Below are 273,121 nucleotides of genomic sequence, written 5' to 3' on the forward strand. Positions count from 1 at the left end.
TCCTCAATAATCAATTTCCCTTTTTATCTTGAATATTGTGGTTAGTATTGCAAATGTTGAATTATTTTCATACATTGTACACGCTATGGTGCTTTTTGTTGTTAGCGCCTCTAAATATCCATTATTATTATTATTATGATAGACTTTATAGATAAAATTCAACAGATTTTGAGAAAACTTGGCGGCAAAAATTGGAGCTAAAAATAGATAATAAAGAAAAATCTGACGAAATTAAGAGGTGATCTGTCAAAGACAGACCACCTAATAAAAAATTAGAATTCAAATTTTCAAAATGAATGGCTGATCAGGATCAGGCTACAATTTAGAATAATTCAATGAGTAGATATTAGTTCTTTTCACATTGACCTTAAGAATTAGATCAGTTTTGCTGTGCATTTGTTGACAAATTGTATTCATTCGTCTAAAGTTGGACAAATAATCAACACTTTTAGAGATAAAATTTCTTTTATTCATGAGGATCATTGTTTTTTACAATTCCTGTTCACTGACCAGCACATCTACTGCGTAAACTGTATAAGGGTAATGCATCTGAGAAACATTTGACAAAAGGAGCACCTTTGTCTGTAAATACGAAATTGAGACTTGAAAGTGAATCATTCATTTTTTTGATTTTCTAACAAAAATTAATATGATATTTTTGTTTAAATTCAAAAGAGCAAGTGTACTGAAAAATTCATCAATACTATGTAGGCCTACAACAAAATGTTTGAAATTTTTACCAAAAAAAAAACAGCTCGGCCATGCCATTGAGGTTTAAAATGTAAAAAATGGTGCCCATACAACTTGGGTAGGAATAAACTTAGGAAATATTTATGACCATACCCTAAATGGGAGCTTGGTCTGATAGATTATTTCCCAAATGTGTGGTCACTTATTTTATTTTACCTTCACTCCAGGGGGTTTGATGAGGATGATTTATGTTGACCACTGTTGTTTAAAAATGTCTCAAAGGTCAATTTTTTCTACTACTTTGACTCAAACATTTTAAATGAATGTGAGCATTTTGTGGTGATTGAACATTTTCTTTGATAATTAACAATTCTGCAGAAAATTGGCACTGCATCTGTAGCCTTGAGGAAATTCCCATACAAATTACGGTCAGAGTAAGTTACTTGAATAGAAAATGATATATAATCCTATTGTTATCGTATTGGTTTTGTGACACTCAAAATTAGAAGCCAGGAATCATACTTGAAGATTATATTTCCATTTTGTTATCTCTTTGGATTATTCTAAATATGCAGGTGCTTTATGCATAAGAAGTTATAATTTGTGCAGAAGAGGACACTCCAAATTGCCTCAACGACCATTTTCCAGGATTGTACCCTTTGGGTCAGAACAAAGTACCATTATGCAAAGGAACAGCGATATCAATACCAACCAAGCACCTCGGGCCACCAAACCCAAGTCCTCCCATCTTGTCAACGGTGCTAACGGGGGCACGATAAGGGGGTGCAATGACGCCAACCAGCTAACCGGTGCTCATGGGTGGAAGGACACCGTTGGAATGAGAGAAGGGGAGGAAACATTCTTGAGGAATTTCTTTGAGTTAGTTTTAGCAGAGGGCATCTCAAAGCCTCTCAGTGCAGAATGCAAAGGTGAGAGTATAATTTTTTATAATGAATTAAAAAGCTTCCTAGCTTAGCTTTGTTTTGGATTTATCATCAATTATCATTTATGCCTCTGCCTATCAAGTTGGTTGTCTCAGACACTATACCGGTAGTTCTTTTGTTATCATGTTTGTCCATATGTACCTTGAGTACAATTTCATTCTTTTGATAATGCACTAATCATAGCAAATTTTACTTAAATAAAATTAATTCTGTTTGGGGTCATAAGGTCAAATGTGAATGAAGTCTTTGTCTAAAGATATTGTTATTGACAGTCATGGTATAAATGCTGGACTACCATTGCAGACTTGCGGTTGACAAAATGAAATCTACACACAGTGTTTTGATTCATATTTCGACTCATATGGGCAATGGTCAGTCACTGTACATGTAGGTATTAAATTTTACGTACATTTGAAAAGATTCATTCTCATGGCAACTGCTGGATGTAAAACTCCAAACATTGAGACTTACTAGATTTTGTCAATTTTTTTATTGAAAGTCTATTACAATGTATATTTGAACACAACTTCATGAATAAAAAGATACATTAGTTGATATTAAAAGGTTAGTTTAGATAGTAAATAAAATTCATATTTAAAAAAAAATCTGTCCACAGTAATTGATTTCCAGCATCCTCATGAACTGAAGAATCAGATGGATTTAACTATCAAGGATGAACCTGTCTCTCATGATAGACTCCTTCAACTCTGTAAACAGACGTATGATCACAGCGTCAAAGTCAGTGAGTTTAATACAATTCTAATTCTGTTTCAATTTTATGGAGAAAATTCAAAGACTACCTTCTAATTTGCAATATTTTGTGATTAAATAAACAAAATGACATAAAGATAAGAAAGATAATAAACAAGTGAAAATTCCTCTTTAAAATGATTTAAAATCTCTATATATGATAATTTTTTGCTCTGGGGTTGCGGGTAGGGTTAGGGAAACAGTGATAGATATGTATTGATTACAGTTTAGGGTTTTAGTGATTACATTATCTTTACTTATTCAAGTTTTCTTTGTGCAAGATTACTGATTTATGAAACCGATAATTTAATTGTGTGAATGAGAATCATCTAAATTGTACCCATATTAAGATGAATCAGTTTATTGTAACTAAACCCCTCAAAAAAGTTTGGAAATCTGAGTTTGGCCATTAATTTCTCCCAACTCCCAATATTACACAATGCATATTTGACATCATTCAAAAGATCATTTAATTCTCTTTAAAATGATACCATGCTTGTTATGATCATGCCATCATGAAAAGAGCAGGATTCAAAAGTGTTGGATGAGGTCTGAATTGAAAAGCTGCAAAACAAGCAACAAAAAAAGTTTGGAAATCTGAGTTTGGCCATTAATTTCTCCCAACTCCCAATTTTACACAATGCATATTTGATATCATTCAAAAGATCATTTAATTTTCTTTAATATGATACCATGTTTGTTATGATCATGCCATCACGAAAAGAGCAGGATTAAAAAGTGTTGGATGAGGTCTGAATTGAAAAGCTGCAAAACAAGCAGAAATAGTCATGAAGGGTCAATAGAGAACATGATTCTTTTGTCTGTCAATAGAGATGAAAATCCATTCAAATCAAGCCCCTGCTTCTTCATTTTTTATGTTTTGTTGTGGTTTATATAGTGATGGTTCTGTGTGATAACATGGTTTGAGTTGTGGTTTGAAATACCCATGCATGTTTGTTAGTTTCTTACATGTACCGGTATGTGTTGGCTTGTGCAGAGGTGTGTTTGGTTGCACATTAATGTTGATGTTAAGGTGCATGAAAACAATTAAAAAACCGCTGAGAAACTCAACCACAGAAAAAAGAACAGTGACCTTCAATATTGTGTCATTTTGCAATTTTTGAGTTTTGACCTTGCATTTCAAGGCACTGCCCCTCCATGTGAACCATAATCATATCATGTAGGGTATTATTTTAAAGAAAATTAAATGATCTATTCATTGATATTAATTACACATTGATGTTTACTAAAACCAAGGAGGGATTATTGATCAAATTCAGATTTCCAAACTTTTTTTGAGGAGTTTATGTTGTGTCTGCTGGTAGCTGGAATTGTTTGTACAGACCGATGATTTGTCTATGGGCAAGCTATGTTAGTCAATACCGGTACACAATAGATTGACCGGCATCAATCCTCCAATACACTGCTTGCTCAAACACTGAATGTTGTGTGGTCATTATTTGTATATTTATCTTTGTGTCTGAAATGTAGGTCATCCTCAGTTTTATAATCAGCTGTTTGCTGGGCAGGATACGTATGGTCTTGCTGGTGCGTGGATGACTGAGAGCCTTAATGAAAGCCAGTAAGTCCCTTCAGACACACTCAGGGGCTGTATTCTGAAGTCCTGTTTAATTAAGACCATGGTCCAACTCCAACTCTTAAATTGTAGGAAGCCAAATTTGTCAAGAGTTTTGTTCACATTGTATATTTCTATGAATATTTTACTATGACCTTGACCCAAGTTTAAGGGTTTAGTTTAGTTATTATTCTCAGATGATTATGAATTTTTTTAGTGTCGGTATGAGCTGATAAATTACTATTAGAGATTTGTGTCACAATTGGCCATCCATAGTTCTAAGACCTCCACTTAGGACCAAATTCTAAATTAAACCAGAGTTCGGTATACGGGCAAGGGTGTCTAACGCAATTACCATGTTACATGTACACGTACGTAATTTGTGTGTTTCATATCACATGCACCCTAATTGTGACTACATCAATTCTGATAGACTGGTCAACAATAGTGTACTCGATACTTTAATCAGTATATTTCTCTTATAAGTGCATGATTACAAACCTGATATGATTTACTGGGGATCTCTCTCTTTTAGGTCTGACACATACTGAATAATAGTTTAGGATTCTTCATGATGTTGTGGAAGCGCTGTGGTGTAGTGGTTTGCACTCTCGCCTTGAAATCAGAGGGTGGTGTGTTCGAGTCCCACCACGGCCTCACGTCCATTGTCAAGGCATCAATTCAAATTCTGCCACTTCTCCACCCAGCGGGTGTTTATAAATGGGTACCCGGTAGGATGTGAAAGCCTTTTAGTATGCCTCGCAATTGAGCCTTGGAGCTCTTGTTGGAATGCTCCCCAGGGAGTGGAGAAGGTTCATACATTGTGTGTGGCATGCCAGGGCTCGATGACCGGGGTAATAATGATAATGATTGCAATTTAAAATGCTGAGAAACAGATTGTAATAAGCACTATATAAATGTAACTATTATTATTATCATTATTATTTAATGTTTTCTTTATTTTTATCCAATTCTCACTCACTGTGCATGCAGTCTAAGAAAGAGTTGTAAACCCATACATGGTAATGAATGGTGATTGCACATGTATCGTGAACTACCTCTTCAAAGAAATTTATAATATCGTGTGGCGCATGTAAAATTATGACTTCTATGTCAAAATTATGACTTTTGAGCTTCTGGATTACTACTTTTTACTTTGAAAGGTTGGCAGCTCTGACAATAACAAGAACAAATATGTAATAGATATATTTGGATCAATAGGCAATAGGCATTCAAAATGGAAATAACAAGATTTGTCAGAAAGAAGTGCAATAGTCTGTTATTACATTGATTGATTTGAATTTTTAATGTAAAAAAGCATACAAGAACATTGGGTTTATCTGATGAAGAAATAGCATAACATAATAATAAAAAAAAGAAATAGCATGTTTGTGATTAAAACTTGAGGTATAAAACAGACTAACGGTATGTCTTTTTAATGCTATTTCTTTGTCTAGACACACTAATGAATTTGCGGTCTAACCTCTATTAGAGTTGTAGACCCATACATGGTAATGAATTATGATAACACATGTATTGTGAAACATAAGAATTGCCGTATGGATTTGCCAACTAAATGCATTTCATGTTTTAGGCTTAGGTTAGTAATGACTATCCTTGCATTAAAAGCAAGTGCTTCAAACAACCACATTTACCTCTGATATTATATTATATTACATACTGCATTGACAGTAAAGTGTATGTTTTAACAAATCATGTTAGAATGGATTGACGGACGGTCTATTAGTATAGAGCAATTATTATTACAGGGTTCCTAGCCCACAAGGGAAATGTGGGAAATCATTAAAAATGATTTTCCTTCTTTGAACTTGAGGAAAAGTCAGTAAATTTGATAAAAATGCCTCAAATCAGGGAAAAATCAAGGAACTTTGTATGGCCCCAAAATTACAGTACACTACAAATGGTTCACTGCAACAACAGAGAAAAAAGGGGAAATGTGAAATTATTATCATGGACATTTGAGACTTTATCAGAGAAAAATCAGGAAATGTTCTTATCTTGAAATGCTGGGAACACATTATTGTTATTATTATTGTTCTTATTATTATTGTTCTTATTTTTGTTGTTGTTTTTGTTATTAGTATTGTAATTATCACTATTATTATTATGTGGGGGTGTCATGGTCTAGTGGTTACGACTCTAGTCTTTCAATCAGAGGGACGTGGGTTCGACTTCCAGCCATGGCATGTTTTCCTTCAGCAAGAAATTTACCCACATTGTGCTGCACTCGACCCAGGTGAGGTGAATGGATACCCAGTAGGATTTATTCCTTGAATGCTTTAGCGCCTATACGGCGGCTCAGTTACAGCCGGGGTAATAATATGATACCAAGTATCAAGCGCAGTAGAGTATATATGCAATTATAGTATCTGCGCTAAACAAATGGAACATATTGTTATTATTATTATTGTTGTTGTTGTTGTTGTTGATATGTTATTATTTTATAACATGTTGCCTACTGGATTGGGTCGCCTCTGTGCAAAGTCTATGTATGGACAATTTTACAGATTTGGTTGTTAATATATATGGGTTAATATGCCAATTGTTTTATCATACCATCCGATTCCAAAGTCTACATAGAATCCAGTTCATACTATCAAGTTCAGCCTGTCTTGGTTTCATATTATGTATGCATCAAACAGTACTAAGTGTTTAAGTTAATAAATGTGGGACTTGTTCCTCAAGAATATGAGGGAAATGATTTACAAACAAATGGAAAATTATTCACTATGAAGTCTTCGATCATAAAATCTTATGTAAAAGTATACATGATCATTTCATTTAACATGGAACATAATGATGATTATACAATGATCCTCATAATTCGTTATTTTCTGCGTATGTACACATACTGTGTGTAACGTGGAGAAGGTTTACAGTTCACCCTGTGTAATATGAAGAAGGGAAAGGAAATACAGGCAGAAAATTGAAATGGAAAGACGAGAAAGGATGAAAAGAGGAAATTAGGGGTATTCTTTTCTTGAATGTGAGTGAAGTCCTGAAAAGGACTGTAAACCAGATGAGATGAGCTGAATATGGCTTGAGTAGCGATGGTTTGAGTAGTAACAGGTTGAAGTGGAGAAAGGTTTATTGACGTTTCGGGCAGGTTGACTGTCCATCTTCAGGAGTTTTCTGCCTGTTTTTCCTTTCCCTTCTTCATATCACACATGGTGAACCGTAAACCTTCTCCACGTTATAAACTCCACCATGCAAACCTACAAAGATCATACTGTGTGTACGGGTAGTTTTTAAGTTTGATTCAATTCAATTCAAAATGGTTTATTAGAAGTACAGTGTTCTTATACTTGCTGTGCAGCAAAAGCTTAATTGCAAAATTTTCAAGTAATAAATCACTGACAATAACAATAGCAAATATGTAATAGATATATTTTGATCTATAGACATTAAAATGGAAATTAGGTCACCTAAATTTTTTTGTGGGATTTGTCAGAAAGAAGTGCAATAATCTGTTATTACATTGATTGATTTTAATTATTGATATAAAAAAGCATACAAGAACATTGGGTTTTATGTGATGAAGAAAAATTGTGTTTGTGTTTAAACTTGAGGTATAAAACAGACTGTGTATTTTTAATGCACTATTTCTTTGTCTAGATACACTTATGAAGTTGCACCGGTGTTTACCCTGATAGAGCAAGAGGTTCTTTCAAAGCTGAGGGACCTGTGTGGATATAAGTCAGGAGATGGTATATTCTGTCCTGGTAAGATATTTCTCTCTGCCCTAACAAGGGGAATAAGAGTTTGATTTTTTTAATGGCTTCTTGATCCCCCTGTACTGATTGCTGCCCCAGAAGGCTTTTCCTTGTGAAGCATTTCATGAAACAAAAAGTAAGGGATTTTCAACAACTATTGTTAAAAGCTACTGAAAAATCCTTGCATCTGATTGGCTGAGAGCAAATTAGTTAATGAAAGTCACCATCAAAACATTTCATGATTGAAATGCCCCCCCCCCCCTGTAATAAAAAATAAAGTCATCAACAAAATGTCGAAGATGTAGATTCTTTTAGATCACAGACTTTTTGTATTATTAATTCAAATGGATATAAAAGAAAAATGAATAAACCAAATTTCATTGTAATAATTGAAATTCCCCCTTACTGTTGATTTACTTTTGTGTACCTTTGAGTAAATGCTTTCTTGGTCAATAATTGCTTTTTACATTTTGATGTTCTGCAGGTATGAATTATTTGCATTGTCCTTGTGGTCTGAAAAATTAATTTTGTTTGTGGTTTATGTCTCAATATTTCTGATTGAGGGGCTTGATAGGAAAGGATGCACTATAAGTAGCAATAAGTAAATGAATAAATAGAAATATCAGAAGCTGTGGAAAGAAAGGAAAAAGAAAGAATCAATTACTGAATTAAAAAATATGTGAAAAGAAAACAAAAAGAAAGATGGAAAGAAGGAAAAAAAAGAGGACGAAAGAAGGGGGTAAGGGAGAGGGGAGAAAAAAGAAATAGCAAACTTTAAATGAAAGGAAAGAAGGAAGGAAGAAAAAGAAAAGAAATATTTGTAAAGATAACTTGATTTAATTTCATAATTAAACAAACACAAAATGACAAAGTAAAATATGTTTGAAAGGTTGAATTGATATATGTGCTATACAAGAAATCAATATGGTTATTATGTGCAATACTTTTTTCACGTAATTTCAAGTAATTTAACAAAGTAAAAGCATAGACTTGGGAAAATAGAGGATGAAAGAAGGGGGGCAAGAGAGAGGGGAGAAAAAAGAAATAGCAAACTTTAAATGAAAGGAAAGAAGGAAGGAAGAAAAAGAAAAAATAATGAAAGAAAGATAGAAAGAAAAAAAAGGAAGGAAGGAAGAAAGAAAGAAAGAAATATTTGTAAAGATTGTAAAGATAACTTGATTCATTTCACAATTAACAAATATAATGAAACAAACACAAAATGACAAAGTAAAATATGTTTGAAAGGTTGAATTGATATATGTGCTATACAAGAAATTAATATGGTTATTGTGTGCAATACTTTTTGATGCTGAAGTAATTTAACAAAGTAAAAGCATGCACTTGCGTCAATGAATATATGTTTGTTGCATCGTTGAAATGGCCTACAGACTAATCATTATAATTTAATTTCATTGTACAATTCTGATGAACAATAGCAAGCATTAAGCTTAATTTAATTGATAATGTGGTCTTTTCTTTGGATAGAAGCTTCCACTCCCCATGTTTGAAGGCTTTTGTATAGACTTATAGTATCAAGTGTAAACAGATCCAATCTAATAAGTGTATGAAAATCGAATTTCAGTATACATGCTTAAAGCTTCTAGTTCTTGCACTACTGAGGTGCACTTATCCATGATGAAATAATTCAATTTGAATTATTTAATGAATTGGAAGTAGTTTCCTGTCTAATTGAGTACATGTCTCACAGAGTAAGTATTAGAAAATGATATCAATCAGAAGTTTGGTCTTTAAAATGGAAGCCAGAGGAGGATTCATATTTAGGTCATTTTGGCTCCCTCCATCACTCTGAAAGTACCCGAGAATGTCATTGTGTTAATGTCTTTTTGATGTTGTTGCGTTATTGAATAGGCCTATCCTCGTCATTTATCCATTCTAGAAATGAATATACGTAAAGTGCATTCGGCTAGAATCCATTTACATACAACTCCCAAATTAACGATGATGGAATTTGTATTGAGTAGAAGTATGAAGGCCCCTTGAGGGTGAAACAGATTAATTCATATTATATTTATATAATATTGACTGGCTTTTAGGGGAACATCAAATATGTTGCCCTCAACAGTCTCATATTGGCCCGATTCTTTAGACGAGGGCAATATGATTTTTCCCGAAAGAACAGCCAGTCAATATTATTATTATCTACAGCTGTACAGTGTGTGTAAAAAAAACACGGGACAGTTTTGAAAAGGCTATCAAAATTTTGTTTCAATTCATAATATCTATATTTTCTTGTTAATAGATGATCTGAAGTCATATCTTACAATTGCCATTAAAAAAGAGAAGTTTCGTTCATACATTTTTGTCAGGGGTTTAGAAAAAGGTTTGTGCCAAAAGGCAGAAAATGAGAAAATATTAATCATCAGAATTCTTGCTAATCAGCAAACTTTCTTTTAATCTTTTCATTATCTTTGCCATAATTTTCTAATTATGCTGTCCAAATCCATTTACAATTCTATTCATTTACTTGATTTTTTTTTTAATTATGGTATCTTTTAGCATTGAATGTTTTTCATAAAACTACAAAATTGTCAACCCAAGTATTGCAATTCAAATTAATGGGAGAGCTTGTAATTTAATCAAAGCCTTTGAAAGACATGAATGATCTAGGGACAGTGATTATGCATTACATCATTAACTTTTAATCATCGCCATGCAAGAGACGGTTATGGAAAATTAAAATAACACCTACTTCAAAGTTTGAATTCAAATTACGAGATTAAATGAAAGACAAAATCATTCAACACATGATAATAAAGTGGCATGTGTCATACATGAATGTGTCTTTTGAAATGTCTTGACTAGAAAAAAATATTGCTTATTGTTGTATCACATGCATAGCAGAGCGAGACTAGGCGCAGCTTTTCCGATGGCGGCATCATCAACATTGAACTCTTAACCTAAGGTTATGTTTATGAAATGTCATCCTAATAAACCTACTTCATGAAATTTAGACATAAGGGTAATCAAGTATTACTGAACATCCTATTTTAGTGTAATATGGAAATACTCTAGGCCTACTTGTTATTTCTATGATTTGAGATTTTACTGTGGGTATAGCCTTGACCTGTGGTTTGTTTGCTCTGATTTTATGTCCCTATATAAATAACCTTTACTCTGAGTAGAAAGCAGTAGCATGCATGTGAATATGAATCAATATAGATTGAAACACATTAATTTCATGCAGCATTGAAACTCATATACATACAGATTATATAACTGTTGATATATTCTGCCTTTGAGTGTTCTACCCCCCCCCCCCCAACCAAAAAAGGGTCAATTTCAAAAGGAGAGAGAATAATTGCAGATGCTGATAGGTGAAAGTATGAATAAAATTTGACAAATAATTGAAAACTAGTAATGAATTTTGAAAGTTGTGAACAATTTAAATCTGCTCCAATAATTTATTTGAATATTCATGTTAAAAAATGCATCAAGAAATATATATGTGTGGTTACATGTACATGGCATGAACAAAAAAATCAAGAAAGTTACAAAATGCAATAAATGAAATCACAAATAGTGAATTTATATAAAAAATAAGTAAAAGTGTAACACTGGATGTCCTGGGGGATGTTTCATAAAGGTGTTCGTTTTAAAGATAAGAGCGACTTTAAGAATGACTGGTGAACCTTTCTTTTGGTAAATGGTATACACCATTGGCGATGGTTTAGCACGTAAGAAAGGTTCACCAGTCGTTCATAAAGTCGCTCTTAACTTACGAACAGCTTTATGAAACGGCCCCCAGGATTAGGAGTAGACCTATGCTATTGGTCTTTCCAAGGCCAATCCCTTATCTTCTGTATATTACAAGTAAAAATTTTGAGTTGAACAATCTGCGAAAAGCAAAAAGCATGATCAAGAATAGCAACTTGAAGTGTGATAGTGTTTCAATATTTATCAGTATTATCCAATATTATTTTTGCATCTCGTAATGATTTCAACATACCCATATGATTCCTCTTAACTTGAAGTGTGATTGTTTTTGGCATACTGTATGATCCAAAATTATTTGACTCAAAGTTATAGTGATTTTTAGAAATATGCAGATAATTTGTTATACTAGTAGCTTGAAGTAAAGTTTGTTTTTGAATCACTCATGATCCAATGTTAATGATACATCTCCTGATAATTAATACTTTAACCATGGTTTTTGTCTCACCTGCATAGCAGAGTGAGACTATAGGCGCCGCTTTTCCAACGGCGACGGCGGCGGCGACGGCGGCGGCGGCGTCAACACCAAATCTTAACCTGAGGTTAAGTTTTTGAAATGACAGCATAACTTAGAAAGTATATGGACCTAGTTCATGAAACTTGGCCATAAGGTTAATCAAGTATTACTGAACATCCTGCCTGAGTTTCATGTCACATGACCAAGGTCAAAGGTCATTTAGGGTCAATGAACTTAGACCATGTTGGGGGAATCAACATCAAAATCTTAACCTAAGGTTAAGTTTTTGAAATGACAGCATAACTTAGAAAATATATGGACCTAGTTCATGAAACTTATACATAAGGTTAATCAAGTATCACTGAACATCCTGCATGAGTTTCACGTCACATGACCAAGGTCAAAGGTCATTTAGGGTCAATGAACTTTGGCCGAATTGGGGGTATCTGCTGAATTACCATCATAACTTTGAAAGTTTATGGATCTGATTCATGAAACTTGAACATAATAGTAATCAAGTATTACTGAACATCCTGTGCAAGTTTCAGGTCACATGATCAAGGTCAAAGGTCATTTAGGGTCAATGAACTTTGGCCAAATTGGGGTATTTGTTGAATTACAGCCATAAATTTGAAAGTGTGTTGGTCTAGTTCATAAAACTTGGACATAATAGTAATCAAGTATCACTGAACATCCTGTGCGAGTTTCAGGTCACATGATCAAGGTCAAAGGTCATGTAAGGTCAAAGAACTTTGGCCACGTTGGGGGTATTTGTTGAATTGCCATCATATCTCTATAAGTGTATTGGTCTAGTTCATAAAACGTGGAAATAAGAGTAACCAAGTATCACTGAACATCTTGTGCGAGTTATAGTAGTTTTCAAAATCAGCACTGCTGCTATATTGAATCGCGTGATGCAGGTGAGACGGCCAGAGGCATTCCACTTGTTTTTTTTTTTGCCATTATAGGTGGATCACTTGCCAACATGTATGCAATCAACCATGCCAGATATGTGTTGAATGAAGATTATAAAGAAAATGGGAACTTCAGTTCCAAACCTCTGCAAATATTCGCTTCTGATCAGGTTAGTAGTCGGGGCAATGAGAAAATAATGAATGGAAAAGCTGCACACTGAAATGATAATTGCGGTTTGACTGCAAATACCAAATAAGTGCCAAATAAATCATTCATGATTATAGGAGCCGTAGGAGGAATGGATCATTTGCAAACTTTGAAATTTACTCACAAAATTCTTGATTAATAGTAGAATGTCCTGTAAACTTGAAATATTATCTCTTTCACGTTTCATTAGCACTTAAGAATTAAAGTTCATGGATAAATCAGTGCCATAAGAGAGTCAGATCACATGTTTTGCACATGTGGATCAAGGATGATTAATTTTTGTTTGTTTGTTCATTGGTATGCATCATTGATCAACATATCTAAATGTGGAAGAATTATGTCTGTGCATGCGATGCATAATTAATCTATTGAAAGTACATGTTCCAGAAACTGTTTGTTTGTTGTTTTTATTTGCCCCATTTATAAGTAGGTGACATTTATTGCACTTTCTATTGAAAATGATTGCCCTTTGTTTGTGCCAATTTTGTCAAATTCTTTTGAATGTTCACTTCTTTTGTTCATATTTGACTTGTGTATTAAATTTGATATTGAATTGGTTTGTCTGTGCCTGTTTTGTGCAATCTGTTGAAGGCAAAATCAACCTGTAAGCATAATCTTTTATTACTTACTTTGTTAGATTTTTGGTGGAAAGGAGAAGAAAGAATAGTTTTGTCTACTTTTTCCCTCAAACAGAGCCATTATTCACTCCTAAAAGGGGCAGCATTCTTGGGAATAGGAACAAACAATGTCATCAAAGTAGAAACAGATAAAAGGTAAGTGGTGAAATGATTATTTAAGTAGGAAGTGTGTTGTTGGTTTCACAAAGCATGTTAACTCTTTGCCCGCCACGGACAAAATCACTCCTGCTCACATTAATTTCAAGGTGCAGCTTTAAGACTGGCTTTGCATTTACATGTATGCTTATTCAGCACAACATAGCTTTTGATTGATTTATTGTAAAGAAAAGCTTTGTGTATAGACAGTTCAATGCGATGCACATATCACTATTGTGTGATTTAAAGAAACAGTTGTTATCTACTATAATTTATGGATAAGTTCTTTTCAACAACAATTTAATCTGAATGAAAATTGGACATTATGATAAGAAAGTTCTGGCACTTGAAGATTTGCCAAATTTCACAAATATTTATCACACACCAGGGACAGATCCAGGATTTTCCCAAAAGAGGGGGGGGGGGGCACATTTTCCCGAGGAAAACATGACAAGTAAAAAAAACGGTAATCACTTTCAATCACTATTTCTTTTCATATTTTGTGATATGAAATACCAGATTTGTCAATTTTTGTAAATTTGTTGATAAACAAGCTCTTGGTTAAATCATCAATGATTACAGCATTGGTGATCACACATGTTCATAGAACAGTCAAACCAGGTTTTACATTATATTTGGAAAAATTATTCACCCCGCCCCCCTTCATATTAATGAAAAATTGGGAAACATACACATCACAAAGTCAGGGAAAATGCTTTTTGATAATACCATGTGACTTTCATACCACTTTATTTCCCTATAAAATCCTTTTGCTGGTATATCACTCGGTTCATAGCTCTGCTCCACAGTACAACACTGCTCTCATCAGAGCGTTATTGGCTCAGTCGGTAACGCGTCTGCCTGTCGAACCAAAGATCGTGGGTTCGAGTTCACCCCGGGCGGATGACTGAAGCCAGTGTGTTGTGTGTAAACGTCTCTCCCATGTTTCATAGATGCAGGCTATTTTACAATAGAAAATGCTCCTTCCCTCGGATAGGACATTAAATGGAGGCCCCGTGTCAAGGAGAGTCACACCTTTGCACGTTAAGAACCCACTGCACTATTCGTATAAGAGTAGGGGGGAAACCCCGGTGTAGTGGTCCACCTGCACTCCCCCCAATCAGTTATATCGGGAGGAGAGACCTGCGGGTCATAGTGATTCAGTTTGCTTTTCGCCTCCCAGGCACAGGTGATGCCAAACAAATAATAATAATAATCAACACAATACACACCATCTAGGCTTCTACAACCCAGTGACTCTGGTCTTTTGTCGGTTCCAAAATGTAAAAACAAAGTGGGGGAAAGGACATTAATCTATGCGGGGCCCTCGCCATAGAATTCCCTCCCACGAGAGATTCAGGAGAGCAAATGTGTCAAAACATTTCAAATTAAACTATAAAAAAATAACATCTACATGTATAACTCATTTTGTCAATCAGTTGTCTGTTTTTTGTTATTTTGTTTTCTCCTTCCCCCTTTCATTTGTATGCCTTGTGCATCTCTAATAAGTATGATATGGTGCCTAATAAAATTGAATTTATTATTATTATCATTATTATTATTATTATTAGAACTATTTATAACTATACTTAAAGTAGACTAACTTATTCTTTTTATCATTAATATCATTATGATAATATGATCAAAATTTGGTTGGGTGGAAGATTGATGTTACACCATATGCAGTAGTGTGTTCTATGTAGAGACATCATTGTTTCAATGCATCATGGGTAATTATGGGCAAAACACATATCGATTCTGATACGACTGTCAATTGCCAGGAACTGATAAAGGCAGTTTTTGTCTCACCTGCATAGCAGAGTGAGACTATAGGTGCCGCTTTTCCGACGGCGGCGGCATTAACACCAAATCTTAACCGAAGGTTAAGTTTTTGAAATGACAACATAACTTACAAAGTATATGGACCTAGTTCATGAAACTTGGACATAAGGTTAATCAAGTATCACTGAACATCCTGCCTGAGTTTCACATCACATGACCAAGGTCAAAGGTCATTTAGGGTCAATGAACTTTGGCCGAATTGGGGGTATCTGTTGAATTACCATCATAACTTTGAAAGTTTATGGATCTGATTCATGAAACTTGGACATAATAGTAATCAAGTATTACTGAACATCCTGTGCAAGTTTCAGGTCACATGATCAAGGTCAAAGGTCATCTAGGGTCAATGAACTTTGGCCAAATTGGGGGCATTTGTTGAATTACCATCATATCTCTGTAAGTGTATTGGTCTAGTTCATAAAACGTGTACATAAGAGTAACCAAGTATCACTGAACATCTTGTGCAAGTTATAGTAGTTTTCAAAGTCAGCACTGCTGCTATATTGAATCGCGTGATGCAGGTGAATCCGCCAGAGGCATTCCACTTGTTTAAGATTTAGGGCAAAACTCGACAAAAGAAATATTAATTTCACTGCTAATAGGGGTACATATGTGCTTTTATCTCTCAGAGTTCATTGGCCGATTTAAATTGAATAATAAAATAAACTTGTCAATGTCTCTATTTTTATGTCACGTTAATCCTATTACCCATGTTTTCTTGTTCTAGTGGTAGAATGATACCGGAGTCATTAGACAGAGCAATCGCCAATGCAAAGTCAAGTGTGAGTATTGTTGTACTTAGGGCAAGACTATGAACATGGTAACATGGTAACATGAAAATATGGGGAGTCAACATTTCTGACAATATGTATTCTTTAGACATTATCATTGTACTCAATTTATTAGTCATTCACTTCCAATAAAACATACAAATATCATACAATTGTGTCAGCTGATCATGTTAAAAACATTGAGCAATTTAATGACATTAAATATAAATGATATAAATATTATAGATTATAAATTATTTTAGTCCTGTAGAGAAATGTGATGATAAGATTCATTTTGCAGTTATTTCAAATGAAAAATAATGAATTCGAAAAGTAAATATTTGTAAATTATATTAAGGCCTGGTCCCACTGGCCGACAGACACAGAACTTATTCATAATGGATACAGCGGACAAGCAAAATTTTGGGGGTGGCTGCATCCATTTTCATCTGCTCCAGACAATAACAAAATGGGCGAACAATGAAATCACAGTGGACGGATGCTCGTTGGATATAGAGCGTCTGAAACACGTATGCAAAGAGTTCACAACAGAAACATAACGTTTTCCAATGGATGGCAAGATTCTTTTCCGTTTTACATCCTCTCTGCATCTGTAAGTGCAGTGGGACCAAGCCTTTAGTCATAAATATCAAGTAAGTGAGTAAGATGAAGCCAGCATTCCAATAAGTGTGGTCTAAATCGCTTCTTGGCTGGCAAAAGAATGTGACTAGATGTTTTGCATATGATGTCATTCAGCCTAAGAGACCATAGCACGCCCTCACTCAGAGGACAAGCTAGGTTGCTAGAGGATTTTCATTCACAAGATCATGTGTAATTCCGATCCAGTTCAGACTTGAGTGATCACAGGTAGAGGATGCGTTGGAAAGGTCATTGTTTGTCCTCTAACATGGCGTTATAGTTTGTTGTCAAGCTGCTGATGACATAAACTCATAAGCCGTATTCTGCAGTCAGGTTTAATTTAAACTCTGGTCTAACATTGTGGTTTAAATATGGAAAGCCAATTGCGAGTGAAATCTCTAAAAGTAGAGGTTCAATGTATCAGTCAATCTGACCCTCAAATTGTTCTTAACTCTCTGAGAAGGATAAATAAGATAGTTGTCTTCACCAATAAAGAATAAGGAAAAAGTGTGGTAACCATAAGTATGTTTTTTTTTTTGGCTTTCCATAATTTTTAGTTCAGAGTTAGACCATGGTCTATTAGTTAAACCTGACTTCAGATTGCGGGCCATAAAGGTCTGTTACTATTCCTGCTGGTCTGGCAGAAGGGCGGAATTCTCCTGTGCACTGTACATTTTGCATACTAGTAGTTTGCGCTGAGCTACAATCGATGTGCTTACGCTTCCTACCACCGCTCTACTAGCCAGGCGATGCGATACTTTGTTGGTCTTGTCTCAACAGGGTGCCATACCTCTGATGGCGGTCGCTACAGGTGGGACTACAGTGTATGGAGCCTATGACCCCTTACAGGACATTGCAGATATATGTGTGAAATATGGCATCTGGTTTCATGTAGATGTGAGTATCCTTCAATATCACCATACATTCCAGTACCAATGGACCCATGAATTAGTCAGATCACCATGAATTAATAAGTCCTTTTTGGGAAGCACCAGAAGCATCCTTGAATGGTATGTGTGCTCTTTGGCCCTCATTCTGAAGTCCACTTAAACTCTAAAAGGCCAAATATTGTTTGCATTGTATTTTTCTTATTTTATGCTGTGTTCATTTCTCATGCTTCAATGGTGAAGAAACTATTTCAGTAATCGTTGACGGACAGTTATAAATGATTTTGAGTGTCAAATGAGCTGATAAATTGAACCTGTTCCATTTATAGATTTTTTTTGTGTCACAGTTGGCTTTAAATCATGGGCAAGAAGTCTAGTAATTTGCAGGTTTCATTTGAAAAGAGATAAAACTTTTTTTAAGGGAGGATGTTATGAATGGCACGAATTGAATTGATGTATGAAAAGTGAAGGATAAGAAAGTGGGAAAAAATCAATTTGTGTATTGTGAAACATCTATGGCAATTTGTTCTCCCACCATGGACTACTTCTGATCTTGCTGGAAAAAAAAATATTTGTTTCTAGAAGTATAATTCTGTTACACAATAAAATAGTTGTATAGGTACATACATGTGTATTTTTTTTCTCCTTCAATAGAACATGTTTTTATTGAATGTTGTTATTTGTATATACATGTATTTGAGTAGTTTTCAATGAATTGAACATGTCATTTATGTCCTTCTTGCAGGCTGCATGGGGTGGTGGCGCCCTTCTGTCATCAACGCATCGACATTACCTTGATGGTATCAATAGATCGAACTCAGTCACATGGTGTCAACATAAGATGATGGGGGTTCCCCTACAGTGCTCTGCCTTCCTATTGAATGGCAATGTAAGTAGCACACTGGTAGATTTCTGTTGTTAAATCAAATCTATTCAAATATGATTTTGATCTTCTTGGATAGTGACGATGCTTTTTTTCCCTACTTCTTGTCTTTTTCCATTTACTATTTCTCTTCCTCTCCCTTGTCCTCTTCTGCTTCTGCTGCTTCTTCATCTTTGTTTTGCACGTTCTCCGCTTCCTCTTCCCTACCATTTCCATTCTATCTTCTGTGTGAGCTCCTTCACTTTCTCTTCTGCTTTTTCTTATTCCTCTTCCTCTGCCTCTCTCCCCTTCTCCTTCCTCATTTTTCATTCATCTTATGAATTTCATTCTTTTATATTTTTAATATAAAAATCTGTTCTTTAAAAGATAATGGAAAATTTTTATTTTGTGAACTGTGTGCACAATGATACTTTGCCATTGTGGTGTGGTTTAGAAATAACCGACTTGGCTGCCCCTCGTGATTTTAAACCATGTCAAAATTATTGTGTGCACACTGCTCCTACCCACCCACTCAAGCCTGCACATCATATGTTAAAAAAACACTGTCATCATGGGCCTCTCTTCATTCATAAATCTGATTGTGAATAAACCCAACATGTAGAGTGTATTCATTAGTGCAAACCTTAGCATGGATTCCATTTAAATATTCTTTTTGAAATCTTGTGGGTCTTTTCAAGAAGCCTGTCACTCAGCGTTAGTGAATTGTATGTCTTCACTGACATCAGGTTTCCCTGTTCTTTCCATCTCATTGTAAATTTCAATCTTATTCTTTGAATTAAAGGATTCTCAAAGCCTTTTGTAATTCTTTTAATGACTATATGAAAGTTAGGGCCTTTTCACACATGAATCTTGAATCAGCATTGTAATGATGATTGCAATTTGTCTTTAGAATCGTCGGACCTTTCACACGGAAAATTCGTACCGTAATTTGAGTGAAACTTAACCGGAATTCACCTCGGGAGAAGAATTTGAAATCGTGATTGTGATTAGCGTTCGTGATTCTGGTTGGTTTCACGCGTGCTAAAAATTTGTCATTAGCCTTTTTTGTCACTAGAATCATTCAATTACAATTTTTTTTTTACTGTTTGAAAGGGTGGTAAGTTGTGTCTCCTTCTGAACTGTAATTAGGATGCATTCATTTTTTTTTTTAATGGATCCAATGAATTTTAGATATTCAGCACTGTGCCTACCCTGGTATTACTTAAAAAGGGATAGTTCATTCATGATGAAGTTGGTTTTAATAAAAAGCCGAAAAAAATAGCGAAAAATATTGGTGAAGATTTTATGAAATATGACATCAAACCATTGCTCATATATTTTCTCTAATTTTTCTGCTTTTATTGAAACCAAGTTATCGTCAGGGTGAATAGATTGCAGGCATCATGCTTGAACTTGTCTATTATTCTTCACCCAACACGGGGCCAGTACACAAAGCTTAGCCATTAATCTTACTGTTGATTTATACCATGGATAGTACACAAAAATCAATGTAATCATTAATTAAATTCAGTCCTAGTATCGATCACGAAGCTTTGTGTAATGTGGTTTTCACTGACAGGAAACTCTGATGAACAGATGCATGAGTGCCAAGGCCAGGTATCTCTTCCAACAGGATAAGTTCTATGACATTAGTTACGACACGGGGGATAAGTCCCTACAGTGCGGCAGAAAGGTAGATGCCTTCCGTCTCTGGCTCATGTGGAAGGCCAAAGGCAATAAGGGCTTTGAGGCGGAGATTGACCACAAGTTTGCCATTTCTAGGTAATTCGGTTTCTCCCACAGGTGACTCTGCCCTAGTCAAATATCTTGGGATTACGGAAATCTGGGGCCCGTTTCATGAAACTTGTTATAATAACACATTTGCAATGAAAATTAAAGAAGCATAACACTGAAAATTTCATCAAAATCGGATGTAAAACAGGAAAGTTATGACATTTTAAAGTTTTGCTAAATTTCACAAAACAGTTATATGCACATCCTGGTCGGTATGCAAATGAGGGGACTGATGACGACACTCACTATTTCTTTTCTATTCTATTATATGAAATATCTTAATTTTCTCTTCATTGGAAGGTGAAATAAGTTTTCTTCCTCCATGAACATGGAGAATTACAATTGTTCTAACATTTTATGGTTCAGTAAAACTGGTCCTTATTGTCAAATCTGTAAAAATGGAAATATTGTATAATTCAAACAATAAAAAACAAAAGAAATAGTGAGTGGAGGGCATCACCGACTCTCTCATTTGCGTGTTGCCGAGTTGTGCATATAACTGTTTTGTGAAAAATAAGCGTAACTTTAATATGTCATTAATTTCTTATTTTACATCCGATTTTGATGAAATTTTCAACGTTATTCTTGTTTAATTTTTCTCTATTGATTCAAATCAACATTTTCTGGGGTGGACTTGACCTTTAAAAGCTACTGAAATCCTACAATCTGATTGGGTGATAGTGAATTTGTAATAGAAATTTTGCATTTGTTATAATAATAAGTCTTTATGAAACAGGACCTTGTTCTACTTGGCCGAAATTCGACGTAGGAGATGTTATTAGCACTTGTTGTGAATATTCTGGTCTGAAATAGTGTTAGAGTTGGGTGATTATTCGACTTATGGAAGGACGACTTATGTTGAGTATTCAGGGGTGTGAGTGGTCACAAATAAAAAGATCTGAAAAAAAGCTGAAGAGTGTTGAAAAAGTCTGAAATAGAAAGAGCTCCCATACTTTATGTACAGAGGAAGCGAAAAATAAGCTGAAATTCAAAACAAAATAATCTGAAATCAGCTAAATATTTTAACACTCACACCCCCGAGTCTACTGGATTTTCTTCCAGTTGTTTATGCTGGGAGAGATTTTGTTTCCTTTTCAATATCTTTCGAAAAGGTTCCAGCTTATAAAGTGAGTTTACATGTACATTCAAGACAAAGAGTTGAAATTGGATCACTCTTTCAATATAGAAATGATGGTCATGTTGTACATGAATATATAAACTTGAGATCAAGAGGATGATAATCATAATTGAAATAAAAGGAGGATGAAGATCATAAATCAATTTTTGCCTATTAGGTTAAAAAGAAAACTATTTGGGATCAAAAGAAGCAGTTCCCTTTAGTTTATATCAATGGCTACCATGATAGTAAAAGAGAAATATGATGATCAGGATTTAAAATGGAAGCTCTATGAAATGTTTTCATCATCATATTATTATTATCACCACCACCATCATCACTATTTTCTTAATAATAATAATAATAATAATAATGGATATTTAGAGGCGCTAAAAACAAAAAGTACCATAGCGCGTACAATGTATGAATAATAATTTAACAACTACAATATTCAAGATAAAAAGGGAAATTAATCATTGAGGAAAAAGGTATGTCGTAAGGGAAGATTTGAAGCCAAGAACACTGGAAGCATTTCTTATTGAAAGAGGGATAGCATTCCAAGTCTTGGCAGCTGCTACAGCAAAACGTTTTTCATCATTATCATCCTGATAATCATCAACATCACCATCATCATCAATATCATCTTCACCATCGTAATTATCTTTATCATTATCATCATCATCCATCGTCATCTTCACTATCATCAGTGTATTCATCATCATCATCATCACCATTATTACATTCATCATCATCATCACCTTCATTACCATCAATATAATTGTCATAAAGATTCCAACAGGCCTCGTTTGATTGTTTTATATAGGTATTTCACTCAGCTTCTTCATGAACGTGAAGGATTTGAAGTCTTGATGGAGGTAAGCAACCTGTCACTTTAATTTTCTAAATAACATGATAATGATATTCCACTTTTATATAATGCTTAGAGGCAAAAGGATGTACTTGCAGCAAACAATTATTTTGTGAGAAAGTCTTTGAAATCAAGGTTAATTTTCACCATATTATCATAAATCAAGATCTAGTACATTATGAATTTAATTTTGAGAAATCATTGAAATCTAAGCTGAAATATCAAATTGATGATTAGTAATGATTAGTGACAGCAATTATATTGAATGATGATTATAATAATGATAATAATAAGAATAATTCTGAAATTTATAAGGCTCTTAATACTGGTGTTTATATGCGCTCAGTTTCTGACTATTGAATATAGATTACCAATAAAAATGTAATCTTAAATGAAAAAAAAGGGACCAAAACCCAAATTAAAAAGAAAGAAACAAATGAAACGAAACTAAGATGTGCACCTCCATATAGACCAACCCACAACTGATAGACAGAGTGTGAACATCTAGACATTAAAAAGTTGGGTCTTTAGCAATGTCTTGAATTGATCGAGAGAGTTTGCATTATGGATATATGATGGTATTTATTCCACTGGATTGGAGAAAAAACAGAATGCTCGATCACTATAACTGGTATTGGTTTGTAGTCCTAACTATTTTTCTTCTTTCATGGTTTATTTTTCATTTATCATATAGCTGATTAAATCAAGGCAAGCTTATCCCTTTTCACTTTCTCATTCTCTCCATAGCCTCAATGCACTAATGTTTGTTTCTGGTATATCCCAGAATGCCTCAGAAACGAGGAAAGGACTCCTGAGTTCTGGCAGAGACTGAGTAAGGTGAGAACAAAGATAAGGCTAGATCCGATGTGTATAGTACAGTATTCTAGAGACAAGTGCTGCTATCAGGGTATTGCATACTTGCAAAATGTCCCTATTTAATAGGGACAGTCCCTATTTTTGGGAAAGAAAACAACAATTTTCACCCATAGTGACCCCGTATCTCTATTCTACACCTATAAGGTATTCCATAGGGTCGTGTAGAAAAGTTAGCATTGTCGCTATTTTTCTTTTTTAAATCCTTTTTTTGTTTGTGGATTTGCAGTGTCGGAAATATGCTATTGGATATTTACATACAGTGAGGTAGCAAGTTGGAGAAAAACCAGCAGAGGAGAAATAACAGAGCAATAAAGATGTTCCACAGTCAAAATGAAATGTTATCACCTCATAATATATTTGGATTGTGAATCTCTCATTACTTCACTTAAACTTTTTTTTTTCACTTTAGACCTTAATTGAATATAGACCTTGGCAGTATTTCATGAAAGTTGACATTTTCTTATTGTTACTATGGAAATTGCTTCCCAGCCAATCAATATCAAGAATTTCACTGAAATGTCAGGGCTGACAATTTTGTTGGTGCTGACCTTTTCCTTTAATGAAACAGGCCTTATAACATTATATCAAATGAACCTTTGACCCCTCAGGTTGCACCTGCTATCAAGGAAGGTATGGTATTAGAAGGATCTATGCTGATTGGATATCAACCAAACAGTGATCAAATTAATTTCTTCAGGATTATATTCTCTAATGCAAGGGCTACAAAGGAGAGTGTTGCATTTGTTATCGACGAAATCGATCGATTGGGACAAGCTATTCAGGTTTAAATCTCTCCAGCCTCCATCCACTCTGTCTTTTTCATTCTCCCTCTCTCCCGCTCTATATATTTTTCCTTTCAATCTTTATTAAACTGATGCCTACTTGGTTGTCAAGGTTTTCTCTTTCTTTTTGTTCTTCAATGATGCCATAAAATTATTTGTATGTATTAAACATTGATATTGATAGTTTCTCTGTGTGATACAGAATGCTTACCCTTTAAAAGAATTTAATAGAATAATTGCCAAATCTCAGTAAGATCTCCTGTTTTCATCATCTCACATTTGCCATTCATCTCAATGGAGTGTCATATTGTTATGTAAGTACTACATAGGATGCTAACATTCTGAAATATATTTTATACCCCTACCCTACCCAATGTGGTAGCCAGATGAATCATATAGTAATGGACTTCATGGATTATAATATATATCTCAGTTTTAAAGGAATTTATTAACTTAGTTGAAAGTAGCACCTGACAACGTTAGACCCTTATACTTCAGTCACATTTGCTCTACGGCGGCCGTACGCCAAGTAAAAAAACGGTCGTTTTAACATTTTTTGTAATAGGTGGTTTGAATAAAAATGAATAAAACTGCTGTTTTCGACTAGCCGTCTTACAAAGAGTTGCGATTGATCCGATCAATCGCAAATATGGAAAGCCAGCACAGTCAACATATAAAATGCATGTTTGTTCAGACAATTTTCTAGATATAAATGCATATCCATAAATGAATTGATTTCTTGACACTTTGGTGTGTTCTCCTTTGTATACAAAGGACATTTTGCAAATTTCCTGTAGAAAAAAATTATGACACTAATGGATTACCATAGTTACGATGAATTGGATCAATCGTAACTTTATGTAAGAAGGGGAGATCACATTGATGGTCTAGCACAGCAGCATGCAACACACAGAGACCAGATAGGTGTTTACTTTCATGTAGTCAGATGTTCGTAAGTTAGGAGCAACTTTATGAACGACTGGTGATCCTCTCTCGAGGTAGATAAATATGCTTGCCAAATTTCCTTGGTGTGGATTTAGCGCCTAAGAAGAGGTCACCAGTCGATCGTGAAATCGCTTGTAAGTCACAAACAGCTTCATGAAACACGGCCTGCCCGAATAATTCTTAAAGGGAAATTTAGAGGTATCCTAATCATGGAATTGTAGAAATCTAGATTAATAACTTGTATCTTGTAAAAGATTATAATTATGATTGAATTAGCAGCTGAATTTAGTGATTTCTACCAGATACAACTTATTCTTAGTATGTATGATAATTTCAATTACCAGCCTACTTAATTATACTTTGCTTGAAAAATTTCATTACTTATTGGGTAAATTTCTCCTTTATTCTATCTTTTCTTTGTATATACGTAATTATATATCTGAATTGTGTGTTATTCTATCATTCCTGTCCTCCTAATTGTATTATGGGCAAAATTACCAAACAATATCTGGGCCCCATTGCATTAAAGTTACAATTTGGTAAGTTGCATGGAATCCTTGATTTTGATTGGCTGTTGATCAGCGTTACCACGATAGTTACCATTGGATGGCAAATTTACCATAATTGTAACTTTTATGCAACTGGGCCCTGTTGACATGAGGTGATGACTATATGACCAAACGGATATTGGGTATTATCATAACTGCTTGCCATGAATATAAATTAGTACTAAGCAATTGAAAATAGAATTCTCATTTGTCAAATAATTCTTATATACTTGCGTGTAAATTTCACAATTAAAAATGGGGACTCTTAAGGACGTTCCACAGTTATGTTTGTGCGCATTATGATCTGCGCATATTTAACACTCTGCGCGCTGATGTCACAATGGATGAACAGGTGATTAATTAGCTGTGGATATGAGCTGATTTTTCTCATCATCTGCACCCTAACTGCAGATTCGATGCATTATTTTATGAAGCTAAAAAACTGGAATTATTCCATGGATCATTTAAAAAATATCTCTACAATTTCAAAATACTTTACTCTGCAGTACTGCCAAGAATCACGAATATGACCCCAAGTTTGAATAAATGGTAGAGTGGTTTTGATTTTTCTTCACAAAGCATTTGGCGCATTTTTTGTGTTTTAAAAAGCACATTTGCTCTAATAAAAATGCTGATAGTTTGAAAACAAGCACATGAACCCTATTTTTTAATGTTTGTACCTCTTAGGTATAGCTTCCTCTACAACCTTGCAAATTTTGGTGAAAATGACATGGATTTTGAATAAAGTGCAGCATTTATTTTACTTTTGTAGTCTGTTATTGAAATTTCACATTTTTGAGATTGGGTTTTTGTTATCTTTTACGCCATTTTTAAGAACTGACTGTGCTGTTAGACTTAAAGTTGCAAACAAATAGCACTATAAATAGATTCTCCATTCTAACGATACAATTATTAACTCTCTTGCGAAATTTGATGACTTTTTCATCTATTTTGACTGAGTAATAGAGGTTTAAACTCATTGTAGTATTCTTGCGAGGTCTAAGAATGCCAAATTCTTTTGAATGCGCAATTCTTAAGAACATCAATTTGATTGAACTTTGAAGCTCTACAGCAAAAATTCAAGCACATGGACCTATGTTAATTTTTGCATATTTCGATATTAAGGTTCTAAAGTATCTATGTGCAAAGTTTGGTAAAAATGACATGGATTTCACTTTAACTGTGGAACGTCCTTAAGGTGTGTAAGGGGAAAAAGTAAATGTGTAAATTATTATTTCTAAATTAGGTGCCAACACTTATATTTATTTCTTTTACTTTAGATTTGGGGTTATTTATAAGCTTAGTTAAGAAGTAGATGTATGCAAGATTAAAAATACAGACTACTTCTGCGGTTCTGCATGATTATCTTCACATATACTGTGAATCCAGTAAAAATGTTTTTGTTCATTGGTTGGATGCATGCTGTGATTATTCTTTTCTGGCTTCTTTTATTTTCATTCATCTTCATTTTATTTCATGTCTATTAAAAAATAAATAGTACACATAATGAGAATGATCTCTGCATTTTCAGGAAACATCTCTTTGAAAACCTGTAAATGTTTTTAAAAGTCGTGTAATATGCAGTAAAGAATAATATATTGTACTAGAAAAAATTTCATTGGATGATTGTTGTAGTGAATGCCTCTTTAGCATTTGTATTTATGGATTGAAAATTATGTTGTTTGATTAGCAATAGCTGAATGGCTACATATGATTGTGTTTCTGTTAGTGAGAATCGAAAATGTGCAATGATTATTTTAAGTCCTTTATTTTGTGTTTTGTTGAAGCTACTCTACTTCATTGTGGGACCTATAACAATTTTGCTGCAAATATTGGTGCATTGGTTTTAAATTGAATTTGGGCTTAAGACTATATACACACTCTTTCATAATCTTTATTAAAATTACAGGGGGAATACACCGGCATTGATTTGATAAATATGCAGAAAAAAGTGAGGATGTCTATAGTGTTTGAAAATTACAACTGAAATCCACATCCTGTAAATTTCAGTTTATCCATTATGGCAACATTTTTTTTTTTTTTTTTACTAATCTTGTGAAATTCACCACTATCTGCAATGTAAATGAAATTACAAAAAAAAATCCACAAAAGAATGATTTTCCACAAAAGAAATGATATGAAATTAGTATCTGGGGGTCAGAATTGCACATCCCTCTCTTTTCTTGTTTTTTTGAAGTGGTGATCTTGGAGGATAGCTTGCTACTGGGCATTTCAGATTTTGTTGTGTGTTTTTATTGACCACAGCTCTGACAATTGATGACTTCCTCCTTTTATTGAAAAAAATCTGAAAATGCAGAAAACCCTTTCTCTGGGTTTTTTGTATTAGTACATTGTATTGCATGACTTGATCTCGGGATTGACTTTCCCTTAAATATAAAACTACCTCTGTAACAATCTCAAACCCCAAATCTCTGTATTTTACACAAATATGAAGAAATTATATATATGCTATCTCCTTATTTTACACAAATATTAAGAAAAATTCTATATGCTGTCTCCTTATTTTACACAAATATTAAGAAAAATTCTATATGCTATCTCCTTATTTTTACATGAATTAGAGGGAAACCAAGAATTGACTAGAAATGGTGTATTTGTTTTGTATTTTTCAAATTAATCTGCTTGATACTCCAGTTGGAATAAATAATTGAAAAAACAATCAGAAACATTAGAGTCATGAAGGGACATCTTAGGTTACTATTTTGATGTAAAAAAGTAAATTTATTTGGCACTTTGTTCATATATCTTTCTTTTCAAGATGAAGCCATCTCTTGATGGTATATTGTGTAATGCACAATCACATAAATTTCATCTCAAAATAGCATATTTTGCTCTCCTGTAATATGATGGTAATGGTATATTTGCTCACACGATGCTATGTTGACCAATTATTGTACAGGATCGAATAAACAAAATATAATCATGCAAAATTACTTACCGAGTCAGTGACTCGATATACATGTGTGGCTTATGTAAAATATAAGAAATCTGTATAAATTTGTGACTGCCATTTTGTCTTTGTTTATGAATATAGCAAATTGATTTCTATTGTATAAAATGTTGGGATGCAGAATCATCCTCAGCAATGAGAGTTGTTTCTAATGATACATAGATATAAGATAGTGAATTAACTGTTTGTATAAACAACTTGCATTAGTCACCAGAAGTATTGTAGCTAATGGCAATGCACACTAGTTATTGTGTACCTACAATGTAATTCTTATTATATTACATCTAGATAGATCCTTGTCATTCGATTGGTTGTTTGATGTCGATCATTCAGCCCATTTTTATAATGACGTCATCCGTGCAATTTTGGATCAATTTAATCGTGCCATTTTAGATCCATACGATTTTGTCCATTGCACACTCGCCAAGACCACAGGCACTACGCGTAAACACTTGTGTTTGCAGTGCGCGGATGTATGTGTTCGACAATCAACAGACTGCGCTCTTTCCATACACATTTATAAATGTTAAATGACCGGGATCTATTTTTAGGTGACATATAAAACAAATAATGAATGTTCTTTTCATTCGTGCAATGGACAGAATACTTCATCCGTTGAAAGATGACATGAATGATCCATATGCCTCGTTAAATGAATCACTTCATCTTTCACCTCATGAAGTATTCATTGCACTCATGAAAATTCATTTTTTGTATATTGTACCATGCACACTGTCACTCATAGTTTTAATTATTTAAATGATCAAAAAATAATGTGACAAAATTGTTCTTTTTTCACCAAAAATGAATTATGCACTTATGAACAAAATAATTTTATTCTATTTTCTGGAAGAATTTATTGAGGGGCTGTATTATTTTCAATGAAATAGAAATTTGCATGGGTATTCCTGTAGGAAAGGGGGTAGAGGCACTATTGTGTTAACATACAGTTGTGGGGTGGGGTTTAATGAAAATGTGTATGCCACCTCCTCAATCGCTCATCAATTTTAGTTCATCAATTCTTGAGTGGTACAGTCTTATGACCACAAGGTTTTAATTCATAACCATCTCGGTACATTAATGGGCACTCCCTTTTTCTTCCGCAGGGCAAAGTGAGTTGATGAAGTGTTATTACATTTAATTAAGATATTATTACATATCCAAATTCAGGTACAGATCACTGGAAAAATCATGACTTCTGTTCAATGTAATTTTGTTGATTTTTTTTTTTTTGGGGGGGGGGGCAGAAGGACATTGATATTACATTGCTTCATACATTGTAGCTTGTAATAGCCCAATTTTATCTCATATAACATGATATCTCATGCCACACAATTCATCTCATTAACATTATGTGTAATAACAGTTTTTTTACTTGAATGTTCATGTATTGGGCCTTGAAGAATCTTCAATTGTACTCAAAATGATATGTACTTGGCACTTGTGAACATTTTAGAGTATGTGTGAAATTAATATATATATATATATATATACAGTATATATGTGTGTGGTTTTTAATATGCATAAGAATCCTGCCTTTGGAAATATTTAGAGGTATATATTTTTACAAGTGTTCTTTCAAGCAAAAGATATCATCTTTTATCAGTTATTTTTCTGTTTAGAAAAATCTAACCCTCTATTCTAGTATCTGATGTTTAACATAACCTAAAATCAATCAAATTGTGGATTTCATTGAAAAAAAAATATATTGGTTGGATTCTGTATGTACACTGTTTTGATTAATGTCGCAAGTTCTGGGCCCCGTAACACAAAGGTTAGCGATTCATTGTACGCTTGATCGAAATTTAGCGATTAATCGCTAACCTCTCTTTGTGTTATGGGGCCCTGATGCTATTAATGTTGATAGTAAGTTTGGCCCCTTTTCAGTGTCGTATTTAGCCCGGCTAGATCCAGCACTGGGCAAAGCTTTGCCCACCCATGAATAATGTCCTGTAAGAACTGTTTTTATATCTACTGTCTTAGTTCATTCAGTACGATTGCTCCCTCTAGAAAACGCTCATGAAAATTTGACTAAGCACATTTTAAGAATACGTAATATCTCTTATATTTTTTAAGTGTTTACTTCTGCTGATAAAAAATTTATTTTAGGAAATTATTTGTTAATCTCATTGCAGATATTATATTCTTCAATCCCAAAGTTATTGTTATGAATACAAAGGATAATTTCATCCGTCTTTTCCTGTTTCCTCTACTACCTCCCCCCCCCCCCCCCCCCCGAAAAAAAGATATACTGGGTATTGGTTAACATTCAAAGTTGACACTCATCATACCCAGTTCAATTTCTTGATAATGTCTCCAGTGGTAAAATCCGGTTGCATTTTTTACTGACAAAAGAGGTGCTCGGGTGGATATTACAGAGCTGCCAACTATTAGGAAAAAGTCATAATTATCAGGATTTTCATGTCAAATTATGCCATTATGCATTTGACCTTGATTATTACACTTTTCAGGGCAAATAAGTATGTTAACATTTAATATTATCATTACATTTGGCAGTGGTGGACTCATCTGAAGGTGGCCAACGATGGTCATTTTTATTCGCATGGTCGTGTATCTTTGTTTACATCGCTTTGAATGTTATCATCACATGTGTTTTAATTACTGACTCGATCTTGTGTTTTTTTCTTCATGGATTTATGCAAAAGAGAGAGTAGTCGACCAGAGATGATTCTGAATCTCAGCCGCAGAGGATTCATTTCTTTTTAAGATTCTGTTCTTCATATTACCTCTTCAAAGAAATTTATAATATCGCATTGCGCTTATGAAATTATGATTTTCATGTCAAAATTATAACTTTTGAGCTTCAGGATTACTACTCTTTACTTTTTAAGGTTGGCAGCTCTCGAGTCATGCATTTCCAATTCTTTATGCTGGTGCATGCAGAATGTATTTAACACTAATTTGATATGCTAGACCAATCATTCATAAGGAAAGGTTCATGTTACCCTGTACATCTATTGGGGAAGAAATGTTTATTTTTTACCATAAAAAATGTCCTATCATGTTCCATGTTTTACTAAAACAAAATTCTTCACTTCTGAAAGGTCTTTTCAATACAAGTGCTATTGTACTACCCTTACATTGGTTGAAATATTACTTTTGTTTTAATAAAGTATACAGTGATTAGACTCCGAGTGTGCATTGTTATTCATTCCTCTCAATAGAACAGTTTGTGGTTACTTCATGGACAATTTTGGTCACATGACCTTTCATTTCTATCATTTTATGATAGGCAGATTTCAAAGCAAGATATTATGTAAGCATGCCTTACATAGCAGGATGAAGAAATTGAATGGACCAGGGCTCGCCTTACAAAGAGTTTCTCCTGCCTGAAGTTGATGAGTGAATGTGTCATCTATGGAAATCCATCAATGTAATAATTTATTTTGCAGGAAATTTACTCAATGTCTTTGTAAGCAAAGAAAAGCACACTGAACTTGCAAGAAAAGGATGAGTGCATGAATATACAGCATATCTAGAAAATATTTTGAACCAACATGCATTTAGATGTTGATGGCTTTCCATAGTTGCGATTGATTGGATCGATCGCAACTCTTTGTAAGATGGGGCCCTGGTGACTAGAATAACACACCAATGAACACTCTATGAAGGTATTTGTTGCATTTCTACTTTGAATGCATATTATAGCACGCTATACAATGTACTTGGCAAACTGTGAAATGCTAGTCGTACGTAGACGCATTGTTGTTTTTTGTGGATGTAAATGAAAAACAATTCAAAAGAATATAATGAATAATCAAGACATCAAAGTTGGTGCTTATCCCATTTAATTTTAAACCACCATGTCACTTTAGCACCAATGACCTTCCTCTGATCATGCGCAGAATCTTCTGATCATGAGTGGAACTATGAACTGACTTATTAACTGTAGGCACCCAGGGGCTCTTTCACAAAACAGAATCAAGCTTGAATTCCCACTTGTGCATGGTATGTAATGCATCACTGCATAGTTTAGATCACGCTCATGAGACACTCTACGGACTACCATGTACTGATCAATGAGACTGTATTAACTATCATGTACATTGTCACTAAAGCATGACTTTTGGTCATACTTATCTTTGTGAAACACCCCCCCCCCCCCCCCAGACCTCAATTCTCTTTCCTCAATGTCCTTGTGTGAAAATGTGTGAATATATTTACTCTGTGAAAAAGACAAACTTCATTTCCAATATTGCATATAGACAATTTTAATACAAAGACACTTTAAGATACATCCCATTTGTTAAATCATATAAAACTATATTCATATCTATATAATACACTGTATTATCGCATTGGCATATGAATTGTTTGATATTGAAATACCCCCACTGTGCCGCCATAACAAGATGGGTTTAAGTGAGAATGAGGGAGGGAGGGAGGGGGTTGCTCAGATAGTTCAGCTGGCCATGCAAGCCAAGTTCCGGGATTCAAATCTGGTTGGGTCAGACAGGGTAGGGTGGGGTGGGATGAGGGGGGGGGGGTAATTTTTCTCATTCTTCTTTAATCATAATTTATACAGAAATTTTCAGTAATGTCAACTGCAATCCATCGATAAGTATCAGTGTTTTGCATGTCATCTTAATAATGGCATTATTGAATATAAACCATTTCAACCACATTTCAAGAAGTAAATTTCAACACTTTCAGAAAATTACTTCACAAAGCAAAGTAATTACTGAGATTGCATCATGAACTGAATATGATAACTGATAACACATTCATTATTAATCATTCTCATTCATTCTTTTACTTGATCATTTTAACATTGAAAATGTTCCATTTTCAAATCCCGAAGGAATGATATTTTCCTTATATGTACTATGAAAAATACGACATATTTTGAAATCCAGCATTAGAAATAGGATCATCTATAGCACAAAAATAATCATGATTTTATATGAATTCTGGAAAAGATTCTAATCTGGGAATATGAATTCATGATGTAAAATCCTTCCATTTTATTATATTCTGTTTTTTTACAGCAAAAGCATTCCCTCCCCACCCTAATATCTGGCAATGATGTTGACTACCATGGTGGATTATTACATATCGCCAAGTGTTATCTACAGAAAAAATACATGAATTTTTAAGTCTCAAAAATATAAACCTTTTTCAAAATTTTTTAAACTTCCTTGAAACTTACAAAAGTAATCCAGAAGTATTCTATACTGACTATGTAAATAGAACATTCATTCTGAACATTCTAGTAAGGACAGTAAACTGACCCAATGCCTGTCAACAGTGAGAACAATTACATTTCAAGCTCCATCTTGAGTAGTGCCCGCACCATAATTACCGTGTTTACATGTGATCGGCTTTTGGTTCAGAACCGCGGGCTGATGCAGAGTCGGCTTTTGGGTCTATTTTGCACCGCGTTTACACGCTGCACAGACCTCGCGGTTCAGAATCGGCTTTTGGGGCAAAAACCTGAAATGATCCGCGCACCAACAATATACGTCATAATAAAGACAACGCTGGATCCTTGCGCTAACAAGTACGTCATAATGGTTAAGTAAATGAAATACGCACCAATTGCCGATGCAGAATCGGCTTTCTGTTTACACGTAGTAAAATAGCCGATTCTGCATCGGCTCGCGGTTCTGAACCTACTACTTTGGTGGTGCAAAATTGCAGATTCTGAACCTAGAGCCGATGCAAGTTAATCGCATTTACACGCTATGAAAAAGCCGATCACATGTAAACACGGTATATGTGTCTCTACCCATATGCGCGTGTTTGTGTGTGTTTATTTACACAAACACAGACATCACACTCAAATGTACCGGAAAGTTCTCTCCTGACTTTATTGCTAGCTCAAAGCAACCAAACTCAACTTTAGAAGAAAAAAAAGTTCCCCCGAATCTTCCAGCTTTATCATTTGGTGGGGAGTTATCTCTGAAACCCTAATAGAACCCTAATGGAATGTAAGGTTTCAAGTAGGCAAAACGTTTTAGAATGTCTTTAAAGATATGACACAGGAGAAGACCCAGTTTACAGCCCCTATTAAATCCCTTAGACTTACTGAACAGCCACCAAGATAAATAAAGTAAATAATTATATATTAATTCAAATTTACATTCAACAAATCATAAATGAGATATTAATATCCTAATAAAGGAAAGTAACAATTTAAATTGCATGTATGATAAACATTTTACTGACATATGTACATTTAATTTTATGTATACAGGCCTATGTATTTTACCTGTATGGTAAAAACATCCTTAATTTTCTCAAGCTTACGTTTCCTGAAATAATTGATGGGATGTGGTGCACTATTCAATTGCTGACATCACAGATCATGTAATCTCTCGGACATGCAGTACAGCCAGGTCTTTGTATCGGGTAACCGTTGTGATGTGACTGTGCGTTCACCAATTAAGTTCTGTCAACCATTGTGAATGAATTTTTGTCCAGAGTGGGGAAGCGGAACAGTGAAGACCTGATTACCATATTTATCATCAAATTTCAATAACATATATATATATATATATATATATATATACAAAAATAAATCCAACTTTTGTTCCTTTTTAAATATTAGTGAAAAATCATTCATTCATCCACCATTAGAGTGGTACATTTGTTCCCTTGGAATAGTAATTGTCTGATCTCATATAATAAAATTCTCCACTATAAAACTCTTTCATTGCCTGGCATATTTGCAGTATATCATTGACCCGGTGGGTATTTCATAAAGCTGTTTGCAACTTACAAATGACTTTACGCACGACTGGTGACCCTCTCACGATCAATTCCTACCATGCCAACATAACTGACTTAGCACCTGAGAACATGTTCCAGTCGTGGGTAAAGTTGTGCATGACTTTACAAACGGCTTTATGAAACGCCCAAGATGATTGAGAGCACTCCAGCGACAATTACTCTGGATAAATGTTGAACTTGAGAAAGCTTTCAAAATGTTACTTTGACTTTGAAGAAGGCAGTATGTTCATCATCTTTGATATGATGGTCAGCATCACTTCATCAGCTCCGCCTCCAATTGATCCAAGTCTGTGGAAAAACAAAGTCAGATATATATATCATCATTTATAAATGCAAATTTTCACTGAATAAAATGTATATCTATATATCTCACACATAAAGATTATATGACTTCAGAAGCATTCATAGTGAATTGCACAATGTTCATATAACTATTCACAACAGATATACAAATTTCATTGAAATTATATCTCACAAATCTGTACAGATTATACGGACTTCTGAAGCAATCATAGTCAGTCGCACAATTTTAACACAACTACTGACAATAAATATACAAATTTCATTGAACATAATTCATATCATTATCTCTCACACATAACATACAGAGTATGTTATTTCCGAGGCATTTATTGTGAATTGCATAATTTTCCCCTTTCATTACACTGTCATTTGCAAAGTATAAAAATACTAGGTAAGTTGGTTGTTTTAATAGGAAACGGTGGAGACAGCATCATATTTCAAAAACTTAACCTTGGTTAAGATTTTGTTTTGATTCCTCAAAAATAATCTAAGTTCATTGATCCTAAATGACCTTGGTAATGTGAACTGAAACTCACAAAGGATAGTCAGTGATACTTGATTACTCTTATGTCCAAGTTTCATGAACCAGATCCATGAACTTTCACCCCCAACATGGCCAAAGCTCATTGTGTGACCTCACACTCTTGCAAAATGTTCAGTAATACTTGATAACCATTGTGTCCAAGTTTAATGAACTAGGCCCATACACTTTCCAAGTTATGATGAAATTTCAAAAACTTAACCTTTGGTTAAGATTTGATGTTGACAGCGCCGCCAACGGAAAAGCGGCGCCTTTTGTCTCGCTCTGCAACGCAAGCGAGACAAAAACCAGCCTTTGATCAATTGCTTAACTCTGTGTTACTAGGCCTATACAATTTTGAAGAAATAAAAAGATCAATGTGTAGATATACAACACAGTGAATTACAATAACTTTCAATGTGTCATAACTGCATTCAGAGTCTGTATACACTATAAGAAATCTGTCTAGAAGAAAAACCAGTTGAGAGTCAGAACATATTCGTGATAAAACAAAGAAACATGAATTTTATTTAGATTTTTATTCTTTGCAATGAAATTACCTTAGATTCATTTGGGTAGAGATCCCATGTATTTGCAGATGATACCAAGCATGACTTCATCGGCGCCGCCACCGATAGAAAGTAACCTTCAAATGTATGAAATGATGATACATAAATAGCAAGCATGACTTTATCGGTACCACCTACAATAGTTACCTTCAATAATATGAAATTAAATGAGTCAACACATACAACAGTCGAGATGGGCTCGTTTTAGTGATTTACAGCAAAAGTTGATTTCTTGCTTCAATTTGAAGTGAATTGCTTTCCAAACAAATTAACTACAGTCTTGAAGCTTATGTCAAGGGCAACATTAATACTGAGTTGAAGCATGATCACATAGTAAATTCAATAATGCATAATATTTTGGCCCTTATTTTTCAGCCTGATGATGATATAGAACATGAGAAGCTAAAATCAAGGGCCAGATTGCACAAATGATTGTGATTAAATATATTTTTTTTTAAATTCAAAAGAATTTGCATTCAATATTTTGAGGTGTTTTTAATATCAACTCTTTACATAAGCTTGCATAATGATAGCATTTCATTTTTGTGTTTCTTAAAATAGCTGTTAAAAATTTAAACTTTAAGATTGACAATAACTTCTATCACGTAAGTTCAATATCAAACTTCGATCATTTTTTAATCCTAAATCAACACTATTCACTACAATGAAATCTTTGCGGCCCATTATTCTCCAAAGAGGTTTCAATAGGTCTATGGTACACAAACATGTGGAGCGTTGTGGCCCAGTAGATTAGTCTTCTGACTTTGAAACAGAGGGTCGTGGGTTCGAATCCCAGCCATGGCGCAATTTCCTTCAGCAAGGAATTCATCCACATTGTGCTGCACTCGACCCAGGTGAGGTAAATGGGTACCTGACAGGAATTTATTCCTTGAAATGCCACCGTGCTGTAAAAAGCTACGAGGCTAAGGCCAGGGTAATAATATCCAAGTCCTTTGGAAGCGCATAGGGACGTTATGACATAATGTGATATGCGCTATACAGGAACTGAGTTATTATTATTATTATAACCATGGACCATGCAAATTTTGGGGGGATGATTACGCTTATTTCATCACATGCAATAAGAAAAGTCCAATTATAAATGCATGCTTCTGGTAATAATAATAATAATGGTATATTAACCCAGGGTAGCCAGTAGCCACTTCAGTTCCGAAAACTGTTCTCCCAGCGGGCCCTGCAATCATTATTACCCCGGCTAAGCTAGACTACCTGTTCAGGTGCACACAGCTTTTTGAGGAATTACTTTCTGCCGGTACCCATTTACCTCACCTGGGTCAAGTGCAGCACACTGTGGATGAATTACCCAATCGCTGGGATTTGAACCCACGACCCTCTGTTTCAAAGTCCGGAGACTAATCCACTGGGCCACAACGCTCCACAGGTAAAGGATGCCTAATTGAAGCACAATCATACAAGAAATCTGCATAGTCCGTGGTTTACCATGGTGCAAGAGAAACCTCTTTCGAGAATATTGGACTTTTAGATTTTCAGCGATGGAACTGATGTTTTTTGGTGGCTTGTACAAAACAAAGAACAATGAAAGCAAATGGAATGTGCAGATGGATAGCTCCGAAAAAAATGTCATTTATTGAGCACTGGGAAATGTGTTCAAAATAACAGGTATTTCAGCCTATCAAACTGATATACGACTGCATGTAGTTCTAACAATATCGATAGAATCCTCTATTCACTTCATTTCTCATAATTGACTTTACCTTGTGTCTCTGTAGTATCTTGAAATAGGCATGTCTGATGTGAAGCCCATTCCACCATAGTATTGCAGGCAAGCATCGCTGACCTCACGAACTAGACGTCCAGCTTTGAGCTTGACCATTGATGCAAGTCTGGTCACATCCTGTCCCTGGACATAAAGAGCTAATAGACAATTTTTTATAAAAAGACAAATACTATTTATCTATTCTATTGATGTCACATTGTGATTTCATATCACTAGTATACATATTCTAGTAATTATTATTATTTATATGTTTGTCATTTTGCCTCCGACGAAGATTCTGCTAGGATCGAAAGCTTAGGCCCCTTTTTGACTTTCTAATTATTAAAGCAATCAGTTTCTCCAAACAATAATTTCATGCCTTAAGCCTTTAAACAAGATGACCAATAAACTTTGAACCTTTGAATATGGCTTTCAGTTCAATAAATATTATTTACGTATGCACATGGAGTAAATACTAAGCTAAATTATTTCAAATGCCGTCATATTACTGATGGGTCATGAACTGTGTCTATCAAATTAACTTATAAATCATTGGTATAAAGTTGCCGTGAGAGCATATACTTATTACCAGTGGCGGACCGTGACCCGGAGGAGACAATGATTACAGGGGCACTGTATTGTTTGTGAACAATGCTGTGCCCCTCCAATGCTTTGTCTCCTCCGGGTCTCGGTCTGCCACTGCTTATTACAAATCATGAGATTCATATTTTAACCTCATGTACACAAAAATATTCAAGTAATGCATATTTGCATCAATCATACCAGTTTTTTACAAAGTCCAATACCCTGTTCTATAATTCTTTATGAAAAATCTAATCCTCCAACAGACACTTCATAGTAAGTGCAAAATAGCTTGTAGAAATAAGTGTTCATTAGACTATTAAATGACAATGATACTACTAGGGTATTCAAGTAAGACAAAACAGCAATAAGACCATATTGATAATGGACCAAATGGATGTAGCCTGTATATTGATGTGTTGTTAGACTACATGAGAAGAACAAATGTTTCTAGACCAAGTGCACATAAGCTATTTGTATCTAATGCAAGTTTAATACTTAAAGGAGAATGAAACCTTGGGAACAAGATAGCTTGTGTGAAAACAGAAAAATCAAAGAAACAGATCAACATAAATTTGAGAAAAATCGGACAAATAATGAGAAAGTTATGAGCATTTGAATATTGCGATCACTAATGCTATGGAGATCCTAATATTGGCAATGCGACAAAGATGTGTGATGTCACTTGAGAACAACTCCTCCCATTACTTTAGTATATATTTCACTTAAACTGCCTCTTTTATCACATCTATCAGTAGATCATGTGTTCTTTCTATATACATTGTAGGAGGGCATGTAATACAGATTTTTAAAGAATACATCATGGATAAGGAGTTAATACCATAAGAAAAAGCAAAAAGAGACATTTTGGGGGTATTTTATAGTCCATCAAAGGGAAAGTTGTTCACATGTGACATCACACATCCTTGTCGCATTGCCAATGGGAGGATCTCCATGGCATTAGTGATTGCAATATTCAAATGCTTATAACTTTTTCATTATTTGTCCAATTTTTCTCAAACTTTCTTTGTCCTTATTCTTTGATTTTTCTGTTTTGACACAAGCCTACTTGTTCCAAAGGTTTCATTCCCCTTTAATTATAATGGGTAAACTTCATTTCAACCTCTATGCTATTGATTCACAATCGGTCCATTTGTTTTTTTCTAAAATCTTTCCAACGTTTTGTCTTACCCGTTGCTCTGTAGAGGAGTGATCTGAGAAGCTCGACCTCCGTCTGTAGCTCGGCCAATCTGAAGTGAACCACTTGATTGTCAAGTACTGACTTGCCGAACACCTTCCTATTCTTGGTGTATTCAATGGTATCAGCTATCATCATATCCAATGGTAGGAGGACTATTCATGTGTGAAGGGAATACAAACAATCCAATATCAATAAAGGGGAATCAAACCTTGGTCATAAAATGTGGTGAGAGGAGAAAAATAAGTTTAAAAGAATAGTGAAAGTTTGAAAGAATTCAGACAAGCAATAGGAAAGTTAGGGTTTTTCTAAAATTGAGATCCCTATTAAAGACTGTAAATTTCAAATTGGCAACTGGCTAAGTATATTATTACAAGCGGTAGGGACAACTTTCCCATAGGCCAAGCACTTAATCATCAAGACTGAACTATGATAATGATTATGATGATTGTGATTATGAATATGATTATGACTCACTTTCTAATTTTCAATAAGTCCTTATATACATTTGCATTTGTTTTGATACAAGGTCTGCTGAGGCAGTGATTGTTGAGGCCGCATGCCTCAGTGCTATGAAGGACAGCACCATGCATGACGTTGGCTTGCCCCTATCGGGTGTTATATTAGCACTGCATGGTGTTGAAGTAACACTGACATTTGTTTTTATGGGCATCAGTGGCTCTTCTTGGGCTGGCGTTGGTCTGATTTCAGCTTGCGCCGTACCTGTTGCGGTCCCTCAAAGGCAGGTGCTGGTGTTTTTAGACAATAACACCACGGTTTCCCATTTTTCTCTGTCTCTCTTAATCATTATTATGTGAAATTTTGATTAGTGTATTATATTTTAAGATTTGTCCTTTTTTTTCTTCTGTATTGAATTTTATTGCGCTGCATTTTCTTGTTTAAGGGAAGTGTCCTGGGCGTATTGTATTTTGTTAATGTGCAGATTTGAAAATAAAAAAGAGATAAATTTTCCTTCTTACCGCCGGCTCCCGCAAACAACCTCTCTTCCTGGAATTGCAACATCTGATAAATAAAGCCTGCCCCCTCTTGACCAATCAGATTACTCTGGGGGACACGCACATCTTCAAAGAAAAGTTCCGCCGTGTCGGAAGAATGCATGCCCAACTTGTCAATTCTTCTTCCCCTGGTAACACCTACATCATGAAATAAAACAATATTCAGTTATCTCAACATTAATGAAAATAACATGTTCTTAAACATACTGCAAAAATATCTCAACATACCATGCATTTTCCTAGCAACAAGGGTGTATGAAGAGTGCATTGGATTATGTATGTAGTCCATTCATTAGAAATTGAAATGACTTCTTGAACTTTAATATTAAAACTTTTATTTGGATGGGTTGGTTGGGGGGTAAATCTCAGGATTACTGATTTAAAACAAAAATTGAATTCATCTTCTAAATTTGAATAAATTGTAAAAAAAACACCAAAGTGTATCACAAAACACATATCGTGTGAAAGATGTAATCTAAAATCAGACTTTCATAAAGTGTACAAAACACAAACATGAAGATCTATTTGAAGAAATGGCCTATGATACAAAATACTATTGCCTAATACTAATTTCCATGTTCCTTACCTTCAGAATCTAGAGGTACACAGATGAGTGATTTATTCTTGTGTGACGGTCCATCTCCAGTATTGACCAGAAGACATGTCCAATCTGCTTGATGACCGTTGGTTATCCAGGTCTTGCTACCGTTGATTACATAATCATCTCCCTTCTTCTCAGCTCTGGTCTGAATATCTATGGTGAAGTCAAAAGAAATTTCAAGGACAAAAAGTTGGTGATATTATCCTCTCTACTTTTTTGCCCATCCAATTTTATTAATATTTCTGATAATTTTGGATGTCCATATTGCATACTTACTTCATTTTATAGATGTTTATATCATGTTATTTGAGCCATTTTTTCTTAAAACGTACTGAGAGATTGATTTATATTGAAATTAGTACCTAAGCTTAACATATATCATTATCAAGTAAATGTATCTGATCACTCAATCTTATCGTGGATGTCCTTCAAAGTAACAAATCAAAAGGGGAGGGGCCGAGAACATATCAAGTCAAGTAAAGAAAAGTGAAACTTATTTTAGGTGTGAAAGTACCAATGTGCGTACGAAGTGAATTCATAAGGCATGTTGACAGAGTTTAAGTGCTATGTGTGAAAGGAGATGTAGAGATAAATAGAGATATTTTAAGCATAGAGATTTGAAAAAAATACATGGTGAAACGAAGTGAATGGTGAAAGTACCAGTTGATAAGGTACTTTCATAGCATTTAAGTGGTGAGTGTGAAAGGGGATTTGTCTACATTGTGTCAGTTTATCAATTAAATGCATTCTTTACTCCAAGGTCTAGAGTAGTTGCTATGTATCCAGAAATGTTCAGGTGAAGCTATGCAAATTAGTTAACAATGCTCCTGTTCATGCCTGTACTGTAAAAGGCATGTGGCAGATAGGATTAGGGAGAGACACACACACACAGCCTGTGAAGGATGTAGGACTTGCCTAGAGCTGACATAATTTCTGTTAATAGCTTTGAGTATTATTTTTGTCTTCAACTTTCAACAACTACATCATATCATTGGAATCCCATATCATTTTTAGCCATGTCTTTTCATCATTTATATCAGCCTTGGCTTAACAGTTACAACAGTATATTTGGATCACCGCCGGTGAGTTGACTTGAAATTTTCAAAGCTTTTATGGTTAGAAAACATATGAGAACTCGGGAAGTGAATACATCTTCCACCATATTATTTAAATGAATGGGAGATGTTTCATGAACAAAGCCTGAAAATGTTTGTTAAAACATTAAATTGCAATGAAGGCTGAAGCTCTTTGTATTTTAACAAATTCAGCTTTCCATAGTTAATAAAGACATATAGGCCTGTATTCTGAACTTGGATATAATTTACACTCTCATTTAAACTGTGACACAGGTCTCTCAAGCCTTACAGTGAAAATCCAAATTACTGGCTCAATTCTCACTTGAATAATTCATTATTGTCTTTGAATATCAACCAAAATAGGGCCTTATCATGAAATAAGACACCTCTCTTCTCGTGTGTGTTTACTCGTTGTGTACAATGTTAATGGGAGAGGAAAGAAGTCACCACTGCTGACGAAATAAATGGCAGTGAATGGACAAGGATAATGCCCAAAATAGTTGTATTCAACATTGAAGCATCAGTAATGTAAGCAAAATTTCAATTTTCACATGTATAAGTCATTATTGTCTTACAATGATAACTTCATTGTAAAATGATTGTAATCACCATTAAAGCAATGGGAAATAGCACAATAAATATATGAAATATACGATGTTAGCAAAATTTTGACATTTCTGGCTTCCCACAATTTTATAGTACTGAGTTAGACAAGGACTAGGTTAAGCTGTAGGCTACCTCAGAATACAGACCATAGGATTTAAAACCTAGAGTGATAGGTGGATAAGAAGATGGAATGTGATTGAATACTCACTCGCTACATCTGATCCTGCCACTGGTTCACTCACTCCAAGACATACTACCATATCACCGGCAATGGTAGGAGCTAAAAACTTCCTCTTCAACTCATCCGATCCAAACCTTGAATAATTCAACAAAGAGATTTGGATTTCAACATGCCGTACAAGTGTATGCTTTAAACTGAAGATAATTACTATACTTTTCGTCTCTTTAGCAAAATATAGAAATGACAATCATTCGATGATGATGATTGATGATGATGATGTTGATGATGATGAAGATGATGATGATGATGATAATGAATTGGTTTTCTCTGCCATTTTAGCATGATAAAAGAGCAGCACAGTGAGCATATAAGAAATATTCTATATTAACCCCCCCAAAAAAAAAAAAATCAATTTTGGCTTTCCATAATTCAAGCACAGACTTGGACCTTGGTCTATTGAAAGATAAACCAGACTTCAGATTACCAGTTTGCTCTTGTGTTTCAATGATACAAATTCTATAGATTTTCAATTCGCTCTAGTTTGAGTTTTTTAAAACCCCTTTCCCAAAAGGAAGAGTATCACAATAAACAAACAATCAGAAGTGCATTATTGCATGATTTCACTATAAATAGCTTTTCTGGCCTCAGAGTACTATACTTTGCTATACTTTGATTTTTAAATGTTTGATTTTTCTCTTTCAATTCAAATCAAATTTATATTGGTTGCTTTCAGCTCTTCACTCTACATGTATGTTCATGTACCACCACCCCCTCTCCTCTCCTTCCCCCCCCCAAAAAAAAAAAAAAAAAAGACAGACCTTGATTTAAAACATGTAATAAAATGAATAAAATCAAATTACATAAAAATATGTAAACAAACTTTCAAGTTTTTCTGTCTACCTTAGGTAGCTCTTTTCTCTTTCACATGGAAGACAAATTACAGCTGCATATATTGTAACTCCACAACAAAATTTTGGCATTGACAGCATTTGAAGAGTTATCAAAAGAAACTGCAGCATCACACATACACAGTCCCAACTGATTTGTTTATTTTATATAAGCTGCAGCAGATATGAACCCGTTTTTAAAATTTATGTTCAATATTAATTACGCACACTTGCAGAGCCATAGGCCCTTATTCTGAAGTCGGGTTTAATTTAAACTCTGGTTTAAAGTTGTGGTTTAAGTATGGAGAGCCAATTGGGGCACAAATCCTTAATAGTAGATATATGCTTTAAGCTGATATATTGACTGTTTCTCGAATAAAATCTATTTGGATTTTACAGCCATTTTTGTCAAAAATGTTCCAAATAACCCCGATTTCCCCTACACATCCAATTTATTAACTCATATGACACGCAAATTATTCATTATTGTCTGGGAATGATAAATGAAGTATTTTGAAGTGTTTTTCTTCATTATGAAAGCAAAATAGTGAACATAAGAAATATACAATAGAAACATAATTTTTGGCTCCCCATAATTTTAGCACAGACTTAGACTGTGGACTACCAAAGTGTACATGTACATGTCTTCATTGCACTCTGACCATGCACTAGTAATAATTATGATAATGAAAACAGAAAGATAAGTAATATAACCTTTGATTCATGTACACATGTACATATGCATAGTAGTGTATTATCATTTGGCTTGGAATAAACACCTCTAGTTATGTTGTAAAGGCTGGTATAATGATAAACTCATGGGATATGATTTGCTGGTATAGTCCACACCTCAACATACACCAACTTTTTTCTCAAAAGCTTCACCTTTGTTATTGTACCATCAATATTTCTACTGTCAATCAGGAGAAATATTACACGGTGGCTCGATCTCGCCCCCCGATTTGCACAAAGAGACCTTGAAAATTTAAAAAAGAGCCTTGAAAAATTCCCATTCACTGAAAAGTTACACCTTCTCCAATGCTGTACATTCGGCCAGTGGGTCGGGGAAAATAGCCCCTGCAAAAATTAATTGAGGCCTATATTTTTGTCTGCATACAATGCTGCTTCCTTTTATCTCTACATACATAGACTGAAACATTTACATCACAAACGACTTAATCAACAAATTACAGTACATTGTTAACACATTCTTGAAATGCATCTCCAATCAATAGCAAATTCATGCATTAGAATTCAAATGTACTTTAAATACATGTATTTTACTAAGCTCCAGAACTTGTAATATTTGGGGAGACACTGTATTGTCACTCTTATTAGGATTCTTATCAATTACGATGTACGAATCTTCATATTAAGTTTAGTGAAAGGGTATTTTGAAACAAATTTCCTGTAGTCTAGATAACGGTTTCATGGACACTGGATGAGTTAATTACAATTATACCTTACATCTGAGCAAAGAATACCTCCTGATTATCCAATATAAAATATGCCACACGATAAAGGTATCAACTGCTTTGGGAAAAAAATTCTTGCAGTGACTGGCCCCCATTCCACAGAACGGAGACCATTGAAAGACTTAAAAATTTGTGAGGTCTTACAGTGGTCTTCAAGATCACTGAAATTTGTCATCTCTTTGGAAAGACTGATGGATATATCTTGTCTTACTGGTCTTAGACAAGTCCTATAGACATCTTTCAATGGTCTTTCAGCGATCTTTTATGCAACAAGTGAAACCCCCATTCCACAGAGAACAAGACCGCTGAAAGACCATGAATTTTGATTGATCTTTCAGAGGTCTCTCAATGAACCTACAATGGTCTTTGAGGTCTTACACGAGTCCTGACCAATCTTTCAGTGATCTTCATGGGCTCCAAAACTTTTTGAAACGGTTCAAAACAGTCTTACAACAGTCTTACAGGAAAATTGTCTTTCAGCGGTCTTTTGATGAACTAAAGGTCTTAATAGTCTTTCAATGATCTTTCGGCAGTCTCTCAAGATTTTTGCGGAGATCACTGTAAGACTCATGAGAGATCATTGAAAGATCATTGAAAGACCATTGAAAGACCAGGCAAATACCATGGAAAGAATTCTGAAAGATCACTTGTTGCATAAAAGATATCTGAAAGACCATTGAAAGATCTCTATAGGACTAGTCTAAGACCAGAAAGACAAAAAATATCCATCAGTCTTTCAGAGTTCTTTGAGGGGTCTTTCTGAGCCATACCACAGAGATGACAAATTTCAGTGATCTTGAAGACCACTGAAAGACTTACCAATTTTGAAGTCTTTCAGTGGTCTTTCAATGGTCTCCATTCTGTGGAATGGGGGCCTGGTCGTTCAGAATTCTTTCCATGGACTTTGCCTGGTCTTTCAATGATCTTTGAATGATCTCTCATGGGTCTAACAGTGATCTCCGCAAAAATCTTGAGAGACTGCCGAAAGTTCATTGAAAGACTATTAAGACCTTTGAAATTTCATCGAAAGACTGCTGAAAGACCACTGAAAGACCATTTTCCTGTAAGACTGTTTTGAACCGTTTCAAAAAGTTTTGGAGCCCATGAAGACCACGAAGACCACTGAAAGATTGGTCAGGACTCATGTAAGACCTCAAAGACCATTGTAGGTTCATTGAGAGACCTCTGAAAGATCAACCAAAATATATGGTCTTTCAACTTAGGTCTTTCAGCGGTCTTGTTTTCTGTGGAATGGGGGTTTTATAGGTAGTAGTTACATGTTCATAAATACTTTCATCAAATTAGTAGTTTTGATGTGTAAGGGTTTTCCCCTCTCACCCAATATTGAATTAAAATATCAATCTTTAATAGCAATTACATTACATGTATATTCACCTGGAAAGAGCTGGAGTGGCCATATCAGTTTGAACCCCGATGGCCATAGGGACACCTCCACAGGTTATACCACCAAGCTCCTCAGCAAACGCTACACAGTACGTATAATCCAAACCAAGGCCACCATACTCTAGTACAAAAAAACATGTCCTGTTTCATAACAAATAACAATTGCACAATTTCTATAACAAGTTTACCACCAGCCAATCAAATCAAATGATTTCAGTAGTCTTAAATGCAAATTGAAATTTTTTTATTACAAGAAGTTTTACAAAACGGGCCCCAGAGGATTTTATTTTTATCTACCTTAAAAGTTTACAGGAAATTGAAATGCAGTTTTAATCATGAACGCGACATTGTGACGTGAAAAGGAAACAAAAGTGAAATACAATCTTCTAAAATCTTATCAAAGAGAGCATACATGTATATAACTTACTGTATTGCTGTGATGATGACCACACTATGTATGTGACCCATGTGCTCTAACCGACTGAGCTACGCTGCCTCCAATCTGTTGCATTCTTACAACAAAAATTCACTGGCATACATATGGGGGGGGGGCTTTGGGGGGCCTTGCTTCCCCCCCCCCCCCGCCAATTTTTCACAACAACAAAAAAGAGAAAAGGACAGAAGAGGAAAGACAGGAGGGTGGAATATGATATTATTTTCTGAATATTATGTCAAAATCTATCTCAAATTTGGATATTTGTAATGAAATAGTTGAAATTTTTGCTTGCTCGCGACATTTTATTAATTTTACACAATACGCCATATCTAGCCCTCATAAAATTGTTTGGCTCATTCTGCCACTGAATAAAACTTATTACAGTGATATGGGACCCCTTTTTTTATCACAAAAAAAACTGACAATGACATCCTCGATGAGATGACAAAGACAGTGTACCAAAGTCTTGATTTATATATTATTAAAGAAGTGCAAACACTTGAAAAACAAACAATTGCCAAAAATTATCTTACTGGTATGGGTATCTACATTTATTTTTCTTTCTTTTAAATAGAATGATATTTAGCGACATTATGGCTATACAATCGAAATCAAGATTTTCAACCCTCTTTGGGGGAGGGGGATTCACATATGAGAAGTGTAGACATACCTGTTGGTCTGCTAATGCCCAAGAAACCGGCTTCTCCAAGTTTCTTCATTACCTCATGAGCAGGAAATTTTTTCTCTGCCTCCCATTGGTCAACATATGGGTTGATCTCCTTGTCAATCAGCTGTATTGTAAAATGGTATGAAATATTATTTATTCTATGTTCTTTAAAAGCTAAATTTAGATTCAAAGATTGAATGAATAGTCAGACGAGATTCTGAAAATTACATGGCCATAAGTTTATAGTTTTATTTCACCTATACTTGTGCAAAATCATCCGAATAAAAATCTGTTCTCCTCTCTGATTTAAAGCGTTAATAATTTTCAAAATATATCCAAAAAAAATCAAAAAGAACTTCCAATTTCTAACTTTTCGTCATCAATAGGGTGAGATATTTACAATATTGAAGTTTTTTAGTTTTACGAGGCTGAAAATACTTCAATACGTAAATCTTTCTTTTGCTCATGCTTTAACGTTAGATGTATGAATCACAAACACACCAGGGCTCCACACTAACCCTTTTTTTCTACTGGTCCAACCTGTTCCAAGTCGAACCAGTAGATACCCAGTTTTTCTATTTTTTACTGGTCCGAACCTAAAATTTACTGGTCCCCAAAAATAAAACAAAACCTGAAAAAGACTTGTTTATTTTGCTGTCTTTTATTGTTTTTATTGCCCCCCCCCCCAAAAAAAAAAGGAATTAAACAGTACACACAACACAATTAATGAGAACCATTTCTCAATTTTGGAAAGCCATTTTTTAACATACTAAAGAGGAGAAAATATAATTTACATTAGTTTGAAATGTTTTTTACTGGTCATGTCAGACCAGTAAATCTGGCTATTTCTGAGAAGTTAATGGCCCGACTGCAATTTTTACTGGTCTGGGACTGTCGGACCAGTGCCATTGTCATGCGCTGAATACACCTTAATTTGTTGTAAATTTAGCAACAACAAAAATAGTGATAAATATTATCAAAGTTTTTGATTTGTGACGTCATATATGAGCAGCTGCCCCACATGTTATAGGTAAAATGCAAAAATTTCCAAAATATTATGGTTCGTGATGATGGCTCATTTTATTTCTTTCAAGAACAGGTGTGAAATAATTTGTCTATATCTGATAGTACTGAAGGTATATAAGACAATGATATTTTATTGTTTTTACCATGTGAAAAGTTGCTAGTATATGACGTCAAAAATCAAAAAAGTAAAATTCTAGTATATTTTTTTTTATTCACGGTTTCACCAATATTTTTCATAATTTTTTATGCTATTTTTTACAATATCTCTCCTTACGATTAACTTTTTGTCAGCTCAGCCTAGGGTACAGTTATCATAACTGATTAATTAATGAACATGATTTATGATTATATCGTCTAGAATCATCCTCATGAATGAATAATAAATAAGCCGCATTGGCCTTAGCGTTGCTGTTGCTGTCTTTGCCTTGGCCTAGCCTGCCCAGCGCCCACTTCATCAGACATAATGATACACTCCAGGCCCACAAAATATACGGTCGGTAACTTTATTAGAGCTGGGGCGGTATTCTGAGGTCATTTGATCTTTAAAATATTTTATCTCTTAAAATGAAATTGGTATTCTGAGATGACATTTTATCTCCGAGATAATATTTGAAATATCATCTGCGCTAAATTTTATCTAGCGTATCTAAAGATGGTACGCGACAGAGTAGTGCCTGCGTAGACATATCCATTGCGTATCTACCATTATTGCGCTCATGTTACTATGAAAAAAAATGAAAATAAACTTAAAATAGGGTGGGGGTTATTTTATCTCTGGGACGTTCATTTCAGCAATATTGCTAGATGAATGACCTCCAAATGTTGAAATGAAAATGAAGAAAAATTTATTGTTAGTTATTCAAAGTAACACCTTAACATTATTCCTGTAGAATTAGGAATTATTTCATGAGCTTTTTCTTGACTAATATTGTCTTTGAAATGATGCTTGTAATGATGCGATATTGATATCGAAAGAAAGATGGGAGTATTGTCATTTGTTTTAAAAAAGAAATCTATGTAGCATGTAAAGACGCTCTAGCGTGTATAGTGCAAGCGCATTTGAATTCAATAAATTAACGCAATCTTGCTCCTTTGCCACACCTCCTGGCGAAATGGATTTTCATTGGTTGAACGAGATGAGAGAGCTATAAAACAGCGTTTCTAGAATAATTGGATAATGCTTCAAAACTAGGTGTGCCTTTGCCTTATCATAACCAATTCGAGACTTTACAGGTATTTTATCTCACTGATTTTAAAATGGATCTCAGAATACCGACCCTGAACATAGACCAAAAGCTTTAGTCTCTGTTATGTTGGTTGTTCCGCTGAACTCTGTTGGCTCTTCTTCAACCTACACTGACTGCCTCCTTCAATCCTGAAGATTCTTGCAGTATTGTAGTACCGGGGGCCGGCAGGTGCAATACACCGGGTGAACACCCTACTCTTTGACGAATAGTGTATTGGTTTTAACGTGCATAGGTTGTGACTCTCCTATACACGGGACCAACATTTGCGTCCTTTCCGATGGACGGAGTGTTTTCCTACAGCATACACACCTGTACTGAATACCGTGGTGAGGCACGCTAACACACAACGCTATAGGCTTTTTATAGCATCAGGTTTTTTGTCAGACGCGTTTCGGCATGAGCGGGACTCGAACCCCTCACGTTGAGATCTACGATCTTATCCGAAAACATGCGCTCTAACCGACTGAGCTACGCTGCCTCCCTAAGCTCCACTCACCAAATACAGAGACAGAGACCGAAGTTCTAGCGCAATCTGTACAGGGGACTCAATGGCCATATGTTTATGTATTAAGTTCAGATAAAACAGGGAAGTGAAGTTGCGCGACAGCCGAAGTAAGTCACTGTTTTTTCCCCTTTTAAGTTTATTTTTCCCCGTTTTGGTGCATTTCAGCCTTTCAGGCCAAAACGGAATAAAAATCTTTATTTTGGTAGGCCTAGTTCTGTTTATATATTTTTATGAAATAAAGACAAAAATCGATGAGCCCCGACGGGGCTAAGTCCCCTATTGGTGGCTGCACGATAGAGTGCCGTCTGTGTACGACTACGAGGAGAAATAAAAAAAATTAAAAAATGTTTAAAAACTCCTCAAAACAGACGTCTGCCAGCTGTCTACCCTGAACATTACTACCCGTCCTTAGTACCTTTTTAAGGGCTCTCCTCATTTCCATATGTTCTTCTGTATAAATTATATCCACACTTCCGATTGCACCCGCCGCAGACGATTCAGAAGGATTTGGTTCAGAACCCAAACCGCGTCGACTGGGCCAGAGCCTCGGGGCCGCCGGGGGAACTCCCCTGTCTGATCTTCTTCCGACTCTCGCTGACAACGCAGCTGCAGGTAGTCGCGAAACTGATCGAAACATTTTCTTGAAATTAGAGTGACTAGGGTCGGTGAAAAAGCGATAGACTTGTAACGCACCGGTACCAAGGTTCACAAGGCGATTTTGGTTTAATAAATAGTCCTTGACCTTGGTGAAACAGAAGAAGAATGTTCAAAATAATTTTAGGGCCGATAGCTGTACGTTAGCTGACTTGTTAGGGGCCGATCAAATTCGTGAAGATTGTTGTTTACGTAACAGCTTAGCCGAAGAGGGCGACAAAAGGAATTGAAGAAAGCAAAAAAGAAACTTAGCTTCCAAACATACAATGAATATTTTTGTGAGTAGATGAATCTCTTATAAAAAAAAACTAACCAAAAACAATTTGTTTTTCTAGTTTTCTCTCTTAAACTGTTAAAGGTCAAGTCCACCTCAGAAAAATTTTGATTTAATCAATAGAGAAAAATCAGACAAGCATAATTAATTAATGATAAAAATTTCATCAAAATCGGATGTAAAATAAGAAAAGTTGTTGACATCTTAAAGTTTGGCTTATTTTTCAAAGAATAGATTTAGGGATATATGCACCAATTTAGTCGCATGCAAATGAAAGAATCGATGATGTCCCTCACTCACTAATTCTTTTGTTTTTTAATGTTTGAATTGTACAATATTTCAATTTCTACAGATTCGGACAGTAAGGACCAACTTGACTGAACCATAAAATGTTAATTGTAATCCACATGTTCAGGGAGAAATAAAAATTTCTTTCATAGGACAATTAATGAGGATAAAATTAGAATATTTCATATAATAAAATACAAATAGTAAGTGGGTGATGTCATCAGTTTCCTCATTTGAATACTGACCCGGATGTGCATATAACTATTTGTGAAATTAAGCAAAACTTTGAAATGTCATAACTTTTTTTAAATTACATCCGATTTTTATAAAATTTTCAGTGTTAGGCTTGGATTCTTTTCTTTTTATTCAAATCAACTTTTTGTTGGGATGAACTTAGACAATAACAGGGGGAAACTAGTCTTGTTTTCTTCAAAAAAACAGTGAGCGTCTACGGAATTTTGTTGGTCTTTATTGTTCTTGAATATTTTTGTTCTCGATTAAAAAAAAATAAAAAAAGGTGTAATGATATGATATCATGTTAGATTGTCCCGTAGTTTCTATCTTTTTACCTTATCCAGGGGCCGCGGAACGGTTTTCAAAGTGGGGGCCGGGGGCTGACCATGCAAAAAATCACAATCATATGGTCATTTTTTACGTTTTGTTCACGGATTTGGAAAAAAACTGGGGGGCTGAAGTCTCCAGCCCCCCCCTGCTTCCAAGGCCCCTGTTATCTTCTTTTCTCCTCTAGCAAGTTTTAACCTACTCATCTTCTGCCCCGCCCGCCCCGGTGTGTGACTGATCGATTGATTGAATGATTCATTTATTTGCCAATGACGAGAATTATAATGATATAAGGTAAAATCTTAATATATATATATATATTTTGCATATAGCCAAAAGTACTGAAAATATTTTAGAAGTAATTATTCATTTAAGATAATGTTCAACACTGTTTGAAATCTATGTAAAACGTACTCGAAATTGTTTCCAATTACTTTCTTGGAAACTATAATACTTGTTCAAAAACATTAAAAAGGATTCTTAATTATTATTGCAAAGATAAGAGACCATATATTATTTTGAACCAACATTGTAAGACATTTATATGAGGAAAACATAATTGGGAAAAGGCATTTCTGTTTGGACTCGATTCAAATCAAGTTGAATCCAAGTCAAGGAAGTTAGAACAGATCAGGGGCTGTGGAATCAAGGGGGGGGGGGTGGGTTAAGCCCCCACTTTTTCTCATAACCATGTAAAATGACCATCTAATTGTGATTTTTTACATGGTCAGTCAGCCCCCATCCCCACTTTCAAAACTGTTCTGTGTATATAGTCCAACACAGCACTTCATAACTGCCATTCCTTTCCCCAACTTCCATTATATCTCATTCCAACCTAAACTGTTATCTTCCCACTTCATTTCCTCCCCCACCCCAACCTTCATCCTGATCTCTCTCTTTCACACCCCATTTCCTCCAACACTTCCACCCTTGCTACCTCACCTCTCCACTGTCTCTCTCACACATCCCTCAACCCCTCCCACACTATCATCCCCCCTCTCTCTCACTTCCCCTTACTCTCCCACCCCCTCTCTCCCAGTCTCTCACCCTATCTCCCTCTATCCATTTTCTCTCTTACACCTGCTGTGTCCCTCCCTTCCCCTCTCTCTCATACCTCAATCCCTCTCTCACTCTCCCTCTCCCTCCCAAAAATCATCTTTTTATCTCCCTTGCAATTTGATAACTAATCAATCAAAGAAATGCTGAAAGTAATGACGATAGTGACCAGATATTTTTATTACAAAAGTTTACTTGCAAAAAATGCACAGTATAAAAAAAAAAGATTTCAGGCAGTTCAAAAGGGCCTATTACAGGCATTTCAATTACTGTACACATCTGGTTTAAAATAGAGCACATTCTGAAGGAAAAAAAAACACTTCAAGTTTAAAACAAGAATCATATCTTTTGAAGGTGACACACATTATGTCCCTGCAACATTTGCTCCTGTCTTAATTATATCTCAGAGGGAAGAGGGTAAGAGTTTTTGGTTCAGAATAGTGTAAATATAAGGATTAGGGAACTTCTGAAGGTTTCCATGGTGAAGAATGGTGTATAGTAGGTTTCATGGAACGCCATGTATCTTCCTTGGGCAAATTAATGAGTTTGGGTGGTTCTTTTCAGGACCATCATTTGCCCAAGAAAGATACATGGTATTCCATGGAACCTACTGCACTAAGGATTAGGGTTTATTCACTGTTGGATGTTAGGTTTTATGTTTGGCTTAACGTGCAGATTTTCCATCAGAGCAATTGTCGCAGAAGCAAATGTCATGTAACCCTCTTGAAAGTGTTGTTTCAGTCAAAATCATCCATGTTTTTTTAAACCCCATTTAGTCCCCGACAAAGGGAGTGGCCCGATTCAACTTGGACTCGCACATATATATTTTTTTAAAGATATTTTTAATATTTTGTTAATAATACCCTAAAAATATAACACCCCTGTCACTTCCACTATAAAAGGATAAGTTATTGTATTCAATAATCATAAATCTCTCAATGAAAGACATTAAATTTCACATATAAATCAATATATGCAACTGCTGTAGTCATATACTATACATGTATCAATATAATCATATTAAAATCTCAAGTACCCGTAAGCATTTGTAAAGAAAACAAAGTTGCAATTCTTTATATTTAAACAATTAGCATAACTCCTTATAGTGCTTAAAAATTGATGTGAAGAAAAGCTTACATAATGAACAAAATATTTGGCAAATAAAACAATGACACATCATGCAGTATACAAATAAAGTCTATAGAAGAATAAGAAGATACAAATTTTACAATTATGTTTTTACACTTGGTGAATATAAATAAACATTAGGATATGAAGTTGATTTGAACCCCAAAAAAGAGTACTGCACATGAAAGCAAGATTGTAAATATATTCCATTCTTATTGCAATAAAAATAACAAATAACCACAACATTACTTTATTAAATTGTTAAATAGTTTAAAAAATACACAAGCATGACACACACAAAAATCATCAAAATCTGATTAAAAAAAAGTTTTAGGTTTTTATATATTTTCACATAACAGTTATATGCACCATACAGGTGATAAGCAAATTGTAAAACCAATTATGTCACACATTCACTATTTCTTTGGTATTTTATTTCATTCAATTTGTGCAAATTTGGCAATGACAAGGCTCTTGATTGGTTGATGACAGCCTACAACAAGGCAAGTTTACATGTTCACACAGAAATCATACAATGTGACTTCATGGCGGAAATGCTAAAATATTTCATTAAATACAAAAGAATGTGGCATCATCAGTTCCCTCATATGCATGCCATATAAAGTGCATATTGTTGTATAAAATTAAACAATACAAAGAATGTCATAATATCTGGTAACACTTTAGTCTAGATCCAGACGTTAGTAGTTATTTGTTTGGAAAACCCTACATTCGCTCATTGCATATGGCATACACACTATTTACCATAAGTGTAGGGCTTTCCAAACAAACAACTACTATAAAGGTCCAGATTTAGACTAGTAACACTTCCACTCACTACCCCTGATAACTGGATTCTGGCTTGGACACATGTTTACAGTTTTACACTACAGGCAAAAATAAATAATTAATTTTTAATTTCCGGGGCAACTTTTCGCATCTGGCTGCCTAGATCTGCAAATTTGAATGAGCTACAACATTGCAGTGAACAGTGGTTTTCCAGGGCCTCTTTGAGCATTTGGAGGCAAATCGACCCAAGCCCCCCCCCCCCCCCCCCCTTGTAATTTTTTTACCTGTTAGACATCTCCACTCCATATAGAGCCATCTTATCATTTTTCATTGTTCATATTGCTTTTGTAGAGCAAATAATGGCATAACTGTATTCAAATTAATGTTTGGTAACTCTCACAGGGACCCATCTACTCCTGGGTGAAGGATGGGAAATGGCGATTTACGTCTTGCCAATGATGCTGGTGCTTTGGTGGAATTTGGATCACACGATTTAGTGATGTAACAATTTCACAATACAATAAAAATATCACTAAATGCAGCATATGTCCTCATGACAGGAGATATCAATTGGGGAAAAAAGAATGTATACAACTACATTTACAAACTTCTTCTTGGAAGAGATCATTCAATGAATTGAAAAAGGAAATTAGATGTATACAAAAGACATGATCAAGGACTGAGGTCACTAAGGGTCAATTAATTTTGACCATGCTGTGCTGTTATTAATATTAATAATATTAAGAACTTAACAAAAGCTAAGATTTGAGTTTTCAAGATCATTTTTAAAGTACACGTCCCTTCTCCATGAAACTTTCAAATAATGGTTATCAAATATCAGCAAAGGGATGATTGTAATTTCATTTCACGAGGCAAATGTTTTTCATCTGATCTGAATTCTATGACATGTTTGGGTGAGAAATGGTCACTTTTGTTATAAAAGGTACAGAGATATACTGTGAAGGACTGACCATCCTACTGCGAGCACATGAACACAAACAATAATATAAATGATCAAAATAGGAACTACTTCTACTGTCTAAGACATCGGCGGGCTGTAGCATTATGAAAGCTTTCACAATCCTATTGTCCTAAGAAAAAACTAATCATGATTTATAACTAAATCAGACCAATACTTTTTAAAATCATCATGTGTTTAAGCTCTCGACACCCCTCAATCAGAATACCAAATTCTGAATGATTAGATGCCAGCAGAACACAGGGTTTTTTGTTGTCAAAATGAATCCATGCTTATTTCAAACAAGTGGAGCGCCTCTGGCAGTCTCACCTGCATTACGCGATTCAGTATAGCAGCAGTGCTGACTTTGAAAACTACTATGAAATAATTATTCACAAAATAAACCATTCATATAATGATACAATACTACATTCATTGACAATAAATGACATTTGACCTTGATCATGCGACCTAAGACTTGTCAGTGATACTTGATTACCCCCATATCCACATTTTATAAACGATATCTATGAACTTTGAAAATTATGACAGCAATCTAATAATTACCTCCAAAATGGCCAAAGTTCAATGACCTTAAATGACCTATGACTTTGGTCATGTGACCTGAAACTCGCATGAGATGTTCAGCGATACTTGATTACTCTTATGTCCAAGTTTTATGAACTAGAACAATACACTTTCAGAGGTATGATGGTAATTCAACAAATACCCCCAACATGGCCAAAGTTCATCGACCTTAAATGACATTTGACCTTCGTCATGTGACCTAAAACTCGCACAGGATGTTCAGTGATACTTGATTACTCTTATATCCAAGTTATATGAATCAGATCCATAAACTTTCAAAGTTATGATGGTAATTCAACAAATACCCCCAACTTGGCCAAAGTTCATTGACATTAAATGACCTTTGACCTTGTTCATGTGACCTGAAACTCGCACAGGATGTTCAGTGATACTCGATTACTCCTATGCCCAAGTTATGATCCATAAATTTCGAAGTTATGCTGTCATTTCAAAACCTTAACCTTTGGTTAAGATTTGATGTTGATGCCGCCGTCGCCGCCACCATCGTCGGAAAAGCGGCGCCTAAGTCTCACTCTGCTACGCAGAAGAGACAAAAATGCTGAAAATACATAACATTTTGCATGATTAATCCCAACACTGGCCTCATTTTCACATCACCAGATTCCATACGCTATACTTGAAATCACCCATTGATGCTCTGGTATTGAAACCTCCAAACTTTTTTTTCTCATTTGCTGAAAAGCAAATTGCATTTTACTTCTGTGTGTGTGTGTTTGTTTGCATTTGATTGACATGATACCTGCAACAGGTCCATGAAAATGTCCCTTTCTTTGTGATACTGTGTTTTGCTCCAGCAGTGACATGTAATGTTTAGTATGGCCACCTAGACAAAACTTTGCGATTGATATTACAGTTGATTTGTACGATTGATTGCATGCAATGATCAATGTAATCGATTATAAAATCCAGCCTATGATCAATTGATAAACTCTGTGTTACCAGGCCTATACAATTTTCAAGAAATAACATGATCAATGTGTAGATATACAACAGAGTGAATTACAATAACTTTCAATGTGTCATAACAGCATTCAGAGTTTGGATACACCGTAAGAAATCCGTCTAGAGGAAAAAAAACAAGTTGAGAGTCAGAACATATTCGTGATGATAATAATAATAATTAGACTCATATCGCGCCAAATCCACTCTGTAGAGTGCTCAAGGCGCTTTTTAGGAAATTATATAAAGGAAATTAAGAAGAATTGAACAGAAATGTTTTAAGGTATTATTTGAAAGTTTCAGAGGTCAAGCACTGTTAAATGTTTTCAGGGAGGCTATTCCATAACTTGGAGGATGAGTGAACAAATGATCTTTCCCCCCAGGTTTTGGAATCTTTGGGGTTAACGAGAGACCAGGAAGAGGAGGAACGTAAGGATCTTGAAGGGGTATAACTTTTGATCAGTGAAATGAGGTACTGGGGAGAAGAGCCATGGACACGGTGGAAAGTTAACAACGAAATCTTGAACATAATACGTTGTTTGATACAACAAAGAAACATGAATTTTACTTAGATTTGTATTTTTTGCAATGAAATTACCTTAGATTCATTTGGGTAGAGATCCCATGCATTTGGAGATGATACCAAGCATGACTTCATCGGCACCGCCAGCGATAGAAAGTACCCTTCAAATGTAAGAAATGATACAAAAATAGCAAACATAACTTTATCGGTACCACCTACTCTAGGTATTTACCTTCAATAATATGAAATGAAGTGAGTCGACACATACAACAGTCGAGATGGGCTCATTTTAGTGGTTTACAGCAAAAGTTGATTTCTTGCTTCATTTTGAAGTGAATTGCTTTCCAAACTAATTAACTACAGTCTAACAATGTCGATAGAATCCTCTATTCATTTCATTTCTCATAATTGACTTTACCTTGTGTCTCTGTAGTATCTTGAAATAGGCATGTCTGATGTGAAGCCCATTCCACCATAGTATTGCAGGCAAGCATCGCTGACCTCACGAACTAGACGTCCAGCTTTGAGCTTGACCATTGATGCAAGTCTGGTCACATCCTGTCCCTGGACATAAAGAGCTAACAGACAATTTTTTATAAAAAGACAAATACTATTTATCTATTCTATTGATGTTACATCGTGATTTCATATCGCTAAACATATTCTAGTAAATATTAAAGCAATCAGTTTCTCCAAACAATAATTTCATGCCTTAAGCCTTTAGACAAGATGACCAATAAACTTTGACCCTTTAAATATGGCATTCAGTTCAATAAATATTATTTACGTATGCACATGGAGTAAAAACTAGGCCATTACTAGGTACATTATTTTAATCACTGGCATATTACTGATGGGTCATGAACTGTGTCTATCGAATTGAATTATTAAGTCACTGGTTTTAAGTTGCCATAAGAGCATGTACTTTTTACAAATCACGAGATTCATATTTTAACCTCGTGTACACAAAAATATTCAAGTATTGCATATTTGCATCAATCATACCAGTTTTTTACAGTCCAATACCCTGTTCTATAATTCTTTATGAAAAATCTAATCCTACAACAGACACTTCATAGTAAGTGCAAAATAGCTTGTAGAAATAAGAGTTCATTAGACTAAATGACAATGATACTACTAGGGAATTAGACCAAGTGTAATCAAGTAAGACAAAACAGCAATAAGACCATATTGATAATAGACCAAATGGATGTAGCCTGTATATTGATGTGTTGTTAGACTACATGAGAAGAACAAATGTTTCTAGACCAAGTGCATAAACTATTTGTAATCAATGCAAGTTTAATACTTAATTACAATGGGTATACTTAATTTCAACCTCTATGGTAATGATTCAGAAATCAGCCAATTTGTTTTTTTTTCTAAAATCTTTCCAACGTTTTGTCTTACCCGTTGCTCTGTAGAGGAGTGATCTAAGAAGCTCGACCTCCGTCTGTAGCTCGGCCAATCTGAAGTGAACCACTTGATTGTCAAGTACTGACTTGCCGAACACCTTCCTATTCTTGGTGTATTCAATGGTATCAGCAATCATCATATCCAATGGTAGGAGGACTATTCATGTGTGAAGGGAATACAGACAATCCAATATCACTAAAGGGGAATCAAACCTTGGTCATATTAAAATGTTCTGAGAGAAGAAAAATAAGTTAAGTAAAAGTTTGAAAGAATTCAGACAAGCAATAAGAAAATTATGGTGGTTCTTGAATTGAGATCCCTATTAAAGACTATGTAAATTTCAAATTGGCAACTGGCTAAGTATATTATGACAAGTGGTAGGGACAACTTTCCCATAGGCCAATTAATTAATCATCAAGACTGAATTAAGACTGTGATTATGATTGTGATTATAATTACAATAATTGTGATTATGATTATGACTATGATTAGGATAAGGATTATGACTCACTTTCTAATTTTCAATAAGTCCATATTTACATTTGTTTTGATACAAGGTCTGCTGAGGCAGTGATTGTCGAGGCTACATGCCTCAGTGCTGTGAGGGACAGAACCATGCATGACAGTATGCCTGACGTTGGCTTGTCCCTATCGGGTGTTATTTTAGCACTGCATGATGTTGAAGTAACACTGAGATTTGTTTTTAAAAGCATCAGCGGCTCTTGGGCTGGCGTTTGACCGGTTTCAGCTTGCGCCATGCCTGTTGCGTCCTTCACAGGCACCTGCTGGTGTTTATAGATATTAACACCGCGGTTTTCCATTTTTCTCTCTTAATCATTATTATGTGATATTTTCATTATTGTATTATATTCTAAGATTTGTCCTTTTTCTTCTTCTGTATTGAATTTTATTGCCCTGCATTTTCTTGTTTAAGGGAAGTGTCCTGGGAGTATATTGTATTTCTTTAATGTGCAGATTTGAAAATAAATTGATATATAAAAAGATCAATTTTCCTTCTTACCGCCGGCTCCTACAAACAACCTCTCTTCCTGGAATTGTAACATCTGATAAAAAAAGCCTGCCCCCTCTTGACCAATCAGATTACTCTGGGGGACACGCACATCTTCAAAGAAAAGTTCCGCCGTGTCGGAACAATACATGCCCAACTTGTCAATTCTTCTTCCCCTGGTAACACCTACATAATGAAATAAAACAATATTCAGTTATCTCAACATTAATGAAAGTAACAAGTTCTTAAACATACTACAAAAATACAACAAAGCATGCATTTCCAAGCAACTAGGGTGTATGGAAAGTGCATTGTATTATGTAGTCCATTCATTAGAAACTGAAATGACTTCTTCATTACAAACTTGAATATTAAAACCTGTTGGGATGGGAGGGGGGGGGCTAAATCCCAAGTTAAACAAGTGGATCACCTCTGGCAGTCTCGCCTGCATTACACAATTCAATATAGCAGCAGTGATGACTTTGAAATCAACTACAGAATAATTATTCACAAAAAACACCATTCATATAATAAAATACTATGTTAATTTACCCTAAATGACATTGACAAATCACGCCCAACCTTGGTCGTGTGACCTGAAACTCATGCAGAATGTTCACTGATGCTTGATTACTCTTATGTATAAGTTTCATTTACTAGAGCCATATATACTTTCAAAGTTATGACACTTTAAAAACTTAACCTTGGTTAAGAATTTGTTTTGAATCTTCCAACATAATCTTAGTTTATAGACCCTAAATGGCCTTTGACCTTGGTCATGTGACCTGAAACTCACAAAATATGTTCTGAGATACTTGATTACTTGTATGTCTAAGTTTTAAGAACCAGATCCATAAACATTCAAATATATGATGGAAATCAACAAATGCCCCCAACATGGCCAAAGTTCATTGACCCTAAATGACCTTTGACCTTGGTCATGTGACCTGAAACTCAGGCAGAGTGTTCAGTAATACTTGATTACCCTTATATCCAAGTTTAATGAACTAGGTCCATATCCTTTCTAAGTTATGATGACATTTCAAAAACTTAACCTTCGGTTAAGATTTTGATGTTGATTCCCCCAACATGGTCTAATTCATTGACCCTAACTGACCTTTGACCTTGGTCATGTGAGTTCAAACTCAGGCAGGATGTTCACTAATAACTGATCACCCTTATGTTCAAGTTTCATGAACTAGTAGTAGGTCCATATACTTTCTAATTTATGATGACATACTTAACCTTAGGTTAAGATTTGATGTTGACCCCGCCGCTGTCGGAAAAGCGGCGCCTATAGTCTTGCTCTGCCATGCACACATGTTATGTGGAAGATGTCATCTAAGATAAGGCTTTAATAGTTCTACAATACACAAAAATAAAGCTCCATTTGAAGGCTGGTCTATGATCACTCATTAAATGCCGTCACGCACAGAAAAATCAAGCCATAGAAGTCGTGTGTTGTGGACACCAGAAGTGGGATCGCAGCACGCGCGACCCACTAGTTAGAAATCCACTGCCAAACGCGGTTCATGGTGCGAGGTTAGTATACTAATACTAACCTCGCAATACGTGTGAGTGGTCTATGATACAAAATAATATTGGCTTATACTAATTACCAAGTTCCTTACCTTCAGAATCTAGAGGTACACAGATGAGTGATTTATTCTTGTGTGCCGGTCCATCTCCAGTATTGACCAGAAGACATGTCCAATCTGCTTGATGACCGTTGGTTATCCAGGTCTTGCTACCGTTGATTACATAATCATCTCCCTTCTTTTTAGCTCTGGTCTTAATATCTATGGTGAAGTCAAAAGAAATTTCAAGGAAAAAAAGTTGGTGATATTATCCCCTCTACTTTTTTGCCCATTCAATTTCATTGATGTTTCTGATAAGTTTGGATGTCCATACTGTGTACTTACTTCATTTTATATGTTTATATCATGTTTTTGAGCCATTTTTTCTTTAAAAGTGCTGAGAGCTTGATTTATATCAAATCATCAAGGAAATGTATCTGATCACTCAATCTTACAGTGGATGTCCTTTAAAAAAAAAAAATCAAAAGAGGAAGGGCCAAGAACATATAAAGTTAAGTCAAGAATAGTGAAACTTATTTTAGGTGTGAAAGTACCAATGTGCGTAAAAGGTGTATTGATAAGGCATGTTGACAGAGTTTAAGTGCTATGTGTGAAGGGAGATGTAGAGATGAATAGAGATTAATAGAGATATTTTAAGCATGGAGATTTGAGAAAAAAAAAACATGGTAAAAGGAAGTGAATGGTGAAAGTACCAGTTGATAAGGTACTTTCATAGCGTTTAAGTGGTGAGTATGAAAGGGGATTTGTCTACATTGAGTAAGTTTATCAATTAAATGCATTCTTTACTCCAAGGTCCAGCGTAGTTGCTACATGTACCCAGAAATTTTCAGGTGAAGCTTTGCAAATTAGTTAACAATGCTCCTGTTCATGCCTGTAATAGGCATGTGGCAGATAGGATTTGGGATAGACACACACAGCCTGTGAAGGATGTAGGACTTGCCTAGAGCTGACATAATTTCTGTTAATATAGCTTTGAGTATTATTTTGTCTTCAGTTTTCAACAACTGCATCATATCATTGGAATCCCATATCATTTTTAGCCATGACATTTCATCATTTACATCAGCCTTGGCTCAACAGTTACAACAGTATATTCGGATCACCGCCGTTGAGTTGACTTGAAATTTTCAAAGCTTTTAAGGTTAGAAAACATATGAGAACTCGGGGAAGTGAATAGATCTTCATTAAATTGCAATGAAGGCTGAAGCCCTTTGTGTTTTAATAAATTCAGCTTTCCATATTTAATAAAGACATGTAGGCCTGTATTCTGAACTCTCATCAAAATTGTGACACAGATCCCCAAAAAATAACCAAAATAATTGTATTCAACATTGAAGCATGGGGAAATAGAACAGTAAACATAGGAAATATATACGGAGTAATGTAAGCAAAATTTTAATTTTCACTTGAATAATTCATCAGTGTCTTAGAATTATAACTATATTGTAAAATAATTGTAATCACCATTAAAGCATTGGGAAATAGCACAATAATTCTAGGAAATATAGGATGTTAGCAAAATTTTGATATTTCAGACTTCCCACAATTTTATAACGCCGAGTTAGACATGAACTATTAACTTAAACTGTACCTCAGAATACAGACCATAGGATTTAAAACCTAGAATGAAAGTTGGATAAGATGGAAAGTGATTGAATACTCACTCGCTACATCTGATCCTGCCACTGGTTCGCTCACTCCAAGACATGCTACCATATCACCGGCAATGGTAGGAGCTAAAAACGTCCTCTTCAACTCATCCGATCCAAACCTTGAATAATTCAACAAAGAGATTGGGATTTCAAACTACAGTATGCTTACTGAAGATAATTAGGTGATCTGTCTGTTGACAGATCACCTCTTGTGTTTCTACGAATTTTCTTTTTTATTTATTTATTCTTTTTATTTATTTTTCTTTTTCCACCCTTTTCTTGTTCCACCAAAATCAGAAAAACTGTTCTATCAATTTTCATCAAATTATTATCAATTATGCACAGTTATAATGCGATGTGTACGAAACAAGTTCAACGTCAAATGGTCATCGTGACGTCATCTACGCGCCATTTTGTAAAATCACATTATCAACAATATCTTCATCATCAATCATAAAAAATGAACAATATTAACATGAAATTAACTTCAGATCATGGGTCAACTGTCCATGTGATCAAACGTCATTAACACGTCACGACGCGCATGTACGCGCGCGTCAAAATTTTAAAATGCTCAAAATCACTTTTTGATCAAAGTAGAGTACGAATCAGGTCATTTGAAGCATTTCAAGAATTTGCGCGCTCACGCGTTTTAGCGCGCGTTCACGCGCGTAACGTCGTTACGCAATGTAAAATCGCCGTTTCTTTTACATCAATGCATTTATTATTAAATTCTGATTAATGTGATACCTTGATCAACCTTCTACGACTAGTAGTAAAGGAATAAGCTTCTATCAAATTTTTAATAACGCGCGCACGCGCGCGTTCACAATAGGCCAAATATGTGGAAAAACATGCCTTTACAAAATTTAATATAACTCTTCGGATAGTCCGTTGACCCTCAAATATTCTTTTATATTCCGATAGAGTATGAATTGTAGATGTGATTTCATGTCACATTTGACCCTAAATTTTATCATGACGTCATCAAAATGGCGTCGGAACTAAAATTTTCCATTTTTGTTTTATGACGTTTTAATAATTTTGCAAATATGACTATAACTCCGTAAATATTGGTCAATTTTCGCCCAGTTTTTTAATATGTTGTAGCTGAATACATACTCTTTCTAACTTAATGGCTATATTAACATTTAAAGGAACGGATCATCCTGAAAAATGGCAAGTTATAGAGGCATGTCATTTTCGCTCATTTTGTGTGCAATCTCTATGGGAAATGGATTTTTCTCAAAACTGGATTTTACATTCCTCTATTTCGCGAGCCATATCTCCATTTCTAATCGTCGGTTTTCTCTTAGCTTGGAGTATAATGTAGCTGAGATTGTAAGCTATCGCAATCTGGTCTTATTTTTCTGATAAAAAGCCGGGATCATGCCCGTATTTTTCTTGAAAAATTGGATTTGAGATCCCCTCAATTTGCTTATGTGTAAAGTCGATGGGAAATAGTGCTTATGTGTATTAGTCTATGGGAAATAGTGTAGCTCAGTTGATAAGGCACCAGACTTGCGTCCTTAGGGTCGAGGGTTCGAGCCCAGGGGTGAATATGAGAAATTTTTTTTCTTTTTTGTTTATTTTCAACATTTCACAAATGGTCCTTTATGACCATTACAAGGTATATATTGCACAATAAAATAGTTTTAAAACCCTTTTATTATAACTTGTACATATACCATGTGTAACACTTATTTCACAAAACTTTTCATTTCCCTCTTTTCAAGGGTATTCAACATGTTCTCTTCGTAATAAAAGTTCAGTTTTCAATATGATCATCGTATTGATCTCAATAAACATGGTGATTGTATTCGTGATCATGAAAATCAGAGACAGATCACCTAATTCGTCCTCATGACGAATTAAAGTTCTAGTTATTATACTTTTTGTCTCTTTAGCAAAATATAGAAATGACAATCATTCAATGATCATGATCATGATGATGATGATGATGAATTGGTTTTCTCTGCCATTTTAGGATGATAAAAGAGCACAGTGAGCATAAGAAATATACAATATTAACCCCCCCCCCCCAAAAAAAAAAAATCACTTTTGGCTTTCCATAATTTAAGCACAGAGTTGGACCTTGGCCTATTGAAAGATACACTGGACTTCAGCATATATATGGACCATAGTTTTGCTCTTTCTTTCAATGATAAAAATTATATAAATTTTCAACTAGCTCTAGTTTGAGCTTTTAAAGGAACGGATCATCCTGAAAAATGGCAAGTTATAGAGGCATGTCATTTTCGCTCATTTTGTGTGCAATCTCTATGGGAAATGGATTTTTCTCAAAACTGGATTTTACATTCCTCTATTTCGCGAGCCATATCTCCATTTCTAATCGTCGGTTTTCTCTTAGCTTGGAGTATAATGTAGCTGAGATTGTAAGCTATCGCAATCTGGTCTTATTTTTCTGATAAAAAGCCGGGATCATGCCCGTATTTTTCTTGAAAAATTGGATTTGAGATCCCCTCAATTTGCTTATGTGTAAAGTCGATGGGAAATAGTGCTTATGTGTATTAGTCTATGGGAAATAGTGTAGCTCAGTTGATAAGGCACCAGACTTGCGTCCTTAGGGTCGAGGGTTCGAGCCCAGGGGTGAATATGAGAATTTTTTTTTCTTTTTTGTTTATTTTCAACATTTCACAAATGGTCCTTTATGACCATTACAAGGTATATATTGCACAATAAAATAGTTTTAAAACCCTTTTATTATAACTTGTACATATACCATGTGTAACACTTATTTCACAAAACTTTTCATTTCCCTCTTTTCAAGGGTATTCAACATGTTCTCTTCGTAATAAAAGTTCAGTTTTCAATATGATCATCGTATTGATCTCAATAAACATGGTGATTGTATTCGTGATCATGAAAATCAGAGACAGATCACCTAATTCGTCCTCATGACGAATTAAAGTTCTAGTTATTATACTTTTTGTCTCTTTAGCAAAATATAGAAATGACAATCATTCAATGATCATGATCATGATGATGATGATGATGAATTGGTTTTCTCTGCCATTTTAGGATGATAAAAGAGCACAGTGAGCATAAGAAATATACAATATTAACCCCCCCCCCCAAAAAAAAAAAATCACTTTTGGCTTTCCATAATTTAAGCACAGAGTTGGACCTTGGCCTATTGAAAGATACACTGGACTTCAGCATATATATGGACCATAGTTTTGCTCTTTCTTTCAATGATAAAAATTATATAAATTTTCAACTAGCTCTAGTTTGAGCTTTTAAAGGAACGGATCATCCTGAAAAATGGCAAGTTATAGAGGCATGTCATTTTCGCTCATTTTGTGTGCAATCTCTATGGGAAATGGATTTTTCTCAAAACTGGATTTTACATTCCTCTATTTCGCGAGCCATATCTCCATTTCTAATCGTCGGTTTTCTCTTAGCTTGGAGTATAATGTAGCTGAGATTGTAAGCTATCGCAATCTGGTCTTATTTTTCTGATAAAAAGCCGGGATCATGCCCGTATTTTTCTTGAAAAATTGGATTTGAGATCCCCTCAATTTGCTTATGTGTAAAGTCGATGGGAAATAGTGCTTATGTGTATTAGTCTATGGGAAATAGTGTAGCTCAGTTGATCAGGCACCAGACTTGCGTCCTTAGGGTCGAGGGTTCGAGCCCAGGGGTGAATATGAGAATTTTTTTTTCTTTTTTGTTTATTTTCAACATTTCACAAATGGTCCTTTATGACCATTACAAGGTATATATTGCACAATAAAATAGTTTTAAAACCCTTTTATTATAACTTGTACATATACCATGTGTAACACTTATTTCACAAAACTTTTCATTTCCCTCTTTTCAAGGGTATTCAACATGTTCTCTTCGTGATAAAAGTTCAGTTTTCAATATGATCATCGTATTGATCTCAATAAACATGGTGATTGTATTCGTGATCATGAAAATCAGAGACAGATCACCTAATTCGTCCTCATGACGAATTAAAGTTCTAGTTATTATACTTTTTGTCTCTTTAGCAAAATATAGAAATGACAATCATTCAATGATCATGATGATGATGATGATGATGATGAATTGGTTTTCTCTGCCATTTTAGGATGATAAAAGAGCACAGTGAGCATAAGAAATATACAATATTAACCCCCCCCCAAAAAAAAAAAATCACTTTTGGCTTTCCATAATTTAAGCACAGAGTTGGACCTTGGCCTATTGAAAGATACACTGGACTTCAGCATATATATGGACCATAGTTTTGCTCTTTCTTTCAATGATAAAAATTCTATAAATTTTCAACTAGCTCTAGTTTGAGCTTTTAAAGGAACGGATCATCCTGAAAAATGGCAAGTTATAGAGGCATGTCATTTTCGCTCATTTTGTGTGCAATCTCTATGGGAAATGGATTTTTCTCAAAACTGGATTTTACATTCCTCTATTTCGCGAGCCATATCTCCATTTCTAATCGTCGGTTTTCTCTTAGCTTGGAGTATAATGTAGCTGAGATTGTAAGCTATCGCAATCTGGTCTTATTTTTCTGATAAAAAGCCGGGATCATGCCCGTATTTTTCTTGAAAAATTGGATTTGAGATCCCCTCAATTTGCTTATGTGTAAAGTCGATGGGAAATAGTGCTTATGTGTATTAGTCTATGGGAAATAGTGTAGCTCAGTTGATAAGGCACCAGACTTGCGTCCTTAGGGTCGAGGGTTCGAGCCCAGGGGTGAATATGAGAATTTTTTTTTCTTTTTTGTTTATTTTCAACATTTCACAAATGGTCCTTTATGACCATTACAAGGTATATATTGCACAATAAAATAGTTTTAAAACCCTTTTATTATAACTTGTACATATACCATGTGTAACACTTATTTCACAAAACTTTTCATTTCCCTCTTTTCAAGGGTATTCAACATGTTCTCTTCGTAATAAAAGTTCAGTTTTCAATATGATCATCGTATTGATCTCAATAAACATGGTGATTGTATTCGTGATCATGAAAATCAGAGACAGATCACCTAATTCGTCCTCATGACGAATTAAAGTTCTAGTTATTATACTTTTTGTCTCTTTAGCAAAATATAGAAATGACAATCATTCAATGATCATGATGATGATGATGATGATGATGAATTGGTTTTCTCTGCCATTTTAGGATGATAAAAGAGCACAGTGAGCATAAGAAATATACAATATTAACCCCCCCAAAAAAAAAAAAAAATCACTTTTGGCTTTCCATAATTTAAGCACAGAGTTGGACCTTGGCCTATTGAAAGATACACTGGACTTCAGCATATATATGGACCATAGTTTTGCTCTTTCTTTCAATGATAAAAATTATATAAATTTTCAACTAGCTCTAGTTTGAGCTTTTAAAGGAACGGATCATCCTGAAAAATGGCAAGTTATAGAGGCATGTCATTTTCGCTCATTTTGTGTGCAATCTCTATGGGAAATGGATTTTTCTCAAAACTGGATTTTACATTCCTCTATTTCGCGAGCCATATCTCCATTTCTAATCGTCGGTTTTCTCTTAGCTTGGAGTATAATGTAGCTGAGATTGTAAGCTATCGCAATCTGGTCTTATTTTTCTGATAAAAAGCCGGGATCATGCCCGTATTTTTCTTGAAAAATTGGATTTGAGATCCCCTCAATTTGCTTATGTGTAAAGTCGATGGGAAATAGTGCTTATGTGTATTAGTCTATGGGAAATAGTGTAGCTCAGTTGATAAGGCACCAGACTTGCGTCCTTAGGGTCGAGGGTTCGAGCCCAGGGGTGAATATGAGAATTTTTTTTTCTTTTTTGTTTATTTTCAACATTTCACAAATGGTCCTTTATGACCATTACAAGGTATATATTGCACAATAAAATAGTTTTAAAACCCTTTTATTATAACTTGTACATATACCATGTGTAACACTTATTTCACAAAACTTTTCATTTCCCTCTTTTCAAGGGTATTCAACATGTTCTCTTCGTAATAAAAGTTCAGTTTTCAATATGATCATCGTATTGATCTCAATAAACATGGTGATTGTATTCGTGATCATGAAAATCAGAGACAGATCACCTAATTCGTCCTCATGACGAATTAAAGTTCTAGTTATTATACTTTTTGTCTCTTTAGCAAAATATAGAAATGACAATCATTCAATGATCATGATCATGATGATGATGATGATGAATTGGTTTTCTCTGCCATTTTAGGATGATAAAAGAGCACAGTGAGCATAAGAAATATACAATATTAACCCCCCCCCAAAAAAAAAAAAAATCACTTTTGGCTTTCCATAATTTAAGCACAGAGTTGGACCTTGGCCTATTGAAAGATACACTGGACTTCAGCATATATATGGACCATAGTTTTGCTCTTTCTTTCAATGATAAAAATTCTATAAATTTTCAACTAGCTCTAGTTTGAGCTTTTAAAGGAACGGATCATCCTGAAAAATGGCAAGTTATAGAGGCATGTCATTTTCGCTCATTTTGTGTGCAATCTCTATGGGAAATGGATTTTTCTCAAAACTGGATTTTACATTCCTCTATTTCGCGAGCCATATCTCCATTTCTAATCGTCGGTTTTCTCTTAGCTTGGAGTATAATGTAGCTGAGATTGTAAGCTATCGCAATCTGGTCTTATTTTTCTGATAAAAAGCCGGGATCATGCCCGTATTTTTCTTGAAAAATTGGATTTGAGATCCCCTCAATTTGCTTATGTGTAAAGTCGATGGGAAATAGTGCTTATGTGTATTAGTCTATGGGAAATAGTGTAGCTCAGTTGATAAGGCACCAGACTTGCGTCCTTAGGGTCGAGGGTTCGAGCCCAGGGGTGAATATGAGAATTTTTTTTCCTTTTTTGTTTATTTTCAACATTTCACAAATGGTCCTTTATGACCATTACAAGGTATATATTGCACAATAAAATAGTTTTAAAACCCTTTTATTATAACTTGTACATATCCCAGGACCAAAATCCAATTGAAACCAGTTGGATTTCCAACTGGTTTCAATTGGTTTCAATTGGTTTCAATTGGTTTCAATTGGTTTCAACTGGAAATTGTTAAATTCCAGTTAAAACCAATTGAAACCAGTTGGACAACTGGAAATCCTAACTGGAACCAGTTGGGTAACTGGAAATGACTTCCAATTGGAAATGATTTCTTACTGGAACCAGTTGAGTAACTGGAAATCCCAACTGGAACCAGTTGGGCAACTGGAAATCCTAACTGGAACCAGTTGGGTAACTGGAAATGACTTCCAATTGGAAATGATTTCTAACTGGAACCAGTTGAGTAACTGGAAATCCCAACTGGAACCAGTTGGGCAACTGGAAATCCTAACTGGAACCAGTTGGGTAACTGGAAATGACTTCCAATTGGAAATGATTTCTTACTGGAACCAGTTGAGTAACTGAAAATCCCAACTGGAACCAGTTGGGCAACTGGAAATCCTAACTGGAACCAGTTGGGTAACTGGAAATGACTTCCAATTGGAAATGATTTCTAACTGGAACCAGTTGAGTAACTGGAAATCCCAACTGGAACCAGTTGGGCAACTGGAAATCCTAACTGGAACCAGTTGGGCAACTGGAAATCCTAACTGGAACCAGTTGGGTAACTGGAAATGACTTCCAATTGGAAATGATTTCTTACTGGAACCAGTTGAGTAACTGGAAATCCCAACTGGAACCAGTTGGGCAACTGGAAATCCTAACTGGAACCAGTTGGGTAACTGGAAATGACTTCCAATTGGAAATAATTTCTAACTGGAACCAGTTGAGTAACTGGAAATCCCAACTGGAACCAGTTGGGCAACTGGAAATCCTAACTGGAACCAGTTGGGTAACTGGAAATGACTTCCAATTGGAAATGATTTCTTACTGGAACCAGTTGAGTAACTGGAAATCCCAACTGGAACCAGTTGGGCAACTGGAAATCCTAACTGTTGGGTAACTGGAAATGACTTCCAATTGGAAATGATTTCTAACTGGAACCAGTTGAGTAACTGGAAATCCCAACTGGAACCAGTTGGGCAACTGGAAATCCTAACTGGAACCAGTTGGGTAACTGGAAATGACTTCCAACTGCTTGGAAATGATTTCTAACTGGAACCAGTTGGGTAACTGGAAATCCTAACTTGAACCATTCAGTTGTGTAACTGGAAATCCTAACTGGTACCAATTGGGTAACTGGAGATGACTTCTAACTGGAAAGATGGGTAACTGGAAATGAATTCTAATTGGAACCAGTTGGGTAACTGGATATTATTTCCAATTGGTTTCCAATTGGAATTTTTCCAGTTACCCAACTGGATCCAATTGAAACCAGTTAATTTGCATATTATTTGCCAGTGTGCACAGATTAATGTTTTATGAGATTAATCATCATTAACAATGTATCTATTTAATTCTTTACAATTTCAAGTACCACACTTTTTAAAGATAAGTATTTAGAATACTTAGCAGTGAAAACCATGTTCATAAATGTTATAGATTATAATTAAAACAGATTAAAGAATAATTAGTACACCACTAACTGTTACCAAATTACATCAAATAAAAGTACATATATTTGAAGATCTTCCATATGAATATACACACATGAAAGTCTGCATTTTATCAATGCCCTTTACATTGGTATTAATAGACATATAACACTGCTTCTGTGTTGGCATGAGAAATAGTTAGTGCAAATGCTAATTAATTTGTAACTAATTAAGTTCGTTCCAACTGGAAGTTCCAATTGGATCCAGTTGGAAACCAATTGGTTTCAACTGGTTCCAGTTGAAACCAGTTGCCTCCAATTGGTTTCAACTGGAACCAATTGAAACCAGTTGCCTCCAATTGGATTCAATTGGTTTTAATAGGGAAATTGGAACAACTGGAACCAATTGACAACAATTGCCAACTGGTTCCAGTTGCCCAATTGGTTTTAACTGGAACCAATTGGCAACTGGTTTTCAATTGGAACCAATTGGTTTTTAACTGGAACCAATTGGCAACTGGTTTTCAATTGGAACCAGTTGTTCCAATTTCCCTATTGAAACCAGTTGGCCAACTGGTTTCAATTGGTTTTGCCCTAATTGGTTTTAACTGGATTTTGGTCCTGGGATACCATGTGTAACACTTATTTCACAAAACTTTTCATTTCCCTCTTTTCAAGGGTATTCAACATGTTCTCTTCGTAATAAAAGTTCAGTTTTCAATATGATCATCGTATTGATCTCAATAAACATGGTGATTGTATTCGTGATCATGAAAATCAGAGACAGATCACCTAATTCGTCCTCATGACGAATTAAAGTTCTAGTTATTATACTTTTTGTCTCTTTAGCAAAATATAGAAATGACAATCATTCAATGATCATGATCATGATGATGATGATGATGAATTGGTTTTCTCTGCCATTTTAGGATGATAAAAGAGCACAGTGAGCATAAGAAATATACAATATTAACCCCCCCCAAAAAAAAAAAAAAATCACTTTTGGCTTTCCATAATTTAAGCACAGAGTTGGACCTTGGCCTATTGAAAGATACACTGGACTTCAGCATATATATGGACCATAGTTTTGCTCTTTCTTTCAATGATAAAAATTCTATAAATTTTCAACTAGCTCTAGTTTGAGCTTTTCAAAACCCCTTCCCCTAAAAGGAAGAGTATCACAATAAAGAAACGATCAGAAACATAATTGCATGATTTCACTAATAGCTTTTCTGGCCTCAGAGTAGGCCTACATCCAATTTTGATGAAATTTTCAGTGTTATACTTCGATTGTTATATGTTTGATTTTTCTCTTTCTATTCAAATCGAATTTATGTTGGTTGTTGAGGCGGACTTCCCCTTAATAACTCTTCACTCTATGTTCATGTACCACCCTCCCCCCCCCCCAAAAAAAAAAGACAGACCTTAATTTAAAACATGTAATAAAATGAATAAAATCAAATTACATAAAAATAGGTAAACAAACTTTTGTGTTTTTAATAATAATAATAATGGTGGCTACTTATATAGCGCACAGGTCCACCTTTCGGTGCTCATGGCGCTTCAAGGAAAATAAACACAAAACACAACAACAATAGAAAACAAAAAAGAATACTGAGAATTTGAATTCTCCTGAATAAACACAATATTAAACTGCTAATGGGAGATTAAATAAGTTTTCAACTGGGACTTTAAGTCTACCTTAAGTAGCTCTTTTCCTCTTTCACATGGTTCAGACATATGTAACTCCCCAGCAAAATTTTGGCATCAACAGCATTTTAAGAGTTTATCAAAAGAAATTGCAGTGTCACATACACAGTCCCAAGTGATTTGTTTATTTTAAGCTGCAGCAGATATGAACCTCTCTTTTTTAATTTATGTTTAATACTGTAATAGATAATAGATTAGGTACACTTTCACCAAATTTTGCAGTGTCTCTGGCCATGCTTAGTAATAATTATGATAATGAAAGATAAGTAACATAACCTTTGATTCATGTACACATACATTGTCATTTAGCTTGGAATAAACAACTCTAGTTATGTTGTAAAGGCTGGTATAATGATAAACTCATGGGATATCTGAAATTGCTGGTATATAGACCACACCTAAACATACACCCCAGACCAACTTTTTCTTCAAAAGCTTCACCTCTGTTATTGTACTCATCAATATTTCTACTGTCAAACAATCAGGAAAAATATCACACAGTGGCTCGATCTTGCCCCGAAATGCACAAAGAGACCTTCAAAATAAAAAAAAAGAGCCCTGAAAAATTCCCATTCACGGATATGTTAAAGCTTCTCCAATAATGTAGATTCGGCCAGTGGGTTTGGAAAAATAGCCACTGCAAAAATTAATTCAGGCTTATATTTTTGTCTGCATACAATGCTGCTTCCTTTTACCTATACATTCATAGACTGACACATTTACATCACAAACGACTTAATCAACAAATTACAGTTAATTGTTTAAAAATTCTTGAAATTCATCTCCAATCAATAGCTCCAGAACTTGTAATATTTGGCAAGACACTGTATTGTCACTCTTATTAGGATTCTTATCAAATGAAGAATTGTTTCCAAATTCATCACTTTTTTAGTACGAATCTTCATACTGAGTTAAAGTGAAAGGGTAATTTGAAACAAATTTCCTGTAGATAATGGTTTCATGGACACTGGATGAGTTAATTACAATCATACCTTACATCAGAGCAAAAAAATACCTCCTGATTATTCAATATACCTATAAAAAAAAGGGTATCAACTGCTTTTCAAAAAAAAATTATTGCGGGACACTTATGATAGGTCCATGTTCATGACAAGAACATTCATCAAATTAGTGGTTTTGAACTTAAAAGTGTGAAGTTTTTTTTCCCCTCACACGGTATTGGGTAATAGCATTTCACCTGGCAAGAGCTGGAGTAGCCATATCAGTTTGAATCCCGATAGCGCCAGGGACGCCTCCGCAGGTTATACCACCAAGCTCCTCACCAAACGCTACACAGTACGTATAATCCAAACCAAGGCCACCATACTCTAGTACAAAGAAACATGGTTAAATATTACCAGTGTCCGGTTTCATAACGAATAACAACTGCACAATTTCAATAACAAGTTTACCATCAGCCAATCAAATTAAATGATTTCAGTAGCTTTAAACTGCAAATTTCAATTTTTTTTTATTATAAGAAGTTTTATAAAACAGGCCCCAGATGATTTTATTTTTATCTACCTTAAAGATTACAGGAAATTGAAATGCAGTTTTAATCATGAACGTGACATTGTGACGTGAAAGGGAAACAAATTTGAAATACAATCTGCTAAAATCTTATCAAAGAGAGCAAACATGTATATAACTTACTGTATCGCTGTGATGATGACCTGACTGTATGTGACCCATTTTTTATTGGAGGGGAGTAGTTAGTCATTTTTATCACTAACTAACAGAGATCATAAGTACTTCTAAATTTATCATTGAAAAATTGTTATCAAAAATTACAAACAGTATTCTAAATTGATATGTTAGTCATATCATGATACTTTATCTGTTGCATTCTTACAACAAAAATTCACTGGCGTACAGATAGGGGCCTTGCTCCCCCCCCCCCCAATTTTTCACAACCAAAAAAAAAGAGAAAAGGACAGAAGACAAGAGGAAAGAAAGGAGGGTGAAACTGAAATATGATATTATTTTCTGAATATTATGTCAATCTATCTCAAAACTGTTTTTTTTTAGTCTAGGAGATAGGGGGCTTTATTCAGAAATTTTGGTGGGGAAGGTTTGACAAGCTTATCCGGGGTAAAATTGTGCGCTGATTCAAAAAATGTCACTCTTAATTATTGACCGTACTCACGCCATTTTTGACAAAAATGACCATTTTGACCACTCTTTGGAAAATGTTCCCTTAACAGAATGCTTTTGTAGCCACATGCAATTAAAAGGGTCTATCTTAAGTAAAAATGCGCCCAGAATCCAGATAAAGTGGTTTCAATTGCCAAATCACAATAGCAGTGGTCATTTTGGCCATGATTTGGCCAAAAATGACAATTTTCATGATTTTTTTGTCCGAAATGTGTTACAAATATTGATCAGAGCTACGATTGGATGTCTTTAGAAATCCACATTTATTTTCAAAATATGCGCTGGATCATAACAATCAACCTCATGTAATCTATTCCGTCAGTTTTGAACTATGAGGGTCATTTTGGGTACTTTAGACATAACTGACCATTCGCGCAGTTTTGCATAATAAACTGCACATATATAGGCACTGAGGAATTTGAGATCTTCAGCGTGTTTAATCTTCTTCCCTTATAAAATGGGAATGCACTTAAAGATCCATCTTGTATAGAATATTATGCTGATTCTAAATATATCAGTCTTAATGACCCTATTTAACACCTTGTGGTCATTTTTAAGGCCATAAGTGGCCTTAGTATACACACATAAGCTGATTTAGTATACACATTGGGCAGGGGACAATGGCCAAAATGACCAAGGTCAGGTGGTCAAAATATTTTTGGGACGCTCAATTTAAATGATTAATACACCAGTGTTAGGTGTCACAGCACACCCTTGTAACGATTATAGGAACATTCAAAGTATTTTTTTATGAATTGAAGTATTGAACAGATGGTATACTTGTGTAGGTCATTTTGAGGGCCATAAGTGGCCCAAATTACCATAGTCTATTGAATAGGGTCATTAAGACTGGTATATTTGGAATCAGCATAAAATTCTACACAAGAAGGACATTTGAATGCATTCTCATTTTAGAAGGGAAGAAGATAAAACATGCTGAAGACCTCATTTTCCTGCCTATTTGAACAGTTAATAATTCAAAACTGCGCGAATGGTCAGTTATGTCTAAAGTACCCAAAATGACCTTCACAGGTCGAAACTGACGGAATAGATTACATAAGGTTGATTGTTATGATCCAGCGCACATTTTGAAAATGTGGATTTCTACAGACATCCAATCGTAGCTCTGATCAATATTTGTAACACATTTCGGACAAAGAAATCATGAAAATTGTCATTTTAGGCCAAAATGACCACTTCTGTTGTGATTTGGTAAATGAAACCACTTTATCTGGAATCTGGGTGCATTTTTACTTAAGATAGACCCTTATAATTGCATGTGGCTACAAAAGCATTCCGTTAAGGGACCATTTTCCAAAGAGTGGTCAAAATGGTCATTTTTGGTCAATAATTGGCCAAAATGGCGTGAGTACGGTCAATAAGAGTGACATTTTTGGAATCTGCACAATTTTACCCCGGATAAGCTTGTCAAACCTTCCCCACCAAACATTTTTAATAAAGCCCCCAATCTCCTAGACTATTTGTAATAGTTGAATTTTTGCTCGCTCGCAACATTTTATTCATTTTACACAATATGTCATATCTAGCCCTCTTAAAATTGTTTGGCTCATTATGCCACTGAATAAAACTTATTACAGTGACATGGGACCCCTTTTTTCTTTTGAGTGTTATCTTTGTTATCACCAAAACAACTGAAAATGAAAATGACCTTGATGAGATGACAAAGACAGTGTACCAAATACTTGATTTATATATTATTAAAGAAGTGCAAACACTTGAAAAACAAACAATTGCCAAAAATTATCTTACTGGTCAGGGTATCTACATATATGTATTTTTCTTTCCTTTAAATAGAATGATATTTAGAGACATTATGGCTATACAATCGAAAACAAGATTTTTAACCCTTTTTGGGGAGGGGATTCACATATGAGAAGTGTAGACTTACCTGTTGGTCTGCTAATGCCCAAGAAACCGGCTTCTCCAAGTTTCTTCATTACCTCATGAGCAGGAAATATTTTCTCTGCCTCCCATTGGTCAACATATGGGTTGATCTCCTTGTCAATCAGCTGTATTGTAAAATGGTATGAAATGTTCTTTTAAAAGCTAAATTTAGCTTTCTTAAGTTTTAAACAAATAAGTTGATATTCAAAAATTTAATGAATAGTCAGATGAGATTCTAAAAATTACATGGCTAGTATAAGTTTATATTTCACCTATATTTTTGCAAAATCATCCAAATTAAAATCTGTTCTTCTCTCTGATTTAAAGGGTTAATAATTTTCAAAGTATATCCAAACAAAAAAAATAAAAAAAAACTGTGGAATTTCCCTGGCTAAATTCCACAGGGAAAAAAAAACGAGGGTGGGAGAAAATAATACTCATGCACCTTCACCTAGCTCGGTGAAGCTGTAAATACTCGCTTCAAATTTCAAATGTCTAAATTTTTGTCATCAATAGGGGGAGATATATTTAAAATATTGAAGTTTTAAAGAGGCTGAAAATACTTCAATGCATGTATCTCTCTTTTGCTCATGCTTTAACGTTAGATGTATGAATCAGAATCACAAATACACCTTAATTTGTTGTAAAAATAGCCACAACAAAAATAGTGGTAAAGATTATCAAAGGAAGTTATTAGAATTTAAAGTTTTTGATTTGTGAAGTCATATATGACCAGCTGCCGCATATATGTTATAAGTAAAATACAAAAATTTCCAAAATATTATGGTTCGTGATGATGGCTCATTTTGTTATTTCTCTCAGGAAGAGGTGTGAAATAATTTGTCTAGATCTGATATACTGAAGGTAAATGTACTATTATGTTATTATGTTTTTACCATGTGAAAAGTTGCTAGCATATGACGTCACAAATCAAAAAAGTAAAATTCTTTTTTTGTTTATTCACCAATATTTTTCATTATTTTTTCTGCTATTTTTACAATATCTCTCTTTACGATTAACTTTTTGTCAGCTCAGCCTAGGGTACAGCCTGGGTATCATAACTGATTAATGAACATGATTCATAATTTTATCGTCTAGAATCATCCTCATGAATGAATAATAAATCAGCCGCATTGGCCTTGGCCTAATGCTGTCTTTGCCTTGGTCCACGCCTGCCCATACCCTGCCCCGCCCAGCGCCCACTTCATCAGACATAATGATACACCCCAGGCCCACTAAAAGTTCGGTAAAGGTCGGTAACTTAGATCTGGGGCGGTATTCTGAGGTCATTTTAACTTTAAAATATTTCATCTCTTAGAATGAAATTGGTATTCTGAGATGACATTTTATCTCCGAGATAAAATTTGAAATTTCATCTGCAATAAATTTTATCTTGTGTATCTAAAGATGGTACGCGACAGAGTAGTGCCTGCGTAGACATATCCATTGCATATCTAACCATTGCAATGCGGATGACGTGCTTGCGCTCATGTTTTATACTATGAAGAAAAATGAACATAAACTTAACTGACTTAACTGAACATAAATAAGATGGGGGTTATTTTATCTCTGGGACATTCATTTCAGCAATATTGCTAGGTGAATGACCTCGAAATGTTGAAATGAAAATGAAGAAAAATCATGTTAGTTATTGAAAGTAACACCAAACATTATTCCTGTAGAATTAGGAATTATTTCATGAGCTTTTTCTTGACTAATATTGTCTTTGAAATGATGCGATATTGACATTAAAAAAAAGATAGGAGTATTGTCATTTGTTTTAAAGAAATCTATGTCTCTCTGCCTCCCATTGGTCAACATATGGGTTGATCTCCTTGTCAATCAGCTGTATTGTAAAATGGTATGAAATGTTCTTTTAAGAGCTAAATTTAGCTTTCTTAAGTTTTAAACAAATAAGTTGATATTCAAAGATTGAATGAATAGTCAGATGAGATTCTAAAAATTACATGGCTAGTATAAGTTTATATTTTTATTTCACCTATATTTGTGCAAAATCATCCGAATTAAAATCTATTCTCCTCTCTGATTTAATGAGTTAATAATTTTCAAAATATATCCAAACAAAAAAATAAAAAAGAACTGTGGAATTTCCCTGGCTAAATTCCACAGGGGAAAAAAACGGGGGTGGGAGAAAATAATACTCATGCACCTTCACCTAGCTCGGTGAAGCTGTAAATACTCGCTTCAAATTTCAAATGTCTAAATTTTTGTCATCAAAAGGGGGAGATATTTTAAATATATATTGAAGTTTTAAAGAGGCTGAAAATACTTCAATACATGTATCTCTCTTTTGCTCATGCTTTAACGTTAGATTATGAATGAGAATCACAAATACACCTTAATTTGTTGTAAAAATAGCAACAACAAAAATAGTGGTAAAGATTATCAAAGGAAATTATTAGAATTCAAAGTTTTTGATTGCGAAGTCATATATGAGCAGCTGCCGCATATGTTATAAGTAAAATACAAAAATTTCCAAAATGTTACGGTTCGTGATGATGGCTCATTTTATTTCTTTCAAGAACAGGTGTGAAATAATTTGTCTAGATCTAATATACTGAAGGTATATGAGACAATGACATTTTATTGTTTTTACCATGTGAAAAGTTGCTAGCATATGACGTCACAAATCAAAAAAGTAAAATTCTTTTTTTTTTAATTCACCAATATTTTTCATTATCATTTCTGCTATTTTTACAATTTCTCTCTTTACGATTATCTTTTTGTCAGCTCAGCCTAGGGTACAGCCTGAGTATCATAACTGATTAATGAACATGATTCATAATTTTATCATCTAGAATCATCCTCATGAATGAATAATAAATCAGCCGCATTGGCCTTGGCCTAATGCTGTCTTTGCCTTGGTCCACGCCTGCCCATACCCTGCCCCGCCCAGCGCCCACTTCATCAGACATAATGATACACCCCAGGCCCACTAAAAGTTCGGTAAAGGTCGGTAACTTAGATCTGGGGCGGTATTCGGAGGTCATTTTAACTTTGAAATATTTTATCTCTTAGAATGAAATTGGTATTCTGAGATGACATTTTATCTCCGAGATAAAATTTGAAATTTCATCTGCAATAAATTTTATCTTGTGTATCTAAAGATGGTACGCGACAGAGTAGTGCCTGCGTAGACATATCCATTGCATATCTAACCATTGCAATGCGGATGACGTGCTTGCGCTCATGTTTTATACTATGAAGAAAAATGAACATAAACTTAACTGACTTAACTGAACATAAATAAGATGGGGGTTATTTTATCTCTGGGACATTCATTTCAGCAATATTGCGAGGTGAATGACCTCGAAATGTTGAAATGAAAATGAAGAAAAATCATGTTAGTTATTGAAAGTAACACCAAACATTATTCCTGTAGAATTAGGAATTATTTCATGAGCTTTTTCTTGACTAATATTGTCTTTGAAATGATGCGATATTGACATTTAAAAAAAGATAGGAGTATTGTCATTTGTTTTAAAGAAATCTATGTCTCTCTGCCTCCCATTGGTCAACATATGGGTTGATCTCCTTGTCAATCAGCTGTATTGTAAAATGGTATGAAATGTTCTTTTAAGAGCTAAATTTAGCTTTCTTAAGTTTTAAACAAATAAGTTGATATTCAAAGATTGAATGAATAGTCAGATGAGATTCTAAAAATTACATGGCTAGTATAAGTTTATATTTTTATTTCACCTATATTTGTGCAAAATCATCCGAATTAAAATCTATTCTCCTCTCTGATTTAATGAGTTAATAATTTTCAAAATATATCCAAACAAAAAAATAAAAAAGAACTGTGGAATTTCCCTGGCTAAATTCCACAGGGGAAAAAAACGGGGGTGGGAGAAAATAATACTCATGCACCTTCACCTAGCTCGGTGAAGCTGTAAATACTCGCTTCAAATTTCAAATGTCTAAATTTTTGTCATCAAAAGGGGGAGATATTTTAAATATATATTGAAGTTTTAAAGAGGCTGAAAATACTTCAATACATGTATCTCTCTTTTGCTCATGCTTTAACGTTAGATTATGAATGAGAATCACAAATACACCTTAATTTGTTGTAAAAATAGTAACAACAAAAATAGTGGTAAAGATTATCAAAGGAAATTATTAGAATTCAAAGTTTTTGATTGCGAAGTCATATATGAGCAGCTGCCGCATATGTTATAAGTAAAATACAAAAATTTCCAAAATGTTACGGTTCGTGATGATGGCTCATTTTATTTCTTTCAAGAACAGGTGTGAAATAATTTGTCTAGATCTAATATACTGAAGGTATATGAGACAATGACATTTTATTGTTTTTACCATGTGAAAAGTTGCTAGCATATGACGTCACAAATCAAAAAAGTAAAATTCTTTTTTTTTTAATTCACCAATATTTTTCATTATCATTTCTGCTATTTTTACAATTTCTCTCTTTACGATTATCTTTTTGTCAGCTCAGCCTAGGGTACAGCCTGAGTATCATAACTGATTAATGAACATGATTCATAATTTTATCATCTAGAATCATCCTCATGAATGAATAATAAATCAGCCGCATTGGCCTTGGCCTAATGCTGTCTTTGCCTTGGTCCACGCCTGCCCATACCCTGCCCCGCCCAGCGCCCACTTCATCAGACATAATGATACACCCCAGGCCCACTAAAAGTTCGGTAAAGGTCGGTAACTTAGATCTGGGGCGGTATTCGGAGGTCATTTTAACTTTGAAATATTTTATCTCTTAGAATGAAATTGGTATTCTGAGATGACATTTTATCTCCGAGATAAAATTTGAAATTTCATCTGCAATAAATTTTATCTTGTGTATCTAAAGATGGTACGCGACAGAGTAGTGCCTGCGTAGACATATCCATTGCATATCTAACCATTGCAATGCGGATGACGTGCTTGCGCTCATGATTTATACTATGAAGAAAAATAAAAATAAACTTTAAATAAGATGGGGGTTATTTTATCTCTGGGACATTCATTTCAGCAATATTGCTAGGTGAATGACCTCGAAACGTTGAAATGAAAATGAAGAAAAATCATGTTAGTTATTGAAAGTAACACCTAACATTATTCCTGTAGTTCTAATTAGGAATTATTTCATGAGCTTTTTCTTGACTAATATTGTCTTTGAAATGATGCGATATTGACATAAAAAAAAGATAGGAGTATTGTCATTTGTTTTAAAGAAATCTATGTAAAGACGCTATAGCGTATAGTGCAAGCGCATTTGAATTCAATAAATTGACGCAATCTCGCTCCTTTGGCTTTGCCACACCTCCTGGCGGAATGGATTTTCATTGGTTGAATGAGATGAGAGAGCTATAAAACATCGTTTCTAATTGGATATTGCTTCAAAAGTAGGTGTGCCTTATAAAAAATGAAGATATTATTAAGTTAGTTCTCATGGTTCTCAATGTCAGAATACCAATTCGTAGAGACTTTACGGGTATTTTATCTCACTGATTTTAACGGAGATAAAAATTAAAATATTTTATTTTATCTGAGATAAAATGGATCTCAGAATTAATACCGCCCCTGAACATTGCAACCTTAGTAAAATTACTTAGTACCTTTTTAAGGGCTCTCCTCATTTCCATATGTTCTTCTGTATAAATTATATCCACACTTCCGATCGCACCCGCCGCAGACGATTCAGAAGGAGTTGGTTCAGAACCCAAACCGCGTCGACTGGGCCAGAGCCTCGGGGCCGCCGGGGGAACTCCCCCGTCTGATCTTCTTCCGACCCTCGCTGACAACGCAGCTGCAGGTATTCGCGAAATTGATCGAAACATTTTCTTGAAATTAGAGTGACTAGGGTCGGTGAAAAAGCGATAGACTTGTAACGCAACGGTATCAAGGTTCACAAGGCGATTTGGGTTTAATTTAATCCTTGGTGAAAGAAGAAACTTGACAGAAGAAGAATGTCCAAAACAATTTCAGGCAGCAGCAGCCGATCAAAATCGTGAAGAGTGATTGTTTTCACAATCTACCGTAACAGTTTAACCGAAGAGGGCGACAAAAGAAAGAAGAAAAAAAAAGAAAAAAATAGCTTCCAAACATACTGTGTAGATGAATATCTCTCATAAAAAACTAACCAAAAACAATTTGCTTTTCTAGTTTTCTCTCTTAAAGTTCAAGTCCACCTCAGAATTTTTTTTAGTTAAATCAATAGAGAAAAATCAGACAAACACAATAATTAATGCTGAAAATTTCATCAAAATTGGATGTAAAATAAAGAAAGTTAATTATCACAGAATAGATTATAGGGATATATCTTATGCACGGTTTATAGTCACGTGCAAATGAGAGAATCGATGATGTCCCTCACTCACTAATTCTCTTTTTTATTGTTTGAATTATACAATATTTCAATTTCTACAGATTTGACAGTAAGGACCAACTTGACTGACTTAAAATGTTAAACAATTGTAATTACACATATACGGGATATAGGACAATTAAATTAATCGGAGGAGAAAATTAGAATATTTCATATAATAACATACAAAAGAAATAGTGAGTGATGTCATCATTCCCTCATGTAATGTGCATACTGACCAGGATGTGCAAATAACTATTTTGTGAAATTAAGCAAAACTTTAAGTTGTCATAACTTTCTTATATTTTACGTCCGATCAGTTGATGAAATTTTCAGTGTTATGCTTGTTGAATTTTAATCTTTTTATTCAAATCAACTTTTTGTTGGGATGAACTTGTCCTTTAAGAAAAGGAAGAAAATTAATAACAAAAATAACAGATTTTACAGAAACATTGATAAGCACAAAAGAATTAAAGGACACTATTGATCAACAAAATTCTGTGGACACTAACAGGGGGAAACTAGTCTTGTTTTCTTCAAAAAAACAGTGAGCGTCTACGGAATTTCGTTGGTCTTTATTGTTCTTGAATATTTTTGTTCTCGATTAAAAAAATAAATACAAAAGGTGTAATATCATGTTAGATTGTCCCGTAGTTTCTATCTTTTTACCTTATCCAGGGGCCGCGGAATGGTTTTCAAAGTGGGGGGGCTGACCAATGAAAAAATTCACAATCATATGGTCATTTTTTACGTTTTGTACACGGATTTGGAAAAAAAGTGGGGGGCTGAAGCCCCCAGCCCCCCCCCCCCCCCCCCCCCCCGCTTCCACGGCCCCTGTTATCTTCTTTTCACCTCTAGAAAGTTTTAACCTACTCGAATAAGGGGCATGCAGTCATCTTCTGCCCCGCCCGCCCCGGTGTTTGACTGATCGGATGATTCATTTATTTGCCAATGACGAAAATTATGATATAAGGTAAAATCTTTATAGTTAGCCAAAAGTACTGAAAATATTTTAGAAATCATTATTTATTTAAGATAATGTTCAACACTATTTGAAAACTATGTAAAATGTACTCGAAATTGTTTCCAATTACTTTCTTGGAAACTATAATACTTTTTCAAAAACATTAAAAAGGATTCTTTATTATTATTTTTCAAAGAAAAGAGACCATATATTATTTTGAACTAACATTGTAAGACATTTATGAGGAAAACATAATTGGGAAAAAGCATTTCTGTTTGGACTCAATTCAAATCAAGTTGAATCCAAATCAAGGAAGTTAGAACAGATCAGGGGCTGATGTGGAACCAAGGGGGGGGGGGGTGGGTTAAGCCCCCACTTTATTCCCATAACCATGTAAAATGACCATCTGATTGTGATTTTTTGCATGGTCAGTCAGCCCCCATCCCCACTTTCAAAACTGTTCTGTGTATATAGTCCAACACAGCACTTCATAACTGCCATTCCTTTCCCCAACTTCCATTATATCTCATTCCAACCTAAACTGTTATCTTCCCACTCCATTTCCTCCCCCACCCCACCCTTATCCTGCTCTCTCTCTCTCACACCCCATTTCCTCCAACACTTCCACCCTCGCTACCTCACCTCTCCACTGTCTCTCTCACACATCCCTCAACCCCTCCCATACTATCACACTCTCTCCCACCCCTCCCTCCCCCTCTCTCACCCTATCTCCCTCTATCCATTCTCTCTCTTACACCTGCTGTATCCCTCCCTCACCCTCTCTCTCATACCTCAATCCCTCCCTCACTCCCTCTCCCCCCCCAAAAAAAAAAAATCATCTCTTTTTATCTCCCTTGCAATTTGTTAACTAATCAATCAAGGAAATGCTGAAAATAATGATAGTGGCCAGATATTTTCATTACAAAAGTTTACTTGCAAAAAATGCACAGTATAAAAAGAAAGATTTCAGGCAATTCCAAAGGGCCTATATTACAGGCATTACAATTATTGTACACCTCTGGTTTAAAATAGAGCACATTCTGAAGAAAAAAAAACACTTCAAATTTAAAACAAGAATCGCATATCTTTTGAACGTGACACAACATTATGTTCCTGCAACATTTGCTCCTGTCTTAATATCTCAGAGGGAAGAGAGCAAGAGTTAGGTTCAGAATAGTGCAAAGATAAGGATTAGGGTAACTTCTGAAGGATTCCATGGCGAAGAAGAATAGTGTATAGTAGGTTTCACGGAACATCATGTATCTTCCTTGGGCAAATTAATGAGTTTGGATGGTCCTTTTCAGGATCAACATTTGCCCAAGAAAGATACATGGTATCCCATGAAACCTACTGCACTAAGGATAAGGGTTTATTCAGACCTGCCAACCTCTGGGAATGAAAAACTGTATTCTGTGATAAAAAAAACTGTATTTTTCCCCAAAAAAAGTGTATTTCCTAATAAAATGCTTGGCGCACTCGCTCATCGCGACGCTCAAGCTGCATGCAAGCTAAAATGCGCACTGCTCTTGCAGATGAAAAAAAAAAACATTAAAACATGTGTATATCTTCACCCTGGTTTGAACAAAATTATTGAAAAAAAAAACAAGTTACCTGAAATTACATTGATCTAATAACCATATTTGTGCACGTTTTATGAAATAGAGACATATAGAGATTATTTTTCTCAATAAATTACGATTTAGTTAACGTACTGCCGTATTTTTGGTTGCAAAAACGTACTGGTTGGCAGGTCTGTTTATTCATTGTTGGATGTTAGGTATTATGTTTGGCTTAACGTGCAGATTTTCCATCAGAGCAATTGTCGCAGAAGCAAATGCCATGGAACCCTCTTGAAAGTGTTGTTTCAGTCAGTCATTCATGTTTTTTTTAACCCGATTTAGTCCCCGACAAAGGGAGTGGCCCGATTCAACTTGGACTCGCACATATATATATATATTTCTTTAAAGATATTTTTAATATTTTGTCAATAATACCCTAAAAATATAACACCCCTGTCACTTCCACTATAAAAGGATGAGTGATTGTATTCAATAATCATAAATCTCTCAATGAAAGACATTAAATTTCACATATCAATCAATATCTGCATCTGCTGTAGTCACATACTATACATGTATTAATGAAATCATATTAAAATCTCAAGTACTGGTAAGCATTTGTAAAGAAAGCAAAGTTGCACTTCTTTTTATTTAAACAATTAGCACAGCTCCTTATAGTGCTTAAAAATTTATATGAAGAACAGCTGACATGAGTAAAATATTTGGCAAGTAAAACAATGACACATCATGCAGTATTAAAAAAAGTGAATATAAGAATAAGAAGATACAATTATGTTTTTACACATGGTGAATATAAATAAACATTAGGATATGAAGTTGATTTCAACAACAAAAAAAGAAGAAAAAAAAAAGTACTGTACATGAAAGCAAGATTGCAAATATATTCCATTCTTATTGCAATGAAATTAACAAATAGCCACATTACTTTATTAAATTTTTAAAATAAATTTAAAAAACACAAGCATGACACACACAATAATCATGAAAATCGGATAAAAAAGTTTTAGGTTTTTATGTATTTTCACATAACAGTTATATGCACCATACAGGTGATAAGCAAATTGTAAAACCAATTATGTCACACATTCACTATTTCTTCGGTATTATTTCATTCAATTTGTGCAAATTTGGCAATGGCAAGGCTCTTGATTGGTTGATGACAGCCTACAACAAGGCACTTTTACATGTTCACACAGAAATCAAACAATGTGACTTTATATGAATGGCAGAAATGTTACAATGTTTCTTTACAGAAAAATGATTTTACATTCTTTTTAATTTTTCTGTAAAGAAACATTGTAACATTTCTGCCATTTCTGACATCATCAGTTCCCTCATATAATACCATATAAAGTGCATATTGTTGTTGTATAAAATTAAACAATACAAAGAATGTCTTTATATCTGGTAACACTTAATTAGTCTAGATCCAGACGTTAGTAGTTATTTGTTTGGAAAACCCTACTCATACTCCTGGGTGAAGGGTGGGAAATGTTGATTTACGTCTTGCTAATGATGCTGGTGCTTTGGTGGAATTTGGATCACGATTCAGTGATGTAACAGTTTCACAATACAAAAAAAACCCACTAAATGCAGCACATGTCCTCATGACAGGAGATATCAAAGGAGATATCATTTGGAAAAAAAAAAAATGTAATAATAATAATAATTGTAAATTTATATTGCGCAATTTCTATTTGGATATACTCAACTGCGCATTACAATACATAACAGATAAGCAGAAAAAAACAATTATTAACAGGATACACAAAACTTTTAGAAGTAAATTTAAGTTCGCTAAATTATATGTACATTTAAAAAGTAAATCTTGAAGAGATCATTCAATGAAATGAAAAAAGGAAATCAAATGTATACAAAAGAGATGATCAAGGACATAGGTCACTAAGGGTCAATTAATTTTGACCATGTTATGCTGTTATCAATAACTTAACAAAAGCTAAGATTTTGAGTTTTCAAGATAATTTAAAAAGTACACGTCCCTACTCCATAAAACTTTCAGATAATGATTTCATCAAATATCAGCAAAGGGATGATTGTAATTTCAGTTCACTAGGCAAATGTTATTCATCTGATCTGAATTCTTGCCCCTTTTTCTTCTATTATATTTTAAGCAATATAAGTGACATCACTTTTAAATAATAAAGACCCGGAATTTCTATTATGGTTTTCATGTAGCCTTCTCTTTTCCCCTGGCTGCTATTATTTCAAGCTTTCAGCTTACGATAGCTGGCCTCTGCATTTAAATTTATTTGTTATTGTTTACATGAATTATGTCTATATCTACTTAACTACTATGCAATTTTCACCTTTGTAATTTGATCATTATGTATGTTTGATGTTATATCATTGTTATAAATTTGTAATTTTGATTTATTAATAAATGCAGAAATACCTGCTTTAAAAAAAAGAATTCTATGACAGGGTGAGAAATGGTCACTTTTTTTTTAAATGGTACAAAGATATACTGTGAAGGATTGACTGCGAGCACACAAACAATAATACAAATAATCAAAATAGGAACTACTTCTACTGTCTAAGACATCGGCGGGCTGTAGCATTATGAAACCTTTCACAATCCTATTGTCCTAAGAAAAAAACTAATCATGATTTATCATAACTAAATCAGACCAATACTTTTTAAAGTCATTTGTCTGTGTGTTCAAGCTCTCGACACCCATCAATCAGAATACCAAATTCTGAATGATAAGATGCCAGCAGAACACAAGTTTTTTCTTAATGTCAAAATGAATCCATGCTTATTTCAAAGGAGGAAGTGCAACCTGATGCCATTTGGTTTTTAAAAAAGGCTAACAAAAAAAAAATGCAGAAAGGTGAACCATATGCATGAGGATCTAAAGAACTCTGTAAGATTAACATAAATTGAATACCATGCAACCAGTGGCGGACCGTGACCCGGAGGAGACAAAGCATTGGAGGGGCACAGCATTGTTCACAAACAATACAGTGCCCCTCCAATGCTTTGTCTCCTCCGGGTCACGGTCCGCTACTGCATGCAACCGACACTTTTGTATACATTGGTATTTCAAAATTGTTTTATTAAAGTATTTAAAAAAATATCGTGATTATCATCATACAGGGTATTTCATGCATGCTTCGTACAATATATGTATATATGTTCAGCATCATGAACCTTAAAAAAGAAGACAACAATTAATGAATTTCCAAAGTATATTCCACGACACATAGGGGAGCTGCTCAATATTGTACTCCTTGGATGTCGGACATCTAGTCCTTGATGAAGGTCTGGAATTCTTAGGAGAAGGTCCCCGTATGAGGCCAAAAGAGGCCACAAAATATTTCAGAAATAAGAAGGTAAAATCAAGTAAAGGGATCTATTATTTTCATGGAAAATTATTTGTGTATAGTATATCACATTATAGGTTATAGTTTCAATAATACTTTTCTATTTTTTTCCTGCTTTTATCAATTCAAACTTGATGTCAAGGACAAATCCCATTTCAGTCGTTCCAGAAACCCTGGTCTCAGGATAGGTCCTCTAACGAGGCTGGAATGGGGCCATAAGTGGCCAGGAAAATATTTCAGAAATAAGAAGATAACAAGAAATCAAGAATGATCTAACTATTCTTCTTGAAATCATGTGTAGTGTTGTTGTTCTCAAGCCCCGTCACTAGGACCGGAGTGCAGCCTTGGCCTTGTCTTAAGGCTTGGCCTCTGATGTATGAAGGCCTGGGTGTTTCATAAAGCTGTTCGCAAAGTTATGAGCGACTTTACGCACGACTGGAACATGTTCTTAGGTCATAACTCAATTGCATAGGGATATCACATACCACAAGAAAGGATCACCAGTCGTGCGTAAAGTCATTCGTATCTTACGAACAGCTTTATGAAACACCCACCCGGACAGTGGGACCTTCACAAAGGCTCCCTAACCTTGCACAAAACATTGATATGTGTACAGCAGTAAAAACACATCACATTATAGATGAATTATCATTAAACTTTTATATTTTTATAACCCCTTTTCGACTGTTATCGAGTCTAACTTGACGTCAGAGACATCTTCCCTTATAAACCATTTCTGTACATGCTACACATACATGTATTGTCATAAGGCTAAACTGACAGTGGATGATGGAAATAATAAAGTACACTCCTCTTGCCCAATTTTGTCTGTCAAGCCTCAGAAGTATTTCCTGCAGTATTTAAGTCATCTAAAGGGATCACCATGCTTTCTTTTGCTTCTTCAACTTCCCTTTCATTTGCCAATATATTTCCTGCAGCACCTGTGTCATCTCTTGTGTCATCTTCACGAACCATCATTCTTTCTTTTTCTTCTTCATCTCCTTGTTCATTTGCCCGTCTACTGGGGTTTGTCTGTCGGCCTGCATTATCTTTATCATTGTGTGAATCAGAATTACAATGTTTCCAAAATGGACATCGCCGTCTACAGCAACTCAAGCTACTACAGATACAAATGAAAGACAAAAAAAGGAAAGTATAGTAAATACCAGAAGATGACAAAGCATTTTGGGTAAATATTAGTTTGATATCATTTCATTATCAAACATGTGAGTCATGGCTCTTTCTGTAGATATTTTTTCTTTTATTGTTGATTTGATTTATGGAGACCTATACATGAAATACTTTGCATTTATTCTTAACATTTTTATAGAAGTTGAAAACCAAAACAACATATTACGCATCACTTTCAAATTCAAGAAACAGAATTGGAGGAATGAAAAAAATACTTTAAGTCAATTATATTTGCACAAAAGAAGTTGGAAAATATATTTTGATCGGGCACCCAATCAAATAACTTTTTGTGTGAAATCACAATCCTGTATAACACATTTTAATGTCATATTATCCACATCGTTACTGTTATATGGCATAAATATTCATATAATCTCATAAGAAATTGGAATGGTGATAGATGCAATCGGGGGGGGGGGGGGTATCAAAGTTAAAGACAGGCTATATGCAGGGTAATCATAATTATACACTCTAAAATGGGAGAAATCATCTTTTATTTGAAATTCACAATCATATTATACCATTATTCAATTTCTTCCAAATTATTTTTCCAGCATATAGGCCTACACCATGAACAAATAGCCACTATACACCTTCAAATACAATTAAAGACCCTTAGATGATAAGTCCATCCCAAAAAAGTTGACTTGAATAAAAAGAGAAAAATCAATCAAGCATAACACTGAAAATTTCATCAAAATCGGATGTAAAATAAGAAAGTTATCAAATCTTAATTTTGCTTAACCCTATCTAGGCCGGGGTATTTTGGGAGTTCATATGGGAGGGGCCCCCCCTTGAGATCTCGACCGTCGACCGCAAGATCGCACCGAAAATTGGCACATAGGTTGTCTGGGATATAATCTACAAGATTGTATAGTAATTTATTTCATGCAAATTGTTACTAAGTAATTACGCTAATTTATGCGTAATTAATATGCGAAATCATACTTTTTCCTGTAACTCCATAAATAAAGCTCCAAATGTTCTAATTTTTGGCATATAAACTCTTTGTGGTGTTCTTAACAAGTTTACATGAAAAAAATTGTGATATCAGATCAATTTCTTATGTATTATATAGTTTTTTGTAATTTCTTATGTATTTCTTTGTTTTTTGTACCCTTTGTTTTTCATTGTTTTTTCAATGAAACTTGTAGGGGACGCTTCTAAGATCATAAACAGCATAAAATACATACATTTAGACCAGCAAAACTAAAAATAATCATACATTTATGATTTTTGGTTGAAAACACAATTAACATTGACTTTGTACACAAAATCACATTTTGGAGCAATTTTTGGTCTGACATGCACTTACATAACATTGCGTAATTTCGGAACCGCGTACCCGGATGACGCAAAATTGGTCTCAAAAGTTGCGCAAGACTTGAAAGTAAAAAGTCAGCGAGTAGCCGGTCAAAAAATTTTGCGCAGCAAAAATATCGCGCGACTCATTGAGGGGGGGCCTCCGAGGCCCCCCCCCCCCGGCCTAGATAGGGTTAAAGGACAAGTCCATTCCAACAAAAATTTATTTAAATGAAAAGAAAACAAGTGGAATGCCTCTGGCAGTGTTGCCTGCATTACGCAATTTGATATAGCAGCAGTCCTTCCTCTGAAAACAGCTAATGAATAATTATGCACAGAAGAAAACACTAATATGATAATGAAATATTACGTCCATTAACACAAAATGACCTTTGACCATGATCATGTGACCTGAAACTCGGGCAGGATCTTCAGTGATACACTATTACCTTTACGTCTATGTTTTATGAACTAGGTCCATATACTTTCGAAGTTATGACAACATTTCAAGATCTTAACCTTGGTTAAGATTTTGATATTGATTACCCAACATGGTGTAAGTTCATTGACCCTAAATGACCTTTGACCTTGGTCATGTGACCTGAATCTCAGGCAGGATGTTCAGTAATACCCTTACGTCCAAGTTTCATGAACCAGGTCCATACACTTACCAAGTTATGATATTTCAAAAACTTAACCTTGGTTAAGATTTCGATGTTGATTACGCCGCCACCGTCAGAAAAGAGGCGCCTATAGTCTCACTCTGCTATGCAGGCGAGACAAAAATCGAACAGTCAAAACACTGAAAATTTTATCAATATCAGATGTTATTTAAGAAAGTTCTAATATTTTAAATTTTCGCTTAATTTCACAAAACAATTATATACACATCCTGGTCTGTATGCAAATGAAACTGAAGACATCATCCACTGTTTCGTTGAACAAGTATTTTTTCATATGTATTTCTTTTGGTTTAGTTCAGAAGGCATAATTTGAAGACACCTTAGAAATTTACGTTGACTGCAAAATTGGCCTGTTAAAATTAGGCAGTTATCTACATGTGCAGCGAGCATGTTTGGAGCTGTTTCGCTGTAGTTTTTTAGGAAAATGAGACCGTGAGGTTTCATTTCTGACTTTTCGAGTTATTGGTACTTTCCGCCAAGAAAGTGAGTAAAGTATGAGTTAAACAAGATCCATTTATGTAATGTACAAATGTGAAAATTTGGAACGGAAAGTGTTCGAGTCAAGTGAAAGTTTTAACGCATGTTTAAAGCGCCCATTGCAAGCGGCTAGGTTCAATGCTTGTATTTTCTTTTAGTGCGGTAATGGCAAAAGACAAAAAAGATTAAAAGATTGAAAGTCAAAAAGTTATAAGATACACTTTCTATTCTGAATCTGCACATTTAGTTTATAAACTAAGGGTTATGATACATGTAAAATGATAAACAGAAGCAAGATAATGTATTTGTTTTAAACTAGTCTGTAAATTATAAACAGACATAAGCCCAAGAAGTAATTTGTTTTTAAACAGAAAATGAGATGAACATTTTCAGGCATTGTGTTAGATGAAGAGTATGCATGAGAATAACAAACAAAATTCCCATGCTTCGTAAAAATAGTGAGATTACAGTTTAAAAGCAAGAGTCGATATTAATATTGAAGATAACACATGTGTGTTCTTGCTCAATATCTAGGTTTAGAATTTGTGAGAAATACACTTTTTGAATTAGTTGATTTTTTAATAACAGATATTGTTAAAACCAAAAGTAAGGTTTTGTGAATGTAAAGGATTTCCAAATTTAGGAAAAACAGAATTATGTCAGAAAAAGGATAAATTATGCACCAAGCATTATAATGTTTTGTTTTTATAAGTGCAAACTGCACAGATAAGAAAATGCAAATATTAGTCTTCTTTCAGACGTTTAGATTTGTCTTTGGCAGATTTTGAATGCAACAAATATGCATCATTTTTGTAATTGCTTCAGTCATTTTTGACTATGAATAATTGATGCCAGTTGGCTCGTGTTTACGGTAGGCATTTGAGATTCAATGTTAACCATTGTTATATTTGAGGTGTTTGTTTACTCATGATGTCACAAGTAGGATATTTGGAGTTCTCAGATTGAGAAATTTAACTAAAACTCTAACTGAAACAAGTTAAACAAGGAAGACACCTGTTCAGACATACAGGATTATTTTTACCAGCAATATTCAATTTATTTGTCAAGTAATTAATGCAAACATGACATCATGAAAGTAAAAGCAAAGACTTCAGATCTTTTATAAACAATTTGATTCAGACTGTAAAGTCAAATATGCATTTGGTTCATGACAATTTAGGAAGTTCTGTAAACCACGTAACATTCAGTGATACATTTATGGTCTTGAAACTGAGGATGTTTTTCCCTCTTTTTCTTTTAACTCCATAGATTGAATAAACACAGTTACATAGGTTCTTCGGAGGCCAGCTCAGTTGACCGTTGTATACTTATACAATCCCAAGCGGAATTTGCCACCTGTAATCGTTCCTTTTCGTCAACGATCCATCAATTCAATTTTCACGAAGTCATCCTGAGGTGCTACGGGAACGTGACAGAGAAGGAAGCATGGATACTACTGAGAGCTTGAAGATTAAGAGAAGGACGGCTAAGGGCAAGCTGACAAGAATGGAGAAAGCCCTTAACTTCCAGATGGAGCAGCACCGTCCATCATCAGAGGTAAACGAGGCCTTTGAATCATACAAAGCAGCGTATGATCAAGTAAATGATGTGCACGAGAAGTACACAGCAACCATTTTGGATGACACCCAGTATGAAGCAGAGGAGAAATGGTTAGACGTAATTCAGGAATCCTTCTTGAATAGGCAAATGGAGGTGACTGACTATAGCGAAGATGATGTAGAGTCAAGTAGTCCATTGGATGAAATTCAGATGATGCAAGCTTCTAGTGTGTCTCCATTGTCATCCATTGTCAAGTTAGAGAAAACTAAGTTACCAAGGTTTACTGGAGATGTTCGTGATTATCATATTTTCAGGAAAGACTTCATCCATATGACAGAAGGCAGATATACCAAGAGAGATATGATCAGTTTACTCCGATCCTGTCTTCAAGGAAAGGCCCAGGACATGATAAGAGGTATCGGTGAAGATTTTGACTCAGCTATTGCATATCTCGACTCAATATATGGGGATCCTAGATTTGTCGCAGACGCAGTAGTCTATGATTTAAACCAGTTCAAGGGTTTAAAATGTGGAGAAGATGCCAGGTTCTGCGATCTTGTCCATCTAGTTCGCAGAAGTTATCATTGTCTACAAGCAGTGAATCGTCCACAGGACATGGACAATAGTCAGGTTCTTGCTCTCATTGAACGGAAGATGCATGTCGATGATAGGAGAGTATGGTTCCGGCACTTGGAGCAAGATGGAAAGCCAGCATGTTTAAGTTACCTCATAGAGTGGATGACATCTGAGATGAAGTCTCGAATGAGAGCCGCAGCCCCAGTGCGTGCTGAAGAGAAGAAAGCCGGAAAAGTGTTTCAAGTCAGCAGTGTCCAGAGTAATTCTGCTAAGCCAGATGTTATGTTCTTCAAGTGTTGGCTTTGCATGACATCAGATCATTGGACTGACCAGTGCAAAAAGCTTCTTAGCATGACCCAGTCTGACCGTTTGAATGTGGCTAAGAAGAATCAAGCCTGCTTCAGCTGTCTTAAGAAGGCGGGCAAGGATCATAGAATGAATACCTGCAAGAGAAGAAAGCAATGCAGTGAAGTGACTGGAGGTCAACAATGCAGATACTTCCATCATCCTCTCCTTCATAGGTCAGAAGAACAGAGTAACACTGTGGGTGTAGCTATCACCACCAATACAGATACACTATTGCCAGTTGTTACTGCTGAGATAGTTTGTCCCAGTAAGCAGGAACGGATCGAAGGAAATGTACTACTCGACTCCGGATCACAGTTAAGTATCGTGCGACAGGAAGTAGCTGACAGACCGAGACTGAAGGGAAAGAAAGTCTCGGTCACTATCACCAAGATTGGCTGTGATGAGGAGCAAGTCCAGACGGAGATATATCGATTCCCTGTTCAAGCTATTGGTAGTAACCAAAGGCATTATGTGACTGCGATAGGACTGCCCCACATTAGCAATGATATTTCTGAGGTACCATTGAAGGAAGAATGTAAGAAGATGCACTTAAGTCCCCAAGAAGTGCATAGGAAGAGTGGTGCAATTGATTTGCTAATAGGATTGGACCATGTACAGATGCATGCAGGTCAAACCAGACAGGGAATTAAATGTATCGCCCGCAAGTCTCCAATTGGATGGGTGGTGTTTGGACCTCTCAGCACCAGACAGCAGTTACCAAGTAGAGTACTCCATATGCAGGTAACCCAAGTGACTGATCTGACAGAATTTTGGAGTACAGAGAGTATGGGTGTTGAGTCTTCATCCTGCCAGTGTTACCCACCCAAACTGAGTAAAGTAGAAAAAGATGAATACGATGTTATCAATGCTTCCTGCCAGAAAGTAGGACGTCAGTGGATGATCCCTTATCCTTGGAAAAGGGATCCGAGTCATCTACCTGATAATAAGATGCAGGCAGAGAGGATGCTTGCTGGAACTGAAAAGAAACTGGTAAGAAATCCTGAGTATGCAGAGGCCTACAGCAAGCAAATGAAAGAGATGACAGAGATGGGGTTTTCAAGAAAGTTTACTCAAGAAGAGATGAAGAACTATCAAGGCCCGGTGCACTACATCGGTCATCATGCTGTAGTCAGGCCAGAGAAGAAGTCTACCCCCTTACGAATTGTTTTCAATTCTTCCTCAAGTTTCCACGGTCATTGTCTTAACGACTACTGGATGAAGGGACCGGATTTGCTGAAGGATCTGTTTGGAGTTCTGTTAAGATTCAGAGAGAGACCTGTAGCCATATTAGGTGACATATCCAAGATGTACCACCGTGTCCTCATTCCAGAAGCAGACCAACACGTGCATAGATATCTCTGGAGAGACTTGAATGTGAAACAAGAGCCAGATGTATATGTGAAGAAAGTGGTAACATTCGGGGATAAGCCTGCCCCCGCAATGGCCCAAATAGCTCTCAGACGCACTGCAGAGGAAGGAAGAGGTGCATATCCGGAAGCTGCAAGTGTAATAGAAAGGGACACTTACATGGATGATATATGCACATCAGTGTCTACCGTTGAAGAAGGTCGTAATCTCACACATGACCTGGATGAAGTGTTGGATACTGGCGGTTTCAAGGTCAAAGGCTGGATATCCAATGTCCCACTGAAGGAGGAGACGGTTCCTGAATACCAGACAGAGACAAGTTTGCTGGAGAATTTGACGGAAGAAAAGGTGCTGGGAGTTGTGTGGACCCAGCAACAAGATGAGTTCTCTTATAAAGTCAAAGGAGAGAACTTAACTCAGCCCAGTGAGAAGCAGAACTCTGTGATGTGGACGAAGAGACGAATCTTGAGTCGCATTGCTAAGGTATTCGACCCGATTGGTTTTGCTGCTTCTTTCTTAGTGAAAGCTAAGATAGGAATGCAATGGCTGTGGGAGATTGGAGTCGGATGGGATGACGAGTTACCAGAGGAGATAAGTGCGGAATGGGATAAACTCTTCAATGAGATGAAGGCTCTGAATGACGTCAGGTTCCCGAGAAGTTTAACACCATCACAGTCTGTAGGTGTACCAATGCTAGTTGTATTCTGTGATGCATCAGAAGAAGCCTTTGGAACATGTGTCTACATCAGGTGGAAACTGACTGATGATGAATATGTTAGATTCATTGCTGCCAAATCCAGAGTGGCACCTCTCAAGAAGCTAACGTTGCCACGTCTAGAACTACAAGCAGCAGTGATGGCGACTAGATTGTACACAGCTATCAAAGAAGAACTTACTCTTGAGCTTGATAGTGCTGTATTCATGACAGACAGCATGATCGTTCTTGGGTGGATCCGAAGTAAAGCTAGAGCCTACAAGCCGTTCGTGTCTGCCAGAGTGGGTGAAATTCAGACAAATTCCAACCCTTCTTGGTGGAGACATGTACCCGGAGAGCAGAATCCTGCTGATGATATATCCCGAGGCATCCCTCCTGAGAAGCTAACAGAGAGATGGGAGAATGGACCAGAATTTCTCTACTGGCATGAGGATAGATGGCCAAGGACTGAAGAGACTCCTGATAGCAGAGAGGTAGAGAAAGAGAAGCGTAAAGTTCACCAGGTGGCCTTAGCAGAGGTTCAGTCAGAACCCATCGACTGCAAGAAGTTTTCTAGATGGAGGAAACTTGTTAGAGTTACAGCTTATGTTCAGAGATTCGTCAGAAACTTGAAGGCGAGATGTAACAAGGCACCAGATATTGACATTCAGCCCTCTGATAGTAAGCAAATCTCACCATCAGAGCTAGAGAATGCAGAGACTCTTTGGATAAAGAGAGCACAGAGAGAACTACATGATAGATACAATAAAGGAGAGTTCAAAACTCTCAGTCCCTACATCAAGGAGGGAATCATCAGAGTCGGCGGCAGGGTAGGAGAGAGAGTTGTTTCATATGATGAAAGGCACCCAGTACTGCTACCACGTCAGCACCACATTTCGACACTCATAGCTACTTTCACGAGCAAGGTCACGAAGGGGTAGCAACCACGGCCGCAAAAGTGAGACAGAAGTACTGGATTGTGGGAGTTCAGAGGATCGCCAAGACTGTGAAGTACAAATGTGTGGTGTGCAGGAAATCAGAACATAGAGTAGAATCCCAGTTTATGGCAGATCTTCCTAGTCATCGTCTAGCACCATGCACACCGCCGTTCTACTATACGTCTTGCGACTATTTTGGTCCATACCAGGTTCGAGTTGGTAGAAACAAAACAATGAAGCATTACGGTGTGATCTTCACGTGCTTGAATACGAGGGCAGTGTATCTAGATGTCGCTGTCGACTGCTCAACAATGGAGTTTCTTCAAGTATTTCGCAGATTTGTAGCAGTCAGAGGTTACCCAGCAGTCATCTACAGTGACAATGGTACTCAGTTTGTGGGAGCCGAGAAGGAGCTTCGAGCTATGGTACAAGGCTGGAGTGAATCTCAGCTGAGAGAGTTTTGTGCCGAACGAGGAATCCAGTGGAAGTTTGTGACACCATCTGCGCCACATCAGAATGGATGCGTCGAATCCCTAGTGAAGAGTTGCAAGATAGCGCTACGCAAAGCAATCGGAGATCAGATCCTACGTCCCTTTGAGCTACTTACCTGTTTGACTGAAGTCGCAAATTTAGTGAATCAGCGCCCTATTGGCAGAGTGCCCAATGATCCAGACGACGGTTCCTATCTTTCGCCCAATGACATGTAGTTAGGACGCGCATCTACATCAGTTCCACAAGGACCATTCCGGGAAACGCCTAATCCGAGGCATCGAGTTGAATTCGTACAGAGAATCATAAACTCTTTCTGGAAGGTTTGGAACCGAGACGTATTTCCTCTACTTGTTCCAAGAAGAAAGTGGAATGTCGAGAAACGCAATGTTCGCGTTGGTGATATTGTTTTGATGTCTGATCCTAATTCCGTTCGCGGAAAATGGACACTAGGTAAGATAGTTAACGTCTACCCAGGGTCAGACAACAAGATAAGAAACGTTAAAGTTAAGACAAAGAATAATGAATATCGGAGACCAGTCACAAAAATAGTGGTATTGTATCCTGTAGAAGGTTACAAGGATTAAATTTGATTTCAATGTTTATATGTTTATGTAAATGGGAACAAAGTGCCCATTGGGGCGGTGGATGTTTCGTTGAACAAGTATTTTTTCATATGTATTTCTTTTGGTTTAGTTCAGAAGGCATAATTTGAAGACACCTTAGAAATTTACGTTGACTGCAAAATTGGCCTGTTAAAATTAGGCAGTTATCTACATGTGCAGCGAGCATGTTTGGAGCTGTTTCGCTGTAGTTTTTTAGGAAAATGAGACCGTGAGGTTTCATTTCTGACTTTTCGAGTTATTGGTACTTTCCGCCAAGAAAGTGAGTAAAGTATGAGTTAAACAAGATCCATTTATGTAATGTACAAATGTGAAAATTTGGAACGGAAAGTGTTCGAGTCAAGTGAAAGTTTTAACGCATGTTTAAAGCGCCCATTGCAAGCGGCTAGGTTCAATGCTTGTATTTTCTTTTAGTGCGGTAATGGCAAAAGACAAAAAAGATTAAAAGATTGAAAGTCAAAAAGTTATAAGATACACTTTCTATTCTGAATCTGCACATTTAGTTTATAAACTAAGGGTTATGATACATGTAAAATGATAAACAGAAGCAAGATAATGTATTTGTTTTAAACTAGTCTGTAAATTATAAACAGACATAAGCCCAAGAAGTAATTTGTTTTTAAACAGAAAATGAGATGAACATTTTCAGGCATTGTGTTAGATGAAGAGTATGCATGAGAATAACAAACAAAATTCCCATGCTTCGTAAAAATAGTGAGATTACAGTTTAAAAGCAAGAGTCGATATTAATATTGAAGATAACACATGTGTGTTCTTGCTCAATATCTAGGTTTAGAATTTGTGAGAAATACACTTTTTGAATTAGTTGATTTTTTAATAACAGATATTGTTAAAACCAAAAGTAAGGTTTTGTGAATGTAAAGGATTTCCAAATTTAGGAAAAACAGAATTATGTCAGAAAAAGGATAAATTATGCACCAAGCATTATAATGTTTTGTTTTTATAAGTGCAAACTGCACAGATAAGAAAATGCAAATATTAGTCTTCTTTCAGACGTTTAGATTTGTCTTTGGCAGATTTTGAATGCAACAAATATGCATCATTTTTGTAATTGCTTCAGTCATTTTTGACTATGAATAATTGATGCCAGTTGGCTCGTGTTTACGGTAGGTATTTGAGATTCAATGTTAACCATTGTTATATTTGAGGTGTTTGTTTACTCATGATGTCACAAGTAGGATATTTGGAGTTCTCAGATTGAGAAATTTAACTAAAACTCTAACTGAAACAAGTTAAACAAGGAAGACACCTGTTCAGACATACAGGATTATTTTTACCAGCAATATTCAATTTATTTGTCAAGTAATTAATGCAAACATGACATCATGAAAGTAAAAGCAAAGACTTCAGATCTTTTATAAACAATTTGATTCAGACTGTAAAGTCAAATATGCATTTGGCTCATGACAATTTAGGAAGTTCTGTAAACCACGTAACATTCAGTGATACATTTATGGTCTTGAAACTGAGGATGTTTTTCCCTCTTTTTCTTTTAACTCCATAGATTGAATAAACACAGTTACATCGGTTCTTCGGAGGCCAGCTCAGTTGACCGTTGTATACTTATACAATCCCAAGCGGAATTTGCCACCTGTAATTGTTCCTTTTCGTCAACGATCCAATCCACTATTCCTTTTGTATTTTATTATATGAAATATGATATATTCTAATTTTCTCATTGCCAAGTGAAATGGCGATTACTTCCTCCCTGAACATTAGCTTTGTTTAATACTATATGGTTCAGTCAAGTCGGTCTTTATTGTCAAATCTGTAAACAAGAATATGAGCCTAGCTTAAGTTAAACTAAAGTTATCACATTAACAAGGACTTCAGAAGGGCAAAATAAAAACATGTCACTGTGACCTTGACCTTTGAACTCAAAATTAATAGGCTTACTGGGATCCATGCTAGTATCATACACACCAAATTATATGAGCCTAGGTTTAAACTGAAGTTATCGAACAGAAGGACAGACAGACAGAAAGACACCTAGTGTGATACCATAATACCTCCCATAGGACGGCATATAAAATGAAATATGGTATAATTCAAACAATAAAAAACAAAATAGTGAGTGAGAGACATCATTGACTGTCTAATTTGCATGTCCCTGAGTTGTGGAAACCATTGTTTTGTGAAAAATAAGCGAAACTTTAAAATGTCATAACTTTCTTATTTTACATCCGATTTCGATGAAATTTTCAGCATTATACTAGTTTGATTTTTATCTATTTATTCAAATCAACAATTTCCTGGGGTAGACTTGACCTTTAATTTATCTAAATAGTTATCTGCACATCTTAGTCATTATGCAAATGAGGGGATTGATGACTCATCCATCACTATATCTTTCTTTCGGACAATCTTCCTCATTGTCCTGTGAAACAAAAGTTTTATTCCTCCCTGAACATGTGGTATTACCATTATTCTAACATTTGATGGTTCATTGAAGTTGCTCCTTACTGTCAAATCTGTAAAAACTGAAATATTGTTTACCTTAAGCGATAGAAGTAGTCAGAGGGACATCATCAACTCTCTCATTTACATGTCACTGAGGCATGCAAATATTTCATCTGATTTTTATGAAATTTAAACTCTCTATTTTTTTCAATTGAGTAGACAATTTCTTTATCTTCTTCAAAGAAGACTTTCAATCTAGCATATTTTACATCAACAAGTAAAAAAAGTCGATGACAGATTTATTCGAACATTCATTGCTGAATTTCCTTCTACATCTGTTATCATTTCCTTTAACATCTTTTATCTTTCCTTTTTTCTTCGTATTTTGCAAGGCTTTTCAGCGCGTATTGACTTTGCATGCAGAGATGATGCGAAATATATCTTTGTATTTTCCATGGTCTCGCATCCAGGCATCTGAGGGCGCACGGGAAGAGATGTGCGTCATATAGATTTGCGTAGTAACAATGGGTGATTTCAAGTACGGTGTTGAAATCTGGTGTTGGTGTTGGTGTTTGGACAACACCAACACCAGCTACAACACCGTACTTGAAATCACGCTGGTGTTGTGATTGACCTCGGAAAATATGACGTATTTCTGGCAGTTTGTGTTGAGCTCTGGTGTTGAATGTCGTCTGCTGAACCGAGCATTACAGCTGGTGTTGACGATCTACGCGCAATTTCCCTATTCACCAACACCAACCCCCAGGGATTGGGGAAATCATGATTTCAAGTTCTGTGTTGATGAACTGTAGTTCACAAACAGGAGGCGAACACGATGAAACACCCCCGTAAAATTATCTATTACAGTTAAGATGAGCGCAAATCATTAGAGTTTTACACGTTTTAATGAAAAATCCTATTTATGCTTTCTGATTATTGCAGTGATTTTAACCTGTGCATTCTATACGATAAGATTTTACTGCAATTTCTTCCCGATTTCACTTTCGTCATCGAGAATTTCTCGCGTAAAGTTGAGATGATCAGCGGCGCAGCACAGATGCGTGACGTCATAGGATATCGATAACGCGATCGGTATCGCTCCTCTGAACTCAGCTCGGTGTTGGGGCTCGGTTTAGCAGCCTTTTCACGCTCTCAACACCAACACCGAACACCGTACTTGAAATCACCCAATGAATGTCATAAGGTTAACAGCGCTGGATAAGTATCCCTGGGACCTTATAATTATGTCACAATAGTAATGCTCAGAGGTAAACTAAACATTAGCATATAGGTTACATAAACATTGCGCATTTCAATCATACATATTCTTAAAAGGTAAAGTATCTCAGTTTTCATGATTTTGCTGTAAATTTCTGATTTAGATTTTAAAATAAAAATACCGACTGGCTCTTCTTTCAGGGAACATCAAATATATTGCACTAATTAGTTATAAGAACCATATTGCCCTCGTCTTAAATTCCTGCCAATGTGATGCTGTTGTGGGCAATATATTTTAAATTCCCCTCAAGGCCAGCCAATATTATATAAAAAGCCCCTACAAACCTTGAGATAGAATTCAAAAGCCATAAGATATGTTCTCCACAGCAACTTCCCTCCAACCGACTCTGAAAATTTTCCCTAAAAGATGATAAAGATAAAGGATATATTTGTAATGCTCAGATGATGGATTATAAACAAAGCATTTTCATGTCAGGAATATTATTTAACCCTAAATAGACTGGGCTATTTCGACGCCTAAGAAGACTGGGGGGGCTGATTCAGCCCCCCCTTATGATCTCGGCCGTCGATCGCACGATCGCGACGAAAATTGGCACCCGCGTTACCCATGGCATTATCTACAAAACTATAATATCAAATTCTGTGAAAAATCTCATTCCTCATTAATTATGCAAATTTATGCATTAAATCATAAGTTTGCTCTAATTAATAAAATAATGCCCCTAAAATGCTGTTTGTTTCACATACTCTAGATAGCCATCTGATCAAATTTATTCTTCAAAAATTTCAAAATCACATTTATTTTCTTATGTATTCTATTGTTTTCTAAATTTCTTATGTATTTCTGTTTTTCGACTTATTGTTTTTTATTGTTTTTTCAATGAAAATTGTCGGAGACTTTATTTTTACCATAAACAAGATCAAATTAATTGATTTTAAGCAGTCAAAGTTAAAATAATGATACATTTATGAATTTTGGCTCAAAACACTATTTGCATTGGATTTGTACACAAATTCAATTTCGGAAATGTCAAAGGGGGGCTGAATCAGCCCCCCCCCCCCCCCCGTCTTCTTAGGGTTAAGTATCAATCAATTATCATATGTGTGAGCGATAAGCCCCTCTGTAGATTTTATTTTCTTTATTGTCAATTTGAATTATATAAGCTACATAAAATTCATTTTCTGAATTTTCTTCCTTAATGAATTAATTCTTAATATTTTGATGGAAGTTGAAGAGCAATATACAACAATTGCCAGTATAAATTGATATCAATTTCACTGTTTATTTCAATATTGCAGCATTGCTGACTTTGAAAATAACTGCATGGATAATTGATTTTATTTTTAACTATGAAAAAAACGTATTATTTTTAAACTAAAATCTGAAAGTTTTCTTTTACCTCAAATTGTAACTTTTGTATCATTACTGTTTACAAATGTTAATAATGTTTACAATATGAAATAGTACTTACCTATAGTCTTTGGAAGAACAGTACACAATAATTAAAGCAATCAGAGCTATACATCCAAGCAAAACTATACTTCCAAAAATATATCCAAAAATACATCCCGCTGATATACATGTACTTGTGGGTAGAGCTGGAGTTGGAGTTGGTCCTACAGGTACTGTCCAAGAGACTGATGTACAGCAATTGAGAAATTTACAAATAAAAATGAAAAAGGATTATAGTATTTCATCATAATGTTATTGAAAAGTTAGTTCAGTTGAAATCAAATTAAATTTGATTCAATTCAATTCAATAGAATAAAATTTGATTTGATTCAATCAGTTCAATTCAATTCATTTCATCCAATCATCAATTAGTTTGTTGGATCTGTGATGATGAGCAGAAGTAGGTCATAATTTACGTTCCATGATAGGAAGAAATCCACTTAGAAATTATCACAATACAAGGTTTTCAACATATCGCAAGCCTAAACATAATTATTTTTATATAAGTTGGGACTTGGGAGCTACATGTAATTAAACCACTATAAACATACATATTCCCACTTACAGTACATGTACCTCCAAATTTCAAATGATCATCTTAAAGATGAATGGCCACTTTACCATTCATGAAGGGCAGTGTAGGCTCAATACTTCATTTTTTTAACTGTCGTTGCACAATTCATCCTGAAAATCCTTAGTAACTACCAGTTAGTAACATGCACATATTCATTTCATGGATTATCATACAAAATAACACAAACAGTTTCAATAGGTACAGATCGTTGAATCTTTTCATTTTTCGGGGGCTACTTTTCACCACAACTTACTGCCCAACTCTGGAAAATTGGGTAAAAAGACATTGCAATAAATGAGGATTTTCCAGGGCTCTTTTGAGCAGTTCGGGGGCAAAATCACCTGCAGCCCACAAGTAATTTTTAGTGTTGAATTTGGAAGGCCAGTGAGCATACTTACGTTTTTGGGGAAGAGATGCAAAGTCACTGAGAGGTCTGCTGCACTCACAGTCAAAGTGTTGATTTTGGTTGAAGCAAACTTCTCCCATTCTTCCTGAATGGTACTACACTGTAATTGTCAACACATTGAACAAAAACCAAATTTTAGACATAAGGCCTACAACATCAACAAAACAAAGATATCTCTGTGTAATATCAGAATGTCATCAACTGTCAACCATTATCAAACTTCCATCTTTACTTGATTCACCTCCATCTTCATCTTGATTTAAAAGTCTAATTAATACAACAAGTTCTGTTTTTAAAAAATAATATCCAGCTTATGAACAGCCTGTAACTCCCTCCTCCATATGGTGCGTGATATAGGCCTAATTAAATTCCCTGATTGCAATTTTCTCAAATTAAAAAGGACTTTATTTGAACTGTGGATATCACCATACACATCCACTCAAGGGTTCATTTCATGCCGCCGCGCACAGAAAAATCAAGCCATAGAAGTCGTGTGTTGTGGACAGGGTGACCAGATTTCACAAAATGAAATACGGGACAATCGATAAAAAAGATCAACAAAGAAGGCTACACAGTGTTAGACTTGTGAAAAAAAAATATAAAGAATTGGGAGGGTGAACAAAAGAATAAAGGAGAGAGAGAAAAGACGAAAGAAAAGAGATGAAATGAGAAGAAAGAAAGAAAAAATGAAGGGGAAAATGAAGGAAAAAATAAAAAGAATAAAAGAAAGTTAGAATAAAAGAACGATGAAAAAAAAAGAATATAAGAGAGAAAAAAGGTTTCCGTCATTCTTTGAATTCAATATAGAAAGAAAGAAAAAGAAAGAAAGGGAAGATGAATAAATGTGTGAAAGACAAAATAAAGGAGAAAAAGTAAGAAAAAGGAGGAGGAAACAAAGAATGAATGAAAGATAAATGTTTCCTTTATTCTTTGAAAGAAACAAAGAAAGAAGAAAAACAGGAAGGGGGGAGGAAGGAAGGGAGGGAGGGAAAGAAAGAAATAAGGGACAAGAATTAGAAGGAAAAATAAAATAAAGAATGAAAGAAAAGAGGAAAGAGAGGGAGGAAAGAATGAAGGGAGGAGAGAATGAAAAAAATAATGGAAGGAGAGAAAAAACGAAAAGAAAAAGGAGAGCAAGGCAAGGGAGAAGGAAGTAAATAAAAATTTAAGGAAAGAAAGAATGAAGGAAACAAAAAGGGCAGATGAGAGAAAGGAGAGAAAGAAAAATTAACACAGAGAGAAAGGATCAGGAAAGAAAGGTAGGGAATATTAATAGATGGAACAAAAAAAAAACAAGCAGGAAGGATAGAAGGATGAAGGATAAAAATGAAAGAAAGAGGAAAAAAGTTCAAACTTCAAGCAAACTAAAGCAATCCAATTATCTAACAGAAATGATGATATTTGGTGGGTTTTTTAAAGATATATTTTAAAAATTTTGAAAAACTAAGTGTTATAACATTGTCAACTTACAAATTAGAGGAAACAGCGCCGGCATCATACGCAACAAGACTCAAAACGAAAGCTAAAACAACTAGTTCCAGTAATTAAAACTAAAAAAACTTGACCTCCGATTAAATAAATTATCTGAGAATCCATAATATGAATATAAAAAATTTCGCGCCGATTTTGTGATTATTTTGGTGGAGAAACTGTTTATCATGTGAGATTGTTTGCACCATTGAGAATCTGCACCGATCCTACATGCCTAGAGCCTGCCACACACAGGCAGGAAGCCAGTTCATTTGCAATGTATTGGGTTAGGAAGAAAATCACCCGCAGAACTTGCAAAAGTTTAGTTATCGATTTTATTGTTGTCTCTGCTTCGTCATCTGTTTGGTTATTTGATGAAAATTTGTCACTTTTAAAACATCAACTTCATTTTGTTCAATATTCTAAAAATACGGGACAAATAGGCATCCCGGGAAGGGTTTGTCGGGACGCCGGGACAAACAAGCAAAATACGGGACGTCTGGTCACCCTGGTTGTGGACGCCAGAAGTGCGCGTGACCCACTAGTTAGAAATCCACTGCCAAACACGGTTCTTGGTGCAAGGTTAGTATACCAAGAGTAACCTCGCACTCTAAAAAATCAATAAAAATGTTAAAAACTTCTCGAAACAGATGGCTGCCAGCTGTCTAGGCCCGGCCCTGCATGGCCGTGATCGGTCTAGTGAATTGCGGAGCGGATAACCGGCCGGAGCCAGAGCCCAGGGGCCTGTTGCACAACAAGATGAGCGATATGTAGGAACGTCCTAGGACCATTCTTCCGAGATAGGAAGATTGGCGACAAATCAGCGCTTTCCGTTACACAAAGGCAATTTTGTCTTCCAAGTCCGTGACATCGTTTGATATCGATAGTATCGGAAAAATATTTAGTCTTCACCTGAACCTTTTATTTCGGAATGACGACTTTTCATAACATCATCATATATTTCAATAACATAAATATGGGAATACAATGCCGAAATTTATACTTATATACTTAAAATTTTATTTTCGGACAAGGATCTCTTTCGTTGGAATATCAATGAAAGGTGTCCTAAAATAAAAGGGCACGGTGTTCTCGATAGGGGAAATAATGAAAATTTCGATTTTATCCAGGTATGTTTGTGAATCTTCAATTTTTGTTCTCCTTTTACCTCATACAGTAAGCACCATACATAATTTCTACTATCGGTAATAAAAAACAAATTATTTGATCTCCATTGGCATTAATTGAAATAAACGGTTTTATGAAAATTCGTCATTTCGAAAAAAAAGGTTCAGGTGACGATGAAGACAAAATATTTTTCCGATAATATCGATATTATACAAATAATGCATGCAGCCGTGTGCGTTAGTGGAAATGCAGAGCACGCAAGGTTTCTTTAGATAGGTGCCGCACTGTGCACGAGCCGCTTGCGGCGAGTGCCCAGTGTGCACAATCTGAAGAGACCAAGCTTTCTCTGCATTTCAATTTCAATTTCAATTTCAATTTATTTGCTCATAAAAATCCATACAAAAACATACATATACAAAGTATCATATTCACAAAATAGAAAAAACAACAACAACAAATAGAAATAAACATTGGATTGACTATGAGAGGGACAGCAAGAAAGGAACAAGCCTTGTGATTAGCTATAATTAGCTATAATTATACAAAGACTTCAATAACAAAGATAGAAAAAAATCACTAAACTACAACGAAGGGGGGGGGTGCCTATAATGCCTGAATGAAATTTATACAAAGAAACTTTATGAATTACTATTTAAAATAAATTGCCTTGATTTTGACTTAAAAACATTTAATGAAACTGATTGCTTGATGTCTACAGAAATAGAATTCCAGAGTTGTGGTCCTTGAAATAAAATTGAGTTTTTAAAAGATGAGAGTCTTGGCTTAGGTAGATGGAAATCCTTTGCATTTCTTGTGTTGTATCCATGGAAATCACTATTGAACTTAAAGAATGTTTTGATGTAATCTGGCAAGAGGTTATTGTTACATAAATACATAAATATAAGAATTTGAAATGCATGAATATCATAAAATGTTAATACATTCAATTCAACACTTTTACACACGACAGAGCAAGTGCATTATTTGTTTTATAAATTAGCAACACAGACACAAATTCTTAAAAAGTTACAGTAGTTTTGTTGGACTTCTCCCAGGACTTCTACACACTGGTTTCCTTGAGCGTGCAATGTCAATTTTCGTTGCGCACCTTTTGCACTGCAGTGCACAAAAAAAGTTGGATGTCATGTGACGCGTATTGGCCAATCGCGATCCTTGAAATAATACACCTATTTTATAACAAATGTTGCGGACTTGGAAGACAAGATTGCCTTCGTGAAACGGAAAGCGCCGATTTGTCGCCAATCTTCTTATCTCGGAAGAATGGTCCTAGAACGTTCCTACGTATCTCTCTCTCTCTGTTTTGATCCTCCGCTCTTTGGAGATTAGCGATAAATCGCGGTCAATAGCATAGATGAGATGATCATGCACTGGGATGAAATCTAGATCATTAGTTAGCGTGTGAAGAGTACAGGCGATGGGCATGAATTTTATATATATATAATGAAGAGTCATCTTCAGGATGGAATCATTAAATAACAGAATGAGAAAGGGAAGGGTCATAGTCATACGGCAAGAAAATGGCGCAAGTAATTTCGAAGGGATCCTGTGTGTTGAGTAGAGTAATTCTTGGAGAGGATTGAAGAGCATCTCGTAAAATTTTGCTCACTTTGGCCAGAAGATCAGTGCGTAGATGGAGGGTTGACGGACAAGCAGCAATAACATGAGTCACTGTATCCTCATCATCATGGCAGAGTGGACATTTCAAATCAGTTTCTTTCTTGAGTTTGGTGAGCCGAGTTCTGGTGAGATATGTGGTTGTCACAAGTTGTGCTCTGATGGTTAATGCCTGTCTGATAATAGTTGATGGAGGATCCTTAGGGTAGAGATTCTTAGGGTTGATAGTTTTCCCATGCCAGAATTTGAGAGGACTTAGTATGGTAGTGGATCGTATTACCGAACACTTTTCATGAATTCAATCATATCATTTTATTCTCATAAAATTCACCAAACTTTCACCATAAATACAAAATTACCTACAAAATATAAATGTGTAAAAATTTTGCCGAAATCCTTTTTTTCTTTTTATATTAGCTTCCAGTCGGACCCCTCTTCGCATGTGAAAAATTTTGGTCACTTGAAGAGACTTGGGAGTCATTATGGACTCTCAACTGAAATTCCATTCCCAAGTAGTCAACGCAGTCTTGAAAGCTAATCGTGTGCTTGCTATGATTCGACGCACTTTCTTGCATAGAGACAAAGAAAACATCAAAAGGTTGTACAAGTCACTCGTGAGACCAATTCTTGAATATGCGAATGGAATATGGTACCCAAGATATGCTTCTGACTTGAAGGCTATTGAGAAAGTCCAGCGACGAGCGACCAAGCTAGTACCAGCCCTGAAAGAAATGGACTATGGTAGAAGACTGCGTGAAATGAAATTACCCTCCATCAAGTACAGACTGCGCAGAGGTGACATGATACAAACCTATAAAATAATTTGTGGCATTGATGATGTGAATAGAGACCTATTCTTCACATCAGCTACCACTCAAGCAACGCGTGGCCACCCTTACAAGCTATTTTTGAAAAAGAGTAGACTGGCAGTGAGACAAAACACCTTCAGTGTTAGAGTGGTTAATGACTGGAACTCTTTGCCTGCTGAGGTAGTCACAGCATCAACAATCAATGGCTTCAAGACAAAGTTAGACAAGTTCTGGTCTGCGTGGCATTATGTTCACGCATGGGAATAATGCCTTTTTCATTTCAATACATTGGCACAGCACATTGCACAAATAGCACAGACTCAGTTTTCGAACTTATCCAAGCTAGGAAGACAACAAGATAGACCTGGAAACTTGACTGCAGGAACAACTGTATTTTTCCAGTAGATGCGGTATAAAGCCGGTATTGAAAAAGGTATCGTATTACCAAATGTGTTTTCTATGGGAAAAGGTTGAGAAAACAACAAAATCACTGATGAGCTTTTTTTACCACATTTTGTTAAAAAATTTTACTAATATTAAGACTTTGAAAATGTGTTTTTACAATTTTTCATCATCTTTCTATTCAAGTTCTCTTTGGACTGTTGGAAGGATGTTGCAAAATTTTGAGCATATAAAATTATTTTCTGATGCGCGCGTTCGATAATACAAGGCCTGTCGGTAATACAATCACTCACTGTATATATTATTATAACTTAAAGTAGTATACTCATGTCATGATGATACTGTAGCTGTCAGTCTAGATGATCTAGTGTACGGTAGTTTGCTCAGCCTCAGCAGAAAGAGAGATTGAATTCTTCACCTTCCGTTTCCATTGTACTTTGTAGGGAATAGGATTCGTAATGAGGTCTTCAATGGTAGGGAGCTTATTTGGCCAAGATGTCACTCAAACACTTCATACTAGTCATAGATGGGGTACCAAAGCTGAGTGCATGAAGAAATGTCGTCGTGCAACAGGCCCCAGGGAGCTCCGGTCCGCGAAGCTGGCCGGGCCGGGCCGGGGCTCCCTGGGGCTCGGTTGAGGCTTTCAATAGTTAAAAAGGGCGTAAGAAGTTAAAGTTGAATTAAGAAGGGGGTGAGTTTCCATAAATATAGGTTCTACATACAATATATAGTATATATAAGTTGTTCAAACAGATAGCATGTCACAAAAATCCTCTGCCTTCTCGATATTTTGCTTTGAAAGTCTATGAAATTAGCCACCTGTCAGAGCCCGAGAGACGAGTGTACAGAAAAGTCACTCGGAGTGTGACGTCACCGGGGAGAATTTAGTATAAGAGGTGCCTGAATGTCATACAGAAATGCTATGCAGAGAGAGAAAGATATTTTACAATTTTTTTTCAAAGCAACTCAAATCAAACAAATATGACTGATATGTACAAATCTTTACTTTCCCTGTATAAAAAACAGTATGAATAACCACCATGAACTCTTCAATCATGATGTAAGATAGCAAACAGTGAGTTATTGAATGATATTTTCATTATTTCTCATTTATTTTATCACGATATTCAATCAAGTGAGTAGCTGGAAAGTAATTCCGCCGGCGAGCTCAGCGCGCGCTGAACGCATAATACTAGTACACACAACACCCAGCTAGGCATTGAGTGTACTGGTATGTCGACTTAGTTCATGGCCGTGCAGCGATCCCCTGGCGTTTTTTCTTCGTTTCTTTTGTCTTTGACTCCACTTTTATATCCTCTGGATCATTTCCACTCATAGCTCATTCCATAGAACAATCTTGAACCAAACGTATAGTATTCTTTCTCGGCCTTCTGAGTTGTTTTCTATATTTAATTACGCTAGGGGTCACCGTCACACATACAAACGCAATTCGCAATTCGAGTTGAAGACAGAAAGATATATATAGTAATACATCTCTATGGTTGAAGACAACAAGAACGGTACGGTCGCTCGACAGCTAGCTGCGCCGGAGCGGGCGGCCGGTCGGCACAAAGCAATTCCGCAACCAACTGTGTTTTTTTGCAAGAGCCGCGTCACACGCGGATAAATATGTCATAATAACACGTCTGCTACGTTATCGACTGGTGAGAAGATCTCGATCAAATTTCATATTATTCACCTTGAAATTATTCCTTTAGGGTCTATGGTATCATTCTGAGGGAATTCACATATTTGGAATAATAGTACCGGCCACAAATATTTTAATCATTTCCTCTTTGCAAGTTCTATGGCTCGCAGATACAACTTCAACTGCAGTTATTCCATATGAAGGAGTACGTGCATAGTACACAAAACGGCACTGCTTTGTTTACTACACCGGGACCGAATACCGGGACCGGATTATATTTAGTGATGTTAATTCTTATAGACTACTAAAATTGTGTTTCGACATAGCTTCTTATAAAAGTTTGCATACTATGAAGTACAAAAATGCACAATTTAATGGTGGAGGTAACTAATCTTAATTATATTGCACCTCGCTATATGACAGGTCAGACTAGTCTAACGCCGGCCGAGGACATTGAAGCGGGAATTAAGCAACATGGAAACGACCTGGCGCAGATAATCTACCAGATTGAAGAGCGCCAACTAAACTCCAACACCAACCAACCAACCCCCCGGTGACGTCACACTCAAAGAACACCCGTCTCGGTAGGCATTGCAGGAGCGAACTCAGGGAAAATGGGTAGGGATAAATCGTTCAAATTCACTATTTTGAAAAAAGAAAATGGGGGGTCGAATCACCTATTAGTGCTTGGGGGGTTGTAAGGTTGCTATTAATGTAAATATCTCAATATTTGGAATCGTCTTCTTAATTCAACTTTAACTTTTAAGGCTGCATCCCTGACAGAAACAGACTTATTTATCGCCTATCGGTATACCGTAAAGTATACCATTGACTAGCTATGCCTATGACTTGAAAATTAATGAAAGATTTATTAATAAACGTACCGTACAACTTGGGTGTCAGGCGAGAATTTCGGTCGATTTCGTATTTTTGTGCTCTTTGCTTTCAAACAACCGTGCATGCCACCACTCTGCTAGACTTTGGTCGTACCGTCTGAGCTAGCTGCACATGCACTGCGCTGCATGCACTGCACTGCGGATCGGATCGATCGATATCGGAATAAGAGTAAGAATACGCATGCGCCATACTATGGTGGCCCTGAAGGGACATCGCGAATAGACCAAATCGCGAATATTCACGACGAAATTGGCGACGAAATTCACGACAAGGTGAATTTCGTCGCCAATTTCGTCGCGAATTATTCACGACGAAATTCACGACGTCGTGAATTTCGTCGTGAATTTGTTTTGCTTGCCTGGGCGGTATGCGGGTTGAAACCAATTCGTCTGCTGCTAATTCCTCCACTGCAGGGTCGATCTACATTCATTTAGTCTAATGCAATTCTGTCCATTAACTTTTCGCCTTACAACCATATGGTCCAATAACCATTTGGTCCAGTCATCACTTCGTCTAATCACCAGTTCGTCTATGACCATTTCGTCTCATAACTAGTTGGTCTAATATCAATTTTATTTTCCTTAATTTCGCCCAATTAACACTTAGTTCAATTAGACCAAATGGCATATGGAATAAATGGCAATTGGACCAACTTGGTTATTAGACAAAATGGCAGTTAGACCATGTGGATAGTGGACGAACTGATGGTAGACCAAATTAAAGCAGACGAGTTGGCATTAGACCAATTGAAAAAAAAACATTGAAACGACAGAACGATGTCCACTGCTATCCATATGCATAGGCGGATCCAGGGGGGGGGGGGGCGAGGGGCCCGCCCCCCTATTGGCGGAGCAAAAAAAAAGGAAGAAAGAAAAAAAAAGGAGGGAAAAGAGAGCAGAAAAAAAGAAGAGGAGGAGACGAGCGAAGTAATTATAATGAAAAAAATCAGCTCTGTGCGATCCATATCCACTTTACAATTTTCTTACAAAGTGCTTGAAATATAGAGCTGAAATTGACTCTTTTTTTCAGATCGGAATATCAAATAGTTTAAGCTCGTGCTTCGCGCTCGCTTTGATTTTCATGATAAAAGATGTATTTAGAATGCCTAGATTCTAGGTCTAAATATGAAACACGTGCGCGCATGTTTATTCAGATATTCAACTTGTTCTCTATTTAAATCATTATCCAGTTTCAGATCACAATATAAACAATTTTCTGCTCGCACTTTGTGCTTGCATCATCAATGTAGGAATTACTCATTCTTTTCCAAATTTACAAAACATGAATAGAGTGTCCCGTATTTAGGTCTAAATCTCGATTTTTTTCCGCTCGCGCTTCGCACTCGCATCAATTGTTTAAGTTACAAAAAGTCCTTAGAATTTCCATTTTTTAAGTAAAAATGTCAAAAAAATTCAGCTCGCGCATCGCGCTCGCATTATTTGATTTTTAAAATATATAACGTCTTCACGACTAACTGCATGCAGTCTTTAACGCTTCGCGTTCGTAGTAATTATTTATTTGCATACACATCTTTTTTAGGAAAACAAACATTGCCCAGAATGTTCAAATTATAGGAAAAAATACGTAAGATTTCCAAAAAAAATTAGCTCGCGCTTCGCGCTCACATTATATAAATAAGGATTATGATATTATATATTTACGTTGATTTATAAGAATAAAGCTAAGAAGACCACCCCTTCACAGCTGCCGATCGGGGAAAATATGGCTTTAAAATAATTCTCCCCCCCCCCTATTGGCGAAGGCTGGATCCGCCCCTGGAACACCTAACAGGCAATGCGAGCGCGAAGCGCGAGCGAAAATTTTATATAGTGACATGAAAGATTATTTTTATTTCCATGTCTTCCCCTCATCTTATTTTTTTAACTCGTCTTCCTCCTCTTCTTTTTTTTCCTCTCTTTTCCCTCCTTTTTTTTTATTCTTTCTTCCCTTTTTTCCTTTTTTTTGCTACGCCAATAGGGGGAGGGGGCGCCCCCCCCCTGGATCCGCCTATGCATATGGATAGCAGTGGACATCGTTCTGTCGTTTCAATGTTTTTTTTTTCAATTGGTCTAATGCCAACTCGCCTGCTTTAATTTGGTCTACCATCAGTTCGTCCACTATCCACATGGTCTAACTGCCATTTTGTCAAATAACCAAGTTGGTCCAATTACCATTTATTCCATATGCCATTTGGTCTAATTGAACTAAGTGTTAATTGGGCGAAATTAAGGAAAATAAAATTGACATTAGACCAACTAGTTATGAGACGAAATGGTCATAGACGAACTGGTGATTAGACGAAGTGATGACTGGACCAAATGGTTATTGGACCATATGGTTGAAAGGCGAAAAGTTAATGGACAGAATTGCATTAGACTAAATGAATGTAGATCGACCCTGCAGGAGGAATTAGCAGCAGACGAATTGGTTTCAACCCGCATACCGCCCAGGCAATTCAAGCAAAACAAATTCACGACGAAATTGGCGACGTCGTGAATTTCGTCGCCAATTTCGTCGTGAATATTCAAATTGACGACGAAATTCACGACGAAATTGGCGACGTCGTGAATTTCGTCGCCAATTTCGTCGTGAATATTCGCGATGTCCCTTCAGGGCCACCGTTGGGCCTGGTCGCAAGTCGTGACACTTCGCTTTTTGCATGTTATAATCTTGTATAGAAATAAGTACCTTAATTGCCTTAAAATTTAATTCTTCTGAAATATTTTTCACCTTTATATAACTTTCTACCCAAACACTGAAAGTCATTGACCTTTCAAAAAAGAGATGTCAAATGGCTCAACTTGCCTTATCTGTGGGGTAAGTCGAGCCACCTTCTGGTTTAAGTTGAGCCATAAAAAACTATGTACGATATGGATGAGGGAAGAACCAGCATGTCATTTCTTATTTAAAGTCTTTCACTTGCTAATTCTCTATAAATCCTAACATCCTCTAAAAGGAAAAGAACTGTCATATGTAAATTTGCTCCTTTCTGCATACCTGCATGTCGATGTTTTTCTTTTTATATACATTTAATGTATACCATAAGAATTACTATGGCTCAACTTACCCCTTGTTGGCTGGCTCAACTTATCCCAGTCCATACTTAATGCGATATTTTCACATCAACATATTTCTTATGCATCCATTATGTAAAAGACAATGACATTATGACAAGAATTAAGATCCATACCTATATATGGACTAACATGTTGCTCTAATGTCTGTATTTTATTTAAAGACGTGTGTGTGTAAAAAGCACTTATCTATTTCACACCTTTTGTTTTTTACATTTTCGACTGAAATTTGTATTTTTTTCTCTAAAAAGTACTTTTTGTTTCAAAGTTGAAAACAATGTGGTGGGGTTAGGGATTATGCAATGGGTCATCAATACGTTACACCACCACAATGTCTGACTCATTTATTTGGCCTGCGGGTGGTGGCTCAACTTGCCCGTTATGCTCAACTTACCCCGCCTGCTGCCACAAAGATTTCTGATATAGAAATACATTAATTACTGATAGATGTGATATTCCAATCACTGAAAAACAAGAAACCAAATTTTTAAGGTGTTTTGATTGATTCATATTTGACTTGGAACAGTCACATTCGCAATATGATATCCAGAGGGATAGGGATCTTATATAGATTGAAATATTATATTTAAATAAAGTCATTATTTATGCTTTACAATTCATTCATCTTATCCCACTTATCTTACTGCAACATTGTTTAGGGGTATAGTAGTAAGTCGAGAATAGAAACGATATTCCGTCTTAAAAAAAGCACTTCGCATCTGTACAATTTCACATTACATTGCACACATACCAAATAGCCATCTTTATGTTTAAATTTTCTACAAATACCATTCCCGCAAGACCATTTCGCAATTTTTTATCTATAACAAAGACATATACCAACGCGTCATTCAACAGAATAAGATATCCACTTAACCAACCCCAAAATATTACTCACTCATAAGACAATTCGCCACCATGGTCCAGATATTTGGAATGCCACATATTCCACAGATACCTTTTTTCTATTTAAATCATATATTATAATTTGTCTACGAAATGCACCATATTTTGAATATATCTTTATATGTTAATTATCATGGATGTTTTTTAATATGATTATAATGACAATGATTTGTATCGCAAATATTTGTTATAATGTATGAACATGATTTGTATCAATATTTATGTCATTTCTGTTGGAAATACATCTGAATCTAAATGCCTTGCCACATAACATTAAACAGTCCGCGTCTCTTATTTCTTTTAAAGCTTCATTGAAAAAGTTTCTTATTTCTAAGTGATCTTAAATGTATCACCTACACTCACCCACTAGCACTCACTCGCACTTTTTTAAAACTTTATCTTATCTCTCCCCACTAAATATATAAACTTTCATACTTTCTATTTCGTGACATCATTTTATCTAATTATAATTATTTATAACCTATTACGGTTCCCATAGCCCTCCCTCATGGCTGCTATTGTTTCAAGCAGTTACCTGCTTGTTATAGCTTGCCCCTGCATTTTGTACCCACTCACTATTTTACATGCTTCATTTATGTAGTTTTCAGTCTTATATTATATTTTCGATTGTCACACAAAACTGTACACATTTATGTCATTTTTATTGTATCAAGTTTTTCATTTGTTATTGATTTATGAATAAAATGCAGAAACTACGTACTGCAAAGAAAAAGAGGCAGTAGTCTATAAGTATAATATAAAAGTAATGAAAAACAGGCAAAGTTGTTCGCATTTGACATCACACATATTATTTATTTGTCGCATTGCCTATATGTGAGGAGGTGGAGCGGTTCAGGGAAACTTATACACAAAAGTCAGTGTTTCCACTTTGAAGGAAATTTATCGAATTCCGGGGACCGAGAAATCTGAATCATTGTAATTTTCAGATAATGAAAACAATTCCAGTAAATTCAGGGAAATCAGAAAATTACAATTACAAACTACAATTCAACGTATAGCAACTGTATTTAAAGAATTAATTGTTTGTCAGTGCCTCATTTTCATAGAACAAAATTTTCTGCTCGCGCTCACTATAGCGCCTACGCATTTTGTAATTTTGTTGCTATTTTTAAAAAGTGCATTCAACAAAAAAAGGTTAAATTCATTGATTGTGGTCACTTGACCCAAGTTAATTTAGGCTCGCTTTATTTTTGTTCGATTTCTGTTAAAAACTATAGAAATTGAATTCCAGTAGGAAATATGTCGATGAATTTCAGGTAATATTAATACAGTTTCTTACGTGGAACGTTTGTATGTTTGTTTGTTTGCTTCTCTGATGTAATTGTAACCCAAAATGCAGTGGCGTACCTGGGATTTTCCACAGGGGGGGCAAAACCGTCCGCCAAAAAATTTGACAAGCCAAAAAAAAAAAAAAAAAAAAAAAAAAAAAAAAAGGTCTTCGATCACAAATAAAGGATTTCGTACCGGAAAAAAATTGACAAGCAAAAAAAAAAAAAAAAAAAAAAAAAAAAAAAAAAAAGGTCTTCAAGCTCGTCAGGGGGGTATTGAAGGTCTTAAAGCTCGTCAGGGGGGGGCAAAAAAGGTTTTTCAAGCCCGTCAGGGGGGGCAAAGATACGTTTTTGCATGGGTTGTGACTCGTCAGGGGGGGCAGAGTGCCCCCCCCCTGCCCCCCCCCCCCCCGTAGGTACGCTAGTGCCAAAATGTCTAGACCCTACTAGAAAAACAATTCCTCAATGCAGGGGCTGTTACACTCATTGCTGTCAATAGTTTAGGCCCGGGGCGGCAGTTAAATGTATTGTTGTATACATGTGTAGCACTAGTCTACAACTGTAGACCCACATCTGCAGTGTGTGTATCACAGCTGATTCAAGGAGTCTGCATAGCAGACTAGGTCTACTAGAGCCTGCAGATCTGAAATGGCTCGCTTCGCTCGCCCTTTCAGGCTGGTTTGCTTCGCAAAACAGCTGCAGATCCCACTTCACGAGCCATTCAGAGTCTGCATAGTAGACTAGTGTAGCACGGGAACGTTTCGGGTGGGGTATAGGATCTTTTACTTAACACCAACGCCAATAGTACAGCGGAAGGATTTTTATATAAAGAATCCCCACCCCACCCTGTCCGTCTACAGAGGTATAGAAACTTAATAAAATACTATATTAGGTTGTAATTATTTTAATACATAATAATCACACATTACAGAATCAAACACCATCAATCAACAACATTCACACTATGCTATTAATTAATGTAAATAATACTCGATAAAATACTCATTAAAGGATATATTATGTTCCTTTAATTCTCAACTAATAAATGAACATTACATACATGATGTAACTCTTGGTTACATATTTATTCGAACGAGTATATGAACATATAGTTCAAATCAGTGGCGTAACTACGGGGGGGGGGGGCATGGGGGGCACGTGCCCCCCAATCGGCTGGCCAAAAAAAAAAAAAAAAAAAACGGGGAAAAAGAGAAAAAGAGGGAGAAACTGAGAGCAACGTAGTGGGAAGGAAGAAATTATTGTTAATTATGTTATATTATATTATAATTATTTCATGTTATATTAAATAGAAATGAAAAAAATATCATAACTTTATGAAACATATTTTGCTCAGGGCCTATGTCTTCAGTGTCCCTGATGCTCGCATCGTCTGTTTAACGAGATATGTAATCCTGTTGTACTAAAACCTCCCGTTTTCAAGTCAATACACCAAATATATTTCCTCGCACTTCCAATTATAATTGTTTTATGTAGTGACATATCATTTTAAGGTCTTAATATAAAACATTTCCCGTCCGTGCTTATGTTCGCATTAGTGGATTAGTGAGATATGTCTGCTCTTCATGAATTCCTAAAATCAGTCCTTAAAATTTCCCTTTTTCTGATCTGAATATCAAAAATTTCAGCTTGCGCTCGCTTCATTTGGTTAGTGAAATACGCATGGTCTACGTGAATTCCAATTTTTCAGCTCGCGCTTCGCGTTCGCAATATTTGACTAGTGAGATGCGTATGAAAATCATGACTACAATGACTACAAAAAGTATGTCTTTAGAGGTAATTCTAACAAAATCAGCATGCGCTTGGCACCCGCATTACAATATATGGTGAGATATATGTACTCTTAATGGATTCTTTTTTAAAATAGACCTTAAAATGTCCATGTTTGGGGTCAATATATAAAAAAAATTCAGCTCGCGCTTCGCGCTCGCTTCATTTGGTTAGTGAAATACGTATGGTCTTCGTGAATTCCTACAAACAAGCCTTAAAATGACCCTCTTCAGGTCTGAATTTCCTAAATTTTCAGCTCGCGCTCGCAATATTTGATTAGTGAGATGCGCATGTTAGTCATGATTACAATGACTACAAGTGATTTATGTGTTTGGATGCATAAAATTCTAACAAAATCAGCAAGCGCTTGGCACTCGCATTAGATTACTATATGGTGAGATATGTATACTCTTAATAGATTCCTAAAATATAGTCCCTAAAATGTCCGTTTGGGGTCAATAAGATGTAGATTATAGAATAATATCTATTATTCTTTCATCAGATAATATATGAAAATCAACATTAAAATATTATTCAATTGAATAAACATCAAATGTGTAAAAACACTTGTGGAAATAACTCTAAATCCAATATTAAATTTATAGGATCAATCATCCAATAATCTTATATAAACTTTGTCAAACAAACAATCAGTTTTCAAATACTGAAATATAGAATTATGACTTTAGGATCTTATACCCAGTAAAAAGAGAAGTTACATTAGAGTAACTTTATGGGGGATGTTTCCTCTCCATCTCGAAAGTTATGAATGAGGAGGATAGCCCAAAGAAGATCTTGGATGTTGGTATATCGGAAATAGCATTATTTTGAGGGGAGGTGTATGTAGGGTTTAACTGGTTAGATTTGTAGATCCTCAGTTATCTCTATAACAAAACAAGAGGCTGTAAATACAGACAAAGTAATACTATTATATCAACAATAAAAGGTATAATGAATATGTAATTATGGAGGATTGGATGATAATTACTTATTAATAGTTCACCCCTATAGGATATCTAAGATGGAATAGTCCAACAAAGTTTTTCCAAAATACTCCTACGTATTAATTCTTGGAATGGCTACCAACCTGTACCTCTGGACATGAGTCACTACCTAGAACTGCGACCATTGTTAACATTTCTCATTGACCACTAATTCACTCTCTCTCAGTCGGTACAGAGGTAAAAAAAACTTTCTGTTCTGACCATCTAGTTATGAATGTTCAATATCCATACAAGGGGGGGGGTAGGTATTACAAGGGTTTTATCCTTTTCACTACATAATTATAATATAGCACCAAAAGGGTGCTACACATGCGTGTCCAAATTATTTCCAAACACCCCCTAAATGAGTTTTTCTCTGTCATGTCTGTGTGCAAAATAATCCCCTAAAGAAGCCTTTTCGCGGGCTTCATTTACACATTTTGGCCCCTGAACAAGTTGTCGCCAAAATCGACCCCTAAACAAATTTTTGTCTATATTATACTTGCTAACAATAAGCTTAAATAGACAAAACTATATTCATGGGCATTATATATTCCACCCCCCCCCCCCCGTTTAGTAAGGGTTAAAGTACTATACAATCGGGAATGACCCGAACAATTTTCAGAAACGAGGAGGAAAAAAGCCCCGGGGAAAAAGCTTGGGGAAAAACATACTCTGAACGCTTTTGGCTATAGTACATCTAAAAAATAAACTTAGGGACAAAAACATACCCTAAATACGTTTGACCCGCGATTGACCATTGACCAGTTTTTTTTTAACCACCATTTTTCAGTTGAAACCGTGTTTTTTATTCCCTTAATAAGTGCACGCGCGGCCCACGTTCAAAAATGAAAAAAAAAAACTTTAAACGCGATTTTTTTTTTGTGGTCTCGCATGTGTACAACAACATATTTGACTGCCCCCCACCCCGGAGTTTAGGGGGTCAAAGTAATTAGGGAATAGGCCTACTATATACTTAAAGGGTGTACCGTTTTGTATAATGTTATAAGGAGTAGGGGGTTTCGCACGCCAATACTTGTTAAGGGGTACATTTTAAGAACATGGAAAATACTTGTTAAGGGTGCTTTTCGAAACCCCATGGTCACGCGTGGTATATTCCACTTGTCAATGGAAGTGCCGCCCCCCCCCCCCCCCCCCCCGTATCATACCGGGGGGTGACGAGATGATTATCTGGGGTGGTATTCTGAAAACGTTCTTATCTCAAATATGTTCCTATCTAGAATCTACGTCACGATCTCAAATTGGAATTCTGAAAACGTTCTTATATATCTTCTATCTTTTATCTTATCTCAATGAGATAAGGGGTAAGATATAAAAACAAAGATAAATGTATCAAGCTCTATTATGTGCAAATATAGACGCCCTCTATCGGTACAATCGATCATAATCGCGAGATTTTTGTGGATGCTGTTCTGCTGCTCAACTTTATTAATATTATAATTAAGCTAAGATTAGCAAGTAAAGATGAGTCATCAACTTTATAGAAACACTGCCCTTGGAAACAGCTTGCAAGAAAGCCTAGATGAATTAATTCAGGTTAGTACATGTTGTGGTACGTCTTTGTTGGCAGAATACCCGGGCAAAATAATGAGCATGCCCGGCATATTCTTTGTGGCAATAATGACTGCTGCAGTGTCAGCGTGTGCGATTCATATGCACATAATTTGAAATGGACTCCTCACGTTTTCGTGGACGTGGTCAATATGAAGTGTAACATAGAGTATACACGTCAGAGAATTGCCCAAATAATTATTCTTATGCATAATTGGACCAGAACAAAAATATAATTTTTGAATCATACAGGCCTAGACTTGAAAATAATGATATAAATTTTTTTTGCAAATGTTGAATATTTGAATAATCATGATGTAGGTATGTGACAAAAAAAATGAAAATCATCAAATATGAATAAATTTGGTATCACTTGAAAGCTCTTAAAAAGACCTTTAAAATGATACCAAGAACTTTAGTTTTCATAAAGAAATTATAAAGTTATTCCAGTTTAAGTCGCACATATTCATCCAAATTTGTGGTCATTGTCTTAATGTAAAGTCAATGGAGTACAGAATCGATTTTTGTGACCATTTTGTCATTTTTGTGACCATTTTGAACCCAAGTCTTCAACAGGCTCTAACTTCTTTGTTTTTGAGCCCTATGAAGTAATTTAGGTATCAATGGAAAGGTGAGAGAATGCTTAATTGATGTGTATCAATTCATCTAGTAATTTTTCTTATTATGTGTAAAATAATTTCTTCTAATTAATTCTAATTAATTATGCAAATAACAGAAAATCACAATTACTTGCCTCTTTTTTTTTGCCAAATGAAGGTGATTATGATAGATAATTCATATAATTTAGTTGGCATCAAAACAGCATCATGTAGATAATTTCCTAATGAATTTGTCTAAAGTATTGTTTTTGTAATTTCTAATGTATTTCTTTGTTTTCTGATATAAATTACAAGCTCTTTTTCAACTTAGTATTGTAATTTTGTATATGTGTTTGTACGGGGGTCCTTTTTTACATATGAAAAAAAAATCTTTTGTACTTTGTATGACCAAATAAAAATATGTGTGCTTTTTTCTGATGTATTTTATTGTTTCACCAATTCCTTATGTATTCTATTGTTTCAACAATTTGTTATAATATGTAGCTTTTGATTTGAGAGACAATGGACATGTGATTACATTTTTAGAAGGAATGAGCAGCTGAGTGTAAAATATGTATGTAGAATTGTATGCAATTTATTTCAAGTATCAAGAAGGACGAAAATGAAGTTTTAATATATTGTATCAGTTGTCAATTTCTTAGATTTGTATACATACATTGTATTACAAAAGCCCTGTTTGAGCTCTCTTTTTAAAGAAAAATAAATTCAAATTATTAGTCGAATCCAAAAGAAAAGGAAAAGAGTGGTCTATTTCTTTCAAAACAAAGCAAAAAACAACCAGGGAAAATATATAACAAAGCTTTAAACAACAACAACAAAACAGACATCAAAGCTCCAAACAAGCACTAAAAACAAGAGAAACAAAAACTTGTACCAATCCCATCCCCATTTTCCAATTCAAAATACAACCCCCACCTGCACCCCTAAAAAAAGAAAAGTGAACAAAAAAATAAATAGTACAATTAATAATAAACATAAATACAGGACTCAGACCCATCTGGAAATGAAATATTCTTTCCTCTGAGTTTTCATGTATTTTCTTACAAGAGTGAAAAAAATTACAACATAAAATAAACAACATCTAGTTCGTGCATTTTAATAAAAAAATCAACATTTAAGATATTCTCCTTTCAAAAGCAAATCCAGTCTCCAAATAATGAAATATGAAAAAAAATGAAAAAAATAAACAATACAATAATTTAAAAAAGAAACTTGAAAAAATATATTAAAAAAAAAGAAACTAAAAAATAAACATAATTTTTGCATTTTAATTAAAAAGTCAACATTTATGATATTCTCCTTTCAAAAGCAAATCCAGTCTCAAAATAATGAAACATGATTGAAAAGTTTCAAAATATTTTTTTTTCTACAAAAGAAAAAAAAGAAACACTATAGATTTTGCATTTTAATTTAATAAGTCAACATTAATATTCCACTTCCAAAAGAATCCAGTTTCCAAATGATAAAATATGATTCTATAACCTTAGGAGGAAAGAATGTTTTTGTGACAAAATGTATATATTTAAATCAATATCAGAATAACAATCTACGGTATAATGACAGACATTTTCAGAAAAAGGCACAATATTATCAAGTGAACAATTTAGATCCAGTTCAATCCAGCATGAACGACTCACTATCGACCACTCCCGTCACCAAGCCCTCCGCATCGGGTACCGGTAGCTCGACTGCCGAAAGACCGTCGGGAGCCCACCGCATCGGGCAGCTCGACTGCCGAGAGACCGGCTGTGACAAGGGTAGCTCGCGCCGCTTATAATCTGGACTGCTCCACGAAAGAATCTTTTGATTTTAGTTTTTTTATCAATTTGAATATATTATCTAACAGTGAGGATACATAATTGGATCGTAGTTCTACTTACAATAAAAAAATTTCGATCATTTGCGCATCCAAAAATTTGATGAACTTTCAAGCTCCGATATCCACACTTCACAGGCGAGTATCCACATTGAAACTTATATGTACAGAAAGAGCAAGTTTTCAACTGTCTGTATCAAGGCACGAGATTGCATCAACTATGTGCGCATGCGCATGAAACCCCATTTTCGATGAGCCGCCCAGACAGAGGCGATGCCACTTGCAGCAAAACCCGCGCGAAAACCGTGCAGCCAAAACCAGCGCTCGCGATGCGCCCGTATTCACACATACCTACATGATGATCATGATAATGATTCATCAGTGATTGAATCATAATGACTCATCTGTCCCTCTCCAGGACAGCGTGCATAGTCAGCGTGTACGCTTTTTGGGAGAGTACTTCTTCAATTCAAGGTAGAGGCGCACGGTCAATATGGGAGACTCGAGAATATGGGATATAATCTCCCATTATTTAGAGACTGCAAAAGAACAAAAGAAACAACATCAACAAAATTGTAATTTTTTCCACCCAAAATTTTGTCTCACTGAGGTCTGAAGCCCATTTGTTTTGTAGGTGGATGACAACAAAAATCCTTAACAAAACAAAAGTAGACGGTGAAAAGGGGTAATTTTTCACGAGGAATCTGCTTATCACATTTTTATTTGCCGCCAAGATTAGTACCAGTAATACTTTTGAAGCAAATGTAAACAAAGGAAATTGGTCTCCCAAACTGGAGGCTGTCTCTGAAATTGGATACCTAAATTCTTTACAAAAGTCTCTGATATTGAAGATAATCTCTCTCATGGGAGACAGTCTCCCATATTGGGTGTGCGCCTTAGTCTTGAGGACGCAATGATGATGACTTTTAAAATCCTGTCATATACTTCTTAATCATTGACTTCTTGAACAGGCCTTCATAGACATGTAAGAGAATGAGGTAAACAAAGATGGATTTCCCTAGGAAATCCATCTTTTCATAACAGAATCTCTAACATAAAATCTGATGCTATAGCATTGTGTGTAAGCGTGCCTCGCCATTCTATTGCAGTGAATGCAGTTTGAAAACACTCTGTCCATCAGAAAGGATGCAATGTTGGTCCTGTGTATAGGAGAGTCACAACCTATGCACATTGAAACCAATTAAAAGAGTAGGGTGTTCACCCAGTGTATCGCATGCACCTGTCAGTCCCGGAAAAAAAATTTCAGGCCAAGTCAATCTTGATGTTCAAATGCCATAATAATCAATGTAATGATTGTGGGCAGTAACGGAAAGACAAGACAAATACAACAGCATTGTATTGTACAAAGGTTTCTCACTGTTTATACAAATGTCTGTTTGGTAGTGCAGTGAGTCTCTATGCCTTATTAGGCATAGTGACTGACATACACATTGATGACTACATTTATAAAGTTGATTTTAATTGTACATGTGATGGTCCAGGTAAAGAAGTGGGTTTTTTTTCCTTCAAATTGTCAAATGGAATTGCACAATACCTTTCCAATTGTTTTTTTTTTTTTTTGGTGAGGGCTTGCATGCCTCTGGGCAACATAATTGAATTTAAATTTTGTGAACCCTGGCTCATCCAGGACCCGTTTAATTTTTCCTCTCTTCCTTTTTTCTGTCATTTTAAGAATCTTACTTGTATTTGATTCGTCAAATCATAGTTTTGTACATTTCTTTTTACCCAGAAGTTAGAGTTTATTTTTGCACAATTATGTGATCTTAATCCTTATAGAATTAAAAATGACCCATTGTTAGGAAGGTTTGAATGCGTTCAGTAAGGAAATATGATTATTTTGGTCTGACGGAGATTACAAAATTTATTGAAATGACGTACACGAGAATAAAGACAAAAAATCAAATGTTTCCTATTCAAGGTTACCTTACACTTACTATATCTGGGTGCATATTTGGATTCCTCATATATTCCCTTTCAGAAAGTTATAGGCCCTACTTTTATTGTCATAGGGATTTTTTCGTGAGATTAGGACTTTTAACATTCAAAAGAGGATTCAAAACAAAAAATCACCATTTATTGCAAAAGAAGGCAACCTCATGATTACAATGCATCATGATCATTATACAAATAGACCAGGTTTATTACATACCACTCTTCCTAACAGCTCTTCTCATATATCTCTTCTGTTCTTTCCCTACAGGCAAGACTTATCACACCACAGCTTGCTCTGACTGTACTTCTCAAGTTTGACCGTGCCATCAATGATGCACTGGCTAATAGGCTAAAAAACAAAATCAGTTTCAAGGTAATTCAGATCAATTTATTTTAATAGGGTACAAGTTACATAATGTAGCATATTCATATTTTAATATGCTGATTTTTTAAACAAAGGTTATTCTTAAAATCCTGGAAGCTTGAAAGTGGAATATCAGACATAACATTAACAACAACAACAACAATAATAATAATGATAATACTTAATTATAGAACAGTTCTTGTATAGTGCATTATACTTTTCAAATGTCTCAATGCATGTAATAATAATAATAATGTACATTTATATAGTGCTTATTACAGTAGTTTCTAGGCGCTTAACATTTATATCTTAGCGTAATACATGTACAAGGATTATGAAGAGCATAGTAAATTATATTGATTACGTTGCATAATATTACATTAAATTACATTATTACATTACATTGCAAGACATTATTATAAGTAATTAAAGAAGTTAAGAAGATGTTAGGAAGATGAAGGAAGAAAAGATGAGGGAAAACTGATGGTAATGCTACGATGATATTATAAGTTAAGTAAACATGTTTTCAATGCAGAAGAATTAGCATAAATGGATTCTAGGTACTGAAATTTGTGCTTTTCTAACAATTAAGGCATGCCTGGTTATGTATTTCATATGGAATCCCACATGCAACTCATTACTTATCCTCACATAAGACAATGGGTCAGATGCATAAAAAGTAGCAATTGCTTTTGCTAGTCTTTTGCTTGGCTTTTGCTTGATTCCGTATGTATGCAAATGAGCGAGCAAATGCTTTTGCTAGTAAGTTCAAGCAATCGCTTACTGACTGCTAGCATTTCTTTGACAATTAAGCTTTTGCTATAAAATGTCTGCATAAAGGCTTAAAGCGAATATTTTGCTTGTGCGTTTAAGTGCTTACTTGGGTTTTTCAAGAGCATTTTGCTTGATCAGGACGTTCGGATAATATAATCATGTTTATGCACCTGGGAGAATAGCCCAAGGTGTACCGTAACCTACATGTACATGTTTTTTTCCTAGTAAGTACAAACCAATTGCCAAATATATAAAATTATCAAAAAGAAACAAGTTAGTTTGACACCACGTCTTAGGAAAAGATGTTATATGAAAGAAGCTATAATTTGCACTGCCACACCTTTGCGCTCCAGTCCTGCCTTTTCTTTGGTCGTGTTCGCACCAGCGTGATGTCGCTATTGTTCAAACCGCTAGCAATTGCTTTTTGAAGGCAAGAAAAGGGTTCAAGCACTAGCAAAGGGTTATGCATATGAAATAAAGCAATTGCTGAAGCATGATCTTTTCCTTGGCTAGCTGTTGCTTGTGCTTGAAGCAATTTCTTGCCAGCAATTGCTACTTTTTATGCATCTGACCGAATATCCACAATGTATGTATTTATGTTATGTATTTGTTTCGTTACTGCAGGGTCATCTGAATACATACAGATTCTGTGACAATGTTTGGACATTTGTTCTCAACGACGTGGATTTCCGTAATGGTGATTTTGTGACGGTTGACAAAGTCAAAATTGTGGCTGTGGACGGCAAGATATCGGCGGCAGCGGACTGACATCCAATGAAACTATGAATTATCTTAAAGAGACCATTAAGGCTTAAGGCATCTATTTCTTGGAAAAATTGATGGCTGGCTAGGCTGTTGGAGGACCTAATGACTGGCAAATCCTGGCAATACACGAAGCTTGAATCTGTCCATCCTGTTATATACTTGAATCTTAAAAAGTGAGAGAATGTTAAGATTCTTCTAGATTTTTTGAGACTTCAACGTCTGACATTTTTTAAAATTCTTATGTTGAGTCAGTACAATGCAAGTCTAGAGCTTATGTTAAGAAGCTGCAACTACTATAAAACTCTCCACCTCTTTTCTGTTAACCTTGTCAAAACTCAATTTCTCAAAGCGACATTTATTTATGTAAATATAGTGTATGCATCAATATGCATATGATATTTGTTGATTTTTTTCAAATTAAACCAAGTGTATGTTGTTTATGCTGGCTAATATCAGGTTGAGAGGTCAAATGATTTTATGCAGTCCATTCAGATCTGACTGCCTACCAAATTCTTTTCTCATTTTAACTATTGTGAAGAACCCAGTGACCCAGAAATAGGATGGAGGGTGTTTTACTGTGAAGTCTGACAAACAAGCAAAATAATGAACATACAATGTTTACTATGACTTGTGTTCATTGTAAGAACGCACTTAAAACATGAAAACTCTGCAAAGATGAATCTTTGATATGCTTACAATTGATATACATCTGTTTTGGTGCATGTATATTGTTGAGTAGATGTGCCTGTTGCACTTTCCGCTTGTATAATACATTACATGTATACTGTTTGTAAATCCTGATATTTTTCTTGTACAAAATTGTATATCTATTGAAAAAAAATTAAGAACCATGAAAATTAAGGTCATTTTCAGTTAATTTATTTCAGTGACTGCGACCACTTGCGACCTTTTGATCGCACGACAGGCCGTAACATGCATCAATGACAATTGCTATTTATCTCACAAAACAACTAGGCTTCCATGAAAGTTGACGTGATTCAATGCGATCGCTTGTACGATTGAATGAAACCAATGCAACTGGTCGCACTGGCTGTACGATCTTATGCGGGTGAATTGATTATTTTAATCGTGTTTGGATTTTGAACATGTTCAAATTTGGGATGCAACCAGTCACGACCACCTCAGGTTCGTGCGATCACCTACGATGACTGCGAGTGCTCGCAAGACACCAAGCGATGGATCGTGCAACACCAAGAAAAAACTGATAGAGGATCAATTGTGAAAGGGTCTTTAGTCATATCCTGTATCATGAAAGGCGTGCTGCCAAAGGTGTCATCAATACGATGACTGGTACAAGACATGCGCATTGGTACTTATCACAGCATTAATTAATCCAAGGCCATGTCATTGTATAATGCCTGATTGCTTGGCCCCACTCAATACTACATGTACACTCTTGAAAATGTTGGGCAACATAAAGTCCACACAACAATTGGTTAAAACTTTATCCAATTCTGGATAGTTTCCAACCAATAATGTGTGCTTTGGTTGAAAGCTACACAGTAATGGTTGAAAACTACCCTTAGTTGGATATTTTTTTTTAACCAATTGTTGTGTGGACAGTATGTTGCCCAACATTTTTTATTTTCCAAATTTGTACTTAGAAATGTGCTCTGTGAAAAAGTGGCCTTGCTTGAAACTAAAAATATTGATATTAAATATTATTATTATCTTTGTGAAACACATCCTTGTCATCAGATAGGCTGAATATTGCAATGAGTATCCATCAGAACATATGAGTGGCGAAAGGCTCAAACAACAGGCACCAAGTATTGGTAAACAAGACTTATGACACCTTAATGCTTTCTTCGTGAAATTCCAAGATTGGGCACTGATAAGTAATTAATACTCTAAAGCTCAGTGCACACTAATTGCGATCCAATACAACATAATTTTTAATAAATCACACTTTGAATTTAAAATGAAAGTTCCAAGAATTAAAAATGATTTTATTTGAAGTTCGGCATGTTAGGAATAATAAAATCATAATTTCAATTTGCGGGAAGCCCTGTGGTCTGAGGAAAATCCAAATCAGGCAGCTTCAAGTCGCAGCCGATGATTACATCATTACGATTTGGAATTGAATTTTCTTTTAATCCTACAGGGAGGCTCGAACTAGACTCAAGTTTGATTTCAGTAGTCCTACCACTGTTCTGAAGTCTGATTGCTAAAATTTTATTGTTTGGAATGTTCATATCAAATGTTATTACGATTTCTTTGAAATTTGGATCGCATATTGTGCATTGGGCTTAAGGACTACATCTAACTCCACATGTCATTGTTTTTCATTTCTCAATGGAGTGTCAATAAGAGCCGCATGATATTGTGCATTTGGGTATCTAATCACAAGCTGTAAAAACCATGTTATGGTGATACACCATGCCCAATGAATAAATGTCAAACTCTAAATCCAGCCTGCCTCTTCCTGTTTATTGTGTATCTGAATTTAACATCAAAAAGTAAATCTACCCCAATATCAATTTGTTTTTAACCCCAATACAGTCGCAAGGTATTTTTTATTCATGTCACTCCCAGACAGGAATTGCAGTATCATGACAAAAATTTGTATGGTGGTATTGCATAGGTAATTTCGCCCATTTTACATATTGTATTTTATGTGAACTATAAATGAAAAAAAAATCAACAAAATTAATTTCTGATGTATTATAAAGTTTTTCTTTTTTAATTTACGTATTTTACTTTATTTTTCAACAAATTTTTTTTTGCATCAGTGACATCATTTTAGCAATAGTGTTTCTAATAGAAGTAAAGTCCTGTAATCATTCATTTATTGATTTTTGCTGAAAACGCATTTTGTATTGACTTTGGACCTGACTTACATAAATTCATAACCACGCACCTGTGGGAGTGTCACAATTTTGGTCTCAGAACTTCAGAGAAGTAACAAAAATTGTGCAGCAGATTATTTACAAAAAAGTTGAGGGCCCCCCCGAAGTAGAGTCTCTCTGGAGTCATTTATTTTGCTAACAGGAAAACTTGGCAATGACTTGTACTAATAGCAGTCTTATTTTTCTTTACTATCATCCCTCCCTCTAACCCCATGCCTTTCTCTCTGCCTACTCTCACCTCCCCTCTCTCTGCTCTAGGCTGCTCCCGTCCTCGGTTTCTTTTTCTGTCCCTCACTCCCTTTCACTACTCTCCCTATACCTCATCCCCTACATCACTTTCTGTCATTACTCCCTCCCTGTGCTTCATTCCCTTCTCTCTCCCTTTCACTACTCTCCCTGTACGTCACCCCTCCTGGCCTCACCCTTGCTTTCTCTGTCCCTCTCTCCCTATACCTCATCCCCTCTCTTTTTCTGTCCCTCACTCACTTTCACAGTAAATTGCCAATTGGTCTACTGCTAACTCGTCCACTCACCGCATGGTCTACTTTCATTTAGTCTGCCATTCCGTCCAACATTTTGTCTAACAACCATTTGGTCCAATAACTATTTGGTCCAATCTATCAATTCGTCTAATCACCATTTCTTCTATGATCATTTCGTCTCATACCCAGTTGGTCTAATATCCATTTCATATTCACTCATTTTGCACAATTAAAACTTAGTCCAATTAGACCAAATGGGATATGGACTAAATGGCTATTGGACCAACTGCTTATTAGACAAAAGTGGAGAAATTGGCAATTAGACCATGTGGATAGTGGACGAACTGATGGTAGACCAAATGATAGTAGACGAGTTGGCAATTGGACGAATTGAAAATAAACCACTTTCATGACTCTGTCACTATACCTCATCCCCTCTCCTTCTCTGCCCCCCACTCTCTTTCACTACTCTCTTCCTGTACCTCATCTCTTTTTCATTCTTCTATCAGACAACAAAGACTATTATCAGACAAAATTAAACCCTTTTTACCTTATTTTACACAAATTTACATTGTAGCATAATAAGCATATTAAGAACCAGCTTGTTTGATTTTTACTGACAAATTTGCCCTCAGCCAGAGACAAAACTCCTTGACAAAGACTCTCGGGCCCTCTTCTTTCTTAAACGTTACTTGCTTTCTAATACAGCACAGAAAGAGCTTTCATTTCCAAATGAGACATTTCATTCCAAACTTGTTTATCCTTTCTCTACAATTTCCAAAGCTCCGTAATTGTTTGAAGAATGCCATGGTAGAAAAATAAACTTATCTCATACAGTAACACAATCACTGTCTGATATGGTCAGGTCAAACTTATTTCATGCACAATTGCAAATATGATATTTAGTTGTGCAAAAATCAGAACATCAATTGGAATATTCGAAAGCCAACTTAGATTCTGACAGAATCTTAAGCTCACAAACTGCCCTCAGTTTGAGACTTGCTCAACATTGATTTCTTTTCATGCAATGTACATAATATTGGGAATGACCAACACTAAAAGAAAAAAAAAGTAACTGAATTTACTGAACATTTTCTTTCAGTCATGCATTGTTTGGTAAATCAGAAACCGTGATAACAAATGGGGAAAATGAATGACCTATCATAATCTTATCTCGACTTATTTCCCTCATTGAAATATATTCATGATATATCCTAATATCAAAATGAATTACACTACTGTTGATCTTAAACAGGAAGGCTAGCACTGGGAGAGATGATGCTATAGTTCTTCAATGCTTTGTCAGCTAGAGTGAAATTGAGTCCATAATAGGATATGATCTTGAATTACTAAAGAATATATCCACATTTTATTTATTTATTTGTAGGTAGTCATATTTATACAGGGTGGCATTGTCAGTTTCAAAACTGCTTTCCACAACGGCCCTGTCAAGAGCAAGTTTGACCAAGAAGTGGCTGAAATATTTTAAATTAAACCTCATCTTTCTTAACAATAGCATTGATTGAGTTCAATTACTTGCAGACACATAAGCACCTGTAGTAGAAATTTCATTTTCCCGCACAAATAATGGATGAGTTGTGTCATTTAATGCTGAACTAGTTGACGTGAAAGCATCAATGTCAATCGCAGAGTTTGACACAAAATACAAACTCACCAAAATTTATGGAAGAAATATTGATAGCCTTTTGTGACATAAAAACAGTACAGGTTTACTTTATCACCTTATTGACACTTGAATAATTTATAAGTATGGGAATAATTATTTGAATTTGTAGATCATACCATGGCCCATGCTGCCCAACCTGGGCAAAAGGTAGCAAGTGACACATCAGTCAAGTTTGAGTTATTGTTGTTTCTGAAACACCCTTTGTATGTTGCACGTTCGGGCAAAATTTGGGGAAGAGACCCGGGGGGGGGGCCACTTCCATTCACGAGTGGATACCATGCGCGACCATGGGGTCTCAAAAAGCACCCTAAACACGTAATTTCCATATTCTGAAAATGCACCCCTTAACAAGTATTGGCGTCTAAAACCCTACCCTTAACAAGTATTGGAAATAAAACGATACTCTTGGCAAATATTTCCTGAAATGAACCCCTAAACAAGTACAGGAATGTTTTATTGTTACGGGTCCTTCGGTCTTCGTCTTTAATTTATTTGGTTTAGTACGACCCCACCTTCTACACCTCGCGCAAATCGGACTCTAAACACGAAGTGTTGGGGCAAAAAGGACATCCTTTATAAAACATTTTAATTTTATTTTATCATCCCCGCAAATTCGACCCTAAACACGTAATTTTCCTAGCGAAATAGATACCCTTTTTTCATTATTTTTGTGATTTTGACACCCTTATCACGCCTACGTACGTAACGTGCCCTATCGTGAAAAAGACATCCTTTTTACGTGTTTTTTTGGTCGCGCATGGTATCCACTCGTCAATGTAAGTGGCCCCCCCGGGGGAAGAGATGATCACTCTATGGGAATATATTGAAGAAAATATGCTGTTAAATTGCATTGATGCCTCTGTAAAAGACAAACACACATTGCTCATTTACAACAAATTATACTTTTGTAACTTGCTTCCTTTTGCCAAAGTATGGCAGCATGTGTAACATGGTCAATGGTCAAAGTCATAAAAGGGCTGAATCGGGGCCCCAAACCCCAGTATTTTTATGATTCATAGTAGCCCAATCTTTTCATGATGAAGAGCAGGAATTCGGCTTCCCACCATTTCAGCAGAGAGTTAAACCATGGCCAAAGTTAAACTGGACTTCAATACAGACTTATGTCACAGAGTTGACTTCACTCATGTTTCGTCAACTCTTTCCTGATAACATTTTTGCTTCCTTTCCTGCTTTCTGCTCTAAGAGCATGTTGATCCTCAACCCTTGACTTCCTCGACTTGCATGACGATGGTTTCACAAGTTATCCGTACAAAACCTTCACTCAACAATCTTCAAACTCGTCTTCGTAGTCCACTTCAGCTCTCATCTCTTTAAAGAGCTTTTTATACTCTGCTCCAATTTCATCTTCAACTCCCCCATCCATATCACCAGCGTTCTCTTCTTCGATTTCATCCTCCTCCTCCTCTTCTTCTTCCTCTGTATCTATCTTTTCTTCCATGTATTGGGCCTGACACATTTGTAGAATGGAGGTTGCTCTCTCATTGAGATCTTCCAATGGTTCTTGATTGATTATTTCATCATCCACGTGTGCCTCTGGTTCCTGTTCAAATCCATGAGAAAAAACAAATTATTGATTATTCTGGATTCATATATTGTCTGGATACACAATGTTTCCAAAAACAATAACAGATAGGAAAACAAAAATTTTACAATCAATTAAACTTGATTTTGACAATCGGGAATGGTTATTTTACCACTAGCTTTACATGCAGATCCTGAAGGATCCCATGTAGGTCCTGAAATGGTTATGGTCAAGATAAGAAATAAACAGAGTTGATTTTTATCAATTTTAGAGGAATAAATAATTTGATTGTTGCCTGATCATAACTAACTTTTGTATTTCTTTTGCATACAACCAATTGTCAAGAATAATATTGGCTGAGAATTTCCTGATTTGATTTTTTTAATGTATTTTTCTAAATGTCCAATCTCCACACTTGTAGAATAACAAGTTTAAAAGGTAACTTTTAATGAAAGAAAAAAATTATCCAGATACAGCCCTAAATGCAAGATTAGGATTTTAGTTGAAATTTGGTGTCGGCACTGTTGGGTATAATTTACAATATCAACCTTTTGCTTTACCAAAGCCTGAGTTTAGACAAAATTTGTGCTGTTAGAAAGGATGGTCAATATCAAATGTCAGCAACGGAACAATGAAGTAATACCTTTACATTTTCCTGATCATCCTCACTCAAGCTTCTTTCATGAGTTTTCCTCATTTGGCGTCTTAAGACGCGTTCCTCTTGCTGTATAAATAAATGGGAAAAAAATGAAGAAAAATTGATTGATTTGACATCTATTAAATGTGTACAATATTCACTGCTGTACAATATTCACTGCTGAAACTATTGTTAGGATTACGATGGAGACATGTTGAATATATACACACAAGTATGAAAATACGAAATAATTATGATTTTATGCAATAACATTAATAGGAAAGTGAGCAGGGCCATGAGTGACACCTTTAGCCATCTATTACATAATATAGCGGTGCTGAGGCTCACTGGATAAGTCGCCAGAATTTGAAACACAAGGGGTTCAAAACTCGCATTCTTTTTCAAGGCATTTATCTACATTTGCCACTCTCCACCCAGTTGTAGTAAATGGATACCGTACCGTAAAATCCTCTCATTTTTTTTTACCCCTTATCAAACATATTTACCAGAAATGATGGAATAATGGCATGTTTTTAAAGATTCTATCGTTATAGCAAGTGGTTAAAAGATTGACATTCCACGGGATGACATATATCATTCAAATTAAATTTGTTTGTAAATAAGCATCGGAGTCCTCTGACTCTTCATTGTAAAAAAATCAAAGTTTCCCTTTGGCAAAAAACAAAGAAAACAGGATGGCGACGTAAACATCATGGCAATTTCCCCCATCTTTTCATAATACTTTTCTCCTTTTTTTTAATGAATTTTTGTTTAAAAATGAAATCAATATTGTAAAAATGTCGGAAATGAAGTTGTATTCCATTTACATGATTTAGGGCTAGATCTTTTAGTTTTAGAAGGAAAATAGAAATCTCGGGGGCGAAAATTTCAGTTTTTGTCGAGGTACATGCACATGAATGGGACGCAATCCCTGGCTCCGTGGAGAGTAAGCACACGTTAGTGAATGACTCTACTAGTACTAGGAGCCTCCTGGCTAGAGCCAACGGAGTTCAGCGGAACAATCAACACTAACGAAGCTTTTTTGGTCCAAAACTAAATAATGGCTGCCTGCCTGTAATCATGGTAATGGAAGTCTTGCCCCCAAAAAATATTTTGCTGGGTTTACTCATTAACCCAAGGAAAGGTTGCATGTGTTGTGCCTGTGATTTCCTGTGCACGGCATGTTCTTATGGGCATTGTGGGTGCTCAACAGCCTCAAGCTCAACGATCAACAGCATAGACCAAAAGCTTCAGTCTCTGTATTTTGGTTGTTCCGCTGAACTACGTTGGCTCCACTCACCATACATTTGGACTGAAGAGGATGGGGGCCCGTACCTACAGCCAACGTATAGTGAACTAGCGTTTTATATATCGCGATTTAAAACTGTTTTTTAAGCAAAATTAAAAGTTTCATGGTTTCCATTATCAGGGAAATATAAATAACTTAAGTAATTGCATACCTTGGGCCGGAGTTATTGAAAAAAATCCTCTGGATGATTGAGAAATCTGACATTTTCACCTGACCTGAAGCCAGGTTTTTCTTGCAAGTTGCCATCTTGAATGACGTCATTATCGTTATTAACTTTTTAATGTCTCGATATATCGCGATTATAACTAGTATCGTTTATCTTCGGTTTCGCTCGCATATGGAGCAGATCGTATAATATCGAAAGCAATATCGATATCACATTCGTGATTGTTGACGCCCTCTCCGTTCGTTTGTAAATATTTCATAGTTTGGCTGCCATTTTGACCATTTTTATCGTGTTCAACCCAATTAAACATCGGTAAAGTATAATTTTCATGCCTTTTCATCTATATCGTTTAAAGTATTTTGATAATGGAATATCAAGTTTTAAAAGTTTGTTGGTTATACATCCTTAGATTGTAAATTCGATGTGTAAAATTACATCAAACTTTGGACTGTGAATTGACAAAAGGGAGGGAATGAGAACACATGCGAGCCCACACGTACACCCTACCGTCGGTAAATGGGGATTACAGTAAAATGTCAGAAATTGTTGAATAAATCCCCAGAAACGACGGTTATTCCTGTCTATCAACAGCAGTGCAGCTGCAGTCCACCCATCCCAAAACTTATAAGGCCCAACACAATAACAGACACGTCGGACTGCACTAGGTCACAGGTGAAACTACAGCAAGCTCAGCTCAATTGGCGGTAGGTCTATGAATACTTAGTAACAAAGTATTTCTCGATTTTAAAATACAATTATAACATGGCTTATAAAATCACACACAGTATCTACCTTCAAACGATTAAGTTGAGCCCGGAGCTTCGTTTCAATCTCTTGTAAAGCTTTATCTTCTTGTCGAAGAAATTTGAGTTTGGCGAGCATTTTGCATTATTGACTGTTCACGTACAAACTGCAGATGGCGCAAGACTGGAATGCTTGGGAATGCTAGCTCGCTCGTGAGCAATCGCGAGGTGATGATCAAAATGTTCTTGCCCCACGTGATGATGATGCTGGTAATGACGATGATGATGATAATGAACTGAATGTATGTGAAAGATGATGATAATGATAACGATGAAAATGTTGATGATGATGATGATGATGATAATAACAATAATGAAGATGATGATAAAGATGATGATTCTGCTAATTTATCCGTCTCGTCATCCTCCTCCTTCTTCTCCTCCTCCTCCTCCTTCTTCTTCTTCTTCTTTTTCTTCTCCTTCTCTTTCTTAACGATATGGGGAAAAGTGGCAGAAAATTGTGAATGGAGACTCGGAGTCGCCAGCCCTTCAATCTGGGCCTTAAATAGCAAAGGGAAAAAAGAAAGGGGATCGAAATCCGTGGGGAATTAAAGGGAAAATAATATGCACACACACACACACATTATTCTACATTCATTTTGTAATCATTCTCACCTTATCTTTACAACACAAAAATGCCCATCGATCAGCCTAAAATTTTCATATTCATTTTATCCCCCCCCCCCTCTTTATGCTACTGGAGGCGTTTGTCAATCTTGTGTCGGAATATTATAGGCGGCCTATAGTACCATGTCTCCATATGTCTATTCTGAACTCAAAAGTAACACCAATTTAACAGTTGTTGTAGGCCTATACATTCCTGGACTGAACTGTGCATCTGGTGTGAAAAATATAATTTAACTTTTTCTTTAAAGGGGAATGAAACCTTTGGAACAAGTGGGACTATGTGGAAACAGAAAAATAAAAAAAATAAGCTCAACTGTAAAGTTTGAGAAAAATCGGACAAACAACGAGAAAGTTATGATCATTTGGATAGGGCCTATATTACTAATGCTATGAAAATCCTCTTATTGGCAATGTGACAAAGTTGTTTGAGTCACATGTGAAGTTGTGAACCAATACCCTAAAAATGTCTCTTTTAATTTTTCTTATGGTGATACCGGCACCGCTCTTCATCCAATATGTATTCTTTTAAAATCTGTATTACCTGCCCTCCTATAGAAATAATACATGATCTACTGATAGATGTGATAAACTGATATATAGGCCTAAAGGGTTTAAGTGAAATACGTACTCAACGTACTAGTATTGGGAAAGTTGTTCACATGTGACATCCACTGCGATCTGTAGGCTATACTATAAATTTATATCATGTATACAGATCAGTGGTGACATCACACATCATCTTTGTCAGGAGGATCTATAGTACATGATCTAAATTTTAAATGCTCTTAACTTTCTTTGAATTTTCTCAAACTTTGGTTAATCTGTTTCTTTGATTTTTTTGTTTTTGAACAATCTTGTTCCAAAGGTTTCATTTTCCTTTAAGATTTTGAACAGCCATATTTCATTTTTTTTTATAGATAATATCATTTGATAAATATCAAATATTAAAGGTGAAATAGGTGAAACATATATATATATATATATATATATATATATATATATATATATACATATATCGACATGCAGCCAGTGTTAATTAAAAAAATAAATCATTCACGATTTTATTTTTGTACAATAGCCAAAATAAGCAATGTTTTAAAAATGATATATAGGAAAATGAAGAAATGCCCACTTATGATTATGATATGGGAGGCGCGATAGCTCAGTCGGTAGAGCGGGGGTTTCGGATTCCGGTGACCCGGGTTCGATTCCCAAGTGGTGCGCTAGTGCCCTTTGGTAAGGCATTTATCCTCATTACCAGGTCCCTCGGAGAGGACCTTAAGCCGTTGGTCCCCTGGTTGCTTGCTCACAGGCATTCGTGCTTTCTTAACAGTCAGGTAAAACAACCTCGGTATAACATAAGGGAGGCACAATGTGAGAGAAAATTAAGTGAACATAAGTTTTTGGGGGCGGAGTTTGAATAGGGCTAGCTGGGACGTGTAATTATAGATTCTGTGAAATCCAATATACCAAATAATAGAAAATATTTTTAAAAAGAGAAAAAAAACTCTATAACATACACAGGACCCACACACGACGGGCACACGATCGACACACGTTTTGCCGGCGTCTTGCACCCCCATGCTCCTATTCAAAACCACGGCACTCGATCTGCCCCTGGTCCTGCCTTGGGGGGGGGGGGTCCTAGTTTCAGGAGTGGAGCTATTCAAGATCCCCATACTGCATAATCAGTGAGATATCATTCGTTCATGCTTCAAATAACTAGTTTGCCCTTTTTTATTGTTTTCCTAACATGTTTCATGACAAAATTTCTTGTTGAGGATAATCATAAAGGAAATATAATAATTGAATTACCCGGATGGAAATGAGAGAAAAAAAATATAAGTATCATTTTGGACTTTGAAAATTATTTTCCTAAGTGGGCGAGTTCATTATTAAAATTGGGGGTAAAAATATATCATGGAATATTGAATCTTGAAATGGTTTTATTTGGTATTAATTTATCCTTCGTTATTTATCAAACTATCAAAGAAAATTTTCCTGAAAAAACATACCTACAAAAATATTATGAATATGATAAATTTGCTTTAATTAACCCGCACTGTCCCTCTTTTCTCTCACCATGCCCCTTAAAAATGCTTGAATTCATCTGTTTTCTGATATTGTCCAACTGTAGGAAATATGTCTCAAATATGAGGAAATACACATTTACTTATTCATAATACAACAGTCCTTTAGCTTAATCTCTAATATATGTATTTTAGTGCTTTAGAATTAATTTGACACTTTAATTTATTGATTTTAGAATGGAAATGTATGAGGTCTACTCGGGTAATCATACTACGCTAAGGCATGCAAGTAGCGTCAGATGCCTCATGTAGATATGATACACACAGATCGGGCTGTCGTTGTATTGTTAACAGCTGCTGCGCCCTATATTATGCACAGACGAGCACGCAAACACCGCCGCCATTTTGAAAATTACGTCTTCGCCTAAAATCATTCAATTTCTAGCCATAAGTTTGCGGTATTTAACCACTTTTGCTTCGGTAAGTTATTGTGTGTATATGTCCTTCGATTATTATTATTGACCAAATTTTAGTGAAAATGGGTTTTTATCACGTTGTTAGTTATTCGTTAAATCATTGCATATTTTTCTCGTTTTTTGTGAGGTCTGAATTTATGGGATTTCCCCGATTTTTTGTGTAATTTTAATGGCGAAAACATAACATCAATATGTTAGTGTACTGATTTATAAGTACCATTTCTTTATTTAATTAGTATTTTTAGAAGAAAATTCTTATCTTGGGCGTGGTCCATTTGCGTATTGAGACTTAACTTAGCTTTGCAGCTCAAGGTGTGTGAATGTGTGTCGGGTGTGTGTGTTTATGTGCGAAGCTCATGCAGGATTTGCACCAGGCGGCTCAGGCCCAGGGCGCGGTGCATGTGTGATCTTGTGAGTTTGCGTAATCGGGTAGATCAGGCTAGCCTATGGCTGCACATAATTCTGGGAGGAACGCTTTTTTTTTCCTTTATGAATGATGTTTTTAATTTTAGGTTTATATTTTTGCATGTTTTGAATAGTTTGAAAGTGAAAGGAAATATTAAAACTTTAAGTTCCTGGTGAAATTAGGCGTCACTTTTTCAAAATAAAAAAAATATTGCATGAATCGGATTGTGAATTTTGAAATTGAAGCTGAAGTTGATCAAAATGACATGATAAACTAAAAAAAAAAGTGTAAATCTGTGAAAGTTTAACTTTTTAAAAAAAGAATTTCTGTGCTCACATTATTTGACCTACATAGGTGGTCATGATTGAATGTTGCCCCAAGTCCCAACTGGCCCAACTTCCAAGTTTCATTAACAAAAAATAACAATCTTCAACATTTTATTCAAACAAAACATTGAACAAATTGTCAATCAGAAACACCTCTTTATTTCTCTCTGTTTTGATCCTCCGCTCTTCACTCTCATGATCACAAGATTTTCTTTAAAGCATATGTTTATTGAAAGCCCAGCCTACATGTAGGTAAACGTAAGATCTGGGCTGTATTTTTTTTTCTTCCCATCCATATCCATCCAGCTTTGTTTTTATCATTGATCAGTGAATTGATCGATGCTGATTGCGTGATTTTCATTTGAAAAGTTACCATTGGAGCATCTTTTAGCTCTGTATCTAAACATTTGGTTTCTGTTGAAGTAATTCCTTGGCATTAGGAACTGGGCATGCTTTCCGCGGCATAAATGTCAAGGTGCTGGTGTTCTAACTAGTTAGGCTACATGTATGGTCAGATGGTAGGGGGTCCTAAAGCTACGCACCACTCATCGCGCATGCAGTTTTTTTATGGCAAAATGCGCACTCTGTGTGTGGAACTGTGACTGCAGAGTGCCGAACGATTCCTATTCAATTTTTTCTACAGAGGCTGCAGTAAATCTCTAAATGCAGAGAAAACCAACAACTGTTTGGAATTTTGGAGTTATATTCGCTTTCATTTCATTTTATCCTATAATAAAATGAACTTATTTTAGTATTTGAGGCACAGGAAATACTATTTTTTTGCATGATAAATCGAGTGCGTAGCTTTATGACCCCTTCTACATTGGGCGGCGAAATCAAGAGGTGTTCTTTTCGTATTAGTGAGTTTTGCGATATTTTCTTCTTGGTTAATGATCTTTAGAATGTTTGCCACAAATTAGTGAAAGATAATTTTTTGAAATATCAAAATTGGGATAGCTTGTATTGTTTTAAATCGAAGTGCGTAGCTTTAGGTCCCCCCATCATACAGTATGAAGGGGGGCCCCATTTCTGCGCATGTAACAATTCAACTTAAGATTGATTTTTTTTTTTTTTTCATAAAAAGTCAGTTTATAATATTCCTTATATTTTTATTCTAAGAGTAAGTGTGCCAAAATTATAAGAGGAATATATGATTTTCTTGGAAAAACCTTGGCCAGTCATTTTAGATTGAACAAAAAGATGGTGCCCCATGTCTGCACACCCATTCACTTTACATACGATATTTGGATTTTGATGAGAAAGGCTGCATTTTGAGGTCGTCACATGACATGACCGAAATTCATTATTCCATCATTTTGAGTCATATTTTTAATTTAATGAATATTTTTCTATGTGTTGCATACAGTTATGTGTAAAGTTTGTGGTCGTCGCATATCTTCTTTTACTAGAATCGTGCAGATACTTGGTGTGCAGACAAGGGGCACTGCGCAGACCTAGGGGACCTTGCCAAACTATATGTTAAGAAACATTTTGTTAGTTGTAGATTTCTAGTCCATTTGACCTTATGGCTTGTAGACAGCAGAAATTACTCTCGGGTTCTTTTGGCTAAAGTGGAGATTATGAATGGGTGAGCTGGGATTCAAAGTCGTAATCTCACAATCATGAATCTTGTGCTCTTAACCACTAGATCACACTGCCCTGGTAAAGGGTCAATAATTGTACTATATTGGATGGCTCAGAATAGTATTTACTAGAAATAATCCAAGAGTTCGGGAAAATATTCCACAAATCGCAGATGAGTGGAATATTGACCCTGACGAGTAGAATATCTGCCCTGACGTGTGGAATATTTATGGTATTTCATGAAATAAAGCCATCCAATATAATTATCATCTATCCCACCCCCTCCCCCCTCAAAAAGGAGGAAAAAATTTGGTTTAACAAGTCATATCACATTATGCCATTACATGTATCACTTCATAATGCATCGCTAGAACACTATATACTCTCGGCAAAAAAAGTTTTTGGACACTTAGAAATCTTAAAATATTTCATATAGATATTTTATTGTATGTCAACATGACCAGACAATATTCCTCTTCCAGTATGACATGACATTTTCATGTTAACAGTCATGCATGGGCGGTTAAATGCTTTAAACAATAGAAATGTCAGTAAAAGAAAATTGCAAGAAATGGACCATTCTGATATCTGGATGACCACAATGTTCAGCGCTTGGATCCATGGCCCGCTTGTTCACCAGACATGAACCCGATTGAACACTTGTGGGATCAGCTAGGAAAATCTGTCAATCAAAGAATTCAACCAGGAGGCACTCTTCAAGATGTCCGGCGTTATCTCCTGGAAGAAGGGGACAAAATCACCCCAGAGCAAATTCGCCGACTTGTGACAAGCATGCGACGTCGGTGTGCTGCACTCATTCAGAGCCAGGGTGGACAAACGAGATATTGAATTTTCTTTTGCTTATGCCAAGATACTGAAATTTGACATTTTTTTCATCGACTAACTTTGACTTAAAATTCCAGTGTAATAGTGATGCATCCAAGGTGGATAACTTTCTCTTCTCTTTAGAGTGGTATTTGACTTTAAGTTTGCTTTTATCATTTAATGGATGTTTATGCCACATAAACTTTCACAACTGAAAGAATGACTGATCGTTTTATTGCAGGCTGTTTTATTGCAATTTTCTGTTACTGACATTGCTATTGTTTAATGCCTGTAACCAGCCATGCACTGACTGATCAATTTCTTGCAATTTTCTTTTACTGACATTGTTATTGTTTAAAGCATTTAACCGCCCATGCATGACTGTTCACATGAAAATGTCATGTCATACTGGAAGAGGAATATTGTCTGGTCATGTTGACATACATGTACATACATGTACAATAATTTGTCTTTAATCAAATATCTATATGAAATATTTTAAGTTTTCTAAGTGTCCAAGAACTTTTTTTGCCGAGTGTAGATGATACGGTAATGTGAATTATTACCCATATCAGACATTTGAGCAGCTAGCCTGTATAAAACCTTATTGCCCTATATTTCATGAATATCGGGAAGGGATAGTTTTATTATATGATTTTCCTTGGTCTCTCTGCGTATTTACATAGCATGCAGAGACGACGCAAAACATACACTATGTGCCTTTGTATTTTCCACGGTCTCACATCTGGGCATCTGACGCTGAGGATGAGAAGAAAGTGTTTTGCGTCATATTGATTGCACGCAGCATATTTATGTCATAATGTCAGTCAAGATGAGACAATGCTGGATACTTGCATCCTCAGGCCAGGCCAGGGATGCAACGTTTCAATGACATCACAATGGTAAAGCATATAGAGGCATAGATGCTGTGCTCAACTTCAAAGAAATAGAATCACTTCTCTTAAAGGGTGAAATATCTAAATTTTATGATTTTGCTCTAGATGTCTGATTTTTAATTATTTTGAAAATATTGATTGACTCTTGTTTCAGGGAACATCAAATATGTTGCGCTGAAAAGAACCTGATTGCCAACGTCTAAAGATGGGCCAATATGATTCTATCACGGCAATATATTTGATGTTTCCATCAAAGCCAGTGATAAATATCTAGGCCTACATGTAGGCCTACTTGATTGTCATCTAACGTTCCAAGCATACAAAATACATGTACACCTGTAGTTGCCATTGATATTCTGGTTCATGTTGCATGTAAGAACCTTATCAACCAGTTGTGAGTAAGGGAATTTCAATCTAAGAGCAATCTGCTACAAATGGTATTTGAGCAGATACATATCTCATCTTCCAAACTAGTTTCCTGAACCGATTTCCAGTAAACTAGTTTTAGAAAGTATAATGAGAATGGTGTCAAACTGCAATTCTTGATACGTGTGTAAAAAAATTGGATTAAAGAAGAAAACTGCTGGCCACATGGACCATATATGTCAGCCTACTCTGGCTAAAACATCCTGGGGGGTGTTTCACAAAGATTTAAGTAAGTATGACTTAATAAGTCGCACTTAAATGCTGATGCATACATGATATGCAACGCGCGATCTAACTGATAGATGTACGCAGTAGTGCGCGTCCTCATGACAAGATCTGACCAATGCGGTCAAGCCTTTCATACCGTACGCAACTCGGTATTTAAGTGCGACTCTAAGTCATGCTTAAATCTTTGTGAAACACCCTCCTGATGTGACAGTCCCTTGAGATACAGTGCGCGCAAAGGAAATGACATGATTTACATGTAAGCTTGCCTATTGTGCGATGATATAAAAAAAATTCAACTACCTTGGAGCTGGACTAATGGGCAACCATCAGTATTAAAGTAAGTGCGTATAATATTCAGGCCTAACTCACACCAGCATTAGGAGGCTTCCCGTCAGATGCTTATTATTTATGAACATGAGTTTTTTTTTTGAGTTGCATGTAAAAACAATGAATTCGCTGGGGCAAGAGGCATGAAGAGACTTAGAAATTGTATCTTTGCGATTGTAAATTGATCTGAGAATGTATTGTACATGGACGGTACTTGTTCAAGGAGTTAAATCCTCATAGAATGCCTACATGGCCATGCCCCACAAGGGGGCGGGAGGGGGCTTGTTATGCTTTTTCTAATTTCATTTGGTTCAACATACGATATCGCAGTTGAACGGAAAGATATTGATGATGAAATTTGTGTCTTAAAGAAAAATATATGTACTCTATAATGTCCGTAAAAATGAGCGCATGTTAAAATTTTTTAGTTGTAAACAAAACTTTCAAAATGAGTTCAGAATCCAGTAAAATTACCATGAAATGTTGGTACTAGTTGATAAAAAATATGTACCAGAGGATTCTGGAAGAAATTGTGTGATTGCTGAGAAAGTTGATGTATTGTACCAGATCTCGGTCCAAAATAGTGGCAATTAACATTGGTTTTACACACTTTCTCATGAAATAAGTTTTTACTGCAACTGTTTTCATCTCCTTTAATTCAAGACACCATGATTGATAGAATAATAAATGGTTAGGGTGGTGGGGGGAGGGAGTGGTACCCACAAAATCATTATTTTGACAATAGACTTTAATTTACATACATTTTGTTCAGGTGTATCTAGTCACGCACCCATTTAATACATGTATGTAATATGAAAGTTTACAACATGTGTACATTTCTTTTGATTTTTTGAAATAAAGTGCAACATATTACTTAAAGGTTTTTTTTTTCAAATCAGAAGAAATGTACATGTATATGTTTCTGCATTCAGAGGTGGTTTTCAGGGGTAATATGATAACCTGTGGTCATTCATGTGTTTTGCTTCTTGAAATTAAGCTCAAAGTGAATTGTTTGGAAGTGTGATACATTGCATATATACTAGTTAATATTTGCTTCTGTTCGGTTGGATTGAACTTTTTAATTTACTACAGTGGGTGTATTTACAAATTAAAAAAAAAAGAATTGCTCAAAGTCTTATTAGTGACAGTACTAAACATTTTTAAAATATTTTTTATTAGATTTTTTCTTATTCTTGAGCTACTAACAGTTATTGATTATTGATACTTCTGAATGAATCTTTTCCTTCTTCGACATTCAAACATAATAATATTTTGTATACTTTTTATTCATTTTTATTTCCAGCCAATGTTGGCACTCACGTGATGTACGAAGGCAAGCATATTCACTTCTCAGAAGTTGACAACAAGCCACTATGTTCGTACAGTGCCAAGTTGTGCAAGCAGCGGCGCCTCAACGGCTATGCTTTCTGCATTCGCCACGTATTGGAAGATGTATCGGCCCCCTTCAAGCAGTGTGAGTTTGTAGCAAAGTACAATAGACTGCGCTGCACCAATCCCATTCCTGGGGAAGAGAATAGAAAGTAAGTAAAGGAAGGAATCATTATATATTGTATCATCTGTGCGTTTGGATGAAAAGAGTTAACAATATTCATACCAAGAAAGTCCATGTTAAATGTTCATACAGAGTAACATTGGCCCTGTCTTACAAAAAGTTATGATTGATCCAATCAATTGTAACTCTATGGAAATCCATCGGTGTCATAATTTGTTCTACAGGAAATTTGCAAAATGTCCTTTGTAAACAAAGGCAAACGCACCAAATTATCAAGAAAAAAAATGAATTTATGAATATACATCATATCTAGGAAACATTTTGAACTATCATGCATTTAGATGTTGACCTTGCTGGCTTTCCATAGTTGAGATTGATCAGATCAATCGCAACTCTGAAAGACGGGGCCCAGGTTTACCAGTAATCTGATTATTTCTTTTCATAGTGGTTACTGGTAGCATACATGTACCTACCCTACTAAGAATCTTTGAGAGATGTTTTTTTTCTTTGGAGGGGGGGGGGGGGTTGAGGAGATGGATTAATGCAACATGTTACTTTCCTTGAAGGGAAGAGCAAACATCAGAATTTGCCTGCAATAGAATCATACTGTATTGTCCCAAGTTTTTGAATAAAACATTTGTGTTTTAAAGGGGTACAATGTACTCTGGGCTGAAAATGATGGTCTTAGAAATTAAAAATGGAAAATTCAATGAGCAAAGTATGAAAATTTCATTAAAATAGGATCAATACTTAAGTTGTTGAATTATTTAGATTTTTGCAATATTTATTCATGATGTCATGTCCCACTTTCCATTTTCTTATGTTATACAGAATCATAGTTATTTTACATGTGTGTGTATGATACGACTCCCTTGTGACAAAATGAGTTGAACATGCGACAAAATAAGTTGAACATGTAACAATGATTATATTTCACATGATATCAATAGTACATGTAAGTCCATTTTCTTTTATTTGTGGGGGACATCATTTGAATGAATATAATTTATTAAATATATCATAATTTATTATATAATAAAATATAAAAAGAACAAGTGGGAATATTCAATATGCTATCTACTATTCATGAAGACATGTATAGAACTGTTTAAGATAAAGATGCCAAACTTAAAGATATTATAATTTTGTTATCCCTTGTCCAATTTGGATGGAATTGTCAGTGTTTTTTGTCTGTCTGATTTTACTTGACCTGTTCAAATCGTATTATTTCAGCCTGTAGTACCCCTCTCAGAGCAACATTTTCTATGTTCTACCGAAGTAGAGTTAGTCAATCTAAGAACCCAACTCATGAGTATATCATACCACCTAGTATCCTTGCATTAAAATGTTGCATAGAATGGCCATAAAAGTCAGCACATTAGTAATCCCCCCATCCTGGAGGCCTTTTATAGCAAATTTTGCTCTTGATGGTTTGCTCTTTACAGGTTTTGTAACAGCCACATGCAGGTCTTGGGGCTGGCACCAAAGAGAGGAAAGAAAAGGAAAGGGGACCAATCTCCAGACAGTCGGAATGACAGCAGAAATGACTCATCGAATGCAGGCAGCAAGGGAGGGAGCCAGGAGAGAGAAAAACATAAAAAGAAATCAAAGGACAAAAAGAAAAAGAAGAAGAAAAAGAAGAAAAAGGAGAAGCATAAGAAAAAGGGAAACCGATCAATTTTAGACGATGTGATGTTTAACTCCAAAGGAAATTTTGAATTGAACGACTTAAATTTACTGTGCAGAAGTAGGCCACCAGATTACCCCAATGCAGTGGTCGGTGCTGACAATCTTACACTTCACTCCAATTCAGTGGAAAGGGCAATCAAGACGAAATCAAAGAGGAGGAAAGATGGCAGCACGCTACATGAGAGGCTCCAAGAAAAGTTGGAGAGGAACAAGCAAAGACTGCGCCAACAGCGGGAAAAAGAAATGCTTGCCAAATCTATGCAGCACACTCCATTCAGCAACGCTGCTACCCTGGAACATACCAATAATCTACTTGATAGTGGAGTAGTACAGTACAAGAATTCTTCATACCTCGATTCCCAGAAATACCTTCCCCTGATACCCCCGTTGGTTGAGGGTAAAGGACGCGTCCCCTCCCTTCCATGGCCTCAGATCCCCCAGCACCTTTCCTCACCTAGGGAGGCATTTGTGAAACTACAACGGAAGCACCCTAAAGACCTCTTCGCTCGCAAACTAGACTCACGGGCAGTTGATCTGCTTAGACAACGTCTTCAGCAGGATGAAGACGAGAGAACTGATATATTTCCCTTAGGTTTGTGCTATTTCATTTTCTCTGATCAAGTGTCTGACATGTCTTTTAATCTTTTAAATCTTCTACTTCACATCCATGTTTCATGAGTGGAAAAAAAGAAGAAAAGATACTACTGTAGGACAAATTGAGATGAAACTAAGTTTATAAAGAAATTGTAGAAAGGGAAAGGTTATAAATCCTAACTCCATGAATCTACTTATGTCTCCAAAATTTCATTTAGCTCAAGGTTTAAAATCTTTACTGCCTGTAAATATCATTCATTCAAAGTAATAACTTCCATCTATCGCTGTTGAATTATTTCCCTTTTATTTCACTCATTCATTCACTTCGGCGATTATTTCAAATAATATTATTACTTCAAATAATACAATTGTATTAATGTACACACGCCACAATTTAGAAAATATCTGAAATATATACAAGTACACTGATGTACATGTATAATTTCAGAATAAAATTACATGTAACGTAATTGGTAATTGCACAGTAATCAATGAATATTGAACTTTTGGCATAATTTAAAATATTTATGTATATGGAATCATATTGAAATTTTAGCTCTAAAACCGCTGGGGGGGGGGGGAGTTGAATCAACCCCTTCAACATTTTCCACGACCATTCCGCTTCGGGAAATTTTTTGACCGCGCCACTTGCGGACTTTTATTTCAAAGTCTTGTGCATCTTTTGAGACCAAATTTACGATGCCCGGGTAAGCGGTTGAAAAGTTACGCAACATTATGTAAGTGCATGTCAGACCCTAAATTGCTTAAATATGTGATTTTGTGTACAAAGTCAATGTAAATTGAGTTTTCCCCATCTTATTCATAAAGATATGATTATTTTTACTTTCATCAGCTGAAATTATTTGATTTTAGCATAATTATGCTTCAAAAAGGTTCTGCTATAAATTTGCTGAAAAAAAAGAATAACAAAAGGTCGAAAACAAGGAAATACATAAAACTAAATATGTAAGAAATTAAACCAATAAAATACATAAGAAATTCATTTTCAAACCAGGATTTTTTTTTCATTTGTAATTGTTAGCAATGGTATAAAGAATATTAACACAACAATTTTCATTCTAGGAGCTTTTTAGAGCATTAGAGCAAAAAGTATGATTTATGCTTGAATTAGCATAATTAATTGATATAAAAAATATTGAATTATTTGGAAAAGTCAACCATATAGATTTCATCCCATACTATTATCATGCCAATTTTCATGGCGTTCGCGCAATCGGCAGCAGAGATCCCCTCCCGTCATGTTACACCCCAAAATAATTTTTCAGCTTTTCACAAAGTTAGGTTCACGTAACATACTAGATCTAGGGTCAGAGTGAAGGACCTTAACGATAGATGAAAGTAGTTGCAGTAAACACTCAATTCATGAGAAAATTCGTTAAAACCAAGGTATTTGTCACCATATCATTCTTGATCTAGTATAATGTTACATGAACCTGACTTTGTGTAAACCTGAAAAATTATCACACTGGAGATCTTCAACACAGATAAGCATAAGTGGGACAGTATTACTATTGCTTTGAAGCTTGGAAAAAGACCTGATACTTTGATGAAGTGTCATGCTTATTTTGTTTATTTCTCAGTAACTACACAATTTTTTTTCTGGATCCTTTCACACATATTTTGTTATTTATACAGATACCTGGTCATTTTATTAGATTCTTTACGACCTCATTTTGAAATCATTACTTCAACTGACATTTATCTTTAATATGCCGGTACTCGTATTTTGTTTAAGGTGAAAACATCAAATTAATGTTTGCAATGTATGTAAGCAGTATGATCTATTCAAGTCTACTCATTTATAGTGAATCTTGCATATTTCGAATTCACTTTGACTGGTAAGATAACTTCAGCTTCCATTTTATTTTAAATCATTGAACAATACAAGATGAGTCAACTAATTACATACATATACATGTAGAACTTCAATGCATTTTGTTTGTCTTGTGCAGTATTAACTGTTTTCTGTATTAAAGTTCAATATGCTTTGCACATTTAATCAGAAGAAAATTTAATTTTAACAAAATGTAATCTCCATTGCTCCAATAGCTGTGGTCTTTTGGATGCATTCCTGTTGCTCAGAGTATTATATTAGGATTCATTTATCTTTCGTGTTGTGTCTTTACAGGTTTAGATTTTTCAGACACAGATGATGAAGAGAGTGAGGAGGTCACAGACAGAAGATGTAGAAATACATGTAAAGAACAATATAGTTTAAGGTGAGTATCCTTTGTCCTCTGTGTTCACAAGTAGTGCTTACCCATGGTTGACAATTGACAGATCATTTTATGTTGGTAAATCTTATGACGCCTTTCTGAAAAGTAATGGGATTGGTATCACAACAATTGCATAGTAATTAAAAAATATTCTCCAGCTATTATTTTCATGCTTCAATGCACAGCCGGTGAAAAATCAAGTTGTTCAAGCTCTGCCATTAACAACCTTTGTCTGGCACGATGGATGCTTTTGTGACAATAGAATTAACGATTGAACACTCTACGCGTGTGTCAACTCTGAAGTTTTCTTGGTCCTCCAAGTTCTTACAACTATTTTCCGGGTGAATCAGCATTGCGCTAAAAATGACAGAATGACAATAGTGATTCGTGCATGTGATACTTATTCAGTACATCAACATGTCCGAAAAAAAAAATGTTATTTGCAGAACAAAAATGCAATAACACCTGACAGCAAAGATATAGTTTGTAACTATCTGTGGAAGCATCCATCATCCAAAACAAGAGCTTTTTTTTTTTTCTCAACCTCAATGTGCTGAGTGCATAAAGCATTGTAAAAAAAAGTGCAAGTAGCAACCACGGAGTCCTCTTTAATACCACAACTCTGATCAGCAATGTAAAGTCAAAGTCATGTTATCACCTTCATCGATGTAGCTGTTCATGGCAAGTTCTTGACATTTTCAGTTACCAGGGTCCTGTAACACATAGGTTAGCTATTCATCTTTAAAGGACAAGTCCACCCCAACAAAAAATTGATTTGAAAAAAAGGAGAAAAATCCAACAAGCAAAACACTGAAAATTTCATCAAAATCGGATGTAAAATAAGAAAGTTATGACATTTTAAACTTTCGCTTAATTTTCACAAAACATTTATACGCACATCCTGGTCGGTGTGCAAATTGGCAGACTGATGACGTCACCCACTCACTATTTCTTTTGTATTTTATTATATGAAATATGAAATATTCTAATTTTCTCCTCCTTGTCAAGTGAAACAAAATTTTATTTCTCCCTGAACATGTGCAATTACCATTATTTTAACAGTTTATGGTTAAGTTAAGTTGGTCCTTATTGTCAAATCTGTAAAAATTGAATTATTGTATTATTCAAACAATAAAAAACAAAGGAAATAGTGAGTGATGGACATCAACGACTCTCTCATTTGCATATCGCTGAGTTGTGCATTGAACTGTTTTGTGAAATATAAGTGAAACTTAAAAATGTCATAACTTTCTTATTTTACATCCAATTTCGATGAAATTTGCAGCGTTATGTTTGTTTGATTTTTCTCTATCGACTCGAATCAACAATTTTCTGGGGTGGACTTGACCTTTAACTTGAAAGAACAATTCTGCTTCATCAGTGGTCTTGCATACCGTACATGATTTTACTTCCTATCTCTCTGGTCATATTTCAGTCACATATCCAGTACTGATGATACCAATAGCCCGCTAAGTCGGCAGAGCAGATTGAAGCAGCTGAAAAGTCACCTCCAGCGAGACAGGAGGAAGCTAGAACTGGGACTCCAGTGTGATAAGCACACCCAGAAAGACATCAGACGTTCTAGTAAACTCCTCTTGGATGCTGCCAGGGAGCATCCGTTTGGAACAGCCGTATCTGTACTCAGGGTTCAAGAAGAGATATTACAAAGGTACATTCTTTTTTTCAATCCAATTCAATATAATTTGCAAATTCATTTAAAAAAAACATATACACAATTACAAAGAGATTATAGGGAAATGAGGCATGAATGTACATAAATACATTTAAAAGCAACATCCTCGTGATATGTTCAATATGATCAAGCCAAAAATATAATGGTGTTTCCAGAACTTTTTGAGTTGCAGTCAAACCTGTAAATAAAAACCGCCCATATTAATGGTATTAATGAGTAATGAGCAAGTGGTAATATTGACAGGTTTGTTTAAAGCCAAGTAGTTAAGTTGCAGCTGACAATGATTTTATCAGAAAGTTTTTTTTGAATAGATTAATTGTCACCATATCATCATAGATCTGGGGGGGTGTTTCATGAAAGTTTTCAGTGCTGACAATTTCACTGAAATCCGGTTAAGGTTTAGTTAGGTGTTTGTTTGTTATGTTTTTTTGTTTGTTTTTTTCTCATTGAATTTGTGATTATATGATGTTTTTAATATTTCTTTAACTTTAAGTACAAATTTTGTTATGGGTTGGCCTCACACAAGGTTTCTTCCTTTTTGGTCATTACCTTCCTCACTTTCTTTAAATTTGATGCATATTGTGTTTACATTGTCTATTTTTTATGTATTTTTATCTTGATCTCTTGAGGAGAAATAAATGAAACTTGAAACTTGATTGGCTGAAAGGCACTAGCCTCTGACTGTTACTAGAGTAACTGTCAGAGAGAGTCAATTTGTCAGTGCTGACAACGTTCATGAAACGGTCCCCTGGTATGGTAACTCTGTGAAATCACACATTTATGGATATTAAATCAAAGAAATTCATACATGAAAATATAATGAAATGAATAAATACATCACTTTAATACTAAGAAAAATGAATGATTATTATATCATTGAGTGAAAGTATTAAATGTATCATGTGTCGTTACAGGCCAAAGCCTCAAGCTCCCCCGGAGAGAATTTGCTGCAGTAAAGAAGAAAATGAAGATCCTTGCCAAGAAGAGGCTATGCCCTACAGTAAACACTGCTTCAGACGTATCCTTTCATTCTACTATTTCCATTGTAATTCATATTTCTCTATTAGTTTTATTCAACACACATATCCCAATGTTACTTCATTTCCTTATTATTTTAGCAGTTTTATTTTTCGTAGACATACATTATTAGTCCCATTACGCTACGTTTGCTCTTTTTGGGGCAGTTTTTATTGTTCAAGAGCTTATTGCTTTGTTGAAGCGCTTTAAGAATCCCCTTGTCTTAATTATCTTAGAATTATTGACAGACAATTGAAGTTTCTCTCTTTCTAAATATGATAAAGAAATGTTGAGAAAAGTTAGTCTTTGAGTAAGTATTCTTTATTCACACTGATATGATACGATCCTTTCAGTTCGGAGAACTAATGGATATGATTGCTTCATTTTTGGTTTGTTGAAAATCGTAAGTTTTCCTCATCTTGTTTTTCCGTCAAAGGCTTATGTAAAATTTACAGCTCTCCATCTTTCATATGTGTACGTTCTCCCCCCCCCCAAAAAAAAAAATGTACCTTTTGTAATTCAAAGCCTGTAATTTCAACAATTAGTATGTTATTAAAAAATCCTGACATGACAGATATACATATAATAGTATGCAGCTCTTAGAAACATTGTATTAAGTGCTATATAAGTATTGCATATTATTACTACATTTATCATTAACATCCTTAATAAGAAATGAATGTTCAGACATACTTGAAGACGAAGAGCAGGTATTGTTCTACCAGTGTGGAGCTGAATTCCCTGGAGGATTCCGCTGTATTGAGCCCAGCTTTGACATGCTCAATGAACAGCCCCTATGCCAGGAACATGCCAAGAGAGTGGTAAGAATGAATGCATTCCTTATAATGCTACAGTCACAAATACCTTTACAAACACTCTGCAAATGATTTTATACACGGCAATAAATGGTACGAAATTGTTTGTACTGTGTTCGTAAAATTATTTGTGACCGTAGCATTAGCAGCATGGTTGGCCAGGGTGGGAGATACTGGTTGTGTATACTGGTAAATACCGCCTCAATAATTTGGAGTGAGGGAAAGACAAAGAAATACTACAAAATATACTTCTTGAATTTTTTCAGGAATTGCCCGGTTATTTCTTAAAGGAGAATGAAACTCTTGGAGCAAGTTAGCTTTTGTGAAAGCAGAAAAATCAAAGAATAAGATCAACAAAAGTTTGATTAAAATAGGACTAGCAATAGAAGAGTTATGAGCATTTGAATGTCGAGATCACTAATGCTATGGAGATCCTCCCATTGGCAATGCGACCAAGATCTATGATGTCACAGATGAACAACTCTCCCCTTTTGGACACTGAAAATATACCCCAAAACATCTCTTTTTGCTCATTCTAATCATATGACAAACGATTCATCAATGATATTATGTTGTGAAACCTCTGTACTTGTCCTCTCATAAAGAGAACACCTCACCTTAAGATAGACTCTATAAAAGTGAGAATATAAGTGAAATTAGTACTAAAGTAATGAGGGAGTTGTACGTGTGTGACATCACAGATCTTGGTCGCATTGCCAATAGGAGGATCTACATGGCATTAGTGATCTCGACATTCAAATGCTCATAACTTTCTTATTATTCATTCAATCTTCCTCAAACTTTCAACAATATGTTTCTTTGATTTTTCTCTTTGATATGGATTCAGCTGGTTTCATTCTCCTTTAAGCATATTCAAACATTTTAAGTAATTCCCAAGTTTTTGCAGTATTTTTTTTTTTAAACAGTATTTCCCACATGGGCAGGAAGTGCTTAGATTTCTCAGGAAATTGCAAACCCTGCTTAGCAATGACATCTTGTAGGATAAAGAGATTTTTGCTGCATGATACTTTATCACTGGATATGATATCGGCCAAGGCCTGGGGGATGGGGATATGAAAGGAAAGAACAATCGAAATTTGGGATTGATAAAAACTGTTTGTAAAGTTTCATAACATGAGAGTGGGGGCATAAATTTAACTGCACAATTATGCATGACTTTATGAACAATCAAAATTAGGGTTAAAAAGATTTCTTGTAAATTTATGCATGACCTTACTAACATTTCGAACATAGAAAGCCAGAATAAGTTTTTGTCTCACCTGCATAGCAGAGTGAGACTATAGGCGCCGCTTTTCCGACGGCGACGGCGGCGGCGGCGTCAACACCAAATCTTAACCTGAGGTTAAGTTTTTGAAATGACAGCATAACTTAGAAAGTATATGGACCTAGTTCATGAAACTTGGCCATAAGGTTAATCAAGTATTACTGAACATCCTGCCTGAGTTTCATGTCACATGACCAAGGTCAAAGGTCATTTAGGGTCAATGAACTTAGACCATGTTGGGGGAATCAACATCAAAATCTTAACCTAAGGTTAAGTTTTTGAAATGTCATCATAAATTAGAAAATATATGGACCTAGTTCATGAAACTTATACATAAGGTTAATCAAGTATCACTGAACATCCTGCATGAGTTTCACGACACATGACCAAGGTCAAAGGTCATTTAGGGTCAATGAACTTTGGCCGAATTGGGGGTATCTGTTGAATTACCATCATAACTTTGAAAGTTTATGGATCTGATTCATGAAACTTGGACATAATAGTAATCAAGTATTACTGAACATCCTGTGCAAGTTTCAGGTCACGTGATCAAGGTCAAAGGTCATTTAGGGTCAATGAACTTTGGCCAAATTGGGGTATTTGTTGAATTACAGCCATAAATTTGAAAGTGTGTTGGTCTAGTTCATAAAACTTGGACATAAGAGTAATCAAGTATCACTGAACATCCTGTGCGAGTTTCAGGTCACATGATCAAGGTCAAAGGTCATGTAAGGTCAAAGAACTTTGGCCACGTTGGGGGTATTTGTTGAATTGCCATCATATCTCTATAAGTGTATTGGTCTAATTCATAAAACGTGGAAATACGAGTAACCAAGTATCACTGAACATCTTGTGCGAGTTATAGTAGTTTTCAAAATCAGCACTGCTGCTATATTGAATCGCGCGATGCAGGTGAGACGGCCAGAGGCATTCCACTTGTTTTTTTTTATCATTATTGCTGAAGGAGAAAAGCAGATCTATTGTTTAATATTTTTACTGTAAGCATACTTTTTGGGGCTCCAGTATATATTATGCCAGAATTTGAATATTATTTGAATCAAAACAACACTTAGGCACTTTTGCTGATTATTCATAAAGTAATTTGTAATTTTGATAACATATTTCTATAACACCACATGTATTTTTAAGCATACAGTTCCTTTTGGTCTGTTATTAAACTATTTCCTTGTCAGAGAGGAAAGAAAAACAAATGTGACATTATTTGGAACTTTAATTCAAAATTACACAGTTTAGAGAAAATACATTTGTTTACTTTATGAAAAGTTGGTTTCCATTCTGATACATGTTTATAGATGCATTTCTAATGGTTTATTTCTGATTTGTCTCATGCCAATTCGTCCAATTGCCAACTTGTCTACTATCATTTTGTCTATCATTAGTTCGTCCACTCACCACATAGTCTACTTTCATTTAGTCTAATGCCATTCTGTCTAATCACCAGTTGGTCTAACAACCATTTAGTCCATATACCATTTGTTCTAATTGGATTAAGTGTTAAAACTGGTTATGAGACGAAATGGTCATAGACGAAACGGGGATTAGACGAAATGATGATTGGACCGAATGGTTAATGGACCAAATGGTCGTTAGACAAAATGTTGGTGGACGGAATGGCATTAGACCAAATGAAAGTAGACCATGTAGTGAGTGGAAGATTTGGCAGTAGACGAATTGGCAATTTACCTTTCTAATGATATTCTTTGCATCTTCTTGATTTTGAAGCGAATGGAGCCCAAGTCCAAGAGACCAAGAAAGAAGACGAAGCCTTCTGCTCTCACCAGACCTTTCAAGAAGAAAAAGAAGAGCCAACGAAGGAAGATCAGACCACAGAAACCAATACCTCCTCTTGGTAAGTCATTCATGGCTAGGGGTCACCCACCTGCCTATCTCTCCACAATAAATCTGTGAACGTATTGTCTCAAGAACTTATGTAGGGATGTAGTGATAGCAAGGACTGATCAGATTTTGGGCAGGCAAAAAAAAAAATCATTTTCGAAGGCTTCTTTTCAGAATTACTGCATAAATATGCAAAATTGGGTAAGCATTAATGTTGTAATAAATGGGGAATTTCCAGGGCTCTTTTGAACATTTCAGGGTCGAAATTGCCCCGAGCCCCTGTGTAATTATTTTTTTCCTGATTTGGGGTCAAAACATCACCGAGGTCATTCAATGAATAATCCACTGGTTTTCATGGAGTTGCTTTATAATCATTTGACCAATCAAGTCAACTTAAATTGGCTTGAAAAATTTAGGGCCACAATATCAAAGATTGAGGTTGTAAAGGTCAGAGACAACATATGAAGACAAATTAATGTGAATAACATCCTGTTTTACATGAGAGTATCCTTCAGCATTATTTAATTCCTATACTGTTACAAAAAAAAAAACATGTAAAAGATTTATTTCATAGAATCTATTGTTCAGTCTTTTATAGTGAATAGAGTGAGTAAAAAAAAATGTGGAAGGGGACTGTAACTCCAGACTAGTCCCATGCATGCATGGTGATGGGATAATGATCTTGTTAGATAAGAGGAGTTACAAGGCACCTTGTGTATGTGAAATGATATGCCCTTTTCTCTTGGTTTTTCTACAGAACCTCTGCAAAACTACCAGCTACCCATCAGTACCCCTGTGATGCCCGTGGCTACCCCTCACCCTCCACCTCATACCCCTGCATTCAGAAGCCCCCCTCTGCTCGGTGCTCATGACCTGCCTGTTCATCTCATGGACATGTCCGCTCTGGAGGAAGTGATGAATGCAGAGGGCGTGGAGTCCCCTCCGGAAGATCTCAACTCAGATGCAGAGGAGGAAGCTCTCTCAAGCGTTCTTCAGAACCTCAATGACATCTTTGAAGGTAATCATCAACAACTTCCTTTGGCTTTTCATCTTTGAATTCAAATGTACAGCTATGTTTCTGTACATTCAGGATGTGCAAAGAAATATGAAAGCATGGATGACAATTAGATTTCAGTCATATTTGCTCAATTGATACAAATTTCTCTTCAAAATTCTTTATTCCTTATACCACTGACCTTTAAGCAGACTGGTTCTGTGCTAAACAAGTTGTCAAATAAAGTCTCTTACTGCTGCTACTATTGCAGCTATTAGTATGGTAAAAAGATTCATTACATTTCTTAAAATATTTCATTTTAGAGGCATTTTGGTTTTTTCTGCATTGACAGTTATTGCAAAGGGTATTTTTTAAGCCCATTAGTTAAGTTGTTGCCTGGCTTTCAGTTTGTCTATTATTATTACATATATTGGGGGGAAATCAATAGTTAACCTAATGTATCTCCATGACTGAAGACTTAGCAGTTACTTGTGTGTGAGAATGGATGAAGAAAACATTAAATTTTATCAAAAGGTTTTTTTCTGCATTTATGAATGTATTGAGAATTTGCATGGATTTGGGGATATGCCTTTTCAATTTTTTTACAATTTCAGGAAGGAATGGTGACTTCTTGCCTACAAGGGAGGAGGCAGAAGCCCTGGAGCGTGCTTTCTTTCAAGCATCAGAAGACGATGCCAAGCTTTCTCTGGATCAGCTCTTTAACGATGGAGAAGAAAATAGCAACTCATTACCAGGAGATGTGACAGAGGCTAACATCAACCAGGATAGCTCAGATGGACTCCCAAGTGATCTTCAGTCTGCAGCGAATAGACTTATAGCCGACACCATGAGGCAGAATTCAAACGATGGGTCTAATCATAATGCAATCAAGCCACCGTCCTCAAATCTCACCAACCCTGTGCCTTTGAGTAATATGCCTGCCGCTGCACCATCTGGCCAGGCTTTCACCCTACCTAGCACCCTGTCAGGTATGGGAGTGTATACAAACAGTGTTGCTCAATTCAATGGTCCTGTCATCCCTCAGACACAGTCTATGCTGACACAGAACGCCCTCAGCACCGCGGCTACGACGGAAGACAACCATCAGGATTCCTTGCGACACACTGTCCTCAATGGAGTCATCAGTGGAAATCGTGCAATGGTGCCCTCGTTTCCCATCTCTCAACCTATTATGTCTCCGCATGGAGGTCAGCAGGTGCCTCACCCTATGATGTCACCTCAGAGCCCTCAAATCATCACAACCACCTTGCCACAAGCTAGCCCCAATGCTTCGTCAGGAATGAGCCCAAGCGCTTCGGCTCCCACCCCTTCTCAGGCTGCGCATCAGGCGGCCCTTCCCAGTTTCCGGCAGACATGGAGCACTGTTCCCAACATTCAGAATGCCTTGCGCCGTACCAACACGAACAGTGTACCGACTGTGAACGGCATCAACTCAAACGGCGGACTCCCGTACGGTGTGCACACGAGTCAGGCTATAGGTACCCAGAAATTGCCGAGCTTTAATTCCGTGGTAGCAGGGATCACCCAGAATCATATACCGCAGCAGCAGAGCGGATTTGCGCCTGGCCTCCCATCACCTCAGCCTACCAGTGGGATCCCTACTCCACCCTACACGGCACCCAATATCAAGAACATACCTCCAATCATCAAACAACAAGGAACGTGACGTATCAAGATGCTTGTGGCCCCTTAAATCCTAACGTCAAAGAGTATTCATTTTTTAGTTTGATGATGTTTTGTATATTTGTTTATGTTGAGATTCATATGTACATTTGGAATATTTTACGCCCTAAATTCTTTCTCTGAATCCATTTTTTGAATAGATTTGCAATGCTTTAATATTTCTTATTTTGTGAAGAATGGCAGGTATAGATGTGATGTATTTTGTCCATAGTGCTAGTGGGGAGTCAGATATTAGAGCTGATTAAATGAATCCCAAATGAGCCCAGTGGATCAAACAATAACATAAGTCTCATTTTGAAGGAAAAAAATCATATTAAAGAAAAAAGATAGTTGGAATATGAAGTACAAAAATAAAACTTCTATTATTCAAGTGCTGAAATCCAGATTAGAATCTGTGCCGGCAAATCTCACAAGATTTTTTGAGCTGTCATATTATACAGTGATTTAATATGCTTCCAATAAACAGCCATGTACAATCATCACAGAATATTTTGTCCAATCCAACGATGTACCAGCGATTTATCCTTATCCTCTCTTAACAAAACAACTTTTGATAATTGTGGAATGATCACTTGGACCTCAACCAAACATTTGGGATTGTCACGTATTCTATTTTATTTAAAATCTCACTGAATAGCTTATCTACCTGTGTACTCTGTCAGTTCCTGTGTCACCCTGTTAATCTGTTTTAATGTAGTGTAGTCTTGTTTTCCTATATGTGTATGTACACCCAATTTACAAACCATTTTCTATATGTTTCTGGTATTTGTTGGAAAGATGAATTTGCCAAGGTGAGGAGAGCTATTTCAACGAGAAAAAAGTTTGCTAGACTCTTAAGAGTTGTCTGCATTCGCAATTTTACTCGTTATGACAACTCTCGATGAATAGCGCTATCGGGAACCAGTTATGATTAGCAGCATATCACTTGCTATAGATTTCCATGGGCAAACAGTAGCATATCCTTCAGACAATATCGCCCCTTGCGATGGGTAGTAAGTTATACGCTCCTGATCGACATCCTTTTGATGTGTGATGCATCGAAATGCACAATCCACATGGTGTCCTTTGCGATATTGCAAAGAATGGCACACTCTGCTTTATGAGGCATTGCTCATGATCTAAGCTTCTCAAACAGTTAAATAGTGATTAAGAGCACATCCATTCAATCGGAATTGCTTCTCATCCATAGAACAAACGTTATTGGGAGCAGTGACAGACTGCTTATTGCAATTGCTTACCACTCAAATGATAAAGAAGCATTCAGACATGCAGTCTATTACCACTTGTGATTGATAGTGCTGTCAACCTGAAGTGGGGCTAGCATCCGAAAGGGGGGATTGATTGAAACTTCCATACAATGCAAACTATACAAATTCAATTTAGGCGGTGTGAGAGCTCATTCAGTAGAACAGGGGTTTAAGACTCTGGTGAACCAGGTTTAGTTTCCACTTGGTGCGCTAGTGTCCTTTGCCAAGGCATTTATCCTCTTTACCAAGTCCATCGGAAAGGACCTTAAGCCTTCGGTTCCCTGGTTGCATGCTTACAAGCATTCAGGCTTTCTAAGCAATTGGGTGAATAAAAATCCCCACCACCACCAAACTACAAAGTTGTGATTTTGATTGGGCTCTAATCGCTTGAGAAAAAATGTAGACTTAACTGCATGTTGCAGGGGCTGCGGTTTTTCTCCAAAACCGTGTACAAAATCGTAAAAACGACCATATGATTGTGATTATTTGCATAATCAGCCCCCCACTTTCAAAACCATTCCGTAGCCCTCATGTTGTACTGGTAGGTAAGATGAAGACGGCCCTTTACATGTGCTACTGATGTTTGCCCGTTAAAATGAACCTGGTTATTTCAGTACAAGATGTATGGGAATTAGGTATTTCATTTGTCATCTCTTTGAGCGACTTATTGGGTGGTGTTGAGTTCGATGTAGAGAGCCTGAAACCTGCTGTTGAACCTAGCTCCAACACCTTATTCATTTGCCAATATCATATCATGTCGATCCTAGCACCAACTTTGTTTCTGTTATAGTGTTATGGCTGTTGCTAGTTTTAAACCAACACCAGCTTTCTACACCTAATTTGATAACACCTTCCATCAAGTGCATGCAATTAAATGGTGTAAAGCTGTTCATAATCTGGAAGCAGTGCCCAAGTTACCTTAACTCTAATGAAAGGGATAATATACAGTTCAGCAGAATATTTGTATGTCTTGTCTTTAGAATAGAATGATTTTCATGGTAAACATGTGATGAATATTTAATATTTTCTGACTCCAACACAGTAGATTCTTGTAAACTTCCCATATGAAACCACTACAGACCTTCTCAGAACAAGTCAATTTCATTTTGTGTTAAACAGAACTCGTCGTATATCATCACACGTGTGCATACAATGTATTTCACAATCGTTACCACTGTCATATATTCAACAATGTGTTGGACCAAATTTATGTAAATTATTTTTATACAAATATATTTTTATGTAGTCGCATTAGAGTGTGGTTGCTTCACATTACAAATGAATTTTACTTACCATGTATCAGAGCAGAGGTATGGCTTTCAGAGGATATACTTGAAATAGGGCTAGATTGGTAAATTATCTCATCATATATATGTAAATGTCGGCACCTTTCTTGAGCAAAATGTAACTTTTGCATCTCATAAATTGTCTTTTTTTTCAATCACCTAATTATATGCACTGTGTGGCCACTATAGGATAGATATCCATGGATGAGAATTGTGTTTGTTCAAATAGATCTCTTAACCAATTTTGACATAGGAATAGAATAACTGGTTTTATTTAAAAAATAAAATCTTGTCATTATCCAAACATAATGTATTACCCCTCATTGCACAGAAATTGCTTGTCAGGTGGGTCATAATAGATTTTAGGTGAAATTTCATATAATCTTGATTGAAATATTTTGAAATATTATTGGTGGGAAGGATGTACTCTGGTAATACATGTATTTGCATATTTCCAAACCTATTTTAATGATCGACTCCAAAGAATGAATTTATTATCACATGCTTTATGTTGGTAGGTAATTGTTTTATCAAATATCAAGAATGTCACCATTTCTATTTAAAAAAAACTTACATATCATTATGTGCTTAAGTTTTTAAAATATTGATTTCCATTTAGTGATGCATCTCAAAGTGCTTGCCTAGTAGGGATATCTGTTTCTGGGCTTTATCAGAAATGGGACAGTGAGAATTTGCAATTGAAAGATGTTTTCAAGGGGTCTGTGACTATGGATCCTGACAATTTTGAGATTCTACAACTATGTTGCGGATACTGCGCATCAGTTTTCATGAGCGATGACATGACAATGACCTACTTGAGCGATGGCAAGTTTACCTTGGCTATCGTTAACAAATATGTGACACCGATCATCAACCCAGTAAAACTAAATGCAAAATTTTTTTAACTTATCGGTAATTATTTTATAATATTGGAGAGAAGGAGTAAGTAGGCTGAAAATTGGATTTCCCTTTATATGGTACAGCCTAAAGCACATTAAGAAGCTTTTATTATGGTCAAAGGGATGTGATTGGATCATCTTAGAATATGTGCATGAAATACCAGCTGTTGCAATTAATATTTCTAATGTTTGATGATAAGCCATCTAGATGTACTGATGTCTCCAAAGTGGTTCCATGACGTTCGCTCTGGCGACAATTGCTCCGCTATAAAGTCCGCACACTAGTTGAATGACTAACTTCAACCCTGGATTCAATACTATACCCTACCCCAAACCTAACCTTACATCTTAGATGAAAAAAAATGCCTGGAGCAGTTGTTGTAGGAGCAAATGCCATGCTACCCTCCAAACTATGCTGCTATTGAAATTTGTTTACAGAAAGGTTTTATTCATATCTCATTTAAAATCCAACTATTTTTGTGATGTCACAGTTTTAATTTGCCAATATTACAATTTTCAACCATTTTTACAGTTCCATTTATATTTGAAAGTGCAAGGAAACAAACATGTGCATATCACTCCATTTATTCTTTGAAATCATATATTTTGCTATACAAAAGAAATAATACTCTATAGACTGCAGTCACATATATTTTCTTCTCCAGAGTGGTTTCAAACCAAGTTCTGTGCCGTGTTTTACTGTATCACATTACTTCATATGTATGAAATGTTACTGCACTGCACACTCTGTCTTAACTGTTATATGCTGTTTATTGACCATTAGAAATGAATGTGGTTTGACAATGTTTCTGTAGTATTTCATCGTACTTAACATCAATTATTGTTTGTTTTTTATTTGTTTTTAAATCGGTAAAGTATATAGAGGAGAGGAAGCATTACACCTTGTTATATTTGATTCAATGTGTTACCAGATATTTTTTTTATTTTTACAAAAACACTACAGTAGAAAATGAAGGTTCTTACACTTCTCATATCTTTGACTGGGCGAGTAGTGTTATTTACTTTACACTTTCAAAAAAATGCCCCCGTCAGAAATTCAATTTACATTACTTGTGGAATTTACTTCATTGAGGTTTCCAATCATACTTTTTTCTTTTCAAAATACACCAATATACCTTGGAGGAAAACCAACGGGGGTTCATAAAGATTTAAGTCTGACTAAATATCATACTTGTTGCGTGCAGTATATGACACATCACCTTATTGGTCAGACTGTGCTCCCATGACGTGCTGTACTGCGCATTAAATAAACGAGATTACGAGTTTGTGAAACACCCCCAGCTGTATTGGGTTCACTTTCTCTTACTAACTAATCTCAATGTATTAATATATGCACTTTTGAATAATCGAGGTTGTTGAATTATTTCAGTATCCTTTAAAAATATCAGTACAAGGTTCACTTGTAGATAGGATAAATAATCAAGAATTCTTTTAATCAAGACTGATAATAGCAGGCCGTGCAACATTCGAGTAGTACCTCTCAATTCAAACAAATTTCTATTTTTTCTTCAGAGCTTTTCAAGTATGCGGTGTATTGTAAAGATATCATGCAGTCTGGATATAGGGGAAATGTAGTAGTAAGATTGAACAGTTTTGGAGGAAATGTGATACTTTTGAGACAATCAAAATGAGTAGTTATTATTCCTTATGTAAAGGGATAAAACTTAGTACTATGCAACCATAACCATATCAGTGTATAAATGTATACATCTTCAAATTATAGATTTATATTACACAATCAGAATCGGTCAGTTTTTTCACTGCAGACATTGATGTCAGGTATTGAAGAGTTGTATTGTCCATCTTTCTTTCTTTACCAAAAGCCAACTGTTTTTTTTTTATTGTTAGGTTTATTTGTTTTTGTGTTGAAAGACTAGGTTTCTTCTTTTTTGTTTAATCATAATATAATTAAAGGATAATTGGGCAGATTTAGAATGAATGTGTATGGTGGAGAACAGATTGGATGGGTTTGCTTCAATATTACAAGCTTTCATTGTGAATGCCTCTATTAAATCATGGTGCATTGTGGGGCATCAGCGTTATGGGGGATCCTCAATCTGCATGAGCAAAAAGCATCAATATTGTGTTAGACTTGCCCAGGAAATTAGGATTTGCAGACATGCATAAATAACTTAGAAATCTCCATGTTGAGAAATGTGTTAAATGTTGTAATCATCAATATTTATCATCATCGCCATCATCCCGGCAAGCAGTAGATGACAGGTTCGAATCCCACTGGTTCCAATTTTTTCTGACTTATGATTCTAATTACATATCGAGCATGCGATCTTAAACACAGGAGTAATGCCGAAAATTTGTTCACAAATCGCCATCATCATTGTAATCTTTATCCTCCTCATCTTTGTTATTATATTTTATTATTATTATTGTTATTGTTATTATTAATATCAACAGCAAAATTGACAACATAGAATGAAATTGACTGAAGGTTGGTCAACTTCAAACACAGTAGATGAAATATTCACCAATGCACTCATTTTCATTGTAATGTAATTCGTTTGACCACAATGTATTCAATGAACTGACAAAAAATCATGCAACTGGCAAGACATAGACAGAACTCTTTTGGACAATCGAGTGCTTGAGTTTAGTAATATGATAATAAAGGGAATATATGTATCACAATAATAGCTTACATATACTTTTAGGCAATTATGCAGTAGAAGGACTGATTGTCAATTGTCATATGACAGATTTTTTAAAAGTTCGAAATATATTGGGTAGCCATTTTGTAAAAGGAACCGATGAACGCCGAGTCTAGGGCAGTCTGCTTATGTTCACGATGAATTCTTGAATGGCTATGAAAATGTACCTGTTTATTGAAATGGATATATTTGTCTGTAATCAATGTTTTGTTTACTTTTTGTAATATATGTAATTGAGAATTAGGAATGCCGCTCAGTCTGCATCCTGTTGTATTGTGGTATATTTTCTACAAGAGAGAGAGAGAGAGTGTGTGTGTATGTGAGAGAGAGAGAAACACTATTTTGCCACAAAAGAAGATGGAAAATATTGTCAACATTAAATCTGTTTATGGCAGGTGTAAGAAATCACATGATTGTAGTTGTGTCTTTGTTTGTCTCCAATGAGGTCCTAAAGGGAAAGTTCACCCTGACAAAAAGTTTATTGTAAAATAACCAATATTGGTGAAGGGTTGAGGAAAATCTGTCAAAGATAAAAAGAGTGTTAGATTTTTATTTTTTTTTAGTTTGTGACATCACATGCTAGCAGCTTCCCATATATCGTGTAGTAAAAAATTAATGAAAAGTCATTTTCTCAAAAAATTAAAATGGTTTTTATTGTTCCTTCAGTATATCAACAAATTATTTCACATCTGCCTTCTGAAAGAAAAATTACAGTCAGCATGAACCATTGAAAAATAGAAATTTATGCATTTTATATTACATAACATGAGGCAGCCTCTTGTTTATAACGTCAAAAATCCCAAACTTAAAATTCTAATAACTTTCTCAATCTTTAATGGATTTTCCTCAAACCTTCACCAAAATATTTTTTCTGTTATTTTTACAATAATTTTTCCATCAGGGTGAACTTCCCCTTGAATTCGGTAACCAAACAATCTTTTTTAATTGTTGGAGGGCAATATTAATAAATATACTTTTCATACGATGAAATAAGTTACAAAAGAATATAATGGGATATACTTCATCAGCTTGCTCAATTGCATAGGCCTATTTATGGTGGACATGCATAAAACTGTTCCACCAAAATGCCATTAAAAATATTTTGAAGTATTGTAACTTTAGTATTCCTTGTCTGCTTTGGATTAAATTATCAATGTTTTGTATGTCTGATTTTACTTTATCTGTTAAAATCACAATATTTTTAGCCTTTTAAGATGGAATGTTTGATGATACTCCCAATTGAAATTCACATTCTGAACCTTCACCAAAATTATTCAACAAGCAGTGGGCAAAATTGTTTCACAGGAGGCCAGAGGATGAGGAGATGTCTTAGTTACATTGATATAATCTAGTTTCATACTATCTAAACTGAAAAAGCAATCAAAATTCATTCTTATTTATCTCTTTGTAAATGTGTTTTTAGTTATTATTTTGTACTCAAGGCTTCCACCAATTTATAGATTTGCATATTCCCGATCGATCTTGAAACCAAAATTTGGGCTGACATGCCTCAACTAAAAAAAACAACTTTAATTTCATGACATTGCCATAGAAACTTGCAGCATAACTGAGTGAACGATCTCCGTCCACAATCCGCTTTTCATTTCGACCAATAACACAGCGACACGCCTCATTCCTATAACACGCGGCATAAACACGAATTGCGAGGGTTGAAGACAACTCGTCCTCGAAGCATTCTATCGTTTGTACTGTAGGCACCGAAACTGATGGTTCAAACTGCATTTGCAACATTCAAGAAAGGCGAGATCGCAAAGGACGCGATGTCTAAGAATATGGATATCCGAGCGACAAATCTTGCTTTCCCACGTACCACCGGCACCCGGGACGCCACGGCGCGGCGCAGGTACGTAGACGCCTCGCTAGCTAGCTCTAGCGCATAGCAGCTCCGATCCGAGCTACTCCACAGGCAGCTAGCAGACAAGATTCGATGCATGCCGTTATATAAACAGAGCAAAAATGACGAACACTACATTCTTAACTTTGGTTCTTCTTGTCATCATCATTTCCACAACACATGGAGGTAATGCTGAAGATGAGGAGGAGAAACCTTCAGAGAAGTGGAAGAAAAAAGACGTTAGAGATTACAATGATGCAGATGTGGAGAGATTGTTCGAGCAGTGGGAGGTAAGGGCTGCGTCCCGGGCCATCGGCGTTGCGCTCCCGCTAATGTACCCCGCCTTGCGCCGCTCCAAGCCTGAGCTGACCTGGGCCTGCGCCGGCGCGCCCTGGCCTTGTCTTCATCAATTCTTATCCCAAGGCAAGGCCAATGATCTAGGACTGCTCGGCTGTGAAATTCACATCCTGCCAACATGGACAGATTTACGAATACAGTAGTGTTCATTCATGCTTAATTAAATTGATGTAGATAAGATTATCCTCATTACCAGGTCCCTCGGAGAGTACTTTAACTTAGCCGTCGGTCCCCTGGTTGCTTGCTCACAGGCATTCGTGCTTTCTTAGCAGTCAGGTAAAAACCTCGGTATAACAATAACAATCTACTTAAAGTACTAAACTGGGATCCAAAAGAAACTTATCATATTGTAGGGTGGCTACTGGAGTTAGATTTAGGGTTCACTACACAGGTGTTAGTGCTATAAAAACACAGAGAAGTCTCTCTATTCAAGGCTAGGCTGGAACTGCCCAAGAGCACGTGGCTCACTTTATTTCTGTCTCCTCTCCAAAATCATAGACATCGAATTAACATAATCATTAACCAATCAGCAATCAGTGTGTAGGCCCTATACTGTATAGTCAATGTGTGTGTAACAGAACATACAGAGAATCAATGAATTGAAGCATGTACCGGTAATCCAGGTCAACTCCATGTCTTAACAAAGAAGTGAAATTCACAAAGACTGAGCAGATGAATTGAATTGCATCTAACATTCCAACTTGTTTATAAAGAAAGTTCTCTGACCTATAGAATACTGAACTGCATCTAACCTGTACATGAAAATATAAAGTTCTCTGAACTATGGAAATAAGGCTCTACATAATACTCTCTCTTACAGTAAAAATGTCCTCATTTTTCTTTAAATGGTCTATCTTCCCCATTTCTTTTTCTTTTAACCAACCTTCTTTTAAACCAAAATCAGTCTTGTAATGTATTATTAAACATCATCATACAGTGTACACCAGACAAATTTTAACCTTTTTTTATATTAACAGCATTCATGTATTAAAAAAAAATATTGTGGAAAGGTTCTTGTAAAAAAAAAAAAACGACTTTGCAAAAATATTTGATTCGTGTATTTTCTTTTAAATCACGAAAAATACTAGTAAACTAAGATGTTTGAGACCTAGCATACACAAATCCTCAAGATAACAAGTTCCTGAATAGAAAACAACAGCCATTCCCAAAATATGAAAATAAAATGCATGGAAATGAATCCCTGAAAGAATACTGCATTTTCATGTTTTCATTTTTTTTTTTTTTTTTTTTTAGAAATTGGGAAATCTATTTAAGATTTCATTGTCAGAAGAAATTTTTTTTTTTCCAAATATTGTCAGAAGAAATTTTTTTTTCCAAACGTTGAAAAATAACTCAATTCACTATGAAAGTTGTCATGAAATGAGATACGAAATCATCTTAAACAAGTATCCCCTTCAATGCAATCAAACATATGTACTGTGTACTGATAAAAAGTTGATGTTCCAAAAAAAAAAAACTATGTGCAAGGGCACCATATTTATCATTTTGAACTTACCACGAAAATGCAGTTAATAAACATGTTTTCAAAAACACAAACAAATTTGCTATGACCAGGTAGCTTTCGCTTTCTACTATACTACACAGGTCAATGACCATTGTCAGTTCTGCAAACATCAGCTCCAAATTGGAAAAAAAATATTTTAGTACAATTCAAGCTTAATGATGAAAATCTTATTGTTCAATGCCTTCAGAACTTGCTTTATACTAACATATGGATATTGAAATTTGCAACATCATACCATTGTACTCTGACGCTACCCTCCAAACTACACCATTGCAAGGCCACAAACCTTAAAACAAGCACTGTACATTCAACTCTGCATTTGCTAACTGCACCAGTGATAAATGTTTCTTTTGTAAAATCACTGTTAGCTGGCAAAGTACTAATCGCTGGTAGGTCATGTACAGTAAATTCTGCATTACAAGTAAATTCAAAATGTGTAGATATCTGTTTCCCCATTTCAAAATCCTTGATAATTTTCTAAAGAAAACTTTACTTTTCCATAGTGAATATTCCAACTTCTATTGTATTTTTCCCCAAAAAAACAAAAACAAAATGACAAACAGTTAAATTTGTGCAACATTGCAATGGTATAAAATTTGGCCTTAAAAAAAAAAGGTGAAAGGACCTATTCAGCAAGCCATATGTCTCTTTGGTATCTTACTAATGATATTTTTTTTTAATGGCTTTCTGAACACTTGTCCTAGATGTGAAGTGATTTCCTTTCACAAAGCTACAAACCATGACAAGAACTTTTTTCTATTTTCCATGTATTAGAAATGGTTTTATACAGGTATGAGTTATTATATTTCGTTAAAAAAAAAATTGCCCTTTGGGGGAAATTATGAATTCCAATTCACAGGGTCTGTCTAATGGAAATTTTCCTTTTGGCATTGTACACATAAAGACACATAGAGCAATTCCCATCTATATTTATAACTATGATGGCTCGATTTGAGATCAAATGTGCTAAAAACAGTTTCTCTACATTTGCTATGTATAGTATATTATATACCACTAAATATACCGTAGTCTCTACTGAGACTTTGTCTTGCTTCACGTCATCGTATACGCACTACAGTAGTGATGGTAGACAATAGACATCATGCCATGATACACAAAGGTACCACCGGAATCAAGCCTAATTAAAGCTGGGTAGCATACTATTATGTTGCAAGTTTACTTCCTTCTACCCTCCATCCTAAAAGTAATCATTTTGGGATAACATTTGTATTTATCTAAAAAAATGTTTGTGCTATATTGTATTCTAAAGTAATGTTCAATAATCTTCATCCTGAAGTGATATTTTTCCATATCCAACAGCCGTTTTCACGCTTTCTATCCATATTCTTTGATTGACAATCATCATCCTTATTTTGATGAGAAAAAGTTCACGAAGACATTTTCGTATAAAATAACAGGTACATCCAATCAAGTTTTTACATCACATCATATGTTGAGGACGTTCATAATTATAATGTTAATAATTTGAAGAGTGGCCACCACTTTTAGGGGGATTAACCAAAATTAAAAAGAAGCTTTTATCCAAATACTATAAGTTGGCAATGTCAGGGATTACAAAAAAAAGAAAAAGTATACCCGTTTCTGTAAATTGCAATAGAAAAACAGTTACTAAAGTAAAACGACGACTTCTCAGCCAATCAAAGTTATTCGCTTTTCCTTTTTGGTTTGGTGACATCATGAAGTATCATAGTCCTTGAATCTCTTAGGCGGTTTTAATAAGCGTCCACTTCGTGATCGTCGTGGCGGTTGCTCAACATTTGCCTGACATGGCGGTATCGGTAGTTGTTCTCCATCCTCTTGGGGGAAGGGGATGGGTATCAGGTTTCCCTCGTCTGCCTGGGGGGCAGGCATTGGTAGTTGTTCTCCATCCTCTTGGGGGAAGGGGATGGGTATCAGGTTTCTCTGGTCTGCCTGGGGGGCAGGCATTGGTAATTGCTCTCCATCCTCTTGGGGGAAGGGGATGGGTATTAGGTACCTCTCGTCCGCTTGGGGGGCTGGCATTGGTAGTTGTTCTCCATCCTCTTGGGGGAAGGGGATGGGTATCAGGTACCTTTCGTCTGCTTGGGGGGCTGGCATTGGTAATTGCCCCTGGTTTACCTGGGGGGCTGGCATTGGTAAGTGCCCCTGGTCCGCCTGGTTGGGTGGAATTGGTAGTTGACCCTCATATGCCCGGCGGGGTGGAATTGGTAGTCGACCCTCGTCCGGCTGGCGGGGTGGAATTGGTAGTTGACCCTCGTCTGCCCGGCGGGGTGGAATTGGTAGTTGACCCTCGTCTACCCGGCGGGGTGGAATTGGTGGTATTTGTGGTTGCCACCAAATATCAAAAGAGTCTGCAGGCCTATTGGAGGATGTAGACCTGTTAAGGGAGGAAAATGGTATATTAAAGGGGGGAGAAAGTGTACCGAAGGAGGAAGTAGCTTTACCGAAGGAGGAAGTAGCTTTACTGAAGGAGGAAGTAGGAGTTCCCATCCTCGACCTGAACGGCTTCAAACGATTGTGGTGTACAATCTTTACATCTCCGTTCCTAGAAATCTTGTAGTTCAGTCCCTCAGTACATGATGATAGAACTTTATATGGTCCCTTCCAATTCGGCTCTAGCTTGTTCCGCACGTTCACCGGATCGTGTAACCAAACCAGGTCACCTGCGGAATAATTGATAGTCCTATTTCTCTTGTCATAATATTCCTGTTGGGCTACCTGTGCTCTCCTAGTATGCTCCTTCACAAATCTAAAGGCTTTAGACAGACGTTTATTCAGTGAATCTGTATAACCTTCTGGAGTAGAAGTAGGATGTGAGGTAGCTGCTGGCGTTGGGAAGTTGACGTTGGCTGGAGTCCTAGCCTCTCGTCCATGCATTATGAAGTAGGGTGATAACCCAGTGGTAGAATGCACACTAGAGTTATATGCCAATTGAAGTTGGTGTAAATGGCTATCCCAGTCTCCACCTTGGTCTGCAATGTACTTGGCTAGTTGATCTTTCAGGACTCTATTGGCTCTCTCCACAAGACCTGCACCCTGAGGGTGGTATGGGGAGGACCTTGTTTTCTCTATTCCCAGATTTTTACATAATTCTTGCACAAGTTTGGATTCAAACTGCCTTCCTTGGTCTGTGTGCAGGCTTTCAGGCACTCCATGTTCTTGGATGTAATCTTCAAAAATGTGCCTTGCCACTGTCTGTGCTGTCTGGTCTTTCATAGCGTACACGTTCAAGTATTTGCTGAAGTGATCCACTACCACCAGCAGATATTGATATCCGTTCCTAGATCTTGGGAGTTGTGCTATATCAGCAAACACCTTCTCTAGAGGACGTGTAGTGGTAATGGTCATCAGCTTTGCTCTGTATTGTGGATTTGGAAGGCGAAAAGATTCACATGCCTTACAGGTGTTAACATAATCCACTATATCCTTATGCATATAAGGCCAGTAAAATGATGCATGAGCTCTCTGCAATGTACGTTGTGCAGCAAAATGTCCAGACGAAGGATGACCATGCAAATTATGTAGAACTCTCTGTAATAATGATTTTGGGATTACAGTTTGGTAAGTGTATATCTCTCTAGGCTTGTCATAGGTCTTCCTACATAAGATGCCTTGCTTAATCACAAGACGAGGGAGCTGCCAAAGTAGTCGTCGCATACAAGCAGATTGTTGGCGACGTTCTTTCCAAGTAGGGTGATACCCATCTTTGACATACTCCATAACCTTAGAGATGTCTTCATCTAACCGTTGGTGTTGAAGTAGGTCGAGGTCAGAAATCAAATCACCATGTGGTCTCTTCTCGATGTCAGGAAGATTGTTCGCCTGAGTTTCATCACATTTAACTGATGTAGGTTGAATGTATGTAGTTCGAGTACCAGTAGTAGATGACGGTAATGAAAGAGGCTGGTGAACCGTCTGAGTACCAGTAGTCTTGGATGTAGAGGGAGGATGAATATTTAGATCAACCTTCTCCTTGGATGTTTTCCTCACCGCATCGCACTCAACAGATTCCTGTTTCGTACCGTTTCTTTGACCATCTAAGCGTCTTGACATAGCATCTGCATTTTGATGAGAACGACCACGTCTATGTTGTATGTCAAATGAGTAGGCATTCATCTCAACAATCCAACGCGCTCTTCTTCCCGTTGCATCATCCTGAATGGGGGCTTTCCTATAACCCAAAAGAGGTTGGTGGTCTGTCACAATATCGAAGTGTTGACCTCGAAGATAGTGCCTAAAATGTCTAATAGCACATACCATCGCCCACAATTCACGGTCATACGTAGACCACTTCTGCTGGGCTCTTGTCAGCATCTGACTGAAGTAGGCTATGACTCTCTCCTTTCCTTGCTGTACTTGTGAGAGGACAGCCCCAACTGCATCAAGTGAAGCATCTGTAGATAGGGTGAAACCATGACTAAAATCAGGATATGCTAGAAGAGGGGGACTAGTCAAAGCAGTTTTTAAGTGACAGAAAGCAGCGTCACACTCTGCGGTCCAGATGAAGGGTGTGCCCTTGTGAGTAAGCCTAGTCATTGGAGCTGCAATCTGTGAAAATCCAGGTATAAAGCGTCTGTAGAAAGAGGCTAAACCCAAGAATGATCTAACATCAGTGGCAGTCTTTGGTTGTGGCCATCTAGTCACTTTCTCTGTATTACTAGGATCAGGGAGTACACCTTCTGAGCTGATTACATATCCAAGATATGTAACTTTCCTCTTGAAGAAGTGACATTTTGACGGTTTGAGTGTTAGTCCAGCATCACGAAAGCGATTAAACACTTCTTGTAGATTGTGTAGGTGATGATTAAAATCTCTTCCCACAACAATGCAGTCATCAAGATATACAAGACATGTAGACCAATGTAAGCGGTGAAGAACAATCTCCATTAAACGTTGAAATGTCATGGGAGCGTTCACTAACCCAAATGGCATCACGTTAAAATGGTAGAGTCCACTGCCCGTGGTAAATGCGGTCTTCTCTTTGTCAGCAGGGTGCATTTTGACTTGCCAGTATCCACTGGACAAATCAATTACACTGAAGAAGGAAGACGCAGATAACGCATCTATGGAGTCATCCTGTCGAGGGATAGGATGTGAATCCCTAATGGTAATGGCATTCAAAGCACGATAATCCACGCAAAATCTATAAGTATTATCCTTCTTGCGTACCATGACAATTGGACTAGCCCATGGGCTATGGCTTTCCTCAATGATATTGCGCTCGAGAAGATCATCAACTTGTCGTTGTATCTCTACTCTCATAGATGGCGATGTTCGATAGGCTCTTTGTCTGGTAGGCGTCTCTGTAGTTGTATGGATTCTGTGATGGAGGAAGTCTGTTTCTCCAACATCTTCTGGACCAGAGCTGAAAATATCACTGTAAGACTCAAGCAACTCTAAAGCTTGGCGTCGTTCACTCTCTGTCAAATCAGATTCAGCATCAATAAAGTTGGTGTGACTTTTAACTGTATCACTGACGTTATGAAGAGAGGAAGAAGCTGGAGGAGTTTTACAAGTCCCTGGTTGTATTGCACTAACAACATTGTACTCCTCTTCCTGGTCGCCTATCAAAGAATGAAATTGGCCTAAGTGTGTATCTGACTGTAACTCTATAGGAATCGAAGAAGGATTAACCAAGCGTACTAAGATTATCCCATTCTGAGCACTAGATAAAGATCTTGCTCCTGCTACTTCAAGCTTCTCATGAAGTGAGGGTTCAAATATCCCATCATAACCATGTGGAGTAAGATCAGCTTGCAATGATGTTAACTTCCCCTGTGCGTGTACCTCACTCAGAGGGGGTAGTGTCACTGTTCCTATCAAAGATACATTACAATGTAGGGGAGCTTGATGTTGACGATAATCAGCAAGGGGTATCTGAAGTCCAGGCATACTGAAGGAGGAAGTTGCTACAGATACCGTTGCCTCATGTCGAAGGAAAAAGTCCCAGCCGAGAATAAGGGGATGTGAAACATTCCGGGCAATGTAGAACTTGTGTTGAAGAGCCTTGTTACCCAGATGCAGGGTCATTCATATCGTTAATGAGTACTGACTTCTTTAATTCAATTCCTCCACCTCACAGAAGTCCTATTCAGAAAGGAGTAATTTCTGCTACTTCTGTTACAGAGAATTCACTGGACATAACAGGTTCTGTTTGCTCCTCCCTACACCAGATGTAGGGAGGAGCAAACAGAACCTGTTATGTCCAGTGAATTCTCTGTAACAGAAGTAGCAGAAATTACTCCTTTCTGAATAGGACTTCTGTGAGGTGGAGGAATTGAATTAAAGAAGTCAGTACTCATTAACGATATGAATGACCCTGTATCTAGGTAGGCTAGAATATATGTCTTGTCAACAAGGACAGGGATATAAGGAGATGGATGGTTGATTTTGGGGCCTGTTGTTGTAGTCTGAGCTGACGACTGACCCTCATCATCAGCTAATGAAAGTTTTCCGATTGCCGGGAGAAGTGGACTCGACGAGGACTCTCGTCATGACGATAGGAAGTACGTTGCCCTGGATGTGTCTGCTCATACTTGTACCTCGAGTCATCATATCTAGAACGCCTGCCACTCTGGTCTCGAGGGCGTGTCTCATCATACATATATCTCGAGTCATCATAGTCAGGATGCCTTCCATTCCGATTTTGAGGGTATGTTTCCTCGTATCGGTACCTCGATTCACCATATCTCGAAGTAGGACGCCTTCCTGGGCTCGGCGAGCGTCGGCCAAAATCCCTTCTTGAAGGACGATAAGAACTCCCAGGACTTGGAGAACGATGGGTATATGGGCTTGGAGAACGACGGGTATATGGGCTTGATGAACGATGGGGATATGGGCTTGAAGAACGATGGGGATATGGGCTTGAAGAACGACGTCCCCCAAAAGTAGATCTAGGCCTGTATCTATCTGGCATACCACCATCCCGACTATTCTTTAGTTCCTTGACCTGCAAATCTATCCTGTCTATCTTTTCCATTAATTTGTCCAATAAGGCATCATGGTCTACACTGGCGACTTGCGGTTTGAAAGGAGCTTCAGTCGATGGAGGATGCTGCATAGGGCTTTGGTGCAATGCTCTTTCCATCCTTACTGCAATCTGTAACGCCTCCTCTATTGTCTTTGCACCATGCTCTCGAACCTTCAACTGAAGAAATGGGTCAAGACCTGCAATGAAGCGTCTTAGATTCTCTCCATTTCTTGCTCTCTCTTCATAATCCGGAAACGCCTCTAATACAAGTTTCTGAACAATTGCAGCATAAACTTCTAAGGGCTCCTCAGTTGCTCTGGGTCTAGCTGCTGCATTTGTCCTAAAAATGTCTAGAAAACCTTTTCTGGAGAAGACTTGAGATAGTCTTGATTTTGCTGCATCATAGTTATTTTTCACATCTGTGGGCATACCATCCCACAATGAGAATGCTGCGCCACCTAAGCGGGTTGGGAGAAACACTTCTTTCTTCAGGCCAGAAGTCGACCCCGACGCATCTAAAGCGACTTCAAATCTCTTTACCCACTGTTGAAAATCAGCTTCATGTTCTCCTGTAAAAACTTCAGGGAGCTCCAGGCGAAACATCATGAAATAGTAACAGCGAGATTATAGGCATAAGTAAAAGTAAAAGTCTCACCAGAGTAGATGACAATTAGTGTGAAGACATAAATCCTATTCCTATCTCTGCAGAAAATACAATGTTCCAGAGTAGAGGGATCCAATAAGTTTTCACAATGATGGAGTAAATCTACTAATCACTGTAATGTATAAAGTATCCACTGAAGTATATGCACAGTCACGGAGTATCCAATGATGCACGAAGTAGAGTGATTCCACAAAGTATCCAAAGTGATGAAGGGAGACAGCTACTAAAACATCCAAAATAATCACGATGAAGGGAGAAAATTATAAATGACCAGCAAGAAAACACTGTAGAACACTGTAGAACACCGCTGCTACCAGATGTAGGGTGGCTACTGGAGTTAGATTTAGGGTTCACTACACAGGTGTTAGTGCTATAAAAACACAGAGAAGTCTCTCTATTCAAGGCTAGGCTGGAACTGCCCAAGAGCACGTGGCTCACTTTATTTCTGTCTCCTCTCCAAAATCATAGACATCGAATTAACATAATCATTAACCAATCAGCAATCAGTGTGTAGGCCCTATACTGTATAGTCAATGTGTGTGTAACAGAACATACAGAGAATCAATGAATTGAAGCATGTACCGGTAATCCAGGTCAACTCCATGTCTTAACAAAGAAGTGAAATTCACAAAGACTGAGCAGATGAATTGAATTGCATCTAACATTCCAACTTGTTTATAAAGAAAGTTCTCTGACCTATAGAATACTGAACTGCATCTAACCTGTACATGAAAATATAAAGTTCTCTGAACTATGGAAATAAGGCTCTACAATATCAACAAACTTTACTGTTTACAACAAGGACAATTCACTACACAAAAAGTCACAAATTCCACTTAAAAAACAGTTAGTCAACATAAATAATATTTTTATACATGCTACTAGCTTCAGCAATTTTTTTTTTATACGCCCTAGACGGGACGTATTATGGTATCGCGCTCGGTGTCCGTACGTCCGTTTAACTTTTCCTTGTAAACGCGATAACTTTAGTTTGACTTAACCTAGGCTCATATAATTTGGTGTGTATGATATTGATACTAGCATTGATCCCAGGGCAGGAAGCCTATTGATTTTGAGGTCCAAAGGTCAAGGTCACAGTAACATATTTTCATCTTACCCTTTTGCAGTCCTTGTAAACGCTATAACTTCAGTTTAACTTAACCTAGGCTCATATAATTTGGTGTGTATGTAACTAGCATGTATACCAGGAAGCCTATTGATTTTGAGGACAAAAGGTCAAGGTCATAGTGACATGTTTTCATCTTACCCTTCTGAAGTCCTCGTAAACGCGATAACTTTAGTTTAACTTAACCTAGGCTCATATAATTTGGTGTGTATGATACTAGCATGGATCCCAGCAATTCTATTGATTTTGAGGTCAGATGGTCAAAGGTGAAGTCGCCACCTTCCACTTTTCTTGCTTGACCGATAACTCAATTTTCCGCGTAACAGGCGGGGGTATTATGTGCTCGCCTTAGCGACACTCTTGTTTTGTGATGAAGTCAATTGCCTAAACATTCATGTGAAGGACATGTGTGATAAACTGGAAGTTTGTTTAATCCAATCTCATTTTCATTGGTCTTTCTTTTGCCATTTTGTGACTTTGGATTTTGAAACCAATTGATGTGAGGGGCTTTTGCCTCTCTGATTGAACCAATCTCTTAATTATTGACATGTGTTTAGAAAAGATTATTGACTGAAGCTAGCTTGTGTAAAAATATTGTTCCATCCAATAAAAAAAAGGTATCTTGCAACACCCATTTGTAGAGTGCTGTGAATGACCATTTCCTTGTTTGTTATCATTCCTCAGGAAGATGAAGAGAAAGATCCCGATGACTTGATGGAACATGAACGACCAGCACCAAAAATCGACTTCTCCAAGATGGATGCCAAAAATCCTGAGAGCATTCTTCAGATGAGCAAGAAGGGCAAGACCTTGATGATGTTTGTGACCGTTTCCGGTGACCCTACTCAGGAGGAAGCAGAAACTATCACCCAACGATGGCAGGATCAACTTTTTAATGCAAATTTTCAACTCCAGAGGTATGGTTCATATTTATTTCCAACATTTCAAAGAGGTACTGCTAAGTTGGTAACCTTATTTTGAACAGGTAGTTTGTGCCTTTTCAGTAGGAATGATCAAATTGTCCCCTGTAGCTATACTTAGCTTAAATGTTCTCAAATATTAATCTTTGTCTTTTTTAAATCTGCTTTTGCTGTGTGATTAGTAGTGTTGGTTCATGTATTTATTTCTATTGAATGCCTTCAGGATTCAATTCAATTATTTTGAGTGATAAAAAAAGGAAAAAGTAAGGGTTGGTCACATCACCTATGGAAATATCCATAAGCTTTTAGTCTTATACACAAACAAGAGTTTTGTAGATACAAATTTCTGGCCTGCTCCCTGTAAATAAGATCGCTTGCTTGATCTGAAAAAAAAAAAAAAAAGTCTTGGAAAAAAATTACATGAGGGCTCAGGGTGATTTTGCCCCTGAAATGCTCAAAAGAGACCTGGAAAAGTAAAAAGGAGCCCCCGAGATTCCCCATTTGCTGCAAAAAATCTGTTGTGAAAAGTAGGCCTAGAAAAGAAAAGATACATTAACAGTATTGATGAGGATATACATCAGTCTGCTTAACCTAGCTTCAAGATCAAATATGGGTTTACATGTTGCAAATCTTATTGATATGGGTTTACATGTTACAAATCTTATTGTTGATCAATATCTCAGCACTTGGTGACATCAGCCCCAAAATTAGCTTTGTTTCAGGTCGTTGTGGATGGGATGCAATCCCCATGACTGATTCAATTGAACTTGAAATGAAGTAACCAATTTTATCCCCTTCCTTTTGATTTTTAGCTGTTGAGTACTGTGTTCTATAAAACATGTCAATATATAGATTTATGAAAAGTTCATTGAAAACTTAAGTGCAATCATATTATCATGGTAGACTGCAGGTAAGATTGAGTAGCAGTTTGAAATTACAATTCCAATTACTTTCTAGAAAAGTAATATCTGAACCCAATTTTTATTCTGCACAAGTTACCACCTCTTTCAACATAATTTTAGGTTACAGCTAAAACCGGGGTAATGATAATAATAACATCGCGCCTCGGAATAGAATATTTATAGATAGATGGCGCTATATAAATGCCTATTATTATTATTATTATTACAGTGAAAATGAAAAGATGAAGGGTTAGGTTAAAGAGTACAGATTCTGCCTGTTACTCTCTATGAGGCTGAAGCAGTTGACATGAAAAAGGTCGTGAAATTAAATCATAAATTAAGTTAGTATATTGTTATAAGTAATTGAATATAAAAGTAATTGACAGTGATTGAAGTCAATTTTAATTTTTTTTCAAGTACAATTACAATTAATTTCCCGTTCAAAACTTCAATTTTAATTACCAAAAAAAAATTAATTAATTATGTAATTGATCAATTACCTTGTAATTGAGCCCAACCCTGATGCACTTATTAAAATCGAATGAAGCTGTTGTATTTTTATTTATTTATTTATTTTTATTTCTTGACAATTCATTCCTGGCATGCAGGTATATGGTAGACAGCAACAGGGCTATCTTTCTCCTTAAGGATGGCGCCCTCGCTTGGGAGATGAAAAACTTCCTCATCGACCAGGATCGTTGCTATGAGGTAACTATCGACAACAAGAGCTACTATGGCAAGGGCTCTGGAAGGATGGATGAAAACACTCCTGCTGGTGCGAAGAAAGATTCCAAGAGTAAGACAAAGAAAGGAAAGGGAAAGAAGAAGGAAAAAATTAAGGTTGAAAATAATAAGACAGAATTGTAAGTATTTGTATTCATTCAAATGAATAAAGATACTTTCATGTACTTTGGTCTTGTTTATGTTATATGTGTAAGTACTGGAGCACAAGTGTATTGTGTAAGCTGTCTTTATCGTGAACGTTGGTTTAATGATGGTATGTTTGTATGCGTTCGTTGCTCTGAGCAATAACTTTATTGATATGGTGTATAGATTTCATAATATATATTTTCATACAATGTTTTTTCTATTCACAAATTGCTCCTTCCATTTATGCACCCTTTTGTCTCATGTTGTTGTTGGCTTTATGGATTCCCTAACATGACATTGATATATATTCTTATGATCATTGTTTACAGATGCACATGTAGTATATATTATTATTCTAAGTGTTAGATAATTAATGTTGATTTTTTTTATTGCCTACACTAATGACATAGTTCAACCAAATTTTAAAAACAAGTGTTGAGCTATTTCCAGTAGATGAATTCAATGCTTTTAAGTCTCATTTGATTTTGATAGATTTATTCATGTGCATTTTGGACGGTTTAATGCCTCCATGATTCACATTCTCAAATCATATGTGTTTCCAAAGAGTGACTAAAAAGTGTATTCTTAACCCTACAACCATCAGGGGTGGGTGATGAATCAATTAAACATAATTGTTTGGAATGTTACAAAGAATATTTAAATCTATACACAAAATAACATTCTAGGAGCTTTATTCACTGAATTATAGCAAAAAGTATGATTTATGCATAAAATTGCATAATTATTCAATATTATGGCATTAAATCTTGTTATTTAGGAAAAGTTATCAATACAGTCTTGTAGATTACATCACACTGCCATTATTTTTGGTTGCTTGTGTACCATGTGTTTTTAAAATCTACCAAGATCCCCCCGCACGTGACATAGAACAGCCAAACACACCTGGGTCCCGTAGCACAAAGGTTACCCATTAATCATACGCTGATTTTCACGATTGATTGTACATTGTAGTTGATGGAATCAATCGTAGAAAAATGTTCTACGATCATTGCTAAGCTTTGTGTTACGGGCCCCAGTTTGGTTCATAGGGTCAAGTCACTGAAAGTCGCTAATACACCACACTTAACTGGGAATTAAAGTGCCATTTTAAATAAAAATTTGAAATATTTTTCAAACACCTCACCTTTTTTTTCTAAAGTGGTTCTGATGCTCTTGTAAAAATGTCAAAGATTTTCCTTGTTCAACTACAGACCTTTAAACATGTAGTGAGTATGATTCTTTCAATATTTTTACTTACAAAGTCTACCACTAAAATGATAATAGTGATGTTGACAATATATAAGTCTTTCAAACTTCTGAAGTAAGAAGTTCTGATTATATTTATAATCAACATTGTTCTCGGAATTCGGCTCATCTTGTGCTAAATACAAAGAATAAATAATAGTTGGCTTCGCCTCTTACAGTGCTGAAATCATTTGCATGTATGTGGGTACATTGAGGACAATATTGTGATTGTAATGATTCAATTGTCATATTAATGTGAGTGTGTGTTAAGAACTCAAGAGGCTTTTATTGTCCATCTGTATGAAATGTCATGTTGATCTTAAAAACTGTTGCAACTACATTTTCTAAATGAATGTCTGTGATGACCATTACCCTAACATCACTGCTCGATGCAAACACAAAATGTCTAGGTAAACTTAACATCTAGAGTAGTCTCAATTTTTGACAAAATTCCACTGAAATTTTATTCCAAAGTTTTGGAGCAGGAAAAGTGCCTTTCGCAATATAGATTTTGAATTAATGTAGCTTTGCCAGTGTGGATGGATAGTATTATAATAATTTCATTAATTCACTGTTGTGATTTTATTTTATTGATGGATGTTTAAAGATGTTGTCAAACAGTATTTGTGCCATGAGTTAGCTATTTTGAATGTTCATTATCTGTCATTTGGTGGATAATTTTACATTTTCTGTTATATTCGCAAGAAGTTCATGTGCATTTTTTATTATTAAACCTGAAAAGGCAGAGGAGATCCCCCCCCCCCAAGATTTGACTGTTGAATAAACAATGATGATGAAAACTGGCACTCACATTGCCTTTGAAGTTTAACAATTAACAGTGTTTTCAAGTTTAACAACTTATAAATGTTTTATACATAATCGTTATTTGGCTTAATTCAATCACTATATATTTACTCTGGGTCTTCCCACAAGGCAGCGAGTCCTCAAGGCCGATCATTCTCATGATTAATTGTTTATATCACAACTCAAATTTCAGTTTACATTGAAAAAATGTCAAGGGGGCTTTATACATGCCTCCCCCCTTTAGGGTTTAAAATGTTGCATTATTGAAGTACTGAAGCATGTTATGCTCTTTGTTTGTTTACAATTGATTGATTATTGTAATTTAATGTATCTTCTTTTTAATGAACATGTAAATTGCAGCAAAAAATCCACTCTTGGTTTAATCGAGCAAGATTTCATTTTTGCTATCTTAATCAACTCCTGAGCAGGTAAACAGTAATATACATGTACATGTGTACATATTTTTTTAAATGTTATTTAAACTGGATTTTAAATCATTTTATGAATGCATGGTAATTTATGATTTGTTAGTAATATGTATTTGTAATTTGCATTTTTACAGAATGGCATTGTCCTTCAGTAATTACTTGACAAGAAAATTTAGCCTACATATATGTTCCACACTTGTGTTTTATTACATCTCTGTTTAAAACTTTAAAATGTAGATTTGTAATATGTGCTAGTGATTACAGGTAGATAAAAATGCCCCAAACCTTTCACACTGTTAGTTTTTATATATTTTTTAAATGTTTTTATACTGAGAAGTTTGCGTAATCAGATGAATATTGAAAAGAGATTATTGCCACATTTTTCAACCCATACTATACCAGAGTTTTAGACCATGGTTTATGAAGCATGCATGTTTGTTCTGTTTTTTGTCAGGTCTTGACGAAATTGATTTTAATTGGGGGATATTTGATTTCATTTTGTTGTTCAAACTTAAATGATATATTTGTTGGACTGGCATTTTACACAAAATTCAGTTCAAAATATTGGTCATGACTCATATGAGTATTAAGTTATTATTCATCCATGGTTTCTTATTAGAGGAATGGTATTACACTAACACTACTTAAAATTGTATACTGCCATCTTCAATTCTGCTAGCAATACTGTGATGCATTGATTTTTGCCATCATGCATCAGTGTCTGTATGGCATACATATATAACACTAATAACAAGAGGTGACAGTCTGTGGTATATGCAATTGAGCTTGAAAACTAGGTGGGAGGATCTAAGGAGATTTATCAGAATGGGGTTAAATGATATGATTGCTCAGGGAATAATTTTGCTGGACAAATTTGAATAGCATTTTTGGTCATAAGAGAAAAGCTCTCAACTATTATAATGTACAGTCCTATGTAAAAATATGCTATTCAAAAGACTTTATGCATAGCAGTCTTTCAAAAATGTGGAGCGAATTGCGATGCGATACGAGGAAAATTATTCCCTGTTGCTCATTTGTAAGAGTTGCTTATTTGTCATTGAATTTTTTTAATATGGTAATGTTTTCATGAAATTCATGGATCAAAGCATACATGTGTAATGCTTATATCATCATCTTGCATCAAATTTTCTTTTGGAACTGTCAGTTTTTGTATACCGTTCAGATATTGTTCTTTTTTTTCTACATACATTCTGTTACATGTAACTTATTATTTTGTGCAATAGAAGCCATAATTTACATGCACTTATTTAAAAACTTTATGCAATTTTTTCTTGATCCTGAAAGACTGATTAATTCTTTGAATTCAAGAGATCATGTACCATTGTACAATATCATGCCTTTAGATGTTGTATAATAATGTCTCCAATCTTAAAACCTTTTCTTTTACTTTATTGCTTTTCTATCCAGTGGGATTTTTTTCAAGATTTTATCATATGATGCTAATTGTTCTGAATTCATTAACTCTTTCATGATTGTCATAATAAAGTATTTATTGTTAACGAATTATAAGATGGATTCATGTTCTCTTGGTGTCTTGTTACAAAAAGGAATAAACTTTCTTTCGATTTACATGCACATAAACAGTGTTTCTAGTATCTGCTTTTGTGTAGCTTGTGATGTAAGTTTTCAAAATGTGAAGGTTTTGTTGTTCAGAAGTGGAAACTTGCTTACCTTTTCATTTGTGTCATCACATATGATGAAATGAAATATTGATTTTATGAACCAAATTTTGATTTGACAAAGGGTAAATTATTAATAGATTGACTAAGTGAGAGTAAGTTAGTTGGGCTGTAGAGTAATTAGTCCAAATTGAGAGTAGATCAAGTGGTTGTTAGGCAGAGATGGAAATGGCAGAGGTGAATATGGCAAATCTTAAGGAACTGACGGAGGCAAAAATGACAGGTTAAATTGGCATGCTACATTAACTTGGAAAAGAGAGAGCCTTTCCCGTCGATATCAACGATCTATCTATGATTTATGAGTCCGATATACTAGTAATTCAAATTATCTTGTAACAACCTTTCTTAGTTAACTAGCCATCTATATGCAGGAGATTAACTGCCATTTTTACAGCTTTACATTTCCTTAATTGAATTACAGGGTCTGATGTAGAGTTACACTCCCAGAGCTCATTTTGATACTCATCCGTATCCCCACCCCCACCCATCTTTTTTTATGGGGGTGGCGCCACCCCTGGTATTTACATTAAAAATTGTCATTGTGGTTTCATTTATTGTGTTACTTTAGCATTTGGGGAATTCTAATATTCTATATACTGAATTAAGATTGGCCTACTGTACGCCTCGTAAAAAAATTCTTCATGTCGTTTTCATATCAATGCACAGAGAGATAAAATATAATAGTAATAATAATAATGATGACACCCAACGTGCTTTTCCCAAATGGCCCAAAGCGCTTACAATTTAAGTTTACCTAATTCATGCAAAAACAAATACAGAATGAATGAACAAACACGTTTTTTATGAACATCTTAAATGATTCAACTTTTGGGGACTTTGTCTTAATGTGAGAGGGAGATTGTTCCATTCCATTGAGGATGCAAAAGTGAAGGTTCTATCTCCGGTCCGTTTTCGTTCTGTTGCACATATGCAATTAATATATGCAGATCCTCTGAAGACCCAATGGAATTAACGTATATGTTAACTTAAGTGGGTCTTTAGAGGAGTCTAGTTTTTCTACCTGGGATATAAATTTCTAAACAATCAGACAAATATTTTTGGGGGCTAGGTTATATACCAAAAGAAGTAGCTTGAAAATGATCCGATATGGTGCCAGTGTAAATTATGTAACAGGGGTTCAGGAGGTGTGTCACGGCGGACTTCGAAATTCAAGACGGAGGCGCTGTAGACGATTTATCCCCTTTCCCATACCCCACCCCCTCCCCATGAAAGATTCTGTCAAAAGCCAACGTTTTGCTCAAGTGACATTCTAAACATTCTACAGTCATGTGCATTTCAAAATTTACCAAAACGAAAATGAAAATGTGAACATGCATACATGCACTAAGTCTGAATTGGAGTTACAATCAAATGTTATAACAATTAACAAAACAAAAAGTCTCTGTATGCTTGCATTTCGAATTTCAAACAGTTACGATTCTGACCAAAATAAATGTTTCCAAACATAATTGAAAACTATATAACCGATGGAAAATTACCACTATATTTTACTTTTCTCCTTGTATGTTTTTATCTATATATCTTATGATTTTTTTAAGGGAATAACTGTACTTGTTGATTTACTAGATCATGAAATCGAGTTCTAATTGGTTAAAGGAAATTACAGCTACACCAAATTATCAGTTTGGCTAAGTATCGTACAGTCTAAAAACAAATCAGTAAAAAATGACTATAGTGAATAGGGTCAGCTGGGTGCCACTGTTATTCTCGTTATTTGACTATTTTCTTGTCGTATTTTACTAGAATAGAGTATAGAATATATGTCAGAAATGTGACTAGCATATCAGTTGCACCCAGCTATGACCACTTGTCCAGTCAATTTGACTGATTTGTTTTAAGAGTGTATATTCCACAAACTAGCGGATTAAAAATCAAGATTTTATCATTTATACATTCCTCTCCAATACGCAGAAACAACATTAAGCTAACAAATGTAATTTAGAAAAGGTTATGGAGACAAACAATATACAAATTTACGTGTAGTTGAGGCAGAAAATAGAGAGTGACTAAAGGCCTTGGAGGGGCAGGAGAAGATTGTCACCCCCTGAAAATCGATTCGCCCCTCAATAAGTTTGAAAACTTGAAAAAGAAAAATAGCTATACTGAGCTGTTAAACTTGGCATGAAAAAAAGTAAAAATACTAATACAAAATTTTCATTTATTTTGCACACCTTTGCCATGCAAAATTATGTAATAGAAAATTTGGCACGCCGAAAATATTGGACAATTGTAGATTAGGCCTAATACCACTTTTCAATGACAAACAGCCTCCCATAATGATCAGTCTTTTTTTTTTACACTTATTTCACAATAATTTTTTTTTGTATTTATATGACTTATTTCACAATTATGGTTTATACATGTAATTGGCACACATTCTTGATATACTGACTTTCATGGCTATAAACAATCTTTTCGTCTTCTGATGGCGAAGAGAGAAATTATCAGGAGAAAGAAATAATACTCGAAGCTGTGTGCATTGATAGAAATACATGAAGGCCTATATACAGCAAAACGATTGGAGTTATGAACATCTTTCTTTTAATATACCCAAATTTGAATTAAGTGTAAATAATTGCTATGCAACACACCGGGTACATGCGATCGAAGTTTCTGTTATTTCGGTAATTTTCAAAATTGTATAATTCACAGAATAAATAATAAAGACACCCATGTATTGTTCAAGCTTGTGCATTTCTGCCAGGATCAGTTTACGTTCAGGAATACGTTAGGCTAATCATTCCCGTAAAGTGGGAGTAGACTTTTCGAGCACCAATTCCATAGAACTTCCAACAAATTGATAAAATTTAGAACCTCGCGCCGCAAACTTCAAACACTTCTTACAATCAACTAAATTCTATTTTCATTGGCTTGTTAAGGATTGTGGGCGTAGGGCGCGCGTTTCACCTGTCAGGGTTCGCGTGTATGCAGCTCATCATTGGTCACTTAATGAATTAACGTTGTGACGTAGACTACTGCCCATAGGTCGTACGTATTATATGCAAATAAGCATAACAGTGTATCTTTCCCGAAATAAGGATGTGGATTTACCCGTAGATTTGGACGTAAAATCCGAGGAAATCTGGACCATCTGATTGATTTCACTGGTAATTCTCTCTAGGTTTATTTGTTGAAGTGTTCTTTTCTCTAGCATTGTATGGCAAATCTTTTGATCGCAGGTTGGATGATAATCTTTTATATTTTAGCAAGGTTTTCACAGCGGAGACCATAGAAAATTTCGACCCGAACTCTCCCTATGTTTTGATCGTCAAGCGTCTCGCACTGCCCAGCTGGTGAGGTTGTTGTATGGGACTGCAATTTTGATGGTTGTTTCTTCACAGATAGCCTCATGTTTACGTTATTTTAAAGGTGGATGGATAGGGGATGTTAATCACTGTGTATTGCGGAACCTTTAGTGTAAGTTATATATATTTTGTTAATCTGAGAATACATTTTCTTCGAGTTTTGGTGACAAAAGACGTGAATTATGTCCCGACGTCCGACTTGTTCTGCGTTGGTTGTGCACTGTCTTCGCGCGATGTTTGACATGGTATGTGTTGGAAAATTGTAAAATTTTGTGTGTTGGAATTCATCTGAGCATTTCAATTTCTGTAAGTAATAGACCTTGTTTATTTTCCATCATTTTCATATTTGATTTGTAGGTATTCGTTGGAAGATTGAATGATACTGAAGATTATAATTCTGCTCCAAATGTCCGCCCCAAAACGGATTGGCCATTGCACGTTAAATTATGTTCCCATTATTGTGTGCATATCATGCGGTGCTTGTGTGTAGGCCGTGGTGAATTGTGGCGTCTGCCTTTGACTTCGACCGATGTGATTATTCAGAGAAAACCAAGGGAATATGCCAGTTTTATTCCATATTTGCATTCAAAATCATTTAATTTACTATTTGTTTTTATCACCATGATCATTTTGCAAATTTACCACACAAAGTCTGCTATGGAATCGTCTAATTTCTTGTTTATGTGAGCACTTTAGTTCTGTGATTTTTGTGCGGTGGATTGACAACAGCCAGCTTCCTGGTTATCTCAAAGATATTGTTTATGGGCTGATACCATTTTTGTGTAGGGGTCTTTGGGGTGGTAGTTGTGGGATGTGTCTTAACTTTTTTTTCTTTTCCCCCTTTTATTATTCGTTAAGACACCTTTTATGTAAGATAAAGAAAATTACATGTTCTTTTTTTTTATATTTTAAGATATAAATTAAAATTGTATGTTCTTTCTTGATGATTAGACGGCTTTGGCTTTGCGTGCTAGGTTTAAATCGCCAGTCTTCCTATTTTTAATGGTTCATGCTGATCATCCAAGGAGAGTTTCAGTCAGCCATTTTTTGACACAGCAACAACTTGCTTCGGCGAGTCATTGGGTCTGTGCATTCATTGCAGATTTCCATGTGTTGTAGTCCCTCGTAGTATGCACACAATGTATTGACCTAGCAGAGGTGGACTATTATTAGCTTTGTTTGAGGTGGAACATGGCTGAAAGCACACCCTATGTTGAATTTTTCAGTTCCAAAGCATGAAATATTATATTGTCATGCATGCCAATGCCATTGACAATGTCATTTGAATTATACATGTTTATCCATGGACATTTTATGAATTCCCTCTTAAAGTAAACACACCAAAAAGGCTATGTTTATGCTATTTCTGATTACCTGTATTTGTCAATTGTCATGTCCGAATTCCTCAGTCTCATTCAGGAGTAACTGTAATCTCATAAAGTTTACATGTACATGTCATGTAACAAAACAAATGAATGGTATGGATATGAAATAAATGACATGTAAATTGTAAGCACAGGAATTATTTATTCTTAAACTGGTTTTGCTAATTGGAGGATCAAGGATGTAGCTTATAAGTGAATATTCTTGAGTCAGAAATTGTGAAATGTTTGCATCATGAACAGGCATGTTGGAGTGTAATGGTGCAAATTATAATTGTTTCATGTCATTGGTTGAAAATCAAGTTGTGCATGATTTTTAGAGTTGCAATCAATCGCAACTCTAAAAATCACGCGCAACTTGATTTTCAACCAATGAACAGCGCGCATTTGGTACTTGCGATTTTTTTTGGCTTGCGTTTAAACGCAACTCTTTCTGCAACGGGCCCCATCCATAAACTGTCACAACTCAAGGTATTTTTTGTGATGTGTTGCTGTAGGTGGAGGATCAAACTTACATAAAGAAATTAATCATGATTTTTGAAGCAAACTGGAATTTGAATTTTCCAAATTTGGCTGTGTTGCCCGAGTTGAGTGTGGCAGAATGTTTTTAATTTTTGTGGGTAATTTTCAACAAAGTTGATGATGCCACTTTCTTTATTTCTTTTTCTTTTTTGTTTAGAGTTTGCACCATTATTTTTTTTCTACATGCAGTATTTACATATTGTAAATCTTTTGAATGCAACACTGAACACAATCAAATTTAACACATACATTTAAAGGTCAAGTCCACCCCAGGAAAATGCTGACTTGAATAAATAGCTCTAGAAAAATCAAACTAGCATAGTGCTGAAAATTTCATCAAAATCGGATGTAAAATAAGAAAGTTATGACATTTTAAAGTTTCGCTTATTTTTCACAAAACAGTGATATGCACAACTACAGTAAATGAGTCAGTCGATGATGTCCATCACTCACTATTTCTTTTGTTTTTTATTGTTTGAATTATACAATATTTCATTTTTTATAGATTTGACAATAAGGACGAACTTGACTGAAACATACATGTAGTATTAAACAATGCTAATGCCACATGTACAGGGAGGAATTAATAGTTGTATCACTTGACAATGAGGAGTAAATTAGACTATTTCATATAATAAAATACAAAAGAAATAGTGAGTGGATGACGTCATAGTCTCCTCATTTGCATACCAGCCAGGATGTGCATATTACTGTTTTGTGAAATTAAGCGAAATTTTAAAATGTTATAACTTTCTTATTTTACATCCGATTTTGATGAAATTTTCAGTGTTATGCTTGTTGGATTTTTTCTCTTTTTATTCAAATCAACTTTTTGTTGGGGTGGACTTGTCCTTTGAGGATTAATTAGTGACAATGTTCATCATATAAATTTTAGATTCATTTACTAGCAGGCCTATCTGTAATGATTAAATCAGTCAAGCTATTTTTGTCTCACCTGCATAGCAGAGTGAAACTAAAGGCGCCGCTTTTCCAATGGCAGCGGCGTCAACATCAAATCTTAACCAAAGGTTAAGTTTTTGAAATGACAGCATAACTTAAAAAAAAGTATATGGACCTAGTTCATGAAACTTGGCCAAAAGGGTAATCAAGTATTACTGAACATCCAGCCTGTGTTTCAAGTCACATGACCAAGGTCAAAGGTCATAGGTCATTGAGGGTCAATGAACTTTGACCAAGTTGGGGGTATTTGTTGAATTACATGTACCATCATAACTTTGAAAGTTTATGGATCTGATTGATATAACTTGGACTTAAGTGTAATCAAGTTTCACTGAACATCTTGTGGGAGTTGAATTACCATCATACATGTAACTCTGAAAGTGTATGGATCTAGTTCATAAAACTTGGACATAAGAGTAATCAAGTATCACTGAACATCTTGTGCGAGTTTCAGGTCACATGACCAAAGTCAAAGGTCTTTTAAGGTCAATGAACTTTGGCCACGTTGGAGGTAATTATCAAATTGCTGTCATAACTTACAGAGTTTATGGATAGTTTGTGAAATGTGGACATAGGTGTAATCACTGACAAGTCTTAAGTATCACTGACAAGTCTTAGGTCACATGATCAATGTCAAATATCATTTAGGGTCAATGAACGTAGTATTGTATCATATGAATGGTGCTTTTTGTGAATAATCATTTTATAGTAGTTTTCAAGTCAGCACTGCTGCTATATTGAATCGCTTAATGCAGGTGAGACTGCCAGAGGTGCTCCACTTGTTAAGAGTAATTAAGCCCCCATTCCACAGAGGGGAGATTTTTAAAACAATACCTTTGAAAGACAAAAAAATGGCAAGGTCTTAGAGCAATCTCCAAGATCACTGAATTTGTCATCTCTGTGGAATGGCTCAAAAAGACCACTCAAAGAACTCTGAAAGACCGATTGATACTTCTTGTCTTACTAGTCATATAGACATCTTTCAATTGTCTTTCAGAGATCTTTTATGCAACAAGTGATCTTTCAGAATTCTTTCGAGTTTCCATGGACTTTTCCTGGTCTTTCAAGTTTCAATGATCTCTCATGAGTCTTACAGAGCTACAGTGGTGCTACATAATGGTGCATTTGCGGCAATGACTTCACTGTACATTTGCATGTAATTGCTTACAAGTACAATTTATTATTTTATTTTAGAATAAAGGAAAATAAAGTTACTTCCATTTATTATTTAAAAAAATAATTTTTTAGAATAAAACTCAAATAAGCATAATAAATTTCACTCAAAACAAATGTAAAATAGGAAAGTTATGACATTATTAAGTTTCACTTAATTTCCCAGTACAAAATTACAATGCACATCTGTCATCTGGTCAATATGCAAATGTGGGAACTAGGAACCAATAATGTCACCCACTCTCATTTCTTTTCTATTTTATTATATGAAATATGCCATACATGTATGTATATTGTCTCAGTTTAATGTGAAACAGAATTATTACTTCCTAACCAGGAGGAATTTAGATTGTATTGAATGAAGAGTTTCTGTTCAAATCAATGAAATATTGTTATAGTCTAAAACAATGAAATACAAACGAAATTGTAAGTGTGCCAAATTGACAATAATGTGTATGTCACTTTGATGTGCAGACACTGCAGAACCAGTTTATTGAAAATAAGTGAAATTTTAAAATGCCATAACTTTCATATTTTCCATTCAGTTTTGATGGAATTTTCAGTATTATTCATTTGGTCTTATTCAAACCAGCTTTTTATTGGTTTAGATTTCCAATTTAAAGGAAAATTAGCTTGTGTGAAAGCATAAAAATCAAAGAATAAGCTCAACAAAAGTTTGTGTAAAATTGGACAAGAAGAATGTTCAGACTTATGAGCATTTGAATGTCATTTTCACCAATGTTGTGGAAATACTGCAATCTTCCCATGATCAATTAGCTAGGTGAGCAAGAACTGTGATTTCAAACATGTTCAGGCTTTTGGACATTGCAAATATACACCAAATCATCTCTTAAGATATAAAGGACAAGTCCACCACAACAAAATATTGGTTTGAATAAAAAGAGAAAAATCAAACGAGCATAATACCGAAAATTTTATCAAATCGGATGTAAAATAAAGTTATGACGGTTAAAGTTTTGCTTAATTTCACAAAACAGTCATATTCAAATCTTGATCGGTATGCGAATAAGGAGACCGATGACGTCATCCACTCACTACTAGTATTTCTTTGGTATTTCTTGAAATGAAATGTAAATATGCTTATTTTCTCCTCATTGCCATGCAAAATAATGATTTATTCCTCCCTGAATGTGTAATTACCATTGTTTTCACATTTTGTAGTTCAAACAAGAGGGTTCTTATTGCCAAATGAAATATGTAAAAATTGAAATATTCAGTGGACTTGACCTTTAAGTTCTGACTAAACAATTCTTCTGTGATATGTTTTCAAACCTACACATGTACATGTACATGCCACTTAAAAAAATAAAAACGCCTAATTTTGCGAGAGACCTGATATAAGAGAAAATTGACGTGAAATTGTACTTCCATGTACATTAGGTAATTGGGAAGTTATGACATCGCAGATCTTGGTCATATTTGCCATTAGAAGGATCTACATAGAATTAGTGATCTAAATGTTTTCCTTAAAAGATTCTTCATTCTTGTTATTTTTATTGACCATTAAGCTACATGGACATGTGTAGGCCCAAGTCAAAACTTATAATTAGTAGCCTATCTTGCCCATTCCAAACATTACTCTACCAGTTTTACAACATTTCGGGTGGCCGCAAGTAGCTGCTTGGAGCAATTTTATTCGCCATTAAAAAAAAGAAGCAAAACAATGATTTTTTTTTTCGGGGGGGGGGGTCAAATTTGAGTAGAAAATGTCTGCAGTCTGCAGGTTTGAAAAGGGTCACTTGGGTGCAGCATTGAATTTTTTGCCTTACCATTCAATGTTGATTTCAATTTTCGCTTCTTCAAAAAGTGTAATCAAACTTGGACGAGTTCAAAGGTTTCTCTCAAATTACATGACTGCAAGACCACAAATCATATTTTTTTATTTATAAAAGAAGGCAGCCAACTACAATTTATCCCCATCAGAATGGGATTTTAATACCCTTATTCTGAGCTATCTGTACATTGTAGTATGCCTGAGTCATCCCGTTTTTTCTCGCCTGCTTAGCATCTTGCGTTAGTTTTAGGTCACATGACCAAAGTTAAATGTCATTTAAGGTCAATGAACGGTAGGAGTATTTGTTGAATTGCCATCATAAATTTGAAAGTATATGGATCTAGTTCATGAAACTTAAAGTCGTTAGACAAAAGAGTTCTCAAGTATGACTGAACATTCTGTATGAATTTCAGGTCACATGACCAAGGTCATTTAAGGTCAATGAACTCTGGCAATAATGGGGGTATTTGCTAAATTGCCATCATAACTTTGAAAGTTTATGGATCTAGTTCATGAAACATGGACATAGAGGTGATTAAGACTGTGTGTCACTGATTGTTTTGCACGAGTTTTTGGTCATGTGATCAAGGTCAAAGATCATTTACCTGTAGGATCAGTGAACATAGTATTTTATTGTCATATGAATGGTGTTTTTTGTGAATAATTATTAAGTTAGCACTGCTGCTATATTGAATCGCGTATTACAGGCGAGACCGCCAGTCGTTCCACTTTTTTTTTTTTTTACCATCCAGGATTTTTTGGCAGTGACAGGTGGATTGTTAAAATAAAGAAATCCATAAGATACTTGTAATCAGTGTCGCAGAAGACTAGATATTATCAACCAAGTTTATGACTTTATTTTCCTATATAGATATATATCAAATTTTTTACATGATCTCTTATTTCCAACCCTTGATCAGCCAAGTTGAGTTTTGAAAATAATAGTACAAAGCAGGAATTTCGTGCTTGAATTTATGGGACCGAATGTTGTATTCTCATTGCATGTGCACAGTCATGTTTTTCTTTTTGCAATCAGTTAATGTAGAGGCCTAGAGGGCATTGACACTTTGAAGCAATACTTGTAATTCTAACATTCTATCATATTGTGAATTCCCAAATATAAGTTTTTTAAATGTTTTGGGTTAAGTTGTGTATTTATTATTCTTCTCCAATGTTTTTAATAAAATGTCATGAACTACATGTGTCCATTCAATAGAAAGGAAACTTACAGTTGTACATGTCTTCCATTGCTGTCCAATCAGATTCTTATCAGAGAGGACTCCTAATAATCGTCCTCTGGTTGTCGCTTCAACATAATGAAACGCTCTGGTGCGGAACCTCAGGAGAGTGCATTCCCGCAGCAGCGAGTCAATACAACGGTGCCTGTTGAGAGGGTAATTGGCAGCCAACGTATCCCATTGCCTTCATCTGTCCCCGTCTTCGAGCAGGCAGTACAACCCGAGAACATGGCCAGTGGTTTACATTATCAACCTATGCCTGGATATTCGTAAGTTTATAGCTTGAATTCCATAATCATAATGGTAAAGGTCATAAATAAATTTGAACAGAATCTAAGAAAATGACCCACACAGGGCTTATATACGATAATGAAAAACGTCTGTCAAATGATTCCAGTAGAAAGTTAGTAATTGGCAATTAATAAGCATGGCTCTTTGTCACTTTTCAAGTGATATTAGTTAAGGCCCACATGTGCTTATTTGTGTTGACAAGTCTTTTATATTTAGAGTACTTAGGTTTAAGTCCAGATGCCACTATTTCACTGTGTCTGTTTGATTAAGAAACCATGCCAAAACTTCACTAGATCTTCATACATGGGGTCCTTTATTAGGGCCCTATGGAAGAACAGCGTCATTTATAAAATTCCAAAATGGGCTATCCATTAAGAAATATTTCTTTATTTTCATATATTTTCTTTATTTTTGTATGGAAATAAAACATGACAGATAATGATGGGATATCTTTGTGTCCAATCGCCCACCCACTTAAAGGGATGGTCAGGGCTGAAAATTTTTACATCTTAATACATAGAGTAGAATTCACTGAGCAAAATGCTGACAATTTCATCAAAATCGGATAACAAATAATTAAGTTATTGAAGTTTAAAGTTTAGCAATATTTTGTGAAAACAGTCGTCATGAATAGGCGGGCCGATGATGTCACATCTCCCCTTCCCGTTTTCTTATGTTATTACATAAAATCATAATTTTTTCATTATTTCATACTTGTGTGAATAATATGTCTCCCTTATAATGAAATAAGTTGCAGCAATAAATATCTAATGCACTAAATCAGTTGTCAATCCAATTTTTCTAGTTCATGTAAATAATTGAATAAACCTAATTTCATATAATAAAATACAAAAGAACAAGTGGGGATGTGACATCATCAGCCCACCTAATGAATATTCATGACGACTGTTTTCACAAAATATTGCTAAACTTTAAAATTGTTATCCAATTTTGATGAAATTTTCGGCATTTTGCTCAGTGAATTCTACTCTATTTATTAATATTAAGCTATAAATACTTTCAGCCCGGACCATCCCTTCAACAACCAAATTTAAAGGGAGATTTGTAGTGAAAGTGAATTAGCAAGCATCATGCCCTTGAAAAAAAAGTTTCACTGAATGTAGATGACACTGCTTCCGGTTGACAATGTTTTTTATTCATGCATCTATGTCCCTAGTGTGCCACCAGTAGGTCAGCCTGTCAGCCATCACGGTGGGGTACACCATCCACCAAACCATCCCCATCCACACGCTGCATCCCAACAGGCTGCAACTCACCAACAAACCATCCATCAGGCTCAAGCACAGTCACAGGTACTTTCAACTGCTTTCTTGTGTCTCCTAAAAAATTATGGAACATGTATTTGTATGAATGACATAGCTACTTTTTGAAGAGAATGTTCCTGTATCTTCTGAAGGTTTTCATGGCAAAGAAGAAAGGGTGTATTGGTTTCATGGTACACCATGTATTTTTTCGTGGGCCAATGTTGGTCCTGACAAGGACAACTCAGACTTGATGTTTTGACAAGTATGTTCTCGTCTTCAAGAGAATGAGCAAAATTTGTAAAAGCAGGCTTTGTATACTCTTGTTAGGATGCTGTGTGAAAGAAGCTTTTTTGTCATTTTGAAAAGCTTGTCATCAACATTTGAAATCTTGATGTTGATTTGTTGAGAAGCTCAGGTGTGACTGCTACTCAGGTAACTGTCAGATGAAGCAAAATTTGTTGGATATTGTCTTTTCAAGAAATGCTCCCCTGCAATGTCCATATATCGACACATTTTTGGGGGGGATGGAAGGGGGTTGGGACTCATCAGATAAGCTTATTTTCCCCCTCTCTCTCTTTTTTTGGGGGGATGCAACAAGGCAACATTTCCATAGTTGTTACAGTACATGAAAGCTTAAGCTGAATTCAAAATAAAACCCTGATTGGTTCATGGTCAGCGGTTGAATCAAAGTGTGCAATGATGATCTTGATTAGTCATTGGTGTTTAGCAGTTGATTGCAATTTTTGTCTCACCTGCATAGCAGAGTGAGACTATAGGCGCCGCTTTTCCGACGGCGACGGCGGCGGCGGCGTCAACACCAAATCTTAACCTGAGGTTAAGTTTTTGAAATGACAGCATAACTTAGAAAGTATATGGACCTAGTTCATGAAACTTGGCCATAAGGTTAATCAAGTATTACTGAACATCCTGCCTGAGTTTCATGTCACATGACCAAGGTCAAAGGTCATTTAGGGTCAATGAACTTAGACCATGTTGGGGGAATCAACATCAAAATCTTAACCTAAGGTTAAGTTTTTGAAATGTCATCATAACTTAGAAAATATATGGACCTAGTTCATGAAACTTATACATAAGGTTAATCAAGTATCACTGAACATCCTGCATGAGTTTCACGTCACATGACCAAGGTCAAAGGTCATTTAGGGTCAATGAACTTTGGCCGAATTGGGGGTATCTGTTGAATTACCATCATAACTTTGAAAGTTTATGGATCTGATTCATGAAACTTGGACATAATAGTAATCAAGTATTACTGAACATCCTGTGCAAGTTTCAGGTCACATGATCAAGGTCAAAGGTCATTTAGGGTCAATGAACTTTGGCCAAATTGGGGTATTTGTTGAATTACAGCCATAAATTTGAAAGTGTGTTGGTCTAGTTCATAAAACTTGGACATAATAGTAATCAAGTATCACTGAACATCCTGTGCGAGTTTCAGGTCACATGATCAAGGTCAAAGGTCATGTAAGGTCAAAGAACTTTGGCCACGTTGGGGGTATTTGTTGAATTGCCATCATATCTCTATAAGTGTATTGGTCTAGTTCATAAAACGTGGAAATAAGAGTAACCAAGTACATGTATCACTGAACATCTTGTGCGAGTTATAGTAGTTTTCAAAATCAGTACTGCTGCTATATTGAATCGCGTGATGCAGGTGAGACGGCCAGAGGCATTCCACTTGTTATTTTACAGAGCCCTGGTTAAAGCAAGAGTTATATGTAGTTTACTAGAATATTGAATGTAATATCCCATACGCTTTGGAATGCCCAAGGAATACCCAAGCATTGTAAATTTTGCTTTGTACCATATTAAAATGTATTTATCTGTTATTTAAATTATTCAAGGCACAAGTTGCTCAGGTACAAGGCCAACAGCAGCAGCAACAACAACAGCAGCAGCAACAACAACAACAGCAGCAGCAGCAACAACAATATCAGAGGCTGAAAGTTGAGGATGCTTTGTCATATCTCGACCAGGTCAAGCTTCAGTTTGGAAGCCAACCTCAAGTCTATAATGACTTCCTTGACATCATGAAAGAATTCAAATCACAAAGGTAAGTTTAGAATTACAGTATTTAGTACTATTTCTCTCTGTGTATTGAGGGTTGAGTTGCTTGAGTAATGTCTAATAATTTTGGATTGTTCAATTATTATGGATGGAAAGATGTACTTGTGAAAGAAAGGAAAACGGCACTATTAAAAACAAATAAATTTTAAAGGTTTGAATTAATTAGTGTATAACAATTAATCAAACTATTTAATAAGTCCTTGCTATTTATGTCTGACCTAAAGAATTGCAATTTTTTGTCTCACCTGAACAAGCGGGGAAGAGACCCAGTAATCACTTTCACAAATTTTTTTTTTTTTAATGTCAACTTGCAATTATTTCTTCTTTTTTTTTGCATCAATTGTGTTTACACTTGGTACAAATGATCCTTGGGTAATGCCATATGTGTGTTCATAAGGATGATGGGGTCAAAAGGTCAATTGATTTGAGGTCATGTCCGTCCTTTTTTCGAGTTTTTGTTCAACTTACTCTCATTTTTTGTCTCACCTGCATAGCAGAGTGAGACTATAGGCGCCGCTTTTCCGACGGCGGCGGCGACGGCGGCGTCAACACCAAATCTTAACCTGAGGTTAAGTTTTTGAAATGACAGCATAACTTAGAAAGTATATGGACCTAGTTCATGAAACTTGGCCATAAGGTTAATCAAGTATTACTGAACATCCTGCCTGAGTTTCATGTCACATGACCAAGGTCAAAGGTCATTTAGGGTCAATGAACTTAGACCATGTTGGGGGAATCAACATCAAAATCTTAACCTAAGGTTAAGTTTTTGAAATGTCATCATAAATTAGAAAATATATGGACCTAGTTCATGAAACTTATACATAAGGTTAATCAAGTATCACTGAACATCCTGCATGAGTTTCACGACACATGACCAAGGTCAAAGGTCATTTAGGGTCAAAGAACTTTGGCCGAATTGGGGGTATCTGTTGAATTACCATCATAACTTTGAAAGTTTATGGATCTGATTCATGAAACTTGGACATAATAGTAATCAAGTATTACTGAACATCCTGTGCAAGTTTCAGGTCACATGATCAAGGTCAAAGGTCATTTAGGGTCAATGAACTTTGGCCAAATTGGGGTATTTGTTGAATTACAGCCATAAATTTGAAAGTGTGTTGGTCTAGTTTATAAAACTTGGACATAAGAGTAATCAAGTATCACTGAACATCCTGTGCGAGTTTCAGGTCACATGATCAAGGTCAAAGGTCATGTAAGGTCAAAGAACTTTGGCCATGTTGGGGGTATTTGTTGAATTGCCATCATATCTCTATAAGTGTATTGGTCTAATTCATAGAACGTGGAAATACGAGTAACCAAGTATCACTGAACATCTTGTGCGAGTTATAGTAGTTTTCAAAATCAGCACTGCTGCTATATTGAATCGCGTGATGCAGGTGAGACGGCCAGAGGCATTCCACTTGTTTATTTCTGCATCAATTGTGTTAACACTTGGTACAAATGATCCTTGGGTAATACCACATTTGTGTTTATGAGCATGATAAGTTCAAAGGTCATCTCGGGTCAAAAGATCATATTGCATATTTTATTGATCTCCCAATGGGGCGAGACTTGTTCACGAACCAACTAATTTGAAATCAGAAACATTGATTATCATTTTTTCTGTTTTGTTTTATTTGCAGCATTGATACCCCTGGTGTTATCAATCGAGTTTCCAACCTCTTCAAAGGACATCCAGATCTTATTGTTGGTTTCAACACTTTCTTGCCTCCTGGATACAAGATAGAGGTTCAAGCGAATGACCCCTCACAGATTAATGTCAGCACACCTGGAAACCCAATACCAAAGGTAAGAAATGTTTTCACTCGTAGGTATGAAACTGTCATTCAAAAAGTTATATTTCTTTGTCAAGTTGATGGATGCTTATTGTGTGATCTTTATCTTTATGGTTGCATGAATAGTTTTATTATTCAAAACATTTCATTTCAAAATTTTGATTATGTTTGTTTTCTTGTAGCTTCTGACAGTGACGGGCTTACACCCCAACAATACACCATCCTCTGGGCCAGCCAGCAGTCATGGGTCGGTGGTTCAAACCCAGACTCCAGGACCACCTACACAGAGCTCCCAACCGCAAGTGGTGACACAACCAGCCAAGCAAGCCACAGGAACATATGGACAGGCCAGTATTTCAAAGGTAACAAAGAAGACAGTCATCAGTGCTATCTGTCAGTACTTATTTCCTCTATTCAATAAGTGATTATAATAATATAGGATTTGTATAGCGCATGTATCCACCTTGCTAGGTGCTCAAGGCGCTCCTATATGTGAGGGAAGTTGGAATCTTTGTTAGTTATATACATTATAATATGCATTTACATAGCACAGTCCAAATATTCTATTCCAAGGTGCACAAGGAAAAATTAGAAACAAGAGAGTTCAGATGAGTATACATTTGTTGAGAAGGTGACACGACACTTGCTCCTGCAACATTTGCTCTAGTCTTAATATCTCAGAGGGCATTGGGTTAGAGTTAGGATGTAATAGAGTGATTGGTTCAGAATAATGTAAAGATAAGGATTTGTTTGGCTTGATAATTTTCTGATTTTCCATCGGAGCAATTTTTCGCCGGAGCAAATGTCATGGAACCATTGAGAATTATTTTTTAAAAAAAACCTGGACCTTTTCATCATGACAGGATTTTGTCTCTTCTCTCTTCCGCACAGGCGAATCTCCATCAGATGGCGAGTGCCGTTCCCATTCAGAACCAAGCTGCAGCTGGAGGACATACCTACTCCCAACCCCCTCCCCCTGCTGCCCAGACGAGCCCACAACAGTCACAGATAGGACATGTTGCTACTGGAGGTGGTGGGGGAGGAGGAGGGGGCGGTGGAGGTGGTGGAGGTGGGAGTGGTGGTGCGGGTCAGCCAGTAGAGTTTAATCATGCTATAACTTACGTCAACAAAATTAAGGTAAGTTTAATTTGAAATGTTTCATTGGAATTGACTACTATTAAGAGGATATGATTCCATTTTCATTTGTCAGTTTTTGCTTTGTAATGATAATGCATTTTCTTCATAGTGACATTTGAAAAAATTAAGTGTGTTTAACAACTAAGAAAGAATTTTGTTGTCCTGTGGAAATGTTATAGCCTTTGGATGTATGTGTATATAATTTAAAGTGATCAGCCAGTTTTCAGGGATGGATATTGGAGTATAAGAAATAAAATCTTTATTGCTTATGAAGAAAGCACTTGTATAATTACCTATAGATATAGTTATCCAATTGTGTATTGTGTACTGTAAATGCTGTTTTCGCGGGATTAATTTTTGTGCTTGGCGGCTTCAAAACATATTTGCGGGTCCTTGAATTCGCACAGCACACTCCATAATCACAAAGTCACTTCTTCCCCATCTGTTAGTTGTTTTAATTAACATTTCAGCAACGAAATTGTATTTTCTGATCATAATTCTAGCTCTAAAGCGGTGTAATTCAGCACTGTCTTGATCCAATCATGAGCTTTTGCGACATTTAGTGCAACTTTTTTTTTGCGGGGTGGACATCGGGGAACGCAAAACAAAGGCGCTGCTGGCCTGGTATGGACAGCCGAGCACCGGGTAAGGACTGGGGGAATTACAGCTATTTAAAGTGCATGGGTTCAATCAACAAACCTGGGCGATCGACAGGACGTCTTCTTAAAAACTAAACAGATCCAAGCACTCACCAATCAAACAGCAAAAGCAACGTATATTTCAAGGAAAATCATAATTTAAATACTGATCTGCGACTGTTTAAAAAAATGATCGCATTGGAACAAATTCTTGTGATGCTCATGATTTTGGACCTCAAGCTTGCTCGCTAAAATGTCGCCCTTTATAGGTCAAATTATGCAGTATCTTTGCCATAACGATACACGCAATTGAACCGCGGTTCAAAACTTGCATTTAAATAGATGCTCATAAATTCCCACTCGCCGATCTTGCCGCGAAATCTGTGAAAATTACCACTTTGACCAGTAATTGATGTTTTTATTTTTTATATATTGTTTTATAATGTGAATTAAATTGACTAATATACTTCTTTCACATGACATAAATATTTTGTTTTATACATTATGTGTATAAGAGGAGTCATCTTTTTTAAACCACATTTTAAACAATTGAATTTTGATGTGTATTGTTAATTATCTGATTTTGTGTGGAAATTGAGTAGATAAATGAAATAAGTAATTGATCAAATGTGTCCTATTCTCTTCAGAACCGGTTTCAAAACCAGCCTGAAATCTACAAAGCCTTCCTGGGCATCTTGCACACCTACCAGAAGGAGCAACGGATCGTCAAGGAATCCGGTGGCACCTACCAACCTTCCCTATCAGAAACGCAAGTCTTCAGTCAGGTGTCCAAGCTGTTTGAAAACCAAGAGGATCTCCTCAAGGAGTTTGGGCATTTCTTGCCCGATGCGAATGGTGCGGCTGGATTAGCATCCTCCTTTGGACTAGGAAGGGTAGGTGTTACAGCGTTTAGCTTATTTGCATGGATGTGCAGCTAAAAAATAACTTAAAATTCCAAGGATAACTCCAGATATCCAGCATTGTGAAATTCCATTTATTGGGTTGATGCTGTGAATACGTCTCTGACACAGGATTTATAAAAGTTATTTTTGTTTGGTTCTTTGTCGGCAGAATGATCAAAGACTGATAACACCCTTTTAAGCAATAATACAGTTTGGTTCTTCATGTGACAGACCCTCTTATAGCTCCAAGCAGTTCAACTTGAATGATAGTAATATGTCATGTAGATGTGTTGCACCAAAGAATTCCATTTGACCAACATTACATTATTGGTAGGAAGTTTTTATCATGTTTGGCGAGTCTACTCTGCTTCCCAGCGAACTCTGACTAGATTTCCAGGATACTGTTAAAATGGAGCCAACCTGAACTTGACAAGCCGATTGGTATACTAGAATTTAATTGCCGATCAACAGCTGAAGTTTGATCAATAAAATTGATCAAACTTGACTTTGATGAATGAATCTCTATGTAGACATGGCTTACATCATTTCAAGACTGTCTTTAGATGCCCTATTGATAGGACCTTATCAATAGATTCTGATATTCTTGTTGCGCCTTTTTCAAAATTTCCCATTTGTGCTGTAATGTGGAAAGGTGCCCTTACTCTAAAATAACCGTAAGTGGAGGCCTATGTAGACTCATATTTTCATCGTTAAAACTTTTTTATACATAGTAATTTTTTTGCAACATTATTTTCTGACTCGGCAATATGATGTTCGTATGTTTATCTTACTGCTATGACAGGACAATCTCTCCAGAATCCTTGTGCAAACTGAACACGCAGAAACGAAGAAACCACGCCAGACGCCTAAACACAGCAGTCAAGTGAAAAGACAAGGACAAGGAGCACATCATCCAAGCAAGGTATCATAATCAACACTACTCATACAGATATTTTACAATTTTACACCCCCCCCCCCCTCAAAAAAACAAAGCAATAACGATACATTGACGTTATTAAGGCTAATTCATGTGGTCGTATCTTGGGCTCTATTGAACCAATTCCTACCATATTTAGGCTGTGGATTTTTTCATCATGTTACAAAGAAATGTGATGTAAAAACAATGAAATGCAAAATCTGTTGGGTTTTTTTTCTTCTGAAGTCACATATTGTTATCTTATAAAGTAAAACTTTGTCAGTTTTCACAATAGTGGAGAAAGAATCCACCTCGAATCATTCCTTCCATTCTATATTTGGAAAACATTTTAATTTACATCGAATCAATTTAATGCTGCTAAAACTATGATGTACTAAAAAGCAACAAAATAATGCCAATTTATCATTTATTCTCATTACCAGTTGTCAAGGTACTCATCTGTATATACTGTATTATCTTTAAAACAGAAAATCAAGATTGGTCCAACAAAAGACATTTCTCTTGATGAAGCAGGCAAACATGGAAGCCTTAGTGAATTTGCTTTCTTTGATAAGGTAAGATTCCATTTCCTGCAGCTACCTCTATATATTTGTATGTATATACACATTGTTTAACCCATTTTCTTTACAGATCTAACATTGCTTTTATACTTATTAACTAAATTTGATGACACACTGAAGGTGTTTCATGAAAAATGTTTACACTGACTTAATTGTCGGCTCTGGCAATTACAGTTGAATGGTTGGTTTTGATGAGCTGAGAAGCACTAATCGGTGACTGTTGCTATGGTAACTTTCAGAGAGTGACAATTTGTCAGTACTGACATGCTTCGTGAAGTGTTGCCCGGTTATCTATCTTTCTATAGTAGTAGGAAATAGAAGTGCAATTAATATCTAGTAGATGGCTAATTTTGTAGGAATCTTTTTGTAGGTGTCGTAACATCAGGAATTTTGCAATGCCTTTATTTAAGCAGTTTCATGAATCATTTGTTCCCTTTTTTTAGTACCAAGGGTTGATGGTACATTTCATATGAGAATCCTTTTTCCCCACTTTCACTGAAGTATTCTTGGTGAAACAATGATCCCTTTTTTTACAGTAATGGATTTTATTCATTACTTCAAGAACAATTCTCTTAAACGTATCCTATCATCATTACAGGTGAGAAAAGCACTGAATAGTCAGCAGGTCTATGACAACTTTCTTCGGTGTTTGGTTCTCTTCAATCAAGAAATCATTTCGAGAGCAGAATTGGTACAGCTTGTCAACCCATTCCTCGGGTAAGAGAGAAAAAGATTATTTTTGTGTTTTTCTTTATTTCCAACCCTTTCTTAGGTGGTGGTTGGGGATGGGCTGGTGGAAGTAAGAATAGGTAGACAGAAAATTACTTTTTCTTCCTGCTCCCATCACCTCATTGAACTGAAGCTGAATTTACGAATTTGAAAATTTAGAGTGAACTCCTCAAAATCTCTACTTTGGAATCCTGCAAGGATGTAAAACTGCACAAATGCAAATTTTAGACAGATTTTTGCAGTATAATCCTTTAAATGTTATTGAGATAACTGAAATTTAACTAATTTTGTGCAAGATTATCTCTGACTTGAAAAAAAAAAATTAAGTATTAAAAAGTATTTAGTATTTGACATGGAGGACGAAATGAATTGTATGAGTGCTTATCTCTTTGATATTTACTGTATTTATCATCCTTTTGGGTCTGCACTATAACAATAAGCTAACTTTTCTGTTGCAGTGGATGCTTTTCTTTCTTTAAATGGTCCAAAAGTAATACTTGTTCATCTTTCTCAATTCTCTACAGTAAATTTCCCGAGCTGTACCGCTGGTTCAAGGAGTTCCTCGGCTACAAAGAATCAGACAAAATCGAGCCTCCTCACCAGCCCAAAGAAAGATCCCAGGGAGAATTATATACTGAAATAGGTAAGGTTCACATTCTATATGTGTATTTCTCTTCACTCAGTTTGTCCAAGTTTGTTTACTAGTTTTGTTATATGGAGACTTCTAAATCACAATGAACAGAAAGTGAAATATTGTGTTTGTCAATAAAAGTACTAATAGCCGAATCCTCTTTCATATTTTCACTGATTTATTCTAATTTGATTTATATTTTGGTAAATCACATTTGCAAACATTCTTGTATCTAATTGTTGTATTACATGATTTGAATGCATACATTGATTCAAACCACAAACCTTTACTCCATTTAGTATTATTATGCAATTTTTTTGTTTCCAACATGAATATTGATATACCTTCATTGTTTATGTTTAGATTTCTCCAATTGCAAGCGTTGTGGAGCGAGCTACAGGGCTCTCCCTAAGAGCTACCAACAGCCAAAGTGCGGCGGAAGAACGGGTTTGTGTAACCAGGTCATCAATGACACATGGGTCTCCTTCCCTTCATGGTCAGAAGATTCTACATTTGTTGCTTCCAGGAAAACTCAGTATGAAGAGCACATCTATAGATGTGAGGATGAGAGATATGAGGTAAGATGTTATTATGATTATCTTCATAATTATCATCATCACCACCACCAATTCCATCGCCATCTTCATCATCATAATCACCATCATCATCATCATTATTACTATTTTTTGTTATTTTGTTTATCCAGACAAATCAAAATTTCAAGTTGTAGTCTATGCCATTTTGAGTAGGGCTCACCCAAGTCAGTTATCATTGAGTGGGTTTATGTTTGCTTTTTGGAGCCAGAATTATTGTTGAATTTAAATCTGTATATATTATTTTTTTGTAGTTGGATATAGTGATAGAAATCAACTCACACACCATCCGAGTACTGGAACATGTGTCCAAGAAACTCTCCAGAATGTCTCCAGAGGAATCCTCCAAGTTCAGACTAGACAACTCCTTGGGTGGCACATCAGAAGTTATTCACAGGAAAGCCATTCAGAGGTGAGAGAAAGCTTGTTGATCTGCCAGTATCTTCTAATGAATTTACTTCATGCTAATGCTTGCTAGAATGTGCTGAGCTGCCAAGTAGTACTGATTTTCAGTAATTGGTACTGAGAAGTGAGAAGAATTCTAATGGTTTCATGCCAAATACCGGTTTCGAAAGTTTCAGTTTTATGTGTTGTTGATGGTATTTCTTTGATGATACTGACTTCCTTGCCAAAATACTGATTTTCAGCTTTTAAAGCACTGCAATGTATTTGTTCAGGTTGGTAGCTCTGAGTGTGGATAGCATTGTGCATCAGAACTATCCAGGGCCGCTTTTGAAGAGTTGCAATAGATTTCATCTCCAATTCCAAGTGTGCATTTGATCACAAATTCACATCTCTTGTTACACAACATCAGATCAATCGCAATTTGAGTTTGATTGGAGTCTATCGCAACTTTTCGTAAGACAGGGCCTAGGACTCTCAAGCTTAAGGGAATGTTTCTTTAAAGGACTTTTATCCAACTATAGGAAGTGTGCTTCTAAGTCAATCAAAATGAAAGAAGGAAAATTGTAAGACAACAAATTTTCATGAAGTGCTCTCCAGGGTCCCATTCCATGTGTTATAGATTTACATTCTTATATTGTTATCATCTGAATCTCTGTAAAAATCATCATATTTATATGCTTTTCTCTAGAATGGTTTGAGAGTAATAACCTATGCTATTTTGTTGTGATTGTATTTTAGGATATATGGAGACAAATCACCAGACATTATTGAAGGCTTGAAGAAAAATCCTGCTGTTGCAGTTCCCCTTGTTCTCAAGAGGTACGTCTCAATTCAATATTATCTGGTTAGATGGATGACTTCATCCAAGGCACAATATGCATTTTGCTTGGGCTAAATGAAAATATCCTTTTGCACTTAAAATTTTTTATCATCATGATTTTTGTTAGCATAAACTCTGAACTGTTAGCCTTCTTCAATTTGATCAATTATCAATATTATTTTGAAGGAAACAATGTCATTAAGTGTGCGCTTCAAGATTATGTTTCCTTACAATTTTCTTGAAAATTAATTTATCATGAAGAACAATTTTAAAAATAAATTACAATCTATGATATAATGGTGTATTTGTCATGTGCATTATTGAAGGTATCACTGAACCTGGGGAATGATTTATGACATTGTATTTTATCAGGTTAAAACTGAAAGAGGATGAATGGAGGGAGGCACAGCGGAATTTCAACAAGATCTGGAGAGAACAGAATGAGAAGTACTACCTCAAGTCCCTGGACCACCAGGGACTCAACTTCAAACAAAACGATGTCAAGGTAATTATTCTAAATTATATTTCACCTGTATACTTGGGTAATGGTCACCAAAGCTAAATATAAGTGATAATAATCAGTAGATTAGTTGTATTCTCGAAAATTAATTGTACGTATTGTAAAATCAAGTTTTAAGTATTATTGAATCACCCCCAAGAGGATTTTTTTTAAACAAAACAGAGATTTGACTGATCTTGCAAATGTGACTTAGCATTTTCATATTTTCTATTCCATGTACACAGGCACTCAGGTCAAAAAGTTTGTTGAACGAGATCGAGGCAATATTCTACGAGAGACAAGAAGGTTTAGGTACTGGAGAGAATGGAGCAGGGTTATGTGGACCTCATCTATCTCTACCCTTCATGAATAGGCAGTTCATGGAGGATGCCTCATCACTCATCATACATCATACCAAGAGACAAACAGGTATTGTTTCAAGTCCCACTTTATCAGGATCTGGGGCCCGTTTCATAAAGAGTTACAACTGTTGTAACTTTGCCAGTATGGCAAATGCCATGGCAACAGGGCTCAGCAGCCAATCAAAATCAAGGTTACCATGGCAGTTGCCATAATGGCAACGTTACAAGAGTTGTAACTCTTTATGAAACAGGCCTCTGGACCCTGTTGCATAAAAGTTACTATTATGGTAAAATTGCCATCCAGTGGTAACTTGCTTGGAATCCTTGAGTCTGATTGGCTGTTGATAATCGTTACCATGGTAGTTACCGTTGGATTGCAAAGTTACCATAATGGTAACTTTTGTGCAACAGGGCCCGGTGGGTGTTTCATAAAGCTGTTCGTAAAGTTACGCTCGACTGTAACATGTTCTTAGGTCATAAATCTATTACATAGGGATATCACATAGCATAAGAAAGGATCACCAGTTGTGCGTAAAGTCGTTTGTATCTTATGAACAGCTGTATGAAACACCCGACCGGTGTGGAAACAATGTCAAGCTTGCTGTTTGTAAGACTGCTAATGTAGCTAAATCGTTGATAGTCTTTGAAGACCACATGGCTTTATAGCATTCTCTATCTTGTTCTCGTAGATAGGGCAAAAATGCATCTTTTGATTTGCCACCACATTGAAGTAGATTCAATTACAAAATTTATCCAATAAAACAAGTTTTCATTGCATATCATCACATCATAAATGTTTTAGTTTTTTGTTGAGAAATTCCATTTGTTGTTATTTTTAGAAATTCCTCTTCTTTTGCTACCTACTGCCATTATGATTCTTATTTTCTATTGCTGGAAGTTGGCAGCTCTAACATTTATATATTCTAGTCATAAATTGGTATAGTGACATGTCTTTTTGATGTAATATGCTTTTTAAGATAGACATGGTTTGTAATTAATGTAAATCTTTCCTTTGTCAGGAATCCACAAGACAGAGAAGCAGAAGATCAAGCAGCTCTTACTCCATTTCTTGCCAGACCTTACCTTTGAGGAACGAGGAGAGCTATCAGATGACGAGGATGAAGATGAAGGTAACATAGTGTTCCATCATTCCAAAGAAACTTTAGCTTTTCTAATTGCCTTAAGATCACCTTCCTTGTGTCTTTTGAGCTTAATTTACCTGATTTCTGGCCATGCTACTTCCCATTTCTGGGCTTAATATTGTACAGCACATATGGGGACTAACTTCCTGGCAATCCTGCTCGTCATATTTCCTGTTTACTTGGTTACAACCAAAGGGGTAATTGATCAAAAACTTATATTGGTTTTAAAAGGAGATAAAATGGGTTATCTGAGAGACTTGATTTGTTTACTGCTTCTAAAGTCGATACTACTAGTTGTCAATTGAATGAACCATCAGTGTCACAAGAGTTCAAAACACTTACCAGGAATGAATGGGAATGATAATTATTCTTTCATATTTACAATTAATTGCAACCTTTGTGTTATGGGGCCAAGGATAGTGAATTATCTGAAAACCTCTGATTCAAACCATACAGATCAAAGTTACAGACATCTTTTAAACCTAAAAAAATGTTGTGATGTATGTTTGTTGTTCCCTTCAGATATGGATACAGATGAAGGGGACCAGTGTTCAAGAAAGGATGTTGCTGCTGCTGACACTAAGAAATCTAAATTTGTCAATGGGCCCCTTGAGAGGGTCATTTGGGAAGCAGTAAGTATCAATCTCTTTTGCAGTGCTATAAATTCACAATGAGTGCTTGATTTGAAATTGGAACATACTTTATAGCTTGAAAATATTGTAGTTATTACTTTCAGATTTGTGTTCTAAGTGGAATTGCTATCAGTTAAGAAATCCTAATGATATACTTTTACATGAATGGAATCTAGTTTTGTTATAACTACTTACTTAGTCTATGGAATCCAACTTTGAGGCTGTTTTGTCAGGATATTGTTTCTTTGTGGGAGAGGTGGCATTTGACTACATGTACTTAGTACCCTAGAATGAGAATTACTGTAAATATATTTAGTAAAGTTTAGGAATTACAAAGACATGTAAACAAAATTTTGTCAGAAATGGCTAAAATATGTAAATATAAACAGGTCTTTGTATATCGGTCTCTTTCAAAGCCGCACATGTCATTTGGAAATTAGTGAAAAGTGATTGGAAATGTGAGGATTTACTGATCTCTTCTTTTGTCCTTGCCATCTTGTAGCCCGACTCGTATCGTATGTTCTTTGTGAACAACAACTGGTATCTGTTCTTGAGGCTGTACCACATCCTGTGTGAAAGACTTGAGAAGATGAAGAAGAGGTGTGAGGTAATCATGGAAACAGAAGGAGGCCTGAACAGGAGAGCTGCCAAGGAATCAACAGCTTTAGCATTGGGATTGAAACAACCACGTAAGATAATCTTTTGCTCTAACATGCACAGGGAGGGGGGGGGGCACTCTACCCCAAAATTGGTAGTTATGTACTGTGGGCAAAATGTAGAATGAGGGCTCATGAAAAGGATGGTCACTACTCTGTTTGGTCTTCGTAAAGGTGCTTGCTTGCGCGGTAAATTGCACATATGAATGCAACTCGTGCAACAAAAAGTGATGCTCTTTGAAACCTCATTCTTATGTCACTAAAGGAAAATATGCCATACTTGTGATATTTGTGTGAAAATGATGTTTTTCTCTGGGGCCCATGCCTGCCACACATACTGTTATACTGGATGTGAATGCAATTTGGATTTGAATTTTTATTTGAATGGTGGGGTCAAACAGTAACAGTAAAATCTTATCTGCAGTCTCATTTTATTTCAATACATTTCATTTGCTCTTACTCTAGGGATTTACATTAAAATCCATTCTTCGTTGAAACTGGAAATATTAACACTGGTCCGATCAGATTTATTAATGTTTATTAAGGAAAAATGTTCATATGTTATGGGCATATTTCTCATGTACTCACACCTATACTTTTTCCTTTATTTGCAACAATGTGTCATGCAGAAATGGATCCAAGTGAGTACTATAACACATTGCTGGATCTGATCCGAAGTCTCTTAGATAACAATATTGAGAGTGGTACCTATGAAGACCAGCTGAGAGAGATGTTTGGTATCCATGCGTACATGGCCTTCACTCTGGATAAGGTTGTCAGCAATACAGTGAGACAGGTGAGTCAATGATTTAGGAGAGATGAACTTCAATGAGCTCTAACACACATTGGATCTCTTGCCATAGGTCCATGTGCCTAATGATAGTCTTGATACATAGACCCTTTCACAAAGCGATCTGAATATATTGTGAATTTCGGTTCAAGTACCATGATGTTAATTCAATCTTCAATAATAACCAAGGCATATTGTCATTTTAATTCTTTGCAAATATTGTGACTAGAATGTTAAAGAGTAGCAGAATTTTTTTTCATCTTTCACAAAGTATATTATTAAAGACTATTATGTTGCATGGGCAAATGCAGCTATGCATTATATACCACCAAAAAATAAGATTTTGGGTCAAACTGAGAGTTTAATTATTGAGAAACATCCCTGGTTTGTATGAACTACAAAATAACAAATTGGAAGGTTGTAATTTCGATGCTACGTGTGTGTTCTTTTAAAATCAAATTGTCTTATGTTACTCTCCTTTGATTATTACATTGTCATGCTAAGACTTTGGAGATGATATTTACTTAATTTATTTCCTACATTGCATTCTCTTTCCCTACAGCTTCAGCACATAGTGACAGAAGATACGTGCATGCAGGTCACAGATTTGTTTGTGAATGAGATCAAGTCAGGTGGAACAGGAGGCAGTCTTGCTTCCATGCCAGTCAGAGCAAACGCTGAAGCGTTGTATCAGCGGAAAGCAGAGCAGCTTCTATCGGAAGAAAACTGCTTCAAGATCACCTATGTATGTATTGCGCTCTTCTTTTTAATGTTATATCCTTATTGAAATGTCAGTTTGCTATGAAAATGTGCATGTGTATCACCTTTCTGTGTTAATTATGTGCAGTTAGTACAACAGTACTGCAACATTTCGGTTTAAACTAACATTGGGATGAAATCTCAATTTTTTTTTATATTGATAATCCACATTCAATGTATGATTTAGCCATTATAGGGTTTGTATGTTTGTTTTTATAGTAGAAATTGTGTTGAGTTGAATGGAGAATGGATTGAAACGAATTGAATTTGAATTGAATTGAAATGAAATGGATTGAATTTGAATTGTTTTGAAATTAATTAAATTGCATTGAACTGAATTGCATTAAATTGAACTGAACTGCATTGAACTGATCTGAATTGAATTAAATCGAACAGAACTGAATTGAATTAAATCGAACAGAACTGAATTGAATTAAATCGAACTGAATTGAATTGAATCGAACTGAATTGAATTGAATGAAATAATTACATTGAATTGAACTGAATTGTATTGAATTAAATTTTGAATTGAATTGAACAGGCCAAGTCTGATCGTAAGCTGTGCATCGAGCTGTTAGACACAGAAGAAGATCCCAGTGACGATCCTATGGAGGTCGATAAGTGGGTGGACTATGTGGAGAAGTTTGTCCTTTCTGAAAGCATCTCACCAGAACTCAGGGAACAGCTCACCAAGAAACCGGTCTTTCTACCAAGGTTAGTTTTCAGGTTTCATGAAATTTTCGCCAGTGACAATTGCTCCGCTAGAACACCTGTATGTTAACCCTATCTAGGCTGGGGTATTTTGAGAGTTCATATGACCGTGGGTATTTAGTATGCGAAATCATACTTTTTCCTCTAACTCCCTAAATAAAGCTCCAATTGTTCTAATTTTTGGTATGGAAATTCTTGGTGATGTTCTTAGCAAGTGTACATGAATAAAATTGCGATAGCAAATCATTTTCTTATGTATTATATTGTTTTTTGCAATTTCTTATGTATTTCTTTGGGTTTTTTTTTACCTTTTGTTTTTCATTGTTTTTTCAATGAAATTTGTTGGGGACTCTTCTGAGATCATAAAAAGCATAAAATAAATACATTTAGACCAGCAAAACTGAAAATAATCATACATTTATGATTTTTGGTTTAAAACACAATATGCATTGACTTTGTACACAAAATCACGTGCTTGAGCAATTTTTGGTCTGACATGTACTTACATAATGTTGCGTAATTTCGGAACCACGTAACCGGGTGACGCAAAATTGGTCTCAAAAGTTGCGCAAGACTTGAAAGTAAAAAGTCAGCGAGCGGCGCGGTCAAAAAATCCGCGCGGCAAAGATTTTGCGCGAATCGTTGAGGGGGGTGGCCTCTGAGCCCCCCCCCCCCCCCCCCCCCGGCCTAGATAGGGTTCAGCCTAACATTAAATGTAACCTCCCATACTAAATCCTAACCAAAAAATATATTACAATCCTAACTCTAACCTATGCCCTCTGAGATATTTAGACCAAAGCCAATGTCGTAGGAGCATATGTGGTGCCACCAGTTTTCATACATCATAGATTATTTAAACATAAAGGCCAGTTGTAGTAACAATTCAAAAATTCCAACAGATTAAAATGACCACCGAAGTGTTTGTAAGTATGCATACAAACATTAATGTGACAAATAATTCTTGTACAAAATGTCTAATTGCTGAGATATGGACAAGATCATTCCAGCCAGATGTCGTCTTTTTCCAAGCAATGAACATACGCTGTCCAAAATGTGTTTATCTGTGCATTGATCTTCAGTGTGATTATCTTTCAGCTTGGATTTCATGATTTCACAAAGATAGAATTAATGTAAATTCACCAGATCTATATCTATGATGGTATGGGGACAGTTAAGCTTGAATTTAAAGATTTTCTTATGAAACAATTGTTCACTGTAACTGCAGGTACTTAGCTTTAAGCTGAATATTTCACAGGGGTTTAATTTTTGGGGGGAATGCCACAGCTTCCCCTATATATGTTAATGTCCTGACAATCATTTACAAAGTGAATGAAAGGTGGATATACATAGCATTATTTCAATCTTAGAGCAAAGTCATTCAGTATTATTGTAAAATATCTCAAATGAAATAGTGTTTACCTACCCCCAAAAATGCTTTTTACAAAGATGTTTTAGCCCCTCACTCCCTCTGTAAATCTTGATCTGGAGATGCCTAGCTATAATCTTGTTTTAGCGCTTGTATATTAACCTAAGTATGCGACCTATCTAGGTATATTGGTTCATCTAAGTGAGAGGGTATTCTGCGTTTACACACACGTGGCTGTTAGTATTAAAATGACATTGAATACCTTTCCTTGCAACAGGAGCTTACGAAAGACTCGCCAGCAGTCACCCGAAGAGGACAGAGATACCTGCCCGACGGACTTCATCTCTCACATCCTGGCATCGGCCTCGGCGCAAGAATCTGCCACGCCCCCTTCCCAAGAGGAAACGGACACCCATCACTGTGAGGAGATGCTGAAACAGAATGACAATTCACAGGACACAGACTCTAGCACGGAGACCAAGTCGACCGGTGATCCCAACGGGAAACCCATGGACAGTATTCTTGGCGGTGCCACCCTCAAGGATGGCAGGAAGATACTGTCGAAGGTGGTGACCAAGGGTGATAAGAAGACCGAAGGCAGGGTTGTGGTGGGCGGTGTGATGAATCCATTGGAAGGTGTTGACATGGTGAATAACATGGAATGCAAGTTCAACCTCAACTCCTACAAGATGGTTTATGTCGTCAACTCGGAGGATTACATGTACAGAAGAACCTCAATCACCAAGGCAAAACAGGTGAGTCTCGAAGAAACTGGCTAAAGTACCTGTGAGAGCACATGCTTTTTTTTCTGTATTGTTTTTTTGTAGTCCTACTCGCCCAATTCTAGTTGTCTGTGACGAATAAAGTATATTAAATATCTATGTTCAACCCCCCAGTATTTAAGATCTTCCGAAATTCATTTTACTGTTTTCACTTGTACAGCTCTCAAATGATCATGGCTTGGGCAGTTCATAAAGGTTGATTTATTTTATGGAATTGCCCATCTTTGACAAATTTTAACTGCCTTACAGAAACAAATGGAGTGTCTTGTGAATAGCTACAGCTGTTCACAAGAATGTTAAAGATTGACTTTGGAGTAGATTTCTGCACGAATGACTATAATACTGATAAAATCTATTGTATGGAAATCCCAGGATGTCTTAAAAATTAACGAGTGTGCAGGCATTAGAACCTCTTACAGTAAGGGTGTCAGTCAAGGAAAAAAGAAATGCATGGGGGCTGGGGTGATTTTTGCCCCCGAAATTGTCAATATAGCGGTGGAAAATCCTGATTCACTGCAATGTTAAAGCTTATTCAGTGTTGCAGATTTAAGCAGTACTTAGGTTGTAAAAAGTAGCCCCTGAAAACAAAATAATTATTTCTTTGGTCATTTCAAATTTGCATCATCACACTCATGTTAAAGAGACAGGATGGTTATTGATATTATATGTATTTTCCCCCATTACACATACAATTTGAAGTTGCAGTATGGATCGATGAATATTGAAATTAAGTGCTTACTGATTACCAATTTTAGTACTAAATGTGCCTCCTATCACACTATAATTGAATATAGTCAAAAGATTGTCAGGTTTTATGAATATTGGATGACATTAGATTGAAGAAGAGTAATGATTCATATTCTACAGTTTTTCACTTTTTCGTGTAGATTTAAAATGCATAAATAGGATCTGAGGAACTTCCATTATAATCTTTTCACATGCCACTTTGACTAGCATATAGACAATATCCATTGGGGGTGGGGGTATTGATAGGGTTGACACTAAATCTGATATTTGTCTGGGGTCCTATGAGTTTGAATAAAGTGAGAAATGATGTCTTGGTTTAACAAACTTTCCATTGAGTATGGCAGTTGGTTATCACTGGTTGATTGCAGGCAGATGTCATGTCTAGAACATATTAAAAATGCATAATGGGTACTCATCAGAGTCGTTCAAGTTTTCATTGAAATTTGTTAATGTTGAAATATTTTTGTTATTGTTCCATCGTACAGGCTTGATTTAAATATTTTGTCATTATTTAATTTGATTGCATTTGTCTTACAGGCCCATCCGAAGGTCACTGCCAGGTTATCAGGTCGCTTCCACGAATGGGTGGACAAGTGGAGAGAGGCGAACGTCGGTGATTCCGAGGAGGAGGCAGTCGAGAAGTGGTTCATGGGCGAAGGAGAGAACCTGGTGCCGTGTCAGACAGCGAGCTACGAGATCAAAAGCCCCAACGGAGTACACAGAAAATTCAAGGTAACATACCCAAAGAAATCGCCAGAGGAACCCAGCAAGGAGTCGTGACTGCCGCCCAATCCCTGCTTGGAACTATGAACAATGATAAAAGCAGGCTGTATTGAGTTACTTTGAACATGCATCAACCGCTGAATCAGGTGTTAAGAAGGATCACCACTCCATGATACTTCAAGTGTATTCCCTTATGAGGTCATCTTATCTATTGATATTGTGGAACAGTACATCACTCTATGTTTGGAATTCATACAAAGAGATCAACTTATTATTATTTATAGTAGCCCAATGAGATGCTTGCAGTAGCTCATGCTTCTCTGTCGAGTGCTTGAATTTTCTTTTTTTTTCATATTTGTGCGGAGTGCAGTAACAGATTTGAGTATTTATCAGTGTGGAAAACTGGAATGGAGACCCCAATAGCAGAGCCTCATGCAAAGGTGGCTTGTGGAATTCCTCTCTGCAAATTTATTTACGTGTCATGTAAACTTTGAAATTTAGGGTGACTTTAGAGGCCTGACCAAAACATGTGATAAGGTCGTAAACCTACACGAAAGGGAAATTATGGTCTGTCATGCCAACATCAAACTCCTGACATATGATATTCCTTGTGCCTACAAGGATCAGTTTTTCCCACGTAAATGCAGATTGTCTACTTTTCAGATTGGTCGGTTTGATATCAAGAAAGAGATGTATTCTTGTGGGAAACAAGGTGACTGATGGCTTCAAGTCCTCTCCATAGGACCTGGTAGTGAAAATCATTTGCATCAAGAACTGGGACATGTTTCATAAAGAGTTACAACTGTTGTAACTTTGCCATTATGGCAAGTTGGCAACTACCTACCATGATAACCTTGAAATTTGATTGGCTGCAGAGCCCTGTTGCCATGGTGGTTGCCATAATGGCAAAGTTACAACGGTTGCAACTCTTTATGAAACGGGCCCCTGATTCTCATACCAGTCCCATTGTTGCGAGCTCAGGATGTCAATCCTAACACTAGCATCATTACAGGTTTGATGTTATGGTTAGTGCTAATTTTGCACTCACTGCCAGCTTTCAATATCAAACTTTAAAAATGTCAATGCTTTCCCAAAGGCAGGAATCAGGCCCCTCCTACTGGCATCATTGCATAGGTTACAAGCCACTGATTTGGGTTTTTAACCCGAGTTCCCTGTTGAGGAAACCTCTGCTCTATCACTGAGCAATCATCCTATCAAATTGTATTGCTAATCACCATTCTATTTATATACACTTATGGCCAGATTTGTTGAATACTTTGCTGCATATTTTCTTTTAAAAAGTGTGTAAAAAAGGGCAATATACATTCCAGGTCAGTATAGGAATTCCCCAACATTGATATAGTGTGCTTTTCTTTCCCTCACATCTCTTCATTTTATTCCACCCACCCATCTCCCTTTATCACTTTGCCTTTCTTCACTATCAAGTATAAATATAGCTGATAGTACCTATTCAATTGTATTTATTTTACCTGTGCATTGTCAGATCGAATGAATTATGCCATATTCTTCATTTTACAGAATTTTTTGCATAAATCTGTGTGCAGGGCCTGGGGAGACTGAATCAATTCATTTAAATGCAGATCTCAAATCTGAATATGAATTTGCTGACATGGCAAGATATTTGGTGAGGCGGACATTCTGTCACGTGATATGTAGGATTTCAAGTCTTATGATTGAACATAATGTACTCCGTTGGAATTCAATCTTGTATTTATGCAGGTCACAAAGATCAAACAACAATACAGATTGAGCATGAAAATGCCTTATTTCTCTCTATTTTCTTCAAATGGGCTTTGTGTTACTTTTGCAAAAACCACATAGAATCATGAAAGATAGCGGTTTGTTTTGTAATTGAGAATGGTTTAGTTCACAACCAAAACTATTTGGAGATGATAATGTAAGGCCTTTTTACTGGTAGGATCTAGTCTTCACCTCATTCTGAATATTAAAGAGATTTATTCTTTTTATATCCAAGGTCGAATGGAAGTTGAATCAGAATGAAGTTTGAACTGGTACTTACACATCTGAAAACATTCAAATTCAAGACTCACTACACCAAATTTATGTTTTTCCTCCCCCCCCCCCCTTCCCTTCTCCCTATTTTGCACAATGTAAGGCTGGCTGGCTGTTCTTAGAGCTAAATAGGTGTTTCAGTCCCAATTAATTTCTCATCTTCCCAATAGAAAAAGGGATAAGTTTGACATAGTATTGTGTCCCTGGTCATGTAGCACAAAGACTTGAGATAGATCGCAAGTAGAAAAGAAGGTTCCCGATTGGTTCCTGGTAACAGTTTTGAACAAAAGATGTATGGATCAATGATCTTGATTGGCCATTGCCATGAAGCGATATTGCAAACCTACTGTGTCGTAGCATTCTGGGCCCACTAACATAAAGCTTACCAATTGATTGTGGAGCTGATTTCTAAGATTGATTGCATTGATTGTGTATGTTCAATCACAGGAATCAGCCTTCTGATCGATCACTAATCTTTGTCTGACAGGGCCCTGGAATTATTATGCTTGCCTCTTTCTATCTGTGGATATGGATTGTAACTTGGTCATTGGTGCTGTGTTCCTATTTAAATTTCCAATAATGAAATCATTGCTTTTGTACAATATTAATCTCAGGATTAAAATGCTGAAGATCTGTTTAAATAGCGCAAGCATCGCGACTTTTCATTGCACCCATTTTGCCATTGCATATTCTAATAACTCCAACTAACAATAATAAAACTGAATTCATGCTGTTTTATATAACATGGACCCTTTATCACAAAGTGTAGCATTTGATCATAGGGCCAATTTTTATGCCTGATTACATAAACCATTGTGTGTAATTATGTGTACGAAGTAACTGTGTGATCAATCGCTTAGCTTTGTGCTTCCGGGGCCCTATACTTGCCTTTCTTCATACGGTCAGCTCTACCAGTATTGTGCAATGGGGATTGGGAGAAAGTGTATTTAGGGAAAGTGTTCAATGAATTGTGACATTAATTTATTTTTTCTTCAATTTGCATTCACTTGACCCATGCATTTAGAACCAACAGATTCTTTTCTATTCCAAAAACACATCGAACCCCATGTTGTTTCTTTAAAGTGGAAGTTCATCATGATAATCAGTTTGTTGTATGAATACCAGAAAAATGATTTTTAAAATACCGGTGAAGGTTTGAGGAAAAATCCATTGAAAATTAAAGTTTATTTTGATTTTTGAGCAGCCCCATATTTTATGTAATATAAGATGCATAAATATCAATGTTGTAATGTTTCATGATGACTTAAAATATGCTCCTTCCAGGAGCAAGAGTGAAATTATTTGTCTGTTGATATACTTGGGTACAATAAAAGCCACTTTCAATTTTTCAAGAAAATGACATTTCATTGAATTTTAAATTCACAATACATTGAAAGCTGGTTGCATATAACGTCACAAAATAAAATAAAAATATCTAAAAACTTTTTAAATCTACGATGGATGATACTCGATGTGAAGCCGATATTTGTTATTATTTTTCTGCTATTTTTACAATAAAGTTTTGTCAGAGTGAACTTCCCCTTTAAAGACAGTAAAGGTGATTGTGTTGGTCCCACCTGTCATAAACGGTCTACTTGAGAACCAAGCATAGTGTGTACATGTATGAGATGTTTATTATCTATGGGTAAAACCGTGTACAAATGTAAATTAAACAAATCATGTCTATATTTACACTTTGAAACTTGGGTGTTGTGTAGAGACATGTGTGTATATGTATATATATGTAAATATATTTTTTGTAAAAATATTTGAAAAGAAATGATTATTCCTGTAGATACTTATCAATACCGAGTTGATGTAAGTATATGGTATTGTTCTCTTTTATCAACTGCTACTACTACTTGTGGAATAAGACCATTTACATATAGCCCTTGTCTTTCTGTACAAACATTGTTTGTACAGGTACATGGTATATTTTGAAGATGAGTGGAGAGTAGATTATGATATTGGTCGAAAGTGACAGGGAATGGGCCAAATAGGCTCATTAGTAGGAGAATGGAAACACCTGGCATGCCTTGCACGAGTTATGGGCTTTGGAAGCTTCTTCAACTGCAACACAATACAGCTTGAATAGGACAATTTATAAACGAGGGGGTCTTGATTATCTGAATCCTGTTCTGACTGGAGTTAGATTGGCAAGTGCAAGGTCATCTATCAAGGAATGTTCATGAACTTGAAACTAGAGTTACGTTAATTGTAAATTGGCCATCATGGATTTCATTTCGCAGCTAATTTTATTTGCATAGAAAATCAAAATGAAATTGCAAGCCATACAGGTGAACAAAGAGACAAAAAGAATGCAAGATTTGGATATCAATTTCGTCATCCAGTTGCGTGTGGGTCTTGTCCATTTGTATTTCAAGAAAATTTCAATGAGAATTTCTTTATCTTTATTTCTCATCCTCCAATTTCAGATTACCTATATTATTGTCAATTAACTGGGTTATAATATATTTCCATCTTGGTAGAATCCTGGAAGGATTACATGAAGCAATGCTTCTGTTCTTTCAATTCAGGCTGTTAACCAGTCTCAATGTGAAAATCTCTCACACCAACATGCAACAATGTATCAATGTGCAGGTCACAAATGTTGGCGGTCAAGAAATTGTACATGTATTTCTCCTTGGTCTGTTTCTTTCATTATATTCTCATTCTTTTTCTTTCTTGTGATATTGGAAATAGGGTTAGCCTTACAAAAAATAAACCATAATTTATTCATGCAATAGCTATGAATGCTTCCACTTGGTAAGAGTCGATTACATTGGTTGATAATTGGATGTTGTGATTACATCCTCTTATGCAATATTTACCGGTACTAGTCTCTGATGAGACCATTTTCTTGGCTCCACTTTACGTCTTTTGTCAAACTTCTCATATATGCCAAGTAACGTTGCCTGGACTTGATTTTGGGAGGTACGTCATTGTACATTGCATGGCCATTGTTTATTTGTCCTAGCCATTATTTTTCCAGGGCTCGCTGTCACTAGTATGCACGATTATGTGAAAGCGACGATGCCTCACACACTCTATTCATTGTGCAGAATGTACACGTATATCGTACACACGTTTGCATTCACCAAGCAGGAGATGGCTACTTGCATGAGCTATTGAGGCTCAGGCTCAGTCACCATATCCAGGCAACTCTATCCTCTATTTTCTCAAAGAACCTATCCAGAAACTGATCGTTCACTTACTGCCATGACATAACTGTATTCTGCGACATCACACACATTAGCCAGGACATGCAACCCTCACCTAATAACTTACGGAATAGTAACAAATGTTCCTTCCCAGCTTTATCTGAAATGCTTGTGTTGTATTTTTCTATGCTCTTCTTTGTTCACCCTGTTACTGCGATGCAAGGTATTATCTGTAAGCTTTTAAAGAAGTATATTTGTGTATTTGTAAAATCAATACCATTTTGATTTGTGTGAGGATTATTATTACAGTTGTACAGATGTGTTATCTGGTCATTGATGAAGCCAGGATACTTGTAATAAAATGATTTGGGGAAAACCAACTTGATACTGTTGTACTTTTGATTTTTCTGTTAACTTCGAGGGGGGGGGGGGGGTTTAACACTGCACAGTGTTCTACTCCATTACTCTATTCTATTGATGATAAACAGTTGTCATGCCTACCATTATTTTTTTTCCCTCATCAGAGGTATTTATTACATTAAAATCAATAAACAAACACAATCAATATCATATACAATTAGTTTCATATTTCACAAATTTTTGATTTCATTGTACAGTTTTTTTATATTTTGATCTTATTACTGTATTCAAGAAATATCAAATTAGTGACTAATTCTCTCTTGAAATCTGACAACAAAGAAAACTTAATTTTTTAAAGTTACTGAACCAGCATGTAAACTCTAATATATTGTGCGAAAAACAAAATTACATTCAGAAAGGTCATATTTTCATTTTCAACATCGTGGCCAATGAGTAGTTTTCTCATTAATTTGAATGTTCACATTAAACTGGATCTTAATGAAATACCTTAGTTTCTGCCAAAATAAATTCACATGTGGACAATGCAACAAAACATAATCTAGAGTTTCAATTTGTTTACAATGGTTACAAGCCATGACTGATGTGATCTTCCATTGAACTAAATTCTCTTTATACGGCAAAATCTGATGCAGCAATTTTGAAATTGGGCCTATATTGTTTAACTCTGTTAAGTAATTTTCCAAACTTAAATTTCAGCAGCAATTATTACCATTATTTGTATGTCTGTAATTATACCACAATTATTGACGATTGGACCTTCACACTAGTTCTGCAAAATAAGTAGAGGCAGGACTAGGAAAAGAATATGGGATGGGGTGAATTTCCAAAGTTGAAGCTAAATAATAAAGCCATAGTATAGTTGGCAAATTATAGAGTGGGACTATATTAAATGGCAAAACGCTAAATGCTCTACCAGTCGGTAAAGTGCTTTACAATTACTGCCCAGTTGTCAAAATTCAGATATGAAAAGAACAGAATACAAGACTTAAAGACTGGTAACTCATGTTCAGCCATCTCCAGTTGGCAAACTCATGATGCCAAGTCAACAGTGGGCAAAAACACAAAAATGTCCAAAGTTAGTAGGCCTGCATATTATGTGCATTATATTACATAAGAATTGTTTTCATAACTTTATGAAACAAATTTTGCTTAGGGCCTATGTGTTCATATCACTCCTGGTGCTCGCATATTGTCTGTTTAATGAGATAAATAATCATGTTCAAAGAGATTAAATAGCAGTAAAAAAATCCCGTTTTAAGTGAATATACACCAAATATATTTCCCCCGCACTTCGAGCTTTTATAATTTTATGTAGTAACATATGCTTCTTTTTCATGATTGCCCCTTTTAAGGTCTGAGTATAAAACATTTCCAGTCCGTGCTTATGTTCGCATTAGTGGATTGGTGAGATTAAAGGACAAGTCCACCCCAACAAAAAGTTGATTTGAATAAAAAGAGAAAAATCCCACACGCATTACACTGAAAATTTCATCAAAATCGGATGTAAAATAAGAAAGTTATGACATTTTTAAGTTTCGCTTAATTTCACAAAATAGTTATAATATGCATATCCTCGTCGGAATGCAAATGAGGGAACTGATGACATCGCTCACTCACTATTTCTTTTGTTTTTTATTATGTGAAATATGAAATATTCCAATTTTCTCCTCATTGTCCTGTGAAAGTTGTATTTCTCCCTGAACATGTGATGGTTCAGTCAAGTTGGTCCTTACTGTCAAATCTGTAAAAAATGAAATATTGTATAATTCAAACAATAAAAAACAAAAGAAATAGTGAGTGAGGGACATCATCAATTCTCTCTTTTGCATGTGACTAAATTGTGCATATAACTTTTTTGTGAAAGATAAGCGCAACTTTAAAATTTCATAACTTTCTTATTTTACATCCGATTTTTATGAAATTTTCAGCATTATGTTTGTCTGATTTTTCTCTATTGATTTAAATCAAATTTTTTCTGGGGTGGACTTGTCCTTAAAGAAGACCCTTTCTTCTGGTCTGAATATAAAAAAATATTCAGCTAGCGCATCGCACTCGCATCATTTGCTTAGTGAAATACGTATGGTCTTACTGAATTCCTACAAAAAGCCTTAGAATGCCCTTCTTCAGGTCTGAATATAACAAATTTCAGCTCGCGCTTCGCGCTCGCAATTTTAGATTAGATAGACGCGCACCATGTTCATGATTACAATGACTTCATTTTTTAGCTGTAATTCTTTTTTAAAAAAACTCAGCACGCGCTTGGCGCTTGCATTAGAATTAGATGACTACGATGAGTTATGTATGCTCTTCATGAATTCCTTAGAAAATAGTCCTTAAAATGTCCCTGTTTGGGATCAATATATACAAATATTTTAGCTCGGGCTTCGCGCTTTCATTGTTTGTTTAGTGAGACAGGTATGCATCGATCATGATTACAAAAATTGATGTTCCTTTTTTAGGTCTGAATTTCACAAATTTTCAGCTCGCGCTTCGCGCTCGCTTTATTTGATCAGAGAGATACATATCCTTTTAATGGCACAGTCCTTAAAATGTCTTTATTAGGTCAGAATACCTGGCTATTGAGCGTGCTTCGTGCGCCCACTAAGTGACTCCAATTTTGTCTGGTGCCCACCCCCATTCCGTGACCCACGATACGCTACTGGGGGCACACCCATTGGCGGCTGAAGCAAAAAAAAATTATGGGGGACCACCACACAATTTTTTGACAAGCAAAAAAAAAGGTTATCAACCACAAATTATAGGGGGGACGCAGGAAAAAAAAATTGACAAGCCAAAAAAAAAAAAGGTTACCAACAAAAAATTTAGGGGGGACACGTCCCCCCGCTCCCGCTGCCTATGGGCACCCCCCCCCCCCTGTGCGCGCACGTTGGCGATGTCGCCCCAAATTTAGTTGGCAAAGTTAGCTGGTACACCCCCCCCCCCCAACAAAATGCTTCTGGCTACGGCCCTGCCTGGATCCGCCCCCGTCGGGTGCTATATGGATATAAGAGAATATTACTGATGCTGCAACATCACCATTCATTTGTCTCTTTTATATAATTTATTATGAAACATTTAATAATCCAAGTTTATTCTGGTAAATTAGCTCGTGGTTTGACATTAAAGGAAGTGAAGTTTCAGTTGAATTGTGTGATGTTTATATATCCCCAGGGGCGTCGCTAGGCCTTTTCCAGTAGGGGGTGTGGAGGCCTTGATTACCGTCAAATATCAGTACCGATTACCGACGTCCCGCGACCATGAATCTTGTTCTTGTTTTCTTTAGTCACTATTTCTTTCGTCACGTCAAGGAGCAGTTCCAGCTTTCATAAAAATATGAAAATATTTTCATCTGCTTTTCCACGTCGCGGCCGCCAAAATCTGGGGTTTTTTTTAGGGTTACCGGTAGTCCTAACTAAATTTTCATTCTTAGAAGCAAGATAAGGTATTTTATTTGACCTGGATGCGAGCGCACAGCGCGAGCTAAAAATCTTTGGATATTTTATATAGTAGACCTTTAAATTGAACATTTGTGACCACATTAATTTTGTTATCATAAACTAGAGGGGTATCTAACAAAACGATCCAAGTGAGCGCAAATTGCGAGAAGAAATTTTTAATATACTGTCCAGCAAAAGATTAGTTGAAGACTTTTCGCAGTGAACCGTGAAATAATGAAATTTTCACCTATCCAAAAATGCGAGCGCGAAGCGCTAGCTGAAAATGTCATATTTTTACCTGAAAACTCGATTGCAACCATGAAGAGGATAGATACATTTACCAAACAATCGTTGCGAGCGCGAAGCGCGAGCTGAAAATTGTGATTCCGACCAGAAAACTGGACATTCTAGGCACTTTTGCACGAATAATATGCGTATAACAATTCGTGCAAGCGCGAGCTGATATTTTCAATAAACTGTTCTAAAAAAAAGACATGTTCATTATTTGTTTGCAGTCATGATACATTTTTCACTAATCATATAGGGCGAGGGCGAAGCGCGAGCTGAAAATTTTGGATATTTTAACGTGAAAACTAAAAAAAATTACAAGTTTTTACTTTTCAACAAACTTAGTTCCTGCATCTGTAATTGAACAAGCTGTGTACCTTAAAAATATAATGCGAGCGTGAAGCGCGAGTTAAAATTATGGGTATAAAACTGACCCGAAAGTGAAATTTTAAGCACTGTCAAACATGAACGAAAATTGTGGAGAGAATATTGATCTCACTGAATATATGATCAGAGCGCGAAGCGCAAGCTGACAATTTTTTAGACTTAGGCTTTAAACCGGGCCATTTTTATCACTGTCGGTTAAGCGCGAGCTGACATCTTTTGACTTTAAACAAGAACATTTTGACTTAAAACTCAAGTGCGGCATTTGCAATTTAACAATCTGTGTATCTTAATGCGAGCGCGAAGCGCGAGCGGAAATTTTCAATATTCTGAGGGAGAATTTAAGCACTGTCCAACATGAAGGGAAAATGTGGAGAGGATAGATGGATCTCACTATGCGAGCGCGAAGCGCCAGCTTAGCTTTTAAAGTAGATTTAGACCTAAAAAACAAGACATTTGAAGCGATATAACCTTGAACAGGATGGATATTTAAAAAAAATATATATTACTGTATGATGCTAGCGCGAACCGTGAGCTGATTTTTTTCCGATATGAAAAATGGATTACTAAGCCAAATAAAAGACATTGGATATCCAATGAAACAATGCTAGCCGATTTTTTTTATATTAAGACCTGACCATTGGACATTCTGAGAAGGATGTTTTTCATGAAGATCAATTAAGATAATAACTATGTAGGCCTTTCTCAATACACAGTTATACGAGCGCAAAGCTGTGAAGCGGATTTTTTTTATCTAGACTTTAAAAAGGCAACACTCTTTTTGCACTTCTTGTAATAATGAAAACGAATGGCATGGGCGGAAATCCTAGGGGGGGGGGGGCAGGGGGGACGCGCCCTCCGGGCCCTACCCAAAATAGTAGGGGGGACACAATATCAAATGTCCCCCTAGTCCCCTACTATTTTCGATCTTTTATGATGGAAAGAAATACATCATTGAAAATCGAAATAAAACGTTTATTTTGGACGAGATGACCTTACTTTTTTGGCGATTTAGACCTACAACCGGGCCATTTTAATCACTTTTCGTACAAAGCACGTGTTTACTTTTTAGGCGATTAAGACCGAAAGTCGGTAAATTCTAATCACTGTAGGTAGGTGAAGCCGTTGGAACAGCCATAGGTGACCCGACAGTTTATCATTTTCCGACAGGCCATGCTTTTCTTTTTCTCTTTCCTTCTTTCTCTTTTCCTCTTTCCTTTTGTTCTCTCCTTTCTTTTTTTTTTTCCTTCTAATTTTTCCCTTCCTACTTTTTTCCCTCCTTCTTTTTCCCTTCTTTCTTTTTTCCTCTCTCTCTCTTCCTTTCTTTCATTTTTTTCCCGACGGGCGCACAGATTTACCGATGATACCCAGACTAGAAGTTGGGAGGGGGGCCTGTCGCACCCCCTCACCCCCCCCCCCCCCTTTAGCGACGACCCTGCATGTATATCCCTCATTTCTTTATCATGTTTCTTCTCCATTTTCTACCTTTCCACATTCTTTCTCTCTCACGGCACCTCGTTTTCTCCCTTCTCAACCCCCTCCCCCATCTCTCTTCTTCCATCATTCTGTCTGTCTGTCTGCCCCCCCCCCCCGTCATGACGTTGGCGATGTATTTAACATACACGCTCTCCGCATGGTTCAATATTATTATCTATATACATGTATATTATTAAATACTCTCTGATACATCGCCCAAATCCTATTCATACAGAGTAGCCTGATCAGCATAAAAATGCAAAACATTATATAGGAAAACATCGCATGATAAGAGGACATGATGAAATTGTGTGATCTAGTCCTTAAAATACATAGTTTTGTAAACATATAAAGCAAATATTATGGATAAGATAATCAGTAAAATAAACTTGAAACTTGAAACATAACCTCAGTCTTAAGATGTGGGGCTTTGGGCCATGGGCCTCCCAAACAGTTTCACGATCAAGACAGAAGGAGAGAGGAAATAAAAGGAAACAAAAGGGTGAAATATGCTACTTTTAAATACCATCCACAAGTCTACATAATTAGATTTTGTTATGAAAAAGGTCTTTTATTGCTAGCTAACCTTTTTTGAAAAGGATTAGAGAAGAAAAATAGGAAAAGCTAAGAGAAAAAGTATTACAAAAAACGAACAAACAAGCAAAAAACTATGACTCGAGAAAAGGGAATCTAATGCCATCGGAGTTATTGAGACTACGAAAAAAGATCTATGTAAAACAAAATCCATCACCCAAGAGGGCCTGCAGCATTAGTTGAGAATCATCTTTGGGGGGAAAACATTCTAATGTAGTAGTTTCATCCCCTCAACGGGCCCTCAACCCCCTTGATGGGGGGGGGGGGGGGGGGGTAAAACATCCACACACATACGCGCCGGGCCGGTTGTCGGATCGGATCGATCATATCACCAATAACCGAAGAGTGCTTATTTTGTGTCAAAAACCGTAGGCTTAGCCTTTACCCGTCTGAATTACTCTGGAAAATGGCTGGTAAAGACTGGTGACTGTTGAGCGATTGAGATCGAAAGCTAATGTAAGAATGTTGTTTTGTTGCAAGTCGATCACTTTATTACTTTAATGTGGGTATCAGCTTTCTTAATTCTTTCCTAGAATCCTGAGACTCGAGTCTTGTTTGACGTTACGGTTATCGAACCATTGTCCCACATATAGGAAATCACGTCTTCTTGCCATAGTCAATTTGCGAATTCTTTTCGAGGCGCACGCGCGCGCGAGGCCGAGGGCGGCTAATTACGGAGCCAGAGGCCGACTGCACGAAAGGGTCTTTCCAAGAACCGTCTTTCGTGTCGCCCATGGGCATGGCCTAGTCTTGAGGACGCAATGATGATGACTTTTATTAATAATGATATACCGTAAGGCAACGTTCTCGCTACCACGCGTCACGGTTGGCGGGCGCCGACAACCTAGACCAAAAGCTTCAGTCTCTGTATTTTGGTTGTTCCGCTGAACTACGTTGGCTCCACTATTACAGTAAAATGTCAGAAATTGTTGAATAAATCCCCAGAAACGACGGTTATTCCTGTCTACCGACAACCCTGAAAATTTTCAGGGCAAATCCGCCAACCGTGAACTTCCCCGACAACCGTGGCCGACAACTGTAAAACAGGCCTAGATCCACACAAAAAACTGAATAATATATTTAAAATAAAAACAATCTGCTTTTCAGATCCTAAAATAAACTTGTCGATTATTTCTTCCACGATTTCTTCCCGGGATTTCTTTGCTTCGCTACAAAGCTGTATACGATACGACCTCGACTCGAGGCCCAATTTAACTCTCTCTCTCTTAATCTTATGTGGGAAGTGCGAAGATGTTTACCTCGCATTTGCGTATCGCATTGCTCTCATTATTTACGTCTTTAAAATGGTAGTAAAATACGCTCAAAAATAAAGTGAGAAGAGAGGGGTACCGTGGGTTACTGGGTTGGGCAATGTAATTTAGATGTTACGAATTTCAGTTTATATTGTCATTTATTTTGTCAAAAGTAAAGTGTGTCAAAAAATAATATAAAAATTCGATCGAAATTTAGTTTCATCTCGTCCCAGGCCCCAGCCTTATTATAGCTACATCTACGGTACATGAATTCATTGAATGCATTTCTGATGACACTGCCGTAGAACGAATTGAGAAAATTATTAAAAGATCACGTTAATAATGACAAAGCCACAGCCACATTAATGGATTGATATAATGTCCAACTCATTTACTCACAGCAAAATGATTATTCACATTTATATTCCAATTTTACTCCATAATTTCCAAAGTCTTGATCTCTACATCGATCTTTTGAAAGTGTTGATTAATTTCGCGACGGTGTGTCTACCAAGTTCTGTGTCACTGCACTAGCGCTCGCCATGGCCACATACATAATACAAATCGCACATGGCATCAAAATCTATCCGGGTCTTCCAAAATTAGATGGGATCCAAAACCGATTTGAATGTTTTTTTTTTCTTCAGATATTCATTGAATCTGTTATAATTTTCATAAGTAATAATCTTTATTAATTTTATTCACGCTTTTTATCATATTACGACTCATTTTTTAATGTGAGTTATACGTACAGTGTATTTTCATTTGTATTGTTCTTTACTACTCTTTGCCTGCCAATTAGTCATTACAGTGAATGCTTCGTGAATTTGTTGTACAATTGCTTAACAACTCCCGGTAACAACTACGATTTAAAATAAAATATTATTTGAAATTAATTTGTGTAAAGGAGAAAGAGAATAATGGGAGGTGGTCGTGGGCAATGTAAATGAAAATGATGGGATGTTTGTGACTTTGTTGGGAGGGGATTGGCGAAAAGAAGTCAATGTTCGGAGCGAATTAAATTAATATTCTTTTATGGATGTGTCTACTGTGATTGTGGCTGCATAATCTTTATGGCGAGTGGAAAATCAACCCTTGGACTTGGTCGGGAGGGGTACGTGATTCAATAGATTTCAATAAAAGTACACATTCAACAAAGTGGAATTGACAATTCATTCACAGATATTCATTTCAGGGCCGCGGAAACAGGGGGGGGGGGGCTGGGTGGGCTTCAGCTCCCCCACTTTTTTTTCCAAAACCATGTAAAAAAACAGGACCACCTGATTGCGTTTTTTGCATGGTGGTCAGCCCCCCCCCCCCCACTTTCAAGACCTTTCCGCGGCCCCTGCATTTCAAGTACGAATTATTGAAGTTGATATGTGTGAACGTTTTAGAGGATATGTATTTCGTTTGCCCACGCCCACATGAGTCGCTAGTATAATTTGAATATCGCTGGATGAATTTTTCAATTTCACTTATGTCGTTATATATGTTTTATATCGGAATTGTGTTTTATATATAGAGTTATCTTTACAACGTCGTTAGCCTAATTACTGCGAGTGGATTATATTTATGAAATGAGTTGGAATGTGAACGAGACGCCCCAAAGCCGATGGCACGTGATCTAATTAGTATTCACTTTCTGGGTTGAGCCAATCATTGTGCTTGAAAACGGGTTTCCCCGAATTCCCGCCCTTTGAATGACTGTGTACCATGTGCGTGACCTGTTAACCTGTTGTATGAATGCGAATCAGCTGGTTTCGTGACCTCAAATATTCTTCATGTTGTTTACGCTGGATGGGGGCTATAAAAAGATCTTTCTGACTCTTTTTTTTTCAATTTTAATAATCTGTTCGTGAATTTCTGTAACTTGAAAACTGATGCAATTTATTGAATCACGTACCTCGATCTTCCCACTCATGATGCAAGAAAATATTTAAAAAATTTAAAATCGCCAAAATATACATGTAAAGAAAGATTATTCAGCCGTCATCATCAGTAGTAGTATAGACATGTCTATAAATATGCATTCGCTTCGAATATTGACTTCTTCACCAATCCCACACACACGTACGATCTCAACATCCCCTTGTCATTGTCCACGCCACGACCCCTCCCCTTTCGCGCTCCCCCTTCGACCATCCTAGCTACAACCATCCCCCCCCCCCTCTTCCTCTCTTTCACACACGCTGTATTTGTAGGCCTACATAGTGCATTATTTAAAAATACAAATCTGCTTTCCTGTCAATTAAGCTTTACTTTCAAAACATTTTAAATCGCAATTAATTATAATAAGAACAAAATCGTAATATTAAAGTATGATGAATGACTAAAAATATTTCTCCCGCTCGTGATGGACACATTCATTATTTTATAGGCGAGTATAGAACAATACAAATGAACATATAGGAATAATTGACAGTGAGTATAAATCTACTTTCCTGTCAATTAAGCTTTACTTTTAAAACATTTTAAATCGCAATTAATTATAATAAGAACAAAATCGTAATATTAAAGTATGATGAATGACTAAAAATATTTCTCCCGCTCGTGATGGACACATTCATTATTTTATAGGCGAGTATAGAACAATACAAATGAACATAGCAATAATTGACAGTGATAAACGAATCTTGATTGGATATTATTAGTATAAACATCATCAGCAGAAGTCTTAATTATGAGAGTCATAGTTTCAGTGAGTATCTGAAAACAAAACAAACATGCAAATTATATCGTCTCATGAATACCGATGCCCATTATTTGGAAGCCTCGGAAGTTTTCTTCCGAGGCTTCCAAACAAAGTCGGAACAATCTTTGGATTGAGTAAGGGCGTGGCGCGGCGCGCATGCGGTCCGTAGATGTAGTCGGTCATTGACACGCATTCACAAAATGAATCGCACTTTCTAAGGACGTAGCGATCTAGACATTGGAAAGTATGGAGTACATTATCGATGTCATTGATGTGAATAAATCTATAAACTGTAAGTATAAAATGAGATTGAATTTAAATCTTTTCTTTTGACCTTTTTCATCAGTACTTGCCTTTCTGCTTCAATCGATCGCAATTCGCGCAACCGTTACGGCTGTGTGGCCGGAGAAGCATTAAATAGACATCAAATGTGGTGCATTTAGCAGCAATCTAAGCTCGTCGATATTGATATTTTCGATAGCTACCGCGCTCCGCGAGGGAGGGGGGACACCCCCCTCCCGCGACCCTCCCCCCGTGCGTGCTTCGCACGCACCAAGGCCGCTGCGCGGCTTGCGTATCATCGCTTCGCGCCGCCAAGCGTCAGAATGAACCTGGCGAGAACGTTGCCGTAAGGGCATAGTAATAGTATTAGAGTTACCAAAAGGTCGGCCGATCCACTGAGCAAAATTGCTATGGGCAAATGAAAAGCCAATTGCAAGTGCGTAAACAGTGTGCATTGCCACCATCGTCTGTTCTCGACGGCAAAAATGAGCATTGAAATGCTTTTCCTCAGCAAATTAGTTCATCTTAGTGAAAAAAATTAGGCCCTGTGTTTTCTATATTTAAATTGACTTATGTGGGATGAAGTGTCTTACCTTCATGTGGTATCGAAAGTGACGTTTGGAGGTTAAATCCAAGAGAAATCCACAGAGTTTCGTCGCGTGTATTCGCTATGGAGAAAAATGGGTGCGATCGCATGCGTTATTGCAAGCTCGAGACGGCGCTGTTGAACTTGGTCTGGAAATTCATAAAAAATAAACAAAAATCCTTGAGTAGAATCACAATAAAATCATAAAAAATATGCTTTATGGCTAAAACGGTAGTTCTCTTGCCCACACATATCATACTTGTTGTTGCGTAAGAAATCCTTTTTTCATGATAAAAATATAGCAATAAATGTTTTAAAAATTATGTTTTCCACATGGAATATGTTTGAAACATCTATATTAGAAGAAAAATGTTTTTTTTTAATGAATTCAAACTAAAATGAAGTTTATACATGCCTGTACTTTTTCATACTACTCAAAAAACTAAATGGGCCGTCAATCAACGTTGGTTACCTCGGCAAGTAGGTGTGGTCTATCGTGAAGTTCGCTGGTGACGTACCTTTCTCGCTAGACTTTACTCAGCCGCCGAATTTAAAGGTAAATTGTGACATTGGTTTATTTCAAAACCTTCTTTTAGATTTCACTCTTCGCTTTTCAAAATACTCATAAACAGGTTCTGAGTCCATAAAATGTATTGCATTGGCCAAAAGAACTGTTTTTATTCTCAAAAAAATATATAAAGAAGATAAATTTTGCCAAGTGAGCTTTCTTTTGATGCAGATTTTGAAATTGATATAAAAAATGAAGAGCGCCACCTTGAGACCAAATGACATCAATACCTGCTCATGAATATTCATATCCATCGCCTCTGCGCTTGTCTCACGTGCCGATCTGTATACCGGCTATACAGTACAGTATCGGATTGAACGGCGGAGTCTGTTTGCGACTTTTTCATTCATATCCTGTAGGAGCGTGTGCATTCGCGCAGTCCCTCGATAAATTAAATAACTTGGAAACAACCAAGGAACTTTTTTAAATGACCATCATAATAATTGTGATGTTATGCACGTTGTTTTTCAAATCGCGGAGAATAGGTCCTACGTACATCTTGATATCTGGGCAGAGTACCAGGTACCGAGAGACGGCTTCCTTCCCTTTCCTTGCTTTTCATCTTTGCTTCGTTTCTCTAGCTGTATTTTTTTTTCTTTACTTGTCCAGGGTATGAAGGGAGGGAGAATTATGGTTGCTTGTGAAAGGGCTATTCTTATTTTTTTCCCCGTTTTTTATTTCTATTTTATAATTATATTTACATACGCATTTTTGTTTCGATTCCGATTCACTGAATTGTTATCAATTTCTTCAGGTTCTGTATTTTGATTTGTTCATTATTATAACGTGTTGTAACATTTTTTTTAAAGGAAAAGGAAATCATTTTGTATTGAACTAGCTTTGCCGCCATTCTTCATTATTTTGCTTTGTGCGTTATATAGGCCTATAAGATGCTCTTTCTCTTCCAGTGATTATTTGTCAATATACTGCCTCAATGTATTTATCACTAAAAAATGACAAATACCGCGTGGCCTATGCCTTTTTTTTTAAACAATATATTCTGGGGCGGATCCAGCTTTCACTAATAACGGGGCCGGGGTGAACAATATTTTCATCCACATTTTTCCCGATCGATCGGCAGCTCAAAGCTAGTTTTTGTTGGAATCTATAGTCGTAACAGTACTAAACCCTATAAAAAATGCGAGCGTGAGGTATTATTTTCGGACTGTGTATTGTGTCCTGAAAATTGATCTGAGCAATATGATCATTAAACAAGATGCACACTGACGGATAAGGTGCTCAAAAATTTGAATAAGTAAAGGCCTATTTAGTTCCCTTGTTCGTTTTACTATAAGCCCTTCAACAATGTTTCCGTGTTTTGTATTACATTGATCAGTTAATATTTCTTTATGTCTCATACTATTTCGATATGAATTATACCTTGTCATTGTACTTGTTACTATGATTTTATATACTAATAACTCTGAACTTGTGAACCTGTTTAACCATGACTGAATGAATAAATCAATAAATGAATTGGTATAGATGAATAGATGTTCCATCGAACAGGCAATGCGAACACAAAGCGCGGGCTAAATTGTTTTTATACATGTGTAGTGACATGATTGGCTCCCACCCCTCCCCAAGTCTGAATTCCCCTCACCTTTTTTTATTCATTCTTCCTCTTATATTTTGCGCCCCCCCCCCCTCTGCTTTCGTTCATATTACTTTGCGCCGCCATGCAATATCGGGGGGGGGGGGGGGCGTAACGTCGGCCTCCTGGATCCGCCTATGATACCGGTGCGTAGGTCTGTATGTTATAACCATGTAACATCGATCCCCCTCCAAGTTTCTCTTTGCATTTTTCTTTTCAACTTGTTATGGTAGTATACTGAACAAGAACAAGTATGACGTCTCCTAGGTGCCTCTCCCTCCACCCACTCCTCCTCGGTCCGCTGCATGTGCTCGGATAATAAAATTACGTACTTATCATGGTGATATATATATAATAAAATTGCAAATTTTATTGCAAAAACTGCATTACTCGTGAATTTGTGTTTCGCATTTCTGATGTCTTATTAAATATATATATATATATTCGAGGACATACAGCTAGGCGGAACTATTTGGGGGAAGGGGTCTTCCATCTCTGTGTGATTCCGAAGTTCCGATGATGGTTCAGAGAATGTACTTCATGCAAAATCACGTTTTGGCATGACCTCTCAGCGCTGGGCATATCGACGGACAAAAAAATGCAAAAATGTGATGGATCGAAATGGTAAAAAATATATATTTTAAAGAAAACCATCGTTATAAAATGCAGTCATACCAACATATTTTTGTTAATACCAGTTTGAACTTAGATAAAAATTATAACCCGAGGCTATATTAGCAGCAGGGGCGGCGGAACCGGGGGGCGGCAGGGGCACTTAACCCCCTACATAAAAAAATCCCAGTAGGAAAAAATGCCTTTTTTAAATGGAGAGTGCACTTATTTCAAAATGATGTACATGAATGTCCCTTTTCAAAATAAAATACCCTTTTTGAAGTCAAACGATACATTTTAGGTTGGAAATCACAAAATTTTTGGCTCGCGCTTCGCGCCCACATCATTTATTTTTTAGGAAGGCACTCACTTTGTTTTGGTTACAACTTGTGCTTATAATGTTCAATTTTCAGGTTTAAATGTCACAAATCTTCAGCTCGCGCTTTCCGCTCGCATCAAAGGTACACATTATGTTCTTGGTTTCAAACTGCTTAGAATATCCAGTTTTCAGGTTGAAATATTACAAATTTTCGGCTCGCCGCGCTTCGCATCAATTATTATTTATTAAGACACACAATTAAGTTCTTGGGTTAAAAAAGTGCTTAGAATGTCCAGTTTTCTGGTTGGAATATCGCGCTCGCGTCCATTCTTCAATTAGATGCACATCTTTTTCATAACAAAATTGCTCGGAATGTTTGATTTTCATGTCTTATTAGTCATGTTAGTACAAGCAATGTCTAGAATTTATAGCTCGCGATTTGCGCTCTTAACACCTCGCAAGAATGCTCTTTTAACAATAATTTGCGCGATTTGACCAAAAAGCGGCGAGTTTCACAACTTCAGATTTGAAAATGTTCAAACTGCTTGCTTGCTACGCTCGCTCCCGGAAAAATAAAGCCTAAATAGATATTTTATCAATCAGAAAAGACTTTAAAAAGGTTTTGCTCAATTTAATTACTACAAAACGCACAACTACTTAACACAGATGATAATCTCATGGTGAAAATATAAGTTTGCATAAAAAATGCAATTTTTTGCATATAAGTGCCTTTTTTCGCTTTGTCCCCCCCCCCCAAAAAAAAAAAAAAAAAAAAAAAAATTGAAAATACGTTCCGTCGCCTATGATTCCGTCACCTATGGCACTCGCTGGTATTTGAATATATCATCATTTACACCCTCTCAAAGAAAGCAGACTTACTTTTGCCCTTTATTTTGCCCACAATGGAACTTACAGGAAAGCATATCAAACAGGATGCAAATGGAGGTCTATTCAGCCGGACGTTATTATACGCTTTGGGGTTTGGATTCTTGTTTGCCTAGAAAACGTAAAGTATTTCAAGAGTTTTTATATTTTCATTACATCTTTGTCCTTATTTCTCTATATCCGTAGCTCTACCATGCGCGTATTCGGGGGCGCCAAAATAGGGAGAAAAGGGAAGGAAAGAAAAGGGGTTGACGAATTGCTGTTTGACATGGGAGGGGGGGGGGTGGATGCGCCGAATTGATGTTCAACCTAGAGTATGTATATAGCGGGTGCCGAATTTATGTTTTGCTTAGGGGCGCCGAATTGATGTTCGACCTAGGATGTGCCAAATTGATCTTCATCCTAGGGGGGGGGGGGGCGAATTAATGTTTTACCTCGGGGCGCCGTATAGATGTTCAACATAGGGGCACCGAAGGGCACCGAAATGATGTTTAACCTTGGGGATGGGGCGCCGAATAATTTTTTTCTATATACGGTTGTCGAGTTGCTGTTTGACATATAGGGGCGCCGAATTGATGTTCAACCTAGGGGGTGCCGAATGGATATTCACCACACGCCAATTTGATATTTGTCTCGGTGCATCAAATTCAGGTTCAATTTACCTAGGGAGGGGAGGGGGTGCCAAACTCATGTTTGCTCCCATCAATTACCAATCATGTTCATGATTACCAAAAGTGCCTAGAAAGTCCTAATTTTAGATCAGAATATAAAAACAAATTCATCCTACTCTTCGCATTAATTGTTTAGTAAGGTGGCGATCCTGTTCATGGTAAGATAAGTGCTTAGAATGTCTGACTTTGTATCAAAATATATAGATTTTTATTCAGCTCGCGCTTCGCGCTCGCATAAACTGTTTTGTTACTGATCATCCTTTTCATGATAACCGAAAATGCTTACTCAAATGTCCAAATTTTAGGTAAGAATATGAAAAAAATTTCATCTCGCTCTTTGCGGACGCATCAATGTTTAGTTAGATGACAATCCTGTTCATGATTACCAAAAGTGCTTAGAATGTCCACATTTTAGGTCAAAATATCAATCACTTTTTATAAAAAGTGCTTATGATGTCCAGTGTTGGATTGGGAATTCAAAAATTGTCAGTTCGCACTTCGTGATCGCATAAAATGTTGATAGATACTCATCCTGTTCTTGATTGCCAAAAGTGCTCATAGATTTTTTTCCCCTCAAATTTTAGGTCAGAATATAAAAAAAATTCAGCTCACGTTTCGCGCTCGTATCAATAATAATTGTTTAAATAATTCATATACATATCATGTTCACGGTTGCAAAAAGCGTAGAATGTTTGATCGGAAAACAGATGAAAATATCCCCCTCCCCTATTGGCGAAAGCTGGATCTAGCCCCGGTTAAGAAATTACAGCTCCCGCACATAATTTTAGTATGGTCTACCACTCTGATGAAAAGTTGAACTAAATTGAAACCCCAAAACGCTTAAAAATTCTATGCTTTCTGGTCGCATTTATTCTTTTCAAGAAGTGGATACAACTTTGATCTTTTTTTACATGGACACACTATGGACACATTAAAAAAAATGGTCTTCGATTGCCTTTTTCACGTGGTTGTGGAATAAGACAATTCAAAATGCATTTAGGCACTTTGATTGCCTGAGTGGTCGGGTCGGGGTGCAATTTTCCGAAAAGTTCACAGGGGCGCAAAAATAGTGACCCCCTCGTGGTGCAAAATCCTGGATATGCGCATGTCCGTCGGGCATCGTTTCCACTTTTGTACCTCTTTATCTATACCGGTGTGATACTATATAAGTCCATGGATCAGTTTACTTCCATTTCGTCTGATGCCAAATCGTCAAATTGCCAACTCGCCTACTATCATTAAAGTCTACCATAATTATGTTCATCCACTATCGTCTAGTAACCAGTTGGTCCAATAGCCATTCAGTCCATATACCATTTGGTCTAATTGGACAACGTGCTATTGTGCAAAATGAATGAAAATGAATTGGATACTGGACCAAATAGTTGTTCGACGAAATATTGATGGACGGAATGGATATGGACTAAATTAAATCAGACCATGTGGTGAGTGCAAGTTGGCACTTGGCAGTCGACGACTTGGCAATTTACCAATGGACCTACTAGGCCACTAAATTGAACTTGTCCGAGTGTGCCATAACACCTAAACTGCAGGCTTTCTCATATCCGATACCCCCCCCCCCCATCCCCGCCGCCCCAAGAAAGGGAAGGGGGGCATGGAGGAGAGAGAAGAAATAAAGAAAGAAGTAGATTGTTGAAAGGGAATCAAAATAATATGAATCAAAGGGAATGTAAACGCAATATCATACTCTGTTTGAATCGCTTCTCTTTCATGGAATTTATATTTTGAATAGATCGTTTCATTTCAGTCTTTCTCATTATTTTACTTTCAACCCTGTATTTCATCAGCTTTACTATCAAAAGCCTGCGTAGCGAATTACAAAACGTCCCATCCTTGTTTCACCACCCATGACATTACGTAATTATCATTTTATTATTATCATGTAATGAAATTCATACTGTGTTTACACGCTGCATCTGCTGTCAGTTTGACTACCTTGTAAATATTTATTTACAAGGTAAAGCTTATTTCCAAGGTAATATTTATTTACAAGGTAAAGCCTATTTCCCCACTGGAAAATAGCTTTAGAGCTTTCGTGGGTCATCCTGTGTAAGCCTGTTGTTTTTAATGCTACTGTATATATATTATGGTGACTTGCGAAATAAAATCAATCAATCAATATTTTTTGACGATATCCAGTTGAAATCAGTGGCGTTCAAAATAATGGGGAAGGATTGGGGCTATATGGATTCCCAAATTTGTCACGGCCAATACAAAAAGAAAGCGAGAAGGGGAACTAATATCTGAATATTATGTCAAAATCTATCACCGATAAAAAATGATTTGTGCCCGACACATATATCTGGCCCCTTAATTCATATATTTTACGTTTATTATTTACGCCAATAGTTCAAGCAAGGTTCCTAACATCTTTCTGTATTTTTCGATGTTTACACAATTCCTAGCCTTGGGTTGGGGGTTGTGTGTATTCCTTATGTTCGCATTTTTTAATGTTATTTTTCTATTTATTTCAATATTATCCTCTCCAACTTTATTATGGTATGACTATTCAAGGAATTATAATTACTCGTTTGCTTGCATGCTCCATGACCGCTTTGCCTTCACTCCGCGGGGGGGGGGGGGGGGGGCTCTTACATTGACGAGTGGATACCATGCGCGACCCCAAAAACACGTAAAAAGGATGTCTTTTTGTCAAAAACACAAAAATATTAAAAAAAGGGTATCTATGTTGCTAGGAAAGCTACGTGTTTAGGGTAATATTTTCGGGGATGATGAAACAAAATTAAAATGTTTTATAAAGGATGTCCTTTTTGCCCCAACACTACGTGTTTAGAGTACGACTTGCGCGAGTTGTGGAAGGTGCATGGGGCCGTACTAAACCAAAATAATGATGTGTAAAGGTAAAACCAACGACCGACGGACCCGACATAACAATAAAATATCGCTGTACTTGTTTAGGGGTTCATTTCGGGAATACTTGCCAAGAGTATCGTTTTGTTTCCAATACTTGTTAAGGGTCGGTTTGAGACGCCAATACTTGTTAAGGGGTGCAGTTTGAGAATATGGAAAATACGTGTTTGGGTGCTTTTCGAGACCCCATGGTCGCGCATGGTATCCACTCGTCAATGGAAGTGCCCCCCCCCCCCCGGCCTTCACTTCTCTCAGTGCGTATTCAGAACTATTACTGTATTCTCATTGATCCCCCCCCCCTGGAGTTGTAAAAAACCCATAAAGGCAAAATATTATATTTTCATCGGCAGCACATGTGCATTAATTACATCATCATAAATTAAGTACATCAGGGTCCATGATCAGAAAAAGCGTATACCCATTAAACCTCGCGAGATGGGGCTTGTCCCAAAATAACAATTTTATTTTTGTCTCGTTTCGAAATTTCATTTTTATTTTGGCTGCTATATGCTTCAAGCACATATTTGCTTACTGTATATAGTTTGCCTATGCATTTTACTCATTATATATATATTTTTTTATATATTGTATTTCTCCAGTCACTACATATACGATTGTCACTTGTATTATGATCATGTCTCAAGCATTGTAAATTTGTTTTGTATATTATTCCAATAAATGCAAAAAAATCCTGCAAAAAAAGCCACATCACCACATAGTTGAACCATTCCAACTATTTATACGATCAATACGATCGCCTCGACTGATCTGATACGATTAATTATTCCGCGATTATAATTAAGGCCCTTGGAACCGGGGGTGCAAAGCACCCCCAAGATTTTACAATGGGGTGCGGCGTGCATTATTTTCCATGTAGGCAGCTCCCCCTGGAATTCTGGTATAGGTGTCGAATTGGATAAATGTAGGAAAATTACCAACATTTTGTATTGGAACCTTTTTTAATGTTTTTCTTTTGCTTTGTCAAATTTTCCTCAGCACCGCCACCAAAAAAAAAATCGTGACAGTGTGAACTTGGCACTTTTTTTTCAATCATAAAAAATGATTATATTATTTTCCCGCATGAGTTTTGAAATATTGACACGTACGCCAGAATCTCTTTGGTCCTAATATGAAGCATAAATTTCCACGTCTATAAAACAACAGTTATCATTCGTTTTTCCTATAGTTATAGCAGGGAAATGGGAGTTACAATTCCATTGATAAATAAGTCTAAAATGTTATGCCAATCAAGATGCAAGTCCCGGATGCAAGTAATGTCTTTGTCCTGCTCATGTCGCAGTCATTCACATTTTTTCAACGGTTGAACTGCTCGTGCACACTCTGTATGCGTATAGGCCTTTCCCGGAGGCCTTTCTTCCTCTCATTTGTTGCTATAAAATTTCATCTTTTTATCAATTCTTTCTACTTGTTTACTGTCTATGAAGGGGTAGCAAGTTGATCTCCCATGGGGTGCCCCTATCTATTGCTGCATCATTTGTATCCATTTCTCTTTGACCATCCATTTCTTGGGAAAATACATCAATTGGATGATCCATTTATATATGCCTATCCATCCATTCTTTCAGTCATCCATCCACCGGTCGTGCTGATGTAGGTCCATGATTATAGCATGGACGTAATAGGTCCATGATTGTATAAAGTATAAAGCGCCCTACTATATCATTATAGGCTACCCCCACCCCCTCCCCATACTACATAAAAACTCGGCGACCCATGTACACATTTCAAAGCAGACGTAATGTACATGCACAATTCCCTTGTACATGTTGCACCTTGCTGCTTCTCCAGGTTTGCTTAGTCTTCTTTCACATACGTTGTTGCACTTTGCCCCACGGCGTGCCTTGTAAAGTTCTGTTGTAAGACTCTACATGCTGGTCGGCCCTGGAAATCACAACTCTGAAGCACGTGCACCGCGCAATACTCAACTTCTCATTTTTCCATATCTCGATGCAAGCTTTCTTGTGTGGATGCAAAAATAAGAGTTTTCCCAGAAATCTTGTCCCTGACGTCATGTCTGCCCCCCCTCATTTTTTGACTCATGACGCCTTTACTCTGCTTGTTCGACCTTGAGCCGTTGGTCCCCTGGTTGCTTGCTCACAGGCATTCGTGCTTTCTTAGCAGTCAGGTAAAAACCTCGGCAACAGAAATAACAGAAATTAGCAACTTGATGCGTACGTTTGTCACCTTCATGCTATCACGGTCTACACAATGTAGACTACACGTACGTACTTCGCATCAACAGGTTTCTCAGCTCACCTTTTGACCTCGCGAGTTCAATCTAAACAAACGAAGAGTAATCAAGTACGTGTTGCATTGGGATTGTATCTTCGTTATGTTTTACTATAGGCCTATATTTAACCCCGCATTGGGGTTGCATATTCGTTATGTTTTACTATAGGCCTATATGATTGCATCTTCGTTATGTTTTACTATAGGCCTATATTTAACCCCGTATTAAACAACCCTTGTAAAAAAAAACCATGGTTTGATGTTAAGGTAAAACCATGGTTTTGCATTGGATCCATCGTACAGTAATTTCATAGTTAAACCATAGTAAGATATGGTTTAATTATGGTGAAATCATGGTGCACTAGTGTTTAACCATAGTTAAACTATAGCTTTAGCATGGGTAAACCATGGTAACCATGGTTAAATGGTGTTAAATTGGAACGCACTTACCATGACATTACTATGGCATAACCATGGTCACAACTGTGTTTTTACCATATTTTAACAATGGTTAAGAAAGTATAAAGCCATGGTAAAGAGAAGGTGAAACCATGGTTAGAAAAAGGTGAAACCATTGTTTTACAGCTGCCAAACCACATAATTACAACCCGAATCACGGTAAAACCATAATCAATTGTATGGTAGACCCACCTTTTGATCATAGTGCAATATTGTATGATGATGGTTAAACCATGTCAAAGTACTGTCTAGCCATGGTTTAACCATGGTTTACCACGGTTAAACTATAGGTTTAGCATGGGTAAACCATGGTAACCATGGTTAAAAGGTGTTAAATTGGAACGCACTTACCATGACATTACTATGGCATAACCATGGTCACAATTATGTTTTTACCATAGTTTAACCGTGGTTAAGAAAGTATAAAACCATGGTAAAGAGAAGGTGAAACCATGGTTAGAAAAAGGTGAAACCATTGTTTTACAGCTGCCAAACCACATAATTACAACCCAAATCACGGTAAAACCATAATCAATTGTATGGTAAACCCACCTTTTAACCATAGTGCAATATTGTATGATGATGGTTGAACCATGTCAAAGTACTGTCTAGCCATGGTTTAACTATGGTGTACCACGGTTAAACTATAGGTTTAGCATGGGTAAACCATGGTAACCATGGTTAAAAGGTGTTAAATTGGAACGCACTTACCATGACATTACCATGGCATAACCATGGTCACAACTGTGTTTTTACCGTACTATAACCACGGTTAAGAAAAGGTGAAACTATGGTTAAGAAAGTATAAAACCATGGTAAAGGGTAGGTAAAACCATGGTAAAGAGAAGGTGAAACCATGGTTAGAAAAAGGTGAAACCATTGTTTTACAGCTGCCAAACCACATAATTACAACCCGAATCACGGTAAAACCATAATCAATTGTATGGTAGACCCACCTTTTGACCATAGTGCAATATTGTATGATGATGGTTAAACCATGTCAAAGTACTGTCTAGCCATGGTTTAACCATGGTTTACCACGGTTAAACTATAGGTTTAGCATGGGTAAACCATGGTAACCATGGTTAAAAGGTGTTAAATTGGAACGCACTTACCATGACATTACTATGGCATAACCATGGTCACAATTATGTTTTTACCATAGTTTAACCATGGTTAAGAAAGTATAAAACCATGGTAAAGAGAAGGTGAAACCATGGTTAGAAAAAGGTGAAACCATTGTTTTACAGCTGCCAAACCACATAATTACAACCCAAATCACGGTAAAACCATCGTTTCAAAGTGTCTTTACTATGGTTAAGAAAAGGTGAAACAATGATTTTAAAACAGAAACAGCGATAATAACATGGTTATGCAATGAAATCCAAAGTATAACCATGGTTTCACTACAAACCAATCATAGAATTACCATGGTCTTGCATCCTCAAAATCATGGTAAAAGCATGGTTAATATTGGATCCATTGTGCGACATACCCATGGTTTAACCATGGTGCATGATGGTCTGATGATGGTTAAACCATGGTGCACCTTGGTCTGCCCATGGTTTGGACATCCTTCAACCGTGATCGTACTACATTTACTGTGATTTAACTATGGTAAATTTGAAAGGATTTACAACAGTATTACCATTTCCATTCATGAATTCATCGTGCATAAATTATCTCGGACCAGCAAATTTGACTGTTATATTGGGAATCTCTGTCTATTGAGTTTCTAGTGTATCAGCGAAAGAAAAGAGTCAATTAAAATACAGTTACAATGTACACATTCGGCTACATCATCAAAGAGCCACATTGGTGATGGTATAATAAGAAATTACATTTAAAATTGTAGGTCAGTCAGACAGATAATATGACAGAGGTCATATTCCACACTATACATCGCCACTTATTGTATCAATCAGTGAGTGATCACACAATGACCTAAAAAGGGACAAAATGCAAATCAGTGTTAAGAACAACGCAATGAAAACTTTTAATAAAAATAAAGTCAAACACATCTAATACAGTACTACATGTACAGCTCTGGAAACATTACCCAAGTTAGCTGACAAAAGAGGCAAGTCTTTATACATGGCAGGTTTGAATACATATCTATAAAAGAACCCACATAAATTTTAATACATTCTTTATAAATTTTGTACTTTTCACACAAACAGTTAGCACAGATATGGCAAGCTAAACTAAGTAAGGAATGTATACGGTCCTTTTCACGGTCAAGGGTGTAACTTTCAAAATTCACGATCAAAATTTCAAAATGGACTGTCATAAACATTTCTACTAAAAACAGGTCAATAAATATCTTAATTCTTCATTTCTGTCTGTTCTGGAGCTTAATCTACTTGAGAAACCTGAAAAAAATTATGTGCAACTGTGAAAAATGAAAAAAAAAATGAATAAAATCAGTCTTTTGATTTTATTACCAAATTGACAAATTTTTTCAAGGAAAATATTTTCATTTGCCATTTTTTATTCACAAATTAAATGTTCTTTGAGGTTTTTAAAAGTTTTGGAATCAAACTTTAATAGTTTTGTAAAAATTTCTATGAGTTTATCACAAATTTGGATTTTGACAACAAAGTGTTTAAAATTACATGTCTTCCAAGAGGAAGAGGAAAGCAAAACTTATTGTACATTAACTTCTCCATGAATGTTTATTACTAACACAAATCCCATGGAAATCAGATACCAAGTAAGAAAGTTGGAAATTTCTCACAAGTGTGTTTCGGAGGCTTCAGTTAACAAAAGTATGTGTTTCGGAGACTTCAGTCATGTTAGCACTATAAAAGTCCCTTATTAAAGTTGATTACTTTTACAACTCTCCCTTTTTCATATGGCATATCAGTTATAAGACTGAATGCAAACAAAATCAAACAAACTAATGTCTTGTGAATGGGAAAATGTAATTCACGAATGTTAACTTACACAAAGACCAATGCCTTGTTGCTAAAGATAGGTAAACATTCAGCTTTAAAGGGAATATAGTAATAGAAATACATCTAACTACAGAAAAGAATATTTATGATGCATAAACAAAGTGATGAAATGCCGAAACTTGTGTTTCAGTGGCTTTGCTAGGGTTCACAGAGTGTTTCGGAGACTTCAAACATGTTAACATATTGCATTTTCCATCATTTAGCTAACAGATTATTTAAATTTTAACACTTGTTTATTGTTATGTTAAATCCAATTATTAAAAAAAATCCCAAATTATCATGCAGAAAGTTGGTTGGCAATTAATTTGTTATATGCCTTTAGTGTTTAGGAACATAGCCATGAGCAATCATGTACGTGCAATTATTGATACTGCACTTTCTGATTTACTTAATAGCACTTTACTTTGCATTATACAACAACAAGCTGTTTAAAAAAAGTACATACAATACATGTAAGTTATATGTACATGATTATAATTCAAAACAATTGTTGGTATTGGAATCACTTGTAGTGAATGGTGTTAGGGCAATTCTATTTATGGCAAAAGTACTAACTATCCACCTATACCTACCTAGAGCTCAAGCTCATAAAATTAATCAAATTATAGTTGAAAAAAAATTGTTAATCATAGGACATTATTGTCAACACAGTCTTCTCAAGGATTTAGTTAGTTATTTTCTCAATATCTAAGTTTTAAATCATGCTTTGCTTTCATCTTGATCTTTTGTCATCTTTGGCACTTGGTTTTCTTCCCACCTTTTTTCTTAATGAAGACATACTGTACATCGTAAGCTGTACATAAAGTATTTATAAACAAATCATATCAAATCACATTCTAAATTGCATCTAAATATACCTTTCAAAACTTAATATTTTTGTAGAGACAACCTGGAAATCTAAGTATGAGACAAAATTGTGATCAGCTTTTGTATAAATTCAACTGAAATGAAAATCCTTCAAGGCAAACAGATTGCAATACATCTGTCACAGAAAGTAATTTAAGAAAGTTTCCTTTAAGCCAAAAACTTATAATGGTATATGGAAAAGAGAATGAAGCCTCTGAATCATACGAGAATTTACATGTACATGTCTCAGATGCCTTGATATTTGAGAAAATGCAAAGATTAATTTTAAATATTTGTATATTAAAGTCTTCCTAAATTGTTCCTAAATATTACATTGTATATTTGTGCGCATGTGTGTAAGTATGCATGTATCTAAACAATAAAAAAACCTGAATTTGATAGAGGGTAACACATGTTTACAACTGTAAAATTGAATCACAAATACAAGTTCTTTTGTATATCATTAAAAATATGAAAATCTGATGAAGACATGCTCATTCCTGTAATTTTAGAGATCAAAACCAAACGTGCTGTTGAAAAAATGCCAAATTTTTCTTATCCAGGACATTGGAATAACACAAAATACCGGCGGTGTTAACTCTTCTTTGAAGCTTCCGAAACAAGTATTAACATAAGTTTAGGATGCCTGTTAATTTGGGAAAATGCAGAGCTTTATTTTGAGCCACTGTATATTACAATATCAACGTTACATGGTTTATATGTGTGAACTTTCTTTCTTTTAGTTAATGTGTAATTTTTATATATTCTGAGTTAGAAATAGGGAAATGCATGTTTTATGAGTGGAAAATACCATCTCAAATACTTAGCTCAGGTATAACTTAAAAAATATGATTAATTCATAAAATGAAATGTTTCTGTTCTTTAGTAGATCAAAACCAACCAAAATAAATTCAATATGTGAACACTCTCTTATCTATGAATTCAGAATAACAAAAAAACATGTGTTAACTGATGTTTGAAGCCTCCAAAACAGAATTTTCATGTTATCAGCAAGTTCTGAAAAAAATTGAATTGATATACATACAATTTCTACCTGAGGCCAGTCTATACAACATAACATATGATTACAATACAGATTTAACCTGGGAATTTTTGATTGAAGGAACAAAAAAAATCAAAACAAGTGATTTGACTGTTTCGGAGGCTTCAAGTGTTTCGGAGGCTTCAACTGTTAACGGAAAGTTTGTATCATCTCTTATTTTCAAACAGCAAGGAATATCTCTGCTATTTATTGACAGGTGAACTAGGTGTCCAGATACTACAATGTGATGTATTGATTGGTCAAGTTCCTTCGTTCATATTTATATGAGCGGTCTGTAAAGTTTGTTTCGGAGGCTTCAAAACAGTTAACGGAAAATTTACCTTCATCAGTTAGGCTTTGAAAAAATTGTAAAAAGAAGTGTGATCAAAGATATTTTGTTATTATTTGGAAGTTTCTACTTCAAATGTTGCATAAAGGTCCTAGGGAGCAGAATTTTTTTTTTTTTTAAACCACTGCTCGGAATACAAAGTTTGTTAGCTAATGTTAACGGAAAATGAAGCCTCTGAAACAACAAATTAGACCACCCTGTTCTCAAAAATAAAGAAGCAGTCACACTAAAAACCTATCTGGTATTTTTCATTGAACATCTGACTTCACATTCTGCATGCCAAAAGTAATCCTCAACATTCCAGAAATAATACAGGGCATTACAAAAAAGTCTATGTATTTTATGTACACAAAAAAGGTGCAACTTTGGGTACTTATGTGCCTGCCAAAATTGAACGAAGTAATGAGTGAAGATGTCTATGCTACCCGAGGTAGCACTCATTGAGGTCACTCATATGCCAAAGCATCTTCAAATTATGTGGCTTTATGAGAATGCTACAGATAAAAACATTGAAATTTCAGAGTTACACCATATATTGTGAAAATGACCATACATGTACTCCTGAAAACTGTTTTATTACTGCTGATTTCATATAACTGATTTGGCCAAGAAGACATGTTAGAAAGACTTTATACAAAAAACAAAAGAAAATAACTAGATGGATTCTCGACTGCACACAGTCGAAATTTATGCCTCCGCCATTGCCACTAGATCAGAAATATGTTGCACAGGTAATTTCCCATAAATCTTCAAATTTGTTCTATTCTTTTTATATTAAATAATTTATGCCTTATCCCAACATAAATAAACACTGAATGTTCAGTGCATGTTTGAGCTGCTAAGAAAATTTTTTACAGGCTCGGGTAGGAATCGAACCCACGACCTTCTGGTTATCAGACAGGCGTCATACCACTTGACCACCGAGAAGCCCGATGGCTGGTAGCTGGTTTGATTCACATAATAGCAGCAGGTACAGTACTGTGTTGATATATCACATAATAGCAGCCAATAGCCATCGGGCTTAATTCCTGGTGGTCTAGTTGTATGACGCCTGTCTAGTAACCAGGAGATCGTGAGTTCGATTCCTACCATAGCTGGCCTGAACATTTGGTGTTCACTTATGTTTGGATAAGGCAAAAATTATTCAATAAAATTAAATCTACCCAACGGAAAACCTTGATTGATATTTTCTATTATCATATTGATCACTCTCATATATGCATCCAAGAACCATTAATATTGAATCTACAAGCAATTGTGACAAGAGACATGAACTCTTAGACCTTTGAACTTCTCAAGTCAATGTCATAATGTACGCATTGTCCATATTTGAAATTGATCTATCGAAGTCTTTGGTTTATCACAAGAACAATTTCATGCATACACTGACCTACAATCAAACTTGATATATGAAAATAATTTTTAGTATTCATAAAACACAAGAAAATTACTAAATGGATAAAAAAGTTGTAAGTATATGACCTTTGAACTTGGCCCTGCAACCCCCCCCTATATCAAGCATATATGTACCAAGTTTGGAGTTACTTCCTCTAACATTCCTTTAGTTACACAAGAACAAGATATTTTAAGGCATACTGACCTCTGTGACCTTTGACCATGTGACCCCAAAATCCAATCAGATCATTCTCCCTCTATTATGTATATAAAGAATGTACCAAGTTTGAAGTTATTAGCTCCAATGGTTAAGTTATCACAAGAACAGGACATTTTAAGGTATATAACGACCTCTGTGACCTTTCACCTGTGACCATAAAATCAAAACAAAGTATTATCCCCCCAGGATATACCCTCATACCAAGTTTGATGTAAAACCACTCCACGGTTCTTGAGATTTCGACAAAACAAAACGGGACGGACGTACGGACGACCCGAAAACGTAATGCCTCCGGCCACTTCGTTGGCGGAGGCATAAAAAATCATAAATATTCTAAATAAATTAAGAGTTAGCACAGATATGTCAAGCTTAATTAAGTATGGAATGCAGAATGATGTCATATACTCCTGAAAACTGTTTTTTTTTTGCTGTTGATCTTATAAGATTTGGTTTGACTGAGAAGACAAGGTAGAAAGACTATATGTATATACAAAAAAAAATCCCTGAATAAACTAAATAAATTAATGTACTTTTCACACACAGAGGTAGCACAGATATGGCAAGATTAAAGGACAAGTCCACCCCCCAAAAAAAAAAAAAAAAAAAAAAAACTTGATTTGAATAAAAAGAGAAAAATTCAACAAGCATAACACTGAAAATTTCATCAAAATCGGATGTAAAATAAGAAAGTTATGACATTTTAAAGTTTTGCTTCATTTCACAAAACGCTTATATGCACACCTCAGTCGGTATGCAAATGAGGGAACTGATGATATCACTCACCCACTATTTCTTTTGTATTTTATTATATGAAGTATGAAATATTTTGATTTTCTCGTCATTGTCATGTGAAATGAAGTTTCATTCGTCCCTGAACACGTGGAATTCAATTATTTTAACATTTTGTGCTTCAGGCAAGGAGGTCCTAATCATCAAATTCGTAAAAATTGAAATATTGTATAATTCAAACAATAAAAAACAAAAGAAATAGTGAGTGACATCATTGGCTCACCTAGTTGTGCATATCACTGTTTTGTTGAAAATAAGCGAAACTTTAAAATTTCATGCTAGTTTGATTTTTCTCTATTTATTCAAATCAGTATTTTCCTGGGGTGGACTAGACCTTTAATTTGAAGATTAGAGACATTGAGTCAAATTTTCAAAAACAGTCAATGAAACATACACTACTCAATGCATCCTCTTCCCAGTGATACATGCTAGCAGGTTTTACATCCATATTTCATACTGTTAAGGTGACATTGCATTAACAAAGATATTACCTGAATTTCACAAATTTACTTTCGAGCTACATATTCCAAAATATATCCAGATCATCTCCTATAGTGGTACATGTTAGCACCAAGTTTCACATTTATATTTCAAATTGTTAAGGTGACAATGTGTTTAAACAAATAAATTTCACAAATTGACCTTTGACCTACATATTCCAAAATCCATTCAAATCGTCTTCCTAATGATGGTACATGTTAAACACCAAGTTTTTACATCCATACCTCAAGCTGTTTAGGTGATATTGCTTTGACAAGAAAATAACCTGAATTTTACATACAAGGACCACATATGAAGTTCACACCTTACGCAGTCTTGAATAAATTAAGTTTATGAGCAAGTTTGGATAATCCATGTGGAGTTAGAAGTTTCCAATACATTCTGTAAATCACTGTAATAGGGAAACATTGAGTAAGCAACTCTATCAACGTCCGTCAGCATTCAATCAATCTCGGGATATTCAGTATATTTCCAAATCTGGTGAGAAAACTCTGCATAGATTACCTGATCCTCATCAAAGAGCCAAGGATACTTCAGTCGGTCATCAGTGATCCTTGGCCGAGGGACAGAATTTATGATCCATGCCCTTCTGTCTGCCAGTGTCTTCTGCATGCAGAACTCAACTCTCTTGAAGTCTGGCTGCCTTTTTTTCAGTGCTCATCCACTCTATGTGCCTTGCAACGGTGTCAGATTTGGAAAGAATAAAAAATTATACTTAAAAAAAGAAAAAACAAAGAATAAAAAATTATACTTAAAAAAGAAAAAACAAATAGATTTAGAATCCTCATTCATTTAGTTTCTGTCAAATCACTTTTCATCCGAGTCCTTAATAGATATTTACAGCAAATTTTACTATAATAGCAAGTTTTATGCAACGACACGCCAGTCTTGTTGCCAAAGACAAGAACAGAAAAGCTCCACTTGGTCACACTTTCCGACTATCTGTCACAAACACACTGTACCAGTTAACATTTGGTGAAAGACCATAGCAGAACCATATACATGCGAATTAGACTAAAAAATTAACTTTAGGTAAAATCTAACAGAGAAATGCATTACAAAATGTCACAACAATGTAGCCACTGTAAGATTCCTGCATCAATATTGATACTCAAACATTAGTAAGTTATAATGCAAGAAATATTCTCATATTTTATGCATTTACTCACATTTACTTAATTCATCAACTCTTAAGGTGCCCCATACACGTTTAAAGCGTTTTTACTGGCCAAGTTCTAATCCTCTTTAATAATCCTTCTGGTTGAGTCTCATATATAACTATGTCATGTGAAAAAGATAAATGCCTTTAAGTTTGGCCATTATCAAGTAATATATTTATCTAGAAGGATGAATCAATTGCCAAAGAAATTAAATGGCATGCACTTGGGCAAGACTATGGCACATTGAGAGTTAATTGGGGTTTTTGTTTGGTACCAGATACTTACTCTCCACCATTCACCAGTTGCTGTGCACCGAGGACCACAGGTAGTTTGTAATTTTTACTCTCAATGGCCCTGTCACAAGTTCGTCCTCTTCCATGTCTGCAAAATCGTAGAATTTGTCTTGCCATGTCTGCAGGAAAAATATCTTCTTCTTTCACTCCAAATGTTGTGAACACCACCCTAAGCAGCTCCTGTTTTGAGGTCTCCTCTGACTTGTTGGTTACCAACACCCTTCTTTGATTTTGGCCATATATCAATAAAAATTTGTACCTGGAATGAAAAGTAATTGATTTTCTTACTAAACCTGAATTTTGAATAAATAATGTATGCAAAGAGCTTTCAGGATAAATGTGTGTAATCAAAAGATATTGCATGTACATGGACACAAATATTCAGTTTTTGCCTCGATGCAAGAGGCAAACAAGACATATTCCAATGTTTGTCTGGGTTTGGTGATACATATTCCATTCATTTATCTTTTTTTCTAGTATTAGTTTCCTGTCTTCGAATATTAGTAAAATTGAAGGGATGGTCCAGGCTGGAAATATTTATATCTCAATAAATAGAAGAAAATTTACAGAGCAAAATGCTAAAATTTTTATCAAAATCGAATAACAAATAAAGTTTTCGAATTTCAAATGATATTATTCCGGTGAAACAGATCTAGGCATGTCTTTATGAATATTCATTAGGTTGGCTGGTGATGTCATATCCCCACTTGTTCTTTTGTGTTTTATTATGTGAAATTTGGTTTAATAAAAAAAATTGCTACCAAGAACTAAAACAATTGGATTGACAACTGATTAAGTGGACTAGTTATTTATTGCCTCAACTTATTTCATCATAATGGAGACACATCATTTACACATGTATGAAAAAATGAAACATTTACGATGTCATGTAAGGACATAAGAAAAAAATTGAGATGTGACATCATCAGCCCACCTATTGAATATTCATGATGATGTGCATATTCCAAAAAATATTGATAAACTTTGAAAATCAATAACTTTGTTATTTGATATCCAAGTTTGATGAAATTTTCAGCATTTTACTCTGTGAATTTTACTCCATTTATATACTTTTAGATATAAATATTTTCAGCCTGGACCATCCCTTTAACTTCCCGCTACCAGGAAAGAAAATTGTATTGTAGTCTATTAAAAATTTTGATTCGAAATTAAGATACAGTACTATTACGACACAACGGTCCAGCGATGGTATTTCCATTTTTCATCACATGAAATTTCATTCATTTCATAATAACCAACCATACTTAAAATTCATACAAATTTCAGACAATTCCACTATTAGTGACACATATGGAACAACACTTCCTAAATTAATAACTTAACCCATTTGTGACGAAATTCCACATTACGTGGTTTGGCCTCGGATTTTTCATGAATAGTTGTAGGGCCTATATATGAAAATACCAAGGAGACTCGAAAGTAAACACTAGAACTATTGGCATTACTTTTCTTTTGGTAACAATCATCGCCGCTATGGCTAGGGAAATGCGCATATCTTTCAGTTGTGTACAACTGTGTAGATCTACTATCGTAATGTGCATGCATGCTGTAGAAATCGTCGAAACAAGGAGCCAGCCACGTTCCCACAACCAGTACACTCTGAACTTACCAAAAAAAAAAAACAGATTTTCACATGGAAAAACATATACAGACATATGAATTGTACTCCCGCTTAAAAATAAAGGATTTATTAAAACATACTACTTTGCAGCTAGCTGATCCATTGATCAAGTATTACTAATTAAAATGAGGACTAATTAACCCGCAGTAGCAGAGTCTATAGCCTAGGCCTAGAGACTAGACCCATAAAAAAAAAAAGAATACAGATCAGTGGACTGAATGCTGTTGCCGTTCAAAAGTATAACATTAATTAGGACCACCGACACCGTACTCTAACCGTTAACGTAAACTTTAAAAAGTTAAAGTATAGATCTAGCCTAGATCTAGACCCTAGTCGATAGTCTAACGTTAATTAAGCCAGTAGGAGATCTAGTACAAATTTTTTCTTCATACTCGATGGCAGCCAACAAGTTTTTTTTTCAGGTAGGCCAAGCGCTAGCCTAAGTTAGGCCTAGGCTAGGGCCGGGACTAGGCTACGAGTACGACGTGTTCCACCATAATAATAAATCTAGTCCAAAGGCAAAGTCCAAGGCAAGCTCAAGCTAGCCTATAATATATAGGCCTAGCCATAAATAACTTTTAGGCCCTACAATGTAGCCAGCCCCAATGCCTGGCTTCAACTTCAAGTTGAAGTCAGAATACATTTCTAGACCCATGCAACACTCCTAATCAAAATAAATGCAGCAACATTACAGACTAAGGCAAACTCTTGAAATAATCCACTGCACTGACACTTTGACAGTGACACTGCCTGCTGCAGAGTGCAGTACCGTACGGTATACTACTCGGGCTTGGTACGGTACGCGCACAATCCGCCGAGTGTTCAATTTCCGAGTCATGCAAGGCCAAGGAGGTGCCAGGAGTGGACTAATTCACGAGAATGCCCAACAGATTACTGATTAGATAAGCTTACTTACCGTTAACTATCTCCTGACAGTTCCATAATTTGTCTGTTCTCCTATAGTTTCAGTTAAAAAATTAGTTGAATGCAGTTAATTGCCTGAATTTCATGAACTTGAAGCTTAGCTAGCCCTTGGCCTTCGAAGCATTAAGCTGATTGTATCTGCACGGCGTACGTGTGTGTGTGCATTTGTCTATGGTGTGTATATAGCATACATGTGCGGGTTGTGCGTTACACATGTGGTACTAGTACATCGACGTGACGCGCATAAAAAAAAAGGCGCGAAAATGAGCGGGAGGGGTGGGGGGGGGGGGGCAGGCGGGGAATGCGCGAAATTCGTGTTGAACACAATTATAAAGTAGACAGGTTCAAAATGACAAATAATATATATGTACGTATAGACAGACAATGTTTAGTGACTGGGCAGACATATTTTGAAATTATACAAAAAGATAATATAGTCCTATTAACAAAAAAAAAAAACACGTACAGCGGCCACCCCCGGCCCGACTATCTTCAAGATCAACAACAACGGCCCTGCTTAGTTAGTAATTCAGGTCGCAGGCCTTTATAATTTTAGTCATGCCTTTGGATGGCCGAAAGTTAGTCGTACAACATTATGAGGTGCACGTATGCCTCATTTAGTCACTGAAACCACAAATGGTGTTAGTCAAGCCTGTCTTTTTACGAAATACGAGTAATGAAAAACCTTCGTTAGTCCACAGCTGAGTTAGTCGTGACAAGCTTTATAGGCCCAGACTAACAAAGTTAGTACCTTGGTAAAACGAGAATTTAATCATGGTTTTGTAACCAATGTTTTTACACTTTCATTAAACCACGGTTAAAACCATGGTTATATAACAATCATTTTCAAACTATCATAAAACCATGGTTAAAATCATGGTGTATAACCGTCGTTTTCAACCTTGCATGGTAAAACGCAAATTTAACCATGGTTTTGTAACCACTGTTTTTACACTTTCATTAAACCACGGTTAAAACCATGGTTATATATAACCATCATTTTCAAACTATCTTAAAACCATGGTTAAAATCATGGTTTATAACCGTCGTTTTCAACCTTGCTAATACGAATGTTTAACCATGGTTTTGTAACCACGTACTGTTTTGACACTTTCATTAAACCACGGTTAAAACCATGGTTATATAACCATCATTTTCAAACTATCATAAAACCATGGTTAAAATCATGGTGTATAACCGTCGTTTTCAACCATGGTAAAACGGAAATTTAACCATGGTATTGTAACCACTGTTTTTACACTTTCATAAAACCACGGTTAAAACCATGGTTATATAACCATAATTTTCAAACTATTATAAAACCATGGTTAAAATCATGGTGTATAACCATCGTTTTCAACCATGGTCAAACGGAAATTTAACCATGGTATTGTAACCACTGTTTTTACACTTTCATTGAACCACGGATAAAACCATGGTTATATAACAATCATTTTCAAACTATCATAAAACAATGGTTAAAATCATGGTGTATAACCATCGTTTTCAACCATGGTAAAACGGAAATTTAACCATGGTATTGTAACCACTGTTTTTACACTTTCATTAAACCACGGTTAAAACCATGGCTATATAACAATCATTTTCAAACTATCATAAAACCATGGTTAAAATCATGGTGTATAACCGTCGTTTTCAACCTTGGTAAAACGGAAATTTAACCATGGTTTTGTAACCACTGTTTTTACACTTTCATTAAACCACGGTTAAAACCATGGTTATATAACCATCGTTTTCAAACTATCTTAAAACCATGGTTAAAATCTTGGTTTATAACCGTTGTTTTCAACCTTGCTAAGACGAATGTTTAACCATGGTCTTGTAACCAATGTTTTTACACTTTCATTAAACCACGGTTAAAACCATGGTTATATAACAATCATTTTCAAACTATCATAAAACCATGGTTAAAATCATGGTGTATAACCGTCGTTTTCAACCTTGGTAAAACGGAAATTTAACCATGATTTTGTAACCACTGTTTTTACACTTTCATTAAACCACGGTTAAAACCATAATTATATAACCATCATTTTCAAACTATCATAAAACCATGGTTAAAATCATGGTGTATAACCGTCGTTTTCAACCATGGTAAAACGGAAATTTAACCATGGTATTGTAACCACTGTTTTTACACTTTCATTAAACCACGGTTAAAACCATGGTTATATAACCATCATTTTCAAACTATCATAAAACCATGGTTAAAATCATGGTGTATAACCGTCGTTTTCAACCATGGTAAAACGGAAATTTAACCATGGTATTGTAACCACTGTTTTTACACTTTCATTAAACCACGGTTAAAACCATGGTTATATAACCATCATTTTCAAACTATCATAAAACCATGGTTAAAATCATGGTGTATAACCGTCGTTTTCAACCATGGTTAAACAGAAATTTAACCATGGTATTGTAACCACTGTTTTTACACTTTCATTAAACCACGGTTAAAACCATGGTTATATAACCATCATTTTCAAACTATCTTAAAACCATGGTTAAAATCATGGTGTATAACCGTCGTTTTCAACCTTGGTGAAACGGAAATTTAACCATGGTTTTGTAACCACTGTTTTTACACTCTCATTAAACCACGGTTAAAACCATGGTTATATAACCATCATTTTCAAACTATCTTAAAACCATGGTTAAAATCATGGTGTATAACCGTCGTTTTCAACCTTGGTAAAACGGAATTTTAACCATGGTATTATAAATACTGTTTTTATGCTATCATAAAACCATGGTTTAAATCATGGTTTTATAACATTGATTTCCAACCTTAGTAGAACGGGAGTTAAACCAAGGTTTCCTAACCATTGTTTTTATACTACTGTGAAACCATGGTTACAACCATGGTTAAATTACTATTGTTTTTTTCACCAAAGTAGAACGATGATTTTGTCATGGTTTTATAACTATTGTTTTTTAACTTTCTTAAAACTGTGGGATAATGATGGTTTTATAACCATGGTTTTAAAATCGTCATAAAATGACATTTTTATCATGTTATTATAACTATGGTATTTTAACAATGGTATTACCACACTTCCGCCACACATTTACCTTGGTTATGAATTTAAAACCATGGACTACCATCGATCCATTGTAAAACCGCCCCTAACCATGGTTATACCATGATTACGGTTGTAAAACCATGGTTTTTTTTTATAAGGGAAACCCTGTTTTATATCGTAGAACCTGCTCTGAAACTAGTAATCGTTTTTCTCTTCGCCCTTTCCCTTCATGCTTGGCTTTAGACAGAATGGTGGTGGCCGTCTGTTTAGAGTTTTAAATATTTTTGGTCTAACTTTTTTTTCCAATTTCTCCTCTGTACTTTGCGAGTGGATCTAAATAATCTGAAACTGACTGAAACATTCAGGAAAGATAAAAAAACACCAAAATATCAAATTAGGGTATGTTGTATCCATATCCCTTTATGATGGCTCTCCTGATTCTCTTTCACCAATCCACTTCTTTCTTTCTTCTCTCTCCTCCCTCCCCCTTTCCTTTGGGGAGGGCCAGGGAGTCAGTATACAGAGTATAGAGTATACATACAGTGAGCTGCGCTATAGCGCCTCGCTGTAGTTCCCGTATATGTATCACGCCAAGCTATACATGAAGGGAAAGGTGCATAAAAGAGCTACAATCCACATGAATAAAGATCAAACTCGGAACTCGGCCCTTGCCCATCTCTGGGATTCTCGTATCTCTTTTACTTTTAGTCTTGGAGTACTTTCAGATTCATGACATAAGAGTCCGAAAGTAAGCCGTATTGGGCAATCCTTTGCTTCGTCATTCACGTCAGATAATCAACGTGTCTGAATCCTTTTTCACGCGTACGATACATTTATGGATATAGCTCAATATAGTATTCTTATCCTGTGTGTGCTATCGCAAATAGTGGATTATATCTGAAACTAATGCAGAGCGCAAGCATGTCGCTAGCCGCCTAGCATCGGCTCATTGAGCTTGCACGCACCGTTCGATGTTTGCTTTCTACTCAGCTACACACACAGAGTACTGCACTTTGTTGATACGGGGATTTCTTGATACTGCGCATGCGCCATGACGTATTTCATCAATATGCATGAGTCGTAATGAATATGCATGATTCGAACGGTGTTCTAATATCAATTTATTTTTTAACCCGAGAGGGCGTCAATAAGAAAGTTCAAACTTATATCGATTAACCGATATTTGTTATAATATATGTTTCACCCCTCAATATCATGAAAATATAAAAGTTATGCAAGTTTCTTTTCCGTGATAAAATAGAGCAATAATATAGGTATTTAATGAATGTAATAATTTCAAAATTGATTCATTGCCCTTGTCTGAGATCAACCAATCATACACTATACCTTTAATTCATTCTCCGCGCACGTGCAACTGCAACTTATTATCGTCACTGCACTGCTGGTGTTTGCCGCATTGAGGACAGATGAAACAATTCAGATAGAGTTGCGCGTGTACAATGAGTGAAACAGCGCGATCGTTTCATGATCGAATGAAACAGTGTGCCTGTCGAGATAAAATTCATCTGCCATGTTATTTTCTATCGTGTTTTATGCAACTGCAATTGATTTGTTATATAATTTTTTCTTTGATATTTCCTGTATATGTATGTATGAATTTTATTTGAAGTGAATGAATCATGCTGGTGTCCTTGCCATTGAGGACAGATGAAGATGAAACAACACTGATAGAGTTGTGCGTGTACAAGGAGTGAAACAGCGCGATTGTTTTATGATCGAATGAACAGTGTGCCTGTCGAGATAAAATTTATCTGTCATGTTATTTTCTATGATGTTTTATACAACTGCAATTAATTTTTTAAAATTATTTTCTGTGATATTTTCCTGTTAATGTATGAATTTTATTTGAAGTGAATTATTATAAAGATTAATCCAAAACAAAGCAAATAATTGTCGGCTTCATTGTATTCGTGATGAACAAGTTAAGGTATAAAAAAATTATGCTTATTTTTTTTATTTGAATGACTTTAAGTAAATTGGAATTGAAAAGGACGTTTAGTGTTTCCTGTTCAGTGCAATTTTTGTTTTCTTTTTTTCATTTCACATTCTCGGGATGCGAACCTCCACTATAATTATAATTAATGAATACCATTATAAACAAAAATATTTGAAAAATAAAGACTCGCAAAAATGTTAATACTAGTGCAACGGTGATTTTTTTAATTTTGTTGTTTCATTTACTGGAAGGTACGACAGACAAATACCCGGTGTAGATCAAAATTTTGCTAATGGGGGGGGGGGGACTACAATTTTTCTCCCCGATCTGCGCCGTAAAAAAAAAAAAAAAAAAAAAAATCGCACCGCCAGTACGAGGGGTTGCCGCCGCCCATAATTGGGTCCGGCACCTGGATCTGCCTATGGAATGGATGAGGAATAAGGAAAGGGGAGACAAATAAAGGTGCCCCCTCCCGTAATATATCAAATATTTGTTAGTGGATTTTGTCGTTCATTCTCAAGTGAGGACTTATTTTTCAACTTTTCCCAGGAATTTTGTGTATGGAATGATTTTTTCCTAGCATACTAGGTCTTGAATGCCCCCACTTTGGAAAATCCTGGATCAGCCCCTGTCAAGGTGTATATAGATGAAACTAAACTTGAATAGGGCTCCACATTAATGATTTTCAAAATTTAGCCATTTCCTATTTTCCCCGTTTAACACTGTGAGGTGAATAATTCAAATGCTTTCACCATCGCTACCATAGAAGGATCCAGGGGGGCGGTCACCCCCCCCCCCCTGTTGGCGGATTAAAGACCAAAAAATGGAGAAAGGAAGAAGAAACAGAAGGAAAAGAGAGTGGAAAAGGAAGAGGGGAAAAGGGAGGGAGAAAAGTGAATAAAATTAGGGAGGGGAGACTTTGATGATTTAAAAGAACATGCAAAATTGAAATTTTCGCTCGCGCTTCGCACTCGCATTGCTCATTTTCGATGAGTACATATTGCTCAATAGGCTGATATATATGAGCTTGACATTTAAGCTTTGCATTCAAAATACAAAACATATACTGTACGGTCAGCTAGGACATTGAACTTTCATTATTCTTTTTTATTTATACCTCGGTCACATTTGCTCTGCGGCGGCCGTACGGAGAGTCGAAACAGCCGTTTTATTCATTTTTATTCAAACCACCTATATTTAGCTGGCACAAAAAAATGTTTAAACGACTGTTTTCTACTCGCCGTAGAAAAAGTGTGACCGAGGTATAACGAATCAATAAAAAAGTGCTTTGTAAAATATTCGTTTTATGATCTGAGTATCAACATTTTTAGCTCACGCTGTGCCCTAGCATTATTTCATTTGTGGAGTACCTATCCTCTTCATGTAGGCCCTATTCCATAAATTTATCAAAATATAACTTTTTAAGGTCTGATTGTCAAATCTTATCAGCTAGCATTGCACGCACGTGCTTAAATTGGTGAGTTATGTATACCTCAAATATATATAAATCAAAGTACTTAAAATCGCCTTTTCATGACAGTTTTTTGAGTTAATAATAAGTTTATTAAATTTGCTCGCAATTGCCGTTCGCATTAATTTCTAAAAGTACGTTACCGGTAATTAATGCATCATATTCATAATTACAAAAGTGCTTATAATGTCCAGGGTTAACACTTTAATATCAACAAATTTAGAGCTCTCATTAGGCTTATTAGATTAGTAAATAAGATATTAATAACATTTCATTAATTCCTAATATCGTAATTAAGTTGTCACTTTTTCAAAATGGAAGATCGACATGTTTCTTTTTGCGCTTGGGAAGAGGAATCGGAAGACATTCATAATTATGATGAAAAAATATCCTTAGAATGTCCCGGTCCTAGGCCAGAATAACTTCAGCTCATGCTTTGCATTCGCCTCATTTTTTAAGAGCAATCCATGTCCACTTTACGATTATTTTCCTGCACAGTGCAGTGCTTAATTTGACCTTTTCACATCGGAATATCCAATATTATCAGTTCGCGCTTTGCGCTCGCATTATTGATTTTCCGTGATAAAAAGTGTATTAAGAATGCACAAATTCTAGAACACGCATGTTTATTGAGACGGGCTGCTTATCCTTTATTGAAAACAGCATGCTTAAATTATCTCGCTTCAGATTAGAATATAAAAAATTTTCTTCTCGCTCTTGCATTATAAAATAATGTAAGACGGTAACCAATTACCCACCCTTTTCACGATTTAGAAAACATAAATATAAAATAGTGTTCCTTTTTAGGTCTATATATCTCAATTGTTATCCGCTCACGCTTCGTGCTCCCACTGTGTTCTGTTCATACACAAAGTGCTTGGAATGTCTATTTTTATGGTCAGAATTTCAAACATTTTAGCTCGAGCTTTGCGCTCGCATTATTTTGATTGAAATATGCATCGTCTTCTTGGCTAACTGTAAACCGCCATTAGCAAGTCCCTTTTCGATCAGGCCAGAACGTATATTTCTCTCTTTTCTTACTTACTTTTTTTTTTGCTCCTTCGCGCTCGCAGCAATTTTAGTAAAATACGCATCTTGTTCAATTTCACAAACATTGCCCAGAATGTTCAATTTTGAGGATAAAAAACATGAAATTTCAAAAATATTTTAGCTCGCGCTTCGCACTTGCACTATAGGGGCTATGAGATTATTGTATATTGTGTTTTGTGTATGCTGTTTAATGAGAATAAAGAAGTGACTGTTTGGACTACCCCTATTAACTTTGAGCGGCTGATTGTGGAAAATACGGGTGCAAATATTTTTCGGCCCCTTCCCCGGTTTATTTCCAATTTGTCTAATTGCCAACTCGTCTACTATCGTTTGGTCCATCAGTTCGTCAACTCACCACATAGTCTTTTTTTTTCATTTAGTCTAATGCCATTCCGTCTAATGACCAGTGGACCCAAAAGCCATTTGGTCCATATACCATTTCATCTAATTGGACTATAAGTGTATAATTGTGCAAAATGAATGAAAATAAAATGGGTATTAGACCAACCGGTTATGAGACTAAATGGTCATAGACGAGATGGTTATTAGACGAAGTGATGATTGGACCAAATGGTTAATGGACCAATGGCTGTTAGACGAAATGTTGATGGACAGATTGGCATTAGACTAAATGAAAGTAGACCATGTAATGAGTGGACAAGTTGGCCGCAGACGAATTGGCACCCCCCCCCCCCCTATTGGCGATAGATCCGCCCATGCACTACTACTTCTTTCTTATCTCATTATGATCTCTCAGTTCCATATCCCCCCTCTCTCTCACTTTTTCTACGAGGACTCTTTTATCGTATGCATATCTTCCTTCGATTTCCTCCCCCCTCTCTCTTTCCCTCTCCTGACTGCTGTTCCTTTATAGTTAATTCCCCTCTTTTCTCTCAAACCCCCTTTCTGTCTCAACATCTTTGCCCCCCCCCCCCTCGGCATCTCTCCCATTCGTGAATTTCATTCAATTATTCTACCCCTTTCAATATCTCCAACATGCTTCTATACTCCTCAATGTGCCATACACACCTTGAGAGAGAGAAAAAAAACCCTCAAGAGATATATGGGCAGAAATAGCATGGGTCAAAGAAAGAAGCATTAATGGTTCAAGATTATGGGATTCACAGAATTTAATGCATATGTAGAGTAAATACATGGTTATAATGTAGTAACATATTGATAATGGCAGTTAAAAGGAGGGTAATCCTTGTGACTTGGCCTTATAAAAATTTTGGCTCGCGACTTGCGCTCGCATAAACGGTTAAAAACATTACCTGATACATCATATTCATAATTACAAAAGTGCTTGAAATTTCCAGTTTTCATACCATGTTATCATCAGATTTCGCGCCTCATTAGGCATTTATAGATCAGATATTAATTTTAATGGTTAAATTGTCCTTTCTGTTTCATCTCGCTCTTAGCAAGAGGAATAGGAAGATATTCATCACTTTCATGTCCCGGTCCTTTGTCAAATCTATCAGCTCTTTATTAAGTGCGATCCAAATCCACCTCACAAAGTACTTGAGCTGAAATTGACCCCTTTTTCAGATCAGAATGTCAAATATTTTAAGGTCGCGCTTTGCGCTCGCTTTGATTTTCAATTTCATGTTAAATTATATATTCAGAATGCCTAGATTGTAGGCCTAAATCGGAAACACGCGAGCGCATGTCTATCTAGATACTCAACTTGTTAGTATTTCAACCATTATCCAGTTTCTGAAAAACAAAATTCTGCTAGCGCTTTGTGCTCGCATTTTTTATGTAGGAAGAACCCCTATTACTCATCCTTATTATACAAAACAGGAATAGAGTGTCACATTTTTTAGGTCTAAATGTCGATTTTTTTCCGCTCGCGCTTCGCGCTCGCATTAATTGTTTTATAACGACGATCCTGTTCATGGTCACAATAATTGATTAAAATTTTCCATTCTTTATGTAGAAGTGTAAAAAAAAATCGGCTCGCGCTTGCATTATTTTATTGTTGAAATATGTAACGTCTCCATGGCTAAGTGAAATAAGCAGTCCTTAACAGGTACCTTTTTGATCAGTTCAAAACGTATACAAAAATCTTATGCTCGCGCTAATTTGCGCGAGCATTATTAAAGTAACAAAGATCGGCAATTTGACATCCTTTCCATGATGATTTAAAAGACATGACTAGACATGTCTCGTTTTTAGGTCTAAATCTTCCAATTTTGTGCTCGCGCTTCGCATCAATGATGTACTTTTCTACAATCATAATATTTTGAAGGTCGGTGATTTATATAGTTATAATCTTGGAAAGCTTATGTATACTTTAGATAGAAATGAACTACCAAATATTTTTTATTCCATGTTCACTAAAAATGTCAATATTCATCATTATCCAACAAGGTCCGCCGGACTTTTTCACCCACCAAGAGCTAGAACCATCCTTCTGAATAAAACATTTATTTTTACCGGTACACAACTTTGGAACTCTCTTTTGGAATCCGTGCGCAATAAACCGACACATTTTAGCTTCAGTAATGGATTAAAGAAAATTCTTCTCCACAAATATAAACCGCAGATATCCAACGTCTCTACTTAAGCAGCATTCTCTTTTTGTTTTTATTTTTATTTTTCTTATTTTCTATTCCCCTCTCCTCACATTTTCATCTTCTCTTTCTATTCTTAATGTGCAGATTTCTTGTTTGTTTTGTCTGTTCTGGTCTTTTGGCTTGTTATCTGTAGTGTTTGTTTTGTTTTTTGTTTCTCTGTCCTGTTTTGTCCTGTCTTGTCCTCTTCGGTACACTGTCTTTGTTTTGTTTTGTGTTTTTTTCTCTGTTAATATTCCCTCTTGTCTTGTTAAATTTATCTTACGTACAATATTTGAATTGTTATCTTGTATATATATATATCTGTATACCATGGGTATGAATATATTGTCTTCAATGTATTAATTTTTGTATATTGCATAAACATACGAAGCTTGACCCCATTAGTAGTCTTCAAATATTTTATTGAACATTGTTAATTTATATTTGTATTTGATAAATTTTAATCAGTTATTTATTTCAGGGGACTCACATAAACAAGCGAAGCTTTCCAGTGAGTTCCCTTTTTTTCATTTCTGTTATTCATATTGTGTTTTGTTCCTACTTACTTTGTCAATTTGTTTGAAATGAAGAAAAAATAAATTCAATCAATCAATCAATCAATCAATTGCTAAGTTATATACCTATCCTGTTTAAGTTACAAAAAGTGCCTATGATTTCAATTCTGTTCGCACTTCGCGTTCTTAGTAATTATTTAGTTGCATACACATCTTTTTCATGATAAACATTGCCCAGAAATTTCAAACTTTGGGGAAAACATATTTTTTTTAAATAAATTAGCTCGCACTATATAAAAAGGGTTATGATATTATATATTTATGTTGATTTATAAGACAAAAGCTAAGAAGTGACATTTCTTCAAAGAAACAAATATAAATCATATTCGCGCGGCCGATTGGGGAAAAATAATGGTAAAAAAAATTTGGCCCCCCCCCCCTTTGGCGAAAGCTGGATCCACCCCTTCATCATATTTATTCTCTCCATTCTTCCAGGAGCCGCGGAATAGTTTTGAAAAATGTTTTTTCAAAACTTTTTTTTGGTATTTCTACCAATAAATTAATGAAAATAATGCGGTACAAAAATCAATGTCATTCTTCTTCCTGTTTTAAACTATATACGTGTACAAAAAACGCACCACCAGCTAAAAAAAAAAAAAAAAAACTTGGGGGTCACAACCCGAGCACCCCACTTCCCAGGGCCATATACAAGGATTCTAATTTATTAATTTTAACGAAAGCATGAGACATCATTTGTTGAAAAAAAATTAAAGAGAGCTATTAATGACTGCATGTGGTCCTACCGGTACGCTAGATCTGCGCACAAAACTGCTTTCATATGACACGCAAAAGGGATAAATCTTAGTGGAAAAGTGGGATAAAGCAAACAGGATTTAGAATAATATGGGTGTTATGATACAAATTCTGCTAGCTTATTTGTACCATTATTTCTGGCCATTGTACTTAGATCTATATTTTAATGTGGAAACATTTTTAAATTTTTTTAGTTCCAAGTCTTCATGCCCCAGACTGAATATATTTTGACATCAAC

The 273,121-nt window shown here is 35.9% G+C and overlaps 10 protein-coding genes and 2 long non-coding RNA genes across 17 annotated transcripts; 6 read left to right on the forward strand and 6 right to left on the reverse strand.

The window, feature by feature from the left end:
- Positions 1 to 1,271: 1,271 nt before the first annotated feature.
- LOC129257787 (cysteine sulfinic acid decarboxylase-like) lies at positions 1,272 to 27,965 on the forward strand. Its single transcript, XM_054896184.2, has 13 exons — positions 1,272 to 1,619; positions 2,251 to 2,376; positions 3,876 to 3,966; positions 7,597 to 7,703; positions 12,852 to 12,967; positions 13,699 to 13,778; positions 16,348 to 16,402; positions 17,810 to 17,926; positions 18,662 to 18,805; positions 20,358 to 20,560; positions 22,513 to 22,564; positions 23,305 to 23,394; positions 24,042 to 27,965. The coding sequence occupies exons 1-13, from the start codon at positions 1,373 to 1,375 to the stop codon at positions 24,219 to 24,221; spliced, it is 1,608 nt and encodes a 535-aa protein (XP_054752159.2). The 5' UTR covers positions 1,272 to 1,372; the 3' UTR covers positions 24,222 to 27,965.
- Positions 27,966 to 32,895: 4,930 nt separating this feature from the next.
- On the reverse strand, positions 32,896 to 52,306 carry LOC129257786 (probable acyl-CoA dehydrogenase 6). 3 transcript variants are annotated; one of them, XM_064096434.1, is made up of 10 exons: positions 51,885 to 52,306; positions 48,695 to 48,815; positions 47,580 to 47,709; positions 43,850 to 43,956; positions 41,945 to 42,112; positions 41,323 to 41,496; positions 40,336 to 40,497; positions 38,561 to 38,720; positions 36,844 to 36,901; positions 32,896 to 34,013 (listed from the first exon to the last, which is right to left on the reverse strand). In XM_064096434.1, the coding sequence occupies exons 1-10, from the start codon at positions 52,104 to 52,106 to the stop codon at positions 34,008 to 34,010; spliced, it is 1,308 nt and encodes a 435-aa protein (XP_063952504.1). In that variant the 5' UTR covers positions 52,107 to 52,306; the 3' UTR covers positions 32,896 to 34,007. The 3 variants fall into 3 exon arrangements, with proteins under 3 accessions (XP_063952504.1, XP_063952505.1, XP_063952503.1); XM_064096435.1 differs by lacking the exon at positions 32,896 to 34,013 and adding an exon at positions 35,242 to 35,720 and having other exon boundaries at positions 36,816 to 36,901; XM_064096433.1 differs by lacking the exons at positions 32,896 to 34,013; positions 36,844 to 36,901 and adding an exon at positions 35,536 to 35,720.
- Positions 52,307 to 54,457: 2,151 nt separating this feature from the next.
- Positions 54,458 to 66,959, reverse strand: LOC129257783 (probable acyl-CoA dehydrogenase 6). Its single transcript, XM_064096436.1, has 7 exons — positions 64,936 to 66,959; positions 63,305 to 63,472; positions 61,686 to 61,859; positions 60,659 to 60,820; positions 59,667 to 59,826; positions 59,324 to 59,409; positions 54,458 to 58,848 (listed from the first exon to the last, which is right to left on the reverse strand). The coding sequence occupies exons 1-6, from the start codon at positions 64,985 to 64,987 to the stop codon at positions 59,331 to 59,333; spliced, it is 795 nt and encodes a 264-aa protein (XP_063952506.1). The 5' UTR covers positions 64,988 to 66,959; the 3' UTR covers positions 54,458 to 58,848; positions 59,324 to 59,330.
- A 7,915-nt stretch (positions 66,960 to 74,874) lies between these two features.
- On the reverse strand, positions 74,875 to 85,171 carry LOC129256517 (probable acyl-CoA dehydrogenase 6). Its single transcript, XM_064097849.1, has 3 exons — positions 84,767 to 85,171; positions 79,174 to 79,294; positions 74,875 to 76,438 (listed from the first exon to the last, which is right to left on the reverse strand). Exons 1-3 carry the CDS (start codon positions 84,986 to 84,988, stop codon positions 76,305 to 76,307), a joined length of 477 nt encoding a protein of 158 aa, XP_063953919.1. The 5' UTR covers positions 84,989 to 85,171; the 3' UTR covers positions 74,875 to 76,304.
- An 11,332-nt stretch (positions 85,172 to 96,503) lies between these two features.
- Positions 96,504 to 100,544, forward strand: LOC129278118 (uncharacterized). Its single transcript, XM_064097950.1, has one exon. It carries the CDS (start codon positions 96,504 to 96,506, stop codon positions 100,542 to 100,544), a length of 4,041 nt encoding a protein of 1,346 aa, XP_063954020.1.
- A 1,175-nt stretch (positions 100,545 to 101,719) lies between these two features.
- On the reverse strand, positions 101,720 to 115,833 carry LOC135153529 (uncharacterized). Its single transcript, XR_010292932.1, has 4 exons — positions 115,723 to 115,833; positions 107,739 to 107,846; positions 106,786 to 106,951; positions 101,720 to 105,712 (listed from the first exon to the last, which is right to left on the reverse strand). It is a non-coding gene; the product is annotated as an uncharacterized LOC135153529 (long non-coding RNA).
- Positions 115,834 to 125,169: 9,336 nt separating this feature from the next.
- On the forward strand, positions 125,170 to 134,073 carry LOC135153531 (transcription initiation factor IIA subunit 2-like). 2 transcript variants are annotated; one of them, XR_010292933.1, is made up of 4 exons: positions 125,170 to 125,332; positions 130,005 to 130,109; positions 131,499 to 133,210; positions 133,285 to 134,073. XR_010292933.1 is itself a non-coding variant. In XM_064096438.1 (3 exons), exons 1-3 carry the CDS (start codon positions 125,261 to 125,263, stop codon positions 131,640 to 131,642), a joined length of 321 nt encoding a protein of 106 aa, XP_063952508.1. In that variant the 5' UTR covers positions 125,170 to 125,260; the 3' UTR covers positions 131,643 to 134,073. The 2 variants fall into 2 exon arrangements, 1 of the variants encoding a protein (XP_063952508.1); XM_064096438.1 differs by having other exon boundaries at positions 131,499 to 134,073.
- A 1,453-nt stretch (positions 134,074 to 135,526) lies between these two features.
- Positions 135,527 to 141,264, reverse strand: LOC135153530 (uncharacterized). The gene is made up of 3 exons (XM_064096437.1): positions 141,126 to 141,264; positions 138,865 to 138,945; positions 135,527 to 138,239 (listed from the first exon to the last, which is right to left on the reverse strand). Exons 1-3 carry the CDS (start codon positions 141,213 to 141,215, stop codon positions 137,961 to 137,963), a joined length of 450 nt encoding a protein of 149 aa, XP_063952507.1. The 5' UTR covers positions 141,216 to 141,264; the 3' UTR covers positions 135,527 to 137,960.
- A 2,837-nt stretch (positions 141,265 to 144,101) lies between these two features.
- LOC135153532 (INO80 complex subunit D-like) lies at positions 144,102 to 165,321 on the forward strand. The gene is made up of 10 exons (XM_064096439.1): positions 144,102 to 144,273; positions 150,591 to 150,828; positions 152,246 to 153,081; positions 155,233 to 155,323; positions 156,756 to 156,989; positions 157,928 to 158,031; positions 158,718 to 158,851; positions 161,874 to 162,000; positions 162,745 to 163,005; positions 163,596 to 165,321. Exons 2-10 carry the CDS (start codon positions 150,611 to 150,613, stop codon positions 164,666 to 164,668), a joined length of 3,078 nt encoding a protein of 1,025 aa, XP_063952509.1. The 5' UTR covers positions 144,102 to 144,273; positions 150,591 to 150,610; the 3' UTR covers positions 164,669 to 165,321.
- An 18,616-nt stretch (positions 165,322 to 183,937) lies between these two features.
- Positions 183,938 to 190,080, forward strand: LOC135153533 (LRP chaperone MESD-like). Its single transcript, XM_064096440.1, has 3 exons — positions 183,938 to 184,218; positions 185,732 to 185,986; positions 188,605 to 190,080. The coding sequence occupies exons 1-3, from the start codon at positions 183,953 to 183,955 to the stop codon at positions 188,690 to 188,692; spliced, it is 609 nt and encodes a 202-aa protein (XP_063952510.1). The 5' UTR covers positions 183,938 to 183,952; the 3' UTR covers positions 188,693 to 190,080.
- A 3,118-nt stretch (positions 190,081 to 193,198) lies between these two features.
- Positions 193,199 to 228,108, forward strand: LOC135153534 (paired amphipathic helix protein Sin3a-like). Of its 3 annotated transcripts, none has more exons than XM_064096441.1 (25): positions 193,199 to 193,298; positions 200,591 to 200,835; positions 202,035 to 202,170; positions 203,988 to 204,196; positions 205,860 to 206,025; positions 206,195 to 206,374; positions 206,904 to 207,149; positions 208,435 to 208,680; positions 209,492 to 209,611; positions 210,094 to 210,180; positions 210,785 to 210,903; positions 211,440 to 211,558; positions 211,910 to 212,124; positions 212,394 to 212,551; positions 213,283 to 213,363; positions 213,737 to 213,869; positions 214,109 to 214,292; positions 215,245 to 215,355; positions 215,890 to 215,999; positions 216,502 to 216,688; positions 217,285 to 217,451; positions 218,008 to 218,190; positions 218,746 to 218,918; positions 220,559 to 221,036; positions 222,348 to 228,108. In XM_064096441.1, the coding sequence occupies exons 2-25, from the start codon at positions 200,645 to 200,647 to the stop codon at positions 222,588 to 222,590; spliced, it is 4,242 nt and encodes a 1,413-aa protein (XP_063952511.1). In that variant the 5' UTR covers positions 193,199 to 193,298; positions 200,591 to 200,644; the 3' UTR covers positions 222,591 to 228,108. The 3 variants fall into 3 exon arrangements, with proteins under 3 accessions (XP_063952511.1, XP_063952512.1, XP_063952513.1); XM_064096442.1 differs by lacking the exon at positions 193,199 to 193,298 and adding an exon at positions 193,524 to 193,608; XM_064096443.1 differs by lacking the exon at positions 193,199 to 193,298 and adding an exon at positions 193,714 to 193,802.
- Positions 228,109 to 251,323: 23,215 nt separating this feature from the next.
- On the reverse strand, positions 251,324 to 261,621 carry LOC129266787 (uncharacterized). The gene is made up of 3 exons (XR_010292934.1): positions 261,462 to 261,621; positions 258,896 to 259,162; positions 251,324 to 258,124 (listed from the first exon to the last, which is right to left on the reverse strand). It is a non-coding gene; the product is annotated as an uncharacterized LOC129266787 (long non-coding RNA).
- Positions 261,622 to 273,121: the final 11,500 nt, after the last annotated feature.

The sequence above is a fragment of the Lytechinus pictus genome, chromosome 3, assembly GCF_037042905.1.
Source record: "Lytechinus pictus isolate F3 Inbred chromosome 3, Lp3.0, whole genome shotgun sequence".
NCBI lineage: Eukaryota > Metazoa > Echinodermata > Echinoidea > Temnopleuroida > Toxopneustidae > Lytechinus > Lytechinus pictus.

Bases quoted from the DNA above. Each gene is read 5' to 3' on its own strand.
- LOC129257787 (XM_054896184.2), top strand. From the start codon at position 1,373: ATGCAAAGGAACAGCGATATCAATACCAACCAAGCACCTCGGGCCACC. The intron at 12,968-13,698 runs GTTAGTAGTCGG...TCCCTCAAACAG, and splicing joins AAATATTCGCTTCTGATCAG to AGCCATTATTCACTCCTAAA. The intron at 13,779-16,347 runs GTAAGTGGTGAA...TTCTTGTTCTAG, and splicing joins AAAGTAGAAACAGATAAAAG to TGGTAGAATGATACCGGAGT.
- LOC129257786 (XM_064096433.1), bottom strand. From the start codon at position 52,106: ATGTTTCGATCAGTTTCGCGACTACCTGCAGCTGCGTTGTCAGCGAGA. The intron at 48,816-51,884 runs GTACTAAGGACG...TTTACAATACAG, and splicing joins TGAGGAGAGCCCTTAAAAAG to CTGATTGACAAGGAGATCAA. The intron at 43,957-47,579 runs GTGAATATACAT...GAATTATTCAAG, and splicing joins GCCACTCCAGCTCTTTCCAG to GTTTGGATCGGATGAGTTGA.
- LOC129257783 (XM_064096436.1), bottom strand. From the start codon at position 64,987: ATGGTAGCATGTCTTGGAGTGAGCGAACCAGTGGCAGGATCAGATGTA. The intron at 63,473-64,935 runs GTGAGTATTCAA...ACTTCACCATAG, and splicing joins GGCAGGATCAGATGTAGCGA to ATATTAAGACCAGAGCTAAA. The intron at 59,410-59,666 runs GTAAAGTCAATT...TTACATTTGAAG, and splicing joins AGATACTACAGAGACACAAG to GGTACTTTCTATCGCTGGCG.
- LOC129256517 (XM_064097849.1), bottom strand. From the start codon at position 84,988: ATGTTTCGATCAATTTCGCGAATACCTGCAGCTGCGTTGTCAGCGAGG. The intron at 79,295-84,766 runs GTACTAAGTAAT...TTTACAATACAG, and splicing joins TGAGGAGAGCCCTTAAAAAG to CTGATTGACAAGGAGATCAA. The intron at 76,439-79,173 runs GTAAGTCTACAC...TCTTTGTACTAG, and splicing joins GGGCATTAGCAGACCAACAG to AGTATGGTGGCCTTGGTTTG.
- LOC129278118 (XM_064097950.1), top strand. From the start codon at position 96,504: ATGGATACTACTGAGAGCTTGAAGATTAAGAGAAGGACGGCTAAGGGC.
- LOC135153531 (XM_064096438.1), top strand. From the start codon at position 125,261: ATGAGTCATCAACTTTATAGAAACACTGCCCTTGGAAACAGCTTGCAA. The intron at 125,333-130,004 runs GTTAGTACATGT...CTTTCCCTACAG, and splicing joins GCCTAGATGAATTAATTCAG to GCAAGACTTATCACACCACA. The intron at 130,110-131,498 runs GTAATTCAGATC...TCGTTACTGCAG, and splicing joins AAAACAAAATCAGTTTCAAG to GGTCATCTGAATACATACAG.
- LOC135153530 (XM_064096437.1), bottom strand. From the start codon at position 141,215: ATGCTCGCCAAACTCAAATTTCTTCGACAAGAAGATAAAGCTTTACAA. The intron at 138,946-141,125 runs GTAGATACTGTG...TTATTTATACAG, and splicing joins CTCAACTTAATCGTTTGAAG to CAAGAGGAACGCGTCTTAAG. The intron at 138,240-138,864 runs GTATTACTTCAT...GGATTTGAACAG, and splicing joins ATGATCAGGAAAATGTAAAG to GAACCAGAGGCACACGTGGA.
- LOC135153532 (XM_064096439.1), top strand. From the start codon at position 150,611: ATGTACGAAGGCAAGCATATTCACTTCTCAGAAGTTGACAACAAGCCA. The intron at 156,990-157,927 runs GTACATTCTTTT...GTGTCGTTACAG, and splicing joins CAAGAAGAGATATTACAAAG to GCCAAAGCCTCAAGCTCCCC. The intron at 158,852-161,873 runs GTAAGAATGAAT...TTGATTTTGAAG, and splicing joins AGGAACATGCCAAGAGAGTG to CGAATGGAGCCCAAGTCCAA.
- LOC135153533 (XM_064096440.1), top strand. From the start codon at position 183,953: ATGACCATTTCCTTGTTTGTTATCATTCCTCAGGAAGATGAAGAGAAA. The intron at 184,219-185,731 runs GTATGGTTCATA...CCTGGCATGCAG, and splicing joins GCAAATTTTCAACTCCAGAG to GTATATGGTAGACAGCAACA. The intron at 185,987-188,604 runs GTAAGTATTTGT...GCATTTTTACAG, and splicing joins GAAAATAATAAGACAGAATT to AATGGCATTGTCCTTCAGTA.
- LOC135153534 (XM_064096441.1), top strand. From the start codon at position 200,645: ATGAAACGCTCTGGTGCGGAACCTCAGGAGAGTGCATTCCCGCAGCAG. The intron at 204,197-205,859 runs GTAAGTTTAGAA...TTTTATTTGCAG, and splicing joins AAAGAATTCAAATCACAAAG to CATTGATACCCCTGGTGTTA. The intron at 206,026-206,194 runs GTAAGAAATGTT...GTTTTCTTGTAG, and splicing joins CTGGAAACCCAATACCAAAG to CTTCTGACAGTGACGGGCTT.